The following is a 288,358-nucleotide window of genomic DNA, read 5'->3' as shown; positions in this document are numbered from 1 at the left end:
AATAAAACGACCTTCTCTTTTTAAAATCAGAAAATATAACAAGTTATAAGGAAGCAAATTAAGATTACATAATATATTAACAGGCAGAGGATGTTATTAAAATTTCATTCTTCCAGATTTATGCATATACTCATATGTAAATGGAACCATTCTGTTTTCCGTTTTATAACACATCTTTATTCTGTTATTTTGAGAACAATTAACTGGTTAAATACCATCATTTAATATGAAGTTTGGTCAAAAGGCTAATTGATGCTTCTTACAATACAACTAAGTATAATTAGCCTTCTGATAACCAGGTTATTTCTATTTATTTTATTTAGCCTTTCTGCTATAATTTTAATAAGAATCATTTCCTATTCACAAGAAAGACGTCTAAAAAAAGCCTCTCTAAAATACTTCAAGTGTAGTCTAGAATCCAGTAACCTTCATAAATACATTTTCTAAGTGATAAAAAATTTTTTGGCTAGTCTATACTCAATTTCTCTACATCCTTTTCTATGAAATACACATATGAACAAATGTACATAACTACATCTATTGATCACAGGATTAAATAAATAATTATAAATTATTCAGAATGCAAATAAACTTATTTTATATGGCCTTAAAGAATCTATCATAAATTTGGATATATACTTCTAAATGTTGTCAAAAACCATGATGAACCTGAGACTTTATGCTATTTGCAAGCTAAAAAACAAAGTCAGATGAAGTTTTATAAAGTTTTGCTGCAAACATCAGATTTCACATGCGCAGCAAAAGAATAGCTTATTACTCACTGCAGTAGTAGTACCTGATGTATGATCATTTTCTTGTGATGGTCCCATAGCCCGAATTCGCACAGGATGGTGAAACAAAGGCAAGGTGATGCCTGCAACTCCAGTGGGTTGCATAACACGGGAGGAACCACAAACTCAGAACCCCCCCCACCTGTTTTTGTGGTCTACAGGCAAACTCCCCTGTTGCCTTGGAGGGAGACACTCTATTGGACAGTAAGCTAAACTGCCCTTTGCTCCAGAGTGAGCCATTATTTCTGTCTTCCAAGTCTGTTGGTTATACAAACATCTTCAAAAAATTAATCTAGAACAGAGGGCTGTCAGTGTTGCTGCTTGCCAGATGTGCAGGAATGTTCCACTTCCCCAGAGAAGTGTCTCCCAACTTGTGGTAGCTTAATGATGAACAGATCATTTATTTGGACAACAATCTCAGCTAGATAATTTAGGTCTGGACTATCTAGTTTTATAGGGCTACATTGTTCAACATAGTACTAATGTGTTCTAAAACAAACATGTAAGTCAATAAAGAATATTGTAAATTCCCTCTTTGACATACCCTTTTATAACCATTATATATGAAAATATCTGATGTCATTCATATTTAATATTTCCATAGGGAGGTAGAATGTAAAATAAAGCATTTCCTTAAAGAGTGCATTATAGAGGCCAGGACCAGTGGTTTATGCCTGAAATCTGAGCACTTCGGGAGTCTGAAGCCAGTGGATTCCTTCAGCCCTGAGTTTGAGACCAGCCTGAACAACATAGCAAAACCCTGTCTCTACAAAAATTACAAAAATTAGCCAGGCCTGGTGGCCTGTGTGTGTAGCCTCAGCTATTTGGGAGACTTAGTGGGAAGATTACCTGACCTTGGGAAGTCGAGGCTGCGGTGACTCATGGTTGCACTACTGCACTCCAGCCTGGGCAGCACAGCAAGACCCTATCTAAAAAAAAACCATGATAACTTTCTGAAATAGGTAATAAACTATTCCAATATTACCACAATTATAAAGTCACCTCCCCACCCACCTCTGTTCCTTTCCCTTCCATTCACTGCTATCTAACATCAACCATATTTTCAGTTTCTTAGTTAACCTTTTAGTTTTCTTTATCTAGATATAAACAAATGTGAGTAAATTCTTATTTTACCAGTTTCTTTCTTTCTTTCTTTCTTTTTTTCAAGACGGAGTTTCACTCTTGTTGCCCAGGCTGCAGTGCAATGGCGCAATCTTAGCTCACTGCAACCTTTGCCTCTCAGGTTCAAGCGATTCTCTTGCCTCAGCCTCCCAAGTAGTTGGGATTACAGGCTCCCAAAAGCATGCCCAACGAGTTTTTGTATTTTTAGTAGAGATGGGGTTTCATCATGTTGGCCAGGCTGGTCTTGAACTCCTGACCTCAGGTGATCCACCTGCCTCAGCCTCCCAAAGTGCTGGGATTACAGGCATGAGTCACTGTGCCCAGCTTATTTTACCAGTTTCTTAAACAAAAAATAGCATTCTATTTCACAATTCTCCTTGTAGTCTTACTTTTTACATATTAAATCATTTCTCCCATGTCTATAGAAAGCTTCTTCATCTTTTTTTATCTGCATAGTTTAATTAATATACTTTAGTTTCAATTACTTTAGTTTCAATTACAAAAGTCTTTATCATTGAATAAATTACTGGTTTCTAATCTCTTGCTACTACAACAATGCAAAGATTTATTGTATATATGTCACTCTGCACCTGTGCATGAATAACTTCAGGACAAATTACAGAAATAACATTGCTGGATCAAAGGAAAAATGTCTTTGTAATTTTTGATAAACATTGCCAATTACTCCTCTTTAGGAGCTGTATCATTTTGTACTCTCACCAACAGTGTATAATATTGCTTGTTTTCATAGAGCTTTACTTAGTGATTCTCAAACTGGGGATTCATCTGGAAATGATAAAATTGGCCCATAATACACACCATATACTAGTGTAAATTTCAAGTGGATTAATTACTCAAATGCCAAAAAAATCAGAAAGCCATAAATATTGGAAGAAAACATAAATGGATTGTTTGTATACCTGGATAGATAAAAGTGTTTCAAACGGAAACACACATACACATATACACACAGACATCTTCTGCATGTCAATTATAATAAAATATAATAATAATAATAAATACAGAAAACTCTGAAAGGAGATTCGATTGGGGAACAATAGCTGATTTACTATTGATATATTAAGCCAGTAATGAAAACACGTGCTGCTGTTTCATAAATAGACAAACTGACCAAAAAAAAAAAAAAATAGAAAGGAAACAAAAATGAAAGACCATATACAGACTCAAATACCTATGAGAATTTAATAAGTCATTTTAGAGCAATTAAAGACTGACTGTTCTACCTTATTGCACCTTTAATTTTTTCTTGTTTCTCTAAAGGATTCATATTTTAATTTCTATTTATTTTCTGATTTTTTCAGTTCTCTTTTCACTTTTATAGATTGTCTGACCATGTCTTTCATGAATGGATTTCTGTCCTGACATTTTCCTTCATTGTCTGATGAGTTCACCATTATTATAAATGTTTTAATTCATGGCAGACTGTTCGCAATGTTTATCTGTTCTATGGTAATGTCTACTTAATGAATATTTTTGTAGGAAAATTTTATCATTCTCTGCCATTTTTCTAATCCTTATTTGAATATTTTCCCTCTTCCTTTTTGGTCACCCATATTTGGGTGAGTGTTATTTTATGGACCAGATTTTTTAAGAGATTTCTGCCTGGGATGGATGGGGGCACAAATAAGAGTAATGGAAAAGATATCTTGCCTTTGTATTTAAAGGTTTGTTCCTCATCTGACACAAATAACTACTGTTTCCTTCAAAAGCGGTGCTTCTGTCCTGCCTTTGCTGCCTCTTTAACATTAAGTAAGTGAGGTAGCCTTTTTCTTTCCTGGCCTATTCTCCCAGATTCCCTCATCAGCTGTGGTGCACCATGAATGCATCTAGCGGACATTAAGATTCCCTTGCTTTTGGAAGATGATTTTTGCTGCTTCTTTCAGAGCTTTCTATTCTATAAATTTTTTTCAAACTTTTCTCTCTCCCTTTACTCCTGCTTCTATAAAACAAATCTGGTATGTTCACAGCTTTTTTTTACTAACGGGGGGCACTCACTTTTTGCGAGTGCTTTTTACCTGGAGTTGTGTGAGATTCACCATTGCTGGGGTTCTTAGTTCTTCCAGTTCTGCAGCTTAGCTTCTGTGCAACTTCTTGCAGAAATTCCTACACGGCTCTACTGGTCTGGTTTTTTTTTTGTGTGTGTGGTGGGGGAGTGGGGCAGGGGGACAACACTTTAGAGAAAACTGTGATTTTTAAGTTTTGTACTTCATAATTTATATAAAAATAATTTTATGTTATTTCAGTTTTATTTTTTTCAGGAGGAGAAATGGTAAGACTCAGCAGTAAGTTACCACAACATTCATACTAATCATCTTTTTAATTTTTTAAAAATAAGGGGCTTGATGCTCATTTTTAAATTAAAACTACAACATTTAATCAAGAAAAAAAGAAAGAAAAATAAAACAAAACAAAAAAGATTCTAAACTGGATTGAGTGGCAGCCGATCTTAAAGCATGTAGCACTGTTTATATCTATTTTTAACATTATTAAACATAAACATTTTATCCTAGTCACAAGGTCTGCTCTTTTCTCATATAATGCTGAATCTTTTGATCTTTTATTAATAATTATAATAAGACTATTCTATTTAATAGAAATAATAGCACATACATTTTTAATGAATATTGTTTTTCATAATATCCATTACAGGGAGCTTGAAAGTATTCCACTGGATATTGCTACTTATCTAATCATTGCAGGAAAATATTTAAAATTCTTGCAGGGATACATTCAATCAACAATGGAAAACCATTTATTTATAGTAACTGAATATTTCTTTTGAGCCAATATCTACTTTTCTTTCCAAAATTCTTATCGTAACCTTGTAAGTTCCTGTGTGTTCTGAGTCCTTGCCATTTCTTTTGAGTCATTTCCTATCTTTATTCCATTTGCTAACTCTGCTCTAGTCTTACTGACTTTTTAGTGTTCCTCAGATGATTCAAGCATACCATTACCTTAGGGTTTTTCATTTGCTGTTCTCTCTGCCTGGAATATTCTTCTTAGAGTTATCATCTTTGCTTATTTCCACATGTATGTCGGGTCTCTGCTCAAATGCAATATTGAGAGGCCTTTCTTGGATACCCTATATAATACTCCCAGACCAGTTTTCTGCTTTATTTTTAATCACAGCATGAACATATCATATTTTTATGTCTTATTATGTTTAATATCTTGTAAGCCTCACAACATTAAAATTAATGTTTCATAGAAAGTAACTACTTGATTCATTGTCTTCACTGTTATATCCCTAGTGTTAAAACAGTGCCCAGCACCAAGTACCCAATAAATATTTCTTAACTAATTTATTCAGTCCTTCCCTTCTCACCTGTCCATTTAGCTTATTTTCACTTCCTCCTTTTCTACCATTTTTTGGTCCAGGTCTATCCTGATTGATCTTACAGACCCTGTCAAGAAAACGTGCATAGTATGAGATAAAAAAGATGATGTAGACTGGATCTCAGCAACACGCTTATGGGATAAGTGCAATGTATTTGTCCAAAATGCTTTATTATATTTTGTTTTAGGGAAATAAACTAACCCCAAACTAAGCCAATAACCCTTTAAACTAAGGATTTGGCTTAAACCTTTGCTTGTTTATTATTGAGCACAAGTCCACAGGTGTGCTGATTTGAGTAGATTAGATTACTCTGGATGGGTTAGGTTGACTAATCTCAGCTGAGCTCATTCATGCATCTACAATTAATTTGAGGGTTTTCTGGGCTGTGGCTGATCTAAGATGGCCTTGCCTAGGTGAGGTCAATACATGTGGTCTCTCTCATCCTCCAGCAGCCTAGCTAGTGCTTATTCCCATGGTAGTTTCAGGGTTTAATGAAGAGCAGAAGCATTGGCCATAACAAATCACAAAGCTACCCCAGATTCAAAGATTAGGAAAAGAGTCTCCACTCTTGATAGCAACAGCTATGAAGTCATACTGCATTGCAAACAGTGTGCAAATAGGGGGGAGTAATTGAAACTGTTTGTGTTACCAATGTTCCAACCTTTCCAATGTGGGACTACCTTACCCTCATCTCCGTATTCCTGTCAATTTCAGTGATTATTCCACTGCCTACTGAGTAAGCATGTAACTCAAGATGTGGGCCAGTTGTATCCCAGACCTTTGATTTAGTGGTTGATCAGGGCTGGGAATATAACCACACAATCATAATATACCCTGATATTTAACTTGTAGATTGATATGGTTTGGCTGTGTCCGCACCCTAAATCTCATCTTGAATTGTAATCTCCATAGCCCACACGTGTCAAGGAAGAGACCAGGTAAAAGTAATTGAATCATGGGGGCAGGTTCCCCCATGCTGTTCTCGTGATAGTGAGTGAGTTCTCACGAGATCTGATGGTTTTTATAAGTGTTTGGTAGTTCCTCCTTCGTTCATTCTCTTTCCTGCTGCCTTGTGAAGGATGTCCCTTGCTTCCCCTTTGCCTTCTGCTGTGATTGTAAGTTTCCTGAGGCCTCCCCAGCTATGCTGAACTGTGAGTCAATTAAACCTCTTTCCTTTCTAAATTACCCGGTCTCGGGCAGTTCCTTATAGCAGTGTGTAAACAGACTAATACATAGAAAAACATCTCAGAAACGTCTTCTTTTTAGAATAAAAGCTGAAAATATACATGCAGAAAAAGAGAAAGCTGACAAAAGGAGATATGAGAGATAAAGGGAGAAATAAAGTCCTGACACAGTATTTTAGCCCCTGCATCAGACGTTCTGGTGTTAGAAGCAATCTAGATTCCCAGAAGTCACATCTACATTTTAAAATAAATCCTACTCTCTCACAAAGCTGGTTTGAAGTAGGTTAGTGTATGCTTCAAACTGAAGTAGTCCTGACAAACACATCGGAGATAAACCTACGGGATATATCTGCAAGAAGATGGAGTGTTATAAATTCACTTGAATGTTTCTTGCCTATTGTTGATGTAATACATTAATAAGTTGAGTACAATTGACTCAATGCCAGAAGTAAGATTTGTCATGAATTAATAATTTTAGGATTATCTGCCTAGGCATTTCACTAGCATGGAATGTTCACATATAATAGAATTATTTTTACTCATTCATTAAATTGATCACTTATTCAAAAATATTAAGTGAAAGATATGGGTTTTGAATGATATGTTTTTTGAATGAAAGAGATAAAATTATCCTCATATAACTTATTTTTAATATTATTTAAAATCTTGAAATATTTAGATCTTTCAGAAAAAATAATTTGATGCTTGTTAATCTTAACAGTGTCAATGTTAAAATTGTGAATGTTGAATGATGAATTATTTTAAAAGTTAAGTTTCAAAAAACCAGCTGTTTTTGAGACATGACCAACAGAGTGAGAAAATCTATTTTATTCCTTTTTCAAAAGCTGCCCTTTTCTAATGTCAAGCAACTACAGAATGGATGAACTTTGGAAGTGTCAGTTCTGAAGTGTTATGCAATTTGTTCTGAGCATGAATCAGGCTGAGCCTTTAAGTGCATTAAAAACAAGGAAGATGAGCTGAACACATCCCTAAAGGGCAGAAATACTGTTAGGTCTGCTTAGTTAGGTTTGCATGTCATTTATTTTACAGTGAAGATTTCCTGGTTTTACTGTACCATGATCTCATGTGCCAATATATCCTTAAATAGTTTATGGTTAGGCCATAATGGACAGAATAATTGGACTAAAGTAATGACATACTTTTTGACTTACTACTCAGAAATGAATAAACCTGCTTCCTATGAAAGATAAAAAATATAAGGATATTGTTTTCTGTAGCTGTGGTGGTCCAGTTTTGACTATACCAGTTTAAAATTAAATCATTCATTTATTCAATGTTTTTTATGAAAGATATAAAACTGGTATGATTTTCTTTTTACTAAATTCACAAATGATCCAGCCAAAATGGCCAGTGGCTTTAATACTGTTAATTTATTATGATTTCTGCTAAGTTATGACTTTTAGAATATGACTGCATGTTGTGAAAGCACACAGCCATATTTTTAAAGGACACATGCATGTCAGTACCCATATATTAAAGCCACAGCATGGTCCTGGGATGCTGGCAAGTAGACAGGGTTATTAGGAGAAAAATACAGTGGAGCAAAACGGAGGAGTACTGGAAGTAGGGGAATAGAAAGATCTGGCTGGAAAGATATAAACTCCTATTTTGTTTCCCTTCTTTTTGCCTTCGTTAGTGCCTGATTACCTAAATTTGAAAACTGAAATTCACCTTCATTTCTGAGACAGTATTAATAAAAACAATCAACAGCTAGAGTACATCTACTTTTTTTTCTCTCTCTTTCTGATCCTGGGCATTATTCCCTCCCCATTTCATGTGATTCCAGTGACTTTGTCAGAGATGAGGCCGTGCATTTCCCACCCTGTGCATTGGCCACTCTGCAAACAGAGACTGGTTCACAGCTGAGCACATGACTCAAAAAGAGCTGGTCAGAGCCTTTATAATATTGGCACTGTGAGAGAAACTGGTTACTCTCAAATTAATAAAAATATTTTATATAACATTAATGGAATGTTTTTTATATGCCAAAACCTATTCTAAGTGGTTTCTGTGAAAGAAATGCTTTAATTTTCATGATTTTACAATCATTGATATTTTTATTATCTTCATTTTATAGATAAAAAACTGAGGTTCATAATGTATCAAGTTGTTTGCCCATGTTATATAACTAGAAAGTTGCAGGGCTAGTGTTGTAAACAATACTGGTTTAAGTTGCTTTCTCTTAAACACCTTAGGATATTATTTCCCTTCTGAAATTATAAATTAAAGGTACAACATAAGCCTAAACCTACTAGGGCTCTTGCTTGAAAACAAAGTCAACAGAAGAAAAGCACAGAAAATAGGAATAATAGTAATAATGACAATAACAGAGAAGAAGAGACAAACTCACAATGACATTATTCAGCACATATCTTTCAGTCTTGAAATAAATCACAGCACTTCCTCCTTTCATCCTTTTCAATCCCCAATAAATATAGACAAAACAATTATTGTCCTATGCTAGCCAAGATTCTTTGTTGCCATGTTCTGATAACCTGATGTTATACTGAAATGACTATTTTGAAAATTAAAAATGAAGCGAAATGGCTACCTTTCCTGAGAACAGTTCTGGTGTTCAGTCATTTAATTTTGTTTCCCTTATTTGTCCATTCTAAGGGCCCAAGATTATCATGGATTTTAATAATTTATATCTGTGATTAAATTCAGTTAAGTCTAAGGGAGGTGGAACATCTCTTTAAATATCAGAAAATACTGCTTAGTGAAGGACAGCCATTTATGGATGCTTTTATGCTCCATGGCCAGCAGCACTTAGGCTTTCTTGTGCTTGTTATAATAATCCTAGCACTTTGGGAGGCCAAAGCAGGTGGATCAGCTGAGGTCAGGAGTCCAAGACCAGCCTGGCCAACATAGGGAAACCCCATCTCTACTAAAAATACGAAAATTAGCTGAACATGGTGGCACATGCCTGTAATCCCAGCTACTTGGGAGGCTGAGGCAGGAGAATTGCTTGAACCCAGGAGGCAGAGGTTGCAGTGAGCCAAGATGGTGCCACTGCACTTCAGCCTGGGTGACAGAGTGAGACTCCATCTCAAAACACACACACACACAAATGGAACTGTCTGTCCTTTTCTGTTTCAGCACACTAAAAGAGTCAGTTTGCAAAAAGCAGCAGAGAACTGAAGCTCAAGATTGCCACATGCAAAGGTTGTCCTTGTACACATGTTCTGTGCCCCCTTCTCCACTTCACTCCAGGCCTTACTCATGCCCTCATTCTGAGCCAGCTATTCAGGTCTCTGTTTCGGTAGTAATTATAGAAAGATGTTTCAGAGTTTTCAGCAAAGTGCTTTTCTACCAAAAGGAAGACAAAATATGTTATTCTTTTTCACACCCTATTTCTTGTAGCATCTAAATAGAAGTACCTAAACAGGACATGCCAAAGAAATGTTAAAAAACAATAAGCTAGTGCTCAGCACCCACTAACACACAGAATGCATCTTTTCGCTTAGCTGGCAAAATCTTTGAAACACTAAGCGAGTGACCAAACATGATTACTTCCTTTGTCCATAAAGAGAGTCTGGTGTTTATTCTTCAGCTTTTCCTGAAGCTCTGAAGGAACAATGACTTTCTTTACATGCAACTCTGTTGACTCCTCAGGACCTGTAGCTGAATATCTAACATCAAATAACTTTAGCCTTTAGAACTTATTTTCAAAGTCCTTTCTATTTTGCTCTTGTAAACCTTCTTCCATTTTAGATCCACATAAAACCTGACCCTTCTAAAATTTCTCTGGTTCTCTGTATTACTTACATTACCAGTTGAGGATAAAGTTTAAATTATCAGTGTGATTCATTGGTCTGAAACATTGTGGTTTCCTTTGAAAGAAGAATTATTTTATTATTTAGTTATAGATAAATATATTGCCATCTACATTTTTATTGTGAAGTATTTCAGGCTTTATAAAGCAAGGAGTTCTTAATCTTTTACTGAAAGTTGTTGCTTAAAGGAATTTTTTCCCTCAGTTTAATTTCTGTGGACTTTAGTTTGATTCTTTATTAATATTTAGGGTTTAAAAACACCACTGTCTTTAGAAGAATAATAAGTGTAACCAGCTAAATACGTGGAATAAGTATATACCTTTTAAGACAAAATACTAGTTTCTTCTGTTTCTTGTGGAGGCAGCTGCCTTAGTCTTATGTAAACTGGTGCACTGACTGAATCTAGCATTGAATCTAGCTCTTGTTTTAAACTCGCATTTCCTTAAAGAATCATTAGGAACTCTATTGGCAATTACCAGAAGTTGATGGGAAAGTTTTTAATTGAGTGAGTCACACGTATATTCACACTGCAATCTGAAACATCATCTCTGTTGACTCTATACTTTGCTCCAACTCCCATATCCAATTACTCACCAGTCCTGTCTGTTATGCCTGTAAAATATCATGAGTCCATCCCATGAGGTCTAGTACAGGTATTTATCAACTCATATCTGAATTATTGAAATACATTTCTATGTAACACGCATCCATTCCCATTTTTTAACTACCCCTCACCCCGCACCCTCTGCCTACAGAGACACACACACACACACACACGCACACACCCACACGCAGCAGAAAGGGACTGAATTCTGGGGAACAAGAAACAAACTGTCCACTACAAATAGAACAATCTATTAATACCAAGGATTATGTTTTTGTTTCCAAAACTATATTTCTGAAATCAAGCCACATCTGGCTTTAGAAGATATTAGACATGTTTCCCTTAATAAATGAATGAATATATTCATATGAATATACGGATATTATAATAGAAACAATAATACTCTATTTCTCATTCTGTAGTGAGCTAAGAAAGATCATTATAAATATTTGTAGTTAGGTTCCCTTCCAAGAGGTTCTAAGCAACATAACCAAAGATTGCACCTAAATATCTGTTTCAGTGTTGCTAGATAATTTATGAGATTTAGAGAGCATTTTTATTATGATAACTTAGATGATATGCTGTTGCCGTGCATCATGTCACGATGAGAAAAGGTTCTGACAGTGGATATCCTTGTTTTATACCCACCTTTAGAGAAAAGGCAATGTTTTATCATTAGCTATGATGTTAGCTGTAGGTTTATCATAGATGACCTTAATGAGTTTGAGGAAGTTCCCTTCCATTTCCAGTTTGCTGAGAGTTTATGTCATAAAAAAACTACAGGCAAGCCTCAGAGATACTGTGCGTTCTGCTCCAGACTATTGCAATAAAGGGAATAACCCCATAAAAAAAGTCACATGAACTTTTTGATTTTCTGCTGCATATAAGTCATGGTTGCACTATACTGTAGTCTGCTAAGTGTGCAATAGTATTATGTATAAAAAACAATGTACATATTTTCACAGTTCTTACAAGATAAGTTTTAGTTCTGAAAACTAAAATTAAAAAATACTTCATTGATAAAACATGATAGCAAACATATGAGCCTTGACTAGAAAACACTTAATTGCTAAAATATGATAGCAATCATCTGAGCCTTCAGTGAATTTGTGTGTGTGTGTGTGTGTGTGTGTGTGTGTGTGTGTGTGTGTGTTTGGTTGAGTGGGGTCTTACCGTAATGTTGATGGCTACTAATTGAACAGGGTGATGGTTGCTGAAGGTTATAGTTGTGCAAATTTCTGAAAATAAGGCAACAATGGAGTTTTCTGCATCAACTGACTCCTTTCCCGAAATATTCCTCTGTAACATGCAATGCTATTTAGCATTTTACCCAGTAGAACTTTTTTCAAAATTGGGGTCAATCCTTTCAAACCTTACTGCTTCTTTATGAACTAGGTTTCTGTAAGATGCTAAATTTTTCATTGACATTTCAACAATGTTCACATTATATTCTTCAGAAACAGATTCCATCTCAAGAAACCACTTTCTTTGATCATTCATAACAAGCAAATCCTCATTCATTCAAGTTTTATTATGAGATTGCAGCCATTCAGTCATATCTTCAGGATCCACTTCTAATTCTAGTTCTCTTGTTTTTTTGTTTTTTTTTTTTTTTTTTTTTTTTTACCACATCTGCAGTTACTTCCTCCACTGAAGTCTTAAGCTCCTCAAAGTAATCTATAAGGGTTAGCATATATATATATATATATATATATATATATATATATAAGCTTATATATATATATATATAAGCTTATATATATATAAGGGTTAGCATATATATATAAATATATATAAATATATATATAAATATATATATAAATATATATAAATATATATATAAATATATATATAAATATATATATAAATATATATATAAATATATATATAAATATATATATAAATATATATATAAATATATATATAAATATATATATAAATATATATATATAAATATATATATGGGTTAGACTTCTTCCAGTCTCCTGTTAAAATATATTTTTTGACATCCTCCAATGAATCGTGAATTTTTCTAATGACATTCAGAATGGTGAATACTTTCCAGAAGTTTTCAATTTACTTTCTTCAGTTCTATTAGAGGAGTCACTATCTATTCCTGCCATAGCCTTATGAAATGTCTTTCTTAAACAATAAGATTTTAAGTCAAAATTGCTCCTTGATCCATGGGCTACAGAATGGATGTTGTATAAGCAGGCATGAAAACATTAATCTCTTTCTGCATCTTCGTCAGATCGCTTATGTGACCAGGTGCCTTGTCAATGAGCAGCAAGATTTTGAAAGGAATCCTTTTTTTTTTCTTTTCCTGAGCAGTGGAGCTCAACAATGAGGCTAAAATATTCCGTAAATCATGTTACAGTCACATGGGCTGTCATCCAGGCTTTGTTGTTCCATTTGTAGAGCACAGTCAGAGTAAATTTAGAATAACTCTTAAGGGCCCTAGGATTTTCATAATGGTAAATGAGCATTGGCTTCAACTTAAAGTCACCAGCTGCATTATCACCTAGCAAGAGATTAGCCTGTTTAAACCATTGAAGCCAAACATTCACTTCTCCTCTCAGCTATGAAAGTCCTAGAGGGTATCTTCTTCCTATATGAGACTGCTTCATCTTCACTGAAAATCTATTATTTAGTGTAGCTCCTTTCATCAGTTATCTTGGCTAGATCTTCTGGATAACTTGCTGCAGCTTCTATATTAGCACTTGCTGCTTCACTTTGTACTTTTGTGTTATAGAGATAGCTTTTTTCTTTAAACCTTAAGAACCAACTTCTGCTAGCTTCAAACTTTTCTTCTGTAACTTCCTCATCTCTCTCAGCCTTCATAGAATTGAAGAGAGTTAGGGCGTTGGTCTGGATTAGGCTTTGGATTAAGGGAATGTTGTGGCTGGTTTGATATTTTATCCAGACCATTACAACCTTCTCCATGTCAACAATAAAATGGTTTTGTTTTCTTGTCATTTTTGTGTTCACTGGAGTAGCACTTTTAAATTTCTTCAACAACATTTCCTTTGCATTAACAACTTGGCTGTTTGATCCAAGCGGCCTAGCTTTTGACCTATCTCAGCTTTTGACATAACTTTTTCACTAAAGTTAATCATTTCTAGCTTTTGATTCACAGAGATATGTGACTCTTCCTTTCACTTGAAGACTTAGAGGTCATTGTAGGGTTATTGCTTGCCTTAATTTCAGTATTGTTCTCTACTAGGAAATAGAGAAATCAGGAAATGGGGAAACAACCTGTTGGTAAGGCAGTCAGAACACACACAACATTATTAAGTTCACCATCTTCTCTGGATGTAGTTTGTGGTGCCCCAAAACAATTGCAATAGTGACATCAAAGATCACTATCCACAGATCACCATAATAAATATAATAATAATAATAAAATTTGAAATATCACAAGAATTACCAAAATGTGACACAGAGACAGATACTGAGCACATGCTACTGGAAAAAATGGTGCTGATAGGCTTGCTCAATTAGGATTGCCACAAATCTTCAATTTGTAATAAAACTCAATATTGGCAAAAGTCAATAAAGCATAGTATAATAAAATAAGGTATGCCTGTGTTGACTTTTATCAAATGCTTTTTCTCTGTTGAGAAAATCAGTTTTTTATCTCTTTTAGATGACATTGTGGAATCAATCGTAGTTATGCAGTAAGATTGAAGTAGTGAAATGTCTTACATGTTATACCTAAAAAATAACAGACCAATTGAGCCATTTGGCAATTACTTAATAATACGTCCCCCAAAGTGGGGAGTTTAAAACAGCAATCATTTATTACAGTCTAAGAATCTGTGAAACAGCAATGTTTGGCTGATCAAAGCAAGGCATGCCTGGTCATGGGGAAGAATCTCTGCTTCTCACTGCACTTTTGTGGATTGGTTGCGGCAGCTTCACTCTTTATACTCCTCATCCATCTCTTGACACCAGCAGGCTAGCTGGTGTGTTCAGTGCCACTTAGGTTGAGGCTCAGAACTGATGCTCCATCTCTTTCTGTCTCATGCTAGCAAAGTCACTTCTGTGCCAAATTAGGTAGTACAGAAGTATATTTTGTCTTGTTGAAGAAACTCTAAAGTTACCTGACTTTTTCTATAGGAAGGGATAAATAATTGCAATAAATAATGCAGTCTACCATCTGAAACAAATATAGGTAAATGGTAATTTTTAAAACTATAGATATCCATTATACTATTCTAAATTTATATTTTTAAATTTTAATAAAAATTAAAAATAAAAACAATTCAACAGAGAATGTCCAAGAAGGATACATATCTGTAATAGAAGAGAATTTTTTTTTTAGAAATTGACAAGGGAACTATCTGAAGTAGAAATGGCAAAGAATATAAACAGAAAATTTGTAATATCACATCTAAATTACCAATAAATGTCAATATCACAAGTAGCCCCCAAAATGGAAATTAATATGAAGATGAATAGCACAAAAATGTTTTTAAAAGGTTAAATATATCCAGTGGTAGTGACTCTTGAAAAAATATTTTCATACATTTCATGTGGTTGCATGTATTTTTATGCATAAGTTGAAGACATAAATTGAAAATTGACGTAGACACGTTTGATAATCACGTAAAAATATCACATCAGTAAATGCTTGCTAAAGCATTTAGTAAAAGAAAAAAGGTTATGTCCTTCACCTGATACCAGGTTGAATATAGTATCATGTAGCCACTAAAGAAAGAATTCATTCCCTACCAGCTGGTAGGAAGAGAATTCCACAATGCATTCTCAACCGAAGAAGCCAAGATGCAAGTATGTGTAGATAATATGACCTTATAATTTTTAATGAGCAATGACAAATAATAGATATGTATAATGTATATAATTACAGGAAAATATATTGAAAGACACCTACCAGGTTACTATAATTGAGTGTGGAAGAGTGAAGAGTGGGGAAATGGGGAACATGGGTCATAATAGAGATAATGCCTCTGATAAAAATGTCATGTATTAAATAATATTATTTATTTAAATTTCTAAGTATGTATAATAGGATGAAGGTTAGAGTCTTCCCTGTAGTCTCAGGATTCTGGGCTTCTGCCTGAAAGCTAAAAATAATGGATTATAAAAACTCCTTATAAAGAGTATCTACACACACTTACATAGGATTAAGTTTGTCTAAACTGGCCCAGTGATTGTCACCCAATATCCTACAAAAGAGAAGTCCAAAGTCCATTTATTAGGAATGAGGGTTTAAGGGGAAAATTTGTAAGAACAGAAAGCACTAGGGACATCCTTTTCCTTCTCCAGACCACAATTAAGAAAATCAGACCCCAAGGATACTCCTCAGAAAAATGGAAGGTTCTGAAATGTTGTCCTCTGACTGATTGTTTGTGGAGCAGGAGCTTGAGAGATTTCTTCGTAGAACATGACAGAAGACCCTGGGTTTGGAGTGCAGTGACTCGGATCTCACTATCAAAGAAATCTGAAAGTGGGAACTTACTCTAACAGATGTGGCAAGAGGAAAGTTCTTGGGCCAAAACTTCTCTTCTACTTGATGGTGGGAACAACCTGACCTCCCTGCATGGCAGGTTTTGAAAGGACTTTGTTGGAAAGAAAATTCAGTTCAAAAAGTCTATGAAGAGTTTTATTGCCAGAGGGCAGGCCTGAGGGCCCATTGTAAGAAGTCAGCAAAGCCTCTTGTCTATGCCAGCCAAACGCTACGGTGGAGCATTAAATGCAGGTGAAGAATCTGTAGACTGGCTTTTTATGAGAGAGAAAAGAGTGGCAGAGAAAAACCATGTTTGAACATTTAGACACTTAGTTGGGAGAAGTTATTGGCAGCCTATAAAGATTAACAAATAGCACCAGCTAATTGAGAGACTTTATTTATTATACATTCATTTATTCTAATCAGTCGTGAGAGAGAAGAAAGAAAAAAAAATCACACTTAATTTCTTTTTATTGCTGTGTCCTGGGCTAGGAAAACAAGAGAACTCTTACACTGAATGGAAGATTAAAATTTTTATTTAGCTTAGACTAGACATTTTCATTTCCTGAAAGTGACTCTTAAGCTCTGAGATCTGACCACATTGTTGCTAAGAGGCAGAGAACTGAGAACCATCAGAGTGTTTTAAAAGTTCCTTCAGGAGTGGAAAATAAAACTATTTCCTGATTTTTACTCTATTGAGTTTAGCACATTGTTATAAAACCAGGCTGTTTGGGAGTTTATACATCCCTTCACATACCTACACACAGAGGTGAATAAAAGATTGGTCACTAAAATATTAATGTTATCTCAAAGAAATGGGATTTCAGGCATTTTAAAAATGAAAGTACAATTTTATTCAGTGGAAACCACAAGTTAGAATTAGAGATTGGTCCTCATCTTTCTTTTAAAGCAAACATATTCTCCTAAGGCTTATCCCTAACTGCAAGTACCCAAACACCAGCAAAAACCCTCTCGCAACACACGTACACATACATAATGCACATACACAAGAATACAAAAAGAATGTCCTCAAAACACTTCAATACGAAGTTTCTGAGACTTTCTCTGCACACATGCAATTTGTGGGGCTCATTAAAGTATGAGCCTCAATCAAAAAATATATAAAACCTTAAGTATTCAAATATGCAGCACAATCAAAGAAGCACACAGCTGATTGTTAAAATATGCAGCCTGTTGAGTAAATCCCATTAAAGCGAACTTCAGAGACTAAAATATGCTTAAAAATTAGTAAAATGTTATTTCAGTTTTCAAGTATATTCAAATATTTCAAAAGACACAAGAAGTTGTTTTGAGAAAAGACAAAACATTCAAACTGATGGTGAAAAATCCTGCAACAGATCTATGGAAGTGGGTTCTAGTGAGATGAGCATGGAGGGCAGGAGCAGAAACAAAAGATCTAGTCCCTCATATCACAGATCTTTCAAAAATTTCAGAAAACCAGAATGTGGTATGGTGAATATCAAATGGTGAGATTAGTTCTTCATTCCCTGGAGAAATGGCATCTTCATCTACTGGAGAAGATATAAAGAGCCTAGGGGATTGCAACTAAGGCAGAGAAAGAGAGGCATTTTTGTAAAATTGGCAGAAATTGCCTTTTTATCTTCCAAGAAAATGTTGTGAGGCAAAACTGTCAATTTAGCACAGCTTTGCTTTAAAACCACTTCCTTATTTTGTGCATTAATTTTTAAAACTTTTTTTCACCCGCAAAGAATAAAACTGCCACTTTGAAATATTGTGGCTGATACTTATATTATACAGCTTGATTATGTTACATTAGTCAACTCATGTATCTTTATTTAATATAAAAAGGAACATTTAAAAATATTTATATACTCTTTTGGTGAACTCCACATGTGATGGGAAGGGATATGGCTGGCTTCACATATGCAGTCACTGTGCAGCCTTTCCATAATTGTGCAGATGGTTAGTTGGTAATATCAAGGAGCTTTTTTGCACAGATGGGGGCATAAAAATGATTAGTAGAAATTACATAGGACGATTCATTCAGATTATGACAACGTAACGGTATAGGAATTATGACTTATATTTGTGAGCTGAGATAGGGCATAAAAAATTGGCCTATCAAAAAAACTGTAATCAATTCAACAATCAGTACCCAGAAGTCCTATAACATATTAAACCTATGGTCATTTTAGAAATACTCAGAAGGCTACAATTTAGATTTCTTCTTACTCATGCTGTTCCCTCAACTGGCTTTGAACACATTTATTAGTAATCATATTATCCCAGCAACAATAGTTTGGCTTAGAAACACCTTTGGGAAATTTGACTCATTTTCAGTTTTCTCATTTTCCCATAATGGCTAAGCTATGCAACTTTGAATGACTATATAAAGCCTAGCATCATATTTATGTAAAATGAACAAACAAAAAACAAACAAACCTTGCAGATCCCTCTATGAGTGTATTTAATTTTCCTTTCATCCAGACATATCTGATTTTCAGTTGCATTTTAGAAAGTAAATGTGTTGATTTACCATGTGCATTTGTCACCTACTCCTGGGATTTTAGTTCAAAATTATTTAAACATGTGGAGAAAATAGAACATTTATTTTACATAGGAAGAATCACTATTTAAAAACTTGAAAAGATGACTTAATTACACTTGTAAAATATTTCTTAAATGCAAAGGTCTATGGAATTCATCTCTAAAATTATGAGTATGTATATTTTTTAAGAAAAATGAGATCAATTTTTAGCCTCAAGGTAAATGCAAGTTGACTTCGCTATTTCTTAGGCTATTAATCCACATTTTATCAAAACTATTTTATAACTAGAGCTTTAGTTTATTCTCACTGTGCTTTATGGCATTATAATGAAGTGTTTTTGAGAACTGGTAAAGCAGTCTTTCAAAAGGCAATCCAAAAACCAGCTAGACATATAATGGAAAAATAGCCCATTCACAATGGCAACAAAAGCATATTATATCTAGATATAGACATACAGGAAATATTCAAGCCATATGTAAAGAAAACGATAACTTTCTCTATAACACACAAGTTTTGAAAATATAGACATATGTCTTAGGAAGACACAATAATATGCCAAATTTCTCTCAATATTTCTCTACACCCAATGCAACAATGCAATTCCAAATACAACTCTAATAGGATTATTTGAAACTTGATTAAGTGGTTCAAAAAATCAGAATGTATAATCAAAGAATATATAATCAAGAGGTTGTAAGCAACATCTTAAGAAAGTTGGGCTGGAGCATGTTCTTTCAGAATTTCAAATATATTCAGAAACTATAGTAAAAAATAGGTGTATAATACTGATTTAAAAAATGGGCACATTAGGCTGTGTATGGTGGCTCAGGCTCATAATTGCAGCACTTTGGGAGACTGAAGCTGCTGGATTTCTTGAGCCCAGGAATTTAAGACCAGCGTGGGCAACAAAGTAAGACCCCATCTCTACAAAAAAAAAAAAAAAAAAAAAAAAAAAAAAATTAGCCATGCATGGTGACACAAGCCTGTAGTCCCCAGCTACTCAGGACGCTGTGAGGTGCAAGCATGTCTTCAGCATAGAAGTTTGAGGCTGCAGTGAGCCATGATCATGCCACTACACTCCAGCCTGGGTGACAGAGTGAGTCTTTATCTCAAATACTTACATACACACACACACACACACACACACACACACACACACACACACACACACACATATTAAATAAATAAATAAACTTAAAAAAAGGCACATTAACTTATGGACCACAGTAAAGAATCAATGAATAAATATAAACGAATATAAAATTTAGTATGTAGTAAAATTTGGAAAAGGGGAATCACACATAAGTTTTCTTAAAGGAAGAAAAAAATTTTGATTCACTCTATATTTATTTCACATTTTATTTCTTAAATATCTACTACATGCCAAAACCTGCTCGATTTGCTAGAGATAGAAAAATAAAAGAAACAATATCCAAACTCTTGTAGAGCTTAAATTCTGGTAGGGAAAGAGAGACAATAAATAACAAATAAATATATAGCATGTTAGGTATGCTAACATTGTTTCAATGATATGAAACAAGTATAAGGGAGGCAGAGTATGACTGCAGAGTGGGGTTGTTATTTGATAGAGGGTAACCAAAGAATTTGTTCTCCCAATTAACATTTATGCAAACTAATGAGTGTTGTCTAAAAGATTGGCAAAGATAAGAAAAAGAGACATTAGCATAAGGATATAGGGAAAGAGTTCAATATAGTTCAATGTATTGACAGTGAAAGTGTAGATTAATGTTTTTCTGCTTTGCATTTTGGTCTATATGTATAAAATTTATTTTCTCATTAAGCAGATAAAGAAGTAACAAAGATTCATACTGAAGCACTTTTTATATTCACATAAAAAGGAAGTTTCTTCAAATTTACTAACAGGTAGTGGTAAAATAAAGTTATGGAATATTCAAACAAGAAGGTATTTTATACCCATGGAAAATAGATAAAATGCTTGGTTTAATAAAAAATCATTATGCAATTTGAAGTACATTCTAACTTCATGAATATAACATTATATATCAGTATTTCTCCCTCCCATATACATAAAATTCTGGAAGGTCATTCAACAAATATTAATGTGGATTATCTAAGAGAGAAAGGATTTTATATTGTTTTTAATTTCTTTATTTTTTATTGCTAGAGTTAAAGTAAGCATATATAATTTTTATAATGGCACATAAAGTAATTTTTCTGTTTTAAAACACTTTGTATAAAAGTTCATTCTTGTCCGAGGGCACAAAATTTCATTTAGGAGAAGTCAAGTCAAGAGATCTATGTTATATCATGTTAACTACAGTTAATAACAATATATTCCATACTTGAAAATTACTGAAAGAGTAAATAAGTGTTCTCACCATAAAAAAAATTACAAGTATGTGAGTTAATGCATATATTCAATAACTTGACTTGGCCATTCCATAATGTATACATATATCAAAACATCATACCTTACACCATAAATATATAACTTTTACTAGCCAACTAAAAATTAATTTTTAAAAGTCAAAATTCTATAATAGTTACAAGGAAGCTACTATACTGTTCATATAAGTTAATGCAATTTTAAAAATAAATTTGAAGCAGAAACTTAATGTGAAGTAGAGGGGTGAACTGATAGTAATGCTGTATTTCACACATGGCACAAAAAATGGTCACTGGCAAAGTTATATACACAAGGTATACATTGCCATTTTCTCTCCAGGTGACCTTAAGCTAGATAGGAAGAAAGGAAGATCTTCAAAGGCAATGGAGCTGCAGATATTTAAGTCAGTATAAGACAATCTATAAAGAAGAGCAATAATGTGAATAAATAAATAAAATAGGCTAAAGGAAGGGATCCCTTTTCCTTTAAATTCCTTCCCCTCCCTCCTGCCATCTCCCTACTTGAATAGGCAGGTATTGAATTAATAAATAGTAATCCCCTGAAAGAAGACTTCTCTGAGTTATTGAAAAAAAAAACAGTGGTAATAAAGGTTTCTATCAATGAAACAACAAAGAGAAAAGAGAAAGATAACTGTTGAGGTTTGGTGCAATTAAGTACAGATTTTGTTTTATATTTTAAAATTCTGTAAAATATTAGTTTGTATGCAGCCTTAAATGATGTTAAACAATACTAATTAATGCCTATCCTTCCAGGGGATTATACACTATTATAAGAATTATCAAATGGAAAAGTGCACTTTCTATTTTTTATGATTGCTGTAACAAAATTATGTTTATTCAAAATACAGGAATTTATAATCCCTCAGATCTGCCTCTCTGCATTTCTTTATAAATGGATATTTCAACAACTCAGAAGGTCTGCCAAGCCAGAAAGTTAAACATCATCTTTAATTCCTTTCTATCTCTTAGCCCAATGCTATGTCTATCACTAAATATATAACTTTTTTTTTTTTGAAAAAAATCCTTACTGTCATTACCTTAGTTCAGGTTTATTTGATTTCTCACCAAGATTACTGCCAAAATCTCAAAACATTTTCTCCTGCTTTCCTCGTCTTGTTTTCTGCAATCTGTTCAAAACTTTGTTGGTACTGGTCTTAGGCATAAATTGGATTATTTCACTTTGGTGCCTAGAAACACTGAATGACATCTCCCTTGATTACAGGATAAAATCTAAAAAGGTGTAGATGACCTGTCTTCTACCCACCCTCCTACTCTCACTCCATAACCCAATATAGGCACATCTGGTCATACTAAGATATTTGTAATTACTTGAGCATGTTTCTGCTGCCATGCTTTTACAGGGGATGTTTTCTCTGGCACACACTTCCTTGTTTCAACTTCTCACTAACACAGCTGCTGTTCATTTGTTTCATTTAAATAAGGTTAGTATTTATGAGTCTTTTAAAACCCAATTTCTACATGACTGCCTCTGAGAAACTTTCTGTGTAATCCAGTGTGAGATACACTCTCACAGCATGTGTACATAAAATCTGCATCATAATTCAGATCACATTGTAAATAATTGTGCATTGATTGGTCATTGTCTTCTATTTAGAGCTTTTGGTGAAATGGAATTTTTTAAGTCTTCATATTTCCTAAATCCAACACAGTGACAAGAATCAATAAATGTTGGTTGAATGTAAAATAGGGAGGTAACACTATTTATTTATTCAAATCTATCAAACCTCATCAAATGCCTATACTTAGGCCATCAGGAGAGTTTCTGTCTCTTGTATTTTTCTTAATTTTTTTTGGTAGGAATTCATAGCATATTTTATGTTGTATGTCTGACAAAACATAACTTTATTTTTCTAAGATCATACACTAACAACTAGCTTTCAAAGGAAGTTTGTAAATAAGTGTGATCCTTATGCAATGATCCCTATAAAATTCTATGGAAGTGAACATTTATTGATTCAGCAGATGCACATTTGATGTGTACTATGTGCCAGGTACTCTACTAGAGTACATGAAAAAATGTAAAATGTACATTCTGTATCCTCATGGAACTGTTGGTCTTAACTTTCCATGTGGGACAAAACCAATCAACAAACAAAAAATGTAATAAACCTTTGATAAAGTGTCTTTCCTGAATAGAAAGAGAAGTATGTAAAAAGCAAATAAACTTGCCTTTCACTTATGATATTTAGGCCTCTTAAGAAGATAGGTTACTGTTATGCTTCTCATGCTATCTTATAACTTGGAATCATTTATGATTGTCATAGAGGTTTATGCCAGTAAGATAACTGCAATTTAGGAAAGGGGCTGGAATGAGATTTGACATGGTCTTGATGGGAAATAGGATAGGCAGGCAGACAGCAGGGAGAACAACTCTTTAGCAAAGACATACATGTGGCAAAGTGAAACAAGGAAGAGATCTACCGGACTTGAGTAGGGATTTGATGTAGCAGAAGAGGCTTAGCTCTGGAAGGGTGGGGCTAGTTAGACTGGGCAGCTTAAGGAGCTTGGAGTTTATCTTGTAAGCAGGTGAGTCAAGTGTCTTGTTTTTGCTTCTGCAAGTAACAATGTTTTAGAAAGATCGATCTGTAGGGAATTACAGGATGCATTGAAAAGAGGAAAAACTTGCTGTAGTGAAAGAGGAAATAGAGGAATGCATAGAAGGTGTGGTCATGAAATAGAAGCTATGAAACACATAGAAATTTGTACTTAATTTTGCTGAGAACATACTCGAATATGTGTTTCTTTTTTATTTGACCTTTCTGTTTTTATTATTACAACCAACATATTCCACCAAGCTGGTTGTTTCAAATCTAGGAAGGCATCTAGGTGGTTTAACAAAAATGTTCATTCTTTGGAGAATTGATTTACAATTGGGAAGACTCAGCTGATATGCATGTCTTTGTCATCTTCTGGAAAGTAATAAGGAGAATAAAAGTGAGTCCATCTTCTTCAGTACTACAAATACAAACTGAAGGATTTTTTTCCTCCCAAATCCATTAGCATCAACATTTTATCACTTGATGTCCCAGAAGGAGTTGATGTGGAATAGAACTAGAATAAAAGCCAATGAATGTAGGTATGAAAAACAATAGCATATAAAACAAAATGAAATAATGAATAAATGAATCTTCTGTGAATTGTGGAAACATGGCAAAGAGGGGATTGTAGAAAGCAAGCTGTCATTTTCAATCCAGAATACACTCACATGAGGGAAATGTTTTGTCAGGTTACATAAAGATGGTTTTTCAGACAGGTATACCATTCAGGCATGAGAAGTGTATCCTGCTGAGTTATTAGGAATAGTTCCCTAGCAAGGAATACCTCCTAGTAGTGTAGGTAATGATCAATCTGTCATATTGTAACAGCATAATTTTAATCTAGTCACTGGGCCAGATTCTAGTTAGGCAGATGAGGCTACATATACGATCATCTCCTTTATATACAGCTGTTAGAACAAAAGAGGAAATAATTTCTTAGTATCATTTCACTGCCAAGTCTCATGGTCATGCCTTTGCTCATGGTTTTCCCTCTCTAGAATGTCCTTTCTACATTTGTGTCTCTACCTGCTGTGCCTTATTTAAAGATTCATGTCAAGTACTACCTTTTGCTATGAGTGCTTACCCAACTCACTTATCTGCTCTATTGTATGATATTTAATTCTCCCTATTTTAGAAACACAAAGGCCTGCAGTCATTATTGTGATGTAAGATTTCAATGATAAATTTTATTCATATCCCTGTTGGCTTGTGGAATTCCTGAATAATTATAGTTAACATAATTATTAACTATATTCTCAGAACTTAATATGGTACCTAGTAAACTACAGGTACTTAATAAATGTGTTTCAATATTTTCTCTCCCCTCTACAGTGTTGGTAATACACAAAGATGTTGGTACATACACAAAGACCTCTTGTGTAGATATGGCACACATAGAATTAATTGTCTAGCTTATCACCATCTAGAAGCAACACACGGAGACACTGTATTTAAATTAAAACTAAACAATAATTCACCTCTGTGGATGAAGTTTATGCTCGGGAATCCTAACGTTAGTATTGCTTCTGGTTCTTGGTGGTTGGAGGATGAAGTGGTTATTTATCTCATGCTCTGTAATTCTGATTAAGGGGCATTATTTTCTTTATTAATGAGATAGCATGGACACTTAAACTCTACCTATTATTGATAAACTCTCTCAGAAAACTGATAGATTATCCTGCCTGGATACATATAAATAATTCTCCTTTTGGTTACCAAAATTATTTTTGGTCTCATAGACTGTAATGGCAAACGTAGTAATACGGCATTCCCATCCTAGTAGTTGGGCTGTATTTAATTCTTGGTCTGTTTTGTACTACTGTGAATCTGATATTTTAAAGATGAGTTCATAATGTAGAAAGGTTTATGATCTTAGAATCTATGTTTAAGAAGCTTCATTTTAGAAAGGAATTTGGAGAATTTTTACCCTATGCGTGATTACAAGACAGATATCTCCTCCCTCTCTCTTTGGCATGCCAGACAAATGCTGCCAAGCCTCTAGAAAACAAGATAGTATTCCACTCTCAGTGATGAAAACTTAATTAGCTTGAAAGAATATTCATTGTTTTATATCATGAATCAGATAATATATTATTAATGTTATAATGAATGTTTAATGTAGCCTATCTCCTACATATCATAGCTATTGAGACATCCAATTTCAGTATTTTTTTTTCTTCTCTTGACATGACACAAGAATGCTATGGCTAACACAGTCTAAGAAACTCAAGGAGTAATCCTTGATAGTACATTTTTTTATCACCAAAATGCTCATAGTCTGAATCCCCACATGCCGCTTTTAAGATCAACTCCTGGGCTAAATTTAGGCGGCTATGGCACGTCTAATTATTTAATCGTCTGGCATTCACATGGCCACCTCCATCAGAAATTTACCACCTCAAAGATAAAATTTAGCACCTTAACTTCTCATCAATTTCAGAATTAAAAGGAAAAAAACAATAGCTTGAGAAAAAGGAAACTGAGTTATCTAGGAAACTGAGTTCTTGTTGTCCCCTTGAGAAGGTAAGATAAAATTCCACTTCTTTTCTTTTTCTTTCCTGATGAGTCCATAGCCTGGAGAAAGGTAACATTGGTCTAATTTTTCAGTGAGGATAGTTCCAGTTGTTTAAGAATACTTCCATAGACTGAATTGATATTTACCTTCTTGTAACCTTTAATCCTTGCTCTTTAATTCTGTTTCTTGAAACCATGGTATAATAATTAATAAAATAATAATAGATAATTTTATGACACATTCTCTAACACTTTATTTTTGAGATCATATATTTTAGCCACTTCTGAGTACTCTTAAAACATATCTTCATCTGTATACTTATTCCTTTGAAATATTTGCCATTATTTCAACAGTAAAGCTGAGGAAATTGTAACCTGGAAAATTTCAGCAATGTTCACTCAACTAGAAAGTGAGAAAACCAAGTAAAGATTCCAAACTTTAATGCTAATTTTTTATGAAGAATTACACAATACTGTGTTGTGCAGGTCTATTGTGCTGTTTGGAGAAGGCTCTTTGGAGGCAAGGCAAAGACCAGCTGACGAAGGGAGTCATAAATGGACAGAATATTGTTATGCTTTCTTGATAATAGCTGAGAAATTATTTTTCTTCTTTCACTAAAAATTTCCAACTAAAATTTCTAAATACATGTTACTAGATTACAGTATTCATTTTTCTCTCAGGTTTTGACCACTACCTTCTATCATTCCATCTACTTATCTAAATACTTTAATCCTACCATTCTTTTGGCCCCCATAAAAAAAAAAAAAACACTCAGGTTCCTCTGACCCTATGTCTCTGTAGCTATTCAGAGCCCTTTTCATGCTCTCACAACCTTTACAACTTGGTTTAGATGCTGTAGTTCTTTCTGTGCAAATAATCTTCAATAGTCCTTTGCTCCTCTGTCCCTTAGTCCGATTCACCAGATTAAACTCTTTCTCTGGACAAACCCAACTGGATAACTGAATAGTTTTAAAGAAATTTAGTACAATCTATGAATTTCAAATTATGTTTAAATACTGCCAGACATATCCCGTGCTTTCTCATTCTCCGAGATGACTGCGTCACATTGTTTACTTATATGAATATGTCTTGACTCTCCTGGCCTCCCACTCTCTGGTTGCTTTGCTTCGTAGTTCCTAGCAAAAATGGACAGTCAGCTGAGATTCATCTATACCTCAGATAATCAAAGCCAACAATCTTATTCCACATTTTTATGTATTATAATCCTTTCTTCTTGTGTAATAGAAGTGTCCTTGTCCTGTGTAATAGAAGTGTCCTTGTCCCGTGTAAGACCAATCTTTCCATTTGTGCTATGCATCTCAAATAAGCTTATATTATTATAGCACTATTTTTCTTAGAGTAGTAACAGCTGTTAGAAAAATAGATGCCAAAATATATAAGACAACCACATAATAAGAGTTCAAAAGTCTTTCACATAATAGTTTAAGACCAGAGTTCCTGATTATATATAAAAGACTTATATTTATGTATAAAAGGCTTTCCTTCATTTAATGATTCAAAGACTAAGGTTCCTTCTGGCTTATAGATTCAGCTTCCCTGGAGTTGTGTCATCAGAATAAAAAGGAGAGCATGGATCATAGCATACATACGTATTATCTGAAAGAAAGGCAAATCAGCTTCTCTCACATTCCATGGGTGAGAACTAATGGCATAGCCGTACCTGGAGGTGAAGTAGGAAGTGTAGTCTCCATCTCCAGTGGCAGGCAAGTAATTAATAAGCAAAAACTATGTTTTGAAAGGAAGAGTGGAAATTCTGGGGGTTCTTTGCCATAAGAAACCAATAAAGGAAATCAGAAGAGTGGAAAGTCTTGTTTCAAAATAATGAACAATAAACCTAGAAGAGTGCTTCTTTTCCTTAAGTTTTCAACAAGGTGGTAAACTGCTTTAAATGCTGTTGAGAATTTGGATAAAATGTGGAAAAGAAACTATTGAAACTAGAAGGATCTAGGTTGTCTTTAAAATTAGCAAAACTCATTCCAATGAGTGATTGAGAATATCAAATGATGTGGGCTGAGGAAAAACAAAAAGGGGATTTGCCTATTTTGCCTATTGTCAACATATACAACACTTTTGAGTATTTTTGCTATAAAGGTGAGTAAAGAAATGATTCAGAAAGTTGAAGGATGGCTTGGTTAATTTTCAGTAAGTGTATAGATATATGAGTAAATGAATAAAGGAAGGTACAAATATAATGTAAATATTTCTGAATATTTTTTGAAGTTGTTATAAAACATTCATTCATAGTGTTACAGCCTTACCTTACTGAAAGATTTATGAGTTTGGTGGCTATTATTACTTTTTCATAAATAATATTTTTCTTGATTGGAATACTGGCAGCCTTCAGAAACCTGTCTTGGTGGAATGCCACTGCTTTCTTCTCACTTATTACTTTCAAATAAACAGGTCTTTCACAGATAGGCTTCAATGGCATGAGTTCTAATTACTTCACTTTTTAATCCAAATACAATATTTAGCATTATATTTTGGTACAACTTGAAAGTAAAAAATTTAGTTCAAATGAATCACACAATCCTTAAAAAAATCTCTTCGAGTAAAAAGGAAAATGCAATCTAAAGAGATTTTGGTACATTTCTGTATGTATTTTTAGAAAAACAAGATGCCTATTTTATATTCTCAGTATTTACAAGAATTCCTGCATTATTTGACTCATAGTAGGATAGATCACATAGTAATATTTTCTATTGCCAATTTCTCCCAAATACTACACTCTCTAATGTAACTTCTTGTGATTCAAAGCAAGTACATTTCTAAATATTTCAGGACCACGTTATCAACTCCAGCTTATTCTTAGATTATTCCTTTTTGTCAGATTCCCCAGGTTCTGAGCAAGAAGCCATGCAGCTGAGAGTGTACTGAGAATATGCACTGGGTACTGTTGCTACCAGCACCTCCATATGAGGCTGCATAGTTTGTGCGCTGTAAAGAGAAGCCTGTCCCTGGGAGTGGCAGGCTAAAATCCAGCTTACTCTTTGCTCATTAATCCATGTTCACTACTACAAGGCTGTATCACCTGAAGCAAGGGGCATCTTTTTCTCATTTGTTCACATACAGGAGGCTTCCGTTTATAACTCATACAAAATTGCTTTGTAGATTGGTGGTGGCTCTGATACCCACTTTTCTGAAAACAGTCCAGACAATACAAATATGTAACAGGTGTGTGAAGAGCTGTCTTTCCACAGCCTGCTTCTTTGTCTTTTATTTCTCATTACGTAATCTAAGAGTTAACACACATTGATATTCTACTATGTTTACTTTCCTAGACATCTTATATATATTTTTCTTTCGCATTTTCTAAAACAAGCCTTCAATGTAAGTACAGTTACTTTCATTTTAAAGAAGAGTAAATTGAGATTCAGAGAGCTTCATCAACTCACCGTATACTTAATAAATAGCAGAAAGAGTTTCTGAGCCTGTAACCCTGAAGCCAAAGCTCATTTCCTTTTCAATATGCATTTTAATATTTATTGGATTGGCTATAGAAATGCTTCTCATTGGAGAACTATTTACAATATGTTCTTTGAAATATTTCAGCCATGCTAAAGCCTCACAATAACAACACAAGCAGAGAAGGCAGGTATTAACACCTAAATTCCACAGAGGAGAATGCTGAAGCTTAGAAAGGTGAAATGACTTGCCTTTGGCCACAGCCTCTAATTGATAACAGTAGAGTAAGTCCATATGTTCAGATTAATTTTCTCTTGCTCTGTCCCTCTTGACTATACATACCTTGTTGAATAAATTATTTAAATTGTATATAAGATGAAAAAATGCCTTTGACATCTTTACTTCTAGCCAAGACAGTATAACTAGACCAAGTTCCTGCTTGAAACAACTTAAAAACTGAACCAAATATATATAAAAACAATCTTTAAGAGATCAAGCTACAGAGGGTAGTTAATCCTGAGAGATAGAAAACAGATAATGTGAGCGCTTCAATTTCCCCAGCTCACTGTCTTGAGAGAATTTCCATACTTCTGCCCAAAGACAGGAAACCCAGGCAGAGTTTAACTATCATCCTGAATCAAGGAGATGGAACAAGGAGTCTGGCAGGTCAAGGTGATTAGAGTTTACAGGGTACACTGAAGATCTTCAGTGGATCTCCGCCAGTCTCCAACCAAACATTGATCAGTGCATGCATATGAAGAGGCTACTACAGGATGAGAAAGAACCAACAGGACAGAATGAATAATCCCTAAAGTTTATGCAGTGCTAGAAAAATTTCATTTTACCACCAGTCAGAACGGAAGACCTTATATTGTGTAGAGTATTGGATAGAATTCTGAGAAAGATTTTGCTTCAGTAGCAGTGAGAGTGATGAAGAAATAATTAAACATAGACTAAATTCTGCCTGGTTCCACTTAAGAAAGGTTAATATTTGGGGCCAAAAGGATGAAATTGTTCATAATTAATTAAACAACTTTCCAGAATGTATTATATTAGTCAGTTTTCACACTGCTATAAAAATACTACCTGAGACTAGGTAATTTATAAATAAAAGTGGTTTAATTGACTCACAGTTCCACATGGCTGGGGAGGCCTCAGGAAACTTACATTTATGGTGGGAGGTATAGGAAAAGCAAACACCTTCTTCACAAGGCGGCAGGAGAGACAGCGCACAGGGAAAACTGCCACTTTTAAAACCATCAGATTTCATGAGATCTCCCTTACTATCATGAGAACAATATGGGGGAAGCCACCTAATGATCCAATTACCTCCCACCAGGTCCCTCCCTTGATACGTGGGGATTACAATTTGAGATGAGATTTGGGTGGGGACACAGGACCAAACCATATCATAGAATAAAGCACAATTATGTATAAAAATAAAAATATATTCAGCACACAAGTTAACGCATTCACCAGGTATACAAAGAAACAGGAAGATATGTCTCATAATAATGGCAATAATTAATCAATTAAAACAGGCCCCAAATGTCATAGATGATAGGATTAGTAGACAAGGACATTTAAGCAGTTTTCATCTTATACCTTATGTTAAAAAAAAAAACTATGTTTCATATTGAACATGAAAGATTTCATAAAAGACCCAGATCAAACTTCTACAGATGAACAGTACATGTCTGAGGTGAGAAAAAGTATACTGAGGGTTGGGATTAAATGTAGATTAGATACTGCAGAAGAAAAAATAGCTAATCTGAAAACACAAAAATGCCATCTATCCAAAATAAAACAGGAAAAAAAAAAGAAAAATGAAGTATCTGTAAGGCAACTTAAAGTTTCCTATTATAAGGCTGAGACCAAAAAAAGAGAAACAAAGATATTCAAATAACCCTGCTGGATGCTATATCACATATTAGATTGGCTTCTTCAATATGCACTTCAAACCCTTGTGTATGTATTTTATTGTATACTGCAAGTGGAAAGTTAAAAATCACATACCTTATGGTGGTTTTCAGCTACGACTGTAAATATGAATTAGCCTCTGCCGGTTAGATAATTTGTTCAAGGCCATTAGAACTAAGAATAGTGCATTTCTGGAAACAGTTACATGGACTGTGGCTTTCTGATAACTAGTTTTACTACTAGTTGTAGATATAATGCTTCTTTGGCAGGATTGGTTCTATTGTATTTAACAGAATTACCAAAGTGTAATTGACATACATACAATAAAGTATACAATTTGAGATACGTATATATGTATCCATATGCATATATCCATGAAGCCATAATCACAACCAAGATAATGAGCACATCCATTATCTCGTTAATGATAAACCCTAAAAAGTTTATCATTGCTGCTTTGTAATCCCTCCCTCCTGCTATTGTCCACTATTGTCCACCTCCCATCCCCAGGCCACTATTTATCTGCTTTCCATCACAATAGAAAAATTTTCATTAGCTTAAAATGTATACTATTTGTCAATTTTGGCTTTTGTTGCCATTGCTTTTGGTGTTTTAGACATGAAGTCCTTGCCCATGCCTATGTCCTGAATGGTAATGCCTAGGTTTTCTTCTCGGGTTTTTATGGTTTTAGGTCTAATGTTTAAGTCTTTAATCCATCTTGAATTAATTTTTGTATAAGGTGTAAGGAAGGGATCCAGTTTCAGCTTTCTACATATGGCTAGCCAGTTTTCCCAGCACCATTTGTTAAATAGGGAATCCTTTCCCCATTTCTTGTTTTTCTCAGGTTTGTCAAAGATCAGATAGTTGTAGGTGTGTGGTATTATTTCTGAGGGCTCTGTTCTGCTCCATTGGTCTATATCTCTGTTTCGGTACCAGTACCATGCTGTTTTGGTTACTGTAACCTTGTAGTATAGTTTGAAGTCAGGTAGCATGATGTCTCCAGCTTTGTTCTTTTGGCTTAGGATTGACTTGGCGACGCGGGCTCTTTTTTGGTTCCATATGAACTTTAAAGTAGTTTTTTCTAATTCTGTGAAGAAAGTCATTGGTAGCTTGATGGGGCTGGCATTGAATCTATAAATTACCTTGGGCAATATGGCCATTTTCACGACATTGATTCTTCCTACCCATGAGCATGGAATGTTCTTCCATTTGTTTGTATCCTCTTTTATTTCATTGAGCAGTGGTCTGTAGTTCTCCTTGAAGAGGTCCTTCACATCCCTTGTAAGTTGGATTCCTAAGTATTTTATTCTCTTTGAAGCAATTGTGAATGGGAGTTCACTCATGATTTGGCTCTCTGTTGGTCTGCTATTGGTGTATAAGAATGCTTGTGATTTTCATACATTGATTTTGTATCCTGAGACTTTGCTGAAGTTGCTTATCAGCTTAAGGAGATTTTGGGCTGAGACAATGGGGTTTTCTAGATATACAATCATGACAAGTGGGATCTAATTAAACTAAAGAGCTTCTGCACAGCAAAAGAAACTACCAGCAGAGTGAACAGGCAACCTACAAAATGGGAGAAAATTTTTGCAACCTACTCATCTGACAAAGGGCTAATATCCAGAATCTACAATGAACTCAAACAAATTTACAAGAAAAAAAAAAACAACCCCATCAAAAAGTGGGCAAAGGATATGAACAGACACTTCTCAAAAGAAGACATTTATGCAGCCAAAAGACACATGAAAAAATGCTCATCATCACTGGCCATCAGAGAAATGCAAATCAAAACCACAATGAAATACCATCTCACACCAGTTAGAATGGCAATCATTAAAAAGTCAGGAAACAACAGGTGCTGGAGAGGGTGTAGAGAAATAGGAACACTTTTACACTGTTGGTGGGACTGTAAACTAGTTCAACCATTGTGGAATTCAGTGTGGCGATTCCTCAGGGATCTAGAACTAGAAATACCATTTGACCCAGCTATCCCATTACTGGGTATATACCCAAAGGACTATAAATCATGCTGCTATAAAGACACATGCACACGTATGTTTATTGCGGCACTATTTACAATAGCAAAGACTTATAACCAACCCAAATGTCTAACAAGGATAGACTGGATTAAGAAAATGTGGCACATATACACCATGGAATACTATGCAGCCATAAAAAATGATGAGTTCATGTCCTTTGTAGGGACATGGATGAAATTGGAAATCATCATTCTCAGTAAACTATCACAAGGAAAAAAACCAAACACCACATGTTCTCACTCATAAATGGGAATTGAACAATGAGAACACATGGACACAGGAGGGGGAACATCACACTGTGGGGACTGTTGTGGGGTGGGGGGAGGGGGGAGGGATAGCATTAGGAGATATACCTAATGCTAAATGATGAGTTAATGGGTGCAGCACACCAGCATGGCACATGTATACGTATGTAACTAACCTGCACATTGTGCACATGTACCCTAAAACTTAAAAGTATAATAATAATAATAAAAAAAGTATACTAATGGAAACTTACAATTTGTGGTGTTTTGTCTGGCTTTTTAAACAATTATTCTGAGATTCATTTATGTTACTGCATGATATTAGTTCATCCCTTTTTATCACTGAGTTGTATGCCATTGGGCAGATATACCATGGGTTGCTTATCCAATCACTTGTTGATGAACAGTTGCATCATTTTCAACTTGTAGCAATTGGAAGTAAAGCTGTTATGTGCATTTATGTGCCAGTCTTTGCATAACTATTTTGCTATCATTTGTCTTGAGTAAATACTTGGGAATTGAGTGGCTAAATCATAAGATAGTTGTATGTTTAATGTTTAAAGAAACTTCTAAACTGTTTTCCAAGTGATTGTACCATTTTACATTCATACCAAAAATTTGTGAGACTTCCAGTTACTCCATATCCTTACCACCATTTTATTATTTTATTGGCTAAGCTATTACTGTCTAACCATTCTAGTAGTTGTAGTGGGATCTCAATTTAGTTTCAGTTTGAATTTCTCTAATGACTGATGATGTTGCACATCTTTTTAGGTAGTTATATGCAATCCACATGTTTTACTTGAAAGAGTATTGTGCCAAATTTTTGCTCATTTAAGAAACTATTTTCTTACTCAGTTTTGTGAGTTCTTACATATTCTGAATAATGTACTTTATTAGATATGTTTGGCAGTACTTCGTGGATTGTATTTAATTCTTTTTTGACAGAGACGTTCAAAAAGTAGAAATGTTTAATAAAGTTAAATTTATCAATTACTTTTTTAAAATTAATTTTGCACTTGGTGTCTTATCTGTGAAATCTTTGTACAACCCAGGATTCAGAACTTTTGGCTGTGCCACATTGTTTTGATTATTATAGCTTTATAGTAAGTTTTGAAATTGAGTAGTTTGTGCCTCTGATTTTTTTTCTTTTTCTACATTATTTTGGCTATTCTATATCTTTTACATATCCATATGAGTTTAAGAATATGTTTGTCATTTTCTACCAAAAATAAAAAAGCATGCTATAATAAGTTTTGATAAAGATTGGGTTTCCCCTATAGATCACTTTCAGGAGAATTGACATTTAAAAATGTTGTCCTTCCGCCATATTCATGAAGTGTCTCTCAATTTGTTTAGTATCTCTTAAACTTCTCTTAGCCATATTTTGTAGTTTTTATGTACAAGTCTTACACATCACTCTGATTTATCCTTAAATATTTCATAATTTTGATGCTACTATAAATTGCGTTATTTGTTAATTTCATAATTGTTAGCAATAATTGTTGCTAGTATATCAAAATAAAATCAATCTTTGTATATTGATTGTGTATAATAAAAACCTACTAAACTCACTTAATGATTTTTATAGGTTTTTGGTTGATTCCATGAGATATCTACAAGGCAGATCATTTGATTTGTGAGTAAGGACGAATAAAATTTGCCCTTCTCTTATTTCTGTCTAATCTGAATGCTTTTATTTCTCTTTCTTGCCTGTTTGCATTAATTATAGCATCCAGAAATATGTTGAATAGAAATAATGAAAGCAGATATCTTTTTGTCTTGTTGCTGATCTTCACAACAAGATCAACGACATTCAATCTGTCACCATTAAATATGATATTAGCTGTAGGGTTTTCACAGATACTGTTTATCAGGTTAAGAGAATTACCTTTCATTTCTACATCTCTAAATGTTCTTATCCAGAATGATTGGGGGCTGGGTGCAGTGGCTCACGCCTGTAATCCCAGCACTTTGGTAGGCTCAGGCATGTGGATTGCTTGAGCTCAGGAGTTTGAGACCAGCCTGGCCAACATGGCAAAACCCTGTCTCTATTAAAAATACTAAAATTAGTCGAGTGTGATGGTGGGCATCTCTAGTCTCAACTACTCGGGCAGCTGAGGCAGGAGAATCGCTTGAATATGGGAGGTGAAGGTTTCATTGAGCCTGATTTATGCTTCTGCCTTCCATCCTGGGCAACAGAGCAAGAACCTGTCTCAAAAAATAAAATGAGGATTTTGTTACTTTGATTATTCTACTTCCTTTATATTTCCACATGAGTTTAAGAATCAGTTTGTCATTTAACAAAAAAGTTTTGAAACCCTATTAATAGGTATACACATATTTAGGATTATTAAGCCTTTCTTTAGAAATGACTTCTTTATGATTATAAAATCACCTGTTTATTCCTAGTAATATTATGTACAATTACTCTGATATCTGATTTCTCTGATAAGAATATAGCCAATCCAGCTTTCCTTTGATTACATTTGTTAACAAGCTATATTTTTTGTATCATTTTACATACAACTAGTTTTTGTTTCTACATTTCAAATGCATTTCTTGTGGGCAGAATATAGATATGTTTCACTTTTTATTCAATCTGACAATCTCTATCTCTTACATGGTGTACTTGGACCATATACATTTTGTGTAAATATTGATATGGTTAGATTCAATCCTATTGTCTCCCTATTTCTTTTCTATTTGTCTCAACTATTTTTTTTTGTTTCTTTTTCCACTATTTTTGACTTCTTTTGGATTAGCTAAGTATTTTCTTATGATTATATTTAGTCTCATTTTTTGGCTTATACATAACTTTTGTTACTTTAGTGGTTGCTTTAAACTTTATGGTATATATCCTTGTCTTGTTACATTATACTGTTATATGATATTAAATGATTATACATATCATTTAAGAACCTAAAAATAGTGTATTTCCATTTATTTCTACAACATTTTTGCTGTTTTATCTTTAATTATAAATTTATAGTAAAGCTTCCAATACATGCTTATTATTTTTGTTTACTCAATTATCTTTTGAAAATATTTAAGTAAAAAATATTTTCCATATTTAATTTCATAGTTTCCATTTTTCGTGCTTATAATTTTCTGTGTTCATTCGTATTTCCATCTAATACTATTTTTCTTTTGACTAAGCAATTTTCTTTTACATTTTTTATAGTATGGAGTTGCTGATGATAGATTCTTTCAACTACTGTATATCTTAGAAAGCATTTATTCCCTTATTTTCTGAAAGATACTTTCACTAGGTATAGCATTCTAAATTGATTTTTTTCTTTCAGTACTTAAATAATGTTGCTTCACTGTTTTCTCACTTACATTGTTTTCGATGAGAAATCTGTTGTCATTGGCATTGTTTCTCTGTATATACTGTGCCTTTTTTTCAGAGATTTTCTTTTCAAATTTTGAAGATTTTCCCTTTATCCTTTGTTTTAATAAGTCAGTATGGTATATCTTGCTATAATTTTCCTTATGTTTATTCACTTAAGGTCTGTTGAACTTTTTGGATCTTTATATTTACAGTTTTCATAAACTTCAAGAATTTTAGCCATTGTTTCTTCTACTAATTTTACTGACCCTCTCCAGCTCTTTTCAGAAATTCTTATTACACCTATAGTAGACTGCTTGAAGTTGTCCTGCAACTCAGTGATGTGTTAATTTTTAACTTTGTTTCCTCTGTGTACCTCATTTTGCTTCATTTCCACTGTGACATCTTCAAGTTTATTAATCTTCTTTTCTGCTATGTTTACATAGCTGTTAATCAAGTCCATTTTTATCTCACAGTGTAATTGTCATTGGTAAAATTTCTATTAGGTTCCTTTCTGTATATTCTATGTGTCTTCTTTCTGTAAGAGCACATGGAATACAGTTATAGCAATTTTTTAATGCAATTACTTGATAATTCTAACATCTGTGCCATTGTCGTTTTTGATGGATTGATATTTCTCCTCATGATGGGCCATATTTTCCTGATTCTTTGCATACTGGTAATTTTGATTCAGATGCATTTACATTGTGAAATTTATCTTGTTGGTTGCTAGATATTTGTGTATGTATTTATATTTTCTTCATTTGAATCATTCCTTTAGTATTTGTTATTTAGAATTAGTCATTTTTGGCCTAGTGCAATCTTTCCCCACTACTGCAGTAAGAGCCTCTGAGTGCTTTACCCAGTATCCAGTATATTATATTGTTTTTCCACTCTGGGTGATGGGAACTGTTAGTATTCTTAATTTTGAGTTAACATTTTCTCTAACCTTTTCATATTTTTTTTTCTATCTTAACTTTGGGTAGTTTTCTCACATGAAGGGGCTGACGAGTGCTATGAGAAATACCTGTGGTGACATTTCACAGATCTATACAGTGTTCTCTCTGTGCAGCAATTTTTGCTGTGTTATTCTTTCTCATGAACTATGGCTATCTTGATTTCCCTGCATGCTCAGCTCTGTCTCTTCAAATCTGGGATTCATCTCTCCCTGCCCCAGAGAGTGGCTTGAAAACTCTCTCTAGGCAGTAAGTTGGGACAGTCATAGGGCTCATTTGGTTTGTTCTTATCTTTCAGGAATCACTGTCTTTCATCTTCTGTCCAGTATCTTGAAAGTCATTCTTTTGTAGAATGTTGTTCATATTAGTGCTTCAGGCTGAAATACAAATTTAGTGCTTGTTACTCTAACTAGATTTGAAACAGAATTCACTTGCATTTTTTAAAAATCATTTATTGATGCCTGGACTTGAGTCTTCTTCTCCTGCCTCTGATAGCATATTGTAAGGAACTGATTTCCCTGTTAAATCATTTTCTGCTTAAATTAGATAAAGTGATTTCTAATAACTACAGTGGAATATTGACTAATACAGATATTATCTTAAAAAAGTTCATTTTTATGTGACATCAAAAGTGCTTCCCATCACATCACTGCACATACATATTCATCCTCTTTTCCACTACATTAGGTAAAGGTCTTCATATTAGTCAGCTAGGGCTGCCGTAAGAAAACATCACAGACTGGGTGACTTAAACAACAGAAACTTATTTCTCACAGTTCTGGATGCTGGAAGTCCAAGATTAAAGTGTTGGCTTGCTCTGTTTCTACTACAGTCTCTCTCCTTCACTTGTAGGTGAGCATCTTCTTACTGTGTCTTCACATGACTCTCTATGTGTGTACATCTCTGCTGTCTCTTCCTTTTAAAGACATCAGTAATAGTGAATTAAAGCCCTGCCTTTATTACCTCATTTAACCTTATTTACCTTCTTGAGGCCTTATCTCCAAATACAGTCACATTAGGGGTTAGGGATTCAACATATAAGTGAGAAGAGGAGGACAATTCAGTATTTAATAATTTTATTATTATGTTCTAGTTATATGTCTTAGTTGCATTTGTTAAAAACTTATTTTCCCAACTCTCACATACACTATATATTTTAAACTTATTTATATAAAGTAATTTTACATTATTATAGCAATATGTATTGCTGTATCACCTATCTTTATATTGGCAAATATATTTTTTTTTTACAAAGCTCCAACTTTTGTACCATAGAAGTGATGCAGGACTTTGCAATTAAAAAGATAATAATGTTATTTCTGTAACTCAGAAACAGAAAATCAAATACCACATATTCTCACTTACAAGTAGGAGCTGAACAATGGGTACACGTGAGCATAAAGAAGGATATAATAGACACTGGTTCCTCCTAAAGCAAGGGAGGGTGGGAAGGGGTAGGATTGAAAATTTACCTATTGGGTACAATGTTTACTATTTGGGTGATTAGTTCATTAGAAGCCTACACTTTATCACTATGCAATATATCCACATAACAAACCTGCATATGTACCACTTGAGTCTAAAAAATTATAAAACAAAAGACTCATGTGCGCGCGCACACAGACACACACACACAGACACACACACACACACACAAAAGAATTTTATTTCTGGTTTCATCTTTTTGAAACACAAGCTCTGAAATCAGAAAGAAGGGTACTAGACTCTTGGCCTTGCCATTTAGTAATAACTTGTGGCTCTAACGCATTCACCTTTTTTAAATCCTCAAATGTAAAACAGAAAGAGAACTTGTGAAAATTAATTGAGATAGTAAATGTAAACCACTTTATCAAGTGTGCCTGGAACATAGTTAATGCCAGACACACATTTGTTGTTTTTACTGTAGCTTCTCCTCCTCCTCTTTGTCAGTATTATGGAGAAAATGGTAATTATGCATGCTGGATCGTCTGCTGCCAGTTCGGCCTCAGCGCGGCCAGTGCTGACTGGCTGGAACTGCTTTTCTAGAATTCTCTTTGCTGTATGTTTCTGAGTTAGTGTTTGCCAATGAAAACTCATGTGAGATAAGCAGATATAGGCCAGAGTGGCTTTATTCAGTGGGGTGAGTTGGACAACCATGACAGCTTTTCAGATCTTTCCTTGAGCTTTCACTTTGTGGTCCCACTTCTGAGATTTGGATTTTCCAACTGTGCCAGCCCTGGAGGCTGAAGAGGTTAGTTATTGTTCATCCTATTTTTTAGACATAGCCATCCTGATGTTTACCCTTCAGCTTTAGCTTTTTCCACAATCATTATGTCTTAGCTATTACACTAAACTTGCTTTTTCTGTAATATATGGAAAACATCTGCTTTCATAAAGAAAACAAAAATAATCAACTACTAGGGGTTTATAAGGAGTGCCAAGGGCTGGGCATGGTGGCTCATGCCTGTAATCCCAGCACTTTGGGAGGCTCAGGTGGGCAGATCACTTGAGGTCAGGAGTTTGAGACCAGCCTGGCCAACATGGTAAAGCCCTGTCTGTACAAAAAATACAAAAATTAGCCATGCGTGGTGGTGGGCACCTGTAGTCCCAGCTACTTGGGAGGCCAAGGCAGGGGAATTGCTTGAACCCAGGTGGTGGAAGTTGCATTGAGCCGAGATCGCACTGCTGCACTCTAGCCTGGGTGACAGAGAGAGAGACTGTCTCAAAAGATTCCATATGAGATAAGGATACTAAAGACACTTAGCAGAGTGCCTGACATGTAGGACAGGCTCAGTGTTTTGACTAATAAAATCCGTTGCCCCTAAAATTGGGGGCAGGGGAGTCCCTGCAAAAAAGGTAAACCTCAAATGTCCAGACAGGGAGATGCTCAGAATTCCAAAGAAAGAAGAACTTCGAAGCATCTATAAGGGGAATTTACATCCAGAATGCTGTAGCAGTTCTCATGACAGATAGGGGAAGAAAGAGTTGTTCTGCCTAGGTAGGTCCTCAATAAAGGGGTTGGGTTATGCAGTTTATATGGGGGGTTAAGGAATTTGGCTCAGGGCTGGGGCTAGTTTCCACATGTTTAGCAACAGGGTTAGTCTCTGCGTTTTCTAGAAGCAACATAAGCAGCTTCATAAGTGCCTGGGAATATCCAAGGTCCCAACTAGAGCTCAAGCCTGCTGGGGAAAACAAGGCAGCTGGCCAGGTCACAGAGCAGTCAAGGTGACTCTGCGTTTCTCAGTCAGAACATAGAAAGAAAGTAGGGTGAGCTGGGAGATGTACACTCAGTGAATATTGATTCCTTTTTTTCTATACTATATTTTATGAGTATAGAAGAATATATTATATAAGCATGTATTGAATTCTATGATTATTATTTTAGCATAGTTACTATTATTATTCCCATTAGATAAACTATACACTTGAGTTTCAGTAGGTAACTTGCCCAACAGTGCATCGAAAAAAATATTAGCACTAGGATTTAAACCTAGATCTAGCTAATTCTAAGCCCCATATAATTTTCATATATCCATTTTGCCTACACAGATAAAACTTAATGAAAGACTCATGCTTCACAGAATATGGTTTCTACTTTAGATGTCACTTACATGTCAGCTTCTGGTAACTCTTAAGAAGTAATAGAGGAAAAATTCCAGTCACTAGCTAGATAAAAATAAAGTTTTAATGCATGAAAAAGGGGTAACAATTTGTATTATGTTACTGATAACAGTTCATAAGAGCTTTTTAAAATAAACTTTGTCAATTTATAGATAATTTGGGTATTTGTCCAGGCTTTAAAATTTTGTACACATATGATAGATTGTTCTACCTTGAGAGATATTTTAGTTCAGGTAATAACAGCTGCTATAACGGTTACATTCCAAAATATCAGAGGCTAAACAAAAGTGAAGTTCATTTTTCAATCGTTTAAGTCCAAACAGTGGTTCTGATAGGTGGGCAGTCTTCTTTGAAGATGTGATTTAAAGACCCTAACTACTTCCATCTTGTGTTCTTTTCATATGGAAAATGTGAATTCCAATGTTGCCTTACTCTTCTGCATGAAGCCAACAGAGTGGGAAAAGCCAAGAGACCGACCTGTTGGAGGGCTTTAAGGGTCTTGTCTGAATGTAGAGTGCATTATTTCTGCCCCGTAAGCTATGTCACCCACATTGTGATGCCTGCCTGCTGAGGATGTGAAAAAGAGTAGCCCAGCTATGGGTGCAGAATAAGAGAGAAAGCAGAATTGATGATCAGAAAGGATCAGCTCTGAAAGAAAGGGTAATACCATTTTACTGGAATCAAAAATGTTCTAAATTCAGACACTTGGGAGGTAATGACAACCTGAAAAAACACATAATTATGCACAACTTTGAGTCCTGCATTATAGGTGACAATAAAGGTAAAGGTAAAGTTTATTGAAAATTTATAGGAATGTTACTGCAAACAGTGTTTCTTGTTACACTAATAAGCTAAATTAATAACAAGAATAATAAAAATAATGACAGGCATCATGCCATTTTCTAATACCATTATGGCTTTTTCCCCACTTGCAATAATTCATGAGATAGTTTCTAATGAACTCAGTGTTTAGTCAAAGAAACTGAGACAGAAACTGTTATTCAAGTTATACAGTAATATGATAGATATTGATTTGAATGCAAGTATTCTAACTTTATTGTTATGCTCCCAATCACTAGACCATAGATAATTTCCTTCTATAGTATAGCATTTTAAAATAATGCATATATTTTTGCTTTATCTAATTTTGCAACTATCACAGCTAATAAAACAGAATAATTTCCTGTTGGCACCAAATATGGAAAACTAGAAGCCATGTGTGTTCTTTAAAGAATAGTTTTAAAAAGCACAACAGTGTTGGGAAAAAGCCCCCCAATATCTGGCCAAAAACTGGCCATAAACAAAATCTCTGCAGCACTGTGACATGTTCATGATGGCCATAAAGCCCACGCTGGAAGGTTGTGGGTTTACCGGAATGAGGGCAAGGAACACCTGGCCCGCCCAGGGTGGAAAACCGCTTAAAGGCATTCTTAAGCCACAAATAATAGCATGAGCGATCTGTGCCTTAAGGACATGCTCCTGCTGCAGTTAACTAGCCCAACATATTCCTTTAATTCGGCCCATCCCTTTGTTTCCCGTAAGGGTACTTTTAGTTAATTTAATATCTATAGAAACAATGCTAATGACTGGCTTGCTGTTAATAAATATGTGGGTAAATCTCTGTTTGGGTCTCTCAGCTCTGAAGGCTGTGAGACCCCTGATTTCCCACTTTGCACCTCTATATTTAATGTAGAAAAAATCAGCAAGTCAGGCTGGTCTTTAATTCCTCTAGTGCCGCTGGGTTAGGGTCTCCCCGACCCAGCTGGTCTCCACACAACAACGAAAAAGGGATAACCCAGAATGCACTCTGGGTGCAATCTCAGTTTCCTGTTATTTCCATGTGCATGTACCTGCAAAACCTACTTGAAAAAGTATGAGGTAGCTATGTAAAACCATACTAGTTTCTTTAGCCGGAAACCAGTTTTCAATGAAATATTACAACAAAATGCTGAGGATAAGAGTATGAAATGGAGAGGAAGTGGAGCATATACCTGATGAAAAATTATTTTTGTGTTATTATCTGGAAAGTCAAAGAGTTGTTTGCCTAAGAACTCGGCTATCGGCTCCTCTGCCACAGCTGTCAACCAAACTACTCTTGTTCTTTCAGCTCAGCTCTTCCAAGCCAGGCTTCTGCCTAATGGATATTTTCAGATGTTGTATTCACTTTTCAATGAGCTTCCAAAGACCATGGCATCTTGGTTCACATGTGTATGGTGTGCTCTCACTCCCTTACTGTAGCAAGTGTTTGACTTCTTCCTGAGAGTCTGAAAAATGTCAGTGCACTTTGCAAAAGGAATTGCATTTGCTTAGAATTGCCTCTTATATGTGAACAAACAGGGTTAGATAATGCCAATTTCAGCTGGATAACATTCTACTATTTCTCAATCAACTTAATTGACTGTGATCTTTTTTTCCCTTTAATTTAACATTGTCTCCTTGACATATTGCCTAATAAAACATATAAACACAAGTCAAACCACAGATTAACACATTTTTTTCTTTGAAAATATCATATATTTATGATAATAGCAAGGAGGCTAATTGAGATTAATGGTTGGGTTTACACATACATTTTCTACAAGTTTGGGGGTTCATATGAATTAAAATATACTATTTAAATCACTGAGGTTAAAGTTACTAGAGTTTAAAACAAACAAGTACATACTAATAGAGTGATAGTTTTTTTATTTCTTTACTCTATGTCCCTTGTGAAAATAAGGAATGCATATGCTTGAAATAACCTCTTGCCTTTTTTCTTTAATATAAGATGGAAATTTAAAAAATCAGTTAGGAAATGTTAAGCTAGTAGTGTTCCCTTTCCCTAGGAGCTGTGAAACCTTGTGTAACAATGCAAACAGTAGAGGAAAATAACAAAAATCAGCTTCCTTTAAGTAATTCACTTATTATGTACAATAAAGTGTCTGACTCTATCTTTTGATGTTTGACTGCTGATAGCTTTTAAGGCTTTCTTCTTTCTCTTTCCCTTCTATCTCCCATCTGAGTATTCTAATAAGAAGGCCTGGATGCCCCTCCAGTGGCACTGGCAGGCAGTCCAAACCATACAAGGCCCTGCCCATGTGTGCAAATGCTCAGTCCTGATCTATCTCCTAAACAACATAAAAACCTTAACCTGTGCTGTGGTCTAAATGTTTTTGTCCACTTAAAATGCATGCACTGAAACCTAACCCCCAAGATAATGATGTTAAGAACTGAGACCTTTGGGAGGTAATTAGATCATGAGAACAGAGTCTTCATGAATGGAATCTGTGCCCTGATAAAAGAGGTCTTAGAAAACTACTTTGCTCCTTCCACCAAATGGCACACAGTCAGAAGGCTCCATGTAAGAGAGATTAGACCTTCAGCAGACAGTGAATAAATCTGCAGGTCCCTTAATCTTGTACTTCCCAGCCTATAGAACTGTGTGAAATAAATCTCTGTTGTTGATAACCAATCAGTCTATGGTATTTTGCTATAACAGCCGAAGTAAGACAGGCAATCTCCTGGCAATGCATATTCAGGCCAGCTTTGAAACCTGCCCTGCACTTTCCAAAAAGCCCCATTATTTGAGTAAGAAACCTTTTCATACTCTCGGTATATGTGTGATGGTGGGGCGGGGGCCATCAGTCTCAACAATAGAAGCAAATTTTGGGTGGAGTCTATCCTGTTCATATGGATTTGCTATGACATTACATAAGGTAATCTTGAAAAATTAATTGAAAGACTTAATTACTCCTCATGAACCTCTCAGATAGAGTTAAGAAGACTAAAAGTCAATTACTAAAGAATATGACACCTAAGACATCTGACTGTTAGCTTGAATTTAAATTAACCCAGTTACATAGACTAAAATGAGATATTTCCTTTTAATTCACTCAAATAAAAAAGAAATGATATTGATTGATTAGCATATGGGAAGGCATACAAAATATTTTGAAATGAGAATCTAGAATACACTCTAATGGAGTGCACATTAAGATGTCACAGAATTCCATTATCCATGAAGTATAATGCAAATTATAGTACAAATTATAACTTATTACCATGCAAGTGTTCCATTGATTTAACTTTTGAAGTAAATTTTCTTAAAAGGTTTAATATTTCAAAAATTCTTTCTGTACAACTCCTATCAGAACCATCTATAGGCTAAGTATCTCTTATCTGAAATGCTTGGGACTAGAAGTGTTTTAGATTTTGAATTCCTTCAGATTTTAGAATATTTGCATACCAGTTGAACATTCCAAATCTGAAAATCCCAAATTCAGAATGCTCCAATGAGCATTTTCTTTGGACATCATGTTAGTATAAAAAAGTTTTGGATTTTTGAGTATTTCAGATTTTTTATTTTTGGATTAGAAATATTCAACCTGCATTATCACAGGCATCAATTTCAGATGCATATGTATCCATTTGAGATGTTGCTGTAGAATAACTAAGTTTGAATATGCTTAAATTATGAATTTCATTTACTAAAAAATATTAAAATTAATTTGAAATTCGAAAGTGACTTGGGTATTAGATACAACTGAATTGGCAATTTTTCTAGATGGGATAATAACTGTGATTAAGTTAGAGAGGGTCCTAATTCTTTTCAGATACACAGTTAAGATTTTAAGAATGAAGAGTTATGATTTCTGAAACTTAATCTGAAAGTGTTCAGCAAATCATTAGACAATAGAAAAATAGATAGATGTGGAAAATATGATAAAATGTTAATTGTTAAATCTAAGTTTTGAGCATAAGATTCCTTTAGCTTGTATATTTGAAAATTTTAGTAATAAAAATGTTGGCAATTTTTAAAAATCATAAGTCAGAAATAAAAACTTACATGATTGTCATGTGTAAATTTTTGTGTTTGAGGGTATATATTTTCTCAAGTATCCTTCCAGAAATAACATAGATAGCTGAGGGAATATTTACTCATCATCGGCAAAATACCCATCTACAGGACTTATTAATTTTATTAATACTAATACTAATTACTAATTTCATTAGTAATACTAATACAGTTCTAATTTTATTAACGTCATACACCTTGCTTCACCACTTGTATGCAGCTGCAAATGTTATAGTTACTGTAATTTTAACTCCTCAGTGATATCAATACATGTGGGAATCAATGAACTTTATATTCTAGAAGTGATAGTACAAATGAGTAATTGACATTAGTCATTCACTCATCTTTTGAAAGAACTTAAGTATTTCTTAGGAATATGCATTCCCAAGGTGGCTACAGCAAGTCTTTCAACATATTACCAGATAAATAGAAACTAGCTTACGAGACAGCAGAAGTAATATTTCTTGAATTGAGTGGCATTCAAATTATGTAGTTGACTAGAAATATGGACTAAGTATGTTGTTTCTGTTTGAACCATGAATAGAAAAAATGGATTTAAATAGTCCAGCAGTCTGTAACCTTCTGTGAGGTACCTTGAATTTACATCTCCATTCAGTGATGTGTCATTTCACTTAAGGGAGGTTTGCATAGATTGCTATGATGAAAAGGCTAGTTGATCTATCCAGGAGACCAGTGTTAACTTCTCTTGAGAATTAAGATGATCTTTGCCAACATTTGTGACAGCAGCTATGGCAATATGGCTTACCCCTCCCCCCTCCCGCCGTTTTTTTGCCAGAAATCTTTCCCTGGTAACATAAGACTATAAATCAATAAATAACGTTAATAGTTGCTTCAGAAAGTTCCTGCAAATCAATTTATTACTGACAATAGTCTGTTCATTTGGGCAAAAGTATCACTTAACAAACACGTTACTTATCAAATTTAGCTCTAAGATCCTCACTTCTCAGTGTCTACCAGTCCTCAACTATTATGTCACAAACCAGACTTTGCCCAGTTGCAATCAGTTCCATATCTTGAGAGATCTGCCCCTAAAAAACTTGAAACCAGATCACAAGCCCCTATAAGCCCCTTACTTCCAACTTCCTTCTTCTAAGTTCCTTCTAAGACACTCGCAAGGTGGTGGTTTCACTTCCTTAACTAGTTGCTAATTAGTTTCATTTTGTTTATTAGTTTTTTTACAAGGATATTTGATGTATTCAACAGTCTCAGAATAAACTTTTGATACATGAAACTTTTCAGACTGCCTAAAAGGACAGAGTTCAAGATTTACCAAAAAAAAAAAAAGAGAATTTTTTGTGTCTGTTTGCTAATTTATGTTTGATATGGCGGAATTTGGTCTGCAATGGCTTTCAGTCAGAACATAACACCTGGTAATGAGTGTGGGAGTTGGGGAGTAACCTATAGCAATCCTTTACCTCTAATTGTTGCAGACCATCTATCTTTACTAAAAGTTCAGGGAAATTGGGAATGGTCAAACTGGCATAGTTTATTGCAAAAGCAATGTAAATTGCATAGCTGGGGGCATCATACATTACACATGCTATTAGGTAAAAATATTACTGATGCATAAAATCATGACAAAGAACACCATTGCTTACACATATTCTCTGGTGTGTTTCCCCTGTAGGAAAAAAATAAATTATTATTTTAATAAGCAAAAAAAGGTTAATGAGTTAATTAAAAATTGGCAGCCAGAGGTCAAGATTAAAACAACATTTGTAATATTATACTGCAAAAGGTTGTTGTGCTATCAAGGAAACTATCTGCATATATTTTTCCTTATATATGGCCGCTCAAATATGGCTACATGAGCTAAACTGAACATAACTTTGCTTAAAAATAAAAGTTTAAAGAATACTTAATTTTGGACTACCTCAGAACCTCTAAAATCTTATAGAAGGTAAGATTTTAAGAGGACACAATATATCATCAATTAGCCTAACATTTGCAAGATATTGCCATATTCCTGTAGCCTTTGTAAAATATTATAAAGTAGCTGAAGCTTGTAGAATTACTCTCCTCTCTTCTTTTTTGGTGTTTTCAAGATCTTAGTTCGTGTAGAAGTGAGTTTTGGATATTTATTCACCTAAAGTTTGAGTGATGAAAATCAGTTTCTGATGGATTGTTTATTTCAACTACTTAATAAAAAAACATTTACAATGTGCAAAAATATTATGCTAGGTTTAAGTGGATGTGTGTGGGAGATGTGTATCTATAACATCAAATACATAAAGCACTTGAGATCTTTGGAGTGAGATCTGGGTATCAGTCCTAGTTCAGCCTTTTATTTTCTGTTTTATAATGGAAAATACCTTAATCTCCCAGAGCCTTGGTTGTCTTATGACTTAAAATTGGGTGTCTAATATTTACCTCTTAAATTGTTTGAGTATTAAGTGAAATAACCTATGGAAAACACTTTATATTGTACTCTCTACTCTCAACGTGGGCACGATCAAGCTAGTGAGACAGAAATAAGAATAGCTGTAGAGCAATCAGAATTAATGCAGTGGTATTGTACATTACTATGGTGTGCAATGGGTGGACTTGATTTCTCATGTAGTTATGGATACTTGTCTTATTGGCACGTGATAGTTTCAGTGTTTCTGATTATCTGAAATCATACCAGCAAGGTAGTCACTTTTATTGCTTCTGTTGTCAATAGACTCTGCATCACGCCGTTGTGAACACCTTACATGTAGGAATATTATCTTGTCTCTCACTAAGTAAGAAATGAATTCTTTTTAGATTGTGGAATTAGATGGCCCACTGAAATAAAAAGTAATACACCATGGGTAAGAAGATGTAATTATCATAATAACTGCTTTTCTCTTCACCTTGTCCCTTGAAGTGTAAATCTTAATGAGATAAAGACTTGAACTAGAAAGTAGCTCTGTGGGTTTTGTGTTTAATATGAAGGAAGACTGAGGTAAGTTGAACACACTGGCTTCATCTATAGTTGAGGGGTGGAGGCTGGTTTTTTTTTTTTTCCCAAGGATGCTCTGGTTCTGTAACACTTGAGCAGTCCCACGACTGCACTAATTCATTTTGCAGCTCCTGCTGCTAATTTTAATGATGTCAATATGCCACTTACTATCTACTTTTACATCCTTTAATTGAAATACAGTAGAGTATAAGAAAAAGCAATTTCTTTTTCTTTCCATGGTCGGTATAATTTCTGGAGGAGAAAAATATGTAGGATACTCTCCCCTCTGAAAGAAAATCTTTGAAACAGAAATTTGGTAAATGAAACTTTGTTAACTCAAGGCAATATTCAGTTTGGAAATTATATGTACAAATTTATTCCTTAATTCCTCAGTTAATTAAAGGAAAATCCTACCATGATATGAGTCATTATTACAAAGTCAAATCACACTCCTTATAACAAGCCTTCTTTTGCTCTTTTAATTATAGTTATGCATCACTTAACAACGGTGATAACTTAGAAATGTGTTGTTAGGTGATTTCATCATTGTGTGAAAATAATAGAGTGTACTTACACAAACCTAGATGGTGTAATCTACTCCACACCTAGGCTATATGGTGTATGCTATTGCTCCTAGGCTACAAAGTGGTATAACATTTTATTGTTCTGAATATTGTGGGCAATTGCAACACAGTGGTATTTGTCTATCTAAACATATCTAAATATGAAAAAGGTACAGTAAAAATACAATATTATAATCCATAATCTATGGGATCAAAGTCATAGATGAGGTTCGTCATTGACTGTGATGTCGTCATGCGGTGTATAACTCTACCTCCCTCCTATCTCCCCATCCCTAAGTGGCTTTCTTCCTTCTTTTCACATATGCAAATTATTCCCATTCTTAATCAAGAAACTCCTCTTGATTTCTGAAGTCCACATTTATTTAATACCTCCGCTTTTAGTGCCCTTAGCACATTTGCAAGTTCCAAATTGACTAATATTTATCAAATAGCTAATATTTGTCAAGTACATTTTAAAAATAAGAATGTGTTATTTGGGTTCAACTTCTAGCTCAGTCCATGTGACTTAAAATGTAGCTTTGCCATTTAAAAAATCAGAATGAAATAGTATCTATCACAAGGGTTTATTGTAAAGATTAAATAATTCATATCTCAGATTTATCCAAGTGGCTGGCATGTAATAAACATTTAGGAATTATAGTTATTATGATAGTGATTAATGTCTACTATTGCTATAATGGAATCTTTGTCACTAACAGGTATTTTGATACTTAAATAACATACTGTCTTGTATTATTATGTGGATGATACCCTTGAATTTGTATTGTTTTTTAAATTAAATTATGAATCATTCAAAGGTAGTGACAATGTCATCATTTATATCAATTCACCCTGTCCAACACTGTACTTTATCAAGAATTAGACATATAATTGTAATGTACTGAAAATCACATCAAATTATTTGGAATAGTTATTAATTTAATAAAGATTTATTAATACATTCTCATCTGCAAATAACTGTGGTAGACACTTTCTTTCTGGTAAATTCGCAGTTTAGTGAAAAACATAAATCACAAAGAGAAAGAGGAATCCAACAGAAAAGGGGCATTGCTTGTGAAATGAATGCTGCCCAATAAATTAATGACATTCAAAATATGCACATTTGTTTAGTGCACACAACAAACTTTTCTGTAAAGGGTCAGAAAATATTTTAGGCTTTGCAAGTCACAGAGTTTCTGTTGCGATGATTCTTATCGTAGCGTGAAAGCATCTACAGACAATACATAAGCAAATGTATGTGGATGTGTTCTAATAAAACCTTGTTCATGGATATGAAATCAAATTTTATATAGTTATTCATGACACAAAATATGATTTTTAAATATTTTTCTCAACCATTAAAAAACATTAAAAACCATTCTTAGCTCACAGGCTAAAATAAAAGCAAGGTAGTCGGCCAGATATGACCAACAAGCCACAGTTTGCTGATCTCTGGTATATATTGTGGCATCCTATCAGTCTTTAAGTGTCTTGTCTCTTTTTATGCTGTGCCAAAAAGCCTACAATGATAAACCTCAAAAGAAGATTGAGATGAGATATTTAGGAAATTAAACAAAGGCTTCATGGAGAGTAAAGGTTTGTACTGGCTCCAAGTGTCCTACCAGCGGGGAGCAATTAGTTTCATTCTCTTCCATGACTGGAAGGTATAGGCATAGCACAGGTCAGTCAGCTTACAAAGTGCATGCTATATGGCACACCAAAACTTAAATGAAAATCTCCCTGACTGCTATGTATGCACTTATTTATTTTGCTCAGTCAATATCATTATCATAATCTCAACCGGACCTTTTCTGTACAGTTGTCTTGGCAACTCTATGCTGAATTTCTTAGAGTCTTTGACTACATTTCACAAGCCAAGAGATAATCTTTTTCTCTCTCCCATCTCCCACCATTTTCATCTGGGAAATTACTGAGGCTCAGTGAATCTAGTTTACAGTTCTTTGTTGAATCTAGTTTACAGTTCTTTGTTGCTCGAGGCATGTCCCAGGCTTTCAGTCACTGTGATCCCAATTTGGAAATTTTTCTATGCTTAAATCTGACCCCTTCCTGCCTTGCCCCCAAGTCTTAAACTCACACAAAAGCCAGAGTGACCCTTTTATCACACCAAGGCTGTAGCCACCTTTCAATAAATACCCTGACACTACCTTTGCAAAATATTTCCTGGGGTCTGTTTATAAAAAAATTCTGTGAGGTGTAATACTTTTCTGCAGTAATTGAAATATGCCTATAGTCAGAGTTAATGTCTAAAATCTTGAAATGTGTGACTCTTACTTGTTAACCTGTGATTTTTGTTCTCTCAGTGTTCTGTGACTACAGCCGCATTCATTTCATAAGCAATAGCTTTTTTCCACTAAGATCCTTCTCTCTCACTGGGTTTAAAGAAAGATTTATTTTTACTCCCACTGTTAGTCTGGCTTCCCTGACTTCTCCATTCTTTTGTTGTTTCTTTGAGCTTGTCCCTTGGTGCTATGGATATTTTATATAGGTCATGCACTATACAGGTATTATCTCTGGCTGAGTCCTTTTGTCTCCTTCAAATGTCAAATAGCCAGCCTGATTATTTTCTAAAATATTCAGTGCTTTTCAGCTGATATATCCCTGTATCCAGTTTTAAAAATGATTTCTTCTTGAAATTATTTTTTTTCCTCTCCCACTAGAACATTTATGTTAGATAAGTTTCAAATTTATGTTTTCTTTTCAGAACAACAAAGGACATTCCATAATATATGTCCAAAAATAAGATGCCATATATATATTATATGTATGCATAACATATGGCTTGGTGGTCAGGAAAAAAGAATATTAAATATGGGATTAGAAGAATTGAATTCAAGTTTTTAATCTCTTTATCATTCAATTAAGTCATTTCACTTTTCTGAGGCTTGTTTTTCTTATCTATAAATTTAGGACTCAAGGACAGTATATCCACCTCTAAGGTAGTTGCGTTAAATGTTTTAAAATGCCACTTATTATGACAGTAAAACATCTTGAAAGATTGCTCCTTCCCATGGAATTATAGGACTTACCTTTCCTCAAATTAACTACTCATACAAGCATTAATAAGGAATAAATGTTTAAAGATTTTACTAGGTGAGTCAGGGGAAAGGATGCATCACATATTACATGCCAAACTGGAATAATTCCCTTAATACATTCAGTTTTTTTATTTTTGGAAAGTTTCTTCTCTTGGCAGCTGCCAAGTCATATCTTTTGTCCTGCACAGCTGCTCAGATCCCTTATTATTCCTGAGATTTCATTTTTGGTCATTAGTTTTTATTTCCACTTCGCCCATTGAAAGTTCAGCATTTAGTGGATCCTCTCTCCCTAGGAAGGTATTTCAGCTGCCATCACTTCTATTTTCAAACTGGCCCCCTAGTGGTCTTACCATACCCTTACCCTCCAGACCAAACAAAAATACTCAGTCTAGAAAACTTACCTCGTCTACATGCAAATCAGCTGCTTTTTATCTTATATCTCATGGTAGAAGTGATATGAGCTATAAATTGACAAAACTTTATGCGAGATAATTGAGTATAAGATCAGCAAAGTCACAACTTGGCATGAATTTGACATCATACATCATTACTCCATAAATTCCAATGTGATAAACTATTCCTCTGTACCTTCTTTAAATTAAAATTTTGGTTAAGCATACCTCCATATGTACACAGTCACTGATATTCACATACAATGTAAAAGCCATCCTATTAGGAAAATAACATTTAACTTTTGACACCCTTATCTTTTCCCTTATATCCATTTTTTATTGTGCACCTATACAAAAGACTAAATGGATCACTTCTTTTAAACTTGGCATCACAATATACTCCTAACATTCACCTGGCCTAGTAGTTTCCTTGACTTCATTCTCTTCTTTCCACGATGATAGCTTTATAGACAACAGTGCTGATAGATTAGTTGTTGGTTAATTTGTCCTCTCAAGTAAATTCATCTATGTATTTTTGGATATGTATAAAATCTTGAGATCTTAACAGAAAATGTTAGGAAATGTGTGGTAAATGTTTCAGGTCAAATTGTCAATTTGTGAGATCTTGACACATAGGTAGCCTATCTTAAGAAATAATGTGAAATGTTCCATTTAATTGGGTTAGTTTCATTTAATGTGAAATCTTCCCTCTTACTCCAAGTGAGAGCAGCTATTTGGAGGCTGGTGAAGTTTAGAACCACATGTAACTCAGTTAAACTGAAGACTTGGCATATATTTTATCATTGTAAGTAGTTTAAATGCATTCTTTTATTATTAAGAAATTGTTCCGGCCGGGCACAGTGGCTCACGCCTGTAATACCAGCACTTTGGGATGCTGAGGCGTATGGATCACGAGGTCAAGAGATCGAGACCATCATGGCCAACATGGTGAAACCTTGTCTCTACTAAAACACACACACACCAAAATTAGCCAGGTGTGGTGGCAGGTGCCTGTAGTGCCAGCTACTTGGGAGGCTGAGGCAGGAGAATAACTTGAACCCGGGAGGTGGAGGTTCCAGTAAGCCAAGATTGTGCCACTGCACTCCAGCTTGGTGACAGAGTGAGACTCTGTCTCAAAAAAAAAAAAAAAAAAAAAAGGAATTTATTCCAAAAATCAAAACACTGTTGCTGCATTTGAAGAGGTCCTTAATCCCTTAATCTGTGCACAGAAGTGGAAGTTTAACACTTGTTTCTTTCTGCTATTTCAATCCAAATTTAAATATCCCTCATTTAAGACATTTGTACAGGAGTGGTACTTCAAAGTCAACCAGTTCCCAAAGAATGCCAATGAATTGCCAAAGAAATAGCAAATAATAAAAATAATAGCAAGTGTACCAAGGGCTCACTAATTTTTGAATCACCATTCTAAGCCCATTAGATATATTAATTCAGTTAATCCTTACAGTCCTGTGCATTTGACACTGTTACTATTTTACAGAGGAGAAAACTGAGGCAGATAGATTAATTTGTTCAAGTTCACACAAAAAGATGTAAGTGGTAAAATTGTAAAATATCACTTTGCGTTTAAATCGCCCAGTTCCTAAACTGACTTCTAAAGCCATAAGGAATTTTACAAAAGCCTTTGGCAGAAACTTTTGCCAGGATCAAGAGAATATCATATTTCTGTTTCCACATTTTGAAAACATGGAAAGCTTTAGAAGTAGCCAAGTATGTGTATGTGTATTTGGCCTATTGAATCCTCAAAGTTTTAATTGTTTTTCTCTTCATTTTGATTTCACTTGTAGTTTCTGAAGCTATGTTTACATGTACCCTTTCTTTTACTATGCTCACATATCACTAGTTCTGTTAAGTGACAATAGGTTTCATAATCAACTAAGTTTGTTTTCATCTATTAACGGATTTCTTGGCTTCTGTACTATGTTAATATACATTATACCTCAAGAGGAAGATTGTATTTTAAAGATTTTCTCACACTTATCTGTCCCCACATAAAAATCCTTTGTTTTGTTTTGGCATATGTGTATATCTTAAAGGATTGGTATTTTCTGAAAATCATCCTGGAAAATAATAAACTGAATAATAATTATAATATTTGAGATGATTAATATGATATCTGTTGACTGAATATTAAAACATATAGCTTTGAGTAATTCATCAAAATGGGAGATTAAACAACATTTTAAATATACAGAAGGATTTAAGAAAGAAAAAATGTACAAAGTCTTCTGAGAATCCATATTTGTTTTTGGATTATCCTAGAAAAATAATTTCTCTGATTCCATTGCTCCTCGCCTTCTGCTGATATGTGAAGGAATAAACTAGCAAATCCTGAGTGACTCTCCATTTTTGTAATTTCATGTGCATTAATTTTCCCCGTTATCATTATTTTCAAATAACCATAATTTGTAACCATAATTTGAAAATATGAATTGAAGTTCTAAGGACCAATTGCCTTAAACCAAAATTATATCCAAGCAATGAAAATACAAATATCAATTGCTTTTTAATGGGATTAAGGGCAAATAGTATGTGGCTGTCTTTATTAAAGTATTTTTTCTTTCACATTTTACTTATTTTTAAATATTATTCTAACAAGCATGTTTTAGACAGAAATACTATGTTCACAAAATGCATCAACCTTTTTGATAATTTAATGCATCTTGAATTATTGTTTTATATTAAATATTTGTTCCTGAAGAAAGAAATCAGTGTATGGGGATGAGGTAGAAAATACAAAGATTAATGTTCTAGGTAAAACAGTGAGGAAGTCATTTGTATTATTTTAATTAAAACCCATTATAATCTAACACTGTTTGTTGTCAGTTCCAATATATCTAAGTCAAATGCTTTAGTGCCTTTATTTTGTATTTATATACAATAATACATGGAAAAGATGGTGAGTAATCTGTTTTTATTTTTCCCCTTTACAAGCTTAATATTACCTCTTCTTCCAAAAATATTATTTTTTTTTCTTTTGAATGAACCAGAAAGGCTAGCTATTCTCCAAGGGAAAAATATGGTATTCTTTTAACTGAATGAAGTCTCTTAACAATGATTAAAAAATGTAATTTCCTAGTTTGTTTTTAATTACATTGCTGTCAACTATTACTAATGCCAAAACCTAGGGTAATATGAGGACTTGATTAGTTTACCATGTTTTACATCAGTCTTAAATCTCAGTAGGTTTTAATATATAAATTCCAATAGATATTGATAGTTTGCCTTAGGGAATGAGTCTCCCTTCTGAACCTGGCTGTTCAATCCCATATGCAGGGATAAGAGCTTATCCCTGAAATAAGTGTGTTTGATTGGCTGGTCAGCAGCATGAAGGGAATACACAGTTTTACCAAGGATGAGATTCCATCACTTGACCCCTAACTTGTACACATTTTAATTCTATTGTCTGTTCCCCTCAGAGATTCTGTAGGACTTTGTTTCTGAAGAATGTAAAGAAAGGAAAACAAGAGTGTTCGTGGTTAATGATCTCTGCTAACTGCCATTAAAATGCAGTCAAGTTTTTGCTTCACTGAGTTAAATGGAATGAAGAGAGGCGAATGTTTGTGTCAGTGTGAGGCTTATTTGTCTGGGATGTTACTCATGCCACCAAGCATCAAAAGATCTAATTCCTCAGAAGTTTCAAACAAGATGTCATATTTGTTGGATGTTGCCCAACTAGTATCTTGAAGAAATGCAGTCATGGGTCTTGTTAGGTCCAAGAAAAAAATTCCAAAACTCATAATGAATATACGATTTCATATCATTGTGTTGTTTGCATGTCTCAAGCCAATGTTTTGGATTGCCTTTTTTCTCAACAATATTCTTCATGTTTTTATAAAGGAGGTTGCTCCTTGTTTTTTTCTGTGAAAGCAAATTTCATTTCACTCTGTCCAGCTGGTCTTTAAATGACACTTTTGCAAAATAATTATTTGGCTAGTAATTTTTTAATATTTCTAAATTCATCCTTTATAGTTCATTTCTAGAACTTTGTATAAGTTAGTTTTTATGGTTAACAAACCATCCCCAATATTTAGTTGTTTAAAGCAACAGCCAATTATTATTTCTCATGAGTCTATGGGGTAGCTAGGTGATTCTGCTTATCTGGACCAGGTTCAGCTTACCTTAACTGGGCTCATTTGTGTGTGCAGTCTGTTGGTGGTAGGCTGCAGACTATCTATCCTGAATGACCGCAGCCTGGCACATCAGTTTTCCTTCATATGATACTCATATTACTTCACAGGCTAACCTGGGAACACTTTCATGGCAGTGCAGAGGTCCAAGGAAGAAAGTTTGATTGTGCGAAGGCTAGTTTAGTAGTCTGCTTGAATCAGGTTTGCTACTGTCCCATTGGCAACAGAAGATATATAGTCAGACCCAGGAACAATGGAAAAGGAACACACACCAAAGGCCATAGATATAGGTAGGCATGAAAAATTATGTCCATCAACACATTGTACTAGAAACTTTATCTGAATAAAATAAATATGTGAGGAATAACACATAAAGATACCCATTGCAAGTATTGTTAAAATATGGAAATAATGGAAACGAACCCAAGAAATTGGTTAAATAAATGATGATAAATCCATCTGATTAATATTATGCAGTCATTGGAAATTGTTTTAGAACAATATAAGTATAGGCAAATATTTCTAATATTCTAAGTGAAAAATTGAGATATAAAATTGTATATATAGTAAGATTTAATAGTTAAAACACATATACATAAGAAAATATAAAAATTATAGAATAGTCTTGCCAAAATGTTAGTCATGCTTCCCTTTAGACGGTGAAATACAGAAAATGTTTATTTTATTCTTTTCTGTTGATACGGTTTGGCTCTGTGTCCTCACCCAAATCTTATCTCGAATTGTAATGTCCACTTGTTGAGGAAAGAACCTGGTGGGAGGTGATTGGATCATGGGGGCCATTTTCCCCATGCCATTCTCATGGTAGTGAGGGGTTCTCGCGAGAGCTGATAGCTTTAAAGTGTGGCACTTCCTCACACTCTCTCCCTCTCTTGCTTCGCCATGGTAAGATGTGCCTTACTTCCCCATTCTTCTTCCACCACGATTGTAAGTTTCCTGAGGCCTCCCCACTTGTGTGGAACTGTGAGTCAATTTAACCTCTTTTGTTTATAAATTATCTAGTCTCAGATAGTATCTTTATAGCAGTGTGAGAACTAATACACTGTATTTCCTAAATTTCATAATCAATATGGAATTTTTCTATAATCTGAAAATAACATAAAATAAACATTGTATAACTAGTAGCCTGTAGTAGGAAGGATTCTAATATGACTTCCAAGATTCCCTGTCCCTGGCAGATATACCCTGTATAATCACTTCCCCTTGAGTATAGGAAAGACTGTAAATATTATGGATTTTATTATCGTGATTAGACTGTTACATGAAAAATTTGAGGGATTTTGAATTAGTAATTAAGACCCCAAATTAGCTGACTTTGAATTAATCAAAAGGGAGAGGCTGCGAGTTGGCTTGTGCCTCCCAGCACTTCGGGAGGCTGAGGTGGGTGGATCACTTGACGTCAGGATTTGGAGACCAGCCTGGCCAACATGGTGAAACCCTGTCTCTACTAAAAATACAAAAATTAGCTGATCGTGGTGGCAAGTGCCTGTAGTCCCAGCTACTTGGGAAGCTGAGGCATGAGAATCGTTTGAACTCAGGAGGCAGAGGTTGCAGTGAGCCTAGATTGCATCACTACACTCGAGTCTGGGCGAGAGAGTGAGATTCTGTCTCCAAAAAAAAAAAAAAGGTGATTATTCTGGTTAAGTCTGAGCAAGTCAGATTAGCCCTTAAAAGGGATTGGACCCTATCTGGAGGAAGTGACACAAAGCACGAGAGAGATTTTCCTGCTGGTTTGAACAAGTAAGAGACCATAATGTAAGAGATCCATGTGGCTAGAACCTGAGGGCATCCTTAGGAGCAGAGTGATACATCTGTCACACTGAACGAGAAAATGAGGACATTAGTCCTACACCTGCAAGAAACGAGAATCTACTAACAACCAGTGTCACCAAGTTGCAGATGAGATTGCAGCACTGGATGATGCTTGGATTTTAGCCAGCTAAATTGTACTGACTCCTGGCCCACAGAAACTGTGAGGTAATAAATGTGTTTTATTTTAAGATGCTAAATTTGTGGTAATTTGTTAGGCAGTTATATATTTGTTAATAAGAAGTTAATAAATAGCCCTTTAAAGCCAATTTCCTTTCACTTTTTCATTTCCCAGATTTTCTAGATATTTGTTGCAAGTACATAATTCAAAATCATGCCACCATTGTTGATGCAGTTGATTAGAATTATTGTGCACATCCATTCTTACAACCTCTCAACATGACAATGTGGCATCAATTATTTGTCAAATGAGAGTCATTGAATTTAAGTTTGTGATACAGAGACAACCACATAGAAAATTAAGTGGAATAGTAGACTTTTGGAATTAACAGGTTATCAACTATCATAGATAAATGGAAAAATTTATGGAGTGGATCAATCAATATTCAATTAAACCATATGTCATGAAGAATGTTTTCATGGTCATAATTAGTAGCACAAACTTCCAGCCAATTTAGAGCCACATAATCATTTTTCATGTGGATGATGTGAAAAACCATCACAGATGTCAATAACAACCCAGAATTTGACAATGTATAATACTTGGTGTCCTTTATTACTGCTGGCAGATTAGTTATCTTTTCCTCTAAACCCCTGTTTAGCATCAGAATAATTTTCAAAGCATCATTCTATGAAACCATTCCCAATCTATCTGATTTGGCCTGAGAAATAGAATCATTTTTTCATTGAGAAAATAACATTTACTCCATGATTTAAACAGCTCAACTTTGGAAACGCATTTCGGCGATTGAAGACTAACTAGACAAAATTTGTTTCACCCATTTTCATTACAACTTTAAAAAGAACTAGTATTTTGTGTAATAAGGTAAAAGGTTAGTAAGAATTATGAGAAAAAGGCATCAAATATGATATGTTGATTTCTTTTTCTGATGTTTTACTTTGTCCAAAAATGGCTGGATACCATTGTAGCTCTAACACTGAAGTAGGCCACAGCTATGCTATTAAAACAAGACTGACTTTATATAATTTCTTCAAACAAATTTCAATGGTCTTCCCTTCCAATATCATTTGCTGTTCAACTTGGGACAATCCCCTGTCTAGGCCTTGGTTTGTTCCCTTATGATGTGAGTGGTTTAGACTTGCAGTAGTGATTCCCAAAGCATGTTATATCAGCTTACTTAGCATTACCTCAGAACTTGTTAGAGATGCATATTCCCTGATATCACATGAGACTTAATGAAGGAGAGGTTCTGGGGGTAGGAGCTGAACAGCAATGTGTATTTTAATCAACATGTCCCCAGATAGACTAGATTATCTCTAAGAAACATTGTAGATCTGAATAGATGCCCCTTCAAGTGACTTTAGGTTGTGGCAGACCCATTTTTTACTGTTTAGTTGATCAGGGTTGCAGTATGAATTTTCCTTCCAAAGCTTAGCTAAGCATGAAGATATTTAGTTTAGAGAGGGGCCAAAGCCATTTCTCTATAGGGATGATGTCAGGTCTTCAGTATCGATTTTTAAATCATGGGATTGCTTTCCTTTGCACCCGGTGTGTTTCCTTCTTTACTCTATCTCCTGAAGATCCTAGCCACCTACCTCCTATTTTGTTATGCTTGCCTCTAGGAAGCTACATTCCCAAGAGGAGAGTTTTGGTTTGGATATAAAATGAAGGCAGTCTCCATATTCAGATAGATTTAATTTATATGTCGGGGACTTGAGAATTCATTACTTATTGCTGCAATAAAGAAAGCATATGGGAGAAGAGGGTTTTAGCTTTTTGGATTTAGAGACAGTTGGGATTGAATTCTGACTTTGGCTTAAAATCGTGTGATATCTTGTAAGTTACTTATTGTTTCTGTCTCTCTTCTTTTATAATCTGTAAAAATAGAAATACTGACAACCCTGAAATAAGGCAACATAAATGAAATTACCTGGCATGTAACAGGTGCTGAATAACTTGTAGTTTTATTCTATCTCCCAGGCTTCACAATCAAGGATTTGATGCCAGATAACTTCATTTCCCAAAACCGCTTGCTACCTGAGCCAGCTGGGCAATATTTGTAACGCTTATGTTCCAGCCAGTTAAACTCCACCTACTGGCTGAAGACTTCAGTGTTGTGACACTATCATTCATGCTATGACTTCACTTTTGTCTATTTTCCATCTGCCTATTCTTTTTTCCCAAGAATAGCTTCTGGTTGGAGGTAAACAATCTAATAGGGAAGTATCCTGATTAGTAATGATAATAATAATTTTAAATAATTATAAGTAATAGTAAGAATGTAAATCCTTGTGAATTTCTGTGGAAAGTTAAAAAATAAACAGATTCTTTAAATAATTTTTTTTTTTTTTTTGAAATGGAGTCTCGCTCTGTCGCACAAACTGGAGTGCAGTGGCACAATCTCGGCTCACTGAAACCTCCACCTTCCAGGTTCAAGCGATTCTTCTGCCTTAGCCGCCTGAGTAGCTGGGATCACAGTTGCGCACCACCACACCTGGCTAATTTTTTACATTTTTGGTAGAGATGGGTTTTCACCATGTTGGCCAGGCTGGTCTCGAACTTCTGACATCAAGAGATCAGCCCGCCTCCGCCTCCCAAAGTGCTGGGATTACAGGCATGAGCTACCACACCTGGCTAAATAAAATATTCTTAAAGGTCAGAATCACATATAAAGCACTTACAATATAATCATAATCAAAATGAATCACTACATTTGGAAAATTAAAATTCAGCTTATATTATTATCCCCTTTGTCTTGCCTCATGTACAGATGCCTCAACTTGTTTGTAAACATCCAATATAGTTAAGTCAAATCCTGGTGTGGGGTGTGTGTGTGTGTGTGTGTGTGTGTATGTGTGTATGTGTATGCACCTGTATGCACATGTCTGTGTGTTTAGAAATAGACTTAAATACTTTTTAAAAATTATAGAAATCAGACAGACATTTTGTAGATTTCAAAAACAAATCAAATTGTTAAGGATTATTTGAGCATATTAAATTCTAAAATACATAGTACAGTACAAACATACCTCTGGTTATGGTCATTAATTACTTAATAGTACCATTATATCTGAACAATGATGTCAAAGAAGAGATGGATTTGCTTATATCTGATCTGTTTCCAAAGCTGGGAATGACTTTTCCCTTTAGCTCTAGAGAAGATTGGTTTAATACTCATTATATCATCAATGGAAAGTTCAGTCCTCAAAAGGTATTAAAATTATTGGGAGTGACTTTCAGAGGGTGGAGAAAGGAAAGGATCAGGAGAAATAACTAATGGGTAATAGGCTTAGTACCTGGGTGATGAAATAATCTGTACAACAAACTCCCATGACACAAGTGTACCTATGTAACCTGTACTAGTACCCCTAAACTTAAAAGTTAAAAAAAAAAAATTCCAGGAGTAAGGGATGAGAGACAACATTTATATAGCCTTTGTGTCTCAGTTTGTATTCCAAGAAATTATATCAGGAATTGTTTTAGTTTCCGCCAACCAGGTAAGTATAGAATTCTTCCGTTTAAATTCTACAGAACATAATTCAACTTCTCTGCCTAATACACACAGGGCATTCATTTCCTTTATTCTTTCAACAAATATTAGTGAAAGCTACAATATGGGCCCTGTAATATCTTGGAGCAGGGATACAAACAAGAGAGACAAGATCTCTTATGTCATAAATCTAATGTATCACAAACAATAGACTTTTTAAAAAATATAGCCTAGTGGTACATAGACTTAAAAATAAAGAGGTATGCATCAGGGGGTATGAGGTGTGGGGAAAATGAGTCCATTTTACTTTATGTAAAGTTGTCAAAGGAGGCCTTTTCAAGGAAATTATATTTACACAACTTGACTGATATTTCTTGAAAGATTATTCAGGCTGCTGAGTAGAGAATGGATTATATGGGGGTAGGGCAAAGGAATAGTAGAGAGATCAGTTAGAAGGCTATTGCCTAGGTGAGAGATGGTGGCCTGAGCTAGGGTAGTAGCAAGGAAAATAATGAGACCCACTAATTTAGATTATTCTTTAGGGAAGCCATTCTCAAAACATGATCCCCAAACCAGCAGCTTTGGGTCATACTCTAGATTATTGTCTTAAAAATGCTGGGGATGTATCCTAGCATGCTTTTAAAAGTGCCCCAGTGAATTCTGATGAATGATAAAATTGGAAAGCCATTGCTTAGAGAAAGTGTTGACAAGCCATGAGGTTGGCATTAGGAAATAATTCAGAATGACTGACTCCTAGAATTGCATGTTTGTTTCTTTGTTTTTAAAGAAGGAGGAGTATACCAAGCTTTCCATAAAATTAAAGATGAAGACATTTTCTCTTTGTAACTTAACAACTTCAAAATAAATACTGGATATCTAACTAATAGTTCCTCAGCCATTCCTGCCACTGAAGCATTGGTGGGTCACCGCATTACTTGACTCTTTTCTCCGGACCTTTTTTTTTTTTTTTTATCCTCACCTCTTTGCTCTCCTTATTTCCAATTTCTGTTCAAATGTAACGCAGAATAATTTTCCTGCTGCTTAACTCATCCAGTCCCATGAACTAAAAACTAAATAGCTAACTTTCATCCCTTCAATAGAATTTTCTAAATAAATGCAGTTTCTGCTGAATGAAAAATTCTGGTATCAGCTATTAAGATAATACGTTGTCACACCCACTACACAGAGAAATCAATTTTGATTTGCAAAGATTTAAAACTATAAAATAATTTCAAAAATAACTGGATTTTTAAAAATAATTTAAATTTTTGAATTTGTACATAACTGTTGCCAACAACATTAAGAATTTTTAAATTGTTGATATCTTTGCTGGTTTTTCATGTACATTTGTTTTGAACTTCAAATAAAGGGTATGATTTTAATCCAGAACCCTGTTGTTCAAATAAATTTTATAAACTCTCAAAGTCTTATACAAAATCAAAAGATTAAACTCCATTTTTCACAAATTATTTTTTAAACTGTGGCAATTACTGCTGTTATACTTTACAATCTGATATAGAATTGAGTTAAAGCATAATTCAAGGAAATTTATTCATTTTCTATTCAGTTATTTTTCTACAACAATATTTGCACTTCTTTTCAATGTTGATGTGATATCAATGTATGATAAAATTCTTTTATTTTAGAACTGCTGTTCCTATATAAGAATGCTGCTCTATTAATCATAACTGTGGCAGCTCAATGCTTGAATTGCAGCATAAAATGTAATTTATTAAAATCTTTTCCAGGCAGGTCTGAGACAGGGAATTCAGTATTTATTAATGCTTTCTCCATTTTCAGCTTAGGGAACGCTGAATTAAATGAAGTAAAACTTGTGATACTGTCTTCACACTCAATTTTTTTGTGGCACAAAAAGAAGTCTCTATCATTTAAAAATAGACTATGAAATAGAAAACAACTTCTGAAGGCTTTTGACATTTTTATGCTTTTTTACATTTTGGGAGATTTCCCTTACAATTCAGTGCTAAGCCAAGGCTTGTCTTTAGGACAGTGAAATGGCCCTATACAACTTTGGTTCTGAACAGGAATGGTCTAGACTGGGTGACCATCCTGAATCAGGCTAACTAGTAAGACTACCTTCACTGGGTCTTTCTTACTATTAAGTAAGTGCAAGTATTGTAATTTCCAGGACTCTTATTCAAATTACTACTAGTTGTATGCAAAATAAACTTACTACTAGTTATATGCAAAATGTGCTTTCCATTTAATTCGGCACTTGAATTACTACTAGTTCAAGTGCCTAATATTGAGGAAAGATAGGATTGTGGAAAGATAGATTCAATGACATAGAGATTGTTTATTTCCAAATTTAGACTCAGTCTCAAAATAATAAAATGAGGGATGATTAATTTCTGGTCTAGAAGCTGAGGGAAATGCTCAATTTCTGAGAATACTGAGTTCAGCATTATAGGATCACTAAAGCCAAGTGTTTCAGGATTCTATGCTATCCAAGAATTTCTGAATACTTTTCCTTAGCACTTTCTCTCCTAATATGTCAGATTGTTTCCATACTTTTCTATATCTCCATAGTCCACTGCCTAAGAAAAATAGTTAGAAGTTGTTTCTAGAAAAAAAAGATTTTGCTTATACAAATATACAGAATAATCAGCATATCTTTATGCTTACTCATTACCATGTTTTGATTTTTACATGGGAAAGTAATATTTTGCATTTAAAAATATTGACTATATGTTCTTCTGTCAAGAACTTTAGGGTACGGTTTACATTACCTCTTTGTATTTCTTTCCATGTACCATTTGGCACAGAGACCTGCATCCAAGACTTTACCCTACTTCTATGCTAGCAAGTTACCCTACCACAGTTTCATAGATGCAAGCAGGAGGCCAAAGACCTCTGAGACAGAGACAAAGGATCTTACTGCTCATGACACAGAAGGTGGCATGAGCTTCATGTTTGCATCAATTGCTTTTGCTCCCCAAAACTCATGGGGGTCATCTGGAATGACCAAGGTAGACGTAGTGGTCTGAGTCACAGGTGTGCAATTCTGAGTTGAGGTTTTCTCCAATATTATTGTGGAGGCTGTAACAAACCTGCTCCGCTTTTGCCCCAGGAAGATACTATCTATATAATCCTGGTCAGGAAAGAAATCTGCCTACTGACTTACAGGGAGACACTATCTTCATTGTCCCAGGCTGCTTACTATACAAACATCCTTTAAAAGATAGTCCAGGACAAAACTGTCACCGTAGAGGATTGTCCCCCAACAGAATGATCTCATGGAAAATAGTAGCTATTTCCTAAACTCAACAGAATGCCATTTTGAATATTTTTTGTATTTAAAGTATAGGTATGTGTTTTAATTCAGGCGGCTGTAACAAAGTACCATTGATGAAGTGGCTTATAAACAACTTTTCTCACGTTTGTTTCTCACATTTCTGAAGCCTGGAAATCTGAGACCAAGGTACTGGCATGGTTGGGTTCTTGTGCAGGCCCTTTTCTGGGTTACAGACTGCTAACTTCTCGTGGTATCTTCACATATTTGAAAGAGGGTGAGAGTGGTCTCTGGAATCCTTTTCTAAGGGCACTATCCCTTGATGAGGACTTCACATTCAGTCATGAGGATGGAGCACTCAAAAAGGGATAGTGCCCTTAGAAAAGGATTCCACCTCCTGACATCATTACATGGAGGTTAGGATTTCAACATCTGAATTTTGAGGGGACACAAACATTTAGTCCATTGCAGTATGTTCTTAGAATACAATTTTTGTTTTCTCTAGATCTCATTCCCAAAGATTTGTGGTTTAGAACTAAACTGGCTCATAATTGTCATTGAATCTGGCACCTTATCCTGCTTTAAAAGCATTGTGCAAATCACATACCATTAATCTCCATGGAGATAGCTAAACTGCCAATCGCCTTTTAAATTCACACACACACACACACACACACACACACACACACACAATCAGTAGGCTCTGTGAAAGAATTTGGAGCATTTGGTAGTATTCAAAAAGATTCAGCTGAATGGCCTTGCAATACTGAGTGGAAATAGACACTCATACCATTAATATATATTTTAATCTTGTATGTAAAAGTTTAAGTTTCTTTGCAGCAATATGAATCAGACAGAAAGACAATTCTTTATTTCTTCTTCTTTCTTCACCTTTTTTCCTTTATTTCCCCCAAGCTAACCCCCTCAATTCTACTTCAATATTTAAATCATGTTGAAGGTTGAGTGCCTGAATATTTCATTTTCATTCCATCCTTAAGGTTCATCAATTTTAAATATGGATTATAAATCTATAGTAAGTTTTTCCTGGGAGAAATGGTGACCAAAATAGCTTACTTGAGACATATAACCAGTTTCATTCTTTTTCAGGGCTAAATTTTATAATCATGGTATTCCAAAGGGATAAAAGAAATATGTCTTAGGTAGTAAGTGGTTTGAGTACTGAACTATTATAAATGGCTGATAGTTAGCTATTAGAAATGAAGGCATATAGTATTGAAAAGCACATATTATCTAGAAAAGCCAAATCATGGAAAATATTTAAATACATGCAAATACTACATGTAATTGCCAGCAATTTGATCTGAGTTTCCATTTATTTTAAATATGGACCTATGTAGAAAACATCATCTAATTTCACATTCTTACAGGAAATTTGTGTGTGAAGGGAGAAAGGGAAAAAAACAGCTTTAAACAAAATACTATCTGACTGTATGTCATAACTATGTGTATATATATATATATAGGGCATATATGAAAACCTTCATTTTATGGACATTAAAATGGATTCAATGGAAGTTTGTGTTTTTCTCAAGGTTACAGAGCTATTAAGTAACAGTATTTTTACTAGAGCTCAGCATTTCTTGGCCAGGCTTGTTTTCACTATATTATAAACTTCATTAATAATAACATCTATTGTTTATTAATGATTCACTATGTATTTGGCACTATGTCAGGAGTTTTACTTGGGCTATATAATTTAATTTCACAACAGAGAAAGGGTCAATTGTTATCCTCTTATCAATAGGTAGTAATTTTACAAGATCACAGAAAGAATAAAAGCTTGAACCCAACATCAAACCTAAGTATTTCAGAGCCAGAACTCTGAACAGAAATGCAACCCTAAACATGAAATATATTCAGCAATTTACCAATTACACATATTCATATCACAAAGTGGGAATTTTGAAACACTTCTCTGTCAGCAATAAGATATATTTTTAAGATTCTATGAACCACTTAAGCTTCAATAGAAACTCAGTAAGTTATAAATTCAAACATGCTCTTTTAGCCAAAGATTGAACCTTAGAGAAAATACAAACCAAAAAATCCTGTCAATAAAGAACAATTTCTGTAATTCATAGTGAATAAAGTATCATAAACTAATGCAAGACATCTCTTTGGAAGATCATTTTGAAATATGCTAGTAGGTGAATTACTTTCATTTCAACTGCAGAGAGTTAATGTTACATTTGCTTTTTATGACATCCAGTGCTCATTTCCTCTGGATGATGATTCAGAGGCAGGAGCTAAGCCTAGGTTCTATTTAATATTTTCTGCAAATTTCATATTACTCTGTGATGCTCTGGAAACAAAACAATTATTATGCACCTCCCACAGGGAAAGCTAAACTGTATTTAAACTTGGAGCCAATCTACTCCAGTTCTATAGCAGTGTTTTTTTAAGAAGCAGAATATCCTTGAAATTTTATTAAGGAAATAAAAATAATCATAATGCATTCAAGTTAAAAACCTTGAAATATGTCCCACCTACAAATCTAGAAGGTCTTGAAATCACATTTTAAAGCAGTGAGAATTAAGAAGATATTAGTCTTATGTGTTCCTGAGTCCCCACACAATACAGAAAGAGTCTTTGTGTTGGCCTTGCTTCTTCAGAAATGGGTTAGATACAAGACAATATTTACATAGAACTGCCTCACAAAGAATGAGAAATTAGATGAAATTTAAAGATGAAAGAAAATTTATTTTTCTAGTTTTATATTTGAATTCTAAATTTGGCTCACTGAAATAATATCCATTTCTTTCTTTGAGAAAGCATACATCTATGTTTCCATTTTAGCACAGAAATATTACAGAACTCTGTTCTAATAGTGATTATAACTTCTCAATTATACTTGTAATAATTTCATGCATTTTCATGATAAAACATTTTGCATCTTATTGGAAAAGGAAAAGAACAACTTCAATCTGCATCCAAAGAATAAACTTGGATTAGAATGCAGCTTTTTTTTTTTTGGTGCTATGCTGATCCACTAAACAAACTGATCTTATTTGTGTGACATTGTAAATATCTTTACTTTGTAAATCATTTTGAGGTATGTTTCTATTAGTTGCAGGTAAATGTTGAATGCACATATCATTAAAAGTGGTGATATTTTTGCCTTTAATTTTTCTAAATTATTCATATTCCTTACCCCTCCTAAAGAAAACCTAAATCTCATAAAAAAGACAGTACTTTAGATAAGATGACTATATGCCTGAGTTTACTTTGACAATTCTAATTCATGACTATTTTCCCAGCATAATTATTGACAGTGGTGCATTTCATTCTCAAAACCCTTTATTTAAATAATAAATTACACTGTATGTTACGTATTATCATGGTATTGTCATGCCACAAACTATCTCCAAACATAATGACTTATAATAACAATTTATTACCTTTCATGAATGTGATATCAGTTGAATTGATCTGTTGATTGAACCTGTTTGGATGATCTTGGGTAGACTTGTTTATGCTTCTGTGTTCAGCTAGCAGGTTGTCCGTAGCTGGCTGATCTATTAGGTGAGTTCAAAAGTAATTGCAGTTTTTGCGTTGTTGGAATTTACCATTTATTGGAATACTTTCTTAAATAAATGTGGTTATGTTATACATCATTTTAATGGGCATTTTTCACTTATTTTTTGCTAATGACTTATTACCTGCCATTTATTTTATGTTTATTTTAGACTATGGAAATGATGTTAGACAAAAAGGAAATTTGAGTGATTTTCTTATTCGAGTTCAAAATGGGTCGTAAAGCAGTGGAGAAAACTCAACATCAACAATGCTTCTGGCCCAGTAACTGCTAATGAACATATGTACAGTGGTATTTCAAGTTTTGCAAAGGAGATGAGAGCCTTGAGAATGAGGAGCATAGGGTTTGGCTGTTGGAAGTTGATAACAGCCAATTAAGAACAATCATCGAAGCTGATCTCTTACACCTTCACAAGAAGTTGCCAAAGAACTCAATGTTGACCATTCTACGGTCATTGGTCATTTGAAGCAAATTGGAAAGGTGAAAAGGCTCAATAAATGGGTACCTTATGAGCTGAGCAAAAATTTAAAAATTGTAATTTTGAAGTGCCGCTTTCTCTTATTCTACACAACAACGAACCATTTCTCAATCCGATTGTGACGTGTGATGAAAAGTGGATTTCATATGACAACCAGAGACGTTCAGCTCAGTGGTTAGACTGAAAGAAGCTCCAAAGTACTTCCCAAAGCCAAACATGCACCGGAAAAAAGGTCATGATCACTGTTGGGTTGTCTGCTGCAGGTTTGATCCACTGTAGCTTTCTGAATCCCAGCAAAACCATTACATCTGAGAAGTATGTTCAGCAAACTGATGAGATGTACCAAAAATTGCAATGTCTGCTGCCGGCATTGGTCATCAGAAAGGGCCCAAGTCTTTTCTAAGACAATGCCTGACCACATGTCACACAACCAATGCTTCCAAAGTTGAATGAATTAGGCTATGAAGTTTTGCCTCATCCTCCATATTCACCTGACCTCTCACCAACCGACTAGCACTTCTTCAAGCATCTCAACAACTTTTTGCAGGGAAAACGCTTCCACAATCAGCAGGATACAGAAAATGCTTTCCAAGTGTTCCTAGAACCCTGAAGCATTAATTTTTATGCTACAGGAGCAAACAAACTTATTTCCTGCTGGCAAAAATGTTTCAATTGTAATGGCTCCTGTTTTGATTAATAAAGGTTTGTTTGCACCTACTTATAATGATTTAATATTCACGGTCTGAAATTACAATTACTTTTGCACCAGCCTAATAGAATATCTTCAGATGAGATGATTTGTCTCTGTTCCACTTGGTCTTTCTTCTTCCAGCAGTCCAGACCTGGGCTTGTTCTCATAGTAGATTCAGAGTGTTAAGAGACTAAATGGGCTGGGTGCGGTGGCTCATGCCTTAATCCCAGCACTTTGGGAGGCTGAGGCGGGCGCATCACGAGGTCAGGAGATCGAGACCATCCTGGCTAACACGGTGTAACCCCATCTCTACTAAAATACAAAAAATTAGCCGGGCATGTTGGTGGGTGCCTGTAGTCCCAGCTACTCGGGAGGCTGAGGCAGGAGAATGGCATGAACCCGGGAGGCAGAGCTTGCAGTGAGCTGAGATTGCGCCACTGCACTCCAGCCTGGGTGACAGAGCGAGGCTCCATTAAAAAAAAAAAAAAAAAAAAAAAAAAAAAAACTAAATGGAAGGGTGCAGACTCAAAAGTAGAATGACGTTACTTTCACAGTGGCACACTAGCATATTCTGTTGGCTAAACCAAACCATAAGGCCAGCCCAGAATCAATGAGGGAGAGGGCTGAAAGGGAGAGCCTTAGAGAGTAAAGGCTATTAGATATGGTAAAGACATTATTTGGCTATACCAATGCAATTAACCAATGACTCAATATAAATATAAAGTATATTTCCACTTAATTAAGCCCTCTCATTTTTATTTAGTCAACTACATATGCCAACTACATATGCCTGCCACCACACTGGGCTAATTTTTGTATTTTTAGTAGAGACGAGGGTTCACCATGTTGGCCAGGCTGGTCTCGAACTCCTGACCTCAGGTGATCCACCTGCCTCGGCCTTCCAAAGTGCTGGGATTACAGGTAGCCACCGTGCCCAGCCCTAAAATGTGTTTTATACTCTGGTGTGTCTACACAGTACTTACAATAATCATGTGACAAACTTCCTTTATAATATTCATTTCCTTTACATTCTTTTCCAAGATATATTTTCATGAAACCTTCCAAATTCCCTTAAACTTGTTTACATTTGATAAAGACAGAATTATACTTAGATTTTTGTCTGCTGCTCCTTAAAATGTGTTATTTCTTCCTTTATAGGTAAGCCTGCTGCAAACATATCAGACACACTCATCTAACAGAGCTTGCTAGAGAGATAATTTGTATTTCAAAATTAAAATGATTTTTATAACACAATAAGCATTTCATTGAAACCTACCATATTCCCTTGATTGCAAAGAATAAGAATATTTAGGAGAGTCATGTATTGATTTGCATCCTTTTAATAATCGAAACAGTATTTTCTTCACTACTTAGCTGTATTCACAACACTGTTCTTCAGTATCATTTTTCTCCATAATTTCATACCTCTCATTTGAAAATTAAAATAGTACTTAAGGAGCTTGAAATATGTTCAGTATTAAAACTGTCTACTATATAAGATGGTGCAGTATAATATTTATTTATAATGTAATCTAGTGCTGTATTATCACTTTCTCAGAAAACTTCTACTTATTTTTTTCCAAAAGCATCTTTTTGCTTTAAACATAGATTTCTCATTTGTTTCTTATTTTATAGATGCTGGTGTAGCCTCAGAGACACAAAGTCTCTTATGTATATAGACAGAGAATCCTAAAATAATATTCCTTTTTATTATTCAGAAAATTGGAAATGAGCACAGAATCACACGAATTGTCCATTGAAGCTGAAGTGTTACTATCTCCTTGATCAATGGAAGAATCTTGTTTAGTGCATTTTGAGATCAAGGGAACATCATGAACCAGCAATCTCCATGTAGAAAGAGTTGTGAATACACCAACATGGCATTTAAAAAATTGTCTTGATGAAATGTAATTGTGTAACTTTCCCAAAGCGAATACAGAGAAAAATATATGCATTATCCTTTGTTTCCTTCCAGCTCTAACAGGCACTGTCACATTAGGACAGTATATCATTATTCTCTTCAATTTTAAATATTAATAATTTTATCAAGAGATTTTGTTGTTTTCGAGTAAATAATCCACTAAGCCATTTTATAGTTTTGAAAATTCATAAAACACTTACACATACACATACCCCCACATAAACAGCCATTTTGTATGTATCAGTGATCCTTAAGTATAGTTAACGGATAGACAGAATAAACATGAACTTGTTTTTATTAAGAGATGCTCATAAGAGAATGCCTACACTACCTGTGAATTCTTCTCTAATGAAGCCATCTGTTACAAAAAACAAAAAGCTGAGTTAAAATTACTGGCTCATTGCTAATGCTCTTGTCATCCAAGTTATATCACAAAAATGTATCTGATAGAAGATAATTATCAAGTGGCATTATGAAATTTTTAATATAAGAAATTTGATATTTCCTAAAAATATGATACCATATTTCATAACAAGTACAATTTGTCTCTCACAGAGCAAAGATTACCTACTAAGTACTATTGAAATTCTACACTGAGATTCCAGTTACGTAATTGCTTTTTGTCTCTTGAAAACCTAATTAACTGAACTGCAAAATATTTTGTTGATGTAATTGATTCCAGAAACAAGCTCTTTGGTTGTGACATTCAATTGAGAAAAATATGTAGATATATAAATGGAAAAATACCTAAAATCAAAATACAATAGTTTATAAATACATGCAATTATATGAACTTTTCTAGACTGGCTAGCATGCTGCTACACTTTGGAATTAATATTTCACAATTATAATACTTTCGTCATTCTCCATGGTCTTGGGAAAGACAACCATGGTGATGTTTAAAATGTTTTTTAAATTTTTATTTTACTCATTTTTGTGTGTATTTCTTCTGTTGTGTGGAAATGAACTATTAGAAATGAACTCTTAGACAATTTGAGATTATTAGAATCTAAGTTTTTATATTTCTTTATGGTTCTATACAGAATTTAAATTATCTGTTACACCCTAAATTTAAATTCCAGTTGCTAATTTGGCAGCTATTCTGAATACCTTGAGTCTTCTCTGTTCCAGCCCCTGGTTCACACGTTCCTATAATTCTCCTAGTCTTAGATTCTCCATCTGGTTTTGGCTCTTATTGAAATAATGTATTTTTCAGCAATGCTATGGCTTAATAATACCGAACTTTTCAGCAGAATATCTACTGAGCTGAATTCAGGCAAAATTAAAGGATAATTAGCAAATAAATTGTTGTATTTTTAAGCCCCCAAGTTTTAAAATGGTTTGTTAGACAAACTACAACGCTGATACACCCCGACCTGAAATATATGAATTCAGTTGTCTGCAGTAGGTATTTTTATAACTCTTTAGATGATTTTAATATGGAGTTGGTTTTGAGAGCAATAGCCTCAGAAAATTGAGACACGGAATATTTGTCTAAGGAAGTTCTAAATAAAAGTATTTGAACTGAGAGAGGAGAAAGGAAGAAACCAGTCAGGTAGGCAGTTATTGTAGGTCCTCAGTAAAACTCCTTCAAACAAAGAACAGCCTGAAAATCAAACCGCAGACCGCAGATAAGAAAGAGCCCGTGTTGTGGAATGGAAATGCTACCTGTGTACCCAGATGAGCAAATTCCATCCCTTTTTGGACACATTTCTCTCTCCTTGGCACACCTTAGTCTCTTAGGTTTCACCTATTGGTTTCTCACTTTTCACTTATTTTACATAAGCCTACCTTTCTGTAATTGGCCCCGGGCTAAGTTTTCATTTACATAGGGTGAGTCATCATTTCAGTTCTTGATTGGTCCCAGGCCAAGGTCCCTGGCCAAGCTTTCAGTTTAGCTCTTGATTGGCCCCAGGCCAAGGTCCCAGACCAACTTCACCTCTACCAACAATTGTTTCCTTACACTATCATACCTTTATCTTACTGGTGCTTTCTCCAAAATGGTCTACAGACCAGTCAGCACATTCTTCCCCTTCCAGTCTATAAAAACCCTGGACTCAGCCTCATAGCTGGAAGCCTTCTTTCAGGCCCCCTCTCAAGTGTTGAGAGTTCCCTCTTTTGCTTATTGAGTTTATAGTCCAACATTACCCTTGGTGTCTACACTTCTTCATTTTCTTGGTCATGAGACAAATAACTCTGGGTAACATTTCAGACAATGAGCCTGCTTCAGACCAGTTAACTTTTTTTTTTTTTTTTTTTTTTTTGAGATGGAGTCTTGCTCTGTCACCCAGGTTGGAGTGCAGTGGCGCAATCTTGGCTCACTGCAAGCTCCGCCTTCCAGGTTCATGCCATTATCCTGCCTCAGCCTCCTGAGTAGCTGGGACCACAGTCGTCCGCCATCACGCCTGGCTAATTTTTTTTTTTTTTTTTTTAGTAGAGACGGGGTTTCACCACGTTAGCCAGGATGGTCTTGATCTCCTGACCTCGTGATCTGCCCACCTTGGCCTCCCAGAGTGCTGGGTTTACAGGCGTGAGCCACCACGCCCAGCCCAGTTAACTTTATAATATTGGAAAGTGCAGAGATTAATATATAATCAGTGGCTTTGAGGCATTGCTGTACAAATGACTTTATATTATAGATTTTTGAACAGAAAAAGCAATGTAACTGATAAGTGAACAATTTTAGAAAAGGATATAGTGAGTTTACTAAAAACAAGCTTGTGACGGTTAATTTCATATGTTGTCTCGTCTGGGCTAAGAGATACTCAGATAGCTGATAAGACATAATTTCTGGGTGTGTCTGTGAAGGTGTTTCCAGAAGAGATTAGCATTTGCATCAGGAAGCTGAGGAAAGAAAGTTGCCCTCACCAAAGTGAATGGGCATCATCCAACCCACTGAGAGCCTGAATAAAACAAAGAGGAGGAGAAAGGATGAAGTTGCTCTCTGCTTTAGCTGGGACATCCATCTTTTCTTGTCCTTGGACATCAGTGCTCCAGGTTGCATACCTTTGGACTCTGACTGGGACTAGACCATTTGTATCTACTTGTTCTCAGATTTTCGTGTTTGCACTGAAACTATACCTCCAGCTTGCAGATGGCAAATCATGGGACTTTTCATCCTCAATAACTGCATGAACTAATCTCTCATAATAAATCTCTTTTTATATGTTTTTATATATCCTATTGCTTCTGTTTCTCTGGAGAACCCTCACACTAAGCTTGATTATAATTAAGTGTTTACGTTTATATTATATATAATAATTATTAAATACATACAATTTTATTTCATAATAGACACATAAATGTTTATTTGATGTTTTTGTTAAATCAGGTAAGGGGATTTTGGATAAGTAGTTTGTCTTTCTTTAATAAAAGATTTTCCTAAAGCCACTTAGTCCATCTCAGCCCATTTGAGAAGATTTAGAAAAACAGGTTAAGTTGTAAAATTTAAAGGGCTTGTAGTTAGCTTGATGACTTATTGCCAATTCAGACATCTTACAAGGTTTTATCTTTGGTCTCTTCCTATTTAAAATGTTTATTAAGGACTATGTTAAGTAAAAGCTTATTAAATTTTTATAATACTGACACAGAGATCATAGATATGCTAAGTAAAAAAATCCAAAATCAAATATTTACTTGTTGAATAAAGGCCAAAAGTTTTCTCATTGAATAAAGATTTTTTTAAAAGAAATTTGTGATGGCCTTTCACTCTGCCCTTAATTCATACAGTGGAGCTAGTTCTTCCATTGTGTCCAGATGACACCTCAAGCCGGTCCTATGAATTCTGTTATCTCTCTCTTAGAAAACAAGTCTATAATTCTTTCAAGCCACAACATTAATCTCACCTTATTAACTGAAATGTTCAATCTTAGGTCATAATCAAAATTCTAAAATTGACTTAAAGCTGAGTCTTTTGCAACCCATGGGTTCACCCTGCTATAGGTAAGAAGCAGCAGTTCAATGCCGAGAGCTGATCACCTTCTATTTTTTTCCGTCATTTAAGGTCCTCCTGCACTCTCACTCCTCAACCTTCCTAACTTCTGTTTGTGACCCCTTCATGTCTGGAAACTTGGGAAGGAAAGAGAGGAAGGAGAGAATAAAGAAGACAAACACTTGACAAGTACAGAGTGATCCAGCATTGTCTTGGCAGGAGTTTGACATTAATTCATTATCCCAAGAATTATTTTTCTTATAGAGAGTTTTGAAGGACTCCCCCCCAACTACCCAATCAAGAAGGATCTCTCATCCACTATTCACTAAATAAGGGTTGAGTTTCTATTTTATTTGTTACTGCCTCTATTGTCCTAGTATTTTGGTGATAACTCTGCTTCTTTCTATCAAGTCTTATGCCTCCCCATAAAATCTCCTTTGACAGGCTTGAGAAACACAACTTTTCTCTAATATGAATGGTCACTTCAAGTCCATGGGAAACATTCATAAGCCCTTGTTGCACAAAATATTTTCAAGTTGAGGGCCCCCAAAAGAGCTACTGTTCTTTTGATCTGTGGTAAGAACAGCTAGTCCAGCTGCTTTTTATTAACTACTCCTACAATATGGAAGTAAAACATCAGTTTTTTATGTCAGTCCAGAGGACACACATAAACTCTCCAAGGATCTTATTAAACATTGTCCTTAGGATTGAAGAGAGTGATAGATTTGGCCCCCTGATCCTCCTCTGAGTCAACTCTTTGCTCTTTAAGAATCTTGACTTTGTTGAGTGGTTAAGAATAATGTAGCTGGCTTTCTAAAACCTGTATATATGCTACAATGTTTTCTAAAACCTATTTTAGAATGCAATTCACTAGTCTCTTTTTCCGGTTCCTTTCATCTCCCAGATCTCAAAGTATCACTATGGCTCAGGACTCAGTTCATAAGTACTTTCTAGGTGATTTCATGCAATCTCACAGCTATATGCTGAGAACTCCTAACATTTATATCCACTCTCAATGTTAAGCTCATATATCCACATGTGAAATAAATTTTCTAATTGAATGTCTGCTAGGCATCTCAAAACTAAAATAAGACTAATCCCAAACTTCTGACCTCGTTCATCCTCTTCCTAGTCTTTATTTTCCTTGTAAAGGGCAGTTCCACTATTTTAATAGCTTGATGTAGTACGTGGGCATCATCTTTGGCTTTTCTCTCTGTGTTTATTATACAGCTATAGCATCCTATTAGATCTACCTTAAATATTGTTGCAGATTTATATCACTTTTCCTTATCTCCACTGCTCCCCAATGGTCTAAACTATCATTTCCTTCCAAGATGATGACCCTATTTCACATCCTTGCCAGCTACTTTCCATCCCTTTTTCTGCTTTATTTTTTCTCTGTAACGTATTGTCTATTATCTTCTTGCCACTAGGATGTGTGCTCCGTGATGGCAGGTACTTAATTTTGTTCATTTCACAAGAATCACCTAGCTAATGGTGCCTGGCACACAGTTGGTTTTCAGTGACTATTCATCAAATGAATAACTGAACCAAGTTTAATTATCAATAAGTAGTCATTACTTTCTTAGTCATTTTGATTAGCTTTTACAATTTGGTCAACTCTGGGTAATAGAAATGGCATCCATCAAAACAAGATAAACTTCGAGGATATTCTGTTACTTTAATACGTTACCAATGAGTATATATAATTAGTTCTTACTAAATGGTACCTAATAACCTGAAGGGGCAATATTGCTATTGTGTGACATATTCCTTTATATTTGTAATCTGTAGTAATTTCTCTACTTGTTAATTATTTTTGTTATTTTTGCATATTTTTACTCTGCTTTAGCACAATTTATTCCCTTCTGTGCTAGGTATCTCATAAATCCCTTATGTTACTGAATCTGTTACTAAGACAGTGGTATTGCCATGTTAAGATGTCCTTCTGACAGCCCGGTCTTCATATTTTTCTTGTGGATCCATTAAGTTCTTAGCAAAACGATTGTGTTTCATGTTGGAGTATTTATTTTTTCACAAGTCCTGGTTGAGGACAAAGGCTGGACCATGAAGCAGTATAGATTAGAAGGTTGTTATCCTTGAGCTATAGTTTCAATTTTAGATAAATATTTAGAGAAACACAAAGTAGAATATGGGAATATTTCTGAAAAAGAACCACTAATGATAAAAAAAAGTCATTCTAAACACAACAGTGAAACAGCTGTGTTTATTGGTTTACTTAGCTTATCATAGCAGTTTGTGTATCTGCCTATAACACCATTTATCATGGAGTCTGACTCTCTCATCACCTTGTGAGATTCACATTTTCAAACATAATCTTCTTTGTATCCCTATTAAAAAGAAGAGTGCCTGTTGCATAGTAGTCATTACATTAAACTTTGCTGATGCTGGTTAATTTTTTTTTTTTTCCCCCTGAGAAGGAGTCTTGCTCTGCCACTCAGGCTGGAGTGTAGTCGTGCGATCTTGGCTCACTGCAACCATCACTTTCCAGGTTTAAGCGATTCTCCTGCCTCAGACTCCAGAGTAGCTGGGATTACAGGTGTGCACCACCATGCCCAGCTAATTTTCGTATTGTTTTTGTTTTTGTTTTTTTAGTAAACGTGGGGTTTCACCATGTTGGCTAGGCTGGTCTCAACTCCTGACCTCATGATCCTCACACCTTGGCCTCCCTAAGTGCTGGGATTACAGGTGTGAGCCACTGCACCTGGCCGATGCTGATTAAATTTAATTGTCATATTACGCATGATTTATACTATTTAAATTTTGCCATGATGATTTTGAAAAATCTTTTGAAGGATTTTCTGACTTGGAAATTGTCTTGTAAAGTATTTTGTTACCTTAAAAAGGAGTTATTTTTATTGTATTTTATGCTTTTTATGTTTTTGTTGATAACAGGCATGAGTTATTTCTGTAATTCAAATGCAAACTTAAAATCTAAAAATCATTCTTATTGCTTCATTGTCATACTTAATGTTTGTTCCTGAATGGTATTACACAGTATTTATTGAGTACCAAGTATGTGCAAATTCCTGTAATATGCAATCTGAGAAATACTAAGATAAACATAAAATAGATGTTCTTTCTCACAGAACATCTGCAGACATGATGAAATCTTCCTGAAAGTATGTGTGAGTGTGTGTGTGTGTGTGTGTGTGTGTGTGTGTGTGTGGAGGGTGGTGGCTGGGTGGGAGTAAAGAAGTGCTGTTCAGACTCTTTTTGTAACTTTTCTCATGCTAGATATAGTGGCCCAGTAGTGAGCGTCTATTACCCTTGTTATGTTAATGAATAAGTCATTTCCTATAAATAATAATAAAATAGAAACAAAAAGACAGTAGGATTTTTTGGCAAAAGGATTTAAGGAAGGAATTTGTAGTGCTTTAGATTCTTATTACTTCACTGTCATACTTAATGTTTGTTCCTGAATGGTATTACACAGTATTTATAGATGTATGACAGATTGAAGAACTGGCAGATATTTTGGCATACTTCACTTGAGAACAATGCGTTATCGTCACAGTCAATTCATCCCATCTGTTGCCCGTGAGAGGAAAATTTATTACGTGTAATGATCAGAATTATCACATTACATATTGAGGATTTTCCAATGATTTCTCATAATTTCAAGAAATATAAAACAAATTGTACTGCAAGAGAATGTGCCTAATTAGAGCTAATGTAGTGGGCAGTCAATTCTGGATTTTTTTCATTGTTTATTTATTTGAGACAGAGTCTTGCTTTGTCACCCATGCTTGAGTGCAGAGGCTGCAATCCAACTGACTGCAACCTCTGCCTCAAGTGATTCTCATGTGTCAGTCTCCCAAATTGCTGGGATTACAGGCCTGCACCACCATGCATGGCTAATTTTTGTATTTTTGGTAGAGATGGGGTTCCCCACCTTTGCCAGGTTGGTCTCAAACTGACCTCAAGTGATCTGCCAACCTTGGTCTCCCGAAGTGCTGGGGTTACAGGCATGAGCCACCATACCTGGCCTAATTGAGATTAAAAGTTTTTAAAAATTCTGTTATTATAGATGGGCTATCCAGGGCATCTTGAAACTCATACTAAGCAGGGAAAGACTACCATGAATCATTGAGTGTTATGAGCAAGGCTGAAATTTAGTTAACAGTTTAGATAATAGAAACGCCCAACAAAGTTAATGATTTTTGGCCCAATAGTTTGAATTGATAGAAGAAAAAATAATTTTTCCAAGGAGGAAATAGTTACAAGATGTCAATGAGTAAGATTAGCAAAATTTAGTCTGAATATTTGAGGCTCTAGAAGAGGCAGTAAATCTTAGAGATGTCAGTAAAGAAGGGACTAATTAAGCTGGTGTTCTAAATTGACTAAAACTCATGTCAGATTAAGGCAGTTAATTCTTACATCATGCCTGACTTTAAAACAGGCTGCCTATAAAAATGTGCACCATTTTAAACAGCACATCTGTGAAGGCTTTTTGAGAAGAGACTCTTTGAATCACTTCTGTTCTCTATTCTGCAAGTTTTACTATGCTCACTGATGTTACTACTTCTTCAGAAAACTATCATTTCTTTGTGCCCACAATAAGTCAATGTAAACTATTTCACTCATGTTTTTAATCTGAAAACAACCCTTTTTCCCCTGACACTCCCAAACATACATTTCTTTCCCCTTAACTTTCTAAAGGTTATAGGAATTAAAGTGCAACAAATTGATAACTTACATTTAAATTCCACTGTAATACACTATTGTTTTAATAGAAATAGGAATTTTCCCAAGTCGAGAGATTTCTGTAGTTTTATTACTGCTTTTTTCCCTTTGGTTACTGTATTAGATCTAAATATACATACACATGTGAGTGTGTGTGTGTGTGTTTGTGTGTGTGTAAAAATGGCTCTGATATTTAAAAGCATTCCTGCTGAAGAATCTTTTTTATTTAACTTAGTCTTCCATTTTTACTTTTAAAATTAAATCATTTTTATTAAGCAGAACAATGGTTCAATTTTATAATTATATAGCATTCTCTATTTTAATGTAAAAGTTAATATATTGTGGGATCATACTGTTCTGTTTTATTTAATATTAAATTTCACACTAGGTAAATTACATAAGTTCAATTTTATTGTAAACCTTTAAAATAGAAAAAAAGAATTCTTGCAGTGTTAAAGCATACTAGATTGCCATTAGTCACTTGATTTTGTTTCTTATTAATTATATTCAATCACTTTCAACTATTACTTGTAATTATTAAAATGTAATCATGAACACATTTATAATAATTTTCCTAGTCTCTACATATTCTCATGGTGATTAATTATATTCCTTCTTATTTCACTTTATTAATTTATTTTAAAGTATTAGATAATTTATTAATTCATGCTAATTTGATAAGAGAAAATTATGGATTGAAGAAATTCAATTGGAGAAAGACATGGCGATGTGTTGTTCTCTAGTTTTATGTAATTGTTATGTTAGCCTAGAAGAAACAATACACAGATGATTTAACTTCAGGACTTGACCATGCTCCCAGTGGAGGGATGTGAAGAACTTTGTTCTATAAATAAAATGAAAAAGATGTAGCAAATGAGTATTCCAGAGTTCCTCTCACATTCAGGGGTATATGTCAGCAAATTGGAAAGAATAAGCTTCTGATCCCAAGCACTGTTTTTAGTACATTTTTATAAGCAAGAAACTTGATATTTTCTATAGCCTATTAAGTCAGTTTTAAAATTTCCTCCAATTATTCCAGCCTTAATAACTACAATTAAAAATGAGTTTGAAAATAAATGTAGGTATTTTGGAGATATTCTTTACCAAAAAGTTTGCCATGTGTGGAAAACAACAAATCTACATAGAAAGCTTAGTGAATACTGCAATTTTGTATAGTACATTTAACCTTAAGCTTTATGAAGAAAAACAGAATCTAGGTAAGTTTCTTCACTGCTCTTTTTTTTTTAGCACCAACACAAAGATTGGCAAACTGTAGGTCTTTAAAAAGAGCCTGTTAAATGGGTAAAAAAAAAAATGTTGTTTCTTCATGATAATACAAAAATTTCAGATGAATAAAATATTTAAATGAATGAGAACACCTGTTAAATATGAGATTGAACATTTAATACTTAAGCCAGTAGTAATTGAAGATTGTGTGGCCATTGCATTAGTGTTGAATTGTTGCTCTAACAAATTACTACACATTTAGCAGCTTAAAACAACACTAATTTGTCTTAAAGCTCTGGAGTTCAGAATTCCTGAATGAGTCATATTAGTCTAATATCAAGATATTGGCAGCTTATTTCTTCTGAAGACTCCAAAGGGAAATCAGTTTTTTAACTTTTCCAGTTTTTAGAGATTACCTGCCTTCCTTGGCCCTTGGCCCCGTTCCAGAATTGCTTGATTCCAGTCTCTGCTTCTATGGTCACATCTCTTTCTCTTACTCTGACCCTCTTGCCTTCTTATAAGAACCCTTGTGATTACACTGGGTCCACCTGGATAATCCAGTAAAATCTTTTCATCTCAATACCCTTAACTAAAACACACATACAAAGCCCTTTTTACCATGTAAGGTAATATTCACAGGTTCTGGGGATTTGAATATGGGCATCTTTGGTGTCTCATTATGCCATGTTAGGTATCTATTCAAAGACTTAGTGATAGTGATCAAATAGCTTCTAGGCTCAGGTTTTGCAAAACTAACTTTAGAATGACTGTCCATCTCACCTTCTCTAATTAATTACATTTTGGCTTCTAATCTCTGGGGAGTGGCCAGGAACCTAGATAGTCTTTTTCTATTATTCTTTTTGTTATTGGCTTTGTATATGTTTGTGGTCATAATAGCTAATCTGGCAGTAAGATACAAAACACCATCACAAAACAGTGAATCTGTGTATAGGTGTAAAAACATAAATTTGAAAGCATAATTATGACTCTACTCAACGCTGTAAGCCAAAGAGACCACAGAGGGGACAAAAAAGTCATTGGTGTCCATGTGGTCATTGACTTATTCAGTGTTCTGATTCAGTTTCTCTTGTCTAATCCCTCACAGCATGAATCTGGATCTATATATTTAGTCCCCTTAATTATTATTGTCATGTAGAAGTCTGTAGCAGATTTGTATAAATAAAACTACCTTCACTGGCATAACTTAGAAAAGACAGCCATGAGTTTGTACTGGCTGAAAATTATGTTTACCCACCATCACTTTTGTAACAAAATATGTTTGAGCTGTTCTGCAGATGTTATTAACGTGATTCCTTCTTACAGAATGAACCCTACCAGACAGTGAAGGACAAATGGCAAAAGCTTTTGACACTTTATGTCCAAGGTACACACTGATGATAAGTAGAACACCTACTTCTTTTAGTTATTTTTACATTGCCAAAAAGTCCACAGTTGCAAAGGAAGCCCTGTAAAAGCTCCAAAAAGATAAGAGCTCAAATCTTATAATGATATGAAGTTCATATACCTTCTTCTGGAACAATTAAAAGTAGCTGCCTTAACTAACAATTTTATAGGGTGTGTCCACAGGAAGATACAATTTGAGAATGACTAAAGTCTATACACTATGGGGGAAGGAGATATCATTACAAAAGAAGAGAACAAAATACTTTTGCAAATTTCACAACAACATATAATCATATTAAATATTAATGGATCCTTTCCCAAAAGGATTTTACAGAAAATGAGATACTGTGAGGCTTATATGCCATTAGTTTGACACCAATTTACCTCTCTGTGTTTATCTGCTATTTATATAAAGTTAGCCCCTTGCTTGTTCAGTACGTAGCAGAGGTTAATAAATGTTTACTGAACACTTCCCATTGTCTTCCTTACTTTTCCTCTTTATTCAAACAACCCGTCCATTGCACAAGTATCCCTCAGTACCTGAGGGTGATATTTCTTTATATGGCTACCAGAAGTACAAGCAGTTTCTTCACTGCTCACATCCCCTAAAAGATAGAGTCCAGGATAATCATCAGCACCTAGCCCCTAAGAAATAAGCAAGGAGTGACTTCCTTCTGCCATAAGATAGCCAATATTCACTGACACTGGAGCTAAATATTAGCCTCCCCTGCTAGATGAAGCCTACCATACAATTTCAGGTGGACCTCTGAGGCAGTTACTGAATGGAAAGCCTTTCAGTTTCTGGGATTCTGGAATGACTGACTACTCTGCTTCTACACCAATCTTCTCAAGAATGGACCATGAGTAATGATCAGATTAGGATAAAATGACATTAATATATTAATGTAAAATGTTTTGAAGCAACCAATTTATTATATATTCTTAATTATATAAATGAAGAAACTATTATATCACCTATCTTTTACAAATTACTTTCCTGTATATTTTAATTAACCTTTGTTACTATAAACCACCTAAAATATTTGAATAAAATGCAACAGACGTAATTTTGAATATATAGCTGTGCTGGTGACATGCTAGAAAAAAATTTTAAGGGCCACAAGAAAAAAAATGTAAACCAAACCAAACATAAAAATCATGAGTTCTTTCCATAGTTGAATGGGTTTCTATGTTTAAAATGACAAAGGTAAGTTTAAAATTAAATGCAGCTGTGAAAGGAATTGTAGTTTTAGGAACAGAGAAACTTTTTTCCTAAATTTTGTCCATAATTTAAGAAAAAGATTTCTAATTTCTTTTAGGTTTTAATTCCTTGTCTTTTATCTTCCCACCTTACAATTCTAAAGATCTTTAAATACAGAAATGTTTATTGTCATTTCTCGATCGTAGTCGTGTGATTGTTTTGTGGAAGTGGAAGTCTCATTGGGGCATAGAAGAAAGTACCCACATTTTGTAGGAAAAAAAAAGTTTCTTATCCAGCTGTCTACCTAAATGTCACAGAAGCTTGAAGGAGCAAACAATAATGATTATAAAATGGAGTGTGTATGATGTATGGGGATATAGGATGAGGGATTGGGATATAATTAAACTTTAAAAATTATCATTGGCTTATCTGTAAAGTAGTGATAAACATGTTTACATTGCCTAGCTCCTAAAGTTGTTTTTGAATTTTTTGAATCAAGAAATAAAAACATATTGTGGTGACTATAGTTAATAAAAATGAATGAATAGCTTGATTTAGTCATTCAACAGTATATACATATATTAAAACACCAAGTCGTACACCATAAATATATACAATCTTATTTGTCTATTTAAAAAGACATCAAAATGTGTGCACTTGTAAAAACTTTAACAAGCTACAAAATTGCTACAGTTGTTGATAGGAAGTCACATGTAACTCTGCCAATGTTTTCCCAATTCTGACATTCCACTGTAGAAAGGAAAACAAAAATTTCATTTATGCTCTTAAATTATATAAAAAGAATGCTGCATATTAAACTGATGAACTGGAGAAAAGGTTTATTATCTATCTGTATGGAAGCCTTCATAAAAAAAGAAGTGAACATCCAAAAAATAAGTTAGACCTTGGGACTTAATTATCATTTGGCAAAGAGCAATAAATTGTGGAGCAGTCACAAGACAAAGGGGGCTGGTCTTCTGGGGATGATAAATTATGGGAAGGTAAATATATGGGGGAAACAAATGAAAAATAAGTTATTTTAGTAAAGTTTGTTATGCAGACTCAGTCTCATGTAGTCTCCAGGATGATAAGAGGATCTTCAATGATGAATAGTTGTTATTATCTTCCTGATCTGGGCGAAGGTGGATTGGGGTGGAAATCTTCACAAAGGGAAAGTAATACCGTGCTTTTAGGTAGTATAGGGGCAGGTAGAGAGCTTTTGCTGTATCTGATGTTTCTCAATGGCCTTCAGTTCAAAACGATGCTTATGCCAAAGTAACATGTTTTGTAGCGGCATAGTGTGATCCCCTTTATTACCCTAAAGTAGCAGTGCTTTTTGATTTTCTTTGTACTGTCACAGATCTACTATCTGTAATGCAAAAAGATACACTACTTTAGAAAAAGAATATTTTAAAAATATGCCCTTGGACTTATATTTTACATCTCAGGAACACATTTGTATTTAGAAAGAAATGCTTTTATTAAAAAACGTATCTTTGGTGATTTTTCCAACTTAGTTGCCAAAAATTCACCTGGAATATCAGATTCAAATGCTTGTCTTCCAAGTGATTCTAATTCTGAGTGAGACCAAAAAATAACAATTTTAGGAATTACTCCATGTGATTCTGATTCTCCATGTGGTCTGTGGGGCATGTTTTGAGTAATACTCTGATAGGAAGAAAGTCTTAGTTAAAATTAATTTGGTCTTCTTTTAAAGACATGTAGATACGTGTTGGAGTTGGCTTTCTCTTCTGCCACAAGGGTATAGTCTGCTTGCTCTTATGTGTTTCCAAAAAGTATATGCGTAAGAAACTGAAACTTTGTTTTTTGAAGACTATAGTAGGACAACAGGACTTGAGAGAGAGAAAAAAAGGAAGGAAGACAAAAGTGAAAAAGATACTAATGGCTATGGGGGTATGGGATATGGGGGCTATGCAGGTGATTCTGTTCAGATAATACTTTGAACATTTACAAATGTGTACTTATGAAAGAAAATATATGTTAGTAATAAAATATTCCTATTGATTAGCAAGGCACAAAACTGTTGTCTATTTATATGACCCTATTTTATAAAAAATTAGCACTTAAGGCTCTGGCCTGCCTGCATCATAATTCTGTCTCAAAATCAGGGTGAAATATGAAGTTGCAAAAATGTATCCCAGAAGTCACTGCTGGCATCTTTAGAGTCTATTAGAAAAATCAATATGCCACCAGTGAAGTAAGTGAAAAAAGTTTTTATTATTTTATCAGCTTTAATTAATACAGTCTTAAATTAGCAACAACTAGAAATTTAGCAACAACTGGAATTATAATATTTGGATAAAATTATACTCATGGTAATTTCTAGAAGTTCTGTACATGTTATATGCAATTAAATAGAAATATACTAATCACCTAATACGAGTAAACCATACAACTTTACATTTTAATTATTTCTTATCAGCTGGACATAAAGCAAACACATTGAAAGATTATAAGAGGATGTGAATATCTTATTTATATGTATTTTCTACCTCCTACAATTTAGGTTTAGTTAAAACTTGATTTATTTCAGGTCCTAAAAGGTTAGGTAGTGTAAATGTAGATACACTGTTTTGTGTCAGATGTCTTTATAAATTGGATGTTAGCATTTTACCACATTAAAGTGTGCATGATTTCTCATGATTATCTGTCAATTGATTTAAAAAATCTTGGGTTGAGTAATAAAAAAAAATCAGCAGTTGTTTTGTGATCCATCCTTCCTAACCAGGGGCCACCAGAGAATTAATTAAAGAAGTAAGAGATAGTTGGAAAAGGATCAACCTCATTATTAACAGGCCATTTAAACTATTATATAGAATTGACCAACAGAAAGATAATGGGGAGTACTGATCTATGGAATACTTTTAGTAGAATACATATTTTCAGTCAAGACTGCTGATAGTTAACAAATTAGAACTTTAAGTGGCACATGATCCACTGAAAAATGTAGCATCAGCTTTTTAATTATAAGAATATAATAATCACTACTGTGGAAGTGTTTCATTTTCTCTTTATATTGCTTAGAGAGTTCATCTGTAAAAGTTAGACCAGAGTGTGTCCTAATGTGGCAAGGAAGAACTTGAAGAGCTTCACTGGCATTGTCAGATTTCTTAATGTTTTGTTTGCTAATCCATGAGTTTTAATTGAGTTGTTTTTTACCATACATTTTTTTTTCTTAAAGATTCATGGGGTACATATGCAGGGTTGTTACATGGATATATTGTGTAATGTTATGATTTGGGCTTCTAGTGAACTCATACAGTACCCAACAAGTAGTTTTTTAATCCTCAGCCCCCCACCCCCACTCTCCCTCCCAACTCTAGCAGTCCCCAATGTCTATTATTTCTATGTTTATCATGTACCCATTGATTAACTCCCACTTATAAGTGAGAACATGCTGTATTTGGTTTTCTGTTTATGTGTTAATTAGCTAAGATCAATGGCCTCTAGCTGCATCCATGTTGCTACGAAGGACGTTATTTCATTCTTTTTCGTTGCAGTGAGTGTTCCCTGGTACATATATAATGCGTTTTCTTAAGTCCACCTTGATGGAGACCTAGGTTGATTCCATGACTTGAATACTGCAAATAGTGCTGATATAAAGATACAAGGGCAAGTGTCTCTTTTATATAGTGATGGCTTTTACTTTTGGGTATATACCCAGTAGTGAGATTGCTGGGTTGAATGGTAGTTCTATATTTAGTTCTTGAAAAATCTCCATATTGTTTTTCTTAGGGATTTGTATTAGTCCATTCTCACATTGCTATAAAGAACTGCCCAAGACTGGGTAATTTATAAAGGAAAGGGATTTAATTGACTCACAGTTCTGCAGGCTTAACAGAAAGTATGACTGGGAGGCCTCAGGAAACCTACAATCATGGCAGAAAATGAAGGCGAAGCAATTATGTCTTACTACAGATCAGGAGAGAGAGAGAGAGAAAGGGGAGGTGTCACACACTTTTAAACAATCAGATCTCATGAGAATTCACTCACTATCAAGAGAACAGCAAGGGGGAAATCAGCCCCTATGCTCCAGTAACCTCCCACCAGGCTCCTCTCCTGACACATGATGATTACAATTTGAGGTGAGAATTGGGTGGGGAGATAGAGCCAAACCATATCAGCTCCTTTAATGAGTTGTGTGTTAAGGGTTTTTATTATGAAAGATTTGGGATTTTATCAAATGCTTTTTGTGCATCTGTGAAAATGATCATAAAGTTTTTGTTTTTATTTTCTTTATGTGGTGAATCACATTTATTGATTTGCATATGTTGAACCATCATTGCATCCCAAGAATAAAACCCACTTGATTGTGATAAATTATCTATTTGATGTTCTGCTTGATTTGGTTTGCTAATCTTTGCTAATCTTTTTTTTTTTTAAGATTTTTATTTCCACCATTGGGAGTATTGGCCTAGAGTTTTCTTATTTTGCTGTTTCCTTGCCAAATTTTGGTATCAGGACTGGTTTTGTAAAATGAGTTAGGGAGTAGTCTTGCCTCCTTGATTTTTTGAAATAGTTTCAGTAAGGTTGGAACCAGCTGTTCTTCATACATCTGGTATAATACAGCTGGGAATCTGTCTCATCTAGGGCTTTTTTTGATTGGTAGGTTTTATATTACTGATTGAATTTCATAACTCGGTATTGAGCGGTTTAGGATTTCAATTTCTTTTTCATTCAATCTTGGGATTTTGTGTGTTTTCAGGAACATATCAATTTCTTTAGTTTGTACATATATAGATATTCATAGTCATGAATATGACTGTTATAGAGGTTCTAGTTTGTATGTATATAGATGTTCATAGTCAAAATATCTCTGGATATTTTGTATTTCTGTGGTATCAATTGTTATGTCATCTTTGTCATTTCTGACTGTTCTTGAGTCTTACCTCTTTTTTCATGGTTAATCTAACAAGCAGTCTATCAGTTTTGTTAACACTCTCAAATAACCAGCTTTTCATTCCTTTGGTCCTTTCTACAATGTTTTTGGTCTCAATCTCATTTAGTTCTGCTTTGATCTTTGGTATTTCTTTTCTTCGGCAAGCTTTGTGTTTGTTCCTCTTGGTCTTGATTTCTAATTTTATTCCCCTGAGATCTGACATGAAGCTGGATATAATTTCAATCTACTGCACCCACATTTCCTTTCTCTTAAGGGGACTCTGTTGAGTTATGCTGCACCCCCCATTAGGGACAGCCCACACCAAGGGTTATATATACAGGGCTCTTGCAGCTCCCCAGGGACCTGCCAGTCCCCTGTGCTTGCCAAAGTCAGAATGGTTTGTAGTGTACGTTTGTAGGGGGGCGGGGGGAATCGGTGGCACAGTGACTCAAGGACTGAGGTTCCCCAGGCAGGACAGTGGCCCACCATAAGTGCATGACCAATATGGCACCTGCTGTCTCAGTTCAGGCCTGAGGGGAGTGTGGGCTCACCTACATGAGCTGGCTACCTAGTTCTCTGTCCCCAGGACGTTCCCAAATCTCTACCAACATCCTTGTCCTGATCAGGAGAGCAGAGGGACTCAACAGTTTGGCAGTCAACAGATTGTCATGGCAATAGGGGGAGCAGGGAAGCACTCCCACCTACCCTTTCTGCAAGGCTCCAAGTTCCTTGCGGTTCCATCTCTGCCAGACCGACTGCTTCCCTTTTCTGGCTCTAGCTTCTTCCTGTGGGCACTCCAACAGGTCCTGGGTCTCCTCCCTCAGTTAGCCATTCAGATGACTATTAACCAGTAACCTTGATCGTTTTTCTCAGGGGAACTGGCATGCAGTGTCCTAGTCAGCCACCTTGAAAGAAAAAACCTAAATTGAGCATATTGAATATGCTCCCTTGCCTGTTTTGAAATCATTTTATTTTCCTGAAAATTTTAACTCTGCCCTGGTATTTCACCATGAAGAAAAAGAACATATCTAAGATGTAATGCATTTTTCTTTTCTTTTCTTTTCTTTTCTTTTTTTTTTTTTTTTTGAGATGTAGTCTTGCACTGTCGCCCAGGCTGGAGTGCAGTGGCGCCATCTCAGCTCACTGCAAGCTCTGCCTCCCGGGTTCACGCCATTCTCCTGCCTCAGCCTCCGGAGTAGCTGGGACTACAGGCGCCCACCAACAAGCCTGGCTAATTTTTTGTATTTTTAGTAGAGACGGGGTTTACCGTGTTAGCCAGGATGGTCTCTATCTCCTGACCTCGTGATCCGCCCGCCTCGGCCACCCAAAGTGCTGGGATTACAGGCGTGAGCCACCGCCCCCGGCCTGCTTTTTTTTCTCCCAATAAATATCTCTAGATTACTTTATGTTTCATTCTTTCTCATCCAACCACAATGTTTATACATCAATTCAACAAAAAATTTACATCCAATACCGTGCTGGGAGTTGGAGATATAATGGCAAAAAATACAGATTCTGTGTCTGAAAGCATGGAATTATAGTCCAGCGGGAAAGGCAGATATTAATATATAATAACTTTTAAGGTATCTGTAATTTGCTAATTTCTAACCTGGTGTAAAAAGTTAGAAAAATTTTTCTTGATGTGTCATCTAAGGCTAGAACTGGATAGAAGAGTAAAGGAAGATGAGGATGATGGTTACCAGCAAAGAGAACAGCATGAGTGAAGACCCTGAGGACATTTAAGAACTCAAGAAGGGTCACGTAGATGAAGTTCAGGACATGATAGACTGAAGCATATAGCCAGGCTGGAGCTACATAATGGAGGGCCCTGCAGGGTTTGTTTAAAGACTGACCTTTAACATAAGACAAATAGAATACCCAGGAAGAGGGTATACATTGTTTTAGATGGCTTCACTCTCTTCTTTTTCAGATTCAAAACTTCACCTGTGTTTTTGTCCTAATTCCTTCCCCTTCCATCCAACAGCTTATCATCTATCATCTTCTCCTTCACTCTTAACTTCAACCCTTCTTGTCTATCAGTACTTTCTTCTCCTAAATACCTCTGGTTGCACTTGGACCAAATAATTGTTTTTCTTCAGCCTATACATATTCTTTTGCCCCACATTGTCTCATGCCTTCAAATAATAACATGCATTTTGCTACAGGGCATTTTTGTAATAATTACATCAAAAAAATCCATGAGTAGACTTCAGTCCAAATCACTCTGTTAGTTTATTTACAAAACGTTTGCAGAGTCCCAGTATAGTAACAGGCATTGAAAGTATTACCAAAGTGTCCTCTGTGAGGAAAGGCTTAGTTTATTTGTAAATGAGCTACCCATTGCACAGTATTATCAAGATCATACTATGTGATTGTCGCCTCTAATAAATATGTATTGTGCAACTGCTTGGTGTGAGAATGAAAATATCGATAAAGTAAAAGAAAGACAAGGTTTTTGCCCCTCCAGAAACACAGAGAGGATAGTGTTGCAGCTAGAGGACAAAGAATACAAATAAGAAACAAGTAAATAAATATATATGTTAATTTCAAATATATTCTGCAAAAGTAAATTTAAACTATATAGTATTTTAAATTAATTCAATCATTTATTCAACAAATATCTGTGTGGCATCTGCTCTATGAATTTACTGTATTAAGTAAGCAAATGTCAGCAAAAGATGGTGTCCTTCCCTTAAAGAGCTCAAATTCTCAGAGGGGCAAGTTATGACCTGATAAACTGCTTTACGATGAGGTGGCTGAGAGAACAAAGGTAGGAGCAAGCCACTGGAGGAGAGACTCAATTTACTTAAGAGAGTAGAGGTAAGATTTCAGAGAGGAAATAAAATCTAGGGCACTGAATTTTAAAGGATGAATAAAAGATTATTAAAAATGGTTTGTGGTCTTCCAAGCTAAATGATTAGTACAAGTAAATGAATAAGTAAGGTGAAGAGTCTGGTATGTGATCAAGTCAGACAGGCTCAATGATTGGAAAAAAGAACATATGAGTGATGGGGAGCTAGAGGACTGGTAGACATAGGAGAAATACTTAAGAGCTCACTTAGCCCTTTTTTCCAAATTAATGTTATTTATTATTAGATTTCATCAGAATTAAGATATTAGCCTTAAGTCAGGTATTCAACTCAGGTAGATTATCAAATAAATTAACTAGATAAATTTATACTATAATTAACTACTTATCCCATTTACCTTTCATAGTGAAAGCAAGCCTACAATTCAACAATTAATTAAATAGGGTTCTTTTCAGGGGAGACATAACAATTATTCTTTCTCCTTGGAATTAATGAAACTTTCCATTCAACAATGTGTATTTCATCACCAACCTCTCAAATTCCCACTGGGCAGCAAGATACTACTATTTGAATATTTATGATGGTGCTGAAGTATAGTCAGTGATTGCATTTTCTGTGATAAAAGTAATAGTAAGAACAACCATTTCTTATATATGATAAGTTTGTTGCCTACTGCCGGAACCCTTGGGGAAAAATTCCATTAAAACAAGTCAAATTAATAAGCATATCTCCACATGATCAGCATTCATCATTTTAAAATTATTATATCATTCACCTTCTGTGGGAGAAATGCAGTTATTGTTATAGATCATCATCACAAGATCAATGTTTCTAGTTTCAAAAATAGATGTCTTTCTCAGTTTCAAATTAATCTGCTAGCAGGAGTCTGATATTACTTCAGTATCTTAGTATGAAAATATGTCCATGAATATTCATTCGTGAGCATGGACTTCTTAATTTAGATAGTTAGCTTTTTAGTATAGTTTCTTTCATTTAGTTGGCCAGCCACTATCCATTATTACTTTGCATTTACGCAGCAGCTTTCCTCTAAGGAGCCTAAAGTACTGTAGTTTAATTGTCCAAAAGAAATGGTGTCAGGCTAGAGAGAAGGGAGGTAGAAAAATGTGTTTCCTGATTGTCTTAGGGAATTGGGAGATACTCAATTCTAATTCTGGCTTTAAGCCCAGACAGTGAGGCTGTGTCTATACAAGTGAGGTTAAATGTGACTTCTAAATTTTGCTTCCATGATAACATGTACATGGAGTCCCATTTCAAGAAATTCATGATGTTATTCTAAGTCAGTGTTTCTCAACATGGGGCAAATTTCTCCTTTCCATCCTCCCTGCCTTAGGTAGATGTGACACTATCCAGAAATATTGTGGGGGTAGAAGGTTGTACTATTGTATCGTGCATACAGGTTGAGGATGCTGCTAAAAATCCTGAAATGTATAGGATAGCTCCTTACAAAAAGAATGATCAGTTCTAAATGTCAGTATTGCTGAGGTTAAAAGACTAATCTAAGGCTTAATACTGCATAAACACTCAATTTATTTGATATTTACAGAAAAAGTCTAGTGCCAGGTAATAGTGGTAGGTGCCAGGTATAAATGTGATTCTAGTGAAACTTCATTTGCAATCAGATTTCCCAGATACGATATAACTTGTACCTTTAATTTTTTAAGCTAGTCTACTAAGAAGTTATTCTCAGAAATAAAATCAATCTGGACCCTACATTCCTGCCATGAATCTAAAGTAATAAAGGAATCTTTTAATTCTCATTTTATCTGGAGTGTCTGATGTCCTCTCCATCTTTTTTCTGGAGTCAAGTTTCTAACTGATGTTCCCAGAGCTAACCCATGGAAATGAGCAGTAAACAGCACTGACTTTTGTCCAGTGAACAGTGCTGACTCCAATTATTGTTACACTCCCCCTCCTCCAGATAAATATGGATAATGCCTTCCTTAACAGATCCAAATACAGAAATACACTAGAACTGAAGTTTCTGTAGGAAAGCATGTTAGCTCAGATAGGTACATAAAGTAATCATGCAACTATAGAAATTTCTGTTTTACCATTGTCATTTTTAGCAGAAGTTACTAATCATCCAGTTACGTGGCTGAGAGTGCCTTACATTTTTTAGTACGTAAACTACAGTAAAATACAATATTTGATGCAGTAATTTAATAAAGTACAATTTAATTTAACTCACTCTATTCTTACCTTTCAAGGCACTGCTCCAGATTCCAAATTTTTCTATTCATAGGATTAGTTAAAAATAATTTTAAGTAGAATAGGAGAGACTGAAAACTGCAATGGTGTATATTAATAAGTACCCTGTCAATTAGGTATAATGAGAACTGTCTCTGACAAACTGTGACATTTGGTTATGCCAACTACAGGTGTCTGAAATTATTTACCATTGACAACTGTGATTTTATTTCTCCTCCTCTGAGATCACAACTGCTGATATCAGAATTTGCTAAGATATGCTGGCCCTTGTGCTGAGAACAATTTCCATTGCCACTGGATATTATTAGGAATTATACCAGGTACTCACCTTTTCCAAAGTTATCATGGTTTTCTCTATTGTCTCCGGATGACCACTGATTCCTACTATATGCTGGACATTACCATCCCATGACAGATATTCTGGAGTCCTGTTGACGCTAAAGCTATATAGTCGAGTGTTAAGAAATGGGAAGAAAGTGCTTATTTTCCAATTATTTGTAACACTTGGATAGAGTAAATAAGTGCTGCTTCTGTTTCAGTACCTGTAGGTTTTTTTGTGAAAGATGCCATATACTGCAAACATATGTTCATAAATGGCTAGTTGGATAGATAATTCTGATTGAAATATGCTTCCTCTAAAAAGATAAGATGTTTTTCTTTCCACTGATTAAGCTTATGGTCCATGACTTCTTCTTCTCTTAGAATGTGTTTTCTCCCAAGAGAATCCTTAGAGCCTTATGTAAATAGGATTCCTGTGGACTCATCCCACCAATCTGTGAACATGTCTGGACAGGTTGACATCCCAGAGGTTCACACAGCTAAGAATTAATCTAGGATTTATTACTCTATTACGACTAAAAATATATATCATTTTTATAAGCAAAAGTGAAATAAACAGCTTGCCAGCAAATCTTAGTCATCTGTAAGTAAAATGTCTTGTTCCAAATGTGGCTAATTTTTGTTTTTGTATGTATTTAGATCTTATTCACATTCATGCTTCTCCAGTCAGCTTTTCTTTTATGTCAATTTCTTGAGACAATAAAAGTAAAGCTATTTTTATTTATTTGGTTATTTTGAATATTCATGTCTGATGGACTAAATTGTACCCACCCCCCAATTTATATGTTGAAGCCCTAACTCCCAATGTGACTGTATTTGGAGATAGGGAGTAATTACCATTAAATGTGGTCATCAGAGTAGGGTCTTAATTCAATAGGACTAGTGTCTTTATAAGGAAAGAAAGAGGTTCCAGGAGTATGCACACACAGAGAAAAGATCATGTGAGGACACAGTGAGGAGGAATCTGTCCGCAAGCGAGGAGAAGAGTCCTCACCAGAAACCAACCCTACTGGCATGTGATCTTGAGCTTCTAGCATTCAAAAATGTGAAAAGTAGCTTTTTGTTGTTTAAGGCACCCAAGTCTGTGGTATTCTGTTATGGGAGCCTGGACAGACTAATACACCATGGCAAGCACCTACTATTCTCTGTTTTCAATTATGTCCTAGACAAAGGATATAGCCTATTTCCCTATATCACCTAGGACAACATTGAAATATCATGTTATCAAGAGTATATTCTTCTTTTAAATACTAAGAGTTAATCACCTAATGATGAGATGATTACCTATTAGTAGTCATATGATGATGATTAGGTCATTACCTATTAATATTTAAAAGAAGAATATACTCTTGAATGTAAATGACTCGTTGCCATATTATTTTCACCATCCTTTTGCCATGGTTTTAAAATAGCAAGTTAACTTAAAAACTGGAGTATGTCATATATTGTCCATAAGTATAGCATTATTTATCTGATGCATTTATCTAAATTGACTTGCTCAATCAACTTTATGTATACTTTGTAACAATTATAGATTTTAAAATAGTTTTAGATGATTAACATTTTGCCAAAACTTATTGGCTTCTAATAGAAATGTCTCCACTGACAATGATATCTGTCCCACTCCTTACATTTCTAATTACATATTCTTTGGAGTATATAGGTAGATCAGTGCTTAAAATCTAATTTATTCATCTAATTATTTCTTTTTAAAAGGAATGCTCTACTGGGAAACTTCGTAGCATATGCATTAGGTTTCCATTATCTTTTTCCAGGTATAACATTTCTCGCTAATGAGTGAATTAAGCTTAAGCATTTGGAATGTAGCACTATCTTGCTATATGATAAGGCCAATTCACTTCCCTGTGAGAACAAAGAGGGAGAGGACTCTCATCAAATTGTTTAAGAGTAAAGCAAATTCTCTCTTTTATGCAGGGCATGAAAGAGCAAAAGGAAGGATGAAGTAAAGGCAGGAATGAAAAATAATGTCTCTTAATGTGATGCCTATAGCAACTGATGAGACAGTATTGCTAATGAGCACCTTAGAGGTGGCACAGCTGAACCATATTAAAAATCTTCAGAAGCAAACTAATCTTATATCTCTGGCTAGAATGTTATTAAATCTTTCCTGACAAGATGTGACAAATGTGCCTCCATTTATGGTTGTATAGCCTCCATTTATGGTTGTATAGACTTCAACTTCCACAAGTTTGGGCATCAGCAAGAGTAATGGAGTGGAGAATTTGTACAGCAATGATAATAATGGCAACCATTAATTAAATGCCCCCTAGATGCCAGGTACTGTACTAGGCATTTTATAGCATCATTTCATGAAAGGTTTTCACCACCCCTAAAAATAGGAATTATAATACTTCTTTCTTAAAGGTAAAGAAACCAAGGCAAAAGGGAAATTACTTGCAGAGGTAAACTTAGGGGGAAAAGCCAGAATTTGAACTCACATTTATCTGAAGTGCTGTCCAGTTAGAAAATTACTTTAAATAGGTCAGTGAACACATATTAAGCAACAATTCTAATTGAAATTATAATAGTTCAATTATGGAAAAGTTAAAGTCCTTGCTTTCCAAAAGCAACTTTCTAAAGCAACATTTATTACTCCAGAACCAAGCAAGCTACATTTTAAAGAGGAAAAAAGGTTGTGGTCTTCGCAGAGTGATGAAAAACTTGAGGAATCATCTGTATCTGAAAACATATATATCATTGACTCTATCAAGGATGCTATTGAAATACCAGTCACTTATTTATCAAGAGTGACTCATCTGTCAGTGTCATACCTGATCTATTAGATTTTTAGTTCTAGAGTTAGCCCTCTCATGCATAACTCACAAAAGGGAGAACAATGCTGTTAAAATGGATTTAGGTTGAAATCTATTCATGTCATGTAAGGCCCTTCATAATGTGTTTACTGTTTTACTATCTAATCTTATTTCCACTCATTCTCCCTTAGACACCCTTTTATTCCTGCAGAACTGAACTGCCTGGAGCTCATCAAATGTGGCATATCCTTTATTACTTCATGACTTACTTGATCTGTTCCCTTGTTCTGGCAGAATCAAATAAACAAACAAAAACAACTCCTGCACATTAGACTAGATACATCTCCTACCTGATATAAAGACTTAACCTCCTGTAGAACACATTTTCTGGCTCTTATACCTACTTTGTGGCATTTTTGTTTAATTCTCCTTCTTTGTATTCCTGCAGTACTCCATACATATTGCCATTATAGAATGGATGGGCTGTTGATATCATTAACTCTTGTCCCCCCTTCATCTAACTGTCAGATCTTTAAGGTTAGCTATTATCACAGTAAAACTATAAAAAAACTATCCCCCGGTTGGGTGTGGTGGCTCATGCCTGTAATCCCAGCACTTTGGGAGGCTGAGGTGGGCAGATCACGAGGTCAAGAGATCAAGACCATCCTGGCCAACATGGTGAAACCCCGTCTCTACTAAAAATATAAAAATTAGCTGAGTGTGGTGGTGCTCGCCTATAGTCCCAGCTACTTGGGAGGCTGAGGCAGAAGAATTGCTTTAACCCAGGAAGTGGATGTTGCAGTGAGCCGGTATCATGCCATTGCACTCCAGCCTGTCTACAGAGCGAGACTCCATTAAAGAAAAACAAAACAAAACAAAAAATCTATCCTCAAACTCAGGAGAATTCAGTAACATTCATTCTCCTGCCCAGGGTTGTAGGTTGGTTGTGTTTTAGTTTATTTATCATAGTCTTAGCTGGGTAGTGTAAATCCAGGCACTAATTTGGTGCTCCAGTCTACAGGCTGTGTTTTGGATTTAGTTCTTTTATATATGGTATTATTTTAAGATTAAGGTTGAAAGAGAGGTGGCTATCTGGGTTATGTTCTTCTCTTGAGGATTACCGGAGTGTAAAAGACAATCCAAACTGCACAACAACATTCAACAAGAATCTGCTAATGGTGTGACATGACGCAAAAGCGCAGAGAGTTCCCATTAGCCAAAGAAAACCTTGGGCAAGCCTCTTGTCAATATCAGATCCATAAATCACTGGTTCATAGAAATTCTGGAATTCCTCTGGGCAAATGTTACAACCTACCATGAGAGAAGGAGAGTTGACTAATTAAGCCAGTTTTCTGGAATAGCTCCCCATTCCATTATTCTAAACAGTTTGTTGTTTTGTTCTCTGGAAGAGCCTGACCTGACAACATCCTCGGCCACTTCTGAAGAAGGATACTTGTTCCAGTGAAGGGGACACATATGAAGATATTAAACATAACTAAATATAATCATCGTATATTGTTGCTGGCAATTTAAAATAATATATTAATTTGATAAACTGTTTGCCAATGTCTATAAAGTTTAACATATTCTCATCTTATAACCCAGCAATTCCACTCCTAAGTACATGCCTAAGAGAAATAAGAGCATATGTCCATAACATCACTTCTAAAATATTTGCAGCAGCTTAATTCATAATAGCCAAAAAGAAAAAGCCACCTAAAAGAATTTTTTTAATAAATCATGGTATAATAATAAAATGACATACTATTTGGCAATTACAAAGAACAAACTACTGGTATATTCAACAATATAAAAGAATATCAAGGTAAGTATTAAAGAAAGGCAGGAAAAAAAGAGTAGATATTGTATGATTTTATTGTCTATTTCTCCTGGTCTATATGCCTCCAAGATATATGTCTAAGAGTCTAGGACTGGATATCGTAGATAAGAAATATGAATGCCTTCAATTTGAAGGAAAAAAAGAGTGATAAACCAATATATTATCCTACTAAGAGTTTATAAAATGTCCTATTGTTTGTCACTCAGCCAACAAGTAATAGTAGGAAATTTTACAAACTGTTCCTTATTTGGAAGAGGTAAAGAAATTCTTAATTGCAGTTTTGCTTCAAATAATCTATTCCACTTTTATTTATAGTAATCATTATTGTAATAGTTTTTATTTTTATTTTCACTTGTTTATTTTAGTTGACAGACAAAATTGTATGCTTTTACCATATACGACATGATGTTTTGAAGCACATATACTATTGGAAAGTGACCAAATCTTGGCAATCAACGTAAGACTCACTTTACATAGTCATCATTTTTGTGGTGAGAATACTTTATATCCGCTCTCCCAACATTTCTCAAGAATATTATTAACCATAGTCATCATGTTGTACAGTAGATCTCTTAAACTTATTCCTGTATCTAACTGAAATTTTGTATCCTTCAACCAACATATCTTCAACCCCCTAGCCCATCCACCCCTTTATTATAATTAAATGTTGAATTCTACAAGCATCCATTCTCTGAATTTATTAGGTAATTAATTGATTTTCATTAAAAGAGGAAAATCCAGTTAATCTATTTACCATTACAAATTACATTTGTTTATTTTCTAATGTTAAACCAGTCATATTTCTGGGATAAATTTTTATTTATCAGAATACTTTTTCTTTATTATTATTGTTTCTTGATGTAATGTAACTATGTTTTGCTTAGAAATGTTTCATTGTGCTCACAATTACTACTGAGCTTTATTTTTGTTTTTTAAAATTATAGATTTTATTTTTTAAAGCAGTTTTAGGTTCATAGAAAATTTGAGCCAAAATTACAGAGTTCTCACATGTTTCTTCCCTACACAAATAGATAGCTCGCCTAACATCAACATCCCACGTCAGAGTACTACATGTGTTACAACTGATGAACCCGAAGTCCCTAGTTTTTAGTTTACATTAGGGTTCATTCTTGGTTTTGTACTTTTAGGAGTTTTGAAAAATGTAAAGTGACATGTATTCACATTTATAGCATCATATAGGATAGTTTCACTGCTCTAAAAATCTCCTGTGCTCTACCTAGACATTCCTCCCTCCTCTGAATCCTCTGGTAACCACTTATCATTTTATTGTTTCCATATTTTTGCCATTTCGAGAATGTCAGGTAGTTGAAATCGCATATTACGTAGGCTTTTCAGCTTGACATTTTTCATTTTGTAATTTGCTTTTGAGGTTCCTCCATGCCTTTTTATGAGTTGATAGCTCTTTTTCATAGGGCTAAATAATATTTGAGTGTAAATATTTTTCAATTTTAGTGCTGAATAATATTTTAGGGTATATATAATAACAGTTTATCTATCTGTTGTAGGGCATCTTGGTTGCTTCCAAGTTTTGGCAACTATTAATACTGTTGCTATAAACATTCATGTATAGGATTTGTTTTATGGACATAGTTTTCAGCTCATGTGGGTAAATACAAAGAAGCGTGGTTGCTGGATAGCTTGGTATGAGTATGTTTAGTTCTGCAAGAAGTTGCCAAACTACCTTCCAAAGTGGCTATACCATTTTTCATTTCTACCATCAGTGAATGAGAGAATTCCTGTAGCTACATATCTTTGCCAGCATTTGCTATTATCTGTGTTTTAGATGTTAGGCACTCTAATAAGTCTGTAGTGGTATCTTATTTTTATTTTAATTTGCATTTGGATTTTTGAGATATTCATTGTATAGTCCTTATGGGGTTTTGGAGTAAACGTTATACAGACTTCACAAAACATTTTGGACAGTGTTCCCTCTTTTCCATTCTGAAATAGTTTGCAAAAGATTTTAATTATTTTTAGGAGTTTTCCTAAAAATAAAATTTTATTGGATATTTTAAAATACAACCTAAATATCTTTGCTTTTTAACTAGAGGGTTAGTTGGTTTTAATTAATTTTGATTATCAAGATAGTTTTATTTATCTCTACTAACTGATTTTGTCCTTTTTATTCTGCTTTTTTGGCCATATCTTTTATGTACAAACTGTTACCTAAGAATGAGTTTTACATTTTTAAATAAATAGAAAAAGTCAAAGTAAAATAAAGTTCATGACATGAGAAACTAATACAAAATTCAAACTTTATTGATGAAGTCATAAGTCCAAAGCTTTTTGAGTGCCATATGTAGTTCTGTACTGGGATATTTTACTTTTATTTTTTAATACTAGTACGTGCCTGTCATGTCTAAACAGGAAAAGTCAACTTCAAATGCCTTAACATTTAGACACAATAGAGAGTGAATTATTTTTTATCATATCAGAAGTCAACGTATTGTGTTTATTATTCAATGACATTATAGCTGTGCTCAACCAATAAAATATACATCAACATTATAACACTAGGCACTCATTAAAATATCGTCAACCCCAAGAAAGCAACAATCATAAATATCCAAAAATTTAAAACAGAATGTCTTATCACGGCAGAATAAAAAAATGAGGCTGCAACCAAAGTAAGTTTCCAAGTGGCTCACTTGTTGATATCATTATTTGGCACCACGTATTTGTGTGAAATTTTTCAAACATAAAATATGCAAAATCTCATTATAAATCAGCATTAACAGAAGCATATTTGCAATCAATTTTGATGACAGATAATACTAATTATGAACTGTAATTAAATTGTCATCCTCATCCCCAAATGTTCATTCTTCTCATTAGTAGATCTATATTACAGAAAAAGTCGTCTTCAATCATTATTACATTTTGAACTACATCAATTAAAACAATTAAAGAAGTGTATTCTTTCTTTTTTTTTATAGGTACCTATACTTTCTTTTGCCTCTTAGACTACAAAGCCTTTAAGGAAAAAAATTGCTGATACCTGTTCAAAGTACATAAAAATTTCTTATCCTTTCCAGTTTAGGACTTTTTTATTATTATATCCAAATATTTTAATTCTGTATTTGTTTTTAACCCACAGAATATGTATGGTTGTATTATTGGTTTATGCTTTTAAAATTTTATGCATACCTTCATGCTTTCTGTTGTCTTTGCTATCATTCCTTCTAAAGCCTCAGGCCTTCCATTCTAGCTACTTTTCATTCTGCCTGAAGTATAACTTTTAGAAAGTCCCTTTTGTCTAACATTTTTAATCTATTGTTTTGTTGATAGTAGCCATCCTAACATTCCTAAGGGGTGTGAGGTGATATCTTACAGTGGTTTTAATTTCTATATCCCCAGTGATTCATGATGAGCATCTTCTCATATACCTGTTAGCTATTTGTATGTCTTTTTTAGAGAAATGTTTGTTCAGATTCTTTGCTCCTTTTAAAAATCAGATTGTTTGTTTTTCTGATATTGGGTTGTAAGAGTTGTTTATACATTTTGGATATTAACCCCTTATCAGATAGATGGTTTGGAAATCTTTTTTTCTCAGTCCATAGGTTGCCCTTTCATTTCGTTGCTTCTTTCCTTTGCTGTGCAGAAGCTTTTTAGTTTGATTAGTCTCATTTATTTATTTTTGTTTTTGTAGCCTAAGCTTTTGGTGTGATATCCAAAAAAATCATTGTCAATAAACCTTTTTACATGTTATCTTTTAAGAATTTTGTGATTTCAGGTCTTACATTTAGGTCTTTTCTTTATTTTGAGTTATTTTTGTGGATGGTGTAAGATAAGGGTCTAGTTTTATTCTTTTGAATGTGGAAATCCAGTTTTCTCAATACCTTTTATTGAAGATTCCCCATTGTGTGTTCTCAGTGCCCTTTAGGAAAATAAGTTAACTGTATATGTTTGGATTTATTTCTGGGCTCTTCATTGTATTCCAATGATCTATTTTTTGTTTTTATGCCAGTGTCATATTATCATATTGTTTTGATTACTATAACTTTGTAACAGAATTTTAAATCAGGAAGTATGATGCCTCCAATTTGTTTTACTTTCTCAGTATGCTTTGGCTGTTTGTTTTTTTGGTTTTTGGTGTTTTGTTTTGTTTGCTTGTTTTTTCTTTTGCATCTCAACAGATTAAGAAGAGACTAAGTCTCAACAGAGTAAGAACTCTGTGGCCCAGGCTGGAGTACTGTGGCACAATTATGGCTCACTGTAGCCTTGAACTCCTGATAACCCTAGTACTCCTCCCACCTTAGTCTCCCATGTAGCTAGGACTACCACTGTACACCACTACACCCAGCTAAGTTTTTCTATTTTCAGTAGAGATGGGAGTCTCACTATGTTGGCCAGGCTAGTCTCAAACTCCTGGCCTAAAGCAACCCTCCTGTTTCGGCATCCCAAATGCCAGGATTATGGGCATAAGCCACCCCATCTAGCCTATTTTGTTTTTTTATTTGTGGTTCTATGCAAATTTTATTATTGTTTGTTGTATTTCTATGATGAATAGTATTGCAATTTTGATAAGGATTGTGTTAAATATGTACTTTGCTTTGGGTAGTATAGACATTTTAACGATATTAATTGTTTTGGTTCATGAACCCCCTGGTGAAAATATAGATTGGTATGGCCATTATGGAAATCAGTATGGAGGTTACTAAAGAAATTAAAAATAGAACTACCACGTGACCCAGTCATGCCTCTTCTGGGTATATACACAAAGGAAACAAAACACCACCTCACAAAGATACCTGCATTCCCATGTTTATTGCAGCATTATTCATAATATCCAAGATATAGACATAAAATAAGTGTCTTTTGCTGAAAGAATGGATAAAGTAAATGTGTTATACATTTAGAATGGAATAATATTCAACCTTAAAAAAGGAGATTTGTCATTTGCTACAATGTAGATAGGCCTGGAGGGCATTACAGTAAGTAAAAATAAGCCAGACATAGAGAGAAAAATATTAAAGAGTCAAAGTATCAGATATAAGAATTTCCTTTAAAGGCGTTTGCAGATATGAACAGGTGTAGAGATCTAATGTACAAAAGACAAACTATAGTTAATGAAATTTTATTATGTTAGAAATTTTTGATAGATAAGTGGATTTTCGATTTTAGCTGCTTTTGTTGCAAAAAGTAACTGAGAAGATTGATATGGATCCCATAATATTATGCTGTAAATCTCAAATATACACAATCTAATACATTTAAAAATTCCTTTTGGTGAGACTCAAATTTTGTTAGCCCTTTTTTTGTCTTTATTCTTAAGGGAAAATTTTGCTGATATATTATAAAGATATTTTCACTCCTCATGAGGAAATATTTTTCCTTCTGCATCTGGGCTTCCATAAATTGTCGAAAATTCTTCTATCAGTGCTATTTTTCTATGATTCTTAAAGAGTTTCTAACCTTTAAAATATGGAAAGTACCAAGCTAGAGTGGGTACAATACCTAATTTTAAAAATAGCCTAATTCTCAGATATATATATGGGGATATATAAATTAAGTATTCTCAGCAATGTTTTTAATATTCTAAAATCCATCAAACTTGTGCCTCATTTTACAATTTTGCTGTGTTTTCCATCTAAGCTATAGTGAAATTCAAAGTTATAGCAAAGTATTCAAACTAATCAACATTGCTGAAATATTATTTTTTGTCCTTACTCTGGATAATAATAACATATAGTTATAATGCATTTTATTTGCATTATATTTATATTATAACATATATATTATATGTATTATATATATATTATATATAGTATTATATATATTGTATTATGTATATATATTGTATTATATATAATATAATATGTATATTATAAAAATATATTATATATAATATATTGTATATAATTATATATAATATATTATATATATTTATAATTATTTATATTATAACATAAGTCATATATAATTATGACAAGTTGATTACTGAACTTAAAGTATTACAACACATTTTCAGATATATTGTTTTATTTTATTCTGGCAACAGCCCAACGTGCTAGATAGCTATGGTTGATTGTACGCCCAACATGTTCTTCTTACTCTGTGACTTTGACATTTTTCTCATGTAATGGGATCCATGTTCCCTCCTCTTGAATTTGAATGTGCTTATGATTATGGCAGATATGATATCATGTGATTTCTGAGATTAGGCATAAAAGCAATATAGTGTCTGCCTAGTTTTTTTTGGATTCTCATTCTTGGGTCCCAACCACCATGCTATGAGGCAGTCAAGAAGTCACATGGAGAGGCTACATGTAGATATTTCTATTGAGAGTCCAATTAAGATTCCATGCGACAGTCAACATCAACTACCAGATACAAGAGGCAGGGAGCCTGCACATGCTTTCAGCCCAAGCCATTGAGTCACAACCAGCAGTTCATGCTCTGTGAAAGAGAAGAGCTGTTTCCCTTGAACCCTGCCTAAATAGCAAAATTAATATTTATTGTTTCAAGCTACTAAGTTTGAGGTGGTTTGTTATATTGCCATAGATATTTAGAAGAGTCATTATTTTTACCAATTTAAACTCCAGTGACCTGAATTTTAGAAACATAAATTAATTGAGTTTTCTAAGGTCACACAGTAACTAAGTAAAGACACAGGACTCAAACTGAGGTTTTAAACTCTTCAAGATTTATGTATAGCAAAATTGTTTAATTTCATATAGCACCCCAATATGCTGCTATTTTTCCCCAGTTCTCTGATGACAAACCTAGGAAACAGAGAAGTTAACATAATTGTCCAAGCTCACACAGGTAGTTAGTGGCCGTGGTCAAGATTCAAAACTGTAGCCTCTCTCTCTCAAACATCTTCTTTTAACCATTACATGCTCTTGGTTGGCAACCTCTCTCTTTTTCTCTTTTTCTACATCTGTCATCTTCTTTTCAACAGATGTGGAAAATTCTATTCTTAGAATAGAATTGTAAGAATTTGAAGAAAAATTGAGTTATATACTCCAAAAAATTGGCTCAGTGTTCTAAAGAAAAGCCACAGGTTTTCTCTGTAGACAACCCATATACACATATATATGTGCAGATTTTTCAGAGGATTTATAGACCCCCTTGAAACCAGTATATTTAAAGGTAAGTGTTTAGAAACCTTAGAGTCTCTTCTTTACACTATAAGTGGGCCTCAACATTTCCAGTGACTATAGGTAACAGAAGGAAATTTACACTTTAATGAACATAAATAAAGAAATTGATGAGTTATTGTAAGTAAAGTGGTAATAAGATAAAAATCAATTCAGCTTTATTAAGATACATTAGACTGTTCTCCAATCTGTGTAATCATTATAGATTACATTCTCTTATTTACAAGTTTATTTGAAGTATGCCTTTTAGTAATGCTCCTAGCACTAATTCCTTCTTTATATTAAAGAATTAGCATCCAGTGTTAATTATGTATCTATTGATCTAGGCCCTGGGCCAAAGATGGATATTTAGTAGAACTCAAGTAATAAACTTCCTTCTAAGGTATTTAGATATACAATTAGCATATATAGTGTTCCAAAAAATATTTAATTCTGTTATGGTTACAAAAACCCATGTTTGCGAGTAAGGCTACCAGGTTTGAATCTTGGCTGTGTCCAGTTATTACCTGTGCACATTTAGAAAATTTGCTTGACACCTCTAGGGTTGTCATTAGTAGCCCATTATAAGGGTACTAATCCCATTAATAAGGGATGCACCCTTATAATCTATAATTTCCCAAGGCACCACCTCCTAACACTATCACACTGGAGGTGGCATTTCAACATAAATTTGGGGGTGACACAAATATTCAGTCCATGATGTAGGCAAATAAGTTATCAATAAATGATAGCTAAGTCATGTGTGTTTTTTTATCTTGAAATGGGCTTGTAATACATTTACATAATTGTAACTTCATACCGTTTTTCATTTATAAAATAAGTTTTAGTTTCATTTTTTAATGGTAGTCTTCAGTGCAAACTTTAGTGCAGACTTCCATTCTGCTACCCATGAGAACCCTGTATTTTTTTTCCTGTCAGATCCTTTAAGCAAGGAAAAAAGAAATAAAGGTAGATATAAAGGCATTCTTCTTGTGAGTACCACAGGTAAAATTTAATGTAGAACAATCATATCAAAACTTGCAAGAAAACTCAATGTTTTCTAGTTTTGGCTACAACATTTAGACTGACAAATTATAAACTAGCAATAGAAGATCTGCATGGGTATGCTGATAGGCTAAGATGCAAATTGTAGATCTCTAACATATGTTTAAATCCTCTAGTAAATGAAGAATTATTTAGAAACATAAGTATGCATACATAAACACATGCATATTCAGGAAACATTTTATTTTCAACTACCAATTCAATCTGATATGAGTAGGAATATAATTCTAATACCTCGTAGTTAAATTGCATTGCACTTCTTTTTCTCAGGAACTAGGCTAATTCAATCACAGCACATAGATTTGTCATCAGTTTTTAATTTGGTTAATTTCTGTGAGCTGGTGGTTTAGAAAATTTCCCATTTTTCAACTCTAAGACTGTAGGAATAAGGCCATGTGTTATTCTTTCTCTATGTCATTTTCATTTCAATACAGATTTTATAGTTCATTACCTGTCAATCAGTTTTAAATCATGCACTATTCATTTTATCATGTTCTGAAAAACTGTTTTATGTCTCTTTCAATGTCTTACATTCATTCTAGACTGAGCCCTATTTATTTCTCTAAGAGCTGTAGCCATCTGTAGCTGTGCACATTTGAATGGGTATTTATTTTAGCAAATGCAATATTTTGCTTTATATGGTATATTTATTTGGGATATTTATTCAAGCAAGTGAATCCTGAGGAAGCAGCAGTGTGTAAATGCTTTATCTGTGACAAGCCGTTTTATGCCCTATATTTTTATTAATCGCTAACCTTGAGGGATACAATTTCAAATACAGTTGAAAGTCCTGGCACTATTTGTGGCCCAATTCTTCATAATCTAATAAAACATCATTATATAATTAACATTCAAAGCACCAAGACAAACAAACATAAATTTTGAGCCTCTAAGTTTTTCATAAACTGACATGTAAACATGTAACAAAAGGAAAATAATACATTTTTTAAAAATTAGAAGTTATCTTTTTGACACAGGTTTGTTCCTTCTATCTCACTCTTATATATATATTCATTTATACATTTTATTCATTTTATTTTATTCATCTAATGAAGCTTTCTCTTTATGAAATACAAATTAGCTTTATTTCTCATTCTTTAAGAAACATTGAAGAGTCTTTTAGTGTTTAGTGTTATCTTAAAAAGACCTATCATATAGATTAATATATTCATATTCATAATGATGTACAACAATCATATCAAAACTTGCAAGAAAACTCAATGTTTTCTAGTTATGACTACAACATTTAGACTAACAAATTATAAACTAGCAATAGAAGATATATCATTATGAATATGTCACAAGTCAATCCAGAAAAATTAGAAAAATTTTCTTCCGGAAATAATTAAGACATGTATAATTTTTACTTTGACTAGTGCAGAGGTAAATAATTTTTACGAGGAAACTATGTTCTGACTTTTGACCTACTAAATAATATAATAAATAATTTAAGAAGGAGATAGTTACAGCATTTTTTTCTCAAAACATTCCCAAACATATTTTCCATTAGGTTATTTGGAAACTGATTTCAAGTTATAACAATCATTTGTATTGCATGCTGGTAAACTCACTCCCTACAAAAGCAAACAAAACCTTGACTTGTGGCATTGGCTAATTTCCATCATGTAAAGTTAAAAATACTAACATTTAAATGATTAGCTTTTTTGTACTGAAAAGCTAGCTCAGCACATCACTGCTTCCTACTATCTAATCAAACTGTTTTTTTCTGTTTACATTTAAATTAATTTATTCTCCTTACTGATTTCTCAGGAGCAAAATAATATTTTTCTCACTACTCTAGTAATCTGCAGCACTTTCTCTTTACCAAATATTTAATGTTTCTCTCCATAATTCACATAACACATTGTCTCTCATATACCTTTGCACTAGTCAAAGTAAACATATGTGCCATTTTCACTTTGCTTTTTCTCCTGATATATCAAGTTGCTGTTATTCCTTTCTAATCCACTGCTTTCTCTACTTCCAGAGTTCATTTATAGGCTTACTGTTTTCCTGAAATTGTTCCAAATAGCTATGTTTGTTGTACTTACCAAGTCACTTCAGGAATTCCATTCCTCCTTTTTAAAAATTCTTTTAAAATACATAGCACTTTTGTATCTCAGTGCAACTAGTTTATTTTCAAAGCTTTTTCACATGTTATATTAATGTGTAATAAAAATAGAATTTTGTTTGGGGCACATATGTATAGAAAGTATGTTACATGCTTTTATGATATATGCTTATACTTTTATACTTGTATATGTATTATTTTAATCTGTTTTGTGTTCCTCGTTTGATTAAAACTCCTAGAGGCAAGTGTTTCTCAGCTAAAACATTTCCAAGAAAATAGTCTAATGTTGTGTACACCAGAGGATTCTAAGTAATTGTCTGACTTTCTCTAAGTGTATTTTTTTTTCATTTTCTTTATCAAGCTGAATAACGTATGCTGTTCATAAATCTACTTCCTGTTCATAAGCCTACTAGACTTTTTTTAATTCTCTGTTATAACATTTATTTAAGTCCCTAGGAAAATTAATAAAATTTCCAAAGAAAATATCTGATTTTCTTATTTTAGCTTCTTGAAATTCTGAATTTACTGTTTTCCTACCAGTTTATTGTGTATTTTACCTTGATAATAAACAATAAGAAAACAACACCTCACAAAAGACAAGATTAATACCAATGGAACAACTAAACAGTGTTTAAAAAACAGTGTTTAAATAGAATAAAAAAATCTTTTTTTATTCTAAAGCATATGATTAAATAGAATGCATCAAATATATTTTGTGCAGTTTTATCCAAACTAGATTTTTATATTTTTACAAATAAAATATTTTCTCTTTCAAGAAAAGCTCTGGTCTGCAAAAGCAGCTTGAAAAACCACTGGCCCAGAATATCTGATTTGTAGTAGAAGCTAAGAGGCTTGTACAACGCAAATTGGGTAAGCACTAGGAAGCACAGTGTTGATTTAGGAGAAATGTCAAAATTATTTGGAGGCTCTTACCATCAGGGAAATAATAAACACAACCACAGAAACCGAGATGACTACATTCTTCCCATCTTTGAGATGAGTTATTCCACTGGGTCCGTAAGAACCATGTAGAGAGATGCAACAGTGGATTTCAGCACGTGATACTGGAAATGCATCAGGCCAAAAGCTGTAGAGGAAGATCCTGAGATTTAACAGTATGAAGAAACAACCAAGCTGCCAGTTTTTCTCCTCTGAAACAGACCATAGAGCTATAGGGACAAAAGTGTATACAGATCCTGCAGAACTGATTTCAAATTCTGGAACAACCATTTAGTAGCTGTGTGATATAAATAGGGGTGGTAGGTAAAGCGTAGGTTCAGTTTGAATTTCCAGTAACAAATGGAAGATTATTTAATATAAGAATATCCCAAATAATTTTATATTTAAAAAAATCAGCCGGGGGCAGTGGCTCACGCCTGTAATCTCAGCACTTTGGGAGGCCGAGGAGGGCGGATCACGAGGTCAGGAGATCGATTGGTATCTCCTGGCTAACATGGTGAAACCACGTCTGTACTAAAAATATTTTAAAAATTAGCCGGGCGTGGTGGCGGGCGCCTGTAGTCCCAGCTACGCGGGAAGCTGAGGCAGGAGAATGGTGTGAACCCGGGAGGCGGAGCTTGCAGTGAGCCGAGATCAGGCCACTGCACTCCAGCCTGGGCGACAGAGTGAGACTCCGTCTCAAAAAAAAAAAAAATTCATTTCATATCTGAAATTCAAATTTAGCTAGGCATCTTATATTTTTATTTGCTAGGCAAATAAAATATTTAACTTGCTAGGCAGGTTACATAATATCTCTAAGTCTGATTTATGTTATCTATAATAAAGTGCCAATCAATATCAAATGACAAAAGTTATGAGGATAAGTGCATGTAAACATGCAAATACACACACACACAGACTCAAATGATATATAAAAATATTTGGGTGATACCTGATACAAGGGAGTTCTTCTAATTCTTACTTAAACAAGCACTGTTATTGCTCTGTTCTCATAAAAGGACTTTAATTGTCTTCCCTTTACACCCTGATGTTTGTTCTCTGACACTAGTTCTTCACCTTACTTTGCTTGAGATTTAGGCAAATGCTATTACTGTATGGTCAATGGTAGCATTTCTCCAGGCACTATTAAATATCCAGTTCACTTAGTAGTCTTGAGGTAGGTCTTGGTTTCACTTTGAAATCCCTCCCCTTAAGCTTAGTTTTCCCTTAGGTAGAAGCTGGGTATGATGGGCTTCTATTTTTCATCATCTATTTTTTTTCTAGTCATTTTTTTCCAGGTTGCAAAATTGGTGTCTGACAAAACTGAGTTAAGTGAGGGTGGGAGGGAGTTAGAGATGAGACCTAGGAATGTCTGGAAGAAATCAGAGTGGAAGATTTTGAAAGACCTTATTTAACTTATTACTGTCCTGTTGTTATGTCTGTTGTGTGGTCTCTTGCTGATGGTCTGTAAACTTGAATGTGTTTAAGAATATTAATCCTCTTATGAACACTTTCAAAAGCTGTTTTCAACCACTGCACTCAAAAATTTATGTGCCCATTCCAGTGGATCTATTACTATCTCTTCAGTCTCTTATTTTATTTACATATATTATTTTAATGATGAGGCTAAGGTCTCACATGTAAAATTTCATGTTATTAAGGAAAAAACACTTAATAAATTCAAGATCTGATAATTGTTTAATGTGATATGGTATTATAAAAGCATGCATCTTATTTTAAATAACATACTATTTGCTATGTTAGTATATCACCAATAAATATCATTTCATTCATATATAAAAATTCTAAAATAGCACTTTTGTTTCTTAAAGACAAATATTTCTGATAGATTTCACCCATGCTAAAAAGAAAGTAAAATCATAAAGATATGGTTTATTATATAATATTACTTTAATTCAGTGTCAGCTTTCTGACTTTCATTATTCTTAAAAGTAGAAAATTCAACTCCTGTCATATTTTGAGGCATTAAGGTATTTAGTTCTAAATAATAGATAATTTTAATTCATTTAAACAAAGACTGGTAAAAGATGTCTTTGCTTGGGCTACTATAACAAAATACCATAGACTAGGTGGCTTAAGCAATAGATATTTATGTCTTACAGTTCTGGAGGATGTGAAATCCAAGATCAAAGCACCTGTGAATCTGACTTCTGGTGAGAGCTTTCTTCCTACCACAGAGGTAGCTGGCTTCTCACTATATCCTCAACATGGTGGAGGGAGAGAAAAATAGAGCTCTGGTCTCTCCTTCTCTTACACAGTTGTGAATCTCATCATGGAGGTCTTACCCTCATGACCACATTTAAACCTAATGATCTCCCAAAGATCTCACCTCCAAATACCATCACACTGGGGAGGGGGGGGTAGGTCTTCAACGTATGAATTTGTGAGAAACATTTAGTCCATAACCAAAGGGATGTTTTACTCAATGACACTACATGAATAAAGGAATCCTGAATTTTTAGTTTGATCTGTTCTTACAATCCAAGTCACATAGGATATCTGCTAGAAAAGTGAGTGGTTTAGAGTTTACCTTTTCCTTTACTGCAGGCCTCTTGCAAAAAGAAGAATAATAGGGTTCATTAAATATTTTCTGGCTAATGAAGGCATATAAGCATGAAAATGTGAATGGATGAATAAAAGGATGGATGATTCAGCCATTTAGGCTTAAAGTTAAATAGAAATAAATCAACCACAACTGATTTTAAAATAATTATAAAAAGGTTTCTATTTACTTGTAAAAACATTTTAATTAACGTTATATAATATTTGTATATGTATATATATTTTTGCCACATCTCTGCAAATATTGTCTTTTACTTAGGTATTTATGCAGTTTGTTTTTCCTCTCAGGTAAATTAGTTTCCTTTGACCTCAATACTAAAACTTATCTTGTTGACATCCTCCTACACTTTAACTTGTTAGGTTATTAAAATTTTATCCTATTCTCTAAGGTGCCAACAATCTCATCCAAATTAATGTTGTCAGTAATTTAATGAATAAGCTTTCTGCTCTACAATCCCCAAACTCTGAATACATTTCTCACAGCAAACATCTACCTGAATGGCAGTAAAATGACCTCTAATCAATTGTTTTAATGACAGTGTGGAGTCAACACCTGTATTTCAAATTGCCAGGTTATTTTCTCTAATAGATGAAACAAATATAAGTTGGACATAGCCCAATCTCACTCTAATGCCTCTTATTGTGTGATGTCTCTTGTTTACAACCAATACATTATTAGTTAATGCAGAAACAGCATTTGAGACTGTCCCTTATTCACTTAGCAGATGTACTCACAGGATGTTTCAGGCACTTAAAAAACAGATACAATCAGCCTTAATTCCAAAGCTGTATTAAAAAATAATATTACAAATAACTTACCTTGCATTAACATAGAATCACTCAACCTTAGAAGTATTCCAGAATCACTTTATATTTTGAAAGGTAATAAAAATTTGTGTACAAATTAGGAAGTTGAGGCTTGACCATGCTTTATTAAGCTTACTATTCTGAAACTGGAAAATAATTTTGTAAAAACACAGAAGGATAAATTTTGATGCTGCAAGACTGATAAAAAAATACAATTATATAATAAGATTTCTTTAGAGTCCTTAAAAAACAATATGACACTGAAGAACATTTTTTAAAGAAATGTTATTAGACTAATGAAAAAGGAAGAATTTGTACTTCTGTAAATTTAAAACATTAAAAAATTATACCATGAATAAAGATGCACATGAATAAAGCCAGTTTATAAGTAATCTTGCATTCATGAGATTAGGATCAATGACCTCTAATGTTTCAACTAAAGCTAGTATTTATGATTATTTCAACAGCTTAGTTAGTTGAAATAATTACCATAAACATTGTGAATTGCTGAAAGATTTTTAAAAAATTATTTCTTCCCATTTCCTACTGGATCTTTGAAAGAAGACCAGAAAAGATAATTTAAAATAATTGAACATCTAAAAACCTTCCTATTGTAACTTTTATGAGTCTACTTATATTTGTTTTGAAAGTCAATCAATCATTCTACAAATATTCACTATCTGCTTACTTGAGCTTTGCCAGAGTATAATTGGAAACAAACATAACCAGGTACTGCATAATGAGTGGGAAATGGAAAATGATCAAAGTTGCAAAGCCTGATTTATATATTTATGAAGCTTAAAATCAAGTTAATTGAGATAAAAGTTTGAAGTAATTATAAAACAATTAGGAGAAGAACTCTTAAGACTCTAGTTCATGTGAAGGATAATATCCTGTAGTTAGCTGGATACAGATGGAGTAGGGAGGCTCACTGCCTTGGTTCACCTTCTGGCTTATCTGCTTACTGGCTGTGTGATGATCTTGGATCAATTTACTTAGCTTCTCTGTGACTCAATACATCTTACCAAGTTGTAGAGTACTCAGGCCAGTGATCCATGTCGTGATCTTAAAGTGTGTGTTCCTGTTGTTGGGCATGAAATCTTACAGTTTGTTTTTTAATAGTGGTTTAAACTAAAGATTGGGAGTGAAAATATTCAGTCTCTGAAAAGTTATTTGTAACTCGAGTGAAGCATTTCGTTTAGAATATGAATTTGATTTGTTAGAAAAACTGAAATGCTAGATGTATAAGAGGGAAAGAGTGAGAGTGAGAGACTGGCATATTGCTTTCATTATACTGATATTTTAAATTGTAGTAAGAACGCTAAACTCATTGATATCTACTCTCAACACATTTTTAAGTGTACAGTACAGTGTTATTAATTATAGATTTGAAGTACTCATTAATTTTTAAAGTATTCAAAACACTTTGAAAAACTAAGTTATTTCTAAAGAAATAAAAATAACCCATATCTGTATACATTAAGGCAAAATAAAAAATAAATTTTTATATTGTTTTTCTGAACATAGGCAGAATAATTATATCTGGGACATATTCGAGTCTTAATAAGTTTCTTAGTCACATCTGTCTCTAGCACCATGCCACTGGTATTTTTCTGAAAAAATGTATTTTTAAAAAATATGGACACATTATTTTTGTTTCAGATAAAAATTTCTGCAACTTTTCAAAATTGTATTCTATGATTAATAGATTTAAAATTTGAAATTTCTAACACCTTCAACTGATCTTTCTTGAAAGACTGTAATATTTTGAGATAACATTTTCTCTCATTGCTGAAGAAATTCAGCTAAATGGGAAATATTTTAATCCTACATGTATTACTAAATTTTATCAATATTTCAGCACAATTATGTTTAAAAATATCTATTACAAATAAAATGGTTTAAATATACTGTCTCTATTAGTAGGACTTTTAAATGCTACAAAATATATAGATGCTATAAAATTAGTTTTTTTTTCCATTGTTTTCTATCGTGATACAGTTACAAATTTATCCAATAAAAAACAGCAGTTCCTTGTTACTGTAGGTTGAAATATTAAAACTAGCGACAGGCGTGGTGGTTCACGCCTGTAATCCCAGCACTTTGGGAGGCCGAGGCGGGTGGATCATGAGGTCAGGAGATCGAGACCATCCTGGCTAACACGATGAAACCCCATCTCTACTAAAAATACAAAAAATTAGGGGGACGTGGTGGCGGGCGCCTGCAATCGCGGTTACTCACGAGGCTGAGGCAGGAGAATGGCGTGAACCCGGGAGGCGGAGCTTGCAGTGAGCCGAGATCGATCGTGCCACTGCACTCCAGCCTGGGCGACAGAGCGAGACTCCATCTCAAAAAAAAAAAAAAAGAAAAAGAAAAGAAATATTAAAACTTAATTACAGAGTTTCAATTGAAATCATGTACATTGTATACATTCTCATTATTAATTCTTTCAGTTTCATCCTTGCTTTAAAAGAATAAATTTCTATAACTTCTAGGAAGACTTTGTTTTAAATAATTACAATTTAGTAAAAGATTCAAAATCTGAAGTTTTGGGGCCTCTTTTCGTTGATTACTTTGATTAAGCATTTCCAACTGATTATAAATAAGAGGTAATCAACCCTAGTGAACTCTTAAATATTTAGTACCATTGTTATGGAACTGCTGATTTAGAAAGTAGTGCTTCAAAGACTTGAAACATTTCTAAAACCCCTCAGTGATAAGCAGCAAATAAAGAAAGCACTTGTCATGTCATTCTTTGTTAAAATTTAATATTAGGTTTTTCACACTTAATTTTCCAGTTTAATTACTCTGTAATTATACTTTTAAAAAGTCCAGGCTTCACAACTATGCAACATATGCATGTAACAAAACTTCCCTTGTGCCTTTACATTTACAGAAATAAAAAAAAAAAAGAAAAAAATTCAAATGTACAAAAAAACATAAATTTTCAAAAATTCAGCTTCTATTTAGATTGGTAGGCTATTCCAAGTTAGATTGTTGCAGTCATATATTATATATACCCCATGGCCAATTCCAACTACATTTCTTAACGACTTTCATCTAAATTAGTTAAAAAAAGTTATATGAAAATAAGCTCCACCAAAATATGTGTTAATAATGCATAAATCTATCTTCAGTACAATTGGATTTGGAACATTGACCTAATGTCAGAAATTTTACCTTTGAAATATTGAACTTTGAAAAGCATTATTTGTTTCTATAAATTGGATGAGAAAAATAAAATCTTTATCAAATTAACTTCACTGATTTTCTTTTTTATCTTACTTTTAATTTTGTGGATACATAGTATATGTATATATTTATGGAGTACATGAGATATTTTGATACAGCCATATAATGCACAATAATCATATCTGGGTAAATGGGGTATCCATCACCTCAAGCATGTATCCTTTCTTTGTGTTACAACAATCCTATTATACACTTTTGATTATTTTAAAATATATACTAAGTTATTGTTGACTGTAGTCACCTTGTTGTGCTTTAAAATGCTAGATCTTATTCATTCTAACTATATTTTTATACCCATTAACCATCCCCACTTTCCCTCGCTCACTTCTTTTTTTTTTTTTTTTTTTTGAGACGGAGTCTCGCTCTGTCGCCCAGGCTGGAGTGCAGTGGCGGGATCTCGGCTCACTGCAAGCTCCGCCTCCCGGGTTCACGCCATTCTCCTGCCTCAGCCTCCCAAGTAGCTGGGACTACAGGCGCCCGCCACTACGCCCGGCTAATTTTTTGTATTTTTAGTAGAGACGGGGTTTCACCGTTTTAGCCGGGATGGTCTCGATCTCCTGACCTCGTGATCCGCCCGCCTCGGCCTCCCAAAGTGCTGGGATTACAGGCGTGAGCCACCGCGCCCGGCCTCCCTCGCTCACTTCTGCATCCTCACTACCTTTCCCAGTCTCTGACAACTGTCATTCTACTCTCTAGCTCTATGAGTTCAATTGTTTTAATTTTTAATTCCTGCAAATAAGTGAGAACATGTGAAGTTTGTCTTTCTTTGCCTAGCTTATTTCACTTGGCATAATGTTCTCCAGTTACATCATTCTGTTGCAAATGACAGGATTTTATTTTTATGGCTAAATAGTACTCCATCGTATATATACTACATTTTCTTTACCTGTTCATCTGTTGATGGACACTTAGGTTGCTTCCAAATCTTGGCTATTGTGAATAGTGCTGCAATAAACATGAGAGTGCAGATATCTCTTCGATATACTTGTTTGCTTTCATTGGGATTTCAGTGGGATTGCTGTATCATATAATAGTTCTATTTTTAGTTTTTTAGGAACCTCCAAACTGTTCTCCATAGTGGCTGTACTAATTTACATGCTCACCAACAATGCAAGAGGGTTCCCTCCTCTCCACATCTTTGCCAACATTCGTTATTGCTGGTCTTTTGGATAAAAGCCATTTTAACTGGAGTGAGATGATATCTCTTTATAGTTTTGATTTGCATTTCTCTGATGGTCATTGATGTTGAGAACATTTTCATACACCTTTTTGTGAGTTGTACATCTTCTTTGAGGAAACAGCTATTCAGATGTTTTGTCCATTTTTCAATCAAATTATTCTATTTTTTTCCTATAGAGTTGGTTGAGTTCCTTATGTATTCCAATTATTAATCCTTTGGATGGATAGTTTTCAAATATTTTCTCCCATTCTGTGAGTTGTCTCTTCACTTTGTTGATTTTATCCTTTGCTATGCAGAAGCATTTCAACTTGATGTGATCCCATATGTCCATGTTTACTTTGGTTGCCTGTACATATGGGATATTACTCAAGAAATCTTTGCCCAACGTAATGACCTGGAGAGTTTTCCTAATATTTTCTTGTAGTAATTTCATAATTTGAGGTCTTGGATTTAAGTCTTTAATTCATTTTTTATTTGATTTTTGTATATGACAAGAGATAGGGATCTAGTTTTATTCTTCTGAATATGGATATTTAGTTTTCCCAGCACCATTTAATGGAGAGACTGTCTTTTCTTCAATGTATGTTCTTGGCGCCACTGCCAAAAATGAGTTCACTGTAGACATATGGATTTATTTCTAGGGTCTCTATTCTATTCCATTGGTCTAAATATCTATTTTTATACAAGCACTATGCCGTTTGGCTTACTGTAGCTTTGTAGCATAATCTGAAGTCTGGTAACGTGATTCCTCCAGTTGTATTCTTTTTGCTCAGGATAGCTATGGCCATTCTGGGTATTTTGTGGTTCTTTATAAATTTTAGGATTTTTTTTCCATTTATGTAAATAACATCATTAGTATTTTCATGAGGATTGCATTGAATTTGTAGATTGCTTTGGGTAGTAGAGACATTTGAACAATATTGATTATTCCAATCCATGAACATGAAATATATTTTCTTTTTTGCTGTCCTCTTCAATTTATTTTATCAACATTTTATACTTTTCATTATAAAGGTCTTTCACTTCTTTAACTTTATTTCTGGGATTTTATTGTAGTTTTAGCTATTGTAATTGGGATTACTTTGTTAATTTCTTTTCCAGATTGTTCATTGTTGGCATACAAAAATGCTACTAATGTTTGTATGTTGATTTTGTATCATGCAAATCTACTGAATATGTTTATCAGTTCTAATAGATTTTTGGTCAAGTCTTCAGGTTTTTCCAAATATAAGAATCATATCATCTGCAAACAAGGATAATTTGACTTCTTCCTTTCCAATTTGGGTGCCATTTATTTCATTCTCTTGTCTCACTGTTCTAGCTAGGACTTCCAGTACTATGTTGAATAAGAGTAGTGGAAGTGGGGATCTTTGTCTTGTTCCAGATCTTAGAGGAAAGGCTTTCATTTATTTTTTCCTGTTCAATATATTAGCTGTGAGTCTGTTGTATATGGCTTTTATTGTGTTGAAGTATGTTCCTTCTATATCCAGTTTTTCTGGGTTTTTAATCATAATGAAATGATGAATTTTATCAACTGCCTTTTTAGCATCAATGGAAATGATCACAGGGTTTTGGCTTTCATTCTGATATGATGTATTACATTGATTGATTTGTGTATGCTAAACTATCCTTGCATTCCTGGGATAAATCTCACTTGGTCGTGATGAATAATGTTTTTCTGTGTGTTGCTGAATTGGGTTTGCTAGTATTTTCTTGAGGGTTTTTGCATCAGTGTTCACCAGGGACATTGGCTTGCAGTTTTATTTTTTGTTTGTTTGTTTGTTTGTTCATTCATTTTTCTTTTTTGATGTGTCTTTGTTTTGTTTTGGTATCAGGGTAATACTGGCTGCATAGAATGAGTTTAGAAGTATTCCCTAATCCTCTATTTATTGAAATAGTTTGAGTAGGTTGCTATTAATTCTTCTTTTAATATTTGCTAAAATTCAGCAGTGAAAAAAATTAGGTTGTGGACTTTTCTGGGAGGTTTTTTGTTCATTACAGCTTCAAACTCACTACTTGTTATTGATCTGTTAATGTATTGAATTACTTCATGGTTCAATCTGGGTAGGTTGCATGTTTAGAGGGATTTGTACATTTCTTTTAGGTTTTCCACTTTATTGGCATATAGTTGTTCATAGTAGACTCTAATGATCTTTTACATTTCTTTGATATTAGTTATAATGTCTAATTTTTTAATCTCTGATTTTGTTTATTTTTGTCTTCTCTCTTTCTTTCAGAGTTAGTCTGGCTAAAGGCTTGACAATTTTGTTTATCTTTTCAAAAATCCACCTTTTTATTTCATTGATCTTTAGTATTCTTTTCATTTCAATTTTATTTATTTCTTCTCCTATCTTCATTATTTCTTTTCTTCTACTAATTATGGGTTTAGTTTGCTCTTGCTTTTGTAGTTTTTAAGACACATTTTAGCTTGTTTATTTGAAGTTTCATTACCTTTTTGATGTAGGTGCATACTGGTATAACTTTCCTCTTAGTATTGCTACTGTTGTATCCTATAGGTTTATGCATGTTGTGTTTCCACTTTTATTTAAGAGATTTTAAAATTTCATTTTTAATTGCTTCATTAACCTGCTGGTTATTCAGAAGGATATTGTTCAATTTCCATAGGTTTACATAGTTTTTAGATTTCTTCTCATTATTGATTTCTAGTTTCATTCCATTGTAGTCAGAGAAGATACTTCATATAATTTAAATGGTTTTTAAATGTTTTAAGATGTATTTTGTGACCTAACATATGGCCTATCCTGGAAAAGCATCCATGTGCTGAGAAGAATGCGTATGCCACAGACATTGGATGAAATGTTCTTTAAAATATCTATTAGGTACATCTGTTCTACAATGCAGATTAAGTCCAATGTTCCCTTGTTGATTTTCTGTCTAATGATCTGTCCAATGTTGAAGGTAGGAGGTTGAAAGTCTTGATATATAATTGTATTGTTGTCTGTATCTCTCTTTAGCTCTAATAATATTTGCTTTGTATATCTGAGTGGTCCAACATTGGGTGCATATATATTTATAATTGTTACATCTTCTTGCTAAATTGACACCTTTATCATTATATGATGACCTTCTTTGTCTCTTTTTATAGTTTTTGTTTTGAAATCTATTGTGTCTGAAAAAAGTATAGCTACCTCTTCTTTCTTTTATTTCTATTTGCATTGCATATCTTTTTCCATCCCTTTATTTTCAATCTATTTGTCTTTGTAGGTGAAGTGTGTTTCTTGTAGGAAAAAGATCATTGGGTCTGATTTGTTTTTCCATTCAGCTTTTGATTGGAGAGTTTAGTCCATTTACATTCAATGCTATTATTGAAAAGTAAGGACTCACTCCTGCCATTTTGTTATTTGTTTTCTGGTTATTTCTTCTGTGTTTGCTTACTTCCTGTCCCTCTTTTAGTGAAACTGACTTTTCTAGTGGCATGTTTTAATTTATGCCTTTTTGGTTTTTGTGTGTCTGTTGTAGTTTTTTTATTTGAGGTTACCATGGGTCTTGCAAATAATATCTTGTAATACATTACTTAAAACAGATGACAACGCTGATTGCATAAACTTATAAACAAACTAACAAAGAAGCAACAAAGTAATAAAAACTCTACATTTTAACTTCATCTCCCCAATTTTTAACTTTTTGTTGTTTCCATTTATATTTTATTGAACTATGTCTTAAAAAGTTGTTGTAGCTGTTATTTTGATAGGTAATTATATATTCCTTCTACTATAGATGAGTAGTTTACATACCATAACCACAGTAATTTAATATTTTGTGTTTTTCTGTGTACTATTACCAATGAGTTTTCTACCTTCAGATTATTTCTTATTGCCTATTAACATCACTTTCTTTCAGAATGAAGAACTCCCTTTAGCATTTCTCATAGGACAGGCATGGTGTTGATTAAATCCTTAACATTTGTTTGTATGGAAAAGTCTCTATTTCTCATTCATGTCTGAAGGATATTTTCACTAGATATTCTATTCTAGGATTAAAGGATTTTTTTTTCTTCAGCACTTTAAATATATCATGCGATTCTCTCCTAGCCTATAAATTTTCTACTGTGAAGTCTGCTGTCAGACACATTGGAGCTGTTTTGTATATAATTTGTTTATTTTCTATTGTTGCTTTTAAGATCGTTTTGTTATCTTTGATGGTTAGGAATTTGATTATTATATACCTTGAGGTAGTCTTATCTGGGTTAAATCTGTTTGGTGCTCTATAACATTCTTGTACTTGAATATTGATATCTTACTCTAGGTTTGAGATATTTACTGTTATTATCCCATTGAATAAGCTTTATGCCCCAATATCTCTCTACCTCCTCTTTAATAAAGGCCAATAACTCTTAGATTTGCCCTTTTGAGGATACTTTCTAGATCCCGTATGTGTTCTTCATTCTTTTTTCTTTTGTTTCCTCTGACTGTGTATTTTCAAATAGCCTATCTTCAAGCTCATTATTTTTTCTTCTGCTTGATCAATTCTGCTGATCTTTTTCCTACAAGAAACACACTTCACCTACAAAGTCTCTGATGAATTCTTCAGTATGTCAATTGCATTTTCAGCTCCAGGATATCTGTTTGATTCTTTTTAAGCATTTTAAGTTCTTAGTTAAATTTATCTGATAGAATTCTGAATTCCTACTCTGTGTTATCTCGAATTTTAATGAGTTTCCTCAAGACAGAGATTGTGAATTATCTCCCTGAAAGTTTACATACATCTGTTTTTTTGGAGGCTTGGCAACTGGTGCCTTAAATAAGTTAAAAAAAAAAGCAAACTAAATAATTTGGTGAGGACACGTTCCTAGATGGTCTTCTTGCTTGTTGTTCATTGATGTCTGGGAATTGAATAGTTAGTTATTTATTGCAATCTTTGCAGTCTGGGCTTGTTTGCGCCTGTTCTTCTCAGGAAGGCTTTCCAGTATTCAAAGGGACTTAAGTGTTGTTATCTAAGTTGTTGGTCACTGCAGCCATATCTGCATTAGGGAGAACCCCAAATTCATTAATGCTGTGACTTTTCCAGACTTGTAGAGTTACCACCTTGGTAGTCTTGGGTAAGATCCAGAAAACTTCCTTGGATGACCAGGCAGAGATGCTTGTTCTCTTCTCTTATTATACCTCAAATAAATGGATTCTCTCCCTCTGTGCTGAGCTGCATGGAACTGAGGAAGACTTGACATAAGCACCTTTGTGGCCATCACCTCTGAGACTGTGGGTCAGACCAAAAGCCAGCACAGCACTGGGTCTCATTGAAGGTCTACTGTGACCACTGTTTGGCTACTGCCTATGTTCACTTAAAGCTCAAGGGCTCTATAATTAGCAGATGAAAAATCCAACCAGGCGAATGTCCTTCCCTACAGGGCAGCACATTGCCCCCAGCTCTCAGCTGGTCTAGAGATGCTATCCAGTAGCCATGATCTGGAGTTGAGAACCCTAGGAATCTACCTGGTGCTCTATTCTACTGTGGCTGAGCTGGCACCCAAGCCACAGAAAAAAGTCCTTGCCACTCTTCCCTCTCTTTTACTGAAGGAGGGGTGTCTCTCCCTGTAGTTATACTGGCCCAGGCCCATGAGAACTACTGCCTGGCAACCACCAATATTGACGCTAGGGCCAAAGGCTCTTCAGTCAGCTTTTGATGAATGCTGCCAGGCCTGGGTCTCTCCCTTCAAGGCAGTGGGCTTCCTTGTGGCTCAGGGTCCAATTCTTGGAATCAGGGACCCCAGGAGCTTGCTTGGTGCACTACCCCACTGTGGCTGAGCTGGTACCTAAACTGTAAGAGAAATACCCCTTTTTTCTTCCCTCTTCTTTCCTCAAGCAGGAGTCTCTCTCTCTGGCTACCACAGCTGGGAGGATGCTGGGTCACACCAGAAGCCAGCAAGACTCTGAGTCTCAGTAAGGGCCCATAGTGAGTACTGCCTAAGACTGTTCATTATTCAGGGCTCAAGAGCTCTTTAGTAAGTAAGGAGGCAACAAATCCTGCCAGGACTGGGTCCTTCTCTTCAAGGTAGGGGTTCCCTTCTGACCCAGGATGTGTCTAGAAATGTCATCTGGGAGCTAGGACCTGGAATGGGGGCCTCTGAACTGTGCCTGGTGCCCTATTCTACTGGGACTGAGCTGGTATCCAAGTTGCTGCACTGTCCATTGTTGGATGAGGTGTGACACAAGCACTCCCTCAGCCGCTGAGGATGGTGTGTTACTAGATCATATGCATCCTAAGTCCAGTGGCTCTAAGTCCAGCACAACATGAGGATTTGCTCAGGAATTGCAGTCCCTGTGGCCTGCCTTAAAGTTTATTTAGGACCCAAGAGCCCTTTAGCTTATGGTGGTGGAGCTTGCCAGAATTTGGGTTCTGAACCCTGGAACAAACAATTTGCCTCTGGCTAGGGCTGGTCTAAATGTAGCCTCCATGGGCATAGACTGAGTTCTGCCACCACATTCCTTTCTACTGTGACAGGGCAGCACTGAGTTTGTATGCGAATTCCCACAATCACTGTATTATCTCACCTCCAAGCATACAGATTATCTCTCCACACCACACGGCTGCTGTTGGGTATGGGGGGGAAGGGGAGAGAGGTGGTTTAGGTGATTCAAAACTGTTTTTCCTACCCACTTCAGTGTCTCTTTTCTAAATATGATATTAAAACCAGGCACTGCGATCACTCACCTGACTTATTCTTCTTATAAAGGCACTTTTTGTGTGGATAGTTGCTCGATTTGGTGTTACTATGAAGGGCACAATTGCTGGTTTGTTTTCTTCAGCCATATTGCCCCACTGCCCTCTTGCTTTTCTATTTAAATATCTAATGACACTGACATAAAATTGTTTTTCAAGTTCTTTAGAAAATTTTAGTTATGACCTTCTTTATTCTTTAGAAAATGCTCCAATACACATGTACACACTAAGGAATTTAATGTTTTCATAATTATTTCTATGTTCAGGCCTGAATATTTTGAGATGGTATGAAATTTAAATGCTTGCAGATTAAAGCCCACTTACAGTGGTATCAAGCAGGGAGTGTTCTCTTTCTGAGTGCTGATTACTGAGAGTTACTTGGAACAACATTGGCTGAAAGCCCACTTATCTGCTTGTGGAAACCTCCCCATATATGAGGAAATGAAAAAAGCATTAATAAAATTTGGTTTTATTTTCCTTTTACAGAAATTGGAGGGTAGAATTTCCATGGTAAAATAATTAGTTCCCACCTTTTTTTGAAGCTATATATATCCTTATACATGTAATCTTAAATTTATTCTTCCTGGAAGATAGACACTGAAAAATACTTCCTTATTTAGTTTCACAGTGTCACCGACTGTCATCTAATCATTTTCATATATTTCTCTGAAAAAAGAAAACACATTTAATTGTTAAAACAACCAGAAACCTATAATCAATTTCAAACGGTAGGTAATTTAGTTCAACTTTGATTTCTGAATGGCAGCCTTATTTTGTCTTTCTGCTCTTCTCTCCCCTTTGGGTTGTCAATTCATTCTTCTTCTTTTGTGATAATTTTAAATGAAGCATGGAATCATCTGTGACATATTTCACATGAAAACTCTGTGAAATAGTTCATTTTCCTGCATCCTTACAGAGCCAAATTACTTATTTTAGGTATGAATTAGCATCTACCTCCTTCTATCCTGTCTGGGTCAGTGCTTCTTGGTCTTTTGCTTTGCCTGTTCATTTTGGTGTTGTAGACGGAATTTAAGATTTTCTATAGCATCTGTTTTCTCAGAACTCTTAGGCTAACTATTTGCGTAGAGTTTTGCTTAGGTGGGCACTATCTTTCATTCTCCTAATCTATATATTGATAGGAGTTAGATTAGTTGAATCTTAGGTCCTATATACATAAAAAATAAGAAAATAAAGAAACAATAAATAAGGAAGGGAAACAAAAAGAGAAAAAAGGATAGTAAAAAATAAACAAAAATGTGTAAATGTGTATTCTGAAATACTAAAATGGAAATCTGTAATACATTTAACAGAGCAGCACTAATCTTGGGCCCAGGCAAGGTTGTGCCCTCTCCCTCATTCAGAGTGTCTTCTTAAAATTTTTCATCCCGGCTATCAGGTCCCAAGTACCACTTAAAAAGAGTGCCCAAAGGTCAAACCTGATTGTTACTGGGTGCTGGATTCTTACTGGTTGATGAAAATGCCAACCTAGAAATTATTTAACTTCCCAACTAACTTCTGGGAACTCTGGTTCATCTGTGACATCTGGGTAGAATGCTTTAAACTGCATTGAGTTCTGTGTGAACCTATTTCTCCCTTTCAGGGCACTCTGTGACTCTCTACATTCTTTCCTAACCAGCCTGCACATGCCTGCTGTTGACCTGATACACTGAGGAGTTCCAGGTCTAGTGCTCATAAAGATGTCACAGGCCCTGAAGCTGAGCCCTTTTCCAGGAGCAAGCCTAGGGAGGATCATGCCTGCTAGAGGGAGCCTTTTTTTTTTCACTCTCAGAATGGTGTCAATCACTTGATTTAGGGTCTCTCATTCTCACTGGACTCACAATGAGTAAAGATGAGTCTTACTTTCCATATTTTGCCACCAATAACCAACAATAATTGGTCTTTTGCCTCTCAGTGCCTCTGAAGTTACCTTAGGTCTACAGCACCAATAGGTGGAAATTTTTTACCGTGTGTCTCCAGACACTGACACCAGGATTTTCTTCCCATCTCCTTTACAGGATCCACACCATGTGTCAGGCACTCTTCTGGAGTGGCTGTTACTCTTTCTATGGTTTATAAGATATTCACTTCACGATGCCAATGGACTCTTCCCATACATTTTATCTCTTGCTTCTCTGCTATGTGGTAACATCGTGCTCTCTTGGGTGAGAAACATTCTTTTGGCAAATTGGGCTGTTCTTTTGATTCAACTTATGGGCCTCTTTCTTATTCTCTCTGCTAGTGGTGGTAAAAAGGTGGAGTTACCACTGGAGATTATGTTCCAGGGTGAAGTGATTGCAGTCTAAAATGTTCAAGAGAATAAGATATAGTTGGAGGATGTGTTATACTATGTTTACACTACAGAATTCCCAATAACAAATTTAACATAATAATAAAATGAATTACAATTTACATTTTTTTCTGCAAAATCTGGGTAAGACTTGCATTTTTTTGTTATCATCAGCTGTCTGTCAATGGACAGTTACCACTTTGGAGAGTCATTGAAATCCATTATTACTGGCAGCATAATAAATGAAGCAGTCATAAGAAATGATACTAAATAAATCATATTAGGGAAATACTGACATATAGAAATGTATATTATTTCAATATAAACAGATTCCAAAGAGTCACATCATTGTGGACAATAGCATCATTATTACCTTTTTCTTATAATAAAGACACGAAATTAGACAGAAATGATGCACTTGTCAGTAAAGTAGGTAAAGAGATGGTTGTTCCTAGGTATTAAGGTGAAGAGATGGGGCCCAGACAGCATAAAGGACCTTCATGTGTAATAAGGCAAAAAAGCAAACGGGCAGTTATCTCTTTCCTACCAATTATTTTTCCATCATTCTAAATTCTCATTGATAAATTACTGCATGTAGCCCCATGAACTTTGAAATATTTTTTAAAATTAAATTGTATATATTGACAGGGGCCTCACAGAGTGAGTTTTATCCACTATGTATACCATACAATTCAATTGATCTACCTTTAATAATGCATTTTTTTTTGTTTATTTGTTTTTTGGTTTGGTTTGGTTTAGGTTTTGGTTTGACGATAGGCTGAAATTCTAGTAATTCAAAGTTGTATTTAATATGTTTCTAGGCATTGCAGAACATCTTTCTTCTTGAGAAGGGTCACATTGGATCTTATTACAATATCCTTCTTAGGCATCAAGGTCATTTTTATACTTACTATTGGAAGAAAGTGAACTTGGAATTGCATTAGAAATTTCTGAGTTCACTTACTTCTGCAGATCTAGAACAATGTCAACATGCACTCGGAACTCAGCAAATGTTCACTGATGATATTGTGAACAAATTTAAAAAACACTGAACATAAATAATGGAAGAATTGTGTCTTTTTTATAATATAATGTTTATGATGCCTGATTATTTTTATAATGCATTGGGTTCAATAAAATCAGAACAAGAATGTATTATTTCAGTGCAAGGATTTAGTTATATTACTTGCAGTCAATAGTATTCCTGTTCTTCTAATGTGCAGAGACTTCCTGCTGAGGGGATTCTGGCTAAGCACAAACTCTTATTTTCTTATTTGCTTGTGTTTATTTTACCATTAATGAAAGACATATTTTAAAACACATTTTTTACTCAGGCGCTGTCAAAGAGAAAGAGGGATAGAAGGAAATCAGGGGGAGGGTGTAGAGATTCTACAGGAGGCTGGTTGTCTATGCTTGCAATATGAACAGAAACCAAGAGAGGTTCTAGTGTTTGGCATTATGAATTACAGACTTTTAATTTTTCACATGCATGGGTCCTTTCAGAGGAACCATCTGGCTCAATGCTGGCTGTTGGTGCTGTGCAGAATCTCAATTGAGTATGTTGCATTTATCTGACAACCCATAGTTGCCTCTATTTTGTGTGTCAGTAACTCAAACTACAAACACTTGTAGTGGACATATGATTTACAAAGTTGATCATACTCCTATTCTCTGAAAGTATCCATGGGTAGTTAAAAGTACGCTAGGATCTCCCAAGTTTTCAAGCTTTCATTATGGAAAGCAATGAAAAATGGGTGGCTGGAATTATTCTACTGAGATCACACAAAGAAGAATCATCCATAAATAAAGATCTGGGGGCTGGGCGTGGTGGCTCACGCCTGTAATCCCAACACTTTGGGAGGCCGAGGCGGGAAGATCACGAGGTCAGGAGATCGAGACCATCCTGGCTAATACAGTGAAACCCCGTCTCTACTAAAAAATACAAGAAATTAGCTGGGCATGGTGGTGGGTGCCTGTAGTCCCAGCTACTTGGGAGGCTGAGGCAGGAGAATGGCGTGAACCCAGGAGGCAGAGCTTGCATTGGGCCCAGATCGTGCCACTGCACTCCAGCCTGGGCAACAAGGCAAGACTCCATCTCAAAAAATAATAATAAAATAAAATAAAGATCTGGGAACTGAGAAGTTGGGAGTAGGGGAAGGGGATGGGTTTTAGCCAGTCAAAAATATGACAGATATAAGACATAGAAGGCAAGTTAGTCTAATTAAACACTGTATTTAATTTTAGGATGCTTGAGTCCTACACTGCATTCTACCACTGATTGGAATATTATTTCATTTTCTAAATCTCAGTTTTCTAATACTTGAAAAGAAGGAAAAGAAAAGCAGGTAGGAAGTTTGAATTAGATGCTATCAATAATAAATTCCACTTCTAAAATGGATTCAGTTTTATGTAATCTTTTCACCTGATATTTTCCAAACCCATTTTTGTTTATCACTTAATGTCAACAAAAAGAGTGGGAGGTTCTAAGATTAAATTTATTTAGAACAAAAGCACATCAATGCAACTTTAATTAAAGGTGAGATCTTGTTTGCACATGCTAATGTGAACAAACAGTGAAAGATTTCTGCGGCCAAGCTACAAGATGTTGTTTTACATAAAGGGAAAAATTCTTTTTAAAAAATCCATCAAGGACTGTTCATTTAATCTCTGTTATTTGAAAAAGTCAAGGAATTTTGGAGCTGTCAGAAAGTTTATGATAGTGGCAAGCACTGTATTCTTGAATAGCCATTGCAAACTTTCTGAGTTTTGCTTATATTTATAGTACAATTATAGTAAATTGTATTTAGAAATATGTTGATGTAGAATGATTTTTCTTTTAGTCCTAGAACAAGCTTAGTATACAGAGACACTCAACACATATTTGTGGAATAAATGAATAAATGCATTCGAAAGGGTAAATCAACGAGTGTTTAAAATTTTGATTTAGTTATATCTTCTGGATGCAGAGTCACACAATTTTGAAAATATTTGGGTAACAGATTGATATTCAGGTTTCATCTGGATCCTTTTCAATATGTAAACTTCAGAATGATTGCTACAAAACTGTTGTTCTTTATATAACTATTTAAAAAATTCATTGAACAAATATTTAGTAAGAATATTATAGGCAATGGGGAAATGAAAACAGTAATGCTCATTTGCAGTAGAAATAGCATGAACTATGTTCAGGATCTAGTCCTTATAAATTATTCCAAGATTAAGAAGCCCATCAAGGAAATCACTGGCAAATGCTATAATTCCTTACTGAGAAGTTTGTCATTATGAACAGACAGAGCCAAGAAGCATGAGAACAGATGGTGAAATGCCAAGTATGAATAAATTCATGCCTGTCTCTAGTATCCTAAGCCTAAGGATTTGGATATGGACCAACACATACTGCTGTGGGCCCAGTGAGAAGCAAAAATTATTCAACAATCATCACAGTTAGGAATGGAATCCTGGAGAGTAATAGCAACACTTCAGCTATCTCCATTACAAATCCTTCATGGTCTCTAGAAGGCCATTTGTAATGCCGGGAGCCCGCCAATGCCCTTACTTAACATTAGCTCCAACTTCTGAAGAAGCCACTTCTAGGGCCGTTCAGAATCTGTGCTTTTCTTTTTTCTTTTTTCTTTTCATAATTTTCTACTCATCTCTCCCCATACATTATTTTGGGGATTAAATTAGTTAAATACAATTACTTTGAAAGATATATTAATAAAAGGCTAGTCAAGAGTTATTTATATATGCTACTTTTATTATCATAAGTTCATTAATTAAATCCAATTTTTGTATCTGAGGAGATGTCTCAAAAATTACTGAAGTTTTTAAAAAAAAATTGGTAAGAGTGATGATGTTTACACAAATGTTATTTTCTCTTTCTTTAAAAGAAACATTGGTTTAGGTAAAAATTCCAAATATTTTCTAGAATAAAACTGGAAATGTAATATTTCACCAGACAGCTTGTATTTTAAGTTGATTATGTTTGGTAAATTTTATCTATATTATGTGAAATAAGCCAGAATTTTGATTCATGGGATTCTGAAATAGATAAACTGCATAAGAATCACTTAATTTAAGATGAAACATAGTAACATAAGCTTAAATCACCAAATGCGGTAAACAATGATTATATAATGAGGGTTCACCTCATGGAAACTAGACCCATCAATGCAAAGTATATAAATTTAAAATAATTTTCCAAATTGGACCAATAATCCAATATTGAAATTGAGTGCTGCTGTGTAAACAGGACAATAATAATTTATCCAGGTAGTTTCATCTAAAGAAACAGAAAACTTAGGGTTAGGGATTTCCCATTAACTACTGAATTTAATAATTTTTAGCCAGTTAACAAATGACCCATATCTAGGGATAGCTTCAAATATGGCTTCAAAACATTTGCATATGTCTGACTATATACAGAAAAGAAACTATGGTATATAACTTTTTATTTTTTTTTTATTTTTTTTTATGTTGTTAAATTTTTTATTTTAAAATATTTAACAAAGATTGAATATATTCAAGGTGTACAATGTGATGATTTGATATACGTAGACATTGTATAATGATAACCACAATTGAATTAATTAATACATCAATTACCATCCATGCTGTCCATTAGATTTTCAGCACTTGGTCATCTTATAACTAAGGTTGAACCCTTTGACCCTGTCTCCCTGTTTTCTCCAGCCCCAACCCCCTGGCAACTGCTATTCTACTCTCTGCCTCAATGAGTTCAACTTTTTTAGGTTCCACAAATGCATGAGATCATACAGTATTTTTCCTTCCATATCTGGCTTATTTCACTTAGCACAGTGACCTCCGGGTTCATCCATGTTGCTGCAAACAAGTTTCTCTGTTTTCAATGAAAAAGTTTCAAAAAGGTAAACATCATAATGGAACTCCACATCTGGTCACATAAATCCATAACCACAGTTTTTTCTGCCCTGTGAATTTTTCATTTTACAGTAAGGACAAAACATACAAGTACAAAGCCCACAATACTTTAAAATCACTTCTGAGTTGGTCAATATACATAATTGTAAGTATATAGTTATTAGTAATCAATCCTAATTAGTGTTTCTGTGTTTTGCTCTGTCTATTTAATATGATTTAATATTTAAGTGCTCATGTGTCAGCATAGTCAACATGTGTAACTTGTTGACAGTGTGGCAATCACTGCTATGTGTTCACCAAACAATTCCCCTTCCACCCTGGGCTTATAGCAAGACTACATTTCCCAGCCTCCCTTGTAGTTAGATGTGGCCATGTGACTGGGTTCTGACTCCTAGAATGTGGGTAGAAGTAATGTTGCCTCCAGACCTCTCAATCTGGCTCATGAAACTTCCCTTGCAATCCTCTGTTCTCACTCTCTTCCCTCATGGATCTATCAGATACAGGGAGGAAATGGTGGAGCCACTAAACACAGAAGCCTAGGTCCCTGAGTGATGGCATACAGAAACCTCTCTCCCCAACAGACCCACATTGAGTTGCAATGTGTGTAAGAAATAAACTTTTTTTTTTTTTTAATGTTTTTTTTTTTTTTTTAATTGTACTTTAAGTTTTAGGGTACATGTGCACATTGTGCAGGTTAGTTACATATGTATACATGTGCCATGCTGGTGCACTGCACCCACTAACGTGTCATCTAGCATTAGGTATATCTCCCAATGCTATCCCTCCCCCCTCCCCCGACCCCACCACAGTCCCCAGAGTGTGATATTCCCCTTCCTGTGTCCATGTGATCTCATTGTTCAATTCCCACCTATGAGTGAGAATATGCGGTGTTTGGTTTTTTGTTCTTGCGATAGTTTACTGAGAATGATGGTTTCCAATTTCATCCATGTCCCTACAAAGGACATGAACTCATCATTTTTTATGGCTGCATAGTATTCCATGGTGTATATGTGCCACATTTTCTTAATCCAGTCTATCATTATTGGACATTTGGGTTGGTTCCAAGTCTTTGCTATTGTGAATAATGCCGCAATAAACATACGTGTGCATGTGTCTTTATAGCAGCATGATTTATAGTCATTTGGGTATATACCCAGTAATGGGATGGCTGGGTCAAATGGTATTTCTAGTTCTAGATCCCTGAGGAATCGCCACACTGACTTCCACAATGGTTGAACTAGTTTACAGTCCCACCAACAGTGTAAAAGTGTTCCTATTTCTCCACATCCTCTCCAGCACCTGTTGTTTCCTGACTTTTTAATGATTGCCATTCTAACTGGTGTGAGATGATATCTCATAGTGGTTTTGATTTGCATTTCTCTGATGGCCAGTGATGATGAGCATTTTTTCATGTGTTTTTTGGCTGCATGAATGTCTTCTTTTGAGAAGTGTCTGTTCATGTCCTTCGCCCACTTTTTGATGGGGTTGTTTGTTTTTTTCTTGTAAATTTGTTTGAGTTCATTGTAGATTCTGGATGTTAGCCCTTTGTCAGATGAGTAGGTTGCGAAAATTTTCTCCCATGTTGTAGGTTGCCTGTTCACTCTGATGGTAGTTTCTTTTGCTGTGCAGAAGCTCTTTAGTTTAATTAGATCCCATTTGTCAATTTTGGCTTTTGTTGCCATTGCTTTTGGTCTTTTGGACATGAAGTCCTTGCCCACGCCTATGTCCTGAATGGTAATGCCTAGGTTTTCTTCTAGGGTTTTTATGGTTTTAGGTCTAACGTTTAAATCTTTAATCCATCTTGAATTGATTTTTGTATAAGGTGTAAGGAAGGGATCCAGTTTCAGCTTTCTACATATGGCTAGCCAGTTTTCCCAGCACCATTTATTAAATAGGGAATCCTTTCCCCATTGCTTGTTTTTCTCAGGTTTGTCAAAGATCAGATAGTTGTAGATATGCGGCGTTATTTCTGAGGGCTCTGTTCTGTTCCATTGATCTATATCTCTGTTTTGGTACCAGTACCATGCTGTTTTGGTTACTGTAGCCTTGTAGTATAGTTTGAAGTCAGGTAGTGTGATGCCTCCAGCTTTGTTCTTTTGGCTTAGGATTGACTTGGCGATGCGGGCTCTTTTTTGGTTCCATATGAACTTTAAAGTAGTTTTTTCCAATTCTGTGAAGAAAGTCATTGGTAGCTTGATGGGGATGGCATTGAATCTATAAATTACCTTGGGCAGTATGGCCATTTTCACGATATTGATTCTTCCTACCCATGAGCATGGAATGTTCTTCTATTTGTTTGTGTCCTCTTTTATTTCCTTGAGCAGTGGTTTGTAGTTCTCCTTGAAGAGGTCCTTCACATCCCTTGTAAGTTGGGTTCCTAGGTATTTTATTCTCTTTGAAGCAATTGTGAATGGGAGTTCACTCATGATTTGGCTCTCTGTTTGTCTGTTATTGGTGTATAAGAATGCTTGTGATTTTTGTACATTGATTTTGTATCCTGAGACTTTGCTGAAGTTGCTTATCAGCTTAAGGAGATTTTGGGCTGAGACAATGGGGTTTTCTAGATAAACAATCATGTCGTCTGCAAACAGGGACAATTTGACTTCCTCTTTTCCTAATTGAATTCCCTTTATTTCCTTCTCCTGCCTGATTGCCCTGGCCAGAACTTCCAACACTATGTTGAATAGGAGTGGTGAGAGAGGGCATCCCTGTCTTGTGCCAGTTTTCAAAGGGAATGCTTCCAGTTTTTGCCCATTCAGTATGATATTGGCTGTGGGTTTGTCATAGATAGCTCTTATTATTTTGAAATACGTCCCATCAATACCTAATTGATTGAGAGTTTTTAGCATGAAGGGTTGTTGAATTTTGTCAAAGGCTTTTTCTGCATCTATTGAGATAATCATGTGGTTTTTGTCTTTGGCTCTGTTTATATGCTGGATTACATTTATTGATTTGCATATATTGAACCAGCCTTGCATCCCAGGGATGAAGCCCACTTGATCATGGTGGATAAGCTTTTTGATGTGCTGCTGGATTCGGTTTGCCAGTATTTTATTGAGGATTTTTGCATCAATGTTCATCAAGGATATTGGTCTAAAATTCTCTTTTTTGGTTGTGTCTCTGCCCGGCTTTGGTATCAGAATGATGCTGGCCTCATAAAATGAGTTAGGGAGGATTCCCTCTTTTTCTATTGATGGTATATAACTTTTTAATATTATAGAAAACATAAAAGAAACTTTATCAATAAATTGAATAAAAACACTTTCATTTTTGTATAATTTATTACGGTATTTCTTAATTTATTCTTTATAATCTTATATTCAAAATTAATATTAAAGGCTTATTTTGGAGTAATTTAACGATATTAATTTTACCTTATTAAATGCAAAGCCAAATTTTATAATATTGAAAAAAAATATGGATTTCCATTAATTTTTGTAAGCAGTTTGTATTAAACTACACTGCTACACAGTCAATTTGTTATACAGTGGCACATTCATGTAACAACACTTTTATAAAATATTCACGCATACCAGGCACTGTGCTGGGCATTCCCAAAGGTAAGATATTGCCCTCAAGGAGCTAATAGCCTAACTGGGTTCAATAATGTAGCATGAAACATATAAAGCTAAACAAAGGAATTGTGGAATACACAAGTAGGGCAATTAATGGTCAATGGTATCTCAAGCCACCATTTAATTAATTAAGTAGTAAACTGATCCATCAGTTTACAATATCAATTAAAAATGAAGTTTGTTTAAGAGTTCTCAGTAGAAATGCTTATGACTTTAATACACAAATGATTATTGTTCCCATCAGTGGTATTTGTCCTCTGCATATTTGTATTAACGTTAAACTTCTTTAATTGATTTTTTTAACAAGATTGGAAATCTTTTCCTTAGGAGATGCTAAGAAATTATTATTAAGTGATCTCAACCCTTTTAAAGAAACAAGAATGGGTATTGCTGAGTTTCATAATACTTTGTCTTTTTTTCCCAAAATTTTCTTATTTCTGGGAAGAAAAATAATCAGAAAAATACAATATTTGTCCACAGCCAAAGACAATATTGAGCCAGATGGAATTAATACAGATACATATGGCATATGATACAGTCAAAATTTGTACTAGCTCCTTAACAATCAGAAGACTGGGAACAATGACATATAATAATTTTCTTCAACTTACAAAACATAGAAAATAAGAAAATTATTTTTATTAATGTTGTTCTTTCTTGTTCAATATGGTTCCTCCAAGTAGAAATAAGACTTTTCTTCCTTCTTTGGATTATTTAGACATTTAATCATAAATCCTTGCATGTATATGTGTATGTCTATGTATTTGTACATGTGATGTATATAATACATATGTACTATAACATATATTATACATAACACATAATGTACATTACCCGCATACACACACAGATAGGGCTTGGCATGTGTATGTCAGACATTGGTACATTATTGACAATATATCACAATTCTAATTCACTTGAATGTTAAGATACTTTATCATTAGTAAAGTATTCAAATTTGTTTATTTAATCATTCAATCATCCAAATTACATTGACCATCAGATTAGTGCCAGAATTAAGTTAGATATGGTACAAAGATGAATAAGAACTAGGCTGGGTCTTCTAAGACCTTAACCTGTTTTTATAACAACAAACAAGGACATTATAGTGTAATGTTTTTACAGAGGTTAAAGCATAACTGCCTGCACATTTTGGAGAAGGCTTTGCAGATATTTATCTGCTTAATTTCTTAAATCTTGACATATTTTATATATGTATGAAAAATGCATTCAGACTTAGCAAACTTGATAGGATTAACTCAGATCCTTTGTTTTTATTTTTATTGTATTTACTTTATTTTGAGACAAGGTTTTGCTCCCATCTCCCAGGCTGGAGTGCAGTGGCGCGCTCTCTGCTCACTACAACCTATGCCTCCTGGGCTGAAGGTATTCCTTCTGCCTCAGCATACGGAATAACTGTGACTACAACCACATGCCACTACGCTCAGCTAATTTTTGTATTTTTAATAGAGATGGGGTTTCACCATCTTGGCCAGGCTCGTCTCGAACTCCGGAACTCAAGTTATCTGCCCACTTTGGCTTTCCAAAGTCCTGGGATAACCGGCCTGAGCCACCACACCCAGCTCAAATCCTTCGTTTTAAAGGAAAATTATTTAACAACAGAGCTTTCAGCCCCCTTAGTGGTCTTCTTGATTCTATTCCCCCCACTTTCTCCATACAGGTACCTACTCTCCCAGGGTTGTGGGCAATATTTCCCAACAGATTTTAATATTTTAGCTGTGTGTGTACATATGTGTATACACATATACAATATATTTTGAAATATTAATCAGTGCTCTCATAATTCACATTTCCTGCAAGTTGCTTTTCATTTAACATTTTATATATATATATGTATATATATACACACTATATATATACACACACACATCAATATATTTACATGTTAATACATGTAGACTATGTTCATTAAATTGCTGAATCAAAATATGATGTATACCCTATTTTTTAATCTTCATGTCTAATAATTAAGACTTAAAATACCCCATCCGTATTACTGAAAATAATGATCAAATGAACATCATTTTGCATGTGTCATTATGCACATATTTAAGCTTTTTTTTTTTTTTTTTTTTTTTTTTTGAGACGTAGTTTCGCTCCTTTTGCCCAGGCTGGAGCACAGTGGTGCGATCTCGGCTCACTGCAACCTACACCTCCCAGGTTCAAGTGATTCTCCTGCCTCAGCCTCCCGAGTAACTGGGATTACAGGCATGCACCACCACACCTGGTTAATTTTGTATTTTTTAGTAGAGACAGGGTTTCTCCATGTTGGCCAGGCTGGTCTTGAACTCACGACCTCAGGTGATCCACCCTCCTCAGCCTCCCGAAGTACTGGGATTACAGGCATGAGCCACCGCGCCCAGCCCATATTTAAGCTTTTTTTCCTAAAATGCATATTTAGAAGTGGCATGGCTATATCACGTGAAACGCATCATGAGCTATTTCAGATATTGTGAAACCGTATTTCAGTTTGAGAGTTCATTCAGCATTGCCCATACTTTTGATTCTTCCCTCAACTTTTAATGATGCCAATCAGATAGGTTTGAAATAAAATGGCATTGTTTTAACTTGCATTTTGCTCTTTGGTAATGTGGTTGAGCAAACGTTCTTATGTTTGTTGCCAATCAGATTTTCTTTTCCGTGAATTATCTGTGCATATGTTTTGAACAACTTATTTTTTCTTTTTGTTTTCAGCTACAACTCAAATGTTAATCCATTGTGACATATGTACATATATATAGTCATTCATAAAATAAAAATAACTATTTTTACACTTCGGTTATAGTTTTCTTAGCCATATCAAAGTTGAGATATTTTAAATGTCTGTCATATGTATCAATCCATTTTTAAAGGTTTCTGAATTTCTGTGATTTTAAAATATTTTTCTCTCATAATGTCATGAAAATATTTTCTTCTAAATTTTTGACGGTTTTTTTTACATATAATTATTAATCTAACCTGAATAATTTGTGTATCAGGTATGTGAATATGTGTGGGTGTTGTGTACAGTGAGAAGGAATTATCTATTTTGTTCTGATTTTTTTCCAACTAAATTGTCCAAGAATAGTTATAAAATTAATTTACATGTTATTCTTCTCATTTGAAATGCTCATTATATTATGTATCAAATCCCATATGTGCATAAGTCTGGTTTGAAAAACCCTAATATTGTCCCTTCCATCTACATTTATTTTTGAATTCCACTGCAAATACCATACTACTTTAGTTATTATGGATTTTAAATATTATTTTCAATTATCTCTTTTTAACTAAAAAATTATTTTTACTTTCCATGAATATTTTCCTTCTTATAAATGTTCCTCTTTTTAATTCTAAGTATTATCTTGATATTCTTATTGGAACTGATTGGTTGAGTATTCATTAAGAATCAATTGACTCGTAATATTTAGTCTTTATATTCATTAATTTGCATTTATTTGGGTTTTTCTTTAACATCCTTCAATAAAGTTTAAATTTTATTTTAAAGCCTTGCATATATTGTCTTAGAGTTACTGCTAGCTACTTATGATGAATGGGACAGTTTGATTTAAAATCATTATTTCCCATGGGTCACAGCTAGCTTGAAGGAATAATGTTTTGTTGTGTTTTTCTCTATTTTATTATAATTTATATTTTTAAATTTATTATTATTATTATTAATTGTTTTGTTTCTTTTTTCCAAATCTTTCATTTTTATAAATTCTATTTGCTAAGGCCTATATTTAAATATAGAATAGCACTTGTGGGGATGGACATCTTCCTTTCTATAATTTTTATAGAAACACCTGATTTTCTCTTGGATTCCCTTTCTCCATGCTAGTGCTGGAAATTCTTTTCAGACAGTAAGCAAGAACTCCCCTAGGGCTCACTGTACCTATTTTCTTTCTTTCAGGAATCACTTTCTCACACTGTTTTGTCCAATGTTTGGAAAACACTGTTTCATGTATTTGGTCTGGCTTCTCATTTCTAGAGTGGAAAGGTAAGTTTGTTTTTTGTTATTCCATCATGGCCTGAAGTCGATGTTCTATTTCAATCTTTAAAGTAGTATATTTCTACTTCTTGCTTTCTTGGGCTGGGTAGAAGCTTCACTTTAATTTTAAAGAGAACCTGTTATTTGGTGTACCCTTGTCAAGTTTTCCATCCTAAAACAAGATGTTTAATGTTAGAAGCAGAAAATGTTTGCTGGAGACTTATAGCAGATGCCATTTATGAAATTAGAATGGAAACTTTTATTATAGCTGGTTGAAAGCTTTTATAATTAGTGATTTAAATTTTATCATATCAGGGTGTTTGACAACTATGATTTTGTTTTTTAATCTGGTAGTAAGCTGAACAACATTTGTTTTCTAATTTTGAACAATAAACATCTCTAACCCTAAAGTAAATATTTATACCTAAAATAATTTTCAATAAGGAATTATTTACTTAATTATTTCTGAGTATATTTTGCTGGTGTTTTGCTTAGGATATTGACATTTACATTTGTGAGTGTGAAATTTGCCTGTTTAGTATCATTATGGTCAGGTTCAAGATTTGTCATTTTTAGCAATTTTTTAAAGAATCAAATTTAATTCTTTTCTGTCAAATGTGTATGTTATGGTTAATGAACTTTTGTTTTTTACTTAAATTCTTTGTAGTATCTGTGAATTTATTCTATTTTTCTGCTAACTCCTTAAGATTTGGGGGTATATCTAATTTAAGACTTAGAGTTTCTTTTTAAAAATATAAGCATTTAAAATCATACATTTCCTGTATTGCAGTTGCATTGCATAAGTGACTTGTAGTACAGTAACTATCATTCAGCTGTCTATTCTATTGACATCATGTTTTTTCAACTTAACACTATTTAAATATTTGATTTAAATTTTTGGAGTTGGAGGCCATTATCTTTAGCAAACTAACACAGGAACAGAAAACCAAACATCACATGTTCTCACTTATAAGTGGGGGCTAAATAATAAGAACACATGGACACATAGAGGGGAACAGCACACAATGGGTCCTTTTAAAGGGTGGAGGGTGGGAGGAGTGAGAGAATCAGGAGAACAACTAATGGGTAGTAGGCTTAATACTTGGCTGATAAAATAAACTGTACAGCAAACGTCCATGACACAAGTTTACCTACATAACAAACCTGCACTTGGTTCCCTGAACTTAAAATAATAGTTTAAAAAATTTAAATACATGTCATTTTATGTTGTTTTTCTTGTTTGTTATTTGGAAGATATTGAGATGTGCTTCATTGTGATTTTTACAAGCACTGTATATATGCTAAAAAAGAATGAATTTTCAGAGCTGGTTGCAGCATCCTATAGATATCTGTTCACACAAGTTTACAAAAGCTTGTTATTTAAACAGTTCAAATCTCTATTTTCACTTACATCAAAAATACACAAATATACATAGCATATGTGTAGTGTGTGTATTCAGAGATAATTATGTATATGATATATACATATAGACATATGTCTTTTAAATCATTAAATAATTATATTTATGTATTTCCATATATTTGTTCATGTGAATATACATATTCTCATATACATCTGTTGATCCTTTAAACGTTCATACATGTGTTTTGATATCTCTGACTTTGTTTCTGACAGAATTATTTTTGACAAATCGGGTGTCCTTTGTTAGAAAAAGATGAAAACAAGAATTTCTGCAGGATTTTATTTATTTCCTTATGTATTTATTCATTATTTCTCATTGCAAGTAACTGAAAGTCTGCATTGGCGTGAGTGATGAGGAATTGCCCTGAATGATGACGAAGACTGCACATGAACCAGTTTTGGCAGAAAGGTGGTGTAGGTCTTGACGTCATCAATTCAGAGTAGATTTGTACATTTTAAACTTGGAAAATAAACTAAAATCCCAAGTGGAAATGTCGAATAGGCAATTAGATATATAAGTCTGAATTTTGATAGAGAAATAAGTGTTTCTGTGTTTTTCAGAGTAAGATTTATTTCAGAAAGATGAGACTTTCCTCACTGTCATGTTGAAAATTACACTCTCAGTTCCCCAGCAAATTTTATTGCCCTTTACTATCTAACTTTCTTCTTATAAAACTCATCACATTTTAATATACTACTTATTTACTTTAAAATTTTGTTTCACAACCTTCCCTGATAGAATAAAATCTCTAAGACATTTATCTTTTTTTAAACTATTTTAAATAAGTGCCTAGAATATTGCCTGGCACATATTAGGTGTCCAATAAATGCTTGTTATTTGAATACAGGAATTATGCTTTCTTTTTGTTTCTGGCCTATCATAGTTTCTTCCATGATTACTTCCTTTAAACCATGCTTGCAAAAGAAATCTTTCCTTCTCAAATTTATAATTGTCTGTGTAATAAAGTATTACTCTGTGAATGTAATTTTCCATATTGTCCTACTTGATTTTTCCTTTGTTTTACAATTCATTATTTGATTACTTTATTATTTCATTTTTTTTATTTTGTTGATTTGAATTGTGTCTTAGTAATTTTCAGTTTTTCTAGTACTGAAACTTCTTTTTACAAGCTGTGTATTTGCCTCTAAATACTGCTTAGCTATATTTCACAAGATTGAAGTAAATTACTTCCATATCTTTCAGTTCAAAGCATGTCATAATTTCTCTGATTATTTCTTGTTTTCTTCAGTGAACTATTTTGAAGTGTATATTTGTTGATTTCAAATATTGATCACTTTTACATCTATTACAAGTTCGAAGGTATTATTTTAGAGAACACAGTAGATCATAGTTATAACATATGTATATGGTGTTTTTACCTAACAAATCATAAGGGCATACAGTCTATTTGATTTTTATTGGAGCATTATGCAATAGGTAAGGCAGGTAAAATTAATTTATTATTAAGGAACCTGGGATTCAGAAAGATAAAGGAAGTAGTATACATCTGAGTCAACTAAGACTTGAACTCAGTTATTATTATTACTTTTAACTGGGATCATTCTTTATTTCATGTATTAACAATGTGGCTCAAGTAGAATTGGCCCTTGTACAAGGAGGGAGTTAGGAGAACCAACCCTGGAAGAGTTGAAAATCTAAGTATAATTTTGACTCCCCCAAAATATAATTACTAAAAGTCTACTGTTGACTGGAAACGTTACTGATAACATAATTAATACAGTATTTTGTATGTTGTATGTATGCATGTATTAGTCCGTTTTCACACTGCTGATAAAGACATACCTGAGACTGGGCAATTTACAAAAGAAAGAGGTTTAATTGGACTTACTCTTCCACGTGGCTAGGGAAGGTCTCACAATCATGGCATAGGGCAAAAGGCACTTCTTACATGGCAGCAGCAAGAGAGAATGAGGAGGAAGCAAAAGCAGAAACCCCTGATAAACTCATCATATCTCATGAGGCTTATTCACTATCAAGAGAATAGCACGGGAAAGACCAGCCTCCATGATTTAATTCTAACCCATAGGGTCCCTCCCACAGCAATTGGGAATTCTGGGAAGTACAATTCATTTTGAGATTTGGGTGGGGGCACAGCCAAACCATATAATTTCATCCCTGGCCCCTCCCAAATCTCATGTCATCACATTTCAAAACCAATCATGCCTTCCCAACTGTCTTCCAAAGTTTTAACTTACTTTAGCATTAACTCAAAAGTCCGCAGTCCAAAGTCCCTTCTGCCTATGAGACTGTAAAATGAAAAGCAAGGTATTTACTTCCTAGATACAATGGGAGTAGAGGCGTTGGATAAATACAGCTGTTCTAAATGGGAGAAATTAGCCAAAACAAATGGGCCAGGGCCCCATGCAAGTCCAAAATTCAGTGGGGCAGTCAAATCTTAAAGCTCCGGAATGATCTCCTTTGACTCCATGTCTCACATCCAGGTCATGCTGATGCAAAAGGTGGGTTCCCATGGTCTTGGGCAGCTCCACGTTTATGGCTTTGCAGGGTACAGCCTCCCTCCTGGCTGTTGTCCTGGGCTGGTGTTGAGTGTCTGCACCTTTTTCAGGCACACAGGGCAAGCTGTCTGTGGATCTACCATTCCGGAGTCTGGAGGACGATGGCCCTCTTCTCACAGCTCCACTAGGCAGTACTCCAGTAGGAACTGTGTGTGGGGTCTCTGACCCTACATTTCCCTTTGGCACTGCTCTAGTAGAGGTTCTCCATAAGGGCCCTGCCCCTGCAGCAAACTTTTGCCTGGTCATCCCGGTGTTTCCATATATCTTCTGAAATCTAGGCGGAGGTTGCCAAACCTCAATTCTTGACTTCTGTGTACCCGTGTGATCAATACCATGTGGGAGCTGCCAAAGCTTGGGACTTGCACCCTCTCAAGCCATGGCCTGAGCTGTACCTTGGCCCCTTGTAGTCACGGCTGGAGCAGCTGGGATGCAGGCTACTGAGTCCCTAGGCTGCACACAGCACAGGATCCTGGGCCTGGCCCACAAAACCATTTTTTCCCTCCTACATCTCCAGGCCTGTGATGAGTAGGGCTGCCTTGAAGACCTTTGACATGCCCTGGAGACGTTTTCCCCATTGTCTTGGGGATTAACATACAGCTCCTCTTTCTTATGAAAATTTCTGCAGCCAGCTTAAATTTCTCCTCAGAAAATGGGATTTTCTTTTCTATTGCATTGTCAGGCTGCAAATTTTCCAAACTGTTATTCTCTGCTTCCCTTATAAAATTGAATGCCTTTAACAACACCCAAGTCAACTCTTGATTGCTTTGCTGCTTAGAAATTTCTTCCACAAGATACCTGAAATCATCTCTCTCAAGTTCAAAGTTCCAGAAAATTCAAGGGCAGGGGCAAGATGCTGACAGTCTCTTTGCTAAAACATAACAAGATTCACCTTTGCTCCAGTTACCAACAAGTTCCTCATTTCCATCTGAGACTGCCTCAGACTGGACTTTATTGTCCATATTGCTATCAGCATTTTGGGCAAAACCATTCAACAAGTCTCTAGGAAGTTCTAAACTTTCCACATTTTTCTGTCTTCTTCTAAACCCTCCAAACTGTTCCAGCCTCTGCCTGGTACCCAGTTCCAAGGTCACTTCCACATTTTCAGGTATCTTTTCAGCAATGCGAACTCTACTGGTACCAATTTACTGTGTTAATCTGTTTTCATGCTGCTGATAAAGACATACCCAAGACTGGGCAATTTACAAAAGAGGTTTAATTGGACTTACAGTTCCATGTGGCTGAGGAAGGTCTCACAATCATGGTAGAGGGTGAAAGCACTTCTTACATGGTGATGGCAAGGGAGAATGAGAAGGAAGCAAAACCGGAAATCCCTGATAAACCCATCAGATCTTGTGAGACTTATTCACTATCACGAGAATAGCACGGGAAAGACTGGTCCCCATGATTCAGTTACCTCCCAGTGGGTCCCTCTCACAACACATGGGAATTCTGGGAGATACAATTCAAGTTGAGCTTTGGGCAGGTGCACAGCCAAACCATATCTGTGTATTATATACTATATTCTTACAATAAAGTAAGCTAGAGAAAAGAGTTATTAAGCAAATGATAAGGAGGAGAAAATATATTTACTATTCATTAAATAGAAGTGGAGCATTATAAATGTCTTTATCCTTGTGGTGCTCACATTTTGTAAGCTGAGGAGGAGGAGAAAAAGAAGGGATTGGTCTTGCTGTTCATTGGTGGCAGGGGTAAAGATGACATAAGGGGAGGCAGGAGAAGCAGACACACTCAGTGTAACTTTTACTACAAAATTCTACATATAAGTGGACCCCACATTTCAAACACTTGTTCAAGGGTCAACTGTATTACACTTTTCTTTCATAGTTATAGAGAAAACATTTTGGGTAGCTATATCTTCTAACTGCAGTATTGTAATGCATATAAATGTATATATATATAAAAACATATATACATTTCTAATCTTATGGTCAGTTTTAATAAATGCCCCTCTGACTGCCTCATGGCCTTTTAATGTTCTTAGGCAAGAGAGCATGAATCTACATTATTAGAATACCACGCTGTATTGCATTTATTATGAATTATAGTTACTAAAACTAACTGAAGCATGAGGAGAGATTTTATTTATAAAACTATAATTGTTTCCAACTTTATAACTGTTGAGGTATTCTAAATATCTTTCAAAGAATTTGGACATTTGAAAATGATCGACTTTTAGGTTTCTTAAATCTCTTAGAGCAAGAACTTATTTACACGCACTGTCAAGCTTATTTCTGTATTATGTGAAGATATTAATATCAACATTTGATTTGTTCTATAAAGTACTGAAAGTATTAAAGTCAAATCACCTAAGTAAGGTAGAATAGTTTTGCCTTTTTGGGAATATTTTTTTCTATTGCTGCTGTGGGGTTTTATAAAGAAGATAAGTATGTTGCAGTGAAATGCACATTGATTTTATGGTAAGGATGTTGGATTTAGCACTTGTCTTTAGATAACCTTAGGCTTAATTTCTTCGAGCTTTAATTACTCAGAGGTAATAAAAATAAAATGAAAATTTACAAATGCATATTAAAATGGGATAAACACCCATCCAGCAAAAAGAAATATTAACATCTTTTGCTCCACACAGCTATCATGACTTTGGCATTACTATATGCCAGTCAAAGTATAGCACAAGAAATGACAGTGAAGCAGCATCAGTAATACCATCAGGAGTACTGACTCCAATTTACATATTCACTGGAGGTCACCCAGTGTCTAGTAATCATTACAATTTCATCTTTTTGCCTTTATTTTTTGTTCCCATATAAAATACAGAAGGTTAAACACATTAAATGGAGAAGGATGAACTATTCATTTATTCTACTGTGTGAAGGCAGAAAAGAATAATCAAGAGTAATGGAAGAGTATAACTTTTGGATCTTAATGTTCCCAACTTGGGAAATTTGTATACACAGTATCACTTGTGGCACCAAAAACTGGTCCTGGTCTTATATTATAAGAAAGTTATTAAGAGCAAACTTTTGACAGAAATTGTTACAGCAAATAATGACTCTATAAGCTGAATATCATTAAAAATTAACCTTAATAAAAGTTATTTATTCACCTCTACATTCTCTTTAGCCACATTTTACATTTGAAATAAAATAAATGGCGAACATATGTTTCACTTCTAAGCATTTTGTAATAATTTACTGATTACTTCTTTTCTTTCATGAACTATTTTGAAGCTTATTTAATTATAGAGAAGGGTATAAATGTATGTATATATATAATTATAACAACACCACTATGGTGTGGAAAATGTTTCTTCAAAAGTTAAGTTTGAATGTCAAAATTCAGGATGGTTATCCTTTGAAATAGTCAAAGAAAGATTTATTACTTACACCGGCTGTCAGTCCCGCTGCTAGGAGGCAAAAGAGGAGCTCCATGGAAGGAAGTCTGGAAAGAGTAGATGAGCAGGAAGTATGCAACCTTTTATGAAAACAAACAAACAAACAAACAAAAAAAACTTCACCTTTATTATATTTTCAATGCATATATTCTAAATGTAATGTTTTTTCATCGCTATGAATGCCACTTAATGGTATAATACTGTGTAAATTTTTATGTGGTTTGCTCCTTTCCCTTAATGTTACGTTTCGAGGTTCAATTACATTACATGCAAATGTAGTTTATTTAGTCCTTCACTTTATGCTATTCTGCTGCATTAATACAACACCATTTATTTACCCGTTCTAAGCTTGAAGAACACTTGTATTCCTTACAATTCTAAGTTATTTCTAAGAAAATTATTTTCTTCATTGTTTGACATGAGACATGTTATGTGCAAGATTTTCTCCACAGTATATTCCTAGGAGTAGAATGGTGTAAGCATGTGGTTAACTTTATTCTAAAATATCGTCTGAAATGTTTTTATTTTACTCACACCCTCATACACCACCACTACCATCATCACCACACAAGAAATATATGAAGGCGTTGCTCCACAACTTCACAAAACCATATGTTTTTAAAAAAGTCTATTTCAGTTAGACAGAGAGAATAACTCAGAAAATATATTGTTCAGCATAGTAAATACAGTTAATGTATTGTGTAGACTTGAAGATTTTTAACAGTAGATAGTAAATGTTCTCCTCAAACAAAAAATGACAAGCATGTGAAGTGGCAAATGGTAACTCACTTGATATATTCCACAATGTATAAAAAACAAAAATAAAAATAAATACATGAAATTTTTTTGGCTCTTGTGAGAAGGGTTGCTGATAAGTGGAAAAGACAACAAATTATATGAAAAAGGAAAAAATCTCTTGATTTTCCTTTTTGCTTACTTATGTTTTTTGGAGGGTGCTTCTGGTGGTATGCTTAATAATTGCTTGTTAAGAAAAGAAAAATAATTATTAGAAAAGGGCTAACCACAAAAAAGGATTATTGAGAAACAAATAAAATACTAAATGACGTACAGAGTAAAAAGTAGACATGCAAATCAATTTGTAGAAATGGATAGTCAAAAATGATTATAAATCAGAAAACCCATATACTAAAACTAATACATGTAAATATTAAAGTTTGCTGAATTAAACACTGCTGATTAATATTTCAGATAGAATTAGAGCATTAAAATATGTATAAAATTCTGGAGGAAATGCCCTCCTCAAAAGACATAGACTTTATTCTACTTTTTCTTCTCATGGAGAAATTTCTTTAAAATGTGTTGGATAATACAGGTAGATTTTTTTTTCTTTATGATGGTTTATTACAGTATAAAATATATAGAGTCATTAGAAGAGAGTGTAGAAAACATTTGCGGAATGTCTTTAACATCCATTCTCTTTTCTCTTTTTTACGTAGCATCCCAAATTTCAAAGTTTTACAGTCAGATAATTTAATAGAATGTAGTCCTTTTTGTTTTCTCATTGATGTATTTCTATTATCATATAGCAGGCATTTGGTAATATTTGCTGACTGAATTCATTGCTTTAGACCCGACAAAAGCTAAAGCCGTTCACTGTAGATAATCTTTCTAGCTATAGTAATTGGTCAGAAATGAACACACTCCCAAATACTGATAAACCAGAAAAAAAGGGACTAACAATTTAATTCCAGAACTTGGATAATCTATTTGGAAAATGACATTTGTCACTTTTCTTACTCAGATTGAAAGGGCAATACATTTTCATGAACTGCAGCTTTTATGAACTGCAGTTTTTATCTTTGGAACACAAAGGTTAACTTTTCTGAGAACATAATCAGCAATGAGGAAGTTGAGCCAATACTTGAAAACAGGGAACTCTCCTTTAAATCAGTGGTCTCCTCCTTTAAACAGTGGGTAGAGACCTTTCTGAAGAAAAAATATACCCTTTGGACATGATCGTTTGAATTGGAAATCTTCCTCATCTCAGCAAAGGGTACAATTCACCAAAAATCTGGGAGTCAATCTTGATTTTTTTCTCTTTTCACCATTTTTCAGTTATAATCCAATATAGATTCCAATATAGATAAATACATTTTGCATTTTTTTTTGTTTTTCTTGATCTTCATGGTCACTTCCCCAGATAAAACCATTATTATGTCTCATCCATCCAGATAATGGCAATAGAAGCATATGCTTTATTCCAATTCTTTTGTGCCAACAATCCATTCTCTACACTGATGTATGTGCTGTTAAAATCTATCCTCCCATTCTCAACCAAACATGCTTCAAGCTCTTGCCTGGATACCTACTTCATTAAATTTATGACTATTTTTTTTGCATGTTCACTGAAGCTTTTTTTAAATTGTATTCAAAGTTACAATTGCACATAATTGAAAGAGTAAATATTTCTGCAGAACTTCGTGAGAAAAATGAGAGTCCTCTCTGCCTTTCTAGGGAGAGTCCTCTATTTCTGCCTTTCTTTTTTATTTATTTATTATACTTTAAGTTCTAGGGTACATGTGATGTGCACAACGTGCAGGTTTGTTACATATGTATACATGTGCCATGTTGGTGTGCTGTACCCATTAACTCGTCATTTACATTAGGTATTTCTCCTAATGCTATTCCTCCCCCCTCCCCCACCCCACCACAGGCCCCGGTGGGTGATGTTCGCCACCCTCTGTCCAAGTGTCCTCATTGTTCAATTCCTACCTATGAGTGAGAACATGTGGTGTTTGGTTTTCTGTCCTTGCAATAGTTTGCTCAGAATGATGATTTCCAGCTTCATCCACATCCCTACAAAGGACATGAACTCATCCTTTTTTATGGCTGCATAGTATTCCATGGTGTATATGTGCCACATTTTCTTTATCCAATCTACCATTGATGGACATTTGGGTTGGTTTCAAGTCTTTGCTATTGTGAATAGTGCTGCAATAAATATACATGTGCATGTGTCTTTATAGTAGCATGATTTATAATCATTTGGATATATACCCAGTAATGGGATCACTGGGTCAAATGGTATTTCTAGTTCCAAATCCTTGAGGAGTCACCACACTGTCTTCCACAATGGTTGAACTAGTTTACACTCCCACCAACAGTGTAAAAGTGTTCGTATTTCTCCACATCCTCTCCAGCACCTGTTGTTTCCTGACATTTTAATGATTGCTATTCAAACTGGTGTGAGATGGTATCTCATTGTGGTTTGATTTGCATTTCTTTGATGACCAGTGATGATGAGCATTTTTTCATGTGTCTGTTGGCTGCATAAATGTCTTCTTTTGAGAAGTGTCTGTTCACATCCTTCACCCACTTGTTGATGGGGTTGTTTGATTTTTTTCTTGTAAATTTGTTTGAGTTCTTTGTAGATTCTGGATATTAGCCCTTTGTCAGGCGGGTAGATTGCAGAAATTTTCTCCCATTCTGTAGGTTGCCTGTTCACTCTGATGATAGCTTCTTTTGCTGTGCAGAAGCTCTTTAGTTTAATTAGATCCCATTTGTCTATTTTGGCTTCTGTTGCTATTGCTTTTGGTGTTTTAGTCATGAAGTACTTGCCCTTGCCTATGTCCTGACTGGTATTGCCTAGGTTTTCTTCTAGGGTTTTTATGGTTTTAGGTCTGACATTTAAGTCTTTAATCCATCTTGAATTAATTTTTGTATAAGGTGTAAGGAAGGGATCCAGTTTCAGCTTTCTACATATGACTAGCCAGTTTTCCCAGAACCATTTATTAAATAGGGAATCCTTTCCTCATTTCTTGTTTTTGTCAGGTTTGTCAAAGATCAGATGGTTGTAGATGTGTGGTGGTATTTCTGGTCCTCTGTTCTGTTCCATTGGTCTATATCTCTGTTTTGGTACCAGCACCGTGCTGTTTTGGATACTGTAGTCTTGTAGTATAGCTTGAAGTCAGGTAGCATGATGCTGCCAGCTTTTTGCTTAGGATTGTCTTGGCAGTGCAGGCTCTTTTATGGTTCTATATGAATTTTACAGTAGTTTTTTCCAATTCTATGAAGAAACTCATTGGTAGCTTGATGGGGATGGCATTGAATCTATAAATTACTTTGGGCAGTATGGTCATTTTCATGGTATTGATTCTTCCTATCCGTGAGCATGGAATGTTCTTCTATTTGTTTGTGTCCTCTTTTATTTCGTTGAGAAGTGGTTTGTACTTCTTGAAGAGGTCCTTCACATCCCTTGTAAGTTACATTCATAGGTGTTTTATTCTCTTTGAAGCAATTGTGAATGGGAGTTCACTCATGATTTGGCTCTCTGTCCATTATTGGTGTATAGGAATACTTGTGATTTTTGCACATTGATTTTGTATCCTGAGACTTTGTTGAAGATGCTTATCAGCTTAAGATTTGGGGTTGAGATGATGGGGTTTTGAAAATATACAATCCTGTCATCTGCAAACAGGGACAATTTGATTTCCTCTTTTCCTAATTGAATACCCTTTCTTTCTTTTGCCTGATTGCCCTGACCAGAACTTGCAACACTATGTTGAACAGGAGTGGTGAAAGAGGGCATCCCTGTCTTATGCCAGTTTTCAAAGGGTATGCTTCCAAGTTTTGCCCACTCAGTATGATATTGGCTGTGGGTTTGTCATAAATAGCTATTATTTTGACATATGTCCCATCAAATACCTAGTTTATTGAGAGTTTTTAGCATGAAGTGCTGTTGAATTTTGTTGAAGGCCTTTTCTGCATCTATTGAGATAATCATATGGGTTTCGTCTTTGGATCTGTTTATGTGATGGATTACCTTTATTGATTTTCGTATGTTGAACCAGCCTTCCATCCCAGGGATGAAACCAACTTGATCATGGGGGATAAGCTTTTTGATGTGCTGCTGGATTCGGTTTGCCAGTATTTTATTGAGGATTTTTGCATAGATGTTCATCGGGGATATTGGTCTAAAATTCTCTTTTGTTGTTGTGTCTCTGCCAGGCTTTGGTATCAGGATGATGCTGGCCTCATAAAATGAATTAGGGAGGATTCCTTCTTTTTCTATTGATTGGAATAGTTTCAGAAGGAATGGTACCAGCTCCTCTTTGTACCTCTGGTAGAATTCAACTGTGAATCCGTCTGGTCCTGGAGGTTTTTTTGTTGGCAGGCTATTAATTATTGCCTCAATTTCATAGCCTGTTATTAGTGTATTCAGGGATTCAACTTCTTACTGGTTTAGTCTTGGGAGGGTGTATGTGTCCAGGAATTTATCCATTTCTTCTAGATTTTTTTAGCTTATTTGCATAGAGGTGTTTATAGTATTCTCTGACAGTAGTTTGTGTATCTGTGGGATCGGCGGAGATAGCCCCTTTATCATTTTTTATTGCATCTATTTGATTCTTCTCTCTTTTCTTCTTTATTAGTCTTGCTAACAGTCTATCTTTTTTGTTGATCTTTTCGAAAAACCAACTCCTGGATTCATTGATTTTTTGAAAGGTTTTTTTTTTGTCTCTATCTCCTCCAGTTCTGCTCTGATCTTAGTTATTTCTTACCTTCTGCTAGCTTTTTAATGTGTTTACTCTTGCTTATCTGGTTCTTTCAATTGTTAGGGTGTCGATTTTAGATCTTTCCTGCTTTCTCTTGTGGGCATTTAGTGCTACAAATTTTCCTCTACACACTGCTTTGAATGTGTCCCAGAGATTCTGGTATGTTGTGTCTTTGTTCTCATTGGTTTCAAAGAACATCTTTATTTCAGCCTTCATTTCAATATTTACCCAGTAGGCATTCAGGAGCAGATTTTTCAGTTTCCATGTAGTCGTGCACTTTTGAGTGAATTTCTTAATCCTGGGTTCTAATTTGATTGCACTGTGTTCTTAGAGACAGTTTGTTATAATTTCTGTTCTTTTACATTTGCTGAGGAGTTCTGTTCTTTTACATTTGCTTCCAACTATGTGGTCAGTTTTGGAATAGGTGCAGTGTGGTGCTGAGAAGTATTATATTCTGTTGATTTGGGGTGGAGATTTCTGTAGATGTCTATTAGGTCTGCTTGGTGCAGAGCTGAGTTCAAGTCCTGGATATCCTGGTTAACCTTCTGTCTGGTTGATTTGTGTAATACTGACAGTGAGGTGTTAAAGTCTCCCATTATGACTGTGTGGGAGTCTAAGTCTCTGAAGGTTGCTAAGGACTTGCTTTATGAATCTGGGTGCTCCTGTATTGGGTGCATATATATTTAGGATAGTTAGCTCTTATTGTTGAATTGATCCCTTTGCCATTATGTAATGGCCTTCTTTGTCTCTTTTGATGTTTGTTGGTTTAAAGTCTATTTTATCAGAGACTAGGATTGCAACCACTGCCTTTTTTTGTTTTCCATTTGCTTGGTAGATCTTCCTCCCTCCCTTTATTTTGAGCCTATGTGTGTCTCTGCACGTGAGATGGGTCTCCTGAATACAGCACACTGATGGGTTTTGACTCTTTATCCAATTTGCCAGTCTGTGTCTTTTAATTGGGGCATTTAGCCCATTTACATTTAAGGTTAATATTGTTATGTGTGAATTTGATCCATCATTATGATGTCAGCCAATATTTTGCCCATTAGTTGATGCAGTTTCTTCCTAGCCTTGATGGTCTTTACAATTTGGCATGTTTTTGCAGTGGCTGGTACCGGTTATTCCTTTCCATGTTTAGTGCTTCCTTCAGGAGCTCTTGTAAGACAGGCTTGGTGGGGACACAATCTCTCAGCATTTTCTTGTCTTTAAAGGATTTTATTTCTCCTTCAGTTATGAAGCTTAGTTTGGCTGGATATGAAATTCTGAGTTGAAGATTCTTTTCTTTAAGAACGTTGAATATTGGTCCCCACTCTCTTTTGGCTTGTAGAGTTTCTTCCAAGAGATCAGCTGTTAGTCTGATGGGCTATCCTTTGTGGGTAACCAGACCTTTCTCTCTGGCTGCCTTTAACATTTTTTTCCTTCATTTCAACCTTGGTTAATCTGACAATATGTGTCTTGGGGTTGCTCTTCTCAAGAAGTGTCTTTGTGGTGTTCTCTGTATTTTCTGAATTTGGATGTTGGCCTGCCTTGCTAGGTTGGGGAAGTTCCCTTGGATAATATCCTGAAGAGTGTTTTTCAACTTGGTTCCATCCTCCCTGTCACTTTCAGGTACACCAGTCAAAAGTAGATTTGGTCTTTTCACATAGTCCCATATTTCTTGGATGGTTTGTTCGTTTCTTTTTACTCATTTTTCTCTAAACTTCTCTTTTCGCTTCATTTTATTCACTTTACCTACAATCACTGATATCCTTTCTTCCACTTGATCGAATTGGCTACTGAAGCTTGTGCATCCTTCATGCAGTTCTCATGCCATAGTTTTCAGCTCCATCAGGTCATTTAAGGTCTTCTCTACGCTGTTTATTCTAGTTAGCCATTCATCTAATCTTTTTTCAAGGTTTTTAGCTTCCTTGCAATGGGTTCAAACATCCTCCTTTAGCTCAGAGAAGATTGTTTTTACTGACCTTCTGAAGCCTACTTCTGTCAACTCGTCAAATTCATTCTCTATCCAGCTTTGTTCTGTTGCTGGCTAGGAGCTGCGATCCTTTGGAGGAGAAGAGGTGCTCTTGTTTTTAGAATTTTCAGCTTTTCTGCTCTGGTTTCTTCCTATCTTTGTGGTTTTATCTACCTTTGGTCTGTGATGATGATGACCTACAGATGGGGTTTTTGTGTGCATGTCCTTTTCGTTTATGTTGATGCTATTCTTTTCTGTTTGTTAGTTTTCCTTCTAACAGTCAGGACCCTCAGCTGCAGGTCTGTTGGAGTTTGCTGGAGGTCCACTCCAGACCCTGTTTGCCTAGGTATCACCAGCAGAGGTTACAGAATGGCAAATATTGCACAACAGCAAATATTGCTGCCTGATCCTTCCTCTGGATGGTTTGTCTCAGAGGGGCACCTGGCTGTATGAGGTGTCAGTTGGTCCCTACTGAGAGGTGTCTCCTAGTTAGGCTACACAGGTATCAGGGACCCACTTGAGGAGGCAGTCTGTCTGTTCTCAGAGCTCAAGCTCTGTGCTGGGAGAACCACTGCTCTCTTCAGAGCTGTCAGACAGGGATGTTTAAGTCTACAGAAGTTTCTGCTGCCTTTGGTTCAGCTGTGCCCTGCCCCCAGAGGTAGAGTCTACAAAGGCAGGCAGGCCTCATTGAGCTGCAGTGGGCTCCACCCAGTTCAAGCTTCCTGGCCGCTTTGTTTACCTACTCAAGCCTCAGCAATGGCAGATACCCCTCACCTAGCCAGGCTGCCACCTCACAGTTGGATCTCAGACTGCTGTGCTAGCAGTGAGCAAGGCTCCATGGGCGTGGCACCTGCCGAGCCAGGTGCAGGATACAATCTCCTGGTATGCCTTTTGCTACGATCTTTGGAAAAGTGCAATATTAATAAATAATTAATAAATTCAGAGTGTCCGATTTCCCAGGTACCATCTGTCACGGCTTCCCTTGGCTAGGAAACGGAATTGCCCTGGCCCCCTGTGCTTCCTGGGTGAGGCGATGCCTCGCCCTGCTTCGGCTCACGCTCGGTTGGCTGCACCCACTGTCCGACAAGCCCCAGTGAGACGAACCAGGTACCTCAGTTGGAAATACAGAAATCACCCATCTTCTGCGTCAGTCACACTGGGGGCTGCAGACCGGAGCTCTTCCTGTTTGGCCGTCTTGGAACGATTCCCAACTATTTTTTAATAAGCTCAGAAGTCTTAGGCCATATTTCTTCTACTCACCTTCCCAAACTCTACTGCTGTTTTGTCTTTCATTTTGCTGTAGCCAGCGCCTGCCTGCCTTCCTTCTTCCCTTCCTTCTTTCCTCCCCTCCTCCCCTCTCCTCCTTCTCTCTCCTTCCTCCCCTTCCCTTCCTTTTTTATCTCTCTCTGTTTTGTTCGTTTTTTGGAACAGGGTCTCTGTCATCCAGGCTGAGTGCAGCCATGGTGCAATCATGGCTCACTGCAGCCTTAACTTCCTGGGCTCAAGTAATCCTCCTGCCTCAGCCTTTCAAGTAGCTGGAACTACAGGTGTGCCACTGTACCCAATTAATTCTTAAATTTTTTTTGTAGAAACAGGGTCTCACTATGTTTGGCAGGCTGGTCTGTAGCTCTTGCTGTGCCTCTTTTCTGTGTGCAAACGCAATGTGTTCTTTCTCCTTCCAACTTTTTCCCAAAAGGCTCTTCCTTCCTATAACTAGTTTAATCTCATCATTCACATTTCAGAATAGATGTTGATTCCTCTGAGGTCTCTTTTACCAACATTAAAGGGAATTTAAGGCTCTAATCCAGGTTTCTCTCCATTTTCTATCTTTCACAGCACTTCTTGTAATCAATAATCATCTTGTTTAATGATAAGGGCACTCATTTATGCTCTGTTAATCTCAGTAGAATTTAAAGGTAATCGGCACTTACTCATTGCTGTTTGTTCAGCTGTGGGCACAGAGAAAATGTTCAACTCATGTTTGCTGAAAAAAAATATTTACATGACATTATCCAAGCCTACCTTATGTATGCTTGTGATGGGATAACAAGCTTGCCATATTTACATTTGGGATGGGATAAGAGAGCTTTAGGTGTCTGGTAGTGTGGTGCTGCCATCATCTCTTCACTGATAGTCTCACACACTTATTCAAAAAAATAGAGCCTTTTCACAAGATGATGAAGAAAGAAGCTCCAGAAGCCTCCTAAAGCCAAAGTGAAAGCAAAGGCTTTGAAGCTCAAGAAGGCAGTGCTGAAAAGAGTCCACAGCCACAAAAAAATAAAGAGGATCTGCACATCACCCACCTTCCAGTGGCCCAAGATACTGCAGCTCCAGAGGCAGCTCAAATATCCTTGGAAGATTACCCCCAAGAGAAAGAAACTTGACCACTATGTCATTATCAAGTTGTTGCTGACCACTGAATCAGCCATAAAGAAAATAAAATATAACACGCTTTTGGATGTTAAGGCCAAAAAGCAACAGATTAAAGAGGCTGTGAAGAAGCTCTATGACACTGATGTGGCCAAGGTCAACACCCTGTTCGGGCCTAATGGACAGAAGGAGGCATATGTTTGACTGGCTCTTGATTGTAATGTTTTGGATACTGCCAAAACAATTGGAATCATTTATATCAAATACAGCTGGCTAATTCTAAATATACATGTCTTTTTCACTAGAAAACTAAAACACAAATAGGAGAACTGTTGGCCACATATTTGTCTTTCAAATGACACTTTCAACTTGGTCATGCTTGATTAGACAAAGGTATGTAATCAGGCTGGGCTAAACAGTTTATTTCTTTTGAGAGTTTGCAGTGAGAGACAGAAATGTGATGTTAGAACCTGAGATACATTAATAATAAAACTTCAGATTTAAGGATTACAATAACCTATTGCTAATGTAATGGTGGCTTACTTCATTTTTGAAGTCTGTTTATATTTTTCTTGAATTTTTTTCCCACTCTCTTTAATATCTTTCAATAAAATTTATTTTTTTCTGAAAGTTTTATCGAAGTGGATTTGTGTTGCTTTAAAATAAAGACCTACAAGAAACAAAAAGCAATTAGAAAATCTTTATATAAAATTTCTATTTAAGTCTTTATATGAAGAAGTTTTCAAGATAAAATAGATTCACTCGCTAGTGCAAAGAGGATAACTTAATATTCATAAATATTCAATATTGCTTTGAATATATAAAGTTATATTGGAATATAAATATCAAAGGAAGTAAGCTAAATGAATTTATAAATGTATCTGTATTACATTTGGAAGTATTCTAGGTTAATTCTTTTAGTTTGATGCTACTTAGTTTTTGAATTTTGTATTAATTGTTTAAAAATGCTGCCAATGCTATCTCATTTGGGAGTTGTTGCTAAGGAATCTGGGAATCTGAAAATATGGGCAGACTGAAGAAAATTAGATTAACTTGTACAAATACAATTTAATATATCTAGGGCATTATAATGTGAAACAGATTACATGAGAGGGAATTGTTTGGAAAACAGTAATGCCAAAACATTTCCCTCAAGGATGATATGTAAGAGGATCTTTTATATACAAACACATTATAATATTGTACCAACTACATCCATTAGTTGGAGGAATAGCAAGAGAAATCATATCATGTAGTGCAAAGCTATGGGTCACTTTTATGAAATGGGCAAATAAATGTAAATAGTAATGAGAATGTTACTTATTTGAATTTATATGGCATCATTCATCTGAGATGACTATATAACAACATAGTCATCTATATTGTCTTGTCTTTATTATAAAAAAGTGATGAATATCATTAATAAGTAGGGAAACTGAGTCATAAAGTAAAAGCTCAAATGTGGCCTTGATGTACTGAGGAAGTTCTCTTAACTATATTACCCCCAATGACAATATAGCCAATGCCTCCAAATGATAAAGGCACAATGGAAACAAAAAGATAATTAATAATAAGGAAATCATATGATCACCATTTATTGGTACATTACATATAATTAAGAATTTATTTCAGTAATAAATAGAATCTAAATTGTACCTTACCTGAGGTTTACCTTACGTGAATGAGCCCTTTCTTACTTCTATAGAATATTTAAGAATACTTATTAGAAGAAAAAAAACACATAAGACAAATAAAATATTAAGATGGCTTAAATATAGTAGATCAGATTGAATAGTGAAAACAAGGATAAAATTTTATTAAATTACTGAAGTAGTAAGAGGAAACTTATAATAAGGAAATCTTTATCAGTAGAAACCTGATGCTTTATGTGTAGAGAGATGAGTATGTATGAACCATGAATCTAATTTATAAATGGTGGGTAGAGGAATTAATTTATTTTAAATAATTGAAACGTTCTTTCTTCTTGAAAAGTAGCAGTTTGAGTGTAAGCTATAAAATTTGTATGATAAATATGACTTTTAACAATTTAGTGCTTTGCAGCTACAAACAGTAGGAAGCATTTCTGAAATGTAGACATAGACACAAGCATGTAGATCTTTGTTTCTCATCCCATGATATAGGATATGACTATTTCCATGTCTGTTACCCATTTATGTTACGAGCCCAGGTATCTTATTTTCACTAGTATCTTAGAGAAAATGTCTTGGCACAGAACAGCCTCCAATAACTGCTGTTATCATAAATAAACATCATTTTGTTCCTTCTTATCTAATTTTATGTTACCATATATATCCATTCTTTAGTATTTTTTAATTAATTCTAAGTTTACAGAGATATTTTTCACCAAAATTATAACATTAATGGTATTTCCTTTATTTTTTATATATTATTTAAATTCCTCAGTCCATTTGGAATTTATTTTGTTGCTGGACTGGACTAAAGTTCTCATTTGTTTTCATAACTGATAGTATGAAACAATGAGGTGATACTTCCAAAATCAGTTTACTGACCCGTTCTCCTTAAGTCTTATCATAGTAAGGTAAAAGACAGAGGAAGTGACACATAAGGAGAAATGATATAACTGGTTTCCTTAATCATATGAAAGTTATTGTTCCTTTTCTTGCATATGACATTCTGTGAACGTTTCCATAGATTTTTAGATTCTAACTTACTGTTTATTTATATTTTACATTTTAACAATAATGACATTTAATTAAGAGAAAAAAATTCCATGAAATTTTTAAGCAAATAAAAATAGTCATGTAGAAGTATACAGTATTACATTTTTTAAGGGTCTCACTTTAGGAATTGGCTGTGGGTAATATGACTGTGAAATCTATCTTCCAAAGAGGGATGATTTTGAGAGTGAAAAATGTTACAAATTTTGAAATTTTAAACCTCAGTAGTTCTACTGGGGAAATGGAAATATTTGGTCACTCTTGCTTTAGGGGATGACCTTGACTTTGCAAGTCGAGAGGACTCAGAGATGAATTTAAAAGGCAGTGATATGTTTAGGCTTTGTGTTCCACCCAAATCTCATCTTGAATTGTAATCCCCGTAACCCTCATGATTCTCACATGTCAAGGGAGAGACAAAATGGAGGTAGTTGAATTATGGGGGTGGTTTCCCTCTTTGCTTGGCACTTTTTCTCCCTGCTGCCACGTGAAGAAGTTGCCTTGCTTCCCTTTTGACTTCCACCATATTTGTAAGTTTCCTGATGCCTCCTGAGTCATGCTGAATTGTGTCAACTAACCCCCCACTTTTTTTTTTAAATAAACTACCCAGTCTTGGACAGTTCTTTATAGCTGTATGAAAACAGACTAATACAGTAAATTGCTATGAAGATACCCAAAAATGTGGAAGCAACTTTGGAACTGGGTAACAGGCAGAAGTTGGAACAGTTGGAGGGCTCAGAAGACAGGAAATTGTGGGAAAGTTTGGAGCTTCCTAGAGACTTGTTGAATGGCTTTGACCAAAATGCTGATGTTATGTGGACAATAAAGTCAAGGCTGAAGTGGTCTCAGATGAAAATGAGGAACTTCCTGGGAACTGGAATAAAGGTGACTCTTGCTATGCTTTAACAAAGACATTGGTAGCATTTTTCCCCTGCCCTAGAGATCTGTGGAACATTGAAGTTGAGAGAGGTTATTTAGGGTATCTGGTGGAAGAAATTTCTAAGCAGCAAAGTGTTCAAGAAGTGACTTGGGTACTCTTAAAAGAATTCAGTTTTATGCATTCACAAAGATATGGTTTGGAATCAGAACTTATGTTTAAAAGGGAAGCAGAGCTTAAAAGTTCAGAAAATTTGCAGCCTGACTATACAATAGAAAAGAAAAACAAATTTTCTGAGGAGAAATTCAAGCTGACTGAAGAAATTTGCATAAGTAATGAGGAGCCAAATGTTAATTGCCAAGACAATAGGGAAAGTGTCTTCAGGGAATGTTGGAGGTCTTCACAGCATCCCCTTCCATCATGGGTCTGGAGGCCTAGGAGGAAAAAATGGTTTCATGAGCTGGGCTCAGAGACTTGCTGCATTGTGAAGTCTCAGGACTGCATTATGTCCCAGTCATGGCTAAAAGGGGCCAATGTGCAGCCTAGGCCCTTGCTTCAGAGAGTGCAAGCCCCAAGCCTTGATGGCTTCCACTTGGTGTTGTACCTGCAGGTGCAGAGAAGTCAAGAATTGAGGTTGGACAACCTCCACCTAGATTTCAGAGGATGTATGGAAATGCCTAGATGTCCGGAAATGCCTAGATGTCCAGGCAGAAGTTTGATGCAGGAATGGAGCCCTCATGAAGAACTTCTGCTAGGGTAATGCGGAAGGGAAATGTGGGATCTGATTTCCCATACAGAGTCCCAGCTGTGGTACTGCCTAGTGGAACAGTGGGAAGAGGGCCAGGCCACCATCCTCCAGATCCCAGAATGGTAGATCCATTGACAGCTTGCACTGTTAATCTGGAAAAGCTGCAACGGCAGCCCATGAAAGCAGCTGGGAGGTGGGCTGTACCCTGCAAAGCCACAGGAATGGAGATGCCTAAGGCCATGGGACGCCACCTCTGGCATCAGCGTGACCTGCATGTGTGACATGGAGACAAAGAAAATTATTTTGGAGCTTTAAGATTTGATTGTCCTACTTGATTTCAGACTTGCTTGGGGGCTCTAGCCCCTTTGTTTTGGCCAATTTCCCCCATTTAGCACAGGCGTATTTACTAAATGCCTATTCCCCCATTGTATCTAGGAAGCAACTAACTTGCTTTTAATTTTACAGGATCATAGGTAGAAGGGACTTGCCTTGTCTCAGATGAGTTGGGACTTGGACTTTGGGGTTAATGCTGGAATGAATTAAGTCTTTAGGGGATTGTTGGGAAGGTTTGATATGATGATTGGTTTTGAAATATGAAAGGAACATGAGATTTGGGAGGGACCAAGGGTGGAATAATATGGTTAGGCTTTGTATCCCCACTCAAATTTCATCTTGAATTGTAATCCCATAATCCCCATAATCCTCATGTATCAAGGGAGAGACCAGGTGGAGGCAACTAAATAATGGGGGCAGTTTCCCCATGCTGTTCTTGTGATTGATAGTGAGTGATTTCTCACCAGATCTGATGATTTTATAAAGGGCTCTTCCTCCTTTGCTCACCACTTCTCCTTCCTGCCACCTTATGAAGAAAATGCCTTGCTACCCCTTCACCTTCCACCACGATTGTAAGTTTCCTGAGGCCTCCTCAGCAATGTTGACCTGTGAGTCAATTTAATCTCTTTTTAAAATAAATAACTCAGTTTCAGGTAGTTCTTTATAGCAGTATGAAAACAAACTAATACAGGCAGTTATTTAAGATGTATTTTGAAAAGATGAGTAGTGATGAATTAGACAGATTTAAGGTTGAAAATTGTGGCGAGAAAGAAAGAATCCAAGGCATGATTGTGTTTGTTGCTTGTTCTCAAGACACAGAATAATGCCTGTTGCATAGTAGGTAGTTAATTGTTGGAAAAAATGAATAAATGCTATGATATTATCAAGCAATTCATCTTTTGGCTATTTAAAAGAAATGAAAGAAATGAAATAGGGACAAAAATAGATAGATATTTGTACACCGATGCTCACAGTAGCAGTATTCACAACAGCCAAAAGGCAGAAGATATCCAAATATTATGGATCGAATGTCTGGATCTCTTCAAATTTCATATGTTGAATGCCTAATCCCCAGTGTAGCTATACTTAGAAATGAAACCTTTAAGGGAGTAATTAAAATTAAATGAAATAATAAGGGTAAAACCCTGATCTCATAAGAAACACCGAAGAGCTTCTTTTTTTTTCTCTTCTCTCTCTTTCTGCATTCCAAAAAGAGATCAAGGAAGGGCACAACAAGAAAGCAACTGTCTACAAGCCAGGAGGAGAGTTATCCCTAGAAACCAAACTGACCAGAATCTTCTTTTCTCCAGAATCATAAGAAAATAAATTTATGTTTTTTAAGCCACCTAGTCTATATTTTGTTTTGGCAGTACAAACTGACTAATAAATTTAGGAATTGTAAAGTGGGGTGCTGCTGTAACAATTACCTGAAATTGTGGAAGTGATTTTAAACTTGGTAAAGAGTAGAGGCTCAAAGTGTTTTGAGGTGCATGCTAGAAAAGGCCTACATTCCCACATAGGGACTATTGGTAGAAATATGGATGTTAAAGCCAGTTCTGGAGAGGGCTCATGAAGAAAAGAAGAAAACTATAGAAAAAGCCTCTATTGTCTTAAAGAATACATATATTATCATGAACAGAATATTGATAGAAATGCCAGAAATCTTAGGTGAAGTCTCACATGGAAAACGGGGAATAGATTATTGGAAAATTTTTCTTTTTTGAGATAAGGTTTTGCTCTGTCACACAGGTTGGAGTGCAGTGATGTGATCATGGTTCATTGCAGCCTCCATCTCCTGGGCTCAAGAAACCTTCCTGTCAGTCTCCTAGGAAGTAGCTAGGACTACAGGAGCATGCCACTAAGCCTGGCTAATTGATTATTGAGAAATTGAGGAAAGGATATCTTTGCTATAAACTGGTGAAAAAAAAAGAGGCTGAATTGTGTTTTAGGTTTTTTTGGAAGGTTGAATTTGTGAGGAATGAAATTTTATATTTAGCTGAGGATATTTCTAAGCAGAGTGTTGAAGGAGTAACTTGGTTTCTTTTTACAGCTTATAGCGAAATGTGAGAGGAGAGAAATAAATAGAAAGAATTGCTAAGCAAAAATGAACCAGAACTCATACATATAGAAAATTTTCAGTCTATCCATCTTATAAAATATGGAGTGTGTTCTGAAGAGAACACTAAGCATGTGGCTGGATAACCATTTGATAAAATATAATAGATATGACTCACAGATGTGATCAGTCACCTCAGCAGAAGTCAGGGATTATACCAGTGAATACACTGCTAGTTTGAACTAGATAGTACAGAGAAAGCAGGATGGAATAAAGGCTGTTAGACTTCTGAGATTCTATACAATGGAACAATAGAGCTATTTGCCTGTGAACGTGCTTGAGGGATACTTCAAGAAAGGGAGAGAATAGCCCACAAGTCAATTCAGAGATCAGCAGAACTGCCACTCTCATCAAAGGCTCAGAAGACAAGGCTGCTTCATCACCAGTTTCATAGGATGGGATCCCCCTCTCAGTTAAAGCTAGGCAGACAGCTGTGGGGGCAGGGTAGCCCCACCAAGCCAAAGGGATAGGGCCTTCTTGAAGAGCTGTTGATGGGTTGATGTTGCCAACCCAATGGGGCTGAAGGGCAAATCATCAAACCAAAGAAGTTTATTATTTGCCTTTAAGATTAATGCCATTTGCCTTGCTAGGGTTTGGACTTGCTTGGGACATATCACCCCTATCTTCCTCTCAATTTCTCCCTTTTGGAATGGGAATGTTTATTCTATGCCCAACTCACCATTGTATTTTTGAAGCATATAACTTATCTGATTTTACAGGTTCACAGCTGGATAATTTTTGCCACAGGATGAATTATGCCTTGAGTCTCACCCATTGTTTGATTAAAATATTTATATGAGACTTTAACAAAAGAAGATATACAAACAACCAACAAATATATGAAGAAAATCTTAAACATCATTGATTATCATGGAAATGGAAATTAAAACTACAATCAGATATCTCTGTACTCCTGTAAAAATGGCCGTAATTAAAAAGTAAAAAATAATAGGCGTTGGCATGGATGTGGTGAAAAGGGAACACTTTTACACTGCTGGTGGGAATGTAAACTATTATAACCACTATGGAAAATGTATGTAGATTCCTTAAAGAACTAAAAGTAGAACTATATTTCATTGGATTCAGCAATCCCACTACTGAGTATCTACCCAAAGGAAAATAAGTCATTATATGAAAAAGGCACATGCACACGCATGTTTATAGCAGCACAATTTGCAATTGCGAAGATATGGAACCAACCTAGTGTCCATCAACCAATGAATGTATAAAGAAAATGTGGCATATATACACCTTGGAGTAACCACTCTGCTATAAAAAGGAATAAAATAATGTCTTTTGAAGCAACTTGGATGGAGCTGGAGGCCATTATTCTAAGTGAAGTAATTCAGGAATGAAAATTAAATATTGTATGTTCTCACTTATAACTGGGAGCTAAGCTATGAGGATGCAAAGGCATAAGAATGATGTAATGAACTTTAGGAACATGGGGGAAGTTTGGGAGGGGAGTGAGGGACAAAAGATTACATATTGGGTGGATTGTATACTGCCCAGGTGACGGGTGCACCAAAATCTTGGAAATTACCACTAAAGAACTTATCCGTGAAACCAAAAACCACCTGTACCCCTAAAACTAGTGAAATAAAAATAAATAAAAAATAAGAATATTTACATAAGACTTTGGACTTAAGAGTTGATGCCAGGTTGGGTTAAAACTTTTGAGACTTTTGGGATGTATCTTGCATTTTAAAAGAGCATGAATTTTTTGGTGGAGGCAGTGACAGAATTGTGTCCCTCCAAAATTCACATATTAAAGCCTTAATCCTCAACGTGACTATATTTGAGATAGGGTCCTTATGAAGTCATTAAGGTTAAGTGAGATCATGAAGCTGGGTCTCTAATCACGGAGGATTGGTCACTTCATGTGAAAAGGGAGAAGGAGAGAGAGAGAGGTTTCAGAAAGAAAAGGTTATGTGAGCATACTGTGAAATAGTAGCTGCCTTCAAGCCAAGAGGACAGGCCTCAGACTGAAACCTATCTCACTGGTACCTTGATCTTGGACTTCCGGCCTCCACAAACTGTGACAAAATAAACTTTTATTGTTTACATTAGCCTGTTTATGGTATTTTGTTATGGCAGCCTGAATAGGATACCACTTAATATATAGTCATCTGTAGCCTAACATATTTTTATTGCAGTTTTATTTGTATTTTATATTGGATAAGTAATTGCTAGAACCTATTATAGGACAAATGCTTTACCTATGCCCTCTAAGTGTTTGTTCTGCTGCTTTCATTACTCATTCTTGGTATTTTTCTGCCTCTTTAATCATTCTGCCTCAGGCAAAGTACAGTAATTTTTCTGACTTGTAAATTTAGGAAAAATAAACTGGGCATGCTCAATTCAGCTTCTACCTTTTTCTATTTGGGAACAAACTGCTTGTAAGAGTACTTGCTCTTTACTCCACTTTGCTGTCAGTCAGATCTGGACAGGTTCCTGTGCCCTACAGAGTGGTGGGACTTGCCCCAATCTAGTATGCTGAAGCTGGGATAGCTGCCTGTTTATAGGGTTCAGTTAGCAGGACATTGAATCTAACATTGTCTTAGAGCCTCCAACATAGTCTATTTCAATAATAAAGACCTGTCACAGGTGATTAAACTGCTATTCAATATCTGAAATTTAAAAAAGAAAATTTAAATATATTGCTTGGTATAGTAAGAAAAGATATATTAGCCAGGCACAGCTCCACGGCAGAGCAGAGTACTGATGTTACAAGTGTTTGGGGTGGCATGAAGTTCTAATCCACTAGGATTAGTGGATTTTGAAAAGCTTATAGGTTTGATGCCATTTTTAGGAGGGGTTACTCAGGTGAGACTGTTGTGGATAGGTTGACACTCACAGATGTATATTTGTAGAGGGTGCTTTCCTGACTGGCTGACTTTCGGAAGGGAGTGTCTAATACTGACTGGTTGGTTGCAAAACCTAGTTCATTAATATGAATATTCACTGAAATATCAAAATGGTGTAAAACTTTTGATGAAACTGTTCTGATGGCTGTTTGTTAGCATGGCTACAGAACAGTCTTTTTTTTTTTTTTTTTTAACCTGTGAGAACTTTTTAAAAAAATTAACCTGGTAACATTTTAATCTTTCTGCTACTTTTATTCGTTCTTATATTTTTAAGTTTGTTCAGAACTTAGTCCAGAAAAAAAGCATGTTATTTATTGGGCTCCCATAAACCACTAGCAAACCCCATTAATGCATTTTAAATGTTTTCCAAGTCACAAAATGGTGAAGGCCAAAGAAAAGTTTAGTACTATGGTTATAAAAAGAATTTTTGCTAAACCAAGTGTCTTTTGAAAACAGACTTTTAGATGGAAATTGATCTAGGCTTTTTCTGCTCTTTGTAATTTCCCACAGCTTTTTCTTGGTCTCTTGATGATGCTTTCCATCTTTTCTTCTTACTCCATCAGCCTGAGCAAAGTTAAATTGTGTCCATAGCTTTCTCAAGGTTTAATTTTTTTCTCCCTCTTTCATATTCTTTTTATTTTGCTTGTGGCAAAATCATTTTCTTCATCGGGAATATAGATGTTTTTTACAAAAAATAATCTTACAGTTTGCTTTGTTGCCTAGAAGCATCAATGTTTTTCTTCCTTCTTTTTGATTCCTTTCATTGTTTTAACTCAGTATTCAGTTTTCTTCCAGTTTTTTTGTTGTTGTTTTTACTTTTATAGCCAAAAATGTTTGCTTATATAACAAGTTTGAGAGCCTTAGTTCCAAATCCAGCATTTCAGTGACTCCTCATTTCTCAGCTTATGATGTGTATCCTTTTTATATTTTCAAGCTCATTCTCACTTTTATACTCCTCATACCCAATATTGGAGACACAGTTTTTAATTTACAGTTTCTCCCACCTGGAAATTGCCAAACACTCACCCAGGAGCCATTGGTGTTGCTTATTTCATCATGTAAGTGCCATCTCATACTTCTAAAATCAACTCAAGACTCACTACCACCTTCTGTGTTTCTTGAGGCTTCCCTAATCCTTAATCCCTATCTCCAAGTAATAAAGTGAAACTGTACAGTAATTAAAACATAGACTCTGGCTTTGTCACATGAGATCTATATGACCCTTGGGATAATTGCTTAACATCTCTGTGCCTCAGTTTCCTAAGTGTTTCACCAGGAATATATCCTAAGAGTATCTTCCTTATAGGGTTGCTACAAGGATTATTTGCATAAGTATAAATCTAGGACAGTGCATAGGTCAGAATAAGTGCTTGACAAATGTTAAGCATTTGTTTAAAATGTTCCCACAGAAAGCTGCACATAATTTATTGCAATTTCTACATTTTGGTATATTTAAAACATGCATTGTTGATGTTTCTCAATGTCTATCTCCTTAAGTGTTAATCTCCTTGGATGTCAGAGAACTTGTTATATTTTTGTATCATCTGCACCAATAACATAGCTTCACATGTAGATAGGTTCAGGGCAAGTTTATGGATATGATAAATACATAAATATAAATTAAATCAATTTTAATATGTATTGTAATTCAAACCAATGCAATTCAATAAGTAATTTTGAATGTCTGTTCATACAAGACCCTTAGACCCTAGGCTAAGGTCAAAAATGAAAAATTTATGTACCTACTTTTAGGAAACTCACAATTTAGTGGATAAAACAGATATATAATTATTAAAAATATGAAGGTGAATGTTTGGTGCTTTTAGTATAGAAACCTAGATACATGTAGAGGAAGAGAATGGGTTTATAAGATAATAAAAAACATGGAGAAATTGACATTTCTCTGGGAAACTGGAAAATAAGCCTTTCTGTAACTGTTGTTAGAGACTTTACTGGGCACAAGGAAGCTGGTAATTCCAGGGTAAAAGTAAAATGTAAGTAAATACATGGATGCATTAAATTATATATTATGTGCCAGCAGTGCCAAATTAACTCTGCAATGGGTGTATCAGCATACCCACTGACCACAAGATCCAAAGAAAATCATAATCATATAAATAAAAGCAAATATATGGGGTGAGGAGGTGCTATTTTGACCCACATTACATTAGAAATACTAAGACAACATTAACTGACGATAATTTGTGAATAATTAAAAACAAAACAAAAACAGATGTCTGTATTCTTTTTTTTTTTTTTTCCTGAGATAGAGTTTCGCTCTTGCTGCCCGGGCTGGAGTGCAATGGCGCGATCTCAGCTCATCATTGCAACCTCTGCCTCCCAGTTTCAACCAATTCTCCTACCTCAGTCTCCTGAGTAGCTGGGATTACAGGCGTGCACCATCATGCCCAGCTAATTTTGTATTTTTAGCAGAGATAGGGTTTCTCCGTGTTGGTCAGGCTGGTCTTGAACTCCTGACCTCAGGTGATCTGCCTACCTCGGCCTCCCAAAGTACTGGGATTACAGCCGTGAGCCACCGAGCCCGGCCCAGATGCCTGTATTCTTGTAAATTATCTGAAGGTTTGGGAATATGGTCAACATACTTGCAAAACCATTACTAGGAGCTGACTAATGCCTATGCTATCCAACTGGCCCAAGAGAGCCCTCCAGCTCACCAGCGTCAGGCTATTTCTTCCTCCCTTTTCTCCTTGACATTAGGAGGAGTTTTACAAGTTAGTTCATCAGCAGGCTTGCATAGTTATTTGCTTTTACATCAGCATGCTTTGCTCTTTTACTTAACTTTTTCTGTTCTTGAAGATAGTTGAGATTATAGCTGTGGTACAGTGTAATTAATGAAAAAAGAATTTCAGAGGTCTATTAAGGATTATGAATTCTTTTCTTTACTTCTGTTATGCCTTTCAAAATATTAGAAATACTATGGTTCTTTAATATAACTACAGTATTTCTTAATTACATGTATAAGTAGTTGCATTAATTTTAAATTAATATTTTAATTCCTTTTAGAATTAAAAATATAACCCTATTTTACATTTCCTAATAACTTTATAATTTTAATAGTTATTCCAAAAATATTCAATTTTGTGATATTCATAATTTCTAGTTGACAAATTTTATTTAATCTATTTCCAATGATAGAATTAACTAAAAGAAATGATGACACAAACTCCTTTACAAAGTTCTCATGTATTAAAATTTAATAGTAATGAGATGGCAGTCAAAAAAAGAATTAAAAATATATTTGAAGCAATAAAGTATTTATTTGTTAATAGATATTCTAAAGAGAAAGCATTGATGACATTTATACTTATCTAAATAACATAATTATAGTAAATATATACATAATTTAGTCTCACTTTTTCCTCAAAGTTCAAGCAAAAATATAGAAGTATTATAACTTACCTTGTATGGAGTTTATTTTTTCTTAACAGCTTCACCTCCATTGTCTGACTCAATGAAACAAATGTACCTTTTACTTTCCTGTTGTTAAAAAAAAGATGTTTAAATTCAGAAATGTTAAAAATTTTGTCCAGAAAAAATAAATTGTGGCTTAATACTTACAAAACATTTGTCTCTTAAACCATATAGATCTCTGTATTTCTAAAATTAATGTATACTTACACAAATATGTGAAAACAATCTTATTAATATATTGAGTATTATAAATAGGTTAATATCTTACTTGACTACTGCTTCATTACAGCTTTCTTCTTTTCAAAGCCAGAAGGAAAATAGTTAATTGTAGATCCTTCCAGGCATTTTTCTACATGTTTATAAACACATGTATGTGGTAGTAAAAATAGAGATTTTTAAAATAATTATTAATATAATCTCTTTTAATTATTCTGAAACTTGATTTCTGAAGTGAGGATAGAATGGAATCTCACTGTTTTCATTAAAATTTGCCAATAGAAACAAAATTTTCTATTGATTGTGTATCTGTGTGTGTTTGTATGTTTCTTGGACCAATTTTGTTTATATCATTTATCTGTGTTACTAGTTCATAAATTTAAAAATATATTCTAATATTCTGTTTTTCTCCTGTGTTATATGTATTTCCCCCCAGTATGTCTCTTGATTTGATCCTTTTCTATGGAGTTTTTTGTCCTGTGTGTGTGTGTGTGTGTGTGTGTGTGTCTGCCTGTATAATTTGTACTATCAAATATCTAACATGAATTATTTTTGTCTTTTGCTTTTAAAATCTTATTTAAGAAGATATTGCCTGTCTAAGAACAGAAACATAATCTGTTAAATTATTTCGTATTGTTTTTATAGTTTGGTTTTAATATCTAAGATTATTATAGTTTAGGTCTTTATTTCATATTACATGGCATATGAATGGTATAAGTAGGACATCTAAATATACTTGACTTTTGGTGGAAAACCAAGTGTTCCAATGTCATTAACTTAGTTCAGCCTTTCCTTATTCAGTTCTAATGAGTTCTATAACAATCCAAAACTTCATCTTTGGATGTGTCTCTGAGATATTAATTTCTTCTAATAATTTGTTTTTATTACTACAAAATTATTATGCTGTTGCAGTTATGTTAGCTTAAAGTAACTTTAACTATTTCTCACAAATGTTTTAAATACATATTTTGTAACCCATTTGTAAATTCTGTGGCGAGATTTTTTTCATAATTTTGGAAATGTTTAACATTTTTATCAGGTTCTTTTTCCAACATTCTCTAGGTAGTTTATGGTAATATTGCAAAATCCACCTTAATTGCCACATATTCAAAGATTTCATTGACCCCTTTCTCTAGTCTTGTCAGTAGTCCATGTGAGTCATATGTCCATGCCTAATTTCTTTTCTTTCCTTTTTTTTTTTTTTTTTGAGATGGAGTTTTGCTTTGTCATCAGGCTGGAGTGCAGTGGCACAATGTTGGCTCACTGCAACCTCTGACTCCCTGGTTCAAGCGATTCTCCTCCCTCAGCCTCCTGAGTAGCTAGGATTACAGGCACGCACCATCAAGCCCAGCTAATTTTTGTATTTTTAGTAGAGACAGTGTTTCGCCATGTTGGCCAGGATGGTCTTGATCTCCTGACCTCATGATCCACCCACCTTGGCCTCCCAAAATGCTGGGATTACAGGCGTGAGCAACCACACTCAGCTGCCCAATTTCAGTTGGATGGGGAAGGGCATATGTTCTGTATGCCTGGAAGGTGGAGCAGTAGAAACATTGGAGAAAGGTATGACTGACTAACACAATGGGTTTGGGAGAGAGAGGAGATAAACTCATATGCTCATCTATCATATTTCACAAATCAATCTATCAATCTATCAAAGTTACATGAATAATTAATATACATAATATTACATATGGAAAAAAATTCTATTCAAGCTTATGTAAACAAAAAGTTTACAAAATAGGTAACAATTTATAAAGTACTATCATGTAACTTCTCATCTTCATCCACTTGGCTCATTATCTGCTGCTCTTAACTCTAAATAAATATAATCTCTTTATAGGGTAGTCCAGCAGCCTCAAAACTAGATTAACAGCACAGTATCTCCTCCACAGTCACAGTACTCTTTTCAAATTCATATATGACTATATAACTTCGTGGCATAAATCATTTAGTGGCTTACCAATATTTTAGGATTGAGAACAATGCCCTGTATGGATTGTCCTTTGTTTACCTTTTGGCTTCTTGTCTTATAACTCACTTCTTTTTTCATGTTTTTTTTCTAAAACATGCCACACTTTCTCATAATACAGAGTATTTATATGTGTGGCTCACATGCTCTGACCTCTTTGCTCAGTTAACTCCTCTTCATCTTTGAGACTTTAAGTTAAGGGTTGCTTCCTTAGGTTTCTCATTTGAACCCCTACCCCCCAGTCTAGATCAGATTTCATTGTCTGTCTACACAGATTTTTTTGTGTGTGTTATGCTTTTCCTTACATTGTGCCATTGTGTGATATATTTTTCACACAGTAGGTAGTACGCTATGGGAATGGAACAGTGGATATTTACGCTTAATCTACTCCCAGTCTATAAGATGTTGCTTAACATACAGTAGTATTCAATAATATTTTCTTAAATGAATAAACCAGAAAGAAAGTATATTTAGAAGTTTATTATTATGCTCTCTCTGGTACAGAATTATATCCAAGAATAAAGAAATGAAAGTAAGCAATAGTATAAAATATGAAATATTTTATCAGTTCACTATTAAAATTTCAACAACAGTTTTGCGATTTTATTTTCATCATCTTATTCTGTTATCATATATTATTTTATACAGTCAAAATAAACAAGATCCCTTTTAAGTTAAAAATCATGATTGCATGATTTCCAGGATATGTGACTATAATTTCTTAGACAAAATAATTTTTATTGAAATACTTTATTAACTGATTGATCAGTTTGTATATATAGTGTACCAAAAGTAATTGGAATTGAAATTACTATCTTTTTATATGGACTCAGAGTACTTTCTTGACATGAATCACAGAAAGTTCAGAAATGATTTTGGTCTTCAAAGTGGCTGCCTCGGTGGGATGAAAAAATATAAATTATGAGAAAGGTTTAAGTTTCATTGTATTATTTTCATTACAAACCAGTTTTTGTGTCTCTTTTTTTTAAAAAAATTTTGAGTGAGGGTCTTATGCTGTTGCCCAGGCTGGAGTACAGTAACATGATAGTGGCTTACTGCAGCCTTAAACTCCTGGGCTGAAGCGATCCTCTCTCCTCAGCCTCCTGAGTAGTTGGGACTATGGTGTATGCTATGACACCCAGCTGAAGTGTTTTTTTTTTTTTTACATTTTTTGTAGAGATGGAGTCTTACTATGTTCCCTAGGCTGACCTTAAACTCTGGGTCTCAAGTGATACTCCTACCTTAGCTTCCCAAAGTATTGGGATTACAGGCATGAGCCACTGTACCTGGCCAGCTCCCTTATTTATATTCCCATTGCCTCATTAGTATAAATGTAATAAAGTTTAACTTTCTTTTTGATATAAGAGAATTCCTACAGAACAAAGAGTAATATCGTGTTTTTTTTGTTTTTAAATGCAACTAATTTCTTTTAAAGGCCAGAACATTACAACACCATTCATCTGTTTTGTATCATAACATAGATTATTTTTATGGAAACTGAGTTGTATGTGAAAAATAAATATAGTGGCTAGCAGTAAGATTAGAGCTGTGCAATTTTCAAATCTGGTTGAAAAATATGTTACCTATGTCAAAAATGTGTCTTCTCTGTAATGAGTTTATCTCAGTACAGGGTGTTAGGTGAGTAGCTCTACGGTGTGAAGTTCTGTTTGTCCACCTAGTTTGCATTTTATTTTGGTCTTCAAAAGCAGACTGAAGTGATATATGCATGTTATAATTCCATGGTTTTGGTATCTCTGACACTTCTCTTCAAGAATAAAAGGATAACAGGAAAGAAAAAGTCCTTTCATTATGGCACTGTTAGTACCACCACAAATACTGTGGGGAAAATGAAAAAAAAAAAAATCTGGACTTCTCACACAAAGCCCTTATTTCCCAGAGATTTACATTTTCTTCTGCTTCTCCTAGAGATAACAGATGGCAGGGTGGTGATTTGGGATGGTAATTAGGCTGCTGTGTTTTTCAGCTAACCTTAGGTAGACACAGTCCTTTGAGGGCTGATTACTACTATGCCATTTTAAAATGCTAGCAGATAACCATTAAACACCTTTTAGTAATGAACTTTTTATAAACAATAAAACTATGATTAACTCTAGTATAATAAAAAACTCTACAGCAGCAAGTCAGTAATTAAATGCACTGTGGCATTTTAGAAGAATAATTTCAAGTTTTAACTGAACTCAAGAATTAGTGGGCACACAACAAATGAAAACTGGTAGTATTTTTACGTGATTCATTGAATTCACTATAGTACTGTAATACAAAGGGAACTTCTATGGAAGTAAACAAATTCTCCATGGGTGGAGTTAACAGATGGGAAAATTGAGTCTAACTTGGTCACCTTGAATAAAACAGTGAAAGTTGGAGGAAAGTAAATGCACATTATCTTTGGAAGGTATGCTAGGAAAGAACTATGTTTAGATTCATGAACAGATAGTGATATTCTATACAAAGGAACATTTTTATCCAACTGCACTACACATATTTTTAAACTATTGCAAGAATTAGAAATGATACTGTTAAAATATGCCTCTGGCTAATAGCAAAATGGACTCCCTATGGATAACTGAGAGGCACAAAGTTAAAACAGAGGAAGGCAGCTATGCTCTGAGAGAGAGTTCACAGGCCATGGCTGGGTGAGGAAGCGTAGTCAAGTACTCTGTGCTCTCAGAAAGATGCTGTAAAAATTTAAAGGACCTTCCTTTCTACAATCAGCCAAACCAGTTTCTATTTTAAGTGTTAAGATAAACTGCAGGAGGATTTTGGGATCATGGCAGACGAGAGGCAGGACTAGATTGCAGCTCTGGACAGAGCAACATGCAGAGGCTTGCACTATGAATTTTAGCTCCAGATCAACTGCAAAAACAAACCAGCAATCCTGAGAGGACAAACAAACCCTCTGAAGGAAGCAGACTGCTCCTTCAGGACCTGGGAGACACCCCAAATACTGTGAGCGCCCCAACTGTGGAGGTGAGAAAGGGAGACCCTCCTCTCTTGAACACACACCCCCACTGGAGAAGTTGAAGGTCTGTTTGCAGAAGAAGTTTCCGACTTTACTTGGAGATGAATCAAGTTAGAGAGCCAAGCTGAGCGAAATACAGGGGTAGAAGAAGCAGCAGAAAGGCCCTGGGAGATCACTGGGTCCCCAGGCAGCCCATTCCTGCCTGACACCACAGGGACCCATCAGGAGGGTGGCCAGAGGAGCAGGGAGTAAAACTCCACAGAGTGAAGGAAATCTCTAGCTGAACTTTGTAACAATTTGAACAGGGTGAGAAGCCTCCTGGCCAGAACTCTGGGGAGGGTGTGAATCTGGCTTTCAGACTTCACAGGAGGGGGAAGAATTAAAGCCCCTTTCTTTCACGGCTGGAAGGCAGAAAGCCTCAGGCAAGTTTTCAAGCCTGTCTTACCCTCTGCCTGGAAACAGACTAGGGACCTTTGTGGGAGCATGGTGGGTGTGAGACTGGCCCTTCAATTTGCATGAGAGTTGGGTGAGGCCTGTGACTGCTGGTTTTCCCCCACTTCCCTGACAACTTGCATGACTCAGCAGAGGCAGCCATAATCCTCCTAGGTACACAGTTTCAGTGACCTGGGACTCTCACCCCCATCCCCCACAGTAGCCACAGTAAGACCTGCCCAAGGAGAGTCTGAGCTCAGACACACCTAGCACTGCCCCCACCTGATGGTCCTTCCCTTTCCACCTTGGTAGTGGAAGACAGAGGCCATATAATCTTGGGAATTCTAGGGCCCTGCCCCCGGCCAGTCCCTCTCCACACTACTACAGCTGATGCTTTCTGGAAAGTGCCACCTTCTGGCAGGCAGCTAACCAACACAAAATAGAGCATTAAAGCACCAAAGCTAAGGGCCCTCACAGAGTCCATTGCACTCTGCCACCTCCATCAGAACAGGCACTGATATCCACAGCTGAGAGACCCATAGATGGTTCACATCACAGGACTCTGTGCTGAGAACCCCCAGTACCAGCCTGGAGCTGGGTAGACTCGCTGGGTGCCTAGACCCAGAAGAGAGAAAACAATCATGGCAGTTTGGCTCACAGGAAGCCACATCCACAGGAAAAGGTGGAAAGTACTACATCAAGGGAACACCCCATGGGACAAAAAAATCTGAACAACAGCCTTCAGCCCTAGACATTCCCTCTGTCAGAGCCTACCCAAATGAGAAGGAACCAGAAAACAATCCTAGTAATATGACAAAACAAAGCTCATCAACACCTGCCAAAAATCACACTAGTTCACCAGCAATGGATGCAAACCAAGAAGAAATCTCTGATTTACCTGAAAAAGAATTAAGGAGAGTAGTTATTAAGCTAATCAGGAAGGGACCAGAGAAAGACGAAGCCCAATGCAAGGAAATCCAAAAAATGATACAAGAAGGGAAGGGAGAAATATTCAAGGAAATAGATAGCTTAAAGAAAAAACAATAAAAAATTCAGGAGACTTTGGACACACTTTTAGAAATGTGAAATGCTCTGGAAAGTCTCGGCAAAAGAATTGAACAAGTAGAAGAAAGAAATTCGGAGCTTGAAGACAAGGTCTTCGAATTAACTCAATCCAACAAAGACAAAGTAAAAAGAAGAAGAAAATATGAACAAAGCCTCCCAGAAGTCTGGGATTATGTTACACGATCAAACCTAAGAATAATCGATGTTCCTGACAGGAAGAAGAGAATTCTAAAAGCTTGGAAAACATATTGGGGAGAATAATCTAGGAAAACTTCCCTGGCCTTGCTAGAGATCTAGACATGCAAATACAAGAAGCACAAAGAACACCTGGGCAATTCATCACAAAAAGATCTTCATCTAGGCACAGTGTCATCAGGTTATCCAAAGTTAAGACAAAGGAAAGAATCTTAAGAGCTATGAGATAGAAGCACCAGGTAACCTATAAAAGAAAACCTATCAGATTAACAGCAGATTTCTCAGCAGAATCCCTACAAGCTAAAAAGGATTGAGGCCCTGTCTTCAGCTTCCTCAAACAAAACCAGTATCAGCCAAGAACTGTGTATTCAGTGAAACTAAGCATCATATTTGAAGGAAAGATACAGTCGTTTTCAGACAAACAAATGCTAAGAGAATTCACCATTACAAAGCCATCACTATGAAAACTGTTAAAAGGAGCTCTAAATCATGAAACAAATCCTGGAAACACATCAAATCAGAACCTTTTTAAAGCATAAATCACAAAGGCCCCATAAAACAAAAATACAAGTTAAAAAGCAAAAACAAAAAACAAAAAACAAACCAAAGTACTGAGGCAACAAAGAGCATAATGAATGTAATGGTACCTCACATTTCAATACTAATATTGAATGTAAATGGACTAAATGCTCCACTTAAAAGATACAGCACTGCAGAATGGATAAGAACTCACCAACCAACTATCTGCTGCCTTCAGGAGACTCGCCTAACACATAAGGACTCACATAAACTTAAAGTAATGAGGTGGAAATAGGCATTTCATGGAAATGGACACCAAAAGTGAGCAGGGGCAGCTATTCTTATATCGTATGAAACAAATTGGAAAACAACAGCAGCTAAAAGACCCAAAGAGGGACATTATATAATGGTAAAAAGCCTTGTCCAACAGGAATATATCACAATCCTAAACATATATGCACCTAACATTGGAGATCACAAATTTATAAAACAATTACTAATAAACCTAAGAAATGAGATAGACAGCAACATAATAATAGTGGGAGACTTCAATACTCCAGTGAGTACTAGACAGGTCATCAAGACGGAAAGTCAACAAAGAAACAATGGATTTAAACTATACCTTGGAACAAGTGGACTTAACAGATATGTACAGAACATTTCATCCAACACCCACAGAATACACATTCTATTCAATGGTGCATGAAACTTTCTCCAAGATAGACCATATGATAGGCCATAAAACAAGCCTCAATTAATTTAAGAAAATTGAAATAATATCCAGCACTCTCTCAGACTACAGTGGAATAAAACTGGAAATCAACTCAAAAAGGAACCTTCAAAACCACTCAAATATATGGAAATTAATAAACTGCTCCTGAATGAGTATTGGGTCAAAAACAAAATCCAAATGGAAATTAAAACAGTCTTCGAACTGAATGACAATAATGACACAACCTATCAAAACCTCTGGGATACAGCTAACGCGATACTACGGGGAAATTTCGTAGCCCTAAAGACCTATATCAAAAAGTCTGAAAGAGCACAAACAGGCAATCTAAGGTCACACTTCAAGGAACTAGAGAAATAAGAAATAAGAACAAAACAAACCCAAACCCAGCAGAAGAAAGGACATAACAAAGATCAGAGCAGAACTAAATGAAATTTAAACAAACAAACAAAAAAAAGATACAAAAGATAAATGAAACAAAAAATTGGTTCTTTGAAAAGAAAAATAAAATTGATAGACCCTTAGCAAGATTAACCAAGAAAAGAAGAGAGAATATCCAAATAACCTCACTAAGAAATAAAACAGGAGATACTACAACTGACACCACTCAAATACAAAAGATCATTCAAGGCTACTATGAACATCTTTATGCACACAAACTAGAAAACCTGGAAGAGACAGATAAATTCCTGGAAAAAATACAACCCTCCTAGCTTAAATCAAGAATAATTAGATACCCTGAGCAGATCAATAACAAGCACCAAGATTGACACAGTAATTAAAAAATTACCAATTAAAAAAGTCCAAGACCAGATGGATTCACAGCAGAATTCTACCAGATGTTCAAAGAATTGGTACCAATCCTTTTGACACTATTCCACAGATATAAAAAGAAGGAACCCTCCCTAATTCATTTCATGAAGCCAGCATCACCAAAACCAGGAAAGGACACAACCTAAAAAAAAAACTGCAGACTGATATCCTTGATGAACATAGATGCTAAAATCCTTAACAAAATACTAGCTAACTGAATCCAACAGCATATTAAAAAGATAATCCATTATGATCAAGTGGATTTTATACCAGAGATGCAGGGATGGTTTAACATACACAAGTCAATAATGTGATACACCACGTAAACAGAATTAAAAACAAAAATCACATGATCATCTCAATAGATGCAGGAAAAGCATTTGACAAAATCCAGCATCACTTTATGATTAAAACCCTCAGCAAAATTGGCATACAAAGGAAATACCTTAATGTAATAAAAGCCATCTATGACAAACCCATGGCCAACATAATACTGAATGGGGAAAAGTTGAAAGCATTCCCTCTGAGAACAGGAACAAGACAAGGATGCCCACTCTCACTGCTCCTCTTCAACATAGTACTGGAAGTCCTAGCCAGAGCAATCAGATAAGAGAGAGAAATAAAGGGCATCCAAATCGGTGAAGAGGAAGTTAAACTGTCCCTGTTTGCTGATGATAGGATCCTTTACCTTGAAAACCCTAAGCACTCCTCCAGAAAGCTCCTAGAACTGATAAAATAATTCAGCAAAGTTTTCAGATACAAGATTAACATACACAAATCAGTAGCTCTTCTAAACACCAGCAGCGACCAAGCAGAGAATTAAATCAAGAACTCAACCCCTTTTCCAATAGCTGCAATAATAATAATAATAATAATAATAATAATAATAATAATAATAATAATTTAGGAATATACCTAACAAAGGAGTCAAAAGACCCTTACAAGGAAAACTAAAAACCCCGCTGAAAGAAAGCATAGATGACACAAATGGAAACACATCCCATGCTTATGGATGGGTAGAATCAATATTGCAAAAATGACCATACTGCCAAAAGCAACATACAACATATGCAATTTCCATCAAAATATCACCATCATCGTTCACAGAATTAGAAATAACAATCCAAAATTTATATGGAACCTTAAAAGAGCCCAGACAGCCAAAGCAAGACTAAGCAAAAAGAACAAATCTGGAGGCATCACATTACCTGATTTCAAACTATGCTCTAAGGCCATAGTCACCAAAACAGCGTGGTACTGGTATAAGAATAGGCACATAGACCAATGGAACAGTATAGAGAACCCAGAAAGAAACCCAAATACTTAACAGCCAAGTGATCTTTGACAAAGGAAACAAAAACATAAAGTGAGGAAAGGACACCCTTGTCAACAAATGGTGCTGGGATAATTGGCTAGCCACATGTAGGAGAAATGTAGAAGAATGAAACTGGATCCTCACCTCTCACCTTGCACAAAAATCAACTCAAGATGGATTAAAGTCTTAAACCTAAGGCCTGAAAGTATAAAAATTCTAAAAGATAACTTTGGGAAAACCCTTATAGACATTGGCTTAGGCAAGGATTTCATGACCAAGAACCCAAAAGCAAATGCAATAAAAACAAAGATAAATAGCTGGGACCTAATTAAACTAAAGAGCTTTTGCAAGGCAAAAGGAACAGTCAGCAGAGTAAACAGACAACTCACAGAGTGGGAGAAAATCTTCACAATCTACACATCTGACAAATGACTAATATCCAGAATCTGCAACAAACACAAACAAATCAGTAAGAAAAAAAACAAACAATCCCATCAAAAAGTGGGCTAAGGGCATGAATGGACAATTCTCAAAGGAAGATACACAAATGGCCAACAAACATATGAAAGGAGGCTCAGCATCTCTAATGGTTGGGGAAATGCAAATCAAAACCGCAATGTGATAGCACCTTACTCCTGCAAGAATGGCCATAATCAAAAAATCAAAAACAGTAGATGTTGGCATGGATGCAGTGATCAGGGAACACTTCTACACTGCTGTTGTGAGTGTAGACTAGTACAGTCACTGTGGAAAACAGTGTGGAGATTCCTTAGAGAACTAAAAGTAGAACTGCCGTTTCATCCAGTGATCCTCCTGCTGGGTATCCACCCAGAGGCAATGAAGTCATTATTTGAAAAAGATATTTGCACACGCATGCTTATAGCAGCACAACTCACAATTGCAAAATCACAGAACCAACCCAAATGCCCATCAGTCAACAAGTGGATAAAGGAACTTTGGTATATATACGTGATGGAATACTGCTCGGCCATAAAAAGGAATGAATTAACAGCATTTGCAGTGACCTGGATGAGATTGGAGACTATTATTCTAAGTGCAGTAACTCAGGAATGGAAAACCAAGCATCATATGTTCTCACTGACATGTGGAAGCTAAAGCTATGAGGACACAAAGACATAAGAATGATACGATGGAGTTTAGGGACCTGGGGGCAAGAGTGGGGGTTGAGCAAGGGATAAAATACTACAAACATGGGGCAGTATATACTGCTCGGGTGATGGGTGCACCAAAATCTCACAAATCACCACTAAGGAACTTATTCATGTAACCAAATACCACCTGTACCCCAATAACTTATAGAAAAATAAAAATTAAAAATTTTAAGGTGAATGGTAATGGTATTACTTCTAATTATGGAGAATTCTGCAGTGGATAAAGAATAGTTAATTGAGTAAAAAAGTCAAAGAAATGTAGCAAATATGTTCTCCATTACTCAAGAAGACATTTCACTGCATGCTTCTGTAGATCCAGTAATCATACTTTATTGTGATGGTTATTTGATGCACGTTAACTGATAATACTCATTTGGATGAAGAACATGGAAGTCTTGAAGCCCTAGGAGACCTCCTTTTAAAGGTTCTTATTTTTTGATATAGATGATCCATTAAATGTATTTTTTGAATCTCCTAATGTATTATAAATTCTGTCTTTCTAAATAAGGTAATCTCATACTCAAATTTTAAAGTTTCATATATTTAAATGTAGATACTGATCATTTTTAATGTGTTTTTATTACTAGCTCTATAAAGAAGACAGACAATATAACATTTCTTTCTGACTATATGTTTTTCAGTGTTGTGAAAATATAGCAAATTTATTTAAGTAATTATTTCATAAATTATTGGTCATATCAAGAAACGTGTTCATTGTTTACTTGAGATAATTCTGTAATTTATTATTTTTCACATTTAATTAGTTGCATAATTAATTGTAACTTGGGGGGCAAAACATGACAGATAACATGTGAGTTTTTTTCTGTTTGACTTCTCTAAAACTAATTTTCTTCTCCTGTGCCACATACATGCTGAGATCTCAAGTAATATTTGAGAATGATTTCTTGTTATTTCCCTGAAGTTAGGTTTTACTTTCTTGCTTTTGTAAAAACATACTTTGTAGTATTTTGGCAGAGCTATATGCTTTATTTGACAATAATCTACTGTAGTTTTCTTATTTCAAAAACCAATGCCTTTATTTCTAATTTTATGCTGTAATACTTTATAAAGTAGTTCTTTTTCTCCAATGTAAATTTAATTTGGTTATTCCGCTTTTCTATCTTGATCATCTATGGAAGATATTTCAACAGACTACATGAACTTTTTAATTCTTTCAATAAGCAGAGGACAATTACACTTTCTTTTAGCTTTTAATTCTAATGATCAATCTTTTATAGCAAATCAGTGACCAAATAAGATAAAACCACTAAGATTTCACTGAATCTCTGTATAGCGACAGCACTGTGGCATAAGTTTTCTTTCTCTTCTCATTTTCTACTGACCCCAGAATTTAAGTTACTAGATTGAGATTCAGTACTATGCCAACAGCCCATGTTGAAACAAGTTTTAAGAAGCAACAATATGGATATTTCAAGTGTTTTAATAGTTTCAAGTGTACAGTTCAATAGTGTTAAGTACATTTACGTTGTGCAGCCAATCTCCAGAACTCCTCCAGTCTCACAAAACTAAAAGTCTATGTCCATTAAACAACAAATCCCCATTCCCCTTTCCTCATGTCCCCTGGCAATCACCATTCTACTTCCTGTCTCTGTAAATTTAGCTATTCCAGGTACCTCATAAAAATGGAAACATATAGTATTTCTCTTTTTGTGTCTGGCTTATTTCACTAAGTATAATGTCTGAAGTGCATCCATGTTGTAGCATGTGTCATAATGTCCTTGCTTTTGGGGGCTGGGTAGTATTTCATTGCATGTTAGATACCATGTTTTGTTAATCCATTCACCCATCAATGCAAACTTGGATTGCTTCCTTCTTTTGATTATTGTGAATAATGCTGCTTTGAACATGGAAGTACAAATATTTCTTTGAGACTCTTATTTTAATTATTTTAGGTATATACGCAGAGGTGGAGTGGCTGGATCATGTAGTAGTTCTATTTTTAACTTTTTGAAGAACTTCCATACTTTGTTCCATAGTGGGTGCCATAGTGGGTGCATCATTTTGCAGTCCCACAAACAGTGCACAAGCATTCTAATTTCTCCACATCCTTGCCAACACTCGTTATTTCTGATTTTTTATAGTGGTGTGAGATAGTGTCTCACTGTGGTTTTGGTTTGAATTTCCCTGATGACTGGTGATGTTGGGCCTCTTTTCATGTGCTTATTGGCCATTGGTATATCATCTTTGGAAAAATGTCTATTAAAGTTCTTTGTACATTTAAAAAAAAAAAAAGATAAACTGCAGCCAGAATGTCTCCCTCTGCCACCAGCAATTAGTTAGTATAAAATAATCTCAAGTCTGCCATAAAATTTAGTTATCTGTCCAGGAGCAAGAGCATAGTGAAATAGTTAAAAGCAAATGTCCTGTAGTAGAACTCCCTTGTCCAAATCGTGTTCCTACCATTTATTATCCTTGTGAAATTGGGCAAGTTTCTAAATCCTCTTTAAATTCAGTTTCCTCAAGGTACCTAATAGGGCTTCTGTGAAAACTAAGAGAATTCACATTAAATATTTAGCGCACAGTCTAGAACATGATAAATACTTTGCAAATGATGCTAGATATCATTATTGTCATCATTGCCTTTGTCAGGATTTGAGAGACATAAGATGATGTGTAAAAATAATACTAAATATAGATTAATACTAAATACAGATTAGGAAAAATGTTTCTAGGAATTTTATAATAATTATGCCTATAACTGACATAATTTCAAATTTGTAAATACTATTCAATAAGAATTCAAAAGAATTGGATAAATTAAACATACATCAACCATATTTGGGTTAGTAACCATATTTTTCTGCTCCAAGTCTATTATAAAAACAGGCCATTTTGCAGTAGAGTTTCATTGGACATATTGAGCTGCATTTCCAATATAAAGAATATTTCAATGGTAAGAATGTGTTTTAATTCATAACTCTCATCTATGTGAAGATGCTGCTTCTTCTAAGATTTATAAGCCTCCCTACCTATAAAACATAGTTTGAACAATATCCACCAATGTCCAAGCCTATGGAATTGAATGAGTCAAAAATACATTTTTATGGTTTTGAAAAAAAATTATTAAAGTCAGAAAATTGGAAACTCATGTGTGCATTGGCACCAGTCCTTTGTCTGCAGATAGTCTTTCAATGGCTTTGTTTTCCTCTCTCATTCCTTCCTACTGTGATATTCTGCATTGAGGTTATGGAAGAGAAACAAAGTTGAAAAGACTTTTGTCAGTATTTTGGGGAAGCTGAAACCCCCTATTTAGTGCCAAGATAAACAAGACAGGGAAGCTAGATTGCAACATTCTCTCACTTGCAATAGCTGATAGTCTACAAGATTTGCTTCAACTGTCACACCTTTTATTTACAAATGTATCAATGTGTTTCTTTTTACAATTAGTTTATGTAAACACAGAAATACATGATTTTAAGTAAAATTTTATGTTATTTCATTTTACAAAAAATTATTATCTCTGTTCCAAGATGTGATTCATTTGAGAAATACTAGTCCCATTTTACAGATTTGATTTCTCTCATAAGTACATATTATCCTCACTTTTAAGATAATTAAAGTTCAGAAGAGCTAAATGACCATATAAGAAACCACAGTGAATTAGGGGCAGAGCCATAGTTATAATTTTAATTTTAATTAAAATTAAACTAGTTTAATTCCAGATAGTTTTAATTCCACTGTAATGTACTTTCCATTGCATATTGTTGCCTCTGTGTGTGTGTGTGTGTGTGTGTGTGTGTGTGTGTGTGTACGTGGATGCGGATGTGCTTCTGAGGAATTGTACTGCAAGGCCTCTTAGATGGCACTGACTTGTCATACTATTCTTATATGTTATTATTGTTATACTTTAGAGCGTAAGAAAAGTGTTCATCTCCTTTTTGTATATAACATTAGTGATTACTCTCTATGCCCTATCCACTTTTCTTGATATTTTTCAGCTATTTGGAAATTTCAGCCAAAACAAAATTTATAAGAAATTTACTAGTTTGTTTCTCTAATAAAAAGAGAAAAATTATAAAATAAGCTCTTAATGATGTTTTATCCAGTCTAGGATTCTGAGTTTGGCAATAACACTAAGAAGCAACCAACCGAAAAGTATGTCATTTTTCCAGGAAGTTAATTTCCAAAGCTCTTTAACTTTGATTTTTATATTACCTTAGCTGAATATGAACATATAGTTTCTCTGTTGCTTTGTTCTTATATTTACAATAAGAATATATAAAATGTCTGTAAAGCAATGACTGCTTGCTTTGTTTGGCTTCTGGTTAAATCACCATCTTTTGAACACTACCTATCAGTTAGGGCCTAAGTTTTGATGCATATGGCAGTTAGTAAGACTCAATTCCTAACTTTTAGGCACCTAAATCTTGTGCAAGTGATAGGAAACATTGAAATATTCCTGTAATGCAATGACTTAGGAAAATTAATGGAGAGTGTAGTGAAATTGGCAGCAGGAATACCAATTAGGAGACTGCTGCACCAGTCCAGATAAGATAGCAGGACTCAGAGTATTGTAGTGGCAGTGTGATGGAAAAAGAAAGATTATATTAAGGTTCATTTTAGACAAATTTTAATTGGTCTCATTTGTTTTCAGTTAACCTGTTTTTGTTTCTTCCCTTTTGTTCTCCCCCTATATCATCAAACAGTAACTTCTAGACATGAAGGAAAAATACATTGGCTAATTTCTAACTGTTTAGTTTTGTATTTTATTCTTATCTTTTAATTTTGACAATTCCAGACATATTAAAGTTGCAATAATAATACAAAGAAATCAGTTTCCCAAATACTTCTATTTTATCACATTTACATTAACCTTTTCACACATATACACACATAAACACACAAATGCACACACACATACATATGTGTGCATATATATATATATATATCTTTTCTTTCTGAACTCTTTGAGAGTAAGTTGTAGACATGGTGTCCCTTTAGCCCTGAATACTTCTGTGTGCATTCCCTTAAAACTAAGACTGTATCCTACAAAACTAGTGTACAATTATCGAAAGCCCTGATTTGTTTCTATGTCTCCAATTTACTCTTTAGCCACTCCACTGTTATACTCAGGATAAGCTCTGTTTTTCACCATGTTTAACTCACTTATCTATCGGTTTCAAAAATTTGAATTTTCATGTACAATCCTTTAGCTAATTTCTAGTGATTCCTGGCTCTAAGTGAAAACATAGCCACACCTAATACATTCCACAGAAAAATCTACCCTGTCAAGCAGAGGCTTTGAGTCTACATCCAAGATTGTGAAATGGAGCCAGTCATCATCTAGCAAGAAATGAGGCTTCTGTCTCCATGGAGCTAGTTAGCCTCAGGAAGAAAATAACTTCCCATAGCAATGCCCATGAAGTTGAACTGTGCAAAAGCCTATCTATGCACTGAGTCTAGAAAAGGGAAGTAAAAAAGATAATTTCAATGCAAGTCCAAGTTCTGTCATGGGAAAAAGTTTCTGGAGGAAGAGATTATGGTAAATGCTCTCTCTTTCTTTTTCAGAAATTTGTCATAATAAAGCCAAAAAATACTGCCATTGAAAGCTGTAATTCTCCTTTAAAGAAATTTTGTTAAAAATTCACATGTAAAATATAATTACATATTTATACAGCACATAGTTACATAAACAATTATACTTTAAACATATATTTTATAAGTATATTCTTCAAGAGTAAAATGCATCTTTTTCTACTTAAACATGATGCAACTATTCACGTTTATACAGGATATATTTTAAACACCATGTAACTTGAATAATTATACTTTAAGCATGTACTTTACATAAATGTTTTCCACTGGCAAATATATCTTTCCTGTGAATTTAATGAATTACATTAAAAGAAGTACATAAAATTATACCTGAGTTTTTGTTTTGTTCATTTTTAAGGCACAGAAAGAGCACTATGGAAATAATTATAATCAGAAATCAGTTCATGTACAATGTCTATTGTGATAATCATCTCAACCTCTTAACCTCATTTTAATATCTGACTTGGAATATCTTAGAAACTGGCCTTCTCACTTCTGATTTATATGCAACTAAGTGATGGTTACATTTCATTGCATCCAGTAAAATGAAGGTGTCAGGTGTGATGTTTCTTCAAATGTTCTTAATTTTTGAGTTCTAAAAACTTCAATTCACCAATTTTTATCCATGTATTTTATTAGGTAGAGAAATAAAATATTTTGTATATTTAACTTTGAAAATACTCAGATATATGGTGTTGAAATTATTAAGTATCTGGACTGTGATGATGAATACACAAGTGACAAAATTATATAGAACCTAATAAATGCACACAAAGATACACACACAAATAAGTACACTGAAAGCTGACTAAATCTGAATGAGATAAGAATACTGTATGAATGTCAATATCTTAGTAGAGATATTATACTACACTATTGCAAAATATTACCAGTGGGGGAAATAGTAAATTATGCAAGGTATATCTCTATATTATTTCTTATAACTGTATGTGAATCTAATTATCCCAATAACAATTTCAATGAAAGAAAAAATCTTCGTGTAGCTTTTAAACAATCTTATCCCTCTTACATTAATTAAGAAAAAATATAACATGCATATTCATTCTGCATTATTTTGAAGTTTATCTCAAGGAATTTTGTTAAACTTGTTTGTAGTGAGACTTTAGGCAAAGGAATATCAAAAAATAATTATATTTAATATTTGATTATTTAAAATGAAGGATGACTGTTATTTATTACATTCTGAAAAAGACCAAAAATGTTCATTTGCCTTTACCAGTAAGGAACTCATTATGTGGTTAATTGGGTTAGTTTTTGTAGGGAGAAATCTTAATAATAAAAAACTGAACAATAAGAAAATCAACAACCTGATTAAAAATGGGTCAAAGACCTTAACAGTCACCTCACCCAAGAAGACATACAGATGGCAAATAAGCATATGAAAAGATGTTTCACAACACATATCATTAGGGAAATAAGCAAAACAACAATGAGATATCACTATGTACACATTAGAATGGATAAAATCTGGAACACTGACACTGCCAAATGCTGATGAGGACATGGAGCAACAGGAACTCTTATTTGTTATTAGTGTGAATGCAAAATGGTACTGCCACTTTGGAAGACAGTTTGGTTATTTCTTATAAAACTAAACGTATTCTTACCGTATGATCCAGCATCATGGCACCTTGTTATTCATCCAAAGGCTGAAACCTTATGACCACCAAAATGTGCACATAAATGCTTATAGAACCTTTACTTACAATTGCCCAAAACTCTATGCAACCAAGATGTTCTTCAGTAGGTAAATGAATAAATAAACAGCAGTATATCCAAACAATGGAATGTCATTTAGTGCAAACAAGAAACAATAACAACAAAAAGAGCTATCAAGCTATAAAACAGTAAGGAAAAATTTTAAATGCTTATTACTAAGTGAGAAAAGCCAATCTAAAAGTATTATAACTGTATAATTCCAACCAGATGACACTCTGGAAAAGGCAAAACTAGGGAGACAGTAAAAGGTCATTATTTGCCAGGGGTTGGGGTACTTGGAGGGATGAAAAGGGAAGAGGTAGAGCACAGGATTTTTAAGGCAGTGAAAAATGCTCTGCATCATACTATAATAATAGATACTTGTCATTAGACATTTGTCCAAACCCATAGGCTGTACAACATCAGGCATAAACCCTAAGGTAAAATATGGTCTTTGGGTGATTATTATGCGACAGTGAGGCTCATCAATTGTACCAAGGGGGATTTTGATAGTAATGGAGGCTATGCATGTTTGAGAAAAGGGGATATGAGAAATCTCTGTACCTTCCTCCAATTTTTCTGTGAACTTAATATTGCTCTAAGAAAACAAAGCCTTAATAATAATTAACAATAGATATTGTCTTTAAACTGTTTTCATCTCATGTTTATTGCCATCTTTTACTTTGTTTACCTCCTGACTTCCATGCCTAATATCCATTCTCCATGGCACAGCTAGAGCAATACTTTTTGCCCTTCACACAAAATTCATCAGCACATTATGATGAGAGGCAAACTTACCATGAAGCTAAAATGTTTAAGTGTCAGTGTCCCACACCTGCACAGACCCCTCCCAAGGCTTCATGCTAATTTTTATGTTTATGATTTTCTGTTCTTTTCTTTAAAAGAGGTATGATTAAACTTCAGGGTCCATGAAGCTGATTGATATCCAATGCTGCCTGGCATTTTAATTTTCAAACTCTTTCTCCTACCTTTTTATTTCTCTCTAGTGCTGGTGGAACCATTCCAGTTTCTTATCTTTTCATCTGTATTACTTTGATTGTGAAATGATCTTGCCTTCCTATGTCAAATAGGCAACATCTCCCTCAAATATCTAGTTCCATGTCTATAGTCTTGTTTGTTGTTAAAATGATTTCCTATTCTGCTTCCTTAAAATTGGAGATGCCCCTTTCTTTTTCTAAAGGTAATAACCTGGATTTTTCAACTTCCTTTTTTCCCTCAGTCAACTCACTCTTTTCTCATCTACATGTTCAAAATTTTCTTCAGTTTTAATTTATTAATGTAAATATATAGGCTTATTTACATTTGTCTCTTCTCAAATACTACAGAAGCTGGACGCAATCTCAATAGATAAACAAAAAGTCCTTGGAATTCCCATTCTTACCCAGCTACTGCCCTTCCTGCGATGGAGTTTCCAAACTAAGCATCTCAAAGGTGATGAACAATTTATGTTTCTGAGTTCTCACCTCCTCGATATATCTTCTGAAACTTACTCCTAAGATCATGCTGAAATTTGATTTCCAATGTGGCAGTGTTGGGAGGCAGAGCCCAGTGGCAGTTGTTTGGGTTATAGGAGCAGATCCCTCATGAATAGGTTAATGCTCTCCCTCAGGAATGAGTGAATTCTGTCAGGAATGGGTGAGTTTCGGTGAGCAAGTTTTTCTTTCCTCTCTCACCATGTGTTCTCCCTGCACACACCAGTTCCCCTTCCACTTTCCTTCAGGAGTGGAAGGAGCATGAGGTCTGTACCAGATCCAACTGCCCATCTGAAACCCTCCAGCCACCAGAATTGTAAGCCAACTCAGTATTTTTTCTTTGTAAATTGCCCACCCTCAGATATTCTGCAATAGCAACATTAAACATACTAAGATCTGTGGCTTGACTGCTTCTTCCTTTAAACACTCTCCTCGTAGTTTCTGTGACTCAGCAAAATCTTTTTTTTTTTTTTTAAACTACTGAACTGAGCATTCCTTTGGGTTCCTGTTCCCCTGTTCAGCCCTGAAGTGTTCCTGTACTAGGCTTATTCTATTAAAGTTATTTAATAAACTCATACATTCTCATATCAAATAGCATTCCTATGCTTATTCATTTATTCAGTTATTGCATGTGGCACACTCACTTTATGAGTGGCACTGTGCTTAATACTGGAGATAATATTTGAGCAAAAGTGATATGCATTTTAACCTTTAATCAAATAATCACACAAGTAAATTGCTAACTACAAGAGATTAACATGATTATCTAGTAAAAAATATGCTATACTCAGTGAACATACAAAAATTGGAACTGATATGGGAAGGGTTTTCCTGAAGGCATTGTATTTTAGCTAAGTTATAGAAGTAGAAATTCAGTTAACTTATTAAGCTGTTAAAAGTACCACAGGTTGTGGCAGCAGCAAAATAAAGATTCTGGGGCCTTATACAAGACTTTAATAATTTTACTATCATAAATTGCAAATTCTTTTGTACTAGTACCTCAGTTTACTTTTGCCGGATTACCTTCCTTCCACTGGAATGTGGTAGGTGTGTAGTTAATCAAGATTCTCTGCTTTTCCCTTGCCAAGGAATGTGTGTGTAATCTAAATTAAGTCAGTCACATATTTTCTTACTGAAATGTAATTTTTTTAACAGAATAAAAGAATTGGAAATGAAATTGGAATTCATTCATTGCTGTGTGGCTACTGATATCAAACTGTTTAATCCTGCTCTCTGGATCCCAGATAAATCTTTTTTTTTCTGTGCCTGTTTATCTAGCCTTATTGTTAGTTATGTGGACATTCTCATATAATTCCTTATAATTTTCCTCTCTGCTAAAGTTAGCCCAATTCAGTTTCAATTCCTCACCAGATTGAAAATTGATAGATATCTCTTTCTATGACCTAATTTAATCTTGTTTTATTCCTCCCTTCTTTTCTTTCATCTCCACTGACCAACTTTTCATTCAAAGTTTTCATTCAATTTTTCATTTATTCCTATGACTGGGAATCTTGCATATTAGCATGGGGTTTTTGAATGAAAAATTGGTTATTATGGAAGAAAGGAAAGAAAGGAGGAATAAAACAAGATAAAATGGGCCGGGCGCAGTGGCTCACGCCTGTAATCCCAGCACTTTGGGAGGCTGAGGCGGGCGAATCACGAGGTCAGGAGATTGAGATCATCCTGGCTAACATGGTGAAACTCCGTCTCTACTGAAAAATACCAAAAATTAGCCGGGCGTGGTTGCGGCCCTACTAAAAAATACCAAAAATTAGCCGGGCGTGGTGGCGGCCGCCTGTAGTCCCAGCTACTCCGGAGGCTGAGGCGGGAGATCGGCGTGAACCCAGGAGGCAGAGCTTGCAGTGAGCCGAGATCGCACCACTGCACTCCAGCCTGGGCGACAGAGCGAGACTCCACCTCAAAAAAAAAAAAAAAAAAAAAAAAAAAAAAAAAAAAAAAGATTAGGGCCTAGGAAGAGATATCTATCAATTTTTAATCTAGTTTAAGGGTTAGGCCTCCATCCTAAAATCACAGGGGAGACATTATTACAAAATGTTCAAAGAGAAGAGTTATATGATCACATTTATATTTCTAAAACACAGCTCTGGATTTAGTTAGGAAAACACAATACAAGCAGAAAGCATATATATGGGACCATTTAGGAAGCAATTGCACTAGGAAAGTGAAAGTTGAAATAGAGAAAGCAGATGGATTTTAGAAAAATTGAGAAAGCAAAATGGACAGATTTGTCACTCATGGCAGCAGGAGGAAGACAGCTTCTTCAGGATGGCCCTTGGGTTTCTCGAAAGTCCTTAATGTCAGAGATGGCTTGGAGAAAAGTGTTACTTAAATTTCTGGCTTGTAGAATTGGATGTTTGGAAACGCTACTTCATAATGAACTAAGGGATAATGAATGACAATTAGACTTAGGTAAGGGCATATTTTGAGTTAGGTAAGGGGATCTTTCAGAACTCATTATATTATTAATAATTTTGTGACATCAAAGAAGAGTTAACCAATAGGCATTGGCTATTTGTGTCTGAGGCCTGGGAAATAGTTTTGAGGGTTATCTCCAGCACTGACTATTTTGAGCTCCAGACCCACACAGCTAACTTCCTACTCAGCATCTCTACTTGTAGGCCTCCAAGGCACCTCAGACATCATACGTATAAAAGCCAAACTCTGCATCACCCTCAAAAAACATACCTGTTCCTCCTCCTTTATTGTTCATCTCAATGAAATTTATTACTATCCCCCTGGTTGCCATAGTCATTAACCTACGGATCATCATTATTTTTTCTTTCTTCTGTATTACTATTTCAAAAACAATCTACAAGCTCATTTTACATACTCTCAAATTAATTTTGATTCATTTATATCCTCATGTCATGCCATAATCTTTTGTATTTATTATGTAATTGTGAATATCAAACTTTTCATTTTGTCTAGAAGTTGAATGTCTTCCAAAGAGTGATATGTGTGATCCTTTAACATCAGTCATTATTCTCTCTGGTTTTGCTATTGTTATTATGTTGCTATATTTAAATTTAATGAAGCATTTATTCTCAATCAAGAAGACCATTGAGATGATACAATTCAATAAGTCTGCAGTGTGAATCAGAGTAATAAACTTTATTTGGTGTGAGATTAGAAATGACTGAATATGCTTTCTATTTATTAATAAGGTTTTATTCTTCCTCTATGACATTTGTAAGTGAAGTAAATAGTACAAAGGTATTAGATGTTTTCCTAATCTTTAGATTTCAGTGATAAATTATTAAAGAGAAAACTCCCTGGGCAAGGACAACCTGCCCCTTTTTAGGTATTCACTTCTGAGATGCCATGGTAAAGTCAATCTTTATCTTCCTACAGATGTAGTTTTTAAAGCATAAGGTAAAGGAAACACTGAGACATATTAGCATATGTTACTTACTGAAGTCTAGGTTTTAAAACAGTTATTTTTGAATGTCAACATAGAAAATTCAGGTATTTTATACCCACATTAATTAGCCTATAGATCCATAATACATAAAAAACGAGGATGATATTTCTTCCATGTTTCAGGATTAACTAGAATTTAAAAAAAATAACAAACAGAGAAGCAAAAGCAACTTATTTTTTACACAACTGTTTTCCAATTTTCTCTAAGCAAACAAAAATGTACTATTCACAATTGAAAATTACTCATTCACTGAACTAAAGTAATTTTGTAGTATTAATGTGCCTTACTTATTATACCTTTTACCATCTCTTTCACACTTAAATATTTCCCAGATTTGATTCAGGAACCACTGTACTTACTAAAAAATATGTATTTCTGATCCTTGGCTCAAACATATCATAGTAGACTCTATGGATGTAGAGTCCAGAACTGCATTTAAACAGCACTCTGAATGATATTTTACTCTTTAAATTTTAGTACTTGTGCTGCTAAGACTCAAAAAATGGTGATTTAACTTTGATCATCCAGAGAGTAATACAGAGAGTAAGCAAAGGTGATATCAAACTTACATTGCTAAGAAGTAAAACTGATAATGAGGAAAACAACATGTTTGGATTTGAAATCCAGTAGCCCTCTAAATGAAGGCAAATTTCATGTAAATATGATCTTTCCTTAAGCAAAACAAAAATAGGAAGAAAACCTAATGAAATGCTATTGCCGAATTTTAGGTGTCTTGCCCATCTTCCGTTTGCCTTTCCAAAATATAATCTAGTGATTTTTGTAGCCACAATAGAGAAGTTGTTTCAAAACTAATGATAATTGTGAAATAATTTTATGTCAGTTTTAGTCTTTTTATTCTTTTGTATGTGCAAATATAGAGTACACTTTAAATAGATACATTTAGATGGATAAATTTAGCTCTTATACTGCAGTGACTTGATTTTGATGAGTCAAATATTTTATTTAAGAGATTAGATTATATATACATTCATTTTTATATCATCACGTATAAGGTATAAGTTAATTCCCTAATATATATTTTATATTATTAGGATTAAAAGTCAAATCAAGAAATATATTTGTAAGAGAATCTGATCAGCCTACTTTCCTCATTCTGAGAAAAAGAAATCTAATTACTTTTTGAATAAGCACTGACATATTTGGTTATCTTTCCTCCTTTGATAAACTACGTTAAGAAAATGACCTACAAAGTGTCTTCTTATTAGTGCATGTCTCTCACTTGTATTCCAGAGCAAGATATAATAACAATGACCAAATACCCCAATACAGCTTGCTCTCTATTTTTGTAAATAAAGCTTTATTGGAAAGCAGTAACCACCATTTGATTACATATTATTCATGGCTGGTTTCATACTACAACTGTGGAATTGAGTTGTTGTCACAGAAACAGTGTGGCCTATAATCCCTAACATATTTACTATTTGGCCCTTTATACAGAAAGTTTGCCAATTCCTGTGGAGTATACCTAGTATATAGGTCAAATGGAGTAGATCAATTTCTGTATTTTCCTACTATGGCAAATTAATATTCAACAATAACTGTAAAATGAATTGAAAATAATGACTTGAAAAGATATGCAGCATGGGAAAATTTTCTGTTGTTTATTTTTATATTTGTACCAGTAGAAAAATAATTTAGTAAAAAAAGTAAATAATGGAATAATATATTGTAGTACCAAAAAAGAAAAAAGTACCCCCTTAATTCTTTTAAATTCGATTTATTTTTACATGAGAAAATATTTACCTACAACAGTTCATCAAAGTCAACCATAATTTTACAGTAACTCAAAGGGAATTTTAATAAACATGGAATGTTTGTGAAAGATATATTTTAGACAAATAGCAAATTTTACCACTGATACAGTTTTCTTTCCTGGTTGTAACAAACACAATTAAATATTATTTTAAAGAATAAATTTTAATTTAAAAGATATTGTTAAAATATTTTTAGCAAAGCAAAAATATTACACCCATAGTTTTCACTTGCTGCTTTAAATTTTAAATACAAGTAAAAACTCCAAGTGGTCATAAAAATAAGAGTAAAGTAACACAAGTTTTGTTTCTTGTCTTTACAATCCCCGTGTGATGTCTAATCTATTATTTAAACACAAGAATATGAAATACCACAGGAGCTGGAGACACAAACTGTGCCTGAAGCAAGCCTGAATGATTCTGAACTGTTGTGAATTTAATCTTGAATGAGTGTGTGTATTCTTCCAGGTAGAATACAGAGTTTATTAAAGTATAAGTAATTAATATACTACTAATTTGAAAGTTACATATATTGTGAAACTCAACGGTAACTGCAGCAATTATGTAGCAGTGATTTCAGCAATTACTTGTTTTTTAAGTTCTCTACATACTCAACTTTTTATTGATGTACACTGAGGTAGCCAGTGTTACCTACTGTCTATTCCTTATTGGGTCTTTATGGTTGTCCCTATTTCTTTGCAATTTACCTTTTACTCTCTCTAATATTTATTCTTCTTTTCTTTATCTACAAAATGAATAAAGCCTAAATGTATTTCCTTTTCATTTCACTGTAAAAAATTCCTTTTCAAATTTCAAGCCCCAACATGTGTCACTTTGTTATTGGTTCTTTTCACATTCTCACAGGCTGAACTAAGCAGCTTTTTTCTGCACTCTTCCAACACTTCATTCATACTACAATCATATTGCAAACATAATATTTGTCATATTGTTAAGATAACCCCCCTTTTCTTTTGGCAGGTCCTCTGAGGCCAGATAGTGTATTATGATCATGTGATCATTTCAGCATTATCACAGCATGCAATGCTCAGACTGTATAGCAGGCATTTGAAGAAAAGTTCTAGAGAGTGAAACCAATCAATTTAAGGATTACAAATGGATCCTATGGTGGCAATCACACTAATTTGCAGTATTGGGCCTTTCATTTTATAGCAATAAAGGTTATTTTACATTTTAAAAAATAATATGTCTCTTGTATTGTTTCCAGAATAAAACAAAGATGAATTTTCTAGCTTCTTTTCTTTATTCGGTACTCAAAGATTTTCTTTCATTTTTTCTTTTTCTTTTCTTTTTTTTTTTCCCCAACTGGGAAACTTATATCAGGGCTTTTGCCATGGACATTTGTATTAGGGTGCACATTAATCAGCTCTAGTACTTACTATTGGTTAATAATAATAAACATATGTTACTACTTTTTATTATGTGTGTAGGTGGGTACACTCATTTTAAAAACTATTTTATTTAGATATCTTTACCTGATGCCCACCTAAGCATTTTATAAACGTGTGTGTGTGTGTGTGTGTGTGTGTGTGTGTGTGTGTGTGGTGGGGGAGTAATTATTGGCTATTAAAAATTGTACATCATTAAAATAAGACAATTATATGTACTAGAAACATAAAAGGGATGTTCATTATTGGAAAAAATACAGGAGAACTATTTTATGGTTTTTTTTAGAAGATTATAATTAAGTTCACATTTTCCTGAACTTTATTTCGTCAAACTTTTTTCTTGTTTCCTTTAGTGTGTTTTATTTTTCTTGGAGAAGTAGCCAAAGTATTTTATTTTAAATACCAGCATTTTAAAATACAAGATATTTTATTTTTAACACAAGCAGGCCAGGGCTTGTGTTTCCAATAAGAAATAAAATGGCTCTTATTCCTCCTCTCTTCTTCTTAATCATCTAAATGTACCTTTATTGCTATAAAATTAAAGGCTCAATACCACAATAAAGAAAACTATTTTACAATAGGGTCTTATGATATGATGTAAAATGTATTTTTTCTTTCTGTAATGTACATTTATCTTAATCCGGAGAACATAGAACATAGATGATTTTTAAGATTATGATTATGATAAAAATTTAGGAAAAACATTATTTTGGTGTTCCATGAAATTGCTTTTCCTGAATTGCACTTTGGCATTTTGTGACAGTTTGTATTGAGTAAAAATACAATATGTACATTAGGGCCTTATTTAGACTTTAGACATTGACAGAAGGTTTTGAGGTTCTCATACGTGTGGTAAAAACACATTATTGGGAAAAAAGGATTTTTTGTTTGTTTTGAGAAAATGAGAAAAATCAGTGGGAATTTGGAATTCATGCTAAGAAATTCATACACATTCCTGAATACACTTTTAATTCATTCTTCAGTGTGTGTGTATCTATACACTGAAGAATGAAACTATATGTGTAAAACCCCAGAAAAAGGAATTTGGATACAATATATATTCATTGAAAAATAATGACAGCAATTACTATTTAGTGAGTAATATTTTGAGCCAGGACTGTGGTAAGTGCTTTCTCTAAAGTTTTGTATTAGTAGATTAAACAAAAGCAATCTGGAAGTGTACATATCTGAGGTTACAGTTTAAGAACTTAATGTTAACACATTTTTGAATTATTGCAATATAAACATCATAATTTTATATTCAAGAATAAAGGAGGAACCCTATTATAGAAAGAATTGCACATTGTTTTTCTGAAAGTATTAGGCTTGTTTTAAATAAATTAAAGGTTTGTTCAGCATGAAAATCTTGATATTTAGCTCATGGTAATTCATTTACCGTGCCATTTTCTTATTGAAAAACATTTTCCTAGCAAGACAAATATGTTGCTTAGAAGATAAATAGAATCAATCTTTTACCACAAACATAATACACTTTTCTGTAAACTACTATGTGAGTAACTGAAAAATAGCACTATGGAAAAAATGGAATCAAGTAAACAACAACAAAGATTTTCTAGAATGTTGCTTTTAAATTCCTTTTGAATACATTGTTTCACATTGTTAAATGGTGTTTTATAAATAACATATACTTTGGTAAGACATTAAGATAATTTTAATAAAAATGATATTTAAATTCACTGTCAGTTTAAAAAGTGTATATTTAACTCAAATCAGATGTATTTTGTTGATAAAATAGCTATATCCATGGAAGTTGGCAGTCATGGGGGAAGTGAACTAATAGAAATGTTTCTACACCTGCCTTCTTTATGCATTAATGTTTAAATGCATTATGGAACATATGTACATGATGCCAACATTTGGTATAATAGTATGAAGTGTTCAGTGTACTTCATAGGGTAATATATGCCTATGGAAATAATTTTCTAAATGCTAAACTTACATGGTTCTTTGCTATTCAAAAGTGAGTGTTTCTTGGTCTTTTAGTATTTCCTTTATAAACACTTAAATGCAGTAATATTTGTAATTGATAAATTTTCTCTCACTGTGCACCATGATGTTGCCTCCAATCATTTAACCATTTAACATTAATCAAGAGTATTGGTCAAAATATGTTGGAAAGAAAAAAAAGAGGAAGAAAAACACAAAGATAAGAAATGAGAATGATCAGCTAAAACAACAACACCCCCACCCCCGCAAAAAAAAGAAAAAAACTCAAAATAGCAATGACCAAAATAAATTAGGATGATTAAATTAGTCTTCTTTAGAACCTATCTTAAACTACTGCTTAGTTTCAGTGATTTATAGATGAATTAATAGTGGCTCACTTACAAAGCAGACATCTATCACTGGGATACATATATACACACTGATTATTGTTTGCATGCTTTTTGCAACTATTTAGACAAATAAGTATTTTATAATTAAGTTTTCACATACACATACATATACACTCAATTTTCATTATCTGCATTTCAAAATTGGGAGTTTGCTAAGTACATTATAACAAACTCTTTGTAATTTTAAAATTCTAAAAGCAAAATCACTTCTACAGAGTGTATGTTTTATCTACACATACACATGCTTGTGCATTTACTTGTGGTTTTTTTTTTTTTCACTTCTGTGCATGTTATAATTTTCTAGGCCTAAAGTCTCTTTCTCCACATGGGAATTTGTAAAATGGGCAAAGCACCCCTTTGTACCTGGAAACTTGATGCTGGTCTTTTACTTCAAGTCTTTTTCATATCTTACCCTAATCACAATCAAATTTTTCACTTGGTTCCATGATTGGCTTGAGAACAATTTGGATTGAAATCAAATGAGCAACACAGATGGTATCTAATATTGCATCTCAGTTTTTGGCTTGACTCTGTGTGCTGCTTACTCAGAGGCAGAGGAAAAGGGAAGAGCTGCTGACAGATGACACTATTAGAACCATCATAGCCAAGATAGACTGGCACAATTAGAGTGTTCAACAATCTGCTTTATATCTCCATGTTTCTAAGTCTATGTTATTTAACAAAGGAGTCCTTTGAACATGTAGAATAACACCTGCAACAGAGGCCATATACAAAACACACATTTTATTCTAAATGGCTTAATGAGCAGAATGGTTTCTGCAGGTATCTACAGAGTGAGAGGCTGCATATGATACAGGTTAACCATGTGGAGTAGCAATATATTAACTTCTATTAACTAATTTAAAGCTATTACACATTTTTTGTACATTTTTGAAGGCAAAAGTTCTGTTATATTTCATTGTAACCTCAAAAAAGTTAAGAAAGTATATATAAGAATAAATCAATAGTTGACTATTGATTATTTAATAGTCATGCATTTTGATTCACCATGGATATTGTTTTAGGAAAACTGCAGTCATTTCAAAAGGGTAAATATTCCTTTAAAATAAAATACAAGTAGAGTAGAAGTAGAGAATTTTTCTGTTTATAAGATGATGTACATGCATTTCAGACACTTTTAGAAAATATCAAAAGAACAAAGAAGAAAATGCAAATCAAATATATTTCTCTCACACAGAGATGATTGTTAACTTACTGCAATAGTTTATTTTTTCTATGCCTGTGTCTCAATATTTATGGCATACTTTGTATGCTATTTATTTAGAAAAAACTATTTTTATTTGTGAGATATATTGAAAGATGAGATAAAATTGGTTGTAAAAACATAGCAATGTATGTATAACACAATGATGGTTCCAACCAGAGTTGAAAATAAAAGAGTAAAACATCATACTTCTGTTTACCATTTACTAAGCACTTTCCTATATTCATCTAATTTGATTTTCACAGCAACTCTCCTGAGATAGGCATCTTATTTTGCAGTTTTCATTTGTGAAAACTGTTTTCTGAGAAGATGGACAAAGTAACCAAGGCCATGTAGCCTGTGAATAATAAAGTAAGGCTATAATACTGTTCCTCCAAGTCCGAATACTATGTCCCTTCCCTACAGATCTGCCTAAATGAGTAAAGTGGCAGCTAAATATCAGCAAGATTAGCTAATAGGTTATGTGTTTTAGAGAGTGAAAGAATAAAATGAAATGTCTAATTTTGAGTTTGAAAATTCTACAGTTGATTGAATGACTAAGATAATATGCTTCTTTCATTTTTATGTATATAGCCCCAGATTTGACTACTTTTTATTAAACAGAAGAGATTCCACTAATTTTCCTGCAGGTAGATTATTATAATGATTTGTAATATTTTTCTCTTAACCAATGAGCTTTCAGTGCAAGTTGTTTTAATGATGATTTTTTTCAAAATGAAATTGATAAAAACTTACATTGGCCAGTTTGCCGCAGAAAATTTAGTCTGCTTAAATGCTGAGGTTAAATGTTTTCCATTGGCTATAGAAATTATGTGAAAACTTGATAATACCTGATCTATTCAATATATTTTGAAACTTGAAGTTTGATTTTTCCTTATCGTTAATAATTTAATAGTATTTTAAATAAATTTATGCAGCAAGCTTTCCTTGGCACAAAATATAAAATCTTCTTAAACAGAAGCTAATTTTGTCAAACATATTGATCCCTTTTAACTTTTTAAAATTTATACTATTTTTATAGAACTGTAAGGTAAATAATTTTATCAATTATCTATATAATGGATAAAATGTTTTTTATCTGAGCATTGCATATATTGTTTTGTTTTACAGTATATACTAAACAGAGTAAGTTTAAAGGAGTATATTTTCAAAATTACTTATAAAAATAAACATGTTATAAATTCAGTTTTAAAGTTTTCATTTTCATAAAACCAAAGGGGAAAAGATAAATTATTTTAACCAAAATAAATAATTATGAGAAACTTCCAACAAGTTATTTTGTGAATAGTGATCAACTGATTCTAAAATTTATATGGAAATCAAAAATCTCACAGTAGCGAACCCAATATTGAAGAACTAAGTCAGAAGACTGATGCTACAAAACCACAAGACTAACTATAAAGCTACAGTAATCAAGACAGATTTGTACTGGCAAAAGAAAAGACAAAAAGAGCAATGTATCAGAATAAAGAGCCATGAAAGGGAGAGATACAAACATAGTCAATTATCTCTGACAAATCAGTAAACAGAATCCAATGGGAAAAGGATAAACTCTTAAACAAATGGTGCTAGAACAAGTAGATATCCAAATGCAAAGACGTGAATCTAGACATAGGTCTTGGACCGTTCATGAAGATCTTAAAATGGATCAAAAACCAAATAAAACTCCTGGGAGATAACCTGGGAGAAAATCTAGCTGACCTTTGGTTTGGCAATGACTGTTTAGATACAACAGCAAAGTCATAATCTATGAGGAAAAAAATTGATCTTTAAATGAAAAATATGTCAAAAAGAGAATGAGAACACAAGCCACAGGCTGTGAGAAAATAATTGCAAAATTTGTATCTGATAAAGTAATATAATTCAAAATAAACAAAGAACTCTTAAAGCTTAACAATAACAATACACACAACCAAATAGTAAAATGGGTAAATAATCTACATATACATGTTATGGCTTTTGCACTCCTGTAGTTTGGTGAGTGGAAGGGAGTGATGCCCAGCAGCTTCTCTCCCATTTTTTGGTGAGCGGGAGGGAGTGCTACAGCTCTTTTACTCTCACCACCCACAGCTCACTGAGCAGGAACACTATAGCTCTTATGCTCCCATAATTTGGAGTTCCAGGTTCTTGTCCCACTACCAAGAAAAATAAGGCATGCAGACACCAGAGAGTGAGTAAGGCAGAGTAAAATTTTATTGAACGACAGAAAGCAAGCTCACAGCAATGAGAGGGGACCCAAAAGCAGGTAGTCATCTGCGAGGCTGAGTCTGGGGTTTTTATGGGCTTAAAATGGGGAAATGAGGGCTTACTGGTCCATGAGTGGGCGTGGAAAAGGAACAATTCAATTGCTTCAAAGGCGTCATTCAGAAGGAACCAATCAAGAGAGAGTATGTAAGATGGGGATGGAAGTTCTCATTCCATCGTGGACACAATCCAGAACTGGCAGCTTAGTTTTCAGGCTTTAAACTGTCCTTGGCTTGAAGGTCAAGTTTCACCAGGGACCCATCCCTGTCTGCCTAGGAATTTGTCTGTCTCCTGTTACTATCATATACAGATGGCTAATATACATATGAAAATATGCTCAACATCATACTTATCAGAAAATTGCAAATTAAAACATCAATGAGATATGACTACACACTGATTAGAATGGCTAAAATCTAAAATATTGACAGCAGCAAATGTTGGTGATGATATGTAGCAACAGAAACTCATTTATTGCTCATTGAAATGCCAAATGGTACAGCCATATTGAAAGACAGTTTGGCAGTTTAGTACAAAACTAACTGTATTCTGTCATATGATCCAGCAATTGAGCCCACTGGTGTTTACCTAAATGAATTGAAAACATGTTCACACAAAAACCTGTACACAAATGTTTATAATATCTTTATTTACAAATGCCGAAAGTTGGAAGCAACCCAGATCTTCAATGTGTGAATGCAAAGGTAAACTGAGGTACATCCATACAATGGACTATTATTCAGTGGAAAGAGGAATTGATCTATCAAGCCACAAAAAGACATGGAGGAACTTTTGATGCTAAGTGAAAGAAGCCAATCTGAGGCTACATACATATGGTTTCAACTATATGGCACTCTGAAAAAGCCAAAATTGTGAAAACAGTAAAAAGATCAGTGGTTTCTACGACATTAGCAGAATAAATAGAGGGATGAATAGCTGGAGCACAGAAGATTTTTGGGCAATGAAACTATTCTGCATGTTATGCTCATGTTGTATACATTTCATTACACATTTATCAAAACCCACAGAATGTACAACATAAAGCGCGAACCCTAATGTGAACTGTAGACTCTATGTAATAATAAATAAATACTGGCTCATCTATGCTAATGTATTGGATTTGTATTGGCAAAAGAAAAGACAAAAATTGCAATGAATCAGAATAAAGAGCCACAAAAAGGGAGGGATACAAACATAGTCAATTATCTCTGACAAATGAGTAAATAGAATCCAATGGGAAAAGGATAATCTTTTAAACAAATTGTGCTAGAACAAGTAGATATCCACATGCAAAGACAGATAGTAATGGAAAGACAGTATGGGAAACCGTGGTGGGGGAGTGAGAAATGGGAGGGTATGTGGAAACTCCATACTTTCTGCTCAATTTCTCTGTAAACATAAAACTTATTTAGAAATAAAGTCTCTAATTTAAAAATACAGGAAAAACTTAGAAGTTTATTTTAAAATTTGGGAATAAATTTAGTGAATTGAAAATTTTACAAAGTCTCTTTTGACTCTCCATATCTTGCTTCATGTATCCCTGAAAGCCCCTGTTTATCTTAATAATAAAGCCCTTGGAGAGAGTTATCAATATTCACTATCTCCATGCTTCCTCTTTTTCTCTCTTTAACCTATTTCATTCCTCACACTCAACCAAAGATGTTCTTACCCAAATAATTGCATATGATGTACACATTGCAAAATTCATTAATGAATTTGTAGTTCTTATCTGCAGTGTTTGAGACAGACCATCACTCTGAATTCCTTGAAACACTTTCCTTAGTTGCCTTCCACTAATTTATACTTTTTCTCCTTCCTCAATAGGCTGTTTCTTTCAGTAACTTTCGCTGGTGTGTCCTCATTTGTTTGAACTCTAAATATTAAGAGTGTCCTGTAGGCCTGACTATAGATCTCTTTACTTATCTCCATATTCAATCATTCACTCCAGGAGCTTAACATTGTACCTATAAGCTGATGAATCACAAAGGAAAATCCCCAGCCTGGATCTCACTTCGAACGTACAGATTTATTTATCCAAATTTTTACTCAACATTTTCATTCTTACCATATCCCCAAATGAATCTTTCTTACTCCAAACATGTTCCACTTCATGTCCTCTTCCTCTCAATTTTTAACTCATATTCTTTAGTTCTCTGGACCCAAACTACAAAAGTATTCTTAGCTTCTTTTTGTTAATTCACAATCCACATTAAGTATATCAGCAAATATTGGCTCTGTCTTCAAAATGTACCCAAAACCTGAAAACTTGTCTTCACTTCTATTTGTTACCTTTATTCTGTTCTGTGTCCCCATCCCCCTTTGCTGCTCACGAATTAATGAAACCTTCCCCAAACTGGCCTTCCTGCTTCAGCAACTACCTCATTACAAACTTTTCTCAATGGTGAGTTATCTCACTCAGCGTAATAACCTCAGTTCTGACATTGGACTATTAAACTCTATACCAGAGCAATATGATGGAAACATATGAGTCATGTTAATAGCCATATTTTTTAAAAAGTAAACAGAAAATGATGAAATTAATTGTAATACACTTTAACCCACTCAATGCAAAATATTATCATTTCTACATGTAATCAGCACAAAAATTATTTAAATATGTAACGCTTTTTTTCACACCTTCAAAATTTGGTGTGTATTTTACATGTATGTAATATCTCATATTGAGCTAGCTGCATTTCAGATTCTCAGTAGTAGCTAATGTACTGAACATCACAAATATATTGAGTCTGTCACCCACTTATTACCTCTCTAATCTCAGCATCTACTACAAATCTCCTTACTCACTTTGACCTTGTTTGCCTTTTCCTGTTTAAACAGATCGGACCTTTTCCCACTTCAAGACCACTGTACTTGTCATTCTTCTTCCTGGGATTGTCTTCACCTAGATACTTAAAACTTCCCTATATTTTTTCCCATATTTGCTCAAATAACAGCAATTCTGTTACCTTCCTATTTTTCCTTGTATCACTTCATTTGCACCTATCACCATCTGGAGTAAAATTACTTTCAACCATATAAAATTATTAACATTTAATCATTATTTCTGCAAAACAGTGATTTTATATGGTTTAAATTATATGTTTGCAGGTGTTTTATATATATGTGTGTATGTATATATATGTGTGTGTGTGTGTGTGTGTGTGTGTGTATGTAATGCATGTGTGTCTATTCAGTGTTCCACTACATTCTGGGAGGGAGACTGTATGAATGGAGGGATTTTTATCTGATTGTGCACTTTTATATTGTACTTTTAGTGCAATGATGTCTTATATTAGATACTAAGTAATAAAACATTTGTGTAAAAATTAAAGGTCTAAAAATTATAAATTACAAATAACAACATAGAGTGATACTATATTTAATGAAAACAAACATTACTGGAAATATTTTGCTAGATGTACATGTTTTCCCATTACAGAGTTACAATCTACCTCAAAATGTAGTGGTTTAAAATAGGAGTCAATAAATTTTTCTGTAAATATCTATATGGTAATTATTTTAGTCTTTGCACATCATAAGATTTCTATTGCAACTAGTTGACTCCACTGTTGTAGCATGAAAGCAACCACAGACTACATATACATATTCCAGTGGATGATGCTGTGTTCTAATAAAACTTTATTTACACAAACAAGGAGACAACTTATGGGCCCTAATTTTGCAGGGCTTAAAGCAAAAGTCATTAACATAATTCATGAGTCTCTGGATCAGGTGTACGGCTTTGCTGATCTAGGTCTGGCTTGTTTGAGCTCAGTTAGGTTCTCTAACCTGCCTGAGGTGGGTTGTCCAATTGACTGAGCTGACTGTCTAATCTACTTCACTCACATACTTGATGCTTGGCTGTTGGCTCAGGCAACATGAATAACTGGGCCAAGTATCCTTCATCATCCAACAGGCTAGACTGGAAATATCCATGTGGAGGCTTGGCAATATTCCAGGAAAGAGAGTATAAGCAAACAAGTCTTCTCAAGGCCACTTTCTATTGGTCAAAGGACGTCATAAGGCTATCCCAGACTTAAAGAGAGAGAGATCTGATAAGATACAGAGTCGCAGAGTCACAATGCAAAGAAGCATGGATATGGAGAAGGGAAAAATGGCATCCATTTTTGCAAGCAATTTTCCATACTATGCATTCCATATATTAAGCAAAATAATCTCTCGGAAATGGTTCATTGTTAGAAATCCCCTGTATCTATGGCAAGTAAGTAAATATGAGGCCAGGAACATTTCCTGCTTAAGTAGCTGCCATTATTTTAGTTTATATGATTGTTTGAATTTCATGAATAAGAATTTTTGCCAATACCTGTAGGTTATTATATATTGTTTAAATCATATGTGCTTCAGACTGTAACTTGACTCATCAGAACCATCTGGACCTGTACTGTGTCTTTCAATATGTAATTTCAGCTAAAGATTCTTATGACTTCAATTTTATTACTTACATTATAATGTCAGAAGCACATCTTTTACTGAGGTACATTAGTTAATGCTCTCATTTTGGTAGAGAATGCTGAAAACTTCAACTCCTGCAAATAATTCTAGATTTTAATCTCTGGTGTTAAATATCAACATCATGCCTTTCATTTTGGTGGTACCCTAGAGGTAGTGATTCAGTCAAATATTTTATTACCTCCTTATCTCTGTTTGCTTCACCAGGCTGCTTGGAAAATGAAAGCAGATGGAGCTGGCCAGAAATGTAGTTCATAGAGACAGTTACTTACCCATTAAAGTTTGTGATAGATCTAAACAGGCAGTGCAGAAAACTTGTTTTTTATGGTAGCAATTGATTTTTTTTCATACACTGCCTTATCCTCATAGAAAAGAAAATACTGTCTGACATCAGAATATTTTTAGAGTATTTTACTCTTCAGAAAACAAATGTAAAATTAATAAAATTTAGGTTATATTCTAATGAATTTATTTTTTTATTGGGAAAGTCACTAAATATTTTTGAATGAATGATACTAAATTAGTGAATACAAAGGTATTTATACTATATTCAACTGTATCTGTACTATTCACTCAAGCCACATAGGAAATGGTAAGCTCAAATGGAATTAGAAATTAATTACACAAATTCTTTCAGCAAATCAAGGCAATGTTTTCTCAATTTTCTAAATATTTTAATAACTTATCTAGAAAATTGTCAGATTTAAGGCCAGGAGCGGTGGCTCACGCCTGTAATCCCAGCACTTTGAGAGGCCAGGGCAGATGGATCACCTGAGGTCAGGAGTTGGAGATCAGCTGGGCCAACATGGTAAAATCCTATCTCAACTAAAAATACAAAAAGTAGCTCAGCATGATGGCAGGTGCCTGTAATCCCAGCTACCTGGTAGGCTGAGGTGGGAGAATCACTTGAACCTGGGGGCAGAGGTTTCAGTGAGCCGAGATTACTCCATTGCACTCCAGCCTTGGTGACAAAGTGAGACTCCATCTCAAGGAAGAAAAAAAAAATTGTCACATTTGTCTTTATTATTTTATTTTAGTTAAATTAATATCTCACCACTCCATGAATTAATATTAATTTTGGGATGTATGTCAGTATTACTGTCTGAATGTCTCAAACAGAATGATGAGTATTACAGCTATTCATGGAAATATGAAATTAATTTGCAGACATTTCTGGTTAAAGCTACTATAGGGAGAGATATTGATTAGAAGTGAATACATCATGAAAATACTTACATTCAGAATGAGGCAAGTGGATCACCTGAGGTCAGGAGTTTGAGACCAGCCTGACCAACAAGTTGAAACCCTGTCTCTAGTAAAACTACAAAAATTAACCGGACATGGTGGCAGGCATCTGTAGTCCCAGCTACTTGGGAGGCTGAGACAGGAGAATTGCTTGAACCTGGGAGGCGGAGATTGCAATGAGCCGAGATCACGCCACTGCACTCCAGCCTGGATGACAGAGTGAGACACTATCTCAAAACAAAACAGAACAAAACAAAAACACAAACAAAAACAAAAAAAACCTGTTTGTAAATTTTATTATAAAAGTATGTATGACATAGTGCTACTCAAAGTTTCTTTTATATAAGATATGTAATTAGTAAAAGAATACATTTTATATTAGGAAATTTACTCAAGGATAAATGGTTAAAAGCTCTTGGGAACATAAACTCCCTAATTATTCTTCATTCAGGAACAGTGTCTTTAGCTTCAAAAAACCTCAAGCACTAGTAAGTTCACACACACACAGACACACACACACACACACAGACACACACACACACACACACTATACCCCCACACAAAGACAATAAAACCTAGCATGTATTCTGTTCATAACTTGCTTTTACAGTTTTGTATTTGAAAGGATACTGTTCCTAAGGCTGCGTATTTTCTTCTGGGTATTTGATTTATACTTAATTTATATCATAAGCACATTATGATTCTAGTATTTCTATGTTGTTACTCTATGTAAATTAAAAATATGTCTATTGAAAAATTTAATTGACATATTTAAAGTTGATACATAATATTACAGTAAGATGTAAAGAAATGCAATCATAAGGGGCTCATTTTTCTACAATAATATTCACTCTCATTTGATGTACTTCTTATTCCTTCATAGACAAAAGAAAAAAACTGTAATTTATTTGAACTGATTACTATTTTAGTGTCAAAATCCCTTTTGACTTCAGATAGCTCTATGGACTTCACTTAAAAACCTCTGATCTTCTTTAGCTTGGGATAGTGACCTACTCTCTGACTTGGTGAAAACAAAATAAACAAACAAAACCTCAGTTTAAAATAAACAACCAAAAAAAATTTTTCCCTCCAAGATCTTATCTCCCTTCACGCTCCTGTTGTATCCTGGTAACAGTAAGCAAGCTGAGTAGATGATGGCTATCTACTATTTCTGCTTGTCAGTAGCTAGAGTCCTAGAGACAGTCTTTTATGGAAATTTCCACATAATACTTCACAATGAAGGAAACTTCCAATTTTGTATCTCTATTTGATTTTACTCTGTGTTAACTGTTACTAATTAAATTGATTCAACTATAAAAACTGTAAATTTTCAGATTAGAACTTCTGAAATTATTCATTTAAACTGTCCAAATCCCTTTCAATGAATATAATGTAAGATTAAGAATTAAAATAACTTAATATGGTGTAAGTAAATATTCATTCCACATTTAATCAGTCCTTATACAGATATATCTATGTACAATCTCGTAAGTGATTGTACAAGCAACATTTTAGGTAGTTTGAACATTCAGAAACGATGCTTTTAAAATCTCTTTATTCTTGTCCAGCCTCTCCATGATTGCTATTGGTTTGCATGTCTTTTAAGGTTCATGAAACTTAATGACTGAATGATCACACAATCATTTAAATTATAGAAGTTCGATATCTAGTAAGGACATAGGACAAAATATTTTTCTACACTAGTTGTAAGACGAAGAGAGCTACCGAAGAGACAAAGACGTCAACCAAAGTGAGCAGGAGAAAGGGTTACAGCCAAGGATCATAGCAAAAATCTTTAGTCACCACGTTTCTGCAGTAGCCTGCCAACACCAAACAGACACCCTATTGCCATTTATAACTCTCTCAGCAGGAAGTCATGATGCCTGGTGGGTGTTCCGTGAATGTTGGAAGACTGCTGTGCCCTGAATTAGTTTTATCCTCTTACAAAAAAAGAAAAACAAATGAGTACCTAATATGGAAGACAGACAAGAGACAGATGATATAAACATTAGTGAATATTGCTTCATAGGATTTGTGGATATTGCTTTTTAATATATGTATCATATTACAAACATTTTTATAGACATACAATACATGTTGTTATTTTGTTATTTACATGTTGTTATTTTATAATGGGTTATAAAGGGTATTTGGGAATAGAATATTCTAGTTAATAAGATAGACAGTAGCATTTTAGGGTTATGGTAGTATAAAACATAAGCATTATTCTTTCCAGGAAAGTGGGAATCTCATTAAATTGACAAAACAGGGCCTGAAGAAATACAGAATAAGGGAGAAGGGTTGTAGAATAGAAGAGGAAATAAAAAATGTCTAGGGATTTTCTGTTTGAGTATCCTAAATAAAGGTAAGCCAACGACTACTCTTCTAACATTATTTTGCCTACAGAAAATACAGAAAAGCTAGTCAGAAAGATATTTGGTGAACAGACAAAAGATGGGAGAGCTGGGGCTCAAGAGTGACAGGGCAGTCTGCTTTTCTCCCTGCAAAGTGACTGCGACATTTGGATAGCAGTTGTTTTCTGTTCCTTTTTAAAAAATCCTTCCTTTTTATTTTCTATCCAATTAAAATCAAATGAGTGCCTCTGTTCTTTTTAAACCCACAGGCTTTTCTCATTTTAAAAAATATTTACCTATTTTATTTCTCTACCTTTAAATATCTTGTGTTCATTTTTTGCATTTTTTTCAAAATGCAATAGAAAATAGCAAAATCTGTTGTTTTATAAAGTTTTCCAAAGGCATGGGAAAATAATTTTATTTAAAAGAGGTTGCAGACATGTAAAATCAACAAGTTTAGAGATTTAATGTACAATATGAAGAATGTATTTGATAAAATTGTATTGGATTAGAGATTTTTGTTAATTAAGTAGATTCTTAGCTACTCTGGTCAAAACAGAGTAACTATATGAGATAATAGATATGTTAATTTGCTTCACTATAGTAACCATTTTACTATTTCTCTCTATATATATATCCCATAACATTATGTTGTAAATCTCAAATGTGCACAGTGATATTTATTTTAAAAATATGAATTTTTTTCCAGTTTAAGTTTAATCTTATATTATGATGCATCTTATGAGAGGCAATATACAATATTTGAAACTGAAAGTTGATAAGGATTCCCCAGAAAAGGCATGCTTCTTGCATACTGAATTTATTTTTTGTATATAGGCATAACATATCATCATTTCTAAATGGAGTAATGGCAGATAAATTGTCTCTAGAATTTAATATTTTTTCTCATAAGCTGTACATTTTCATAGTAATGATGGCACATAGAAGAACTTAACTATATGTTTAAATGAAGAAATTTACCATCTAAGTTTTTTACCATAATAATTAGTCTTGATTGACATTATGTATAATTTTTGAAATAAGTGCTACATTTTACTCTTCATTTTCCTTTACATATTATTTTCAGCATGAAAATTTCAATAAGTTACTATTTTAATATGGTATTGCCGCAGATATTTTATAAAATAAGGTCAAAAGTCCAATAAAAAATAAAAATGATGAAAAAACCCAAAAGGACATGGTTAAACGTAAACTGGTTATGTACGTATAAATGGCTGAATAAATACATCTATATACTTAATACATAATAGGTACTCCACAAATGTTGACTAATAATAGTTATGAAGGTAATAATGTTGATGTTTAAAGATGCATCCTTAATGTTCAAATTAATCACTCTTAACGGTGATGAGAACTATTTAAGTGATGAAACAGGTCCTGTTAACTGGAAGATATACTCTAAATAAAAGGCATACCTTATATCAAGAAATTTGATAATTTAACACAGTTCTGAGCTACATATTGTTGTTGCTTTTGTTTTATTAAGTGCAGTGCTTTACTTTTAAAATTTACTGCGATTTAAATAGAAAGATATATACATATCTATGTACATATATATATGTTTTTCTTTATCTGTTCCACACATCTTTAGCTAAAGATGTTTTTTCTTATTAATTTGGAAAAGTTCTGTTTGTGGGCTTGGATCTATTTTTTCCACATTATCATAATGATATACATTTCAGTATTAAAATAACAGACAAAATATTTTAATAATTTAAATAATTGCTTAATTTAATCTAAATTAAGTAAAGAACAAAGAAATACCACTAATCAGCCTGTTTTCATGCAGGCTGTGAACTCTAATACGAATAATTTCAAATATAGAATAGTCTATCATTTCTTCCTCCAAATAGAAGGTATTCAATTTAATTCTGTTTTATAAATTAGCATATTGTTTATTTTTTTTAATAAGAACACTGCTATGGTGTGGCTGTGACCCTACCCAAAATCTCATTTTGAATTGTTATCCCCATAATCCCTACATGTTAAGTAGAGACCAGGTGGTGGTAATTGAATCAAGGGGGCAGTTTTCCCCATGCTGTTCTCGTGACAGTGAGTGAGATCTCACGAGATCTGATGGTTTTATAAGTGTTTGGTAGTTCTTCCTGAGTTCATGCTCCCTTCTGCCGCCTTGTGAAAAAGGTGCCTTGCTTCCTTCCCCTTTGCTTTCTGCCATAATTGTAAGTTTCCTGAGACCTCCCCAGCCACGCAGAACTGTGAATCAATTAAACCACTTTCCTTTCTAAATTACTCAGTCTTGGGCAGTTCTTTATAGCAGTGTGAGACACCAAAAAGGTGTCTATGGTTGCTTCATGTTTTCCGTGTTAATGTGGTTTCTATTGACCAATTTTTATCATTTATTACTGAGTAAATTAGTATTATCTATCTTTTTCTTATTAGCTTTAATACACTAATAGCCAGGGAGATAGATTTGGGAGGAGTTTTGAAGTTAAATTTATATGGTGGCTTGATGAAATTTAATTAAAACTATACAATGTCTCAAAGTTAAAATTATATTCTGGTATGAATAGTTCAAAATAGTGGCATTCCTTGAAGCAATTACTTCTGATGGAATAAGATGTTTGACTGATAATTGTTATATTAATGTGATAACTTTTAAACAATGCTAAGAATATTTGTGTTTATTTTGGTATGGCACACATCTTTCTAATTTACTTTCCAAATTTAAATGTGCTGTTTAAAGCCTGAATCAGAAAATGAAAACCAGACTGCTAGTCTTTCTGGAATCTTCTAAATATATGAATGAGAAAGAAAAGACTACTTTAGATTCAGGTTCCACCCTTTTAAATCTCAAAGGTATTTCAAAATTAATTAAGTCAAATATTAACATTAAACCCACATTCGACAAATGATGATATTCATATCTCATATCAGTAATAGGGAGATAATGCAATAAACTGCTTGGTTCCTCGGATATGCCACACACTTTTCTGCCTTGGTGACCATTTATTATCTTTTTTAGCCAGTGTTCTCTCTCAGGTAATCTTATCCTCGAGGCCCCCTCAACTACCAGCATTTATATTAGTCTTTCTGTGATTTTCTTCTCTGGAATTAATTGCCCTGTTACTCTGCTTCTATAAGACCTTGTACTTAACCTCTATTATAACACATTTCAGAAGGTATTATAATTATTTCCTCAGGTATTTGTCTCTCCATGAGACTTTCTATTTATTGAGAGCAGGTCTAATGCTGACATATTTGGTATCCCTAGCACAAATCATATAACCTGATACACCACAGTTACCGAATACATATTTGCTGAATGAGTGAATACACAGTCAAGAAAGTCATTCAATCCCAGATCTGAGGTCAGAATGAATAATCATGCTGTGACCTAGAAAGGTTGTTAAAGTGGTTACTGACAAGCCACACCAGATTCTGTTGCTGGATAGTGGCTCTTACCTGTCTATTTGTGGATGTTGTCTATGTGAGCCAATTGACCTGGACTGCAAATAGTTGGTACTCGTTGATCTGGCTTTCTTATATGCATCACAGTCCTTTACTGCCCAACAAGTACTTTAAAATATCAGGCTTGACACTTTCTCCAAGTTAATGAAGAGAATTCAATATACAGGTTCATGCATTTTATGGTTCTAAGATCGCAGATTTAAAACTCAAAATAAAACTGCAGTTAAAACTGTAACTTACATAGCACATAGCCATCTGTGTGAGACTCATTGGTATAAACTTACCAGAGAAGTCTGTCAAATGCATAAGTTATTTTGTGAGTGTTTGTATGTCTTTCTTTAAGGTGTTTTAACTCCTGTAGGTCTCTGGGAGCTCATTTACTAAGTTAATATTATAACTGTTCTTGTGATCTGATGTACCTACCAAGGTGCTCACTGTATTGTGACAATCTAATTTCTTTATGCAGTATATATGGGTCTTAAATATTTTTTCCTTGAAGGCTTCATTTTATCTGGTTAGCACTGAATTTAGTCAAGAACATCTTCACAGTTACTTGGATTTGGAAAGCCTAGGGTTTTACATTTCTAGATGAGTTATCGAATCATCTCATAGCTCCAGGTCAGTCACTAAACTTCTCTGCACCTAAATTTATTCTATATGTCAGATATGTAGGACAAAAATATCTATGGATTCACAAATTAAAAGTTTACACAGTAAACCCTCTTAGGTTACTTACATTCAGCAAAAAGATTAGGTTTGCTAATAAGCTTCAAGTCACTGTATGTTTTTGTCAGCAATCTCAAGCCAGGGTTCTCCAGGCCGGCCCTGGCTAGCTTTGCCTGTTCTGTTCCAGTTCATGACCTCGACTTCTATTTCTGGCATGAGCAAAGCGTTGATGCTCAATAAAGATTTTCTGACTTGAACTAATTAATTCACCATTCATCCATTCATTCAGGAGACATTTATCAAGTGCCAAATATCAGCCCATTGATATGAGAGTTGTGCATTCCATTAATTCTGAGGTCTATTTTTTCCCCCACTGTTTTAAAAAGCAAATTTTTAATAAGTGGTTTTACATCTAATGCTGAATACTGATTGAAAAACACCTTTGAGGAAATGATACCATGATTTCCAAAAAGTTAAAAACAAGAAGCAGTATAAATAATAATAATTATGTATTGAGCAAGCAAACCAAACAATTATGTGTTGATTACTTATATACAAATTTCCATGATGAATGATTTAAACATATTAAGAATATTTCTGGACAAGATGCCTTGATGAGATAATTACAGATAAAGAAACGGAGGGCCAGAGGACTTAAGTAATGCATACAATATGTGATGATATTACGATTAGAAAAAGAGGTGGTCTAGATACAGATTTTTTTTTTTTTTTTTTTTTTCGAGATGGAGTCTCACTCTGTCTCTCAGGCTGTAGTGCAGTGGCATGATTTTAGCTCACTGCAACCTCCACTTCCCGAGTGCAAGTAATTCTCCTGTCTCAGCCAGCTGAGTAGCTGGGATTACAGGTGTGCATCACCACACCGGCTAATTTTTGTATTTTTAGGAAAGATGGGGTTTTGCCATGTTGGCCAGTCTGGTCTCGAACTCCTGATCTCAAGTGATCTGCCCCCCTCGGCCTCCTAAAATGTTGGGATTACAGGTATTAGCCACCACACCCAGCCCTAAATACAGATTCCAACGTGTTAATAGTCACAATTAGGAGAGTACTTGCATCCCTAGAAATTTTGGAAATACTCATTTGTATATATATAAGCATCCTAGTTTCGCTCTCCAACTGCTTATAAATTGTCAATTAACAGAATTTACAGCGTGGGTGGTTAATTGGTCAATAGACCAGAGCTTTTCTGTTAACTAACCTCTTCTAACTTTTTCCTTCAGAAGGGAGCCCAAAATAGTAATTAATTGGAGGTCAAATTTTTCTATATTGGAAAAGAAGGATTTAATAAAGCATTCCCATTTTAAGCTGAGTAGAATAATGTGGCATAATCAAAGGTCAAATTAACCAAATAATTTGGGGAAAATGAAATGGAATATTTTCATTTTTTATTAGAATTTTATATAGATGTTTCCAAATTTTATATCAGATAAAACAAAAAGAGAAATTGGGTTTTTCTTCAAGTGGGTTAGTATAGAGACAGAGTCAAAACAGTCTAAATAATGCTAAAGTCCTATAAATAGTACGGTTTAAGTCAGAATAGGTAGCTCATGCTATGTAAATAAAAATTCTCTAGGTTTTATTGTTCATAGCAATAGTAATAATATAGATTGATTCATGGCTTAGTCTGTGCATCCATTGCTGGTCAGCTGTGACCGCTGCTCTACCTTATCCTGACTCAAGGATGCAAACTGAGGGAAGCTCTGTCTCAATGCCTCCATAATTGCTGAAGCAAGAGGCAGAAAATGAACAAATCACATATCTGCTTTTAGAGTCTCTTCTGGGAAAGAATATGTATTGTTTCCAATCACATTCTATTGGCCAAAGGAAGAATTTTTGCCATTGTCAGCTTTAAAGGATATAAATAAAAAAAGAAGTTCTGCCATATACCCAAAAGACAGAAAGCTGTACATGTTTGGGGACAAATGTCCAACTCATAGTACCACTTCCAAGGAGCATGAGGGAATAAAAGAATCAGATGAAATAAGGTCTTAGTGTCATTTGAGGAGACAGAGTCCTTTTAGCCAAGATATCTAGGCTGCCACTATGTTTGTATTTTATATTTCTTAGAAGACATTTTGATGTTTGTTCCTAAAACTTCCCACCCAGAAGTAAATTTATCTAATAAAAAAATTATTATGCTTTAATTTTACAAAATAATCATCTGCAATTTTTCACTTCTGCTCAAATTGTTTTCAATACTCCCTTTTCTCTCCTCAGGGACGAACTTATTCATGTAATACATATTTTCATTACAGAGAAGTGGATGATTTAAAGGTGGCTTTCAAATTATACGCAATCTTTAGGCACTGGTTATAATTTCTACCTCTATTTCACAACTGATGAGTGGATAATAGTGTTTTCTTACTCAAGAACTGCTGGCCAATGAAGTTCCTCCAAACACATGTTTTCTTTTTAATCTTTTTTTTTTTTTTGAGATAAGAGTCTCGCTCCTGTCACCCAGGCTGGAGTGCAATGGCACAATCTTGGCTCACTGCAACCTCCGCCCCCTGGGTTCAAGCGATTCTCCTGCCTCAGCCTCCTGAGTAGCTGGGACTACAGGCATGCACCACCATGCCTGGCTAATTTTGTATTTTTAGTAGAGATGGCGTTTCTCCATGTTGGTCAGGCTGGTCTTGAACTCCCGACCTTAGATGATCCTCCCACCTTGGCCTCCCAAAGTCCTGGGATTACAGGCATGAGCCACTGCACCCGGCCCCAAACACATATTTTCTATATTTTAATAGTAAGACCATTTTTTCCTTCTTTAATCAGTATCGTATTTTCATTTGTTTTTAGAGTCCATGTTTGTGTAATTCCTATCCAAATACAAAAAAGTGCAAAAATGTGACTCTTGTTCTTAGCTACTTGGTGTGTATGTGAAACAAAAAATAAATATATTTTTTGATCTTTTTTTCTAAGAACAGTTTTAGGTTTACAGACATATTAAGTAAAAAGTACAAGAAATTGCCATATACTTACTCTCCCCTGAAAAACCTCCCTGTCATATAATTTTGCCTGTTTTTATCATCTTGCATTGATGCATTGGTGTGGTATATTTCTTACAATCAATGAACCAATATTAATACATTATTTATTAGCTAGAGACCATAGTCTATATTCCGGTTCATTTATATAGTTCTGTGATAAATGGATAATTGCATGTATCTTCCATTATAGTAACATATACCTGTGATGCTCCAACTATTGACTCCTTCCTTCCTCCCCTGATATCATAAGAAGCACTGATTTTTTTTACTGTGTTCATACTATTATTGCCTTTTCCAGAAAGTCATGTAGTTAAAATCTCATAGTATTTAGTTTTTTCAGATTGTTATCTTTTACTTAACAATATACATTTACAATTCATTCATGTCAGTGTATAGTTTAATAGCTCATAATTTTATGTCATTCATTAGCATCCCATTGTATGAATATACCATGGTTTATTGGTCCACTCACCTACTAAAGACATCTTGTTTGCTTATATTGGTTGTATTGGTTATGAATAACACTGCCATAAACATCTGGGTGCAGTTTTTCATATGGAAATGAATTTTCAAATGATTAGGAAATACCTCTGACTGTGAATTCTAAACTGTACTGTAAGCATATGCTTAGCTTTGTAGGACACTGACAAATTGTCTTCCAAAATGGATGTAAAATTTTGCATTCCTGTCGACAATGAGTAAGAGTCACCATTGTTCTGAAAACAATGGCATTATCACTTTTTTTCTTTGTTAGGTATCAAATAGGTGTATATCTATCTCATTTTTGGTTTAATATGCTTATTTGATATCTATAAATCTTCTTTGTTATAGTGTCTTTTCAAAACTTTTGCCCATTTCTTAACTTTTTGAATTTTTTTCACTTTGTTCACTTTTAGGAGTTCTTTGTACATTAAAAATAAAAGTCTTATAGTTGATATGCCTTTTGGAAATATTTTCTCTTAGTCTGAGGCTGTCTTTAAGACTCCTAAAAATGTCTTTTGCAGAACAGGTTTTAATTTGAATTAAGTCCAACTTTAAGTTCAGTAGGAAAATCTGTTGCTTTTTGTCTCTTAAAAATTCACCTGGCTAGGTGATAATTTTTCTTATAATTAAAGTCAACTAACTAGGGATCTCAATTAGATCTGCAAAATTCCTTCACCTTATAATATAACATAATCACAAGATTTATCATTATTATTTTTATAAGTCTTGTTTACATGAAAGAGGAGGATATTATGCAGGGCAAGTATACAGACAGTAGAAATCCTGGAGATTCAGAATTCTGCCTACCATAGTCCACTCTCTGGCTCTTAACTACTCATATCCTTTACAAATGCAAAATACATTCTCCCTTTTTCGAGGTTTCTAAGGGTCTCATCCCATTATAACATCAGTTGAAAGTCCAAAGTTTTTCCTTCGAAATCTAAATCTCATAAACTCAAAACCTCCAAGTTCAAAATTTCATCACCTAAATAAGGTGTGGATGAATCTTTTGGATATAATGCACTAAATGTAGCAATTTGAAGCATAATTCCTTTCTGCGTATAAACCTGTAAACTGAAAGAAGTTATTTTATAGACATTCCAATTGTTTTCTAACATATACTATAAGGCTTTCCAACATGAATGTGTAACTGATTTCAGAGTATTGTAGAGCTTTATAAGAATAACAAAACTGCACATGTACCCTTGAACTTAAAAGTTAAAAAAAGAATAACAATGAGAGCCAATCAAAGATAAAATTTGAATTAGCATTTGAATTCATTTGAAGAAATTACCATTTGAATCTGTAGACTGCTGCCTTCACCATTGTGGATAGGCATCTTTCAATCTATTGAGGGCTTGAATAGAACAAAAAGTGAAGATTCTCCTGCCCTTGGACATCAGAGCTTTCGTTCACGTCTTCAGACTCAAGGACTTGCACCAGGGACACCCAGTCTCATTCTCAGGAATGGAATGAGAATGAGACTAGACTGAATTAATTATAGCACTAGCTTTCCTGGTTTTCCAGCTTGCAGGCAGCATATCGTGGAAATTCCTGGCCTCCATAATTTACATAAGCCAACTCCTACAATAAATCTCCTCTTATATATATCTGTATATATCCTATTGGTTCAGTTTCTCTGGAGAATCTTAATACATACCTTATTTATAAGTGAAATTTCTTCTCTAATTATTTAATATTTTAAAATGTTACACCAATTGCTGTATCTTATGTCATAAAAAATTTATATTCTCATACATATATTATTGGTGTGATTATGAATTATTTCATATTTTCAGGACTGCAGTTTAGTAATATGAATCAAGAATCTTGATAGGTATCATATGTATTAATTCAGCTTCACATCTTGTTTTAAAAATTTATTCTAAGAAAACACCTTGAGATGGAGCAAAGTTTTCCTAAAAATAAAAAATAGCTGTTTTGCTTTTGCAATAATTCAAAAAACTTAAATATTTAATGTTTGGGAATTTGTAAAATTAAATCATCTATGAGTGTGGTGACATGAGACCAGTATAAAAATGTTTGATGAAATTATACAAAATTGCTAAAACAAAAGTTTAACTGAAAAAAAAAGGAAAAACTTTATACATAGTATAGCCTTACTTAAAATCATATATTCATATACTAGGGTATAACAAAAATTAATCAAAAATAAACTTTATATAGCAATCTGAAAATCTATAAATAAAATATAAAGGCCTGAAAATATACAAAAATTTTATAGTTAACATTGAATAGTGGAATTTCTGTTAATTCTGGATTTTGCTCCTCATATTTTCTAAATATTTCTCTAAATTTCATGTAATTAACATCAGCAGTAATTTTAAATTATTTTTATGATTGCAAAGAGCAATGTGTTAGGAAGAAAAAAAACTTTTGCCATTTTTACTGTCTGCCCTCTAATTATTTAAGAAACTATATAACCTTCTATTAGTTTTCAATGCATCTTCAATGCTTAAAATAGTTAAATTCATTATCCCTATCGCTAATGATCACAAATTAATATTTAATATTTATCACTGTCCTGTATATAAGAAATATTTTTTCTCACCAAGATATTAAATTTAAAAATTTAAATATCTTAATTTTACAAATTATTCAATGAGATGAATTGCACATCAATTAAATTGAGATAAAAATCTTCCTATTTATTCCTGAGAGTGAAATAGAAAGTCTTTTGTGTCAAGCAGACAACAAATCAAATTTTAAAATTATCTATTGATTTGAAGCCACTTGAAATATAGAAGGCTATGCCAACTTATTATAGTTGACATGTAAATGTCCATTCATATCTTCTTATATGAAAACTCCTCTTTTCACAAGGAAAAAGGGAGCATGGCCATTATAAGAGTCATAATTGTATTCATGGAAAAATGTTGATTTTCCTAAAGACAGAAAAGTTAAAATGAAACAAAGAAAAGAGAGAGAGAGAGATTTTGGTTTTGCTATAAATAGAAATAATTTAAAAATTTCCTTTTAAGCTGCCTAGGCCAAACTATTAGGCTACCGTTATTATAGTATAATAAAATATCAGAAATGTTTTCTTTGGATAAATATAAATATGTCCCAAAATCTAAAAGGAAGAACCATTTTATGTCTTGACAGCGGTCTGAACATACTTCTTCATGTTCATTCCTTCTCTGTCTTGAAGACAAATTTTACATCAGAATAAAAGGAGAAAAGAAATGACCAGTCTGCATATATGAAGCTGCTTGTGTTACTTGTGACAATATAAAGGCATAAGAGAGATGCTGTCATCTGTAGATGTATAAACTGAATGCTTATGGCCCCTCAAAATTCAAATGTTGAAATCATAATCTCCATTGTGATGGTATCAGAAGGTGGAGGTTTGGTGAGATAATTTAGATCCTGAAGATGAAGCCCTCATGAATACAATTAGTGACCTTGTAAAAGAGACCCCAAAGAGCTCTCTAGCCCTTTTTCTGCCATGTGAGGATACAAGGAGAAGATGGCAGGCTACAACCTAGAAGAGTCCCCTCACCAGAACCCAAACATATTGGTACCCTGATCTCCAGCTTCAGCCTTCAGAGCTATGAGAAATAAATGTGTTGTTTATAAGCCATTTGGTCTATGGTACTTGTTGTAACAACCCAAACTGACTAAGACAGTAGAATAATATTGTTCATAATAAGTTAAACATTTAAGCACATTTTCCTTTATTCACCATATCCTAAGCTATTTATGTCATTCAATTATAGGAATATGGGTTTTCATTTCTTTGGTCTCATAAAACATCAGCACAGAAAATCAGTAATAAAATGGAGTTGGAATGTATCTGAACTCTAGAACATCTGCCTTAATGGAAAACCTGTTTGAAAATGATGATCCATTGAAATAGAAACACCACCTTAATTAAAATCATTGAAAGATGTTGACAGAAGAAATATTTCACAAATATCAGTGTAGTTTTCACATCCCTTTTGAAAAGAAAGCTGTTTCTATATATCATTTGATATTATTAAAAAGTATTGAGCCATTGATATTAGGATGAAAAAGTGTGCTATTTAGTTAAATGTGTAATTTGTATGAGGTTTTGTAACAAAGCCCAAAGATGCATTTGTTCTTCCAGCTTTATGAATTTTCATTTTGATGCCAATGTTTTGCAGTAGAATCATTCCCTTCTGAGAAATTCTAAGCAAGGATCATTGTGTTAGTGATTGATGCCCTTTGAAAAAATTGCAGTGTAAGGCTATCTCTTCAGATATTTTATTTTATTCTAGTCTATTTAGTTTAGTTTCATCAATGTCATACTAAATATTCACATTGTTTTAAAGTCAAGGTGATAAGACAATGGCAATAAAATAGAGGAAAACGCCCTTCTCTATGCCCCAGTTTTATTCCAAGAGACAATCATTTTTAGTGCTTATTTTTATTTTATTTTATTTTATTTTTATTTATTTATTATTATTATACTTTAAGTTTTAGGGTACATGTGCACAATGTGCAGGTTAGTTACATAGGTATACATGTGCCATGCTGGTGCGCTGCACCCACTAACACGTCATCTAGCATTAGGTATATCTCCCAATGCTATCCCTCCCCCCTCACCCCACCCCACAACAGTCCCCAGAGTGTGATGTTCCCCTTCCTGTGTCCATGAGTTCTCATTGTTCAGTTCCCACCTATGAGTGAGAATATGCGGTGTTTGGTTTTTTGTTCTTGTGATAGTTTACTGAGAATGATGATTTCCAGTTTCATCCATGTCCGTACAAAGGACATGAACTCATCATTTTTTATGGCTGCATAGTATTCCATGGTGTATATGTGCCACATTTTCTTAATCCAGTCTATCATTGTTGGACATTTGGGTTGGTTCCAAGTCTTTGCTATTGTGAATAATGCCGCAGTAAACATACGTGTGCATGTGTCTTTATAGCAGCATGATTTATAGTCCTTTGGGTATATACCCAGTAATGGGATGGCTGGGTCAAATGGTATTTCTAGTCCTAGATCCCTGAGGAATCACCACACTGACTTCCACAATGGTTGAACTAGTTTACAGTCCCACCAACAGTGTAAAAGTGTTCCTATTTCTCCACATCCTCTCCAGCACCTGTTGTTTCCTGACTTTTTAATAATTGCCATTCTAACTGGTGTGAGATGGTATCTCATTGGGGTTTTGATTTGCATTTCTCTGATGGCCAGTGATGGTGAGCATTTTTTCATGTGTTTTTTGACTGCATAAATGTCTTCTTTTGAGAAGTGTCTGTTCATGTCCTTTGCCCACTTTTTGATGGGGTTGTTTGTTTTTTTCTTGTAAATTTGTTTGAGTTCATTGTAGATTCTCGATATTAGCCCTTTGTCAGATGAGTAGGTTGCAAAAATTTTCTCCCATTTTGTAGGTTGCCTGTTCACTCTGATGGTAGTTTCTTTTGCTGTGCAGAAGCTCTTTAGTTTAATTAGATCTCATTTGTCAATTTTGGCTTTTGTTGCCATTGCTTTTGGTGTTTTAGACATGAAGTCCTTGCCCATGCCTGTGTCCTGAATGGTAATGCCTAGGTTTTCTTCTAGGGTTTTTATGGTTTTAGGTCTAACATTTAAGTCTTTAATCCATCTTGAATTGATTTTTGTATAAAGTGTAAGGAAGGCATCCAGTTTCAGCTTTCTACACTTTCATCAGTTTCAGCCAGTTTTCCCAGCACCATTTATTAAATAGGGAATCCTTTCTCCATTGCTTGTTTTTGTCAGGTTTGTCAAAGATCAGATGGTTGTAGATGTGTGGTGTTATTTCTGAGGGCTCTGTTCTGTTCCATTGATCTATATCTCTGTTTTGGTACCAGTACCATGCTGTTTTGGTTACTGTAGCCTTGTAGTATAGTTTGAAGTTAGGTAGTGTGATGCCTCCAGCGTTGTTCTTTTGGCTCAGGATTGCCTTGGCGATGCGGGCTCGTTTTTGGTTCCATATGAACTTTAAAGTAGTTTTCTCCAATTCTGTGAAGAAAGTCATTGGTAGCTTGATGGGGATGGCATTGAATCTGTAAATTACCTTGGGCAGTATGGCCATTTTCACGATATTGATTCTTCCTATCCATGAGCATGGAATGTTCTTCCATTTGCTTGTATCCTCTTTTATTTCCTTGAGCAGTGGTTTGTAGTTCTCCTTGAAGAGGTCCTTCACATCCCTTGTAAGTTGGATTCCTAGGTATTTTATTCTCTTTGAAGCAATTGTGAATGGGAGTTCACTCATGATTTGGCTCTCTGTTTGTCTGTTGTTGGTGTATAAGAATGCTTGTGATTTTTGTACATTGATTTTGTATCCTGAGACATTGCTGAAGTTGCTTATCAGCTTAAGGAGATTTTGGGCTGAGATATGGGGTTTTCTAGATATACAATCATGTCATCTGCAAACAGGGACAATTTGACTTCCTCTTTTCCTAATTGAATACCCTTTATTTCCTTCTCCTGCCTAATTGCCCTGGCCAGAACTTCCAACACTATGTTGAATAGGAGTGGTGAGAGAGGGCATCCCTGTCTTGTGCCAGTTTTCAAAGGGAATGCTTCCAGTTTTTGCCCATTCAGTATGATATTGGCTGTGGGTTTGTCATAGATAGCTCTTATTATTTTGAGATACGTCCCATCAATACCTAATTTATTGAGAGTTTTTAGCATGAAAGGTTGTTGAATTTTGTCAAAGGCCTTTTCTGCATCTATTGAGATAATCATGTGGTTTTTGTCTTTGGTTCTGTTTATATGCTGGATTACATTTATTGATTTGCGTATATTGAACCAGCCTTGCATCCCAGGGATGAAGCCCACTTGATCATGGTGGATAAGCTTTTTGATGTGCTGCTGGATTCAGTTTGCCAGTATTTTATTGAGGATTTTTGCATCAATGTTCATCAAGGATATTGGTCTAAAATTCTCTTTTTTGGTTGTGTCCCTGCCCGGCTTTGGTATCAGGATGATGCTGGCCTCATAAAATGAGTTAGAGAGGATTCCCTCTTTTTCTATTGATTGGAATAGTTTCAGAAGGAATGGTACCAGTTCCTCCTTGTACCTCTGGTAGAATTCAGCTGTGAATCCATCTGGTTCTGGACTCTTTTTCTTTGGTAAGCTATTGATCATTGCCACAATTTCAGCTCCTGTTATTGGTCTATTCAGCGATTCAACTTCTTCCTGGTTTAGTCTTGGGAGAGTGTATGTGTCAAGGAATTTATCCATTTCTTCTAGATTTTCTAGTTTATTTGCGTAGAGGTGTTTGTAGTATTCTCTGATGGTAGTTTGTATTTCTGTGGGATCAGTGGTGATATTCCCTTTCTCATTTTTTATTGCGTCTATTTGATTCTTCTCTCTTTTTTTCTTTATTAGTCTTGCTAGCGGTCTATCAATTTTTTTGATCCTTTCAAAAACCCAGCTCCTGGATTCGTTAATTTTTTGAAGGGTTTTTTGTGTCTCTATTTCCTTCAGTTCTGCTCTGATTTTATTTATTTCTTGCCTTCTGCTAGCTTTTGATTGCATTTGCTCTTGCTTTTCTAGTTCTTTTAATTGTGATGTTAGGGTGTCAATTTTGGATCTTTCCTGCTTTCTCTTGTGGGCATTTAGTGCTATAAATTTCCCTCTACACACTGCTTTGAATGCATCCCAGAGATTCTGGTATGTTGTGTCTTTGTTCTCGTTAGTTTCAAACAACATCTTTATTTCTGCCTTCGTTTCGTTATGTATCCAGTAGTCATTCAGGAGCAGGTTGTTCAGTTTCCATGTAGTTGAGCAGTTTTGAGTGAAATTCTTAATCCTGAGTTCTAATTTGATTGCACTGTGGTCTGAGAGATAGTTTGTTATAATTTCTGTTCTTTTACATTTGCTGAGGAGAGCTTTACTTCCAAGTATGTGGTCAATTTTGGAATAGGTGTGGTGTGGTGCTGAAAAAAATGTATATTCTGTTGATTTGGGGTGGAGAGTTCTGTAGATGTCTATTAGGTCCGCTTGGTGCAGAGCTGAGTTCAATTCCTGGGTATCCTTGTTGACTTTCTGTCTTGTTGATCTGTCTAATGTGGACAGTGGGGCGTTAAAGTATCCCATTATTAATGTGGGGGAGTCTAAGTCTCTTTGTGGGTCACTCAGGACTTGCTTTATGAATCTGGATGCTCCTGTGTTGGGTGCATATATATTTAGGATAGTTAGCTCTTCTTGTTGAATTGATGCCTTTACCATTATGTAACGGCCTTCTTTGTCTCTTTTGATGTTTGTTGGTTTAAAGTCTGTTTTATCAGAGACTAGGATTGCAACCCCTGCCTTTTTTTGTTTTCCATTTGCTTGGTAGATCTTCCTCCATCCTTTTATTTTGAGCCTATGTGTGTCTCTGCCCGTGAGATGGTTTCCTGAATACAGCACACTGATGGGTCTTGACTCTTTATCCAATTTGCCAGTCTGTGTCTTTTAATTGGAGCATTTAGTGCATTTACACTTAAAGTTAATATTGTTATGTGTGAATTTGATCCTGTCATTGTGATGTTAGCTGGTTATTTTGCTCGTTAGTTGATGCAGTTTCTTCCTAGTCTCGATGGTCTTTACATTTTATCATGATTTTGCAGCGGCTGGTACTGGTTGTTCCTTTCTATGTTTAGCGCTTCCTTCAGGAGCTCTTTTAGGGCAGGCCTGGTGGTGACAAAATCTCTCAGCATTTGCTTGTCTGTAAAGTATTTTATTTCTCCTTCACTTATGAAGCTTAGTTTGGCTGGATATGAAATTCTGGTTTGAAAATTCTTTTCTTTAAGAATGTTGAATATTGGCCCCCACTTTCTTCTGGCTTGTAGAGTTTCTGCTGAGAGATCTCCTGTTAGTCTGATGGGCTTCCTTTTGAGGGTAACCGGACCTTTCTCTCTGGCTGCCCTTAACATTTTTTCCTTCATTTCAACTTTGGTGAATCTGACAATTACGTGTCTTGGTGTTGCTCTTCTCGAGGAGTATCTTTGTGGCGTTCTCTGTATTTCCTGAATCTGAATGTTGGCCTGCCTTGCTAGATTGGGGAAGTTCTCCTGGATAATATCCTGCAGAATGTTTTCCAACTTGGTTCCATTCTCCCTGTCACTTTCAGGTACACCAATCAGACGTAGATTTGGTCTTTTCACATATTCCCATATTTCTTGGAGGCTTTGCTCGTTTCTTTTTATTCTTTTTTCTCTAAACTTCCCTTCTTGCTTCATTTCATTCATTTCATCTTCCATCACTGATACCCTTTCTTCCAGTTGATTGCATCGGCTCCTGAGGCTTCTGCATTCTTCACGTAGTTCTTGAGCCTTGGTTTTCAGCTCCATCAGCTCCTTTAAGCACTTCCCTGTATTGGTTATTCTAGTTATACATTCTTCTAAATTTTTTTCAAAGTTTTCAACTTCTTTGCCTTTGGTTTGAATGTCCTCCCGTAGCTCGGAGTAATTTGATCGTCTGAAGCCTTCTTCTCTCAGCTCGTCAAAGACATTCTCCATCCAGCTTTGTTCTGTTGCTGGTGAGGAACTGCGTTCCTTTGGAGGAGGAGAGGTGCTCTGCTTTTTAGAGTTTCCCGTTTTTCTGCTCTGTTTTTTCCCCATCTTTGCGGTTTTATCTACTTTTGGTCTTTGATGATGGTGATGTACAGATGGGTTTTTGGTGTGGATGTCCTTTCTGTTTGTTAGTTTTCCTTCTAACAGACAGGACCCTCAGCTTCAAGTCTGTTGGAGTACCCTGCCGTGTGAGGTGTCAGTCTGCCCCTGCTGGGGGGTGCCTCCCAGTTGGGCTGCTCTGGGGTCAGGGGTCAGGGACCCACTTGAGGAGGCAGTCTGCCCGTTCTCAGATCTCCAGCTGCGTGCTGGGAGAACCACTGCTCTCTTCAAAGCTGTCAGACAGGGACATTTAAGTCTGCAGAGGTTACTGCTGTCTTTTTGTTTGTCTCTGCCCTGCCCCCAGAGGTGGAGCCCACAGAGGCAGGCAGGCCTCCTTGAGCTGTGGTGGGCTCCACCCAGTTCGAGCTTCCTGGCTGCTTTGTTTACCTAAGCAAGCCTGGGCAATGGCCGGCGCCCCTCCCCTAGCCTTGTTGCCACCTTGCAGTTTGATCTCAGACTGCTGTGCTAGCAATCAGCCAGACTCCGTGGGCGTAGGACCGTCCGTACCAGGTGCGGGATATAATCTCCTGGTGCGCCCTTTTTTAAGCCCATCGGAAAAGCGCAGTATTCGGGTGGGAGTGACCCAATTTTCCAGGTGCCGTCTGTCACCACTTTCTTTGACTAGGAAAGGGAACTCCCTGACCCCTTGCGCTTCCTGAGTGAGGCAATGCCTTGCCCTGCTTCGGCTCGCGCATGGTGCACGCACCCACTGACCTGCACCCACTGTCTGGCACTCCCTAGTGAGACGAACCCGGTACCTCAGATGGAAATGCAGAAATCACCCGTCTTCTGTGTTGCTCACGCTGGGAGCTGTAGACCGGAGCGGTTCCTATTCGGCCATCTTGTCTCCTTGCTTATTTTTATTTTATATGGCATTTATCTTTGTATTTCCATAATAGTTCTACAAGTATTTTTTAGTTTATTTATTCTGGATAAATATTGACTTCTGATTCTTAAGCCTAATAACCAATAATAACCTGTGTCATTTTTATAACAAATAAGTCTACTGTGTCTTATGTTCATATTATATTTACATAATTGGTTTTATAAAATAGTGGAACTGAATTTGTGGTATAAAATATGTTTGAAATTTTTCCCATTTTAGTAAGTAGTCTTGTTAAAAATTATTATAATTTCTACATAGTATTTCAGCATATGACTGTTTCATGATTTTTAAAACAATAGCTTTGTGTTGGATATATACATTTCACTCTAAAATAATTTTTATACTTAACTAGAGTAATACCTCTTTTATCTGTGGATCACTGGTCTGGAAAATTTAATTATTGAGACCATAGCTGAGAAACTGAGTCTACTTAGCAAAGGCTCATCAAACACACATCCAAATGCACACATAAATACACACACACACACACCATAAAATCTGTGTTAGAACACCCACCTTCTTTTTAGAAGGCGGAGTGCAGTAGTACTCCACTAAGAGCTTAATTACTTTTATAAATTAGAAGATCTCTAGGGACATGTATTTAGAAAATGCCATCTGGCCTAGAGTTAGAGAAATAGATAAGAACCAAAATTTACAACCAGCAGCCTGATAAGAAGGAAGAAAAAAGAAAAACAATTTAGCAAATCAGAAAAGATAATTCAAAAATTGTGTAGCCATAGACTCTTTAACGTATAAGCAAGCATTTCCACTGTCACAAATACCCCATCAATGCATCACTGTGTTGTAACATGCAACATAGAACGTTTTTTCCCTAGTGAGGACCATTTTATTCCTAATGTGGACCATTAAGCCATAAAGGTAGAATTTATTTTCATAGCAACTGTTCAAGAATAAAAGGAATTACTTAACATATTTTAGATAGATTTCAATATTTAAAAATCCAGACTTTGGCAATAATTTTGACAGTTGGAAGGTAGCATTAGTTATCTGGATATTTGATAGATAATGAAGAAAAAGGAAAAAGCAGAGTCTTTGAATAAGCCCAATCTGCATTTAAATGAAAGATCAATTGGCCACGTGATACTGTGCAGATAAATGTATGTCTGTAAATTTAAACCTTTTCAACATTAGAGTGTATTATATTGAGAAATACGGTTATTGTACAAAAAGTCTTGGCATGTAGTAAACATGCACAAAACGAATCCTATTGTAATTGTTCATTGATATCAAATTCTTCACACTCTGATTACAATGGAATGCGAAGTTACTACAGAAAAAAAAATTGTTCAAATTTTCTTTTCTTTTCTTTTTTTAACTAAAGCAAGCTGAATTTTATTGGCCTCACTCTATAACCATTCTGCTTTATCTCTGGGTATCAAGTAGCACTACAAATTCACAGGCAAACGACCAAACCCATATGTAGGGCAATCCCTGTATTTCTCACTCAAAATTGCAAAATTAGTGAATTTTGGAAACCGTACTACATGGCTGTAGACTTCAAAGGTACCTATTGAGATGGATGGGGTGGGGGGGGGGGCGGTTGCTTACTTTCTGTATTAAAATATTCTTATTCACATCAATGAAATTCATAAGAGTTTTAGAATACATCTTCATAAATGTTTTTAAAAATCAACCTATACTTTAAAATACTTTAAAAATTACTTATACATTGAGCTAAAAATTTTTTTCTCTGAAACTGGAGTCAATAACTGTACTTTATTATGCTTTGAGCAATTCAAAAAGTTCGCAAAGGTGCCATTTAAACTCATCTCATTTTGTTCTCCACCTGAGACGAGGTTCTGTCTGGTACTGCAGTGTAACAATAAAGTCACACTCAAATTTACAGTGTTTTAGGGGTGGATGGTTCACTTCCACGAATGCTCAGATGGGTAGTTTACCCAAACAGCATGTGTGCAAATGCAGCTGGCATGTCCGCAAGAAAATGGGATCAGGAAGCTTGTGGTTTAATTATTTCAAGGATAGAGCTTGAGCTGTCCTCTAATTTATTCTAAAGACACGTCACTCTAATGGGGTTTCAATTAACTGTGCACCAAAGGCATGGTGTTAAAAGCAAAAATGTGCTGCTCTTTTCCTCCCTCTGCAAAAGTGAAGATATTGATCAGGCTCATGATTAAGTGCTATGTGCAGACTATTTTCCATAAGCATAAGCCTTCTGTATCTTTCCTTATAATTGCAAAGGAGACATGTGCCAAGCCAGTATTTTTGGCTAAGTACTGACATATTGATATGCATACATTGTAAGCATGGTCAGGCTGTCTCTATAGGTGAACTGATAAATGTGGGGACCGTGTGTGTGTGTGTGTGTGTGTGTGTGTGTGTGTGTGTGTGTGAACTATTTTAATCTACTAATTATGTATGGCCTGACATCTATTTTGTCTATACTGAGTGAGTAATTTGGGTAGCTTTATGAATGTGTGTACTGGATACAAAATTTGACAAGTACTGAAGCATTTATTCTTTTGTTTATTCAACTAAGAGGTGCAACTACAGTGTAAGCAAGCATATACCCACATCTGTCTTCCTGAAGTTCAGCTTTACTTTGTTTTTATCACTGTGATCAGTGATTCTAAAGATAACATGGTGTTATAAGAGAACAATATTCAAGAACATAATATAGTCACAGAGAATAGGAAAGTATTTCCTAAGAAAGTAACAGCTGAGTTGAAGAAAAATAGCAGTTAACTAAACGGCAGGACACATATGCCTACATTTTGGTAACTCTATTTTACTACTTCCTTGGAGAAACACCATTTCGGGGATGGCCATCCATGGAAAAAGGGAGATTTTTCTTCTGTATGAGGAAGATCTTTGCTAAGTTTGTCCTTCCTTGTCTTTTTCATATCTTGTTTTCCCTCATTCAAACATTGGGATAGGTAATTTGCCTAAAGAATATGGAAATAAATGTGAAACTCTTAGGAAATGATTGTAATTTAAATCTGCAGGTAATAATATTAAACTTCGAAATGCTTTCCTCAGAAGATTTAGCTTCACATTGTGCTGCTAAACTCTTAACCATGCAGGAATATAGAACAACACACAAAAAGAGTCAAACCTTTGTAAGGAATAAATGAAGGCAATTTTCTCTGATGGGAGATTATAATTAACTAAATCTTCAGAAAAAAATTCTTTAGAACTTTCTTAACTGGTTTTTGCATTAAATTTTTGAATCTGGTAAGTTAAGAATATAATTTCAATAAATTTTATGAGTTTCTGTAGCTATTTACATTTGCTCCTAAATGTTAGTTTCATGCAGTCTAAAGATAGTGCAGGTTTATAATTAGACCCAATAAATCTAACAAAGCGCATTTATTTTGTTGTTGTTAAATAATGCTCATGAATTTAGACTTGTCATTTGGGAGAACATTAGGAATAATTTGTATCAATAAAGGCTTTTCATTTAAAAAAAATTATCTATTTCTATGTATATCAGTCACCAGAGATTTGCTTTGCATTAACAGGTTTGAAATTATGACACTTTCCAAGCTCTTTATGAACTTGTATGTGTTTACAGTAACTCTTTTCAAATAAAAATACAAGTTTGAAAAGTCCTCGTAAGGTTACTTGGCTACTGTTTTAAACCTTAGAACTCGATCTAAAATTTATAATGCGATCCATTTTAAATAATTTCTCCATTCATTCTCTTTTAAATCAGTAGTTTGTAGTGTAACACATTCCATTTTAGTCTGAGTAACCCACATTTCTCTAACTCTTACTCACCCATCAATACTAATGGGCTTATAGAAAGTCAGTGTCAACTGGAATTTTGTGTATCATTTAAATGGCCTTCAAAGTATGTCTGGAACTTAGCTGTGGGCATCTCACTCATGTCGTCAATAAGTTAATCACTATTGAGTATAGGTATTTCTCAATGTGGCAGAAATCTGGAGACACAGGCACATCAAGTAAGGAGAAGATGCATCCTTTCTTTTTGGCATGTTGTGTCAAATATTAGCCAAGTTGTGTTGTTTATGTTCCCACAACTTACAGTTTTTAGTGAAATAGCTCTTTTAAATCAAACTCACCATTTTTCTACATTCTGTAGAAATTATTTGTCAAAAACGGGCTAGCATACAAAACATGCCTGAGTAAAAGATCTAGTCTTATGTTCAGAAACCGTTGTCACTCTGGTGAATTCTTTTTCTGGGTAGTTTGTCTCATTGATTTCCGATTTCCTTAAGAAAGAAACCTTTGATCTTGCCAGTAAACGAGATATTTGATGATGCAGGTAAACCTGAGATTACCTCATCAGTGTACCAGACATGTTTGAATTCCAGTTTGGGCTCAACCTGTGACTTTCACTAAAAGCCTACTATATCTTGGCCACTGTATCAAACCCTGACAGTTCAGAAATATGTGATGTAGCTACTTTCCATAAGTAGCTCATAATCCAGCTGTAGATATAGTCATGCATATAATTTCAACACAGTGTGAAAATCACTATAACGATACTGTGTGCTGTGTAGGCACAGAGTATAACTATTATATAACCATAATAATAAACAAAAAAGATAAAGCCAAACCCCACAGTTTTAGTGGTAAGGACAGATTTTAATCAGTAATACCTTTGTAATTGGGAAAAGCCCAGTATGAACTGAACCTTGTACAGAGGTAATGGAGAATGTTAAAGGAAAATTGGGGTAATAGGGAGGCTGGGTGAGTGAGGGCTCAGTAGTCAGAAAAGTGAAATCCACCTGTTTGCTAACTGTCCCTTATTGAAATTAGGCATCTCCTCTCTCACAGAGGCTGGAAGACAGAGACTCTCTTCAAATGTTGACTGGAACAAGTGGCAAATTATTTTGGCAGCCCTGAGTTCCCTTTGGGAGGCATATTTTCAGGGAGGATAGGGTCACCCTAAGGATGTGGGCTTGAGCTGTTAGAGACTATGCTAGTGTTTTATTCAAGTCTTTAGAGGCCAATGTTGAGGCCTTGTCAAAAAGAAGGACCCAGAGGACCCTGACTAGAGCTTGGTCAAGGAGAGAATCTTTGTCAATAGAACTAATGACTAACTTTCCCATAATCATCTAATTTGCATGTTTAATGGCTTTTTTTGCACTGTTTTGCCTAACATGTGATTTTCTTCATTGAGGAGTCCCATAAAGACTTAAATAATATTGAAGGACCAATTTCTTTCAATTTCTTTAAAAGGAGATATAATTAAACTAAATTATGCAACAACAGTAAATATGGGCATGTACACAGATATACAGTATGTAGTGGATTGAATAGTGCCCTGTCCCCCAAAGCCATGCCTATCTAGAACCCCAAAATATGACTTTAATTGGAAATAGCGTCTTTGCAGATGTATTAAATTGAGATGAAGTCATAGTCAATCAGGGTGGGCCTTAGATCCAAAATGATGATGTCTTTATAAGAAGAGGAGACACAGACATACAAGGAAGCATGATATGTGGTTATAATAGCAGAAATTGAAGTGATGTATCTACAAGTCAAGGAGGTACCCAAGAGCAAACACCAGGAGCTAAGAGGGGAAAGGAAAAGATGCCTTCCGAGAGCCCTCTGAGGAAGCATGACTCTGCACACATCTAGATTTCAAACTTCCAGCCTCCAGAAACATGACAGTACAAATGTCTGTTGCTTTAAGCCCCTAATTAATTGCACTTTGTTACAGCAGCCCTAGGAAGCCAACACATAGTATTATGTGTATATGAGACCAAGAATGCCAGGATGAGAAGGACAGGAACTTCTGTACAAACAGTGCATTCTGTTTGGTGAGGATCAGCAGGAAATGGCTGGGACTGGGGTAAAGGAGGGGAATTCACATTGTATATTTTCAACACTTCTCTGTGATGGGATTATGTTGGTAGTTCATCCTTTCAGCCTTGTGTTTTCAGCAATTTGCAAATGCGTCATTTACAGAAAAAAAGTACCAATGATGAACATTGACAAAGTTTAAAGCTTCCTCAGAGGAAGGCTGAGGAAATTGGCATATGTATTAGCAGAGTAAATATCATCATACTAGGTTAGGGTGCCTTGGCTTACTTTGTTATACTTGAGAAGAACAGACTAGGATGTATCATGATTATATGAAACTGATGGGAAGCTTTAACTTCTTTATTTTATGTTTTGAAATCTTGTTAATGTGGGTTTTATATTAAAGTGAGTCCTCTTATATAGGCACAAATCTGACTATATATATAATAAGAGGAAAAATGCCAGCATTTACTATCATTTCTGTAACTTTTGTTTGGTATCTCACCTACTGTCAAAAAGAAATAAGAAAATAAATATAGGTTTCTTTAGTAAATCTTAGAGTAAATTTCCGATTAAGATATATTTCCATGAGAATTCCACTTTGATGAGTACCACATCAATTAAATATGAAATTAAGTACATATGCCAACAAAACCATTTCTAGAATAATTGGAAATTTATATGTTGTGAAGAAAACCTGTATGTTTGAGCAAATAAAGTACTTTCCTGGAAATCAGGAATCCTATGTTAGGAGTTGCCTGTTAGTAAAGTTTCTTAGTCTCAATATTTCCATTTGTAATTCAATAGCTTTTTCTCCAAATACTTTTTCAGTTACTTTGAAGATACATGAATAAACATCTGAAGCATTTAAGTTCCAGAGGAAAAAAAACATAAGCAATAATATGCTCCATTAAGGCAGGAATTATCCATTTTGTTTTATCCCTACCACCTTGAAAAATATTTTGCATGGAGTATAACTCAAATTTCTGTTGATAAAAGAACGGATGGATCAATAATGCATGATTTAACTTCCTCTAGAAATAATTATCTTTTTTTCAAGGGTGCTAGGGAAATTGTGTAAATTTACAGTGACCCAGATATTCAAACATAAATGAAATTCTGCATAATACCATTCAGGTAAGATCATGTTTTAAGAAAATGGAATTTTAAACTGATTTACCTATATATTGCATTTTACAAGTGTTTCTTATTTAACCCATTAATTTATCTTCATAGATAAAATGAAGACCAATTATTATAGTTTGCAAATCTCCAATTGTCCCCATTAATTATTAAAAGTATGCTATTCTTCAGAGGCATAATTACACTGACATAATCTTTCAGGGTTCAAACTTACTTGTACAGTGAGTTACAATTTTTCAGCCATTTAACTTACAACTTCTCAGGCTTTTACATGCCTATTTCACTGAAAATTACTCTCTCTTTATTCTATTTTATTGCTCTTAGAGTTTGACTGTATTTTACTACAAATCATTAAGAATTCTGACATATTCATGAGACCTATGGTGGTGGTTTAAATAGTATTTTATAGATTCATAGATTCATGTAAGTGCATGTGGAGAAAACTCATTTTTAACCATTTTTCCTCATATGTGCATTTATATAAAGGTGTATGTTTATAATGAAGTCTCATTGATCACTGGCTTTTAAAAAGAAAGCAAATATGACATTTTCACATAATTCCAAATTTTATGAGGAGTTGCATACTTTTTTGTGTTAAGTACAAGGTAAAATTAGACAATAAATTTTATCTTTAACATAATTATAATGTGTAATACAAAAACTGCAGAGCTTAGAATTTCTGCCACTGCAATAATGACAAGTTCAAAGATAATTAGATAACTTACTTTCTAATGGTTTCTAGTTAGAGCTGCAGTGAGCTGTTCATGAGAGATTAAATATCAAATACAAATAAGATTCTAATCCTGAATTTTGAAGAAAAATAATCATTCAAGAAATACCTGCTATATTTATAGCAAATGGACACCTCAAATCAAAGACAGCTGTATTTTTTTTTTTATTATTTCCCTTTTGATTGAGGGGAAAAGTATTGGCGTATTCACAATATCTAGTAAGAAAGTATTGGAACTGTCAACAGGAAGACTAGGAATCAGGAATGCTTCTTGTTGCTATTGTCAGTTAACATTTATTAAGGCCTAAGTGCCATAGAGAACACATAATTAGGCTTGGTTTCTGACCAGGATATTAACAATGTATGTTAAAGAAAAAATGTCTAGGCACTAAAACAATTTATTCTCCTCATCTTTGGTAACCTTAAGGCACTAAATTAGATTCCTTATGAGAAACAAATCTTGTTGAAAGGTTTTAAAGAGACCTGAGGGCTTGAGAATCAGACTTCATAGAATGATCTTAGTCTTCCCTGTCAAGAGTCATTAAAACTAAATTATTGCATTGTCTAGATTAATGTTGATTCTATTTTAATTACAAGGTATATATGTATATGTGTACAGTGCATGCATACATATATACCTTGTAATTTATATGCATATATATCTTGTAATAAAAAATATATATCCTGTAAAAATATATATAATATGCACTATAAAGTGTATATATTATATAGTATATATATATAAAGTGTATATATATGTTTATATATGTGTGTGTGTATATGTGATGTGTACATATATATACTTAATGGTTAGTCTTCTTAAAAAGTTTAAGCAATTCCTTGGATATTTGTCAGTCATTATATCTGCCTTTGCATTCAAATGTTGATAAATAACTAATATTTATTAGCTATTGACTGTGGACCACCTTATATTTCTCCAGTATAGCCAAATGCAATAGAAAGTAGGGTTAACAATGGAGTTGGCAATGGTTTAAAAAGAAAGGGCATTTTCTTGCCATAGGAAGAGTAGCTATTTGGACATAGGGCAAGACAATAACTCAAAAAGATATTTTTAAAAATAAAAACTATATATTTGTATATGTAATATTCCATACTTATGTGCTATGGTCTGAATGTTTGTGTCCTTCTGAAATTCATATGTGGAATACCCAAGGTGATGGTATTACGAGTTTGGGGCCTTTGAAAAGTGGTTAGGTCATAAGGGTAGAGTCTTCATGAATGGGATTAATGCCTTATAAGAGTCCTGAGGGATCTTATTCATCCTTCCACCATGTGAAGATACAGCTAGAAGGTAACATCTATGAAGAAGTGGGCCCTGCCCTGACTAGTTATCACTGATGTTTTGATTTTGGATTTCCCAGTCTCCAGAACTGTGAAAAATACATTTCTATGTTTTATAAGTTACCAGTCTAAGTTGTTGTAGCAGCTTGAATGGACTAAAACACTATCTAATTTTGAAACTACAAGATTATGAAGTCAAAATTAATTCACAGGGGATTCTAATGGCACGTTTGTTTTTAACCTACTATGACTGTCAAGGTATGTGTGTGTGTGTGTGTGTGTGTGAGCACGTGTGTGTGTATATATATTTTCTAAATATGTATATATAATTCTATACTAAATGTATTACAATATTATTAAGATATTAATATAGTATATATTTATATTATATAACTTTATGGGAGAATATTGTATTATAAATATATATCTAACTCTTAATTTTTCCTAGCTTGAAATTTTACCTAATATATTTGACATTCTTTATCACAGATGATAATGTATTGATGCTAGATAACAGTTTTAATTACTTTTTACTTTAGAATTAGTAGCATAAATCTCAATAGTAATAGAGTAACAGAAATACTTTAAAGTCAATTAAATGAAACAAGTTTTGGACACTTCAATAATAATGGTTTCCTGTCTGTAATTAGACTTCATTTGTTTTTTCTACTAAATCAAAATTCACCTAAAAATTCTTGAAAAGAATTGATATTTTTTATTAAGCTCAATTTGGACAAACTGGAACAACTACCTGTAATGGGAATGATTGAGTGGGATTTTAGATACAAATGCTAATAACATGATCTATACTTCATTTAACAATGAAGTTTGGAGTGGAAATGCATTTAGAAAACCCATATCAGGAAGACCCATCTGTTATTAGAGAAAGTAAAAAAAAAAAATGAGTGAAACAGTTAAATAGCCAAGTTAGTACAATAAGGAGAATTCTTAAAATAATTAAACATGCTATAAAAAGAAATTTCTCTCCAAAAAGGGGAAAATATCTTTTTTGCAGTGTTTTTTTAATATCAATGTGGATTAGAGAGGAAAATATTAGATACAACTTGAGAATATGTTGAAGACCAGATTATCAGTATGACACACAACTTCAGTCCAGAATTGCATGGTTTGTCTTACTTTCTAGAAATTAAGAGAATTAATGCTCATTGAGAACTTACTATTTTCCCGATGTGTGCCATACAAATGACTTTGAGGTTACTATGGTGGTCATCTTTTTAAACATGCATTTGTAACTGGTACTAATGTCATATCTAAATAATTATCAGATCTCCTTTGCTTTAGACAGAAGACTGGGGGCTTCCTAGGGAAGGAAATGAAGGAACAGAATAAAAACATAAAAGGCACACTTAGAAAAATTTTGAGTTGAAATGTCACAGGTTAACTGGCTATAAATCTAGTTTCTCTGTCAGTGAGGAAGATTTCATTTAAATATCTAAGTATTATTTTTAGTAGGTTACTAAAAGATGAGGGATGCCTTGTGAACAATGTTAATTTCTTAATACAGCATTATAAATATTTTATTCATTGTTTTATCGTTGTTGAAATTATGTAAATTTTTTATTCTTACCATATTGGAAGGTATTGAAATGTACAAGAATTTTGTACTAGGTACCATAATATTTCCCCACAATATGGATTCTCATAGATGGAGTTCCAGAAATAAGAACATTGTAAAATAAAGTCCACCTGTTTTATAAATGGAGAGCAAAGGGAGAAGACAGGGAAGAATAAAGAGTAAAGGAGATTTGGAAACAAAAGAAACAACCTGATGCTTTAATCTACATGAGTCCATTTATAGATACTACATAAATCAAAGCAAATAGTGTACGTTTGGGGCTTCCTAATGGGATAAGCAGATTCTGGGTTATTATCAGAATATGGGTTTGGGGTTCCCTTTTATGAGTCTATTAGCTTAGTTTGCTCTTTATATTGTTAAAAGCAGAGTCAAAAAGGCAGTTGACTTTGTGATGATTTCAACTTTTAGAAATGCCCTCATGTTAAAATTTTTGTTCTGATACATAATATGTTACCATTGGTAAATTATTTTCTCTATATAAAATATATTATTAATCTGTAAAATGGGGACAGACTACTTAATGCTTTTAAGAGACTTATGTAAGTGCCTATAAAGTGTTTAGCATAGTTCCCAGAGAAAACTAATTAAATATTATTTATTGTGATTAAGTCACATAACCAACTGTTCCATTCCGTATAATTTATATCTATAATCAGACTTAATTTGTATAACAACAAGTTTTACAGGCCTCTTCATTTTAGATATTCCAAGGTCTATGCTAGCTTTATGAGCAATTTAAATACAATTTGCTTCTCTGTCCAAATAACAGATTTGATTTTTCCTCTTCTTTTTCAAATAATACATTTAAATGAATGTTTATATTAGCATTAATAAGCTTAACTTGATATACTAGAGAAAAGAAGATTGACAACAAAAATTATTTTCCTGCAATATTAATAACAAATGACTTTAAAGATTTTCCAAACATATAACCTGTTAGGATTTTATTTTAACTCAAATAAGAAGTTATGTTACTTGTGCCTTCCTGTTTCTTCTTAAAATGAAGCATCAGGGAATTTTTATTACAGTTCAGTTTTACCAGAGCCATAGAAAAATGACACTTTAGAGGTTGGGTTATGTAGAGCTGTGGGTCCATACATGCTTAATCAAAACAAATGACTGGGCAAGGTGACTCACCCACTGTACTCCTAGCACTTTGGGAGGCCAGTGTGGGAGGATTGCTTCAGTACAGAAGTTTGAGGCTACAGTGAGCCTGTTAGCTACGATTGTGCCACTGCACTCCAGTCTGGGTGACAGAGTGAGAGCCTGTCTCTAAATGATTGATTAATTAGTTAAAAATAAACATTTATAAGTTTCTATTAGGCACGTTCCCCACAAAAGAAAATTTGGATTAATATATAATTTGCTAGTTAGTTCCCGCCAAACCATAGTATTGAAAACCATTCTTGAGAGAGAGGAAAAAAAAAGAAAAAACTTTTATGATTCATTTCAGCACACAGATCAATAAAGAGATATAATCTTTATATGAAAGCTGGTGGTTAGCCAGAAAACAAAGCAAACATTCTGGCTAGTTATTATGGAAACTGCTTGAAAATTGCAGATGCTCTAAATTTATTGCTTCTGCTGTTTCTATATCATTTTGCAGTTCACAGCTCAAGAGAAAACACTATTGCTTAATGACAGAGAGTTGCTTTTGGGTTGCATTTCCTTTTGTGAAGCAGAATTAGCATTTTAGAAAATATAAATTATGTTTGTCTCAAACTGGTAACTTTAAAAACATGGGGAAAATATACAACATCAATGTGTAAAGAAAAAATAGTGTGGGAAAAATAATGGGTTTGTAAATAGGTAAATCTTTACAACATAAGATGTCTATTTAAAGACAAAACAATGTATTTTTGTCTGTAAAGTACTTTAGTTTATAAACTGCCTCCAGAACCTCTTCATCTAGATGTCTGTTTCCTCAGGTTATTGATAGTGAAAGCCATCAATGTATTTTAAAAACAAACTCAATTTTATAAGGAACTCATTTCTGAGTACACATTTTAATGTTCACTTGACCTGTGTGATACATGTTTATTCTAACATTTTTAATAGAAATTTCATTAGCAATGTCATGTGTACTTTTCCTCAAAAACATTTTTCCTTTTTTATTTTACTCAATTTTGCAATGTCAGTTTTCTCCAAGAGAAATGTAAGTCAATTTTTTATTGCACAGTTTTTTAAAAATTCAAATTATAATGAAAATTAGAATTATCTGCAAGACTACCACAATAGTTAGTGCTTTGTCACCATAATTTCAGAGAATATTAATAATCTACAGAAGAGGTTGGCAAACTCTTACTGTACAGGTCAGATAATAAATATTTTAGACTTTTTGTGCCATATGGTCTGTCTCAACTACTCAATTCTGCTGCAGTAGAGCAAAAACATTCAGAGATAATAGGTAATGACAGGTATAGTTCTGTTCCAATGAACTTTTATCTTTAAAAACAAGCCATAATTTTGTTTAATCTGTAAAATAAAGTTCTTATCCTAGCTATCAGAACCTGCATTATTAATATTCTTAGTATCTACTTCAAACAACCTTTCTATGTATGGGTAGTCACAAGTATATAAAACAGATAAATGCCATTTATTTTTGTTGCCCTTGCTTTAAGATGTGCCTGCTTGGATTGTCCTCTGATTTATGAGAGCACTGGGAGATTCATGGCCTACTGTAGCAAAATGAGACCCTCACTTTCCTCACTTTCATGTTCTTTTGCAGCTAAAACACTAGTATTTTACGTTAGGTATATCTGTAAATGAAATTGAATATAAAATTTGAAAGCTAAAGACTTAGGGTTCAAACAGAATCCATTCTGGCTGAGAATGGCAGCAAAGGCCACAGGTAGAACACTGAGTTTCCAGGTACCCAAGTTATTGAAGTACAACAGTTGCTTGCAGAGACCAGGGCTGTCACAGTCAGCAGTATAATCTGAGCTATGCATTGTTAAGTGATGTAAGCATCAATATGTTGATCAGACTGGTTGTATGGCACATCTTTGCTAGTTTCCATCTACTTTCCAAATCTCACATTATAATTTTCCTTGAAAATATTACATTGGTTAGCTAAAAACAAGGGTGGTAAAACTCTAACCAACAGAAATTTGTCTCTGGAATCTCAGGGCTTTCAAAATTATAATTGGTTAAATTATGACTTATTGTGACCTAAAATGAAATGACCACCCAAGACAAATCTTAGCAAAAACTTGTGGCTGGGCCACAGAACAAAATGAACATATGAATAACTCAGCATCTGTGTGGTGGGGTGGTTACTGGTAACTGCACTGTACAATCTGAAAGAAAGAATGAAAACTTGTAAGTTTCTAATTTCAAATGTTCATTCCATGGCGTATACTTTTTCTTATTATAATAGATATTCTCTTTTAAACAAAGCCAGAGAACCACCATAGTCAAAACAAAAACAAAGTTTGATTCTGTAAGATTACAAGTTACAATATTAGTCAAATTTGCAATCTCATCCAGTATCTTATATGAAATTTATGGCATTAATGGAGAATGGATGGGACCCTGTATTATTCTGTTTTCATGCTACTGATAAAGACATACCTGAGACTGAGCAATTTACAAAAGAAGGAGGTTTAATTGGACTTATAGTTCCACATGGCTGGGGAAGCCTCACAATCATGGTGGAAGGCAAGGAGGAGCAAGTCACGTCTTGTGGATGGCGGCAGGCAAAAAATGAGAGAGAGAGAGAGAGTTTGTGCAGGATAACACCTCTTTTTAAAGCCATCAGATCTTATGAGACTTATTCACTATTACGAGAACAGCATGAGAAAGACTTGCCCCATGATTCAATTACCTCCCACCAGGTACCTCCCACAACACATGGGAATTCAAGATGAGATTTGAAAGGGGACAAAGCCAAAGCATATCATTCCGCCCCAGTCCCTTCCAAATCTCATGTTCCTTTCACATTTCAAAATCAATCATGCCTTCCCAATGGTCTCCCAAAGTCTTACTTTATTTCAGCATTAATTCCACAGTCCACAGTCTAAAGTCTAATCCAAGTCAGGGCAAGTCCCTTCTGCCTATGAGCCTGTAAAATTAAAAGCAAGGTAGTTACTTTTTTGATACAATGGGGCTACAGGCATTAGGTAAATACAGCCATTCCAAATGGGAGAAATTGGCGAAAACAAAGGGGCTACAGGTCCCATGCAAGTCCAAAATCAAATCTTAAAGCTCCAATATGATCTCCTTTGATTCCGTGTCTCACATCCAGGCCACGCTGAATTAAACTGAAATAGTTACTAGAATGAGCACCACATATTTAATCAGTAATAGATGAAATTAACTTGTCTTAAATTATATAGTTTTAGAAATTATAATGGTGTGAATATTGATTGATTCATATTATTATATTGATTTAATGTCTTCTATGAAATTCATAGAGCAATAACATTTTTATTATTTTAAAGTTAATAGAAACCCGTTTAATCTAGAAAAACAATTTTTAAGATATATTTATCTGGCTATGTTTGACATTAATGAATTACTGCTTTAGGCATTTTCTTTAAGAGCTACTGGAAGTGCCCTTTTTCTAGTGTCAAAAAATATCAATGTGCTCATTTGAATGTTATTAAATGTGTTTTAAGTATATACTTGATTAATGGTTTCAAATAGTAAGAAATGATTTTATAATGAATAGTCTTGCAAGAAATACATCAACAATCAAGTTAAGAATTTCTAAATTTAATTTTTTACAAATTGTTTTTTAAACACTTCTTGTTTGATTCTCCTTTCGCATTAACTTGTACAAAGCTCTTTGCTAAACTTGTAAGGAGACCATCGGTTTGATAGGAGCAGCATTGCATCATGGGCAAAAACATTAAATCTGGAGGCACACTGTCTAGTATTAAACCCCAGCTCCAAACTTACTCAACTCTCTGCTATGTCTATATTTAACTTCCTCATAGTATTGCTGTCATAAATAAATAATGCATTACATGTGCTTACAAAAATACTCAGTGCATATCAAAGAATATGTATGTACTAGCTAAATCTTAATTTTGATAAGAAAGATGTTTGAAATACAGATATGCTTGAGAAATAAAGGCATTAAAGTTTACCTTCAGAAATACTAAAGGCTTGACTGATACCAAAATACTTGAATGATTCTTGTGATATATAGAAAGATCTAGATTAGAGTCAGAATACCTAAATTCTAATAACCCTATTATTTATATGTTATATGATTTTAATAAATCATATCTCTTCTTTACTCTAAAACAAACGCAAGCATGTTGAGCCTAAATCATAGGATTGAAAAAATTTAATGGAATAATTTAAACAAGTTGTTTTAGAAATTCATACTCATTCACCCACAAAGTGAGAGACCAGACTTCAGTTTCTGCAAGGAGATTCTGGAACCTAGGGCTGGATATGAGAGTGAGTGGGCCTACCTTATGGTTAGCCTTAGGACAAAAAGTCCAATCAGATGTCAGGATAAGCTGAAGCCACATATACAGGACAGGCAGGTGGAGAAAAAGGACATGATTACAAAAGATGGGTCTGCAAAGGGCAGGCAAGGTGAAACATACAGGTTTCAATAAGTAGGAGAGCCTGAAAAAGAGAAGACTTTTAAAAGTCCATGAATAGAGAGAGAATGCTTAATGTACTAAAAGAGTCAGCCAGCACACTCTAAAGCACCCTCTAAGTGTAAGTCTTAGGCATTAAATAGTGTCTCCCACCCAAAGATGTCCAAGGTAGACATTAATTGTTCTGTTTAGAGTTTTAGATGAAGTAACTACTGTTCCTTCACATTGATTCCCTCCTACAAAAGACAATATTTAGCAGTAAAAAGAGGATAAAATACTTTTCTGATAGGAAGATTTCTTTAACCGTAAGTTGTGATTCCATGTTCTTTTTTGCCAACTCCTCCTTTAGGCACTTACGTTGTAGTAGAAGCAGAAGCAGCATTTGACGCTGGGGTTTTCAGCTGATTCGGGGTGATTTTTTTCACAATAGTGGCACTATCAAAATCTTACGAGATTCATCATACTTTCAGTCGGTGGCTTTCTTCAGTTACCTATTACTGATACTGATGTTCTGTTTTTCTCATTTAGGCTAGGTTGCATTTACATTATTTTTTCTAGCAGGATCTGTCTTTCCACATCAGAGCTTGAGGGAGATATTTTCCAAATATAATACACGTATGTACATATATGTACATATATGTGTGCACACACACATACACACAGACAGTTCCTGACTTACAGTAGTTCAACTTAGTAATTTTTTGACCTTACAATGGTGACAAAGTGATATTCATTCAGTACAGTGGGCTTATGTTGAAATAAAGCTGTCCTATTGTAAGTAATCCAGGTACAATATTTTCAATTTAGGATGGGTTTATCGAGATGATAACTCTATCATAAATCGAGGAACTTCTGTATATATAACCCTTCTTTTCATGAAATTTCATGTTGACCCTCTTCTGTTGAGAGGTGAAAGGCACTATTTTTAGTTCTTACAATGAGTAGACTTTGTAACTACCTTGACCAATATATTGTGGTGAAAGTGATGGTATGTGATTTCTGAGGCTTCTATCTGCCTCTTTCTTGGACAAGTGTTTGTGGAGTCCTGAATTGGCATGTAGGAAATCGGGCTCTACTGAAACCACCATGCTGGAGAGACCACAGAAAGAGGCAAGCAGATATAGAGAGAGCTGGCTGAGGAAATTCAGGTGTTCTATCCTCCAGGTGTTCTCACATAGTCTCAGCATGTCTTCAGAGTATTCCAGCCCTATTCTCCCAGCCACCTTAGGTGATTCTGAGTACAGCAGAGATGAACGACTACATGCAAAATAAATGTTGTTTGAAGTCACTAAGTTATTGGCTTTATTATACAGCCCTAGTAACTGAGTTGGTGCTCTTTAGAGATTGATTGGTAGTATTGCAAGAAGTCCTGTATGTGTGGCAAAATAATACCAAATTTTTCACTCCAGTTTAACCATCTCTTATGAATCACTGAGGTAAGAGACCTTACTACTAAAGATTCTTCAGCTGAAGTTCATATTTACATGTGGCAATATTTATTTATCTTACATCTGAACATCTGCTTTCTCCTTTTTATGAATATTGTATGGAGAAGTATCAAACATGTATGTTTAAATTCTTCATTTATGTTTTTTACAAACTAGTAGAAATTTTCAAATTTATTAGAATGTGTTTAACAGTAGCACTAATATATAAAATACTTTTGTTTAAATCATTTGAACCTGAGCATGAGGAAAGTTTATCCAGCTGTTATAGAAAACATTAACATAACTAAAATAATAGCATGTATCTCATGAGATAATGCATTTGTTTTGATATGCATTTTTTTCTGGATTAGGTCAGATTGGAATTTATCAATTTTCTTTTTCCTACCTTAGTATATAGTCCAACTATATGGTTTAAAAAAATTGCAAACTAAAACCCGAAATTAATATAACATAATTCAGTCAGCAATATAAATGTCACTTTTATTAAACAGTAAGCTGTTCAAATTGAGCTCCAACTTATATGCTAAATAGGACATTTTATTTTATGGGTACTTCCATGGTTATATTAAAACTTATTTATGTAAATCTCTAAGATATATTTGTAGATTTTATTAACACTACCTTTTAAATGATAAAATATCAACTTTTTTATGCTTTGAATAATTGGCCAAATTGAATGGAGAGCTCAAGTTAGATGATTTATGGAAATATAATTTTATACAGTTTCCTCCAGAGTTAATTTTCCTTTGGTCAGTTATGCATTACTAACTGAAACTTGGTGAAGCAACTTCAGATATACTGTACCTCAATATCTGGACATAGGTACATTTCTTTGGAGGAATAATCCAGCAAAACTTGAACAGGATCATACTGCAAACAACAGAGAAAGTCAATTCTTACCCTTATTTAAAGTATGATGAATCTGGAATATTGTGTTGGTTCTTAAAGTTTGACTACAAGAAAAATGTAAAGTAAAATTAAACAGAACTTATGATTAAAATTAAAAAAAGAATTTTCAAAGATATATTATTTGGTTACAATGTCAGAAAAAATTATATGTGCTATGGTTTGTTGATGCAATGGTAGAAACACTATAGTATAGTATTTCTTATACTCATAAAATATAACTGTGTCTATTTATTATGTACCAATCTAATCTATCATCTGTCTCTATTATTTAATCATCTATGTATGTATGTATGTATGCATGCATCAATCTTTGTATATTTAACATTCAAAAGAGAAATAACAATAAATAGACTTGTATAGAATGCTTTTCAATTTCTGCACTATCTCGATTTCTCATTAAACTAAAGTCAAAATTGATGAAGTATGTATTGTAAGTATTAAACAGAGAAGATTAAAATTCAAAGGAATTTAATGGCTTTGTCAAAGCTATACGTTGGCTGAATGCAAAATCTTGTATTGAACAAATGACTTCATTCATTACTCATTAATTAATTAAACACATACTGAGTATGATCCTGGAAGAAAAATTTGAAATATACATGGTCAAAATAGATTAGTATTTAGAATATATTAAGAAATTATTTAAATCAATAAGAAAAGTTTAAATAGCTCAAGAAAAATGGCATAAATAGGTATCTAAAAAAGGAGGTAATGGTATAGGCAAGAATATATGAAGAAATGTTTGTCCTTATTAGTGTTCAAAGAAATAAAATTGTAGCCACAATGGAATAATATTGTATACCCATTTTAATGAACAAAAAATGTATCACGAATAACAAATCTGACAATAAGAAATGTTTGGGAAGATGCCAGTCTACCTGGATTCATTCTTTGTGAGAGTGAAAATTACATATTCAATTTGAAAAATTTTCGTAGTACAGTTTAGCATAATCATAATTATGAACTTATACATGTCCAACTTTTTAGCAATTTAACTTCTAGGTATATACTCAAAGGATATGATTTACATGTGTTCCATGAGATATGTGCATGATATTCATAGCTCAGTATTCTTAAAAGCAAATTCTGGGAAAAAAATCAAGCATTCAAAAACAAGATAATGATTTAAAATAATTTTTAAAGGCGTGCATTCACATAATTAAATAATACATCATTCAAAATGAATTAAAATATATGAAATTTTTAGCAAATAAATACTCCTTCAGCAAATATAACACTCCTTTTGTGCATTTTATTGTATTTATTTATTTATTTTTAAATTTATTTATTTTTATTATTATTATACTTTAAGTTTTAGGGTACATGTGCACAATGTGCAGGTTAGTTACTTATGTATACATGTGCCATGCTGCTGTGCTGCACCCATTAACTCGTCATTTAGCATTAGGTATATCTCCTAATGTTATCTCTCCCCCCTCCCCCCACCCCACAGCAGTCCCCAGAGTGTGGTGTTCCCCTTCCTGTGTCTATGTGTTCTCATTGTTCAATTCCCATCTATGAGTGAGAACATGCGGTGTTTGGTTTTTTGGTCCTTGTGATAGTTTACTGAGAATGATGATTTCCAATTTCATCCGTGTCCCTACAAGGGGCATGAACTCATCATTTTTTATGGCTGCATAGTATTCCATAGTGTATATGTGCCACATTTTCTTAATCCAGTCTATCATTGTTGGACATTTGGGTTGGTTCCAAGTCTTTGCTATTGTGAATAATGCTGCAATAAACATACATGTGCATGTGTCTTTATAGCAGCATGATTTATAGTCCTTTGGGTATATACCCAGTAATGGGATGGCTGGGTCAAATGGTATTTCTAGTTCTAGATCCCTGAGGAATCGCCACACTGACTTCCACAATGGTTGAACTAGTTTACAGTCCCACCAACAGTGTAAAAGTGTTCCTATTTCTCCATATCCTCTCCAGCACCTGTTGTTTCCTGACTTTTTAATGATTGCCATTCTAACTGGTGTGAGATGGTGTCTCATTGTGGTTTTGATTTGCATTTCTCTGATGGCCAGTGATGATGAGCATTTTTTCATGTGTCTTTTGGCTGCATAAATGTCTTCTTTTGAGAAGTGTCTGTTCATATCCTTTGCCCACTTTTTGATGGGGTTGTTTGTTTTTTTCTTGTAAATTTGTTTGAGTTCATTGTAGATTCTGGATATTAGCCCTTTGTCAGATGAGTAGGTTGCAAAAATTTTCTCCCATTTTGTAGGTTGCCTGTTCACTCTGAAGGTAGTTTCTTTTGCTGTGCAGAAGCTCTTTAGTTTAATTAGATCCCATTTGTCAATTTTGGCTTTTGTTGCCATTGCTTTTGGTGTTTTAGACATGAAGTCCTTGCCCATGCCTATGTCCTGAATGGTAATGCCTAGGTTTTCTTCTAGGGTTTTTATGGTTTTAGGTCTAACGTTTAAGTCTTTAATCCATCTTGAATTAATTTTTGTATAAGGTGTAAGGAAGAGATCCAGTTTCAGCTTTCTACATATGGCTAGCCAGTTTTCCCAGCACCATTTATTAAATAGGGAATCCTTTCCCCATTGCTTGTTTTTCTCAGGTTTTTCAAAAATCAGAGAGTTGTAGATATGCGGCGTTATTTCTGAGGGCTCTGTTCTGTTCCACTGATCTATATCTCTGTTTTGGTACCAGTACCATGCTGTTTTGGTTACTGTAGCCTTGTAGTATAGTTTGAAGTCAGGTAGCATGATGCCTCCAGCTTTGTTCTTTTGGCTTAGGATTGACTTGGCGATGTGGGCTCTTTTTTGGTTCCATATGAACTTTAAAGTAGTTTTTTCCAATCCAGCAGCACATCAAAAAGCTTATCCACCATGATCAAGTCGGCTTCATCCCTGGGATGCAAGGCTGGTTCAATATATGCAAATCAGTAAATGTAATCCAGCATATAAACAGAACCAAAGACAAAAACCGCATGATTATCTCAATAGATGCAGAAAAGGCCTTTGACAAAATTCAACAACCCTTCATGCTAAAAACTCTCAATAAATTAGGTATTGATGGGTCGTATCTCAAAATAATAAGAGCTATCTATGACAAACTCACAGCCAATATCATACTGAATGGGCAAAAACTGGAAGCATTCCCTTTGAAAACTGGCACAAGACAGGGATGCCCTCTCTCACCACTCCTATTCAACATAGTGTTGTAAATTCTGGCCAGGGCAATCAGGGAGGAGAAGGAAATAAAGGGTATTCAATTAGGAAAAGAGGAAGTCAAGTTGTCCCTGTTTGCAGACGATATGATTGTATATCTAGAAAACCCCATTGTCTCAGCCCAAAATCTCCTTAAGCTGATAAGCAACTTCAGCAACGTCTCAGGATACAAAATCATTGTACAAAAATCACAAGCATTTTATACACCAATAACAGACAGAGAGCCAAATCATGAGTGAACTGCCATTCACAATTGCTTCAAAGAGAATAAAATACTTAGAAATCCAACTTACAAGGGACGTGAAGGACCTCTTCAAGGAGAACTACAAGCCACTGCTCAATGAAATAAAAGAGGATACAAACAAATGGAAGAACATTCCATGCTCATGGGTAGGAAGAATCAATATCGTGAAAATGGCCATACTGCCCAAGGTAATTTATAGATTCAATGCCATCCCCATCAAGCTACCAATGACTTTCTTCACAGAATTGGAAACACTACCTTTTGTTCTTTTTAATACTTTGTTTTTTATTTTTATTAATTGATATGAAGACATAGTGTCTGTTTACTGTATCCTGAAAAATGATCCAGACCTAACTGGAGGAAGTAGAACTTGTATTCCAAACCATAAAAATACAGCTACTAGAAACTGACACCCTTGTTATTCGTTCTAATTCTTTTAAGTCTATCTCAAAGAAATTTCATGTATTCTAAAGAAAATTAATGGCTTCATGTTGGAGGCCAAAAGATTAAGGGTCATGATGAACTGAGTATACCACTGGAGGTTATATAAGTAAGCAACAAGCTGTTTCTCATAAATGTATAATGTTGGCAGACTTGTAACAGGGTTTCTCGTTTGTCTGGTCGGTTTTAGTTTTTTCTGCTCCAGCAGACCTGCCTCGTTCAAGTTCCTATAGGACTCTATCTGTCCCTATCTTTTCTTGTCTGTCTTCTCTGCAAGTTTCTGCTAGTCTTTGCTAGTCTATGTTGACTTGTAATGGGGTTTCTTGTTCGTCTTGTTGGTTTCAGTTTTTTCTGGGCTTTAGTTTTTTCTGTTCCAGCAGAGCTTCATCGTTCAAATTCCTATAGGACCCTATCTGTCCCTACCTTTCCCTGTCTGTCCCTATGGTCCCTGTTAGTTCCTGCAAGTTCCTGCAAGTCCCTGTCTTTCTCTACCTATCTCTATTTGTCTCTGTTTATTTATTTATATTTATCCATACTTATCTCTATTTGTCCCTGCAGGCCTCTTCAGGTCCATTCAGGTCTCTTCAGGTCTGTGTTTCTCCCTGATTGTCCCTGTTTGGGTGCCACTTGTGACAGACTGCCATGGTTACTACTTGAGACCGTCATTACAGCAGTTACTACTGTTATTGCTTGAGACTGTCATTATAGCAGTTACTACTATTACTGCTTGAGACCATCATTACAAGACTGAACAAACAGATGAACGTAGAAATGAAAACTTAAGACAAAAGAAACTGTTTTAAAGGAAGGGGGGAAGGGGAAGAAGAGAGCTCCCTACTTCTAGTGAGCGAAGGCAGCTGCCGAGCTTCCACAAGCCTCGGTATTTATTGGGTAACAAGAGCAGGGAGGAGGAGGTAATGATTGGTCAGCTGGTTAATTGATCACAGGTTCATATTATTACCAACAGGCTTCAGATGCACCTAATCACAAGAAACATTGCACTTGGGGTGGGGTGTGACTGCCCTCAGCATTCCTTCTGGGTGGCAGATGCAGTTTGTCAGTCTGCCAACATTCTGCATTTATAAGAAACAGTTTGCTGCTTATTCATATAGCCTCCAGTGGTATGCTGAGTTGATCACGACCCTCAATCTTTTGGCCTCCAACAGCTTCACATATATCTATTTCCCAAGATAACAACTCTTAAGAATTTCTCCCAGTTTTTTTTCTCTTTTTGTATATTAGATTTTTTTAGAAGTAACTTAGAGAAAATTCCAGTTATCATGTTATTTCACCTTTTTATAGTCCATTTCACACAGTCTTATATAATCACAATGCCTTATAATTATTTACAAAGCTAATAATAATGCTTTGGTATAAATTAACATTTAATATATTTTTAAATTTTTATACTTGTCTGAAAATGTATTTTATACTTTTATTTTTTCCAGTCAGCATCCAAATTCTGCAGATTATATTTGGTTGTAATGTTATTTAACAGACCTTCAATCTAGAAAAACCTCCTTTGTTTTTATGCAAAAGTATAGGTGTAACAGAAGGAAAAAAGTATAAGATCATTTCAGTAGAGGCAGAACAACTTATGCAAGATAACTCAACAAAACTTCATAATAAAAACTGTAAGCAAATGACAGAAGAAAATTTATCAAAGCGATAAGGTATCTACGAGAAATCTACTGCAACATCAGAACAAATGTAGGGTGTATAAACATGAACAACAAAATAATTTTTACTCTACTTTTATTTAATATAATTCTGAAGAACTTAGCCTGTACAATAAACAATAAATTTTTAAAAAGAAAGAAATAATAAAGCTTTGATAAGAAGTAGTAAAACACTATATTTATATGTAGTAAACTGGGGGAAATCCTAGACTTTGAAAATTTAAATAAGCCTACAAAGGATTATTAGAGAACTACTAAGTAAATTTAGCAAGCTACGGAATGAGAAAATAATGTGTGTCTGTTAGAAATAAATAATTGGAAAAAATTAATTTAAAATAATTTAAGCTGACAACTACAAAACACTGCTGAGAAATTAAAATATATCTAAAGAAATGGAGAGAAGTACCATGTTTATGAATCAGATGTTTCAGTACTATTAAGACATCAATTATTTTCAACCAGAACTACAGGTTCAGCACAATCATAATCAAAATACCTGCAAATGACTCTCCTGGTAATGACGAAGTAACTGGCACCCAACTTGCCTACTGTTGAAAACAATTATAACACTGGACAAAATATACGAGGTAGTAATTTTCAAGCATCAAACTGCAAATATCAGAGGACTTTCACCTTGAAAGAAGGGAAATACACAAGGTGAGCCCAACATAGCCTCTCAATCATTCTTTCTTCCTAGTGAAACTGTCACACAATAGGACAGAGAGTGAGAAGCAAGGGGGTGGAGATTCCACCTTGTGGTTTGCCCTCTTTTAAGTCTCTCGTCTTTAATTGATCTTATTGAAATAGCTGGACCTCTTTAATTGATCTTATTGAAAGCAGCAAATGTGATAATGTTGCTTTTGTGATCAGGGTAAAAAGAATGGCTTGACCCAGCTAGCTGACTTTCTCTGTAGCCCTCTTGACTTGCACATTTTGATGAAACAATCTGCCATGTTGGAAAGACCCATAGGCCAAGGATGTGATGGCAGCAGCCCTCTGGCAACAACCAGCAAAAACTGAGACTCTCAGTTCAATAGCCTGAGAGGAAGTGAATCCTGCCAACAACTACATGAGCTTGGACATGAATTTTTCTACAGTTGAGACTTTGGATATCCTCAGCCAAATGACATCTTGATTGCAGTCTATGAGAGACTCTGAATCAGAGGATTCTGCTAAGCTTTTCCTAGGTACCAAACCCACAGAAGCAATAAGAAAATAAATATGTATTGTTTGAAGTTTCATGGTAATTTATATGCAGCAATATATGACTGATACAGCACTCAAGGGCACATGGGATAATCACCAAGATATATCATATTCTGAGCCATAAAAGTAACCTTAAAAAATTAAAATAATAGAAATCACATAAAGTATGTTGTCAGAAGTTAATAGAATTAAACTAGCAATTAATAACAGAAAGATATATAATACATCCCCAAATATTTTGACATTAAACAGTATATAAATCAAAGAGGAAATAGTCAAGGAAACTAAAACATTTTGAACTAAATGAAAATTAATATTTAGTGAATGAAATTTGTGGGATGCACCTAAAGCCATACTAAAAGAGCTGCCAGCTTGTGAAACCAAACCTGCGTTATACCAAATCCAGAGAAAGGTATTTCAAGAAAAAAAAGTCTACTACAAAGTAGTATCCCTCACAAGCACAGATGTAAAAGATCTTTAATAAAGCATTTTCAATATTATATATTGAATCCAATTATATGTAAAAAGAAAAACATGTTTTGTCAAATTATAATTTTCCTACAGCATGCTAGGAATTGAAAACTACAAAATGTTTCTTGAATAATTTAAATAATACATAAATAAATAATATACTGTATTGAAAGGCACTATAAAAATAGTGTCTTTTTCTTTGAGATGGATTGTTCTGCAGATTCAATCCAGTACTGGTTACATTTCTTAAAAGTTTTTTTACTTTAAACTGGAATGAAATGGCTATTAAATGGAATTTTATATGAAAAGGCAAAGGCTTTGAATGGCCAGGGTAATTGAGATAAAAAAGTTTAAAGTTGGATGATTTACTTATACTACTATAGTAGAAAAGTACTATAAAAACATGGTAATGAAAAATTTTTAGCATTGTTGTAAATTAGAAATACAGCTTAATAAAGTATACTAGAGTCTAGAATTTTGCTTTCCAATGTAGTACGCATCAGCCATAGTACGCATCAGCCACTTGTGGTTATTTAAGTTTATATTCAAATTTACCATCATTAAATTCAATTAAAAATTCATTTTCTTATTTGCACTGGCCATATTTCAAGTACTCAATTGCCACATGTGGCTAGTAGCTACATTACTAGACAGCAAAGATACAGATGAAGTCCACTCTCAGAGAAAATTCTGCTGGACAGAGTTTATTTACTAATACATTGACACATGATTATTTAATTTTTGACAAAGTTAACAAAGAAATTCAATAGAGGAAATGAACATCTTTCTAACAAATAAATGGTGCTCAAACAACTGGATATCCATTTGGGGAAAAAATGAATTGACTCCTCACACTGTGAAACAAAAAAATTGAGATAAATCCTAGCCATGAAAGTAAAAGCTAAACATGTTAACCACCTACCACAAAACCACAAGAAATGAAAAAAACAAAAAACACATACAAAAACACCACACACACAAACACAAACATATATGTATATGTATTCCAGGTTCCAGATCTAAATAAATAAATACATATAAATATATATATATATATATGTGTGTGTGTGTGTGTGTGTGTGTGTGTTCCAGGTTCCAAGATAAAAGTCCACTGTGTGTGTGTGTATATATATATATATACACACATATGCATAAATATATACGTGTGTATATATATATATACACATATGCATAAATATATACATGTGTATATATATATCACACATATATACACACATACTTTTATATATATATATTTTGATCTGGTACCTGGTACACACACACATATATGAATGGAAATATATATATATATATATATATATATATATATATATATATATATGCATTCCTAAAATATATGGTGTTCCATGTTCCAAGATAAAAGTCCACTCTGTGTGTGTGTGTGTGTATATATATATACACATGTATATACATACAAATACATATATTTTTTATATACATATGTGTATATATACACACATATATACGTATGCTTTTATATATATGTTTAGATCTGGTACCTGGAATACATACATATATGTGTGTGTGTGTATTTATATATATATATATATACACTGTATGTGCATATATATAATATATATAATTATAGATATATATAGACAGATACCACATATGATCTATAGATATTTACATTGATATTGATTTTTATATATATGATACATATTGAGGACTAGTAAGTAAAGTTGAATGCATAAGCAAATACTATCTATTTGGTGGTTGGAGAGTCTTGTTAGATAGACTTTCCTAAATTGGTCATGTTCTTAGGAAATGAAATTTAAGGAGAGACTTTTATCAAGTCAGGGAATTGCCATGCCAAGATCATGAGGAAAGAGCATTTCAGGAACAGGAATACTAAGTACCAAGGGCATGAAACAGAAAGGAGCTTAATATTCTAAAATATATATTCACACACAGTGGACTTTTATCTTGGAACCTAAACTGTTTCATTGAACACATTTTTAGGTTTATATTTATCTAGGAACCTAAAAACTTGTGGAATTCAACAATTTTTTAAAAAACGCAATAAATATGGGCCACAGACCTGAAATGATCTTTCACAAGGGAGACAAATCACCAACATACACTTGAAAAAATGTTCAACTTCATTAGAATAATCAAGGATAATTTCAATATAAACACACATGATGAGAGGCCACTAGACATCCACTAGAACGGTTAATGGAAAAGCGACAACATTGAATGATATTATCACTTTAGGAAAAGGTTATCAATTTCTTATAAAACTGTATATACTGTGGGCTGGGCGCGGTGGCTCACGCCTGTAATCCCAGCACTTTGGGAAGCAGAGGCGGATGGATCACGAGGTCAGGAGATCGAGATCATCCTGGCTAACACGGTGAAACCCCGTCTCTACTAAAAGTACAAAAAATTAGCTGGGAGTGGTGGCAGACGCCTGTAGTCCCAGCTACTCGGGAGGCTGAGGCAGGAGAATGTCGTGAACCCGGGAGGCGGAGCTTTCAGTGAGCGGAGATTAGGACACTGTAATCCAGCCTGGGCGACAGAGCGAGACTCCGTCTCAAAAAAAAAAAAAAAAAAATTGTATATACTGCTAATAAGCAGGTCTACTTGTATTTTTATAACTGCAATGAAACATTCCTCCACTAAATGACTTTATGCAAAAATAATTGTATCAACTTTACTTTTAATACTAAATAGCTGGAAACAATCCTAAAGACTGTCAATGGAATAAACTGTACACAATTGCACGTTATATTCATTCAGTGGATTATTACTCAGCAATACAATGGAACTAGCTACTGATATACTTACATCATGAATGTACCTCATAGATACTATCCTGAGTGAAGAAAAGCAAACGTAAAAGAGTGTAGCCGTGTTTATGTATGTGAAGTTCTGGCACAGACAAAAATAATTTGTGGTAAGAAACAAATAAAAAATATAGTGGTTATCTTTGGGGAGGTTTTACTGATTAGCAGCACCAGGACACTTTCTGAGTGCTATGAATACTCTTTATCTCAATAAGACTGTGGGCTACATGCATGTATGTATTTTTCAAATATCAGCAGAGTGTTTATTTAAGAATTGTACCTTTTCTTTATGTTATTTTTACCTAAACAAAGAAGATAAACAACTTTTAAATTCCAACTAGTTACAATTTTTAAACCTCTAATATAGGTTGGAAATTCTAAGAATACTTTCTCAGTATTCTAGGTCTGATAGTGACACCTAGGTTTATAATTTTTTGAGAGAGGCGTTATAAACACAGAAAGAAGTTAGAGTAGAATATACCCCAAATTATTATATTGATATCTGCATGAACTCAAGATATTTAACATGGATGATAGAGAGCTGTTAGACACTAGAGATAGAGAGAGAGAAGTAGATAAAGACATTGGATGGGTGTTCCCATACTTTTAGGAAGAAGATTCTGTATAGGGGTTGTGGGTATATTACTAGAAGGCTTTCTCTTATGTTGTTACCTCAAAAGTTTAAAATATGGTTAATCTGAAATAGCAGCCTTCATAGTTTTGTAATCTGCCTTCTCTGGAATCCTTGCTGACAAATAATTGAAATTTTACCTGCACCGAATCTACCCTATTGAATTTGTTTATATGTCACATTTTTCTTTAAAGTGTCTCTGTCCTATTGAACCCTTAGTGGGTCCCTCATTTTATTTCTCCCATCTCCTTCTTCCCATCTCCCTCTCCTTCTCTTTCTCCCTCTTCTCCCTCTCCAATTTCATTGTTAAACTCTGTACAGCTTACCGGAGATTCTCTTGGTGTGAGTATTGGTGGTTGATTTCTCTCACCCTGTGCTTTTAGGATCATCCAAACATTTCTTTATTTTCCCTCCACCACCTTTGTACACCTATTAATCTTGTATGGATCCTGATTTTTAATGTGTTTTGCCTCAAGCACTCTTAATCTAACACTCTCAGGATAACTTGCCACCTAGTTTTGTTGAAGATGTTCTTTGTGATTTTTTCTTTGGCTACTTACAGTCTGTCTGTTTTTATGAGGAGTTTTGGTGTATATTGAGAATTTTACCACAGTTATAAAATGGTACTGACTCTAAATAGGATATTCTAAATTTAAGAAAATTAACCATAACACAGAAATACTCAAAATAGATAGTTACCTCAGGTAAAGGAAAATGGGTAATTAAATGAGGAACACTGTACAAATAGATGTTATTGTCAAATTTTTGGTTTTTATGTTGGCATCTGATGAGTTTTTACTTTCCTAATACAATATTAAAAATAAGAAAATGCAATTATTAATCATTGATGAAACTGTGCTTTAAAAGAAGATTTGCAAATAAGCTTATTTTGTGTATTCAAAGTTGTAAAAAATAATCCTTAAAATGACAACAATTATATTTATTTTTGTAGAGATATTTTATGGTCATTATCCTATATGATTTAGGCTTTGGGAATAGAGTAGTGGATTTACAAATGTTTCTGTCTTTATGGAATTTAAATTTTACTGGGAAAGAGACAGATAAATAATTCAATAAGCATATATGTAATATATATCATACATGGTATATATATTTATCTATGTTTATCAGCATGTTATTGATATCATATATAGATATACATACATAGATAACATATGATATATAGATATTTACATTGATTTTGATTTATATATATATGATACATATTGAGGACTAGTAAGTAAAGTTGAATGTATAAGCAAGTACGATATACTTGGTGTGGAGAGTCATGTTAGATAGACTTTTGTAAATTGGTCATGTTCTTAGGAAATGAAATTTAAGGAGAGACTTTCATCAAGTCAGGGAATTGCCAGGCCAAGATCATGAGGAAAGAGCATTTCAGGAACAGGAATACTAAGTAGTAAGGGCATGAAACAGAAAGGAGCCTTAATATTCTAAAATATTAAGGCACAGAAAGAAATGCAAACTGGAGAGTGGCTGGAGAAAAAGTTAGCGGAAGTAGGCTGTTTCCACATCATGTAAAGCCCTGTATTCCATTTGGATTTTATCTTTAAAGTAAATATTTGAGTTTTATTCTGAAGTAGAAACAAATTGCTTAGCAGGATAGTGATAGGTCTGATTTTCATTTGGAAGATATCACACTGGTTATCTTTTAGACTTATAACTGTAGAGTTAGAAGCAGAGAAAATGATTTGGAAATTACTGTATTTATTAGGCATAGAATAACTGAACTGAAGGTGTTAACAGGAAAGGCAGTGATGAGTAGCTGTATTTGGTAAGTCTTTTTAAGACAGCACTCATAGATCTTGCTTACTGAATATGGTAATGGAAGAATAAATGAAGAAAACAATGACTTAAGCTTTAGGCTTGAGCAAATTGGCTAATAGAATTACCATTTACTGACTTAGAAAACATAGGAAAAGAACAGGTGAAAGGCAATGACAAAAATCACTAATTTAGTTCAGAACATGTTAAATTTGAACCATTTACTAATCAATCAACTAACCCCCATATCAGCTAGGTAGTTGAGTATTAGATTCTATCCTTAAGGGAGAAATCATTGATAGAGATGTTAATTTAAAAGACATTAGTGTACAGATGACATTTTAAGCCACCACTCACTTAGGGAGCAAGCGAAAAGAGAAAAGATCTGATAAATTAGTCCTGGGACATGCCAACATTTGGAAGATAGAAAGAGGAAAATAAGGCAGGAATGGAGAAGAAGAGGGAATAGCAATGAAAAAGAGGGAAAATGGGGAGAATTTGCTGTCCTTCTAGCCAGGATAATTAAAGTATTTCATGAAGGAGTAAGCAACTATTTCAAAATTTAGATTCTCTATGTATGACTTTCAATTTTAGTCTTAAAAAATAAATGTATTTACACATATTCTGCAGCTGTTCCCTTTATTTATGTTTGTTTTTGTGTTTGTGTCTTATTGTCAGTGGACAACAATTTTCTTCTTTGCTTTGGCTATCATTTAATGAAATGATTATACTAACACTTTAGTTGCACTTCGTGCTGTGGAATAGCTAGAAGAAATGGCTTGCCCTGGAATAAAGGATTTAAAAAATTATTGTTTATTGTGCATGGCTGGATTCCACAAATGCATTTGAATGTGGCAACAGTAGAGAGAGAATCATATAAATACATCATCTGAAATAATGTCATCTAGGCAAAGGCATCTGTAGGAACTCAGCTTAGAGTAAATGGGCAAATTGGGAGGGGGGAACATAACATTTGAAATGGGCAATAATTCATCTGCACTTAGTCTTTCTGTGCAGAAAAAGCAATCTATGTTTTGATGTATTTTCAGATACGATGATAGCATGTAAACAAGGAGATCAACAAGACTCAGAGTTCTATTTCTGGAATGGTTATAAATTTTATATTTGACACATAAGAAAATATTGGAGATGAAGCTTGGAGTACTTGGAGAGGAGCTTGTCATCATTATCACAACAAATTTTTATCTATTAATATGAATTTATTAGGTGCTTAATCAATGCTTAATGTTGAGTGAATCATTAATGAAGCATACTTAATGTAATACAGCTACTTCTAGACATAAGTGAGAGACACCATATGTGTACTAGCAGAATTACTAAAGAAGTTACAGATTACAATTGTCAAATATATTTAAAATATTTTCTTTGGTTATCTGGCATAAACTAGAAAATCTGCACACAGCTTAATCAGCTATATACTGAAAACTAGGAAGACAAAAGAGGCACTTGGTAGCAACTTTTAGGTTCAATAATGATATTAACACATTCAAATACGGACCTAAGGACCAGTTTTGAAAGGTGCATAGGATATTAAAACATTTAAGATATTTACTGACACATTACTGTTTTTTATTTTCAGGCTCAGCACATTGGAGGTTTTATTTCTTCTCTAGTAGATTATCAATACTAATGTCTCACACTTTATATTTTATCAGACTTTAACAGAGACAAATAAAACAGGTAAGGTTATTGCCTAAATAATACAGCCTGACTTAATGTCATGTGCATGTTTGGTTTGTATAATTAGCCCTGTTTTCCTAAAATGAAATATTATTTTTCACTTTGTTTTTAACCAATTTACAAGTCATATTGTAAGATTTAGGGTACAGACCAATATGCTATGAAAAAGATTATCCAATATATAGTGATTGAAACAAGCTGGACTGGCATTTGCTTTTATTAGACAGGATAGGATGTGCAAATTGGTTATATTCTGCAATTTCTTGTGCAGAGTTTCCAAAAGTGGTTTTTGCCTTGTCTTTTTCCAGTTTTCAAGGGGAGGGCTTCCAGCTTTTACTCATTCAGTATGACATTGGCTGTGGGTTTGTCATAGATGACATTCATTATTGTGAAGTATGTTTCTTAAATCCCTAGTTTATTAAGAGTTTTTTTAAAAAACATGGAGATGTTAAATTTTATCAAAAGCCTTTTATGCATTTATTGAGATAATCATCTTGTTTTTGTTTTTAGTTTTATGTTATTAATCACATTTATTGATTTGCATATGTTAAGACAACCTTGCATCGCAGGGATAAAGTTTACTTAATTGTGGTGGATTAGGTTTTTGATCTGCTGCTGGATTTGATTTACTAGTATTTTGTTGAGGATTTTTGCATCTATATTCATTATGGATATTTGCTTGAAGTTTTCTTTTTTTGTTATGTCTCTGTCAGGTTTTGGTATCAGAATGATACTGGAAATATTCCATGCTCTTGGATAGGAATCCAAGAGCATGTTAAAATGGCCATACTGCCCAAAGCAATTTACAGATTTAATACTATTTCTATCAAACTACCAATGACGTTTTTCACAGAATTAGAAAAAAAATTATTTTAAAAATCAAGTGGAAAGAGCATGAATAGCCAACACAATCCTAAGCAAAAAGAAGAAAGCTGAAGGCATCATGTTATCAAACTTCAAACTCTACTGTAAGCCTACAGTAACCAAAACAGCATGGTACTGGTACAAAAACTGACATGTAGACACATAGACCAATGGGACAAAATAGAGAGCCCAGAAATAATGTGACACACCTAGAATCATCTGATCTGGGACAAAGTCTACAAAAACAAACAATAAGGAAAGTGGTCCCTATTCAATAAATGGTGCTGGGATAACTGACTAGTCATATGCAGAAGGTTGAAACTGAATCCCTTCCTTATACAATATACAAAAATCAAGTTAGGATGGATTAAAGACTTAAATGCAAAACCTAAAACTATACAAATACTGGAAGATAACCTCCTAGGAAATAGCATTTTGGGCATAGGGCCTGTCAAAGATTTCATGATGCAGATGCCAAAAGCTATTGCAATAAAAATAAAAATTGGCAAATAAGATCTAATTAAATTAGAGAGATCCTGCACAGGAAAAAGTAAAACTATCAACAGAGTAAACAAAGAACCTACAGAATGGGAGAAAATATTCGCAAACTATGCATCAAACAAAGGTCTAATACCCAGAATCTATAAGGAACTTAAATGGATTAATGAGCAAAAAAACAAACAACTCCATTAAAAAGTGGGCAAAGGACGTGAACGGACACTTTTCAAAAGAAGACATACATGCAGCCCACAAGTATATGGAAAAATTCTCAACATCTTTAATTATTAGAGGAATGCAAATCAAAACCATTATGGGATACCATCTCACACCAATCAGAAAGGTTGTTATCAGAAAGTCAAAAAACAACAGTTTGTCAATTTCTCAAAGAGCTAAAAGCAGAATTGCCATTCCACCCAGTAATCCCATTATTGATTATATACCCCAAAGAATGTAAATGGTTCTACCATAAAGACACATGCAAGTGTTTGCTCATCATGGCACTATTCACAATAGCAAACACATGGAGTAAACCTAAATGTCCATCAGTGGTAGATTGGATAAAGAAAATATGGTTCTCATATACCATGGAATACTACACAGCTATAAAAAAGATTGAGATCATTGTCTTTTGCAGCAACATGGATAGAGCTGGGTGCCATTATCCTAAGTGAACTAACACAGAAATAGAAAACCAAATATTGCATGTTCTCACATATAATTGCAAAATAAATATTGAATACATATGAATGCAAAGAAGGGAATAACAGACAATGGGGACTACTTGAAGATGGAGGGTGGGAGGAGAGTGAGGACAAAAAGTACCTATTAGGTGCCATCCATATTACCTGGGTAGTGAAATAATCTCTATACAAAATCCTGGTGACACAATTTATCTATGTAACATACCTGCAAATGTACCCCTGAGGCTAAAATAAAGGTTAAAAAAAAAGACTCAGAAATTAAAAGAATAAAAATTTCATACTCAAATTGTTCAACATTTCTACTTTCATAGTATCTTCTCATCTTAGTATCTTACACCCTGTTTTCCCATTCCCTAGTAATTGTGAGAAAAAGAATGCTGAAAAAGAACTCAACCTCTTATCTATGTGTAAAAATATATAATTTGTTAGCATGGCATGTGAAGCTAGCAAAAATCCATTTATCCATATTTCCCTCTGACAAAAAAGTTTTTATCTTATCTTTATAAATCACATCTTATGTGAACTGAATATATAAGAAACCTTTCCATTTGTGATTTCTTGGTATGATTCTTTGAGTCATGTTGTATTCCTCTGTGATCTATATTTAACATTATAGTAGTTGATTAACTCAGCTGTGTATGGACGTAATAATAAATATACCCTAATATGAGTGTGCTAAATCCTAAATATCACAATGTGTCACTCAATTTAGAATCTTATTTTAGTTAAGGTAATAATCTCAATATAACCTTGCAGCTACTTTTATTTTTTTTGTCTTTTATTTTTTTTCTCCTTTAGAAACATTACACTTCCCAATAAAATCCTCTAAGAATATCTATGGTGTGTAACTGGCTTCTGCCCATTTCTAGAATCATGTCACATAAGTAATAGTAGCATGGAATTTGGTGAAATTAGAAAATTTAGAGAAGGATTTAAATAAATCAAAAAATATTTACTTAATAGTAATCTGAAAGTAAAAATTTGCTACTGTACTTGTCAAATCACTTAATGGCATTGTATTATCTTCAATATGTACCCACACATTCTGTGTATATACATGACAGATAGTCATGATAAGTATTGCTATTATTAATAATCATATTATGTAATCTGATGAGTTTTTTGTTAGGTATAGATCTATCTGTGTCAATGGTCTCTATCTAGATTTTTTTTCACAACTAAAGTTTCCATCTGCTGTAGGAATTACCAGTCTTTTGATGTGATAGCCTTTGTCGGCTTATTAGATAATATGTAATCCTTTTTAAATTTAATTACTCATATTTACTATTTGTTTGCATAAGAGATGCATTAGCCCTTGATTGTTTTCAATTTTGTGGGATCCATATGTTAGACTACATCAAAAGGTGAGAAATGACAATATCACAATTAATTCTTTCTTAAGAGAGGATCTGTTCTCTTATAACATCCATTATACATGAGGATAACCTCTTAACCCTACAAACATCTTCTCCAACCTCTGCCCTTTGAATGTTACAATTTATATGAAAGTTAATTTTAAAACAGAATACTGTATTAGTTTGCTAAGACAGCTATAGCTAAGTACCACAAACTGAATCGCTTAAACAACAGAAATTTATTGTCATACTTCTGGAGGCTAGAAGTCCACAACAAAGGTGTCAGCAGGTCCATGCTCCCTCTGAAGGTGCTAGGGAAAGATCTATTCCTTGGCTTCTGGTAGCATAATTCTAATTTTCACAGTGTTCTTCCTGAGTGTATGTCCATCTCTGTCTCAAATTTCTCCTTTCTATAAGGACATCAGTCATATTAGGTTAGGACTCACCCTATTAACTTTATCATAACATAATTAATTACATCTGCAATTACCCTGTTTCCAAATAAGGTCACATTCTGAGATTTTGGAAATTAGGACTTCAACATACGAGTTTTGGGGGATGCAATTCAACTTGTAACAAATACTACTTTGCTTCATTTATTAACATTTTATAACTAATTTCTAATACATAAGTTCTGATACAAATTTTCCAATGAGGGCCAGTCTAATCTTTGGATTCAGAATAGGTAATCAATTTATTGCTATGATTTGAGTGTTTGTCTCTTTCAAAATTCATGTTGAAATTTAATCGTAATTGTAATTATTAAATAGTAAGAGGTGATTAGGCCATTATAGTTCTACCATCAAAGATGGGATTAATGCCATTATAAAAGAGCAAGTTCAGACACCTCTTGCTCTCTTGCCCTCTTGCCTTCCTTCCTCCATATAATGTAACACAGTAAGGAGACCCTTACCAGAAGCCAGCACTTTGATATTGGACTTAACAGTCTCCAGAACTGTGAGCCAATACATATCTGTTCATTATAAATTACCAAGTCTGTGGTATTCTGTGATCGCATCACAAAACAAAGTTTTTTGTGTGTAGATAGAATTGCCCTTTTTTTGTGTGTAGATAGAAATGAGGTTTTTTTTCTTAACTTTTAAGTTCAAGGGTACACGTGCAGGTTTGTTACACAGGTAAACGTGTCAACTTTTTCAGGTGTGAAAGCTTGCTTCTATCATCGACTGTGGTGGATATTTTTATTTTAAAATTAATACATTATAAAATGCAAATGATCTTGGGAAGAAAATAATGCTCTAAAATTTATCTCAGTGGGAATTAAAATCTTGTATTAATGATGTTAAGAGTTTGAGAATATTTAAAATATTAGACTGGCAGACAGCAAAGATGGCACTGACAAAATGGTGTCACCAAGGGGAAATGGTCTGGACATGGAGAAACTCAGCATCCTAAAAACAAGTTTCTTTTTACAGTATTTTTGAGGTCAGAATCTATGTACAATTTCACTGCCTGAAAGATTTATCCTTATCTGTTTTTACTGTTTATATCTTCCTTAATCTTAAGTAAAGTTTAACTAACCCAAAGCTTCATATATTTTGTTGCTCCTATGCAGGACTTTTTAATAAATCAGCATTTCTGGTCATTTAATAGGAAGTTGATGTGGCTACTTGTCAGTACTCTGTCCTTTTCAACTCAAATCAGGACCTTGCTATCTCTTAAAACTGTTTAAACTGCAGTACTAGTTTATAGTAGATGCTACATTTTAAATTGCTTATACCTAAGTATAATAACGTTTTTAATAATTCATTGATTGTTCAGCACCTAGTGAATCAATTCTGTTTGAAATATCTTTATTATATTGTGTTGTCATATTTATGCCACCATTTACAAATTAGGTATTCTATACTTGGTGGTTTTGTTATACCTTATGTGCCATTTTAGGATTTCTTTTTTATGTTTCACTCAAATTATGTAGTGGCACATACTTAATTTTGATGTTTTGCCCTATTTTTCTGCCTTTTCCCTATATTTTTGGGTCTAAAATATTTATTTAAATGCAACTAGTTTTATATGGCTAATTTAAAAACATGAGAAACATAAACTGAATTCCTAGTATTATTTAAAAATTATGATAAATTTAATAAAAATCCATGCATGCTGCTTTGGCTTTATTATAAGACTTACTGTGTTCTCACTTAAAATGGTATATGAAAGTCTCCAAAATTTTAGCACATTGCTGAGATTGCATTTTGGTTATAGAATGAGAGTCCCTATAAGGGGCTAGAATTGAGACTAAGAAAAAATCCATTGCTTTGTATAAAAAAGGAACAAATATATATATATATATATATATTTATGTATGTTATATGTATTTGTTCCTATTTATATATATAAATGTATATACCATGAATTATACAATAAACATATATATACCATTAAAAAATTAATTGCTTTGTATAAAAAACCTATATATATTATATATATTATATATAATATATTAATATATATATGCACCATAAATTATATGATTAATAATAGCAATTTAGGAATAGAGGAAAGCATTTCAAAGGATAAAAATTCTAGAGTAATAGTTACCTGATGGGAAGATGAAGTAAAAGACAAACCAAATAGAAATTCTTTAATGTTGTAATTGGATGAAAACCTTTAAAAAATAGAAAGGTTTAATATCACGTTTTAAGTTGTAACCATGTTATTTTGAAAATTAACTCTTAGTTATTTCTTCCCTACCTTCAAGAAAGTCCACTATACTGACATATTTGAGTCAGTGGTATGCTGGAAGAAAGAAAACAGTGCAGTATTTAGTATGTTACAATATACAGGAAAATTAAAATACGTTCTGAGTGGGCATGGAAAACTCAGTAAATATGGGAATTCACAAATGCTGGCTATATATAAGATGAGAATTCAAGCCAAATCTCATTAAATCTTAAAGGGCAAAATGAATCAAGCAAGCTGGAGTATTTGGGAAGTATCCAAAAAGCTGACATCAAAGCTCTGTGATGTTTTCCATGGATGTTCAATTAATTGCATGTATGTCAAAATTGTCTATTATCCTGTATTTTCAGGTTACCAAAATGATTGCAAGCTTCTTTAAGTTGTCAAGAAAATAAAATAAATTATATGGATCTGAGACTATATTTTATGTGTTCCAGGCACTGAATTAAGGGATGTATATGTTTTCTCATGTACTCATTACAACAATTATTATATAATTTTAATAATGAGAAAAGTGAGTTTTATATTGGAGTCTATAAAGGATATTAAATCAGAATTGGGGTAACTTGTAATGTGAACTCAGTTAATTGAGAGAATTCTGAATTCAGCAGATATTTAAAAATCAGCAGATATTTAAATTATGCATCACTTTACAATAGATTCACATTCTGAGAAATGCTTTTTGTCATTGTGTAAACATCATAGAATGTACTTACACAAACCTAGATGGTAGAGCCTAATACATATCTAGGCTATATAAAATAGCCTATTGTTCCTAGGCTACAAACCTGCACAGCATGTTATGCTGAATACTGTAGGCAATTGTAACACAAAGGTAAGTAATTGTGCATCTAAACCTATCTAAACATAGAAAAGGTGCATTATACATACAGTATTGTAATCTTATGGGACCACCATCTTATGTGTGGTTTGTTTTTTATTGCTGACTTCCTGAAATGTCATTATGAAGTGCATGACGGTACTTTTGTTCTTTGTTTGCCCATGCCAGGTGACCAGAAAACTAAATCCATTTTGCAAATGTAGGTCATTGCTTCAGCTTTTTTTTCCAAGTGTAATATGGAAAAGAGAAGCTAGTATAGGTATATAATGCACTGTATATTTACAAAATTAACATTCTAAATCAAGAAACAGAACAATACAAGAAACACAGAAGTCCCTCTCATGTTCCCTTTCCAGTCACAACCGCTCCAAATATAACCACTATCCTGATTTGTAATAGCCTGGATTACTGATACATAAATGGATTCATATAGCATGAATTATTTTCTACCTGTCTTCCTACCTTAAATATTACATTTTTTTACATTTAGCCACATTGTTGTGTGCTAAATTGTAGATTGTTCTTTTCTGTGTTATGGTATTCTGTTGTGTGAACATGCTTTAAGTAATTTATCCATTCGATGGTGAGTAGGCATTTACTATTTAGATAGTTTGCATTTGGTGCCAATTATAAATAGCACTTTTTTGAAAATTCATATCTCTGGGTGAACACATGTATGCGTTTCTGTTATATATACATTGAAAATGGTAATTGCTAGGTGACAGGATGTATTTATATTCAGCTATAGTCAATAATGTTACAGTTTTCTAAATGGTTTTGCCAATATTGCACTCCCAACTTATACGAGTTCCAGCTGTTCTTCATCTGCACCAACACTCAGCATTTTTTTTTCCATTTTAATCATTGGATTTGGTGTCCACATATATTCATATTTTCATTGACCTATCAGATGTCCCCTTTTCTGGAATATTTTGTTTTAGTCTTTTGCCTGTATTTCTACTAACTTTTCTTCTATCATTTGTTTTTAAAAGGAACTTATTTATGTATTATAGATAGTAAGCACTTTCATACTGATGTAATATATTTTATTTATATATACTATGTATTATTGGATTTAATTTATTAACTTTTTAAAAGATCTTTGCATCTATGTCTGTGAGAGATAGTGTTTCTAGTTTAATTTCCTTGTAAGATCATTTGCTGGTTTTGAAATCAAGTTTATGCTTTCCTCATAAAATGAGAACATCTTTCTTTTATTTCTGTGCACTGTAAGGGTTTGTGTAAGATTGATGTTATTTCTCCCGTAGATATTTGGAGACATTCTCTGGTGAAACTGAGTCTGGAAATTTCTCTGTGGGAAGAATTTGAATAACCATTTCAATTTATTTTATTTTATTTTATTTTTGAGACAGAGTTTTGCTCTTGTTCCCCAGGCTGGATTGCAATGGCGAGATCTCAGCTCACTGCAATCTCCGCTTCCCGGGTTCAAGCGATTCTCCAGCCTTAGCCTCCCGAGTAGCTGGGATTACGGGCATGCGCCACTACACACGACTAATTTTGTATTTTTAGTAGAGACAGGGTTTCTCCATGTTGGTCAGGCTGGTGTCCAACTCCCTACCTCAGGTGATCCTCCCGCCTTGGCCTCCCAAAGTGCTGGGATTACAGGCGTGAGCCACAGTGCCCAGCCTTCAATTTCTTTAATACATGTACAACTAGTAAGAATTCTAATAATTCTAATACTATTTCTCTTGCATTTTTGGGGGAATTTGTCCAAGTCATCCTAATTGTCAAATGTATTGGTATAAAGTTATTTATTAATATCCTCTTATTATATTTTTGATGTCTGTAGAGTCTATAGTGAGATCTTTTTTTATTACTGTTATTGACAATTTGTATATTTTCTTATTTTATTTTGATAAATCTTGCTGGAGTATTTGATTTTTTTTCTATTTTTTTAAAATTATGACCCTTTCTCTTATTTTATTTATTTTTACTCTTTTATTATTCATTTTATCTGTCTACACTTATTAGGTTTAAAATTCTGTTCCCAGAATGAAGCTTCACATGAATAACATTTAGTCTTCCTTATTTTTTTAAACATGAAACTAAGGCTATAAATTTTTCTCTAAACATATCTATCTCTGCATCTCACAAGTTTTAGAATGTTGATTTTTATTTTTATTCACTTAAAAGTTTCTAATTTGGGTCTTATTTTTTCTCATTTATAAATTATTTAGAAATTCTTTAATTTCAAAATAAATGTGAATATGCTGAATTCAATTGTGCTATGAAACACTGTGAATAATTAATATAATTTAAAATTATTGAGGACTTTTTATTAATAATTGTTTATGGTATAGTATATTTTGGTAAATAGTCAATACATGATTAAAATAATATCAATTATGTCTTCAAAATACACATTGTTTTACGTTATTCAGTTATATAAATTGAGTTGCTAATTAAAATATATATTCATTATTGCCATTGTTCATTATAAATCTATATTCTAATTATGTTTTGTCTTATTACTGTACATGCTATTATGATAGGTATATTAAGATCTTATTATTATGGATGTTTAGATTTCTCTCTTTAATTTTGTCAATTATTGCTTTTTATACTTTGAAATAATGTTATTGGGTATATACATATTTAGACTTATAATGCCTTTCTTCTGAATGTTTTCCTTTTTATTAAGATATATACTGTTTCTGTACTCATCTTTCTTAAAGTACTTTACTACCTTCAGTTGTGTTTCTTTCAGAAAGTACTCCTTTTCACATTTTCTTTTTCAAAGAGGCATCTATTTTGTTTATTAATTTTAATTTCTAGTTTTGTCTCTACTCTAAATTATCTTTTTACCATTTTACATCTTCTTTTTTCCTCAGTTCTATATTGTTTTTGCTACTTTCTCTAATTAGAATTCAATGTTTTTCTTTCATATATTTTATTATTTCCTAATTAAATTTGTATTACTTTGAAATGTTAATTTATAGTTTTGATCTGCTTGTGGGTAGGTTTTTCAGGAATTTTAAAATATTTTTAAAGGATATTATTCAGCTTCTTATGGTCTTTTGGCTTATAAATACTTTGGAGGAAACTTGGCAGTGATTCCTTCCCTGCTCATTCTATATGAAATTAATTTGTCTGAATTATTAGGAGAAAGAAGCAGGTCAGAATAGTATTTAGTCTTCATTAAAGTTGAAAGATATGGCTATCTATTCTCTGAGATGACCTCTTTTTCCCACCCCTACCTCTAACTATTTTCTCTCTCTTCCATTTCTATTTTATTTATCTGAAATTTAAAATCAGTATCTCTTAGTTTTTCTCAGTATATGGCTTTGTTCTGGACGACAGCTTCAGCTTTTAAATTTTGTTTCAGCCCATCATGGACGAAGAGGGCATGAGGCCTGTCATAACCCCTAGCACAGGGTGATCATACATACTTTGGGAAATCCTCTCTCGTTAAGTGTGGACGTTAACATTGGCTTGTTTTTAACCAATAAACTATGACCAAAAAAAATAGTGTGATGTCATCCCTATGATTGTTACATTGTTCAGAACTCCTTCCTGGTAACAGGCTTGCTCTAGAGACTTTCTGCCCTACCTGGTATAAAATGAGAGGCCATCATTAGGGGCCCACATGACAAGGAACTTGGAGTGACCTCCATGAGACCACCAGCAAAAAGTTAGGGTATGCAGTTATACACTTGCAAAGAAATGGGTTCTGCAACAACCAGAGTAAGCAGAGAAACAATTCTTCCCCAGTAGAGCCTCCAGATGAGAATGCAGATTGGTTGACATCTTGATAGCTGTCTTCTGAGGCTTTAAGTAGAGGACTTCAGTAAGCCATATCCAGAATCCTGACATACAGAAAATGTGAGATAATACATATGTGTCATTTTAAGTCACTAAGTTTCTAGTAATTTGTTATACAGCAGTAGAAAACAAATACAAGCTTCTTCAGAACTTGCTTTGGAACCTTGTCAATTACCTGTGGATGTGCAAACACCCGTGCAGTTTCAGCTATTATTCAATAACTGCCCTTTTGCACTCTCTAGTTGAGTGTCTAACTGTTTTTCATATTGTTTTGTTCTCAGCTCTGGCAGCATCTTTCTTCTTTCCCTGCTCATATAATGTATTCCCTCAAGCTGTAGGTAATTTTTCTCTACCTATTGTATTTTGGAGTTCATGTGGGTACAATTGCAGTTGGCTTTGTTTGTTAAGTTATGCATAGATTTTTTGGTTATATTTTCCTTTTGCTCTGTCTGTTCTTTTAAAAGGGATTGGATGAGATTTTAAAAACTATGTCACATTGTCATCTTCCAAGAATTTCTTTATCACATTGTTAAAATTTACTGGATCTTGCCAAATTGTTCTCCAGACTGGTGTATTCTTTAAATCCATGGAAAACAGTTCCAATTACTCAACATTCTTGGCAGTGGCAGAAATTGTCAGCTCTTAATATTTTAGTCAGTTTGCTAGATTTGAGATAGTGTCTAACTGTGGTTACATTTGCATTTCCTTGGTTACTATCTTTATGATCCTTTCTTAAATTTCATAAATTACTTTTTCATATTCTTTGCTGTCTTTTTTGGGGGACCATTTTACCTTTTATTAATCCTAGTGATTATCTGTTTTGGATACCAGTTTTCTGTTGTTTGTACTCATTTCAAAATATCTTTGATAGTCTTTAGCTTCTATATAGACAATATTTTATGCAAAAAGTTATGATATAATTATATTTATTATTATTTTTTCTTTTTTTCACTTGTCCTGTTTTCACCCTCTTTAAGACACCTCCTGAGGTCTTTACTGATATACTTTCTTCCAAAATTTTAAAAGTTTGCTTTTCAAATTTAGGTAATCAAATCTAACTAGAATTGATCCAGGTCCATGGAGCAGATATTTATTTTTTATTTCTTTGTAAATATAGTTTTATTCATACATTGTATGCACGTTGTTTGATTCAGCTTCTGACCCAATAGAGTTTGCTATCACTATTAGTAATTTTGAGACAAATTAATATTTTATATGAAGAAAATTATAATTGGCTTCTTTAATTTTTTCCTATTCTTATATATTTGAGTTATTTTGTTTCTGTGAAATTACTGGCTTGACCATATAATGTTGAATATGCATAGTAAGAGTAAAAAATAATGTTGCCTTTTGAGTTTAAGGAGAGTGTTATAAGTATTTCAAAATTAAGTGTGAATTATAATATATGTATGTTATCATATCAAATGTAATATAAAGAATGTTCCCATCTGTTCCTGGTTTCTTCTGATTTTTAAATAATAAATGATAATTTATTTTTTTATTAATTTTCTGCATTTTCAAGATAATCATTTGATTTTCTTTTTTACTTTATAATTTCATAAATTAGTCTGGTGAGTTTTAAAGTAGAAATTAGTTCTTCAGAAGTGAATTTGTTGTTCAAGATGTGCTGTCATCATTGACATAGGATGACATATTGTATATTTTTTCTAATGGACTTTGTCTTTTAGATCAATTGTAGTTTCAAAGCAAACTGAAGAAAGCACAAAGAATCCCCATATACTTCCTACCACCCCATTGCCCATATGCACCCTTCACTTTCAACATTCCCCATCAGAGAGCTACATCTGTTTTAAGTGATTAATTTACATTGACACATTATCACTCATAGTCCATAGTTTGTATTAGGGTTTATTCTTGATGTTATACATTCTATGGGTTTTGATAAATGTATTATGACAGGTATGCATCTTTAATAGCAACATCCAGAATAGTTTCATTGCCCTAAAAGATCTCTGTGTTCTGCCTATTAGTCCCTTCCTCTCTTTTCCCACCTTGGCAACCACTGATCTTTTAATTGTTTCCATAGTTTTGCTTTTCCAGAATGTCCTATAGTTTGTATAATACAGTGGATGACCTATTTTTTATTTTTCTGTTTACTTGTTCACTGTCTGTGGTATGCTTGTGTACTGGAATGTTGACAATATCTTACTTTTACCTATTTGATCTTTCTCTAGGCTGTCCTACTTCACTCTCATTCTTATGTCCTGGATATTCAATAGTATACTTTTAATATATTTTTTAAATAGTGGACTTTAAAAATAGTGTGACCACAGATATGGTTTGCTTAAATATTATATTGTTTACCTATTGTTTTTGATCTTTATTAAAAGGAATGTTTTATGCAATCTTTTTAGATTTGCTTATTTAATTCAAAATATTGTTATGCCAATGGCCTTTGGATTCTTTTCTTTTTATTTAACTATTATAAACAGTGCTATTATGAACCAATTTATGTCTACCTCATTTGCAGATATGTAGGAATTTCTCCTGTTACATACTTAAGAATAGAATTGTTGGTGTAGGCGCTATGTGAGTAGTTTTGCAGGATAATTCCAAATTGTTTCCTAAAGAGGATATTTTAATTCATAGACATGTAACCTGTAATATATAACAGAGGACTTTAAACACAGGCTCACTAACATCTAGCGTGGTTCAAATTTATAATTTTGCCGTTAAAAATTATTCAATAATGTGTTTAAAGTGCTTGTTTACTATGGCCTTTGTTTACAATATCCACACTAACTAAAATATTTTTAAACTCAATGATTTCCTATCATTCTCTTTTCATTAAGGATTATGTCCTTCAATAAGAATTATATCAAGGATTCATATATAGGACTGGTCTCACACATGGTAACTTTAATGTTTTTATATTAAAATGTATATCAAAATTTTCTCCCTTGAGCCCAGTTTGATATTTCACATTGTTTATTAAACGAGTCCAGTGGGCAGCATGGAATGAATTATTTCACTAAAATTTTATAAATCATATTAATTGCTATCTTTACTAGATTTCCCAGCACTTTGTTTGTCCAAGAGCAATAATGAGGGGCCAGATTGATCGCAATATTTTAATAACTTGTCCAAGAACATAAAATTAGTTTGTTGCAGAAAAATCTGATCTCACATATGGCTAATGTGAAGCTTCTTTGGCACTTTACAATGTAATCCTTCCCTTGACCTTTGAAGCATTCCCAAATGATTTAAATTTCTCACTAAGAACTTGTTTTCACTGTTTGACTCACCAAAAGGAGTCTTTGGCTTGCAGGGCTGTTTTGTTTAAATAGTAGAGCTACTCAATAAATATTCAGTAATGGCCAATCACAGGAAGTCACTTGTTAAGTAGGAATTTATTTTGTCTTACATAATATAAAATTAAAAAAATGCTTTCAAAATGTTTCAGTAAAACATGAAAGTATATACACTCACTAAACATTTCAAACAATCTTACAGGAAAAAACAATAATGGAGACTAGATATTATGAAAGACACATATACCTGCTTTTTATTTTAAATATTTTTTTAATCACAGAAATGTTAGGTCTAGCCTGAAGAAAATTTTATTTTTGTTCCACACAAATCTGCATTTGCATATTGGTATGAGAGTTTAAGGGGGTTTATTCTCTCTGCTTTTCAGTAATGGATAAATAGTTCCTTAGAGACATTGTGAAATGTATTGTCTTATAAAAAGCACATTAATTTGCTGCCCAGTTTAATTTTTTTTCTCATAGCCCTAGGCTAACTTACTATGAATTGAGAATACTTGATTTTCTTAATACTAAGGGTCTGTTATAATAAGAATAATTATAGAACATGAAGTCTTGTTCATGTATCATTTATTTCAGAAATCACAGACATGTTTCAAAAGTACAATAAAATAATTTCATAGAACATTAAAGTGGAAACAAACTATAAAATTAATTTAACAGTTTTATAAATAACATGTTGTCTTTGTTCAATATGGGACTACATAATGGTTTAAAAATGTTAGTCAATATTCATTACACATCTTCATTTTTAAAAACTCTTCCTTTTATAACTTGAAAATACATGTAATAATATGATATGCCAAGATATTTTGTATCTGAATTTTCATTTTATGTAATCATGTCCTTTTTTTCATGCACATAATTGCAGGAATTTTTGTTTGTTTATATTTTGCTAAATGTATCTGTGGATATATTACTTTTTAAAGAAATATCTAGGGTATATGCAAAAAAAAAACAGATTTGCATAATCAAATATTTCTAGGGAGTGCCTGGATAAAATCCAGGCATAGTTGAACAATGCAGTTCTTTATTGGCACATTGATAAAAATCTTTATTAAGCGATTTAAATCTTTATCAGGTAGTTAATATATAGTGAAACTTCAAAAATAGAATATAGGATGTAGCAATTTAATTTCCACAAATTATTTAATCATGTGACATTACATGGGATTTGGATTTTTTTGGAACACCTTTGAAAAATCATGTGCTGTTTATGACAGTTATTCTAAATAATAAGTAATTTTATGCTAAATTGCATTGTTATCCATGATGTCAAGGATTTTAAACCTGATTTTTTGTATTATAATCTAATCTGCTTTGTGTTATTCTCCACTGGAGATATATATATATATATATATATATATACACACACACACACACACACACATACACATACACACACACACACATATACATATATACGCACACACATATATATACACACACACGTATATATGTGTATATATACATATATATACACATATATACACACATATATACAGACACATATATGAATATATGTGTATATATACACACACATATATATGAATATATGTGTATATATACACACACACACACACACATATATATATATAGAGAGAGAGAGAGAGAGAGTTTGGTTTTATAAAAATGTCGTGAATTTCCCATCCTTAAGTTACTTTATAAACTTTTGTGTATCCTGAAATAGGCTATATGGATTGTTGAATATGTGTAAGGTTAGTTGCATGCTATTCTGAGAGCAAATATGTTTATGAAAAGGGGCTATGGTTCAATTAGTTATTTTTCTATATTATACATTGACTAAATTTAATATTTGTGTTTTGGAAATAAATCTTTTTATCTTAGAATAATGTTAGACTTCCATAAAAATTACGAAGATAATACAGAGAATTATCACATACTCCACACTCAGTTTCCCCCTATTATTAATATTTGACATGTATATGCTACTTTTGTTACAATTATGGAACCAATATTAATACATTATGACTAATTTAAGTCCATTCTTCACTCAGATATTCTTAGCTTTTAGCTATTGTTCTTTATTTCTTTCAGGATTTCATCCAGGATATCACATCCCATTTGTTTGTCATGTCTCTTTAGACATCACTTGTCTGTGACAATTTCTGAAATTTCTTATGTTTTTTTTTATGACCTTGAGAGTTTTGAGGAATACTGGTCAGGTATTTTATATTTTTCTCATGATGAGAGTGGGATTAAAGTACCATTTTCATCATCTCATGTATTAAGGGTACATACTATCAAAATGACCTATCAATGTTGATGTTGACCTTGATGATTTGGCTGAGGTAGTGCTTGCTAGATTTCTCTATTATAAAGTTACTCTTCTTAAACCCATTTTCTACTATAATATTTGAGTGGAGGTCACCATTGCACAGCTCATACTTAATGATTGGGAAATTATGCTCTTCTCCCTTGAGGGCAGAATAGCTGCATAAATTATTTGGAATTCTTCTGCATGGGAGATTTATCTCTTCACCTCTACTTATTTTAATTAATTAATATCAATACAAACTAATAATTATTTAACATTTTCAGTTATAATCAATATTATGTTATTCATTTGTTTCTCAAACTGTTGGCCATTCTGAGATCTTTCTGTTGACTCCTATGTCTCTTTGACTATCCTACATCATTGTGGATTTTCTTCCTCTTCCTCCAGGTTAGAATCGGCCATTTCTCCAAGGATTCTTGTTCCTTTTATTTTAGAATAAATCTAGAAAGCGAGATCAGAGTGCTAGGTATGCTTATTGCCACTGCGGCCTCTTTGCTTTGAGGCCCTTTTAGCTGACAGAGCAAGGAAATATATGTGTATACTAATGAATGTATCTACACATATTCTTAAATATTTCTATATGTAATCATCTGTATCTATATTAACTAAGCATGATTTAATACAATATCTTCCACTCGAATCCATTACCACATGGAACATTCTAGCCTCCTGCCCTTCCTTTTATATAAATTCCCACCATCCATCATCCATTTACTTAATTGTTTAGTATAGATGCATATTAGTATCAGGATTGTTAACCCCATACACCATGGGAAAAACTCTTATAGTGATTATGTACAGCCTTTGTGGCTTTTTTGTTTGTTTTGCTTTTATACTTACAAATTCTACACACTTCTAAAGAAACTCAGGCTAGTACTTATTTCCCCTAACCACTTCAGAAAAGTTATTTCATTCACATATAAGTCAGATTGACATGTTACATTCTTCATTCCATGTTGGAATCCTCCAGTCTCCAAAGGGATTTTTTAAAATTTGTGTTCATTAATGTTCATTCTTTATGCTCTAAAGTTCTATGACTATAAGAAAATACATACTGTCACATAACCACCAGTATAATATCATATGGAATAGTTTCACCACCCTAAAAAAGCCTTTTGCACTTCACCTATTCAAATCTTTCTTCTTTACCATAAACTCCTGCCAACTACCGTCTTTGTACCATCTATATACACTATATACACTTTTTCCAGTGTCATATAGTTGCAATCACATGGTAGTAGCCTTTCCAGACTTACTTATTTCACTTAGCAATATGCATTTAAGATTTTTCCATGCCTTTTTGCATGATCTTGATAGGTCATTTTTTTAACTCTGAATTGTAATCCATTGTTTGAATGTAGTACAGTTTGTTTATCTATCCACCTATTGACAAACATCTTTCCTGCTTCCAGTTTTTGGCCATCACAAAGCTGCTAGGAGCATTCATGTGCAGTTTAATGTAGACATACATTTCAAATCAGTGGGATAAATATGTACGCGTTCTATTTCTGGTTGTGTGGTAAGACTATGTTTAACTCGATAATAAACTGCCAAACTGTCTCTCAATGTGATTGCACCATTTTGCATCCCAGCTGGCAATACATTTTCTGTTCTTCATTTTTGGATTTTAGCTATTCTAATAGTTGTGTAGTAGTATGTCATTGTTGTTGTGATGTACAATTTCTAAATGATAATGATGTTGAACAATTTTAAATGTCTATGTGCCATCTGTATATCTTCTTTGATTAAATGTTTGTTCATATATTTGCCCATTTAAAAACAACTGAGTTGTTGCTTTTCTTATTGGTGAGTTTTAAAAGTTTTTTTGTATAGTTTGTTAAATGCTCTTTTGCTTTTTTTTAAAAAAATTTAGATTCAGGGGGTATATGTGCAGGTTTGTTACATGGATATATTGTGAGATGCTGAGGTTTGGGCTCCAATGAAACCCATCACCCAGATGGTGAATATGGTACCCAATAGATAGTTTTTCAACACTTATTTTCCCTCTCCTTCCCTCCTTTTGGAGTCTCAGTGTCTATTATTCCCATCTTTATGTGCAAGTCCTTTATCATATATGTGTTTTGCAAATATTTTCTCTCAGTCTATGGCTTGATTTTTTATTTGCTTGCCAGTGTATGTCACAGATAATACATTTTAATTTTAATAAGATCCAGCCTATCATTTTTTTCTTTCATAAATTGTGCTTTTGGTATTATATCTAAAACTCATCACTAAACAGAAGACTACCTCATTTTTCCCCTATGCTTAGTTTAAAACTTTTACAGTTTTTTTTTTAACCTGTAGGCCTATGATCAATATCTATTAATTTTGTGGAAGGTATAAAGTTATATAGGATTTTTTTCTATGTATACATAATAAGATTCCAACATCATTTGTTGAAGAGACTATTCTTTCTGTATTGAATTACCTCTGTTTTTCTGTCAACAATGAGTTGACTCTATTTGTGTAGGTCTTTATTCTGCTTCATTGTGTATTCTTTTGCCAATGCCACTCTATCTTGATTAGTGTAGCTGTGTAGTAAGTTTTGAAACCAGATTGTATGAGAACTCCCAACTCTGTTCTCAGTATTGTGATGGCTAGTTTAGTTGTTATAATTCCAGATAAACTTAAGAGTCAGTTTCTTGATACCTTCATAATAACTTGCTAGAATTTTGATTGGAATTTCATTGAACATGTCAATAAAATTGGAAAGAACTGACATCCTAAAAATATTGATTCTTCCAAACTTCATTCATGGAGTATCTTTCCATTTATTTAGAGCTTTAAAAATTTATTTCATAAGAGTTTTATAGTTTTTCATATACAGACAACGTTCTTGTTTTAGATTTATACCTAAGTATTTCAAATTTTGGTACTATTATAAATGGTATTAATTTTCTTAAAGTTTCAAATTATAATTATTTATGACTGGTATATAGAAAGCAATTGAATTTTGTTTAAAAACTTTACATGCTTTCAGGTCCAGAAGTTTTGTTTTTGTTTCTGTTTTCAGTATATTCCTTGAAATGATCTACCTAGATATCATGCGATAAAACTTGACTGTTTTGTTTCTTCCTTCCCAATTTGTGTACTTTTTATTGACTTCCGTCTTCTGATTGCAGCAGCTAAGATGCCCAGAACAACGGAAAGAGAGGGCTTCCCTGACCTGTTTTAGATCTTTAGGGGTGAGGGTTCAGTTTTCCACCGTTTCTGTAGGAGTTCTTTATTTCTAGTAAGTTCCTCTTCTATTTCTAGTTTCTGAGAGTTTTTGTCATAATTGGTGTTGGGTTTTGGCAGATGCCTTTTCTGATTAAATTGACACGATTATATGATTTTTTCTTTCTTTATAGCCTGTTGATATTGTGAATTTTATTAATTAAATGTGGAATTTTGAACAAATCTTGCATACTTGGATAAATCTCACTTGGCTGTGTTGTATAAAGCCTTGAACTCCTGAGCTCAAGAAATCCTGCTGCCTCAGCCTCCTGAGTTACTCGAACTATAGGCACAGGCCATCAGGCCCAGTTTCTAGCTTTCTTTTGATTAATTACTGTTAGTATAGTGTAGTTTTTTCATCCTTTTACATTTTACCTATCTGAGTAGGTTATATGAATATAATTACTTATATAAAATATATACTATTATTATATATAAATAACACATAATATTTAAAGTATATATTCTATAATATATATTATATATTGTTATTTAAAGTGGTTTCTTGTAGACAATATAGAGTTGAGTCTTTAGCAGGTCTGACCATTCCTGCTTTTGTTTTTAAGGTTATTCTAATTATCACTTGGCATGTTCTAATTATTATAGTTATTGAATTACACTAGGTTGGGGAAGTGTAAAAATCAGTGTTCCTTCAGGAAAACAAAATTCACTCTATGTATTCTAGGTACTACATATTTTAATGTAAGAAAGCTTCTGTTTTCTTGGTCCTTGGAAGGACAGAGGAAGCAATCAGCCACTCAAATCAGCTTGTAGCACTAAACTTAGTGTTTTACTATATCTCATAAAATGCATCTGAAAGTCTGAAGAATCTCCAAAATGCTCATTGTTAACTCTCACAAAGGGCAGCAGCAGAGTAGATGTTTCTTAAGTCCTAGCAAGAAAGCTCTTGTGAATCTTAATCCTGCCCAAAAGTAAGCTTGCTACTGCCACTGGGGGAAAATATGGATCCTTTTTTCTTAATCTTTCAAATCTCTAGAGATTTCCTCTTCTTGGAAAACTCCAATTCAGATACATATTGGAAGGGAGGTTAAGGGAATTGCAGATTCTCACTCTCTTCTGTACTGTAATAGATAATGTATCCTGATAGTTTGAAGAAGTAGACGAGTGTCATGATATACAATATGCGTACAGTTTAAAATAATTACTCTTGAGGTTTAAAATCTGATTTAGAAAACAAGAAATAATTACATTTAATAATTATAAAACATCAGCAAATGCAGATGTAGCATATTTCTAATATAATTTAAATCTCACAGTAGACTGTAAGATTTAAGGGTATAATGATTACGTTTTGTTCATTTTTGTATTCTCAAACCAAACATATTTCTCTGGCACCTTTATTTATGTACTTATTAGATGTTTGATCAATGAGTCAATTTTGTAGTGAATAAGACTTCTCTATTGGTAATTTAAATTTAACACAATCTTCAAACAACTCTTTTAGGGTTGAAGAGATTTTTTATATTACAGTATTTGGACCAAGGATTTTAATACTCCCTAAGATCTCCTATGGACTTTACAAGATAAAATGGGCAGTTTGAAATCAAGTCTAAATGATCAACAGGTTGCCATCTACTCTCTCATATAACCTTGCTCTGATGTGTTCAGTTAACTAGAATTGGTGAATTTTTTCTTTGCTTTGTATGTTTTATTTGAGCTATTATTTTAATGAGCATTTCTAATTTTTGTATTTGGTTTTAGGTATTTTTTTTCTTATTATATGCTCTTCCCTTGTTCATTAATTTTGAGGATGTATTCAAAGCCTGAATGAGGAAATGAAATAGTGCTCTAGCTTTCTTATAATGTAAGATATTTGGAAATATAGCCTAAGTTGATGAGCACAAAGTGTTGGAATTATGTGAAATAGACTGGTACCAAATGAAATTGGTATAGGGAGGAGTGAGAGACACCCTGAGCCTTGGAAAGGAAGTGAAGCATGATGGAAGTTGATGGAAGGTAATGGAGAAAAGAAGGGCATTAGCCAAACATTACCAAGGTGATTACCACACTCTGGTGAAAATCATTCAGTGGAAATACTTTTCCCCATCTATTTCAATTTTCCATGCAATTGGTCATCTGACAGCTGCAGTATAGCTTCCCAAGTTCCTTACTAGGAGGGTTTTCTGAATGATTTCAAAACCATGTTAGCAAGGGTCAAGAAACAAGAAATTAAAGTTGCTCTGTTACTAATCTGTAAAAATGATGTTGTAGCATGCATGATCTCTATTTATAACAAGTTTAGAACTGTCTTTCCTTATTTTGGGGTCTATGTTCAGCATAGGAATGATATTTGGAGTCCTCTGCCTAAATAGTTTTAGATAAAGTCCCACAATTTATGGTGAAAATAGAAATATTTACATGATATTCTAAGTTTTGTAAAAATCAATCAGAGAAATTAGGAAAGCTACCTCCAACCAAGGACAACTGATGGATTATTTTGCATAAGTGGGGCTGACTTTACCTGTTACATAATACTTTTGATAAAGTATGAAGTTATATAGGGAGTTTTGTACATCAATACCATAGACCATAACTGTCGCTTTGCACCTAGAATTGGCCACAGGCAATAAATAATTACTTAGGCTATTAATATTTCTATTGATCACTGATAGATGGCTGGATCAAATGGTACTTTAAAGTAGGTTTTCAGACTAATATTGATAATTTGAATGTTTATGTTCTGTATTTGGCAAGATCACATGTATGTAAACTTTGCGTGTTCTATCTAATTTACAAATATCTCTTTACGTAGAAATAACCCTCCAAAAGGGATATGGAGTCAAACTATAAAGAAATTTTGAAAAAGATTCCAAAGTGGGTGTTAAATTTTAGTCACAGAAGTGATGAAAGGTTTTTAAATTATTATAGTTCTTCCATTTTTGTAGTCTCCAGACCTATATGGACTCCACAAAACAAAATAACTTTTTTTTGAGACAGAAAAAAAATAGTAGTCCGCATTGTTTCTGGAGAAATTTAGTATTCCTAAATATTTGTGGGTAATTGAAGTTGTCTAGTAATTCTTTAATATATTTCCATTGACAGCGTGATGCTGAGGTATTCCCTGTATCTTCTTTGAACAATGGGATGGAATGGCATACAGCAGAAATAATGCTCTTAGTTTCTGCCTTGGACCAGAAGCTCTCTCTTCCTGTTACTTGGAGCCCTGTGTCTCCCTGTGAGTAGCCCAACTACCTTCCTGCAGAGATATCATGAATCTTGGGGAGCACACAGAAAGGAAGACAGCCCCCAGGTAAGTCCAGCTTTTCTATCATCATCAGCAGACAGCTAGGTATGTGAGAGAAGTCATATTAGACTCTCCAGACCACACCACGCATTGAATGTCACCAAGTGACACTGGTCAATGCTACTTGAAGCAGAAAAATCATTCCAGTGAGAATTTCCAGAATGCTTGGCCTGCAAAATTATGAGCTATAATAAAATGATTGTTGTTTTCAGTCATTAGGTTTTAGGGAAAGTTTCAGCGGTGAGTAACTAAAAATGCTTCTTTTATTTTTTTCTGCAGAAGTTGCTGAGGAAATACACAAAGCCTAAATTAGTAATCTATTGCTGCATAACATATTACCCCTCAACTTAGCAACTTAAAAAAAACAGTATTGTCTCATGGTGTCTATGGATTAGGAGTCCAGATGAGGCTTCCATGGGTCCCAGGACTGGGTCTTCTGAAGGTTACAGTCTAGGTGTTGGCTGGGGCTGAAATCAGTTTAAGACTTGACTACTTGACTAGTGGTAGATAAATTTTAAATTTCCTTAACATGTTGTTCACCAGAAATAGTTACTTGCTGATTGCTGAACTGAGGGTCTCCGTTCCTCCTGAACTTGTGGCACAATGTTTTCCTCGATTTTTCACCAAATGGACATCTTCCAAATCAGGCAGCTCACATTGGCTTCATTGGAGCAGCAAGTGAGTGGGCAAGAAAGAGTTCAAGAAAGATGGTTCCAAATATATGCAAGTCTTAGTCACCTGTAACCTAATATCAGTAGTGTCATCCCATCACCTTTACTGTGTTCTAGTCATTAGAACCAAACTACTAGTTCCAGCCCACACTCAAGGGTATGGAATTACACAAGGGAAAGAATACCAGGACGTAAAGATCATTCATGACAATTTTAGCAGTCTGTCTGCTACAAATCCTTAGCTTTCCAGAAGTATACAAAAGAATTTTAGCCCCTCTTCGGTCATGGAGTTATCTATCAAGATTGAGTTACTCAAATAACCTGGTATATTCTATGATTTCTCATATTAAACATTCAATTTAATGTCAATAATCAATCAAGGATGTATTTTGTCTCTTTTAGTAAGATTTTCCTTCTTTGGGTTTAAAAAAATCTATTAAAGTTTCAATAGAGTTTCTTGCATGTGATAAATGTTTAATAACTGAATGCATGGAGAAAACAAAATTACACACTACTCAGACATATATTGGTAGACATTGGATATGTTTAGACTTAAATGATACTTTTCATTTAAATTAAAATAACTGAAAGAATTTTTTGTATGCATTAACTCTGATAGATATGTATGCTCATTATCTTCAGCTGCCCTCTTCGTGATGATGTCCTGTCTCTATTAGCATGATTTGGTTAGCTGGCCCAAAGCCAGGCTACCTGTGTTCCAAGTTGACTATGCATTTAACTGGATTCGTAAATTTGAAAGGTCTTTTTCTATGCTATGCCTCTGTTTTCTCATCCCACATCCATATCCTCAATTAAATACATCAACAAACCTCACTATTATTAACTCAAAATGTATTCTTAATCCAACCATGCCCATTGTTTCCATCACTATTTCCATGTTCTAAACCACCATACATTTTGGTTTAGGTTTTGTCAAAGGCCTTCAGACACTTCCCTTGACCTCCACCCCTACCTTGAGCAGCAAATATGCCTTAGAATATTTGTCAGCTAATGTCATTTCTTTGCTTGGAAACTTCCAGTAACTTCTTTTCTCATTTAGAATCACATTCAAATTCCTTAACATGCCCAGCTGCATTCTAGAAAGTCTGGGCCTTTTGTTACTCCCACAACTAATTTCATTTTCTTCTTCCTTCACTCACTTTCCATCCATGTTGCTTTTTTGCTCTTCGTTGATCACCCTGTGTATATTTCCAGTTTGCAGCATTTAATTGTCAATTCCTCTGCCTAAAGTGTAGTGTGATCCACTCACTTCCTTTTAAAAATTTCTGTACAAATATCAATTTATCAGGGGTTTGTATCCTTGGATTTCTCCATCTGCCCTCCTTATTTCACTTATTTTAAATCAATCTCTCACGATTGGTCATTTCATATATCTTGTTTATTTACTTATTATTTGTTTATTTTCACCCAAATATAGGCTCTATAAATAAGGAACAGTATCTGTTTTATTGCTTATGAAATAAACATTGTATGAATGAATAAATTTACATATATAAATATAAAACAATAAAGATGCATAAAAGAAGAGATATCTAATTTGGCAAAACCATATACCATTTGTTCTGACTAAAAGAGCAAAAGTGATTTTATATTAAAATATTGGAAGTAATCTGGATCAAACTCTTAGTAGCTAATATATAATCATCATAGTACCCTTTTATCATTTTATTAATAATTCTCATTGACCATAGAGAATATTGGGATTTATAATATTCAGAGTGACACACATTTGGAATATAAATTTGTATAAATTATTCTAATACAATAGTTAGGAAAGCCATGCCCTAATACATAATAATATGTTAGGACATTTGTAAAAATGCCTATAATTCTTAAATTAAGATAATATATTATACAGATGATATGGCTTTTTGCAATCTATTAAAGCACACATATTAAACGTAGCATTTAAATTGTGCACATTCTAAATGGATGTTTTACTCTTGTTGCTCTGCTTTCTTTTTAAACTGTGTTCATATGTATTAGTCAAGCTAGCCTACATCATATTTTTCTAGTGATATGAAAAGTCTTTAATTTTCCTTAGTAGTTTGGAAAGAGACAATTAAGAACCACAGGAATCAAGTATCTTACTCTCCAAGGATAATAAAGGAGAACTATAATTTGACAAGTAAGGAAAGCTAGTTAAAGGACATCCCACAGGTTTGATTAAAACTTTGAAGATTAAATCTGTTCTCATGTCTGTATGAAACTGGCATTAAAAAAAGAGCTGCCCTTTCTAGGGTGCGATTATACAAAGAGTTCTATAATTTTAGATGCTATTCAAATACTGTCATTCAATA

At 34.2% G+C, this 288,358-nt stretch overlaps 1 long non-coding RNA gene and 1 pseudogene across 2 annotated transcripts, besides 2 other annotated features; both read left to right on the top strand.

The window, feature by feature from the left end:
- Window positions 1-140,788: 140,788 nt before the first annotated feature.
- On the top strand, window positions 140,789-286,413 carry LOC105369878 (uncharacterized). Of its 2 annotated transcripts, none has more exons than XR_001749241.1 (3): window positions 140,789-140,930; window positions 285,165-285,372; window positions 285,910-286,413. It is a non-coding gene; the product is annotated as an uncharacterized LOC105369878 (long non-coding RNA). The 2 variants fall into 2 exon arrangements; XR_945158.1 differs by lacking the exon at window positions 140,789-140,930 and adding an exon at window positions 273,083-273,359.
- RPL23AP68 (ribosomal protein L23a pseudogene 68) lies at window positions 147,496-158,293 on the top strand (annotated as a pseudogene).
- Window positions 176,798-176,847: an enhancer, noted in NCBI's record as "active region_6697". NCBI's record gives its function as "activates an Ori minimal core promoter by ATAC-STARR-seq in GM12878 lymphoblastoid cells {active_cell/tissue: GM12878}" and the evidence as "EXISTENCE:reporter gene assay evidence [ECO:0000049][PMID:35858748]".
- Window positions 176,858-176,987: an enhancer, noted in NCBI's record as "active region_6696". NCBI's record gives its function as "activates an Ori minimal core promoter by ATAC-STARR-seq in GM12878 lymphoblastoid cells {active_cell/tissue: GM12878}" and the evidence as "EXISTENCE:reporter gene assay evidence [ECO:0000049][PMID:35858748]".
- Window positions 286,414-288,358: the final 1,945 nt, after the last annotated feature.

The sequence above is a fragment of the Homo sapiens genome, chromosome 12 (genome assembly GCF_000001405.40).
Source record: "Homo sapiens chromosome 12, GRCh38.p14 Primary Assembly".
Classification (NCBI taxonomy): Eukaryota; Metazoa; Chordata; class Mammalia; order Primates; family Hominidae; genus Homo; species Homo sapiens.
The sequence above is the reverse complement of the archived record's forward strand: the minus strand, read 5'-3'. Positions and strand labels throughout refer to the sequence as shown.